The 288,358-nt window shown below is 43.8% G+C and overlaps 2 protein-coding genes across 6 annotated transcripts; one reads left to right on the top strand and one right to left on the bottom strand.

Annotated features, from left to right (window-relative positions):
* The first annotated feature begins 64,036 nt into the window (after positions 1-64,036).
* Positions 64,037-158,140, top strand: CSF2RB (colony stimulating factor 2 receptor subunit beta). 5 transcript variants are annotated; one of them, XM_073592490.1, is made up of 17 exons: positions 64,047-64,185; positions 65,184-65,343; positions 73,505-73,589; positions 81,013-81,066; positions 85,744-85,873; positions 88,185-88,351; positions 91,823-91,971; positions 95,368-95,530; positions 109,584-109,755; positions 120,554-120,714; positions 121,638-121,768; positions 122,246-122,438; positions 128,473-128,563; positions 128,774-128,843; positions 137,007-137,092; positions 137,958-138,011; positions 155,381-158,140. In XM_073592490.1, the coding sequence occupies exons 2-17, from the start codon at positions 65,323-65,325 to the stop codon at positions 156,126-156,128; spliced, it is 2,475 nt and encodes an 824-aa protein (XP_073448591.1). In that variant the 5' UTR covers positions 64,047-64,185; positions 65,184-65,322; the 3' UTR covers positions 156,129-158,140. The 5 variants fall into 5 exon arrangements, with proteins under 5 accessions (XP_073448592.1, XP_073448596.1, XP_073448591.1 ...); XM_073592491.1 differs by lacking the exon at positions 65,184-65,343 and having other exon boundaries at positions 64,037-64,185; XM_073592493.1 differs by lacking the exon at positions 81,013-81,066 and having other exon boundaries at positions 64,048-64,185.
* A 5,010-nt stretch (positions 158,141-163,150) lies between these two features.
* CIMIP4 (ciliary microtubule inner protein 4) lies at positions 163,151-249,865 on the bottom strand. The gene is made up of 5 exons (XM_073591390.1): positions 249,746-249,865; positions 212,432-212,679; positions 212,197-212,350; positions 166,537-166,656; positions 163,151-163,513 (listed from the first exon to the last, which is right to left on the bottom strand). The coding sequence occupies exons 1-5, from the start codon at positions 249,759-249,761 to the stop codon at positions 163,248-163,250; spliced, it is 804 nt and encodes a 267-aa protein (XP_073447491.1). The 5' UTR covers positions 249,762-249,865; the 3' UTR covers positions 163,151-163,247.
* Between the last annotated feature and the right edge of the window lie 38,493 nt (positions 249,866-288,358).

Here is a 288,358-nt window from a genome sequence, read left to right as displayed (position 1 = left end):
CATCTCTAGAGACCAGCCGACACTCACCTGACTGCTTTTATAATCTCTCCTCTAGCTCCACCCCAGCTCCTATCAGAGAACTCTATATTAACCTGTGCACTGCAGGCCAGCCCTGCTGATCAACCTTTGTGTATTTGGCTTCCTGTTTGCTGTGTGCTCTACGTTTATTTTCTGTTACCGACCTTGGCGTGTTCTCAACTATTCCTGTCTGCTTGTGACATTGACCTTTTGGCGTGTCCCAACTACATGGGCTCGGGGGTATCAAGAACGGGAGCAGTTGGAGTTGGAGGAATCTGGCTGGAAGAGCTGGGAACTTTGGGAAGCATGCAGGTGGGTCGATATTAGTTGGTGGATCTCTTGGAGCAGCGCTACCTTAAGTGTCGGTCGATTTGGATCGACAGATTAATTAGTTCATCCAAGGATTGGGGTATTCCGACCCGTGCTAACTCATGTTTAAGTGGATCATACAGTCCTATCCGAAATTGGTAACGCAGGGCAGCGTTGTTGCAGTCTGTGTTGGAACTCCAACGCCTGAACTCTGCCACATAATCTTCTGCCGCTCTGCGACCTTGTTGCAGAGCATGTAGTGCTGCCTCGGCAGTAGCAGTTTGCTGAGGATCCTCGTAAAGCTGGGACATAGTGGCAAAAAAGGTGAATAGATTATCCAGGGATCCTGACTTTTGCTCCAGTAGGCAGTGGAGCAAGGTTGGAGGCTCACCAGACAATAAGGAGATTACAAAGCCCACCTTTTTTGCTTCCAATGAAAAGGTGCAGGGTTGCAGAACGAAGTAAAGCTTGCAGTCATTGTGAAAAGACTGGTATTTACTGCGTTTACCCGAAAATCTTTTGGCCGCGGGGAACCTAGGCTCAGGAGGTAGCATCACTACTGAGGGTGCAGGTGAGAATCCAGCTGAAGTGACGCCTTGAGGGTTGGTGGGAGAAGACAGGACTTGAACTTGTTCTTCCAGCCTTGTATAGCCTTCTTGAAGATCCTTCACAGCTTGCGTTAGACCCGCCAGGTGTCTACACAGCTCCTCCATGGGGGAGGTTCCTCACTTGGGCTCGGACATGGCTGTCTGATACTGTCAGACTTTCACGTACCTGACCAATGAGCCCAATGGAGCAGAGGAAGGTCTCCCTTATGTGTCTGACTCGCAGCCCTTTGGTAGTATGAACAGGAGGCACGGGAGTGCAGAGTGGTACGAGAGCCTGGCGGGTAGTAGCAGGAGAGACGGCTCTGGATCCCAGATGCAGAGGAGATGGTGACCAACTGGACAGCAGACAGGCACACTGGAAGAAGATGCTGAGCAGGAGCAGAGCAGACAGGTCGGGTCACAGGCAGGGTCGGCAAGAGGCGGGCAATGAGGTACAGAGGAGTAGATGGATTTAGAGTCAAAGGCAGGCTGAGGTCAGGTGCGGGTAAAAGACAAAAGGATAATCCAAAGGGCAAGCCGGGTAGTCAGGAGATCAAAGTTCAAGACAGGACACAGGAACAGGAGCGGGGTCACAGGGAGCTGCAGATCAGACAGCACCGATCCATAGTGTGCTGTCAGTTCAAATAGACTGATTGGTGCCAAGCTCCGCACGCGTATGCGCACCGACACGCACCGATGCGCACAGGGGCGTGCACACAGGCGCACGTGCATTAGCATGCACACGTGCACACACACCAGCGTGTACACCAGCACGGACAGGAGCACGCGCAACAGTGCACACAGGCGTGCACCAGAGCGGCCAGCATTGCGTCTACCATGGGAACTTTCCTGTGAACTGGTCACAGTGGGGTTTATTTACTAAAACGGGATGTCATGGTTATGCAATAGAGTTTGTCTGTCAGCTTACCTATTGTTGTATATGTTGTAATATGTTCACCGATTTATGTGGGACATTATATTATTATATGTATGTACACATACAGTCAATATTGACCAGGCCAGAATTCAATTGACAATGGTTGATTTGTCCAAGTCAACTGAATTTTAACATATCAAGGGGACAGCTGAAGACTCTTTGATGTGTTGATCTTATGCAAGTCTACCTAGGTGTGTGAGGTGAGGTATGGTCTGGAAACCTAATTGAACATTTCAAAGGGTACATTGTTTAAAGGACCGTAGAAGAAGTATTTATTGATGGTAATTAGACTTGAGGGGGTAACAATAAGATCAAAGAGTATTTTGGGTTGACCTAGCAGAAACTCCCTCCTAGTGGACTAGTATTTCAGAGAGGACATTCAAGCTGGCATTTAGTTTTTTAGTTAGGCTTGTCTGTGCATTAAGACACAGATCTAAGAAATGGGATTCTAAATGATATACTCTGCTGGATATTTTTGTCGTCTGTGGACTTTGGACTTTGTTCTGTGTTGGAAGTCAATAAAGTGCATCTCTCTGGAAGAATTGGGTTGCTGCGGAAGGGTACTTACTAATTAATTATCATACCCACGATACTAATACGATACTACTACACATATTAATATTATATCACTACATTGATACCACTATCCACCCAATACATATTTATATCACTACATTGGTGCCGTTCAAGTGACCAGAAGAGCATTTTCTGACTTAGTAACAGAAGTCGGTGGTGACAACAATCCTGTGAGGTGGACAGAAGTCTGATGAAGAACCAAGAGCTCTGCTGTGACTCTAATGTCTGGTTGTGACATAAGAGAGTCTGATCTACAAATTTAAACAAGTTGGGAACCCCAGAATTATCCTCTGGAGACTGGAAACAACAACAAAAAAAAAGGACTGTGTCGTGTACCAGAAGACCTGAACTGGAAGCTGAAGGAGTAACTAATGCAGTGAGTAAAATATTTCCTTTTTTTAAATTATTAGTAATATAGTCAAAATGCTTACTCAGTGTGAAGCTAGTGTCAGTTCTGATAAAGTTAACAGATGGGTATTAAAATGTATTAAGCGCCATGGCGGTCCTTATGAAATTCCAGAAAAATGTAAGCAGACGTGGACGATGATGAAGGAATTTTTAGAGAAAAATGTTTTTGATAGCAAAATTTCAGAAAGTAAAAGAAAAGGTTGTATTATACAGGGCTTATTATCTTGCTGTTTAACAATGGAAAGTTCTTTAAAGGGTAGGGTTGAGGAAATTAGCCAGTTACAGAAGGCAGTTGATAATAGCAACAATGTTTGTGAGAGGTTACAAAACCAATCAGACACTGAGACAGTAAATTTAAAATTGCATGCAGTTACCATTGGGGAGCTTTGCTTGAGAAATCTAAACGTTGTGATGAATTATCAGAGGAAAATGAGATATTAAAATTAAGAATTATGGAATTAGAGAAGAGATCTCAAGAATGCAGATATGCATCAAATCTTGGATTCAGCAATCTGCAGCAAAATGCAGACACATACTTTCTATCAGATGAAACAGAACCTCATATTAAATCTGATAATTCATTACCAGCTGCCCCCACTGTGACTACCACAGTTTATAACAATAATAATAATAATACAGGTGAAGTTCGACTTGTAATGAAGCCTTTGAGACCAAAAGAATTAGACGCAATTCTTAAAGAAATAGGAATGGTTCCATACCATGATTTAAACAGATTTTTAAAATGGTTTTGTGACGTGCAGCAGGTCAGAGATATATACAATCTCAACCCATCTGACTTAGAAAGAGTTTTGCAACATGCTTTAGGAAGTGGTCTTTGGATGAGAATTAAACAGATCTGTATTCAGTCTCTGAGGACAAGGGACATATTACTGGAATTATTATGTGTTTTGTATGGCGTACGTTCTGATGTTACTATTCATGGGAAGATACAACAAATGCAAAATGAATCTCCCTATGAATTGTCACACAGGATAGCAACTATTATGGAATTATTGGTCGGTAATAATCTGGCATTTGAGCGTGGGGGCTTGATACATATGAGTATATTTCTAGATGCGTTGCATGAAGATATCAAACAAAATATTTTATTAGTTACCCCAAATCCTCATGATTTAAAAGACATATTGTTGAGAGCAGACCATTTATGGAGAAAGTCAAATGAGCAGGCTGTCAAAATTGATTTAGCCACATTGTTTAGGACAAATACTGAACATAAAGATCAGAAGATAATATCCTATGATAACACCCAGAGAGGATACACCGGGTCAAATATAGGTGATATTAGTATGAAAAACAGAGCTGACCAAAATAATAATAAGAAAAGGTCAAAGAACTGGATACCATTTTCTCAGTTAAAACAGAAATATGACCACCTGAAGATTGAGTATGACAAGATGAGAGGGGAACGTGATAAATTATTAGAGCAGTTGAAGGGGGTACAAGATGTACATTCTCCAGATCTGTTTTTGAATGCAAATGACACTTCTCTAGCAGTGGGGGTGAATTAGCTCCAAACTGTAAACGTGTAAATAATGCTTTGTTTTAACTTCAAACAACGTTTAAGGACCTTGCTAATTAGTTTTGTTGGAGAGTTTTGTCTTTCAGGTACGTCTGGAGATGCTGGTTTGCATGTGAATAGCAGAAGCACAAGAAGTATCTGAAATTGCTGTCTAGTGGGGAAGAAACGCTGAATAGACAATATATCTCTATACAAGGAATTATAAAGCATCAAGCAATGGACCTTTTTCCTTTTTCTTCAACACCCTAATTTTTAATTTTTCTCCCTTTTCCTGATATATTTTGCTTTTCATTTTTTATTTTCTTTATGTTTTATTTCTTGAACTTTATCTTAAAACCAAAGAGAAGCATTTAAACCTAAAATAATTTTCATAACATCTGTACATATTACATAATGCGTATTGATCAATATATTTGACATCTAAGGTGAGATGCTGCACAATGGCTTGGCATAGCATAAATTATAGTATGTTGGGTGGTTTTCCTAAATTTATAAGAGGGGCGAGTGAAATTCATCACTCTAGTCATGATTTGAAACTTTGTTGATTCAGTTGTTTATAATATGCTAAAGGCTATGACATATATGGATGAAAAAGACCTTTCTACCTTTCATGGTGAAGATACTGGCAAGAATTTCCACTGCCGCTTTGTCTGGATAGAAGAACTGATAAACACTGATGTCAAGCTGATTCTATCTGAACCATCGTGTGGGGGTATATGTATATGTTGGTATACCATTCAGGTGTAATTGTGGACTGAATGATCCAAGTAACTGCTTTATTGAAGGCAATGAGGGGTTGGCCTACAGCAAATTACAAAAGCAAATTGTGACTGGCAATCAACAAAGATGGACTCATGAATGTCAAGTGCAAGGAAATAGTTTGCAGCACAGTTTTTACTGCCATATACAAACCTTTTCTACCTTGAAAGTGAGTGCTGGTACATTGATAGTTCTTCTTACTATAAAGATGAAAGTAGAGTGTTTGCGTAAAAGCATCTTTAAAAATGGAAAGCTTGAGCCTGGAGATGAAAAAATCCTGGACTTATGTGGATTGGAGCTCCCAGAGCATACCAAGTTTACTTTCAGTGAGATGGTGAGAGATGTGATGAAGTCAAACCGAAGAATGGACTGTGACATCGGCTCGTCTTTGTGCAATATTCAAGATCTTGATGTGATATAATAAGGCCTAACAGCTATATGGGCCACTGATGTTTACCAAATCCTTTTCTAGTCATGGTCTAAAAGTTATATTATCTAATAACTGTTTCATGGGGATTATTTAGAGACTGGCGAAGAGAGATGTAACCAGTTTCAACTTCATATTTTATATGAGCCATTGTAAAGCATCCAGTACCTTAAATCAAAATTATATTTTTTGTTGTTTGATTTATGGGTCAGTTCTAGTATTTAGAACCGACCCAAGTGGGGGTATATGTTGTATATGTTGTAATATGTTCACCGATTTATGTGGGACATTATATTATTATATGTATGTACACATACAGTCAATATTGACTAGGCCAGAATTCAATTGACAATGGTTGATTTGTCCAAGTCAACTGAATTTTAACATATCAAGGGGACAGCTGAAGACACTTTGATGTGTATTATATGTATATCAAGGGGACATATCAACATATCAACATATCAAGGGGACAGCTGAAGACTCTTTGATGTGTATTATATGTATGTACACATACAGTCAATATTGACTGTCAACTGAATTTTAACATATCAAGGGGACAGCTGAAGACTCTTTGATGTGCATTATATGTATGTACACATACAGTCAATATTGACCAGGCCAGAATTCAATTGACAATGGTTGATTTGTCCAAGTCACAAGACAGCTGAAGACTCTTTGATGTGTTGATCTTTTGCAAGTCTACCTAGGTGTGTGAGGTGAGGTATGGTCTGGAAACCTAATTGAACATTTCAAAGGGTACATTGTTTAAAGGACCATAGAAGAAGTATTTATTGATGGTAATTAGACTTGAGGGGGTAACAATAAGATCAAAGAGTATTCTGGGTTGACCTAGCAGAAACTCCCTCCTAGTGGACTAGTATTTCAGAGAGGACATTCAAGCTGGCATTTAGTTTTTTAGTTAGGCTTGTCTGTGCATTAAGACACAGACCTAAGAAATGGGATTCTGAATGATATACTCTGCTGGATATTTTTGTCGTCTGTGGACTTTGGACTTTGTTCTGTGTTGGAAGTCAGTAAAGTGCATCTCTCTGGAAGAATTGGGTTGCTGCGGAAGAGTACTTACTAATTAATTATCATACCCACGATACTAATACGATACTACTACACATATTAATATTATTATATCACTACATTCGGGTCACGGCCCCAATGTAGTGATATAATATTAATATGTGTAGTAGTATCGTATTAGTATCGTGGGTATGATAATTAATTAGTAAGTACTCTTCCGCAGCAACCCAATTCTTCCAGAGAGATGCACTTTATTGACTTCCAACACAGAACAAAGTCCAAAGTCCACAGACGACAAAAATATCCAGCAGAGTATATCATTCAAAATCCCATTTCTTAGGTCTGTGTCTTAACCACTTGCCGACCGCCTAACGTATATATACGTCGGCAGAATGGCACGGGCAGGCAGAATCACGTACCTGTACGTGATCTGCCTCCCGCGGGCGGGGGGTCCGATCGGACCCCCCCCCGGTGCCATCGGCGGTCGGCATCTGACTGGGAGCGTCGGGAGGCGAGGGGGAGACCATCCGATCGTGGCCCCCCCCTCGCGATCGCTCCCAGCCAATGGGAATCCTCCTCTGCCTGTGTGTAGTTTCACACAGGCAGAGGATGTGATGTCATCTCTCCTCGGTCTGGCAGTTTCCGTCCAGCGCCGAGGAGAGAAGACATGTAAGTCCACACAACACAAACACACACAGTAGAACATGCCAGGCATACTTTACACCCCCGATCCCCCCCCGATCCCCCCCCGATCGCCCCCCGATCCCCCCCCAATCACCCCCCCCCCCTGTCACAAACTGACATTAGCAGTATTTTTTTTTTTTTTTTTTTCTGATTACTGCATAGTGTCAGTTTGTGACAGTTACAGTGTTGGGACAGTGAGTATTACCCCCCTTTAGGTCTAGGATACCCCCCTAACCCCCCCTAATAAAGTTTTAACCCCTTGATCACCCCCTGTCACCAGTGTCACTAAGCGATCATTTTTCTGATCGCTGTATTAGTGTCGCTGGTGACGCTAGTTAGTGAGGTAAATATTTAGGTTCGCCGTCAGCGTTTTATAGCGACAGGGACCCCCATATACTATCTAATAAAGGTTTTAACCCCTTGATTGCCCCCTAGTTAACCCTTTCACCACTGATCACCATATAACTGTTACGAGTGACGCTGGTTAGTTCGTTTATTTTTTATAGTGTCAGGGCACCCGCCGTTTATTACCGAATAAAGGTTTAGCCCCCTGATCGCCCAGCGGTGATATGCGTCGCCCCAGGCAGCGTCAGATTAGCGCCAGTACCGCTAACACCCACGCACGCAGCATACGCCTCCCTTAGTGGTATAGTATCTGTACGGATCAATATCTGATCCAATCAGATCTATACTAGCGTCCCCAGCAGTTTAGGGTTCCCGAAAACGCAGTGTTAGCGGGATCAGCCCAGATACCCGCTAGCACCTGCGTTTTGCCCCTCTGCCCGGCCCACCCAAGTGCAGTATCGATCGATCACTGTCACTTACAAAACACTAAACGCATAACTGCAGCGTTCGCATAGTCAGGCCTGATCCCTGCGATCGCTAACAGTTTTTTTGGTAGCGTTTTGGTGAACTGGCAAGCACCAGCCCCAGGCAGCGTCAGATTAGCGCCAGTACCGCTAACACCCACGCACGCACCGTACACCTCCCTTAGTGGTATAGTATCTGATCGGATCAATATCTGATCTGATCAGATCTATACTAGCGTCCCCAGCAGTTTAGGGTTCCCACAAACGCAGTGTTAGCGGGATCAGCCCAGATACCTGCTAGCACCTGCGTTTTGCCCCTCCGCCCGGCCCAGCCCAGCCCACCCAAGTGCAGTATCGATCGATCACTGACACTTACAAAACACTAAACGCATAACTGCAGCGTTCGCAGAGTCAGGCCTGATTCCTGCGATCGCTAACAGTTTTTCTGGTAGCGTTTTGGTGAACTGGCAAGCACCAGCCCCAGGCAGCGTCAGGTTAGCGCCAGTACCGCTAACACCCACGCACGCAGCATACGCCTCCCTTAGTGGTATAGTATCTGATCGGATCAATATCTGATCCGATCAGATCTATACTAGCGTCCCCAGCAGTTTAAGGTTCCCACAAACGCAGTGTTAGCGGGATCAGCCCAGATACCTGCTAGCACCTGCGTTTTGCCCCTCCGCCCGGCCCAGCCCAGCCCACCCAAGTGCAGTATCGATCGATCACTGTCACTTACAAAACACTAAACACATAACTGCAGCGTTCGCAGAGTCAGGCCTGATCCCTGCGATCGCTAACAGTTTTTTTGGTAGCGTTTTGGTGAACTGGCAAGCACCAGCGGCCTAGTACACCCCGGTCGTAGTCAAACCAGCACTGCAGTAACACTTGGTGACGTGGCGAGTCCCATAAGTGCAGTTCAAGCTGGTGAGGTGGCAAGCACAAGTAGTGTCCCGCTGCCACCAAGAAGACGAACACAGGCCCGTCGTGCCCATAGTGCCCTTCCTGCTGCATTCGCCAATCCTAATTGGGAACCCACCGCTTCTGCAGCGCCCGTACTTCCCCCATTCACATCCCCAATCAAATGCAGTCGGCTGCATGAGAGGCATTTTCTTTATGTCCTCCCGAGTACCCCTACCCAACGAACCCCCCCCAAAAAAGATGTGTCTGCAGCAAGCGCGGATATAGGCGTGACACCCGCTATCATTGTCCCTCCTGTCCTGACAATCCTGGTCTTTGCATTGGTGAATATTTTGAATGCTACTATGCACTAGTTGAGTATTAGCGTAGGGTACAGCATTCCACAGACTAGGACACACTTTCACAGGGTCTCCCAAGATGCCATCGCATTTTGAGAGACCCGAACCTGGAACCGGTTACAGTTATAAAAGTTAGTTACAAAAAAAAGTGTAAAAAAAAAAAAAAACACATACAAAAATATAAAATAAAAAAAAAATAGTTGTCGTTTTATTGTTCTTTCTCTCTCTATTCTCTCTCTCTATTGTTCTGTTCTTTTTTACTGTATTCTATTCTGCAATGTTTTATTGTTATTATGTTTTATCATGTTTGCTTTTCAGGTATGCAATTTTTTATACCTTACCGTTTACTGTGCTTTATTGTTAACCATTTTTTTGTCTTCAGGTACGCCATTCACGACTTTGAGTGGTTATACCAGAATGATGCCTGCAGGTTTAGGTATCATCTTGGTATCATTCTTTTCAGCCAGCGGTCGGCTTTCATGTAAAAGCAATCCTAGCGGCTAATTAGCCTCTAGACTGCTTTTACAAGCAGTGGGAGGGAATGCCCCTCCCCCCCCAACGTCTTCCGTGTTTTTCTCTGGCTCTCCTGTCTCAACAGGGAACCTGAAAATGCAGCCGGTGATTCAGCCAGCTGACCATAGAGCTGATCAGAGACCAGAGTGGCTCCAAACATCTCTATGGCCTAAGAAACCGGAAGCTACGAGCATTTTATGACTTAGATTTCGCCGGATGTAAACAGCGCCATTGGGAAACTGGGAAAGCATTTTATCACACCGATCTTGGTGTGGTCAGATGCTTTGAGGGCAGAGGAGAAATCTAGGGTCTAATAGACCCCAATTTTTGCAAAAAAGAGTACCTGTCACTACCTATTGCTATGATAGGGGATATTTACATTCCCTGAGATAACAATAAAAATGATTAAAAAAAAAAAAAAATGAAAGGAACAGTTTAAAAATAAGATAAAAAAATAATAATAATAAAGAAAAAAAAAAAAAAAAAAAAAAAAGCACCCCTGTCCCCCCTGCTCTCGCGCTAAGGCGAACGCAAGCGTCGGTCTGGCGTCAAATGTAAACAGCAATTGCACCATGCATGTGAGGTATCGCCGCGAAGGTCAGATCGAGGGCAGTAAGTTTAGCAGTAGACCTCCTCTGTAAATCTAAAGTGGTAACCTGTAAAGGCTTTTAAAGGCTTTTAAAAATGTATTTAGTTTGTCGCCACTGCACGTTTGTGCGCAATTTTAAAGCATGTCATGTTTGGTATCCATGTACTCGGCCTAAGATCATCTTTTTTATTTCATCAAACATTTGGGCAATATAGTGTGTTTTAGTGCATTAAAATGTAAAAAAGTGTGTTTTTTCCCCAAAAAATGCGTTTGAAAAATCGCTGCGCAAATACTGTGTGAAAAAAAAAAAATGAAACACCCACCATTTTAATCTGTAGGGCATTTGCTTTAAAAAAAATATATAATGTTTGGGGGTTCAAAGTAATTTTCTTGCAAAAAAAAATTATTTTTTTATGTAAACAATAAGTGTCAGAAAGGGCTTTGTCTTCAAGTGGTTAGAAGTGTGGGTGATGTGTGACATAAGCTTCTAGATGTTGTGCATAAAATGCCAGGACAGTTCAAAACCCCCCAAATGACCCCATTTTGGAAAGTAGACACCCCAAGCTATTTGCTGAGAGTCATGTTGAGTCCATGGAATAATTTATATTGTGACACAAGTTGCGGGAAAGAGACAATTTTTTATTTTTTTTATTTTTTTTTGCGCAAAGTTGTCACTAAATGATATATTGCTCAAACATGCCATGGGAATATGTGAAATTACACCCCAAAATACATTCTGCTGCTTCTCCTGAGTACGGGGATACCACATGTGTGGGACTTTTTGGGAGCCTAGCCGCGTACGGGACCCCGAAAACCAAGCACCGCCTTCAGGCTTTCTAAGGCCGTAAATTTTTGATTTCACTCTTCACTGCCTATCACAGTTTCGGAGGCCATGGAATGCCCAGGTGGCAAAAAAACCCCCCAAATGACCCCATTTTGGAAAGTAGACACCCCAAGCTATTTGATGAGAGGTATAGTGAGTATTTTGCAGACCTCACTTTTTGTCACAAAGTTTTGAAAATTGAAAAAAGAAAAAAAAAAATTTTTTTTCTCGTCTTTCTTTATTTTCAAAAACAAATGAGAGCTGCAAAATACTCACCATGCCTCTCAGCAAATAGCTTGGGGTGTCTACTTTCCAAAAGGGGGTCATTTGGGGGGGGTTTGTGCCACCTGGGCATTCCATGGCCTCCGAAACTGTGATAGGCAGTGAGGAGTAAAATCAAAAATGTACGCCCTTAGAAATCCTGAAGGCAGTGATTGGTTTTCGGGGCCCCGTACGCGGCTAGGCTCCCAAAAAGTCCCACACATGTGGTATCCCCATACTCAGGAGAAGCAGCTAAATGTATTTTGGGGTGCAATTCCACATATGCCCATGGCCTGTGTGAGCAATATATCATTTAGTGACAACTTTGTGCAAAAAAAAAAAAAAAAAAAAAAAATTTGTCACTTTCCCGCAACTTGTGTCAAAATATAAAACATTCCATGGACTCAACATGCCTCAAAGCAAATAGCTTGGGGTGTCTACTTTCCAAAATGGGGTCATTTGGGGGGGTTTTATGTCATCTGGGCATTTTATGGCCTTCAAAACTGTGATAGGTAGTGAGGAGTAAAATCAAAAATGTACGCCCTTAGAAATCCTGAAGGCAGTGATTGGTTTTCGGGGCCCCGTACGCGGCTAGGCTCCCAAAAAGTCTCACACATGTGGTATCCCCATACTCAGGAGAAGCAGCTAAATGTATTTTGGGGTGCAATTCCACATATGCCCATGGCCTGTGTGAGCAATATATCATTTAGTGACAACTTTTTGTAATTTTTTTTTTTTTTTTTTTTTTTTGTCATTGTTCAATCACTTGGGACAAAAAAAATGAATATTCAATGGGCTCAACATGCCTCTCAGCAAATTCCTTGGGGTGTCTACTTTCCAAAATGGGGTCATTTGTGGGGGTTTTGTACTGCCCTGCCATTTTAGCACCTCAAGAAACGACATAGGCAGTCATAAATTAAAGGCTGTGTAAATTCCAGAAAATGTACCCTAGTTTGTAGACGCTATAACTTTTGCGCAAACCAATAAATATACACTTATTGACATTTTTTTTACCAAAGACATGTGGCCGAATACATTTTGGCCTAAATGTATGACTAAAATTGAGTTTATTGGATTTTTTTTAGAACAAAAAGTAGAAAATATCATTTTTTTTCAAAATTTTCGGTCTTTTTCCGTGTATAGCGCAAAAAATAAAAACGGCAGAGGTGATCAAATACTATCAAAAGAAAGCTCTATTTGTGGGAAGAAAAGGACGCAAATTTCGTTTGGGTACAGCATTGCATGACCGCGCAATTAGCAGTTAAAGCGACGCAGTGCCGAATTGTAAAAAGTGCTCTGGTCAGGAAGGGGGTAAAACCTTCCGGGGCTGAAGTGGTTAATGCACAGACAAGCCTAACTAAAAAACTAAATGCCAGCTTGAATGTCCTCTCTGAAATACTAGTCCACTAGGAGGGAGTTTCTGCTAGGTCAACCCAAAATACTCTTTGATCTTATTGTTACCCCCTCAAGTCTAATTACCATCAATAAATACTTCTTCTATGGTCTTTTAAACAATGTACCCTTTGAAATGTTCAATTAGGTTTCCAGACCATACCTCACCTCACACACCTAGGTAGACCTGCATAAGATCAACACATCAAAGAGTCTTCAGCTGTCCACTTGATATGTTAAAATTCAGTTGACTTGGACAAATCAACCATTGTCAATTGAATTCTGGCCTGGTCAATATTGACTGTATGTGTACATACATATAATAATATAATGTCCCACATAAATCGGTGAACATATTACAACATATACAACACCTATCACCATGTGTTCATCTCTAGAGACCAGCCGACACTCCCCTGACTGCTTTTATAATCTCTCCTCTAGCTCCACCCCAGCTCCTATCAGAGAACTCTATATTAACCTGTGCACTGCAGGCCAGCCCTGCTGATCAACCTTTGTGTGTTTGGCTTCCTGTTTGCCGTGTGCTCTACGTTTGTTTTCTGTTAACGACCTTGGCGTGTTCTCAACTATTCCTGTCTGCTTGTGACACTGACCTTTTGGCATGTCCCTGACTATTCCTGTTTGCCTGTGACCCTGAACCTTTGGCATATCTCTGTCGTCCTTGTCTGCTTGTGGCCCTGACCTTGGCTTATTCCCTTACTATCCCTATCCTCCTATTGCCTACTGTGGGCATGAGCTAGGGGACCCTGGGGGTCGCAACCTGGAGCCAGTTGAAGCCCAGTCCATCCTCACCACTAGAGGCTCTGGTGAACACCTACTGGCTCTTAGACTCCGCGCCCTTGGGAATCTTACGCTCTAACCCGGGTGGGAACCGTGTTGGTGTTCCAGCGGCCCTGCCTTCCTTACCACCCTGACTCCCATCCACAGCAGTTAGTCGTAGGGTCCACTACCTTGCGGTGCACCCCTGATCCCAACGATGTGCATCTGTCACCTAGCCTCAGGTGACCTGACAGTTTGATCAGCCATGGACCTGGCTGACGTGCCGCTTCCTGCAGCCGATCCATTGCAGGGCATAGTTCGCAGACTTGAGACCCAGGAATCTAATCAGACTCAGGTGATGTGATTCCTTCAAGATCTGGCTTCCCGCTTCGAGCAGCTCCAGGCCTCCTTGGGAACCCCAAACCTACAGCCTCAAGTACAATCAGCAGCTGCACCTATCGCACCAGTCACAGCCACGCATTCATTATTACTGCCAGCTCCCGTTTCTCAGGTGACTCCAAGGCCTGCAGGGGCTTCCTCAGCCAATGCACCATTAGTTTTGAGCTCCAGCCTCAAAACTTTCTGTCTGATTGGGTTAAGCCTATATCATTTCCGGTGAAGCTTTAGCCTGGGCTGCCCCCCTGTTGGAGAAGAATGATCTGGTGGTTTCCAGCCTGTCCGACTTCTTGAAGCTCTTTCGTAATATCTTTGAGGAGCCAGCTCGGGTTTCTTCAGTGGCTAGTGCCCTTTTACGCCTTCGACAAGAATCTTGTTCAGTGGGACAATATGCACTGCAGTTCCGTATCCTCACAGTTGAATTAGCTGGAACAATGAGGCCCTGATCGCAACCTTCTTACATGGCCTTTCTGACCGAGTGAAGGACGAATTAGCAGGAAGAGCCATCCCCGCCGGTCTGGACGATGTAATTTGCTTGTGCAATCAGATTAACATTCGTTTCCAGGAGAGGTCCCTAGAAAAAAGACGCCAGCACTCCCTAGGCCCAGATGCTACCTATTAGGATGTCGGTAGGGATACTCCACCAGGAGTGGAGTACCCCCATTGTATTGGGCCTTCCTTGGCTACAGCTCCACTGTCCACATGTGGACTGGGTCTCTGGGCAGATCCTGGCTTGGGGTCCTTCGTGTTTCTCGTCCTGTCTTCTCAAGGTGGCTCCCAAGGAGAGACTTCCCATTGCTATCACATCCGTATCTTCTGATCTTCCCGCGGCATACAGCGATTACCGGGATGTGTTCTGTAAGAAGTCTGCTGAGGTGTTTCCTCCCCACAGATCTTTTGACTGTTCTATTGACCTTGTCCCTGGAGCAACTCTACCCAGGGGTCATACCTACCCTTTGTCCATTCCAGAGACCCAGGCCATGTCTGAGTATGTCGCCGAGAATCTGGAGAGAGGTTTCATCCGGAAATCCTCATCGCCTGCAGGAGCAGGGTTCTTTTTCGTTGCCAAAAAGGATGGTACCTTCAGACCCTGCATCGACTATCAAGGTTTAAATGCAGTGACTATCAAAAACCGATACCCCTTACCTCTAATATCTGAGCTATTCGACAGGTTGAAGGGGGCTTCCATTTTCACCAAGTTGGATCTTAGAGGTGCATACAATCTCATTCGAATATGGGAAGGTGACGAATGGAAGACTGCATTTAACACTAGGGACGGGCATTACGAATACCTGGTTATGACTTTTGGTTTGTGTAATGCTCCAGCTGTGTTCCAGAACTTTGTCAATGAAATCTTCAGGGATCTACTGTACCAGTTTGTTGTCATCTATCTGGATGACATTCTTATTTTTTCTGAAAATCTGCTTGCTCACAGAAACCATGTCCTCACCGTACTTCAGCGCCTTAGAGGGAATAATCTCTATGCCAAGCTGGAGAAATGTTCCTTTGAATGTTCTGAGGTCCTGTTTCTGGGATGTTTTGTTTCTAGTTTGGGTCTTCGTATGGATTCCGGAAAGGTCTCGACCATTACCAACTGGCCCATTCCTGCTAGCCTCAAGGCCACACAGTGCTTTCTTGGCTTCACAAATTATTATAGGCAGTTCATAAGGAATTACTCTTCTATTGCCGCGCCTATTATTGCCTTCACCAAGAAGGGTGCGAATGCCAAAGACTGGCCTCCCGAGGCTGTCTCTGCATTTCACGATCTGAAACAGGCCTTTGTTTCTGGACCTCTCTTGAGGAGACCAAATCCTGGGGACCCATTTTTTGTTGAAGTAGACGCTTCTTCCATGGGGGTGGGAGCTGTGCTTCTTCAGTTCTTTGAGAAGAGAGGTGCGTCCTTCTCCAAAAAATTTTCTCAGGCAGAGAGAAATTATGCCATTGGTGATCGGAAACTTCTCGCAATTAAATTGGCGTTGGAGGAGTGACGTCATCTCTTGGAGGGTTCCCCTCACTCCATAATGATCTTTACTGATCACAAGAATCTATAATACCTACAGAATGCGAAACGTCTGAACCCCAGACAGGCCAGGTGGAGTCTCTTCTTTTCCCGTTTTAAATTCACGATTACGTACAAACCTGGTTCCTGCGACGGTTGGGCTGATGCGCTCTCTAGGTCATTTGACACTTTGGACGAGGAGTCCACCCCTGATCCTGAGCCAATCATTCCGACCTCATGCATTGTTGCCCATTCTACCACCCTGGAATCAAAAATTCCTCCTGGCAAGACCTTTGTTCCCATGGAGCTAAGATCCTTCGTTGGGGACATGATTCTAAGGTGGCAGGTCATGCTGGGTTCCTCCGATCCTTCCTGCTCATCAGTCATCACTACTGGTGGCCTAATCTCCGCTCGGATGTTAAAGATTACGTTAAGGCTTGTCATGTCTGTGCTCACTCTAAATCTTCCACACAAGCCCCTGCTGGTCTTCTCATGCCCTTGCTCATTCCTAAGGAGCCCTGGTCTCACATCGCCATGGATTTTATCACCGATCTTCCACTGTCGGAGAATAATACGGCCATTTGGGTGGTAATCGATCGGTTCTCCAAGATGGCTCATTTTGTTCCTCTTCCTGGTCTCCTTTCTGCCCCTGCCTTGGTTCCCATTTTTGTACGAGAGATTTTCCGCCTTCATGGTGTTCCTTCCCATGTCCTTTTGGACAGGGGTGTTCAGTTTATTTCTCGTATTTGGAGAGCCTTTTGCAAATCCCTCAACATTACCTTGGATTTTACCTCTTCTTACCATCCCCAATTCAATGGCCAGACTAAGAGGGTTAATCAGGAGTTGGAGGTCTTTCTCCGTAACCTGGGTCTCGGCTCATCACGATGATTGGGCATCACTACTCCCGTGGGCAGAGTTCTCCCACAATAATCATGTCAACGTCAGTTCTCAGAAAACACCATTTGTCATTGTTTATGGAAGACATCCTCAACTCCCTCTTCCTATGACCTGTTCTTCCGACATTCCAGCTTTGGCTACTGTTCAGGATTCATTCAATTCCATGTGGGCTGACGTTCATCATTATCTCCAGAAAGCTGCCAACAAATTCAAGAGTTTTGCTGACCGTCGCAGGCATAAGCCACCTTCTCTTCAGCCAGGAGACAAAGTCTGGCTCTCCACCAGGAACATCAGACTCCGGGTTCCTTCTCTCAAATTTGCCTCAAGATTCATTGGTCCATACACTATAACTTCTAAACTGAATCCGGTTTGTTTCAAGCTCCAGATTCCCAAAAGCCTCAAAATCTCTAACTGCTTCCATGTTGCCCTTCTGAAGCCTTTAGTCCTCAATAAGTTCTCTCGTCCTCTCTCTACCGCAGCGCTGGTCTCTGAGGATAATCAGGAGTACGAGGTTAGCCAATTTTTGGACTCCCAACTCTGTAGAGGCATTCTCCAGTACCTCGCGAATTGGAAAGGGTTTGGTCCTGAGGAGAGGTCATGGATCACGGCTTCTGAGGTCTTTGCACCTCGTCTGTTGAGGAAGTTTCATTTGAAGTTCCCCTCTAAACCTGGTCCCAGGCGGGGAAGGGGGAGGCCTTGTAAGAGGGGGGTACTGTCATGGTTATGCAACAGAGTTTTTCTGTCAGCTTAACTATCACCATGTGTTCATCTCTAGAGTCCAGCCGACACTCACCTGGCTGCTTTTATAATCTCTCCTCTAGCATGGCTCCACCCCAGCTCCTATCAGAGAACTCTATATTAACCTATGCACTGCAGGCCAGCCCTGCTGATCAACCTTTGTGTGTTTGCCTTCCTGTTTGCCGTGTGCTCTATGTTTGTTTTCTGTTACCGACCTTGGCGTGTTCTCAACTATTCCTGTCTGCTCATGACCCTGACCTTTTGGCGTGTCCCCAACTATTCCTGTTTTCCTGTGACCCTGAACCTTTGGCGTGTCTCTGTTGTCCTTGTCTGCTTGTGGCCCCGACCTTGGCTTATTCCCTTACTATCCCTATCCTCCTATTGCCTGCTGTGGGCATGAGCTAGGGGACCCTGGGGGTCGCGACCTGGAGCCAGTTGCAGCCCAGTCCATCCTCAACACTAGAGGCTCTGGTGAACACCTGCTGGCTCTTAGACTCCGCGCCCTAGGGAATCTTACGCTCTAACCCCGGTGGGATCCGTGTTGGTGTTCCAGCGGCCCTGCCTTCCCTACCATCCTGACTCCCATCCGCAGGAGTTAGCCATAGGGTCCACTACCTTGTGGTGCACCCCTGATCCCAACGGTGTGCATCTGTCACCTAGCCTCAGGTGGTCTGACACTGGAGAGTACAAAATCTGGTGCAGTTGTGCATGGTAGCCAATCAGCATCTAACTTCAGCTTGTTCATTTAAACTTTGACACAAAAAATTTAATCTGGGAGCTGATTGGTTTCTATGCAGAGCTTCACCAGATCTTGCACTCTCCAATTTTAGTAAATCAACCCCAGTCAGTGCCGAGGCACTTTCAGTAGTTGAGTTTCCTGCAAGAGAGGTGTGAACTGACCTTGACATCTGCTTGCAATATCAGAGTGTCAGCTAACAAGTCTAAAGCCTTGTACACATGATTGGATTTTCGGCAGACAAAGCGTCAGACTTTTGTCTGAAGGGCATGTGCCCAGGAACTTGTCTTGCATACAAATGATACACAATTGTTGGCCAACAAACATGAGCGTAGTGACGTACTAGACGTACTACGAGATGATAAAGAGGAAGTTCAATTGCCAGGCGCCACCCTTTGGGCTCCTTCTGCTAATTTCGTGTTAGTAGAAGTTTGGTGAGCGTTGTTTCGCACTTTTCAGTTCGTTTCTGAACGCCCAACCAGCCGTGTTGCGGAAGCTGAGGAGAGAACGTGCCATTATTGGCCTTGGAGTTATTGCTTTGACCCAAGTCCAGTCCTGGAACAGGAGGAGGATTTCTTGGACCAAAAATTGGTTGCTTAATCATGACCAATTATGTCATATGCCTTTGCTGCGGGAGTTCCAGGAGAATAACCTGGATGATTTTCAAAATTATCTCCGGATGATGGACCCCTGCTTTCACCAACTCTTGGCATTGTTGACCCCCTATATTAAGAAGCAGGACACACGCATGAGGCTTGCCATTACTCCTGAGCAAAGGCTCATAGCCACCTTACGGTACTTGGCGATGGGGAGAAGTCTCCAGGACCTCAAGTTTACCACTGGGATCTCCCCCCAGGCTCTGGAAATCATTATTCCAGAGACCTGCTCAGCCATTATTCAGGACTAAGGACTATATTCGGGTAAGTTTTTTCCTTTAACATAACATTCTATGTATTTAATGTTTGCTAATGTATTGTATTCATTTCTTGATTCCATAATTAACATTACTGTAATATGCTGTGAATGTCCTCTTTGTCCTCATGCATGCTGTAAGCTTTTCCTGACCCTTTTTTGGCCTACATGCATATTTTCCTTCACTAACCTCCCCAGCATGCTATCCTGGGCCCATACACACCTAGCCTAGTAACTTAACAATGTTTTTTGTCAGCTACATTTTTGTGCTTACCCTAAACACCCCCTAAAATGTGTCCAAATGTTATTTTTGTCCTCCAATTCAGGCAGAGTGCAAGAGGCCATTTTTTGCGGCACAAACTCATTTGTAACCCTCCCAAAAATGCTAAGTCAACAAATACGAATACTCTATCTGCTGACTTTGCTAAACCCATACACACTATCCCTCTTTTGTGGTCATATTTCTGGATGGATTCACAAAAGCATGTAGTGCAAGGGCATGCCTGATTACCTTCAAATTCTAATGTAGAAAGTTTTTGTCTCCTATTATCTTGATAGGTTATTTCTAAATGTCAAATTGTGCTGCAATTTGGACGGTGTGTATCCATATTTTTGGATTATGACACTTCTTACCTGTCCACTGGGCTGCCAATAGTGTAAGTAAGGAGCGACTGGTCAAAGTATCACACATTATTTATGCAAACAGCTCTCATGGGAGTGGAGAGGGTTACCTGTCCAAAACATCTACTCATTACCCCCCACCATAACATTTTTAGAATGGGCCACCAGAGGGGGTGAAGAATTAGATAAGCTGACCTTACACTTTTGTCTTTAAATACTCATTTAAGTTTTATACTTATGTTGGCCAAGCATGTTTGTGTCAAATCTGCTTGCAATGTTATGCGCAGAAGTAGTCATTTATTTTTCCTTTTTTTAATCCACTGTTTCCTTCCAACCCACAGCAATGGCAGCCCAGTTCCATCATTAGTGGGATTTTCCCAACTGTGGTGGTGCTATTGATGGAAAACATGTCTGGATTGTTCCACCGCCCAACTCTGGCTCATATTATTTCAATTATAAGTGCTTTTGCAGCATAGTCCTGCTAGCTGTAGTGTCTGCCACATATGAGTTCTTGTTTCTTGATGTTGGGAAGAACGGCCGCAACTCTGATGGAGGAGTCATTATGCAGACAGAATTCTACAAGTGGCTCCAGAATGGCACCTTAAACTTGCCACCTGCTAAGGAGAATGTTGAGGGCCTTAATTTTGTTTTTGTTGCAGATGAGGCCTTTGCTCTGGCGGAACATCTTAGGAAGCCGTTTCCTATGAGGAACCTCATCCCAGAGCAGAGAATATTTAATTACAGGCTCTCTTGTGCCAGAAGGGTGGTTGAAAACTCTCGATTCGGTTCAGGCTGTTTTTAACACCAATTAACCTGGCACTATACAAAATCAACCAAGTAGTATTGTGCTGCTGTATACATCATTTTTTACGGAGGAATGCTAGCAGCTGCCTTGCCTCAGTGCCAACTGATGCAGACCCTGCAGTGGCAGGCCCCAGCTGAAGAGGCTGCAGCTCGGCTGTCTGTGGGCGTGATGACGGCTCTAGAAACTGGCTGTGCTGAATTGCCCTCCCAAAATGCCAGAGATATATGTAAAAAATACCTTGATTATTTTGTGGGTAGAGGGGCAGTGTCTTGGCAGAAAATTGGAGCTGATCCTGAATAATATTTTTATTTGATCATAAACTCATATTTCATTTGAACTACTGTTGTCTGTGTTTCTTATCTATATAATATGTTCTCAAATGGCCTTTATTTTGGCCACTTGCTACAATAGTGCAAACTTACCTTATTTGCTACATGAGGTGACAATCTCTTCATCAGCTAACTATTATGGTGTGCTGTGGGTCTGCTACACACACACACACACACACACACACACACACACACACACACACACACACAATGTTTTTGTTCTTAATGGATCTAATGCATGAATTTCAAAAACATTATGCCTTTTCAACTCCTTTAATTTTTTGGAGGCCAAAAAATTGCCGGAGTTGGCCACATTTAAGAGCACATTGTCACTGTAACTACATCAACTTAACAAATACACTGGCATTGAGCAATAAAATAGTAAGCCACTCATTGTTTAGTAAAAAACATTTTACTCAAAGCACATTCACATGTGCATTTTGAGGTTTTAAAACAAACCAACATCTTGGTGTATAACATGTATGTTTGCCATTATTTTGCCTTTTTTGTGGCTAAACAGGCATGTTCAAAAACATAAGATACACATCCCCAACTCAAGAACTTACAAAGTTTGATTTTGGTAAAGTAAAGGCCAAATGAGACATTAGTATCCCAAGACTGTGTGGATGTTGCCTTCCTGAGATGGAGTGATCTCACCCCTCTCAAAGCCAAAATTTGAAGCCACGTACACGTAGAGGCTGAACTATTAAATGTCCCTTATGATCCCCTGCCAAAAATGTGCATAGTTCCAAACATGTTATTTTAGAAACCCCCAAAACACACAGTGTGGCAACATGTGCCATCTCCCATCACGGGGTATCAATAGATGTGTTTTGGTGGTGCAACCCCTTCCTCATACCTAAAGTAGGTCAAAGGAAGGGGTTGCACCCCCGAAACACGTCCATTGATACCCCAGGATGAGAGCTAGCACATGTTGACACACGGTGTCTTTTCGGGCTTTAGCAAACTAGATGTAGGGAAAGACACACATTTTAGGCATGGAATCATGAGGGAAATAAGAATGTTATTACTTAGGGCAGTGTTTCCCAACTCTCCTTCTCAAGATGCAAACCCAGGTCAGGTTTTCTATATTTGTTGAATTTGGCACAGGTGATGTTGTCATTTGAAATGTTACTAATTCACACAGTCATTTTTAGACTGAGGAAAATACAGAAAACAGGACCTGGCGGTGCACCTACAGGTGGAGAGGAGAAACACTGAGTTCAGACACTAATCTTTATCATTTAAAAGTCCGAAAAACATAGTAAATGTTAATAGTGCAAACAGGAGCCAACAAGTGGAACAAGAAACTTCCGACCAAGCAAGAGGAAATTAAAATTTGTCAAGAATGTCTACAAAATCACAGATTCTTTGCTGTAAAGCAGTGGCAGCCTCCTTTATTTGCTCCAGATCCTTCAAACAATGCAATATATCTGCACTCATTCGGCCAGTTGTGCATCTTGGAAGACCATGACCTAGTAAGAAGAGAAAAAAGTATTAAGGGAATGATGGTCAAGTGGCTGAGGCCCTACATAGTGAGTTATGGTCAAGTTACTAGTCAAATTCAGGAAATACCCTCCCCAGTCTATTGTTGCCTGCAACCTGCTTGCCCTTCAGACACCTACACTACTAGGAATGTACACACTGCAACTACTCTGTAATCTTGGCCCTTGTGTCTGAGCCTCCAAAACTCGGGTACCTAGCAACACTGCCAGCTCCTTCCACCTCTTCCTTCTCCATGCTAATGTTAAGGCACTACATACTTTGCTAATGTGTGGAGTGGTTGTTTTGTTTGTTCAGCTAAACACTCGACATGTATACACATTTGAAGCCAGATTCCAAGAATACTTACTTGCGCAAACAAGAGGCTCCCAAATACTTTCTTCCTCTTCGGGGTCACTTTGACCCTCAGTGTGACTTGCGTCAGGGAAAATGACGTCCACAACGGACAGGTTTGTGCAGGGTCCAGGAGTCAGATCCCATACCTCCAAACCAATATCCTGGGTGAGCTGACCACACTCACTTTCCTCTAAAAAGAAACAATACACCATTCATTAAAGCGAGGGTCCACCTATCTATCGTTTTTTTTTTTTGGAGTTCATTCACAAACTTTTCTTCTCATGATTATCTACTCACATGTTCTGTGTAATAAGTCCGCCTGTGTCCGATTTCGTTGTAAAGAAGAACTTATAAAATTCACTGAAGGCGGTTTCCATCTTCATTGTGGGCATTTGAAGCCCACAAGCATGTATTTCCTGGATGCGATGAATGCTGTGCTCCCAGCATTCACCGAGATGTTGTGATGACGCTGTTGCACAATGCATGCTGGGAAGCCTGAGACTAGCTCCCAGGGGACTGTGGGAGGTCTGGGAGAGGCTAGAAACACGAATACTCCCATGGGAGGAAAACCAGGAAGTGCTAAGAAGATTAGAAAAAAAAAGGTAATTACGGCGATTTAAATTTTTTTACACAGCATGTCAGCATCTAGGCAAGGAAGAGAATGCATAGAGATAATGTTCAAAATTTGGGTGGAACCCCGCTTTAAGCCACCCCTAGTCCGATCTGTTTCTAGCATCCATTTTGCAACCTTGCACTTGATATGATGACAATGTTTGCTCCTGACTAGTGGACTCTACCATGCTGCACTGTGTTTTTTTTTACAGTGAAAAATGCATAAAAAAGGGAAGGTGATGTCATTTTACAGAGGGCAAACACTGGACAAGTGCCAACATTGAAAAAGTCCTGCAGTTGCCCCCCACCCCTCTTGTCTCCTATGGGATAGGGGATATATGATGATCATTCTAGCAGACGTGACTCTGTGTGACTGTGATCCCCGGGGCCTCTCCTCTACCCATGTCTACACTAGCAAGGCTGCATTAATGGGCACTGATGAGCCAGGCAGCAACCAGAAAGTGTTCTTTACCTCTTAAGTTCTGCCCTAAGCCCATGGCCTTTGGCCCACCTAGAATCACCCCTGTCAGTGGCTAAATGAGTGTGTTTGAAGTTGTCACTTACGTTTTTGGTGGGAAGATGGCCTCGTTGCCTCCCCTTTTGGGTAATGGCATAACTGGGGGGGGGAGAGGGGTCCCTGACCCCCCCCCCAACATTATGCTGTGCCCCACCATGTGCCCCCCAATTAAAAATAAAAACATTTTTTTTTTTTTACAAAAAGGCAATGTCTTTTTGTTTGCATTCATAGCGGATGCGCCGCATCTTACTCAGGCCGGCGCTGGAGTAACACAGTCTCTATTGAGAGGGAGAGTGTCCCCAGTCAGCTCCTACTGGTGATCTCTCCCCCCCTCTGCTCGCAGATACTGCATAATGCGAGCGCTCACACAACCATGGCCGCCCGATCTGCTCCTTCCCCTGCAGAGGGAGAGTGTCCCCAGTCAGCTCCTACTGGTGATCTCTCCCCCCCTCTGCTCGCAGATACTGCATAATGCGAGCGCTCACACAACCATGGCCGCCCGATCTGCTCCTTCCCCTGCATCCTCATTGGCAGGGAGAAGAGCGAGTTGCAGGAAGGACTCCACAATGACTCTCAGTTACTGAAAAAACAGACTGATTTCTCCCGTCCTTAGGACAGGAGAACCAGCCTGTAAATTCCAAGAGTGGTGACAGCAAGCTGAGCTGAGTGTCAGTCTATGACACTCTTTCACAGTCCAGCGAGTCCAGCCACCCCCCCTCACTCTCCTCACGTACATGAGAGCAGGGAGGAATACAGCTCCTCCTCCTCCTCCTCCCACTCCTGTTCCTCTTGAGTCTTCCAGTTTCGCCCACACTATCCTCGGCGTGCAGCTGTATCTGAAGAGAGGGGATGTGTGGGCGGGAAATATGAAAATCAGCAGCATTCCTGGCTGTGTGTCAATGATGCCTGAGCTTCTAGCCTGGACCTGTGGGTAAGTGTGCGCTGCAGACTGCAGTACACTATAACACTATAATCACTGAACTGCATTATCTCCATCCCTTCTCTCCCCCATCTGTTCCTCCCCCTCTCCTTTCTTTCAAGACCTTTACAATTTACTTCCACTTTCAGTTAGGCAGGTAATAGATGGTGCTAATTTCTTTCCTGCATCCACAGATTGCAGGAAAGAAACTTGCATGATTCCCCCATCAACACAGACAGTGGTGACAGGGGAATATCCTTCCTGCCCAGCAATTGTATTCTCCCAACAAACATTGATTATCACTAGTGGCTATAGCAACCCCTAGTGATAATCATAAGAGTATCTGGCAGGCTGGTTGTACCCAATTTGATTGATCAACTTGGTACATTTAACCTGCTCATTAATGGTTCAAATCTCAGTCAGTTCCTGCTGAACCAGCTGAGATTTAAACTGCCTATGGCTGGTCTTAGCGCTTAGGCAGCCCATACATTGATCACTTTTTTCATTCAACTACTAGGTTGAATGAAAAAAAAAAGAAAGGATCCAATTCTCACATCTACACATTATAGGTGGATGGGGGAATCCTCCCAGTGTGGACCAGTGGTGGAACTACCAGGGTTGTTGTCCTGTCCCGGCTATTCACAGCGCTGGTCTCTGTCTCCATGGCAGCGGCGGCACATTGGAACCCAGTGCTGGTTACTTTATGGGGCTGATGTACAGGAGGGCCAGCACAATTTCTTGTTAGAGATGGGCTAAGCATGTTCAAAATTTCACATGCCTGATCCCGCCAGGAAGCCCACACTGCACAGCGCTACAGGCACTGACACATTTCCCAGTCCGCAGCTGCACAGATCAAGAATGTCTCACTGCCTGTTATTAGCCATGTGCAGTGTCAGCTTCCTGGATCGGGCATGTGGGATTTCAAACACACCCGAGCCCATCTCTAATGGTTGTAGAGTAGACAGTTGAGCTCCCTGCAGGTTGCTTAGCAGCAGTGCCACCTTCTCTGACATGCTGATTGGGATGTAATCCAGGTGATGCTCCTAGTCAAATCCTAGTGTTAAATATCATAGTGATTTTATTGATCAAAGCCCTCACCTTACAGGCATAGAGCCCACATGGCTGCTGAACATACGGTTGATGTACTTGTACTCTTGATGCTAATAAATACTGTGTTTATTAGATCTGATTGGGAGCATCACCTGGATCACATCCCGATCAGCATGTCAACAGAGAAGGTTATACAGCATTACTGCTGCTAGGTGACCAGCTGGGGGTTCTACTCTCTACAACCAATTGTGCCAGCCTTCCCCTGCATGCACCTATAATGTCATCAGCACTAGGTGCTAATAGACTGCTGCCGCTGCCAAGGAGACAGATGCTAGACCAGCGCTGTCAATAGCAGGGGCAGGACAGCAAGAGGAGGCTGGGGAACACCACAGTGGCAGAACACCAGAGCCTGGTGGCAAGACAACCTTTGCAAACCTGATAGTTCTCCCACTGCTTTGGACCCTTATATTTTCTTGGTATGCTGGTGACATATATCTCTTGTTTTATGCCACCCTGGGGGGTCCCAATACAGTAGGAAGGGAGCTCACTGCAGAACATGTGAAAGGGCCCATTGTGGGATCATAGTAAAGGCCCCCTATATATATATATATATATATATATATATATATATATATATATAAAATTGCATTTTATAGTTGCCCCCCTACTTTTGTCCCTGTCCCCCCATGTGCCCCTCCTAAATATGAAAGCTGGAGACGCCACTGCTGTTGGGGCCCGAGGGTAGCCTCCCTTCGCCTCTTCTGGTGGCTTGGCTGTTGCCTCATTTTTTGGTGCCTCCCTGTTGAAAGAAGAGACAAAAATTAGGTCCAAAAATAAAGACGCCAAAAAACAGTCAAAACTGATAGTAAGTAGGTAACCCGCTCACACCTATGATGCCAGCATTGCGCTTTTGGAAAAAGTGAGATCTAACTAACTCAAGCAGCCACTTAGGTAAAAGCAACCAATGTGAGCAATGTTTAAATTATCTGTTATACTGACAATCCTAACACAGCGAAAGTAAACAGTGGCGCTAAAACTACTAAAAATAATAATAAATAAATACTCAAATACTGTATCTCAAATAAAAAGACAGAGAATATTGAGTCATAAAAGTGCTAGGTGAACCACTGATAGTGAAAAACCTATGGACTTATATACAAAATTGAGTGCTTAACTCCATATTTTATCACCCTGTGACAAGTGAAAAAAAGAAGAAAAAAAGTCCAAAAAAAGTCTATATAAAAACTAAAAATGTGTATATATTCCTTGAAAAAATGAACACCAAAAATATATAGTAAACCGTGACAAAAGTCCAAAAAATCACAAATAAGTAAAACAATAAAATTCACTGTGATGTGATGTGCAAAACAAGTCTTGCTTTCATAATCTTCCACCACACCTCCGTGCTAGTGATTCCACTCCCTTAGGAAATGCACTTACCAGCTCAATCTGCCTCACACTGTCGGCTGAAATCGCCTTATCCCACACAAAAGGGGTAAATAATGGACTCCAGACTCCAATCGTGTGCATCCAGGATTTTTCCACATGTATATAATTTCTGTAAATGATAAAAGTGCTCAAATAGTGTGATATTGTAGTCACAGTTTAATAAAAAATCTAAAAAACTCTTCCACCATTACACTCACATTATTCTTGCGAACCGAACAACCTAGGAAAGTACAAATACCCCACAAATGACCCCTTTTTGGAAAGTAGACTTTCCAAGGTATTTAGTAAGATGCATGGTGAGGCGTTTGATGTTGTCATTTTTTCCCACAATTCTTTGCAAAATGAAGATTTTTTTTCCACAAAATTGTCATTGTAATAGGTTATTTCTCTCGAATGGCATGTGTATACCACAAATGATGCCCCAAAATACATTCTGCTTCTCCTCCTAAGTATGGCGATACCACATGTGTGAGACTTTTTCACAGCCTGGCCACATAGAGAGGCCCAAAATGCAGGGAGCACCATCAGGTGTTCTAGGAGCATAAATGACACATCTAACTTGTTGACTACCTATTACACTTTTGAAGGCCCTGGAACACCAGGACAATGGAAACGCCCACAAAATGACCCCATTTTGGAAAGCTAACACCCCAATGTATAATCTGTTTTGCATAATGAATCTTTTGAACGGTTCATTTTTTTCCAGAAGTTTTTGGAAAACATGCAAAAAAAATGAAAACGCATTTTTTTTACACATAGTTGTCCATTTATAAGATATTTCCAACACATAGCATGTACATAGCAAAAATGACACCCCGAAATACATTCTGCTACTCCTCCTGAGTACGGCGATACCACATGTGTGAGACTTTTACACAGCCTGGCCACATACAGAGGCCCAACATTGAAATAGCACCTTCAAGGGTTTTAGGAGCATAAATTACACATCTCATTTCTCAACCACCTATTACACTTTTGAAGGCCCTGGAGCACCAGGTCAATGGAAACACCCACAAAATGACCCCATTTTGGAAAGCTAACATCCCAACGTATAATCTATGAGGCATAATGAGTCTTTTGAATGGTTCATTTTTGTCCAGAAGTTTTGGGAAAATGTGGAAAAAAAATGAAAACACATTTTTTTTACACAAAGTTGTCCATTTATAAGATATTTCCAACACATAACATGTACACAGCAAAAATGACACCCCAAAATACATTCTGCTACTCCTCCTGAGTACGGCGATACCACATGTGTGAGACTTTTACACAGCCTGGCCACATACAGAGACATAATATTGAAATAGCACCTTCAAGGGTTTTAGGAGCATAAATTACACATCTCATTTCTCAACCACCTATTACACTTTTGAAGGCCCTGGAGCACCAGGACAATGGAAACACTCACAAAATGACCCCATTTTGGAAAGCTAACACCCCAACGTATAATCTATGAGGCATAATGAGTCTTTTGAATGGTTCATTTTTTTCCAGAAGTTTTTGGAAAATGTGGGAAAAAAAATGAAAACGCATTTTTTTTACACAAAGTTGTCCATTTATAAGATATTTCCAACACATAGCATTTACATAGCAAAAATGACACCCCAAAATACATTCTGCTACTCCTCTTGAGAACATCGTCAGGTGTTCTAGGGACACATAGCATGCACATACCAAAAATTACACCCCAAAATACATTTTGCTGAGCAAAGGGTAAAAAAAAGATTACCTGTGGTTTTAGTAGCACAGTTGTCCACAGGAGAATAGCACTGGTCCAGGCAGCAGGCAGGGACTTGGTCAGCAAAAGCGAACGCAATTGTCCAGGCAACAGGCAGGAACACTGTCCATAGTCAGTACAGGCAGGGATACTGTCCATATACAGTCCAGGGTATTTGTGCGGGCCGAGCGCTCTCTCCTTCCTGCTCCCCATCTGCCATCCTGGATCCGTTCCTGTCATGAGTCCCCCCAGGAGCCATCCGCGAATCCCTGGAGAAATCCCCTGGGAGAGATGATCTGCACTTCAAGGTAATATGTAGAGATCTGTAGTAACCTTAAGCAGGACTATAAGATATGTACCGGTTGCAGAGGGCTGTATAAGTACATGTGAAGCGCCTGGTGGCTATCCTGCGGACTGATGTTAAATTGGTGTATGGAGGTTGCTGCACCAAAATATGTGTTAAGATTTTCTCCATAAAAAAATAAAAATACAAAATACCATAGATGCCTGAATGACTGGATTACTGCTGGTGTTATTACTGATCAAGGAATGTGTAAATGTGGATAGCCCTGAACTATTTAGTGTTTATCTCTACACCAAAGGTATTAAGAGCGAAATATCGATCGCTGAGAATTGCACGGTTCTGCGATAAGCATGCACTATGGAGTGGTAGGGAGGCACGGAGCGTGGGGGGATAGGAGAAAGAGAAGTGAATAAGTTTAGCAGTACCAGAGAGGGAGGAAAGATTGGCGAGTGGTGGTGATCATGTGAGGGCGCCCTCAAATAGTGGCGGAAGCGAAGAAGCCAAGAGACAGTCTTAACTCAAGTTCCATCCAGAAATACTTGAAGGAGGCAAACCCGGGAAGCCCAAAGAGTCCAGCCCAAGAAAGCAAAGAGCAGGGAGGGAAGGACAAGAAGAAAGACCCAGGGAAGAATAAGGGGTCAAGTGATCAAAATATAAATTCAAACATGGAAATTAGTACCGACCCAAACTTGCCCTTAGAGAAAGAACCAACTCTTACAGACGTATTTATGGCAGTAGGGGTGTGTAACTCTTCGCTTAAAGAACTCTGTGAGCAGATGAGGGGAGTAAAAGCGGACCTGTCGTTGGTCAGGCAAGACCTACAGAAAACTGCCGAGAGAACAACAGCTCTGGAAGAAAGAGTAGGCCTGCTGGAAGATGACATGTCCCCACTGATTAAAGAAATGAAATGGTTGAAGGAGCAGATATCCAAACAAGCTTCCAAACTAGATGAAATGGAAAATAGGAGCCGAAGGGATAATGTGAGGCTGGTGGGGCTACCTGAAAAAAGAGAGGGCACTGACCCGCCAGAATTTAAAAGTGGTTGGTGAGCTTATTTGGGAGAGAATCATTCTCAGCATCCTTTTCAGTAGTAAGGGCCCACAGGGTTCCCTTTAGGGCTCCCCCGGCAGGGGGCTTCCCCAGACCTCTACTTATAAGACTTCTTAACTATAGAGACAAAGTGGTGCTGCTCCGTAAAATAAGGGAGGCAGGAAATGTCTTCTTTAAGGGGGCTAGAGTATCTTTTTATGCCGATTTTTCACCAGACTTGCAGAAGCGAAGGGCAGAGTTTATCCAATCAAAACGCACCTTACAAAAATTTAACCTTCCCTATGCCCTCCTCTACCCGGCAAGGTTACGTGTTACAGCTCTGGGGGGAACCCTGTTCTTCGATTCCCCTGTTGTGGAGAAATGGCTTGAGGAGAATAGAGAGAAATTTTTAAGCTCAGCATAGAGTGTTATGGGAGGTATGATAGGCTTGGGATATACTGGCTTATTGGGGTGGGGGGTGGGGGGGGTAGGGACACACAGGTGCCTGTTGAGGGGTGGTGAATGGGAAAGGAGTATAGGAGGCAGTGTATGGAATTAGTTGGAGTTAGTTGGGTAACGGTCACGGTTAACCCCCAGGGGGTTCACCTAAGTAGGTGGTGGGGGGCTAGGAGGGGGGTTGGAAGGGGGGAGGGTGGGGGTAGGGGTGATTGGGGGGGTGGGAGGGGTAGCATGATTGGTAAAAATTTTCACAGGAAGTATACACACCTTTGGAAAATACCTTGGTTGGATTCAGGGTTTCACATCTAGATACAATGACAGGAAACTGGCTCTTAAATTTTTACTTGTAAAGCACATATGTTTATTCTTCACGTTTATATTAAGGTAGTGTTGATGTGGTCTGTTCACACCTTTTTTCCTTTTTTAGTTTCACTAACGTTTAAATGGATAAAGGAGATATGGTCTCCACTGGATGAGACTACACTCGGGGGTTGTAAGGTGCAAAATATATTGTATAGTAATTAAGTCAGTTTTAGGCAGAGGTATCTGTCGGGGCTCTTTTTTCTTTTTCTCTATATACATTTCTAAATAACTAAGATGCAGGCTGAAACAGTGAAAATAGGATCCTGGAATGTTAGGGGTTTAGGGACACCGCTCAAAAAGCTGGCAGTGCTCTCAGTGATGGAGAACTATGGGGCAGACCTGGTTTGCCTGCAGGAAACTCACCTTACCAAGGATACAACCCAGTACCTACAGTCGCATAAATTTCAATGTCAATTCCATGCGGTCCATTCTTCATATAGTAGAGGGGTAAGTATCCTGGTGAAAACCGGGGTGAAATTTTCCTGCAGGCAATCCAGGATAGACGAAATGGGACGATATATTTTCTTATTTTGCTCTATTGACAGTGTTATGTATGTACTGGCAAATATATATATCCCACCTCCTTTTAATTTAGATGTTATGCTTAAATTGAATGAATTTCTGCTAGATAAAAAGGAGGTTCCGGTTATAGCAGTGGGGGATTTTAATGAGGTCCTAGATAGAAAGTTAGACCGCTTTCCGATGAGAACCCTCTCAGAGTATGCTGCAAAGAGTCGTTTGAGTCAGTTTCTGGATGAAGTGGGGTTGGTGGACCTGTGGAGGGTGCGTAATCCGGGGGTGTTACAATATTCCTGCAGCTCAGTATCACACTCAGCTCTCTCGAGGATAGACTTGGTCCTGGGGAACGATAGAGCACTTCAGTTATCAGGCAAGATTCTTTATGGGCCAAGAGGTATCTCGGACCACTCCCCCATGGTAGTTACACTGAAGGTAGGACGATACAGCCCCCAGAAGGAATGGAGGATAAGCCCGCACTGGTTTGAGGTAATCAGAAAGTAGAATGGGGTTCTCCCTTCCCTGAGGGAGTTTGTAGGTTTCAATCAGGGTACAGTGTCATCCACTGTGCTATGGGACGCTCTTAAGGCCTTTCTTAGGGGGGTCTTAATACAGCAGATGGCCAAATTTAATAAAGAGGCTAGGAGGGAGGAAGAGAACTCGCTTAGGGAAGCACTAGAGGCTGAAAATAACTTCATTAGAAACCCAACCCCAGAGAAGGAAAAGGTATGGCAAGAGAAACAACAAGTGAATAAACAGGTCACCATGCAGAAGGCAGAGACTAGGCGGCTCCTCTAGCATCAGATATCCCTGGTGGAGGGGGAGAGGGTGGGAAGAGTGTTGGCACAGTTGGTGAAATCCAATACGGCTCCATCAACGGTCCTCGCTATTAGAGCACAGAGTGGAGATATACTTTCAAGCTCCCCAAAAATAGTGCAAACCTTTAGGGATTACTATAAAAAGCTGTACACCTCCCAGAAAAAAAAAAAAGGTAAAGTTGTAGCGATGGAGGACTTCCTGGGGAAGTTGTCGATCCCAATTTTATCGCAAGAGGAAAGGGATTTATTAGAATCCCCAATAACAATCTCAGAATTACAACAAGCAAATGGAAGTATGGCGTGCCTTAAGTCGCCTGGTCCCGACGGATTACCAATCGAGGCCTATAGGCACTTTGGGGAAGTGTTAATCCCTGAATTGCTGAAAGTACTGGGGGACGCATATGAGGAGGGTCGACTGCCCGCATCAATGTTAGAAGCAACAATTATAGTGCTGCAGAAAGAGGGGAAAGATCCCCTTTATGTGGCTGCTTATAGGCCAATTTCCCTACTAGGTACAGATGCTAAAATCCTGGCCAAGGTCCTGGCTGCCAGACTGAATGGAGTTATTCACAAATTAATACACGAAGACCAGGTGGGTTTTATGGCCAATAGATCCACAAGTATGAACATCAGAAGGGCCTTCTTGAACCTACATTCCCCTATGGAGAATGGGGGTTTAAGAGCCTTATTGACCCTTGATGTCTCCAAGGCTTTCGATAGTGTGGAGTGGGGCTATATGTGGCACGTGTTGGGGAAATTTGGGTTTGATCCCTCCTTCATTGGATGGATTAAAATGCTTTATAACAGCCCTAAGGCAAGAGTAAAAACAAACAATGAGTTTTCAGATTGGTTCGAGCTAGAGAGGGGGACGAGACAGGGGTGCCCACTCTCCCCATTGCTTTTTGCACTGGCGATGGAGCCCCTGGCTATATCCATAAGAGCGAGCCATGAGATAATAGGTTTCCAGAGGAGGTCAGTATCACACTCAGCTCTCTCGAGGATAGACTTGGTCCTGGGGAACGATAGAGCACTTCAGTTATCAGGCAAGATTCTTTATGGGCCAAGAGGTATCTCGGACCACTCCCCCATGGTAGTTACACTGAAGGTAGGACGATACAGCCCCCAGAAGGAATGGAGGATAAGCCCGCACTGGTTTGAGGTAATCAGAAAGTAGAATGGGGTTCTCCCTTCCCTGAGGGAGTTTGTAGGTTTCAATCAGGGTACAGTGTCATCCACTGTGCTATGGGACGCTCTTAAGGCCTTTCTTAGGGGGGTCTTAATACAGCAGATGGCCAAATTTAATAAAGAGGCTAGGAGGGAGGAAGAGAACTCGCTTAGGGAAGCACTAGAGGCTGAAAATAACTTCATTAGAAACCCAACCCCAGAGAAGGAAAAGGTATGGCAAGAGAAACAACAAGTGAATAAACAGGTCACCATGCAGAAGGCAGAGACTAGGCGGCTCCTCTAGCATCAGATATCCCTGGTGGAGGGGGAGAGGGTGGGAAGAGTGTTGGCACAGTTGGTGAAATCCAATACGGCTCCATCAACGGTCCTCGCTATTAGAGCACAGAGTGGAGATATACTTTCAAGCTCCCCAAAAATAGTGCAAACCTTTAGGGATTACTATAAAAAGCTGTACACCTCCCAGAAAAAAGGTAAAGTTGTAGCGATGGAGGACTTCCTGGGGAAGTTGTCGATCCCAATTTTATCGCAAGAGGAAAGGGATTTATTAGAATCCCCAATAACAATCGCAGAATTACAACAAGCAAATGGAAGTATGGCGTGCCTTAAGTCGCCTGGTCCCGACGGATTACCAATCGAGGCCTATAGGCACTTTGGGGAAGTGTTAATCCCTGAATTGCTGAAAGTACTGGGGGACGCATATGAGGAGGGTCGACTGCCCGCATCAATGTTAGAAGCAACAATTATAGTGCTGCAGAAAGAGGGGAAAGATCCCCTTGATGTGGCTGCTTATAGGCCAATTTCCCTACTAGGTACAGATGCTAAAATCCTGGCCAAGGTCCTGGCTGCCAGACTGAATGGAGTTATTCACAAATTAATACACGAAGACCAGGTGGGTTTTATGGCCAATAGATCCACAAGTATGAACATCAGAAGGGCCTTCTTGAACCTACATTCCCCTATGGAGAATGGGGGTTTAAGAGCCTTATTGACCCTTGATGTCTCCAAGGCTTTCGATAGTGTGGAGTGGGGCTATATGTGGCACGTGTTGGGGAAATTTGGGTTTGATCCCTCCTTCATTGGATGGATTAAAATGCTTTATAACAGCCCTAAGGCAAGAGTAAAAACAAACAATGAGTTTTCAGATTGGTTCGAGCTAGAGAGGGGGACGAGACAGGGGTGCCCACTCTCCCCATTGCTTTTTGCACTGGCGATGGAGCCCCTGGCTATATCCATAAGAGCGAGCCATGAGATAATAGGTTTCCAGAGGAGGTCGAGTGAAGAAAGAATTGTGCTATATGCGGATGACATTTTGTTATTCTTGGGAGATATTAGGAACTCAGTGCCGGGTGCAATGAGAATAGTGGAGAAATTTGGTAGCTTCTCCGGTCTTGAAATAAATTGGGAGAAATCCGAGTTCCTACCGCTGAACCCCCTAGGAGTGCCAATAGTACACGAACTGCCTCAGATGGCAATAGTGGAAGCATTGAAGTATTTGGGAATTGTCCTGACGAAGGACCCCAATCAATATATCAGTAAAAATCTTGTACCACTTTTGTCAAAATTCAAACAAAAGATATGCATATGGAGACGCCTCCCCTTGTCAGTAGCAGGAAGATGCAGCTTAATAAAAATGATTTGGATGCCTCAACTGCTGTACGTCCTGCATAACTCCCCAGTCTGGATTTGTAAGAGCTGGTTTAAAAGAATTGAGGCTCTTTTCAGGGAACTGATATGGAAAGGGGGACAGGCCAGGATATGGCTTCAAGTACTCCAGCTCCCTATCCTGGAGGGGGGGTTTGCTCTTCCTCACCCAGAGCATTATTTTCTTGCAACCCAATTGCAGCAATTAATGGGGTGCGGGATCCCGGAGGGTGGTACTTCGAATGGTAGGCTAATATTGACAAGTGCTCAGCATAATACGCTAATTGAGGCTCTGGAGGCGGACATGTTTTATCATGAATCCCCAACAATTAAATTGTTAACTAAGCTCTGGAAACTGTTAAGAAATTAATGAGGCAAGAGGGGTTTACAGACTACACCCCTATTTGGAATAATCGCAATTTACAGGAAATTCTAAAAATTGGAAAAGCTAGAGGGTGGGAGGCTTGCGGTATTAAAATGCTAAGACAGCTTTACTCAGGTAATACTCTTAAAAAATTCCCTGAGTTGGTTAGGGAATTTAAGATCCCACAGAGTTCCCTCTTTCTGTATGGCCAGATGGAACATGCCCTCAAAGCCCAATTCAGGGATCAGCCTCCGGGATGGGAGGAAATGCCCTTTTTTCAAAATATACTGCAGGTAGTCCCCACTAAGGGGCTAATATCTAAGATCTATGACCAACTAAGTAACTCAGAGAATAGCAGGGGGGTACTTTAGAGGGTAAGAGCTAAATAGAAAGAGGAGTTGGGGGTATTGTCCCAGAAACAATGGAAGAGGATACTTGAGATGGGGCCCCTGGTGTCAGTGTCCCCCTCACAGAAGATCTCGCATTTGATGCTGCTTAACAGAGCTTAATATACTCCAAAACGGCTCTTTAGGTTCGGTAGAAGGTCCAGTGATAGCTGCCCCAGGTGTCGGGAGCCTGGGGATCTTATCCACATGTTTTGGAGGTTCCCCAGGCTGTTCCGATACTGGGAGGGGGTGACTAGTAGCCTGGGAGATATTTTGGGTACTTTAGTGAAAAGGGAGGCTGTGGAATGCATCTTGGGATATAGAAGGGTTGAGGGGGAGAGGAGGAGCACTACACTGGCAATTTTGAGAGGCTTGTTCCAAGCTAGGAAAATGATAACACTAAGGTGGCAATCAAAGGATCCCCCGACTGTGAAAGATTGGATAATTGCACTTAGCGAGTCCCTGAGTAGGGAAAGATTGGAGTACATTAAAAGAGGAAATCTCCAGGAATTTGATAGAATGTGGAGACCGTGGGAGGAAAAGGTGGGCTGCCTAAAGGGAAAGTTTGGAGAGTAGCAGAGTGGGCCATAGCTTTAGCATGACAAGTCTGGTAGGAATATAGAATTTTGGTTTGCACCGGGGGTTTTAGGGTTGGTGGTGACATGCTATGTTAGGTAACAGTAGAAATCATTAAATCCTGTGTTTGGGTAGGATTTTGTATAGAGGGTGAATGGGGAAGGAGGGGGGTGGGATTGGGGGAATGGGAGGGTTGGGGGTAATTATGCCCACTTAACAGTTCATCATTGGCTTTAATAGTGGGTGGTGGGTGTGGGGAGCCCACTGGTCCAGCTTCTCCTATGTGTTTTTTTTTTTTCTTGTCTCTGTCTTCTTGTGTTTTCTCTTTTTGCGTAGGGTTGTATGTGATATTGCAAATTGGGCATCTCGGCCAGGGAGAAATAGGATCTGTGCACCTTTAAAGGCTGGGGTCGAGAGGTCAGGGTAGTTAAGAATAAGTAATTAGAAATTCTTTTAGTAAGTTACTCAATAAAGCTTTATACAATGTTTGTTTTTATTTGATAAATTAAAGTACAAGGAAAAGAAATCCACAATGATGTGAATCTAAGTAGGCGATAATTAATGATTGCTACGCTGATTCTGCCCGCTAGTGGTTTTCGCTGATGTGGAAAAAAAAAAAAAAAAAGAGTCCTTGGTTCCAAAGCTCTGTCAGATTTGGAACGGGTTGGGGGTCAGGAGGTGCTATGTGCGGGGGCACTGACAGCTACAGTGACTCTAATCCTAAAGGAAGGGAAAGATAGCTCACTGTGTTCGAGCTATAGGTCGATAGCACTGCTGAATGCAGATATTAAATTATTCGCCAAAGTTTTAGCCAGAAGATTAAAGGATAAAATGCCACATTGGATCCACCCAGACCAGACAGGTTTTATACCAGGGAGAGAGGGGAGGGACAATGGCGTCAGGTCGCTCCTTGTCATGGATGCGATGAAAGCGAACAGGACCCCAGCACTACTTCTCTTTCTCTACTCCTTTGTCTCCCCTTTTGCTTGTCTTGACCCTGGAGCCCTTACTGGCCTCGATCCGAAAAAATCCAGACATAAGCGGATGTGTGGTGGGGAGAGATGAACACAAACTATCAGCTTTTGCTGACGATGTACTGTTTTACATTGTCAAACCGAGAATCTCAATCCCCAACCTACTTGACACCCTGAGGAGATACGGAGAGTTATCTAATTACAGGGTCAACCTTAGTAAGTCAGAAGTTCTAAACATTAACATCGATAGACAAGAGGTAACTAAACTCAAGGAAATATTCAATTTCCCGTGGAGCAAAAAAATCAGTTATCTGGGAATTACATTAGCAAACTCTTTAAGGAAAATGTATCTCTTAAACTATATCCCACTCATAGACGAGATTAAGCAGGAAATTAAAAAAAGCATGCACCTTCCGATCTCATGGATCAGACGAATAAACACTGTTAAAATGACCTTGGCCCCGAAGATCCTGTACAAAATGCAGTTGCTCCCAATTCCGCTAGCGCAGACCTATTTCAGGGCATTGAACAATATTATTACCAGACTTATATGGAAAAACAAGAAACCACGGATCGCTTACAAGGTCCTGAGGAGGGATAAAGCACAGGGTGGTCTGGCTCTCCCAGACTTTAAAAGATATCCCCGGGGACGATAGTATTATCACGGGTGATAGATTGGGAAAAGGATTTGATAGATAAAAGATGGATAAATTTAGAAAAAGATTTGAGTAATGCAAAACTAAATCAATTAATATGGAATCCCCCACAATTTAGGAAGTTAGGCCCCAATGCACATATTATAACACGTTACACTTTTAAGACATGGGATCAGCTACACAAACAAAACGCATGGGAGTTTAATTCGTCACTTATTTATCTAAAAGACAACGAGTTTTTTCTGCCAGGGATGGGAGAGGTGGGAGGGAATTGGATAAAAAAAATGATACACAATTGAAAGATATCACGAAGAATGGTAAAATTGTTAGCCCTGCTCAAGGACCTAATGAAAATTGATGCATGGCGTTATAACCAGCTTGTGCACTTTACTAAAAGTCTCCCAGGATCTATTAGAGATAAGAAAAACTTTAGGCCTTTGGAGAAATTGTTCTTGAGGGATAAAGTAATAGGGAAAACAACAGAACTGAACAAAATATTGATGGATGGGGGAGAGGGAGCGAAGCCGATATATATTAAAAAATGAGAATTCGAATTGGGACCTGTACCTAGTGGAGTGACATGGGAGGCCATTCTCAACGCAACACACAAATCAGCAGTGGACATGAGAATGATAGAAACAAATTATAAATGCCTATCTAGATGGTATGGGACGCCAGATAAAATAAATAAGTTCTGACCGGATAAACCCGCAAATTGCTGGAGGGGGTGTACCAACAGAGGAACAATGGCCCACCTCTGGTGGGAATGCCCAATTATTAAAAAATTCTGGCAGGAAGTGCTAAAGATCATAGAGGAGATAACAGGAAATGCGGTTAGGGAGGACCCTTGGGTGTGTATGTTCCATGGGACAGAAGGTCACAATAGAAAGTATAATGCACCTATAACTCCGGTACTACTAAACTCGGCAAAAAGCCAAATCCCAAAAAAATGGCAAGAGGCTGAGGGCCCAAACATCCGTGAATGGCTAACAAGGGTTAATGAAACCTATATCTTAGAGGTGGGTGAGGTTGAAGATATCGGGCCAGGGAAAGAAGTAGACTCTGATAGAGATAAGTGGGCGAAGTGGATATTCTTTAAAAAAACAGGGAGATTTGCTGAGTTGTTTTTGTAAGAATGTATGCTTTTTTTCGGAGGCATTACTGCAGGACGGTGGGGGTGATGGCGGGGGGGGGGCTGGGGCGGGATCCTAAGTAGCATACAATGGATTAGTTACAGGTTGTGCGGTTTGTATTTTTGTAAAGGATAAATTAAGAATTATAAAATTATAAAATTACAAAAAAGTAAAGGCTATGCCACTATGATGTGATGATAATGAGATGGGATAAAAATGAGCTATATATGGTGATTTAAACCTCACAAATGAATTCGCTGAAGTAGCAAGAAAGAAAAAGAAAAAAAAAAAAAAGAATGGGGACGGGGTAGAGGCTTCACCCACCCAAATCTCTTTGAAGCCTCCGAGTCTCCAGACCCTAATCTAGGAATGAGAAAACAAAAAAAATGTTTTCTTTATCCAGAAAAACAATTATGGAGCCCCTCAAATATGTGAGACCCCTGTGTTATGAATCCCACTAGTCCAGTGGCAGGGTACAAGATCAGACCAAAAGGGAGGCAAAAAGGATGGTCAAACAGTCCAGGGTCAGTTCCAGATCAGGCAGAGATATGTACAGAATCAGTAGGCAGAAACGTGGTTGAATAACAAGCCAGGGTCAGTTCCAGATCAGGCAGAGGTATTAACAGAATCGGTAGGCAGAAGCGTGGTCGAATAACAAGCCAGGGTCAGTTACAGAGCAAGTAGAGGCATAAGGGGTGTGAAGGTAAATGGCAGGAAGTGAGGGTTATGTTTACCATACTTCACTAATAATTTGGTGAAGTATGGTAACAGCGGAAACAGTCAACTATGCAAAGGCCTGGTTGGGACGGACATTGGGGACAATAAAAAGTGGTGTCTCTTCTCACTCCTCCTTTAGTGCACACCCGGCATTTTTTCTGCCGTTTTTGGCCTGTTGGTCTGGGAGGGATTTTTTCGGGAAAGTGGCGTTCGGAGATTCTGCTAATCACATCGGATCGAATGGTTTCTGGTGGGCCATTTGGGAATACAAGGGCAGTGGTGATTTCCTCCTGGTAGCCAAGGAAGGATTTGAGGCTTTCAGTGGATTTGTGATAAATAACGAAGCTGTTGTATATGGCCAAATTAAACAAATAAATGGAAACTTTTTTATACCACGGTATGTTTGTCTTGTGGCAAGGTAGGGTTTGAGCATTTGGTAATTGAAGTCGACACCCCCCCATGAACATGTTGTATTCATGGATACATGTTGGCTTTTGGATTCGGCCATTCCTCCTGGTGATCTCCACGAAGGTATTATTGTGGATCGATGAAAGAATGTATACATCCCTTCTGTCCCTCCACTTCACAGCCACAATTTCCTCATTCCGTAAGCTTGCTGTCTCCCCTCTTCTAAGCTTTTTGTTGATGAGACTTTGAGGAAAGCCCTTTCGGTTCTTCCTTACGGTGCCACATGCTGGAGTGTTCTTTCTGTGAAGGTTGCGGAACAGGGGCAAACTAGTATAAAAATTGTCCACATACAAATGGTAGCCTTTTTCCGGGAGTGGGTTTATGAGTTCCCAAACTACTTTCCCACTCGACCCAATGTATTCTGGGCAATTAGGGGTATGTAGCTCGGTCGCACAATTTATACATCTTTACCCCATAGCGGGCCCTTTTGGTGGGAATAAATAGTTTTATGCCCAGCCTGCCAGTAAATTTGACAAGGGACTCATCCACGCATATGTGTTGGTCTGGGGTAAACAACTGGGGGAAGATATCAGAAAAATAACTTAGTAGTGACTGAATTTTATAAAGCTTGTCAAAATTTGGGTCATTTCGGGGAGGGCACTGGGTATTATCAATGTAGTGTAGGAATCTCATAATCTTGAGATATCTGGTCCTGGGCATTACTGAGGAAAAGATGGGCATGTGGTGGATGGGGAGGGTAGACCAATACGAACGTAAAACATTTTTTTTGGTTAGTCCCATACAGAATGTGAGGCCCAAAAAAATTTTAAACTCCTCCACTGTTAGGGCTCTCCACTCGTAGGGATGGGCATAATAGGACGTTGGGTTACTTGCTATAAATTGTTGGGCATATAGGTTGCACTGGGCCACAACTGATGCAAGCATGTCCTCAGTAAAAATAAATACACCTGATCCACCTGGACTCCTGGCTGGGCAGTGACAGGGGGAATGATAGCTTCTCCTGAATTAGGAGAAAGCCATAAGGGATTCTGAAGGGAATAGGGAAGGCTGGCATGGGACCTAACCCTTTGGGATTGAGGTGACACTCCACTGGTACGTGGCCTTTGCCGAGGTACTGCGGTGCTCGTAGATGGCATTGCGGTGCTGGTGGATGGCACTGCTTCCTCACCAGTACGCCTTCGTCTGGCGGGCGAACTCTCATCCTCCTCCTCTGAGGCTGTCAGTGTACCACTGGTTAGGACAGGCTCGTAGTCCAAGTCAGACTCAGAATCTCGCCGGCCGCAAGAATATTGTATGCCTCCTCGGCTGAAAATAATCTTTGTGACATTCTTAGTGATCACAAATGACACTGATATGTGGCACTGATGACACATGACACTGGCAGGTTGCACTGGTGACAGATGGCACTGATACGTGGCACTGATGACACGTGACACTGATGTGGCAGGTGACACTGACAGGTGACACTGATATGGCAGGTGACACTGACAGGTGACACTGATGTGGCAGGTGACACTGATGTGGCAGGTGACACTGACAGGTGGCACTGATGACAGGTGGCACTGATTACAGATGGCGCTGATGACAGATGGCACTGACAGATGGCACTGATACGTGGCACTGGTGACACTGGCAGATGCACTGATACGTGGCACTGATGACACGTGGCACTGATGTGGCACTGATGACACGTGGCACTGATGAAACGTGGCACTGATGTGGCAGGTGACACTGACAGGTGGCACTGATGTGACAGGTGACAGTGATGTGGCAGGTGACACAGGTGGCACTGATGTGGCAGGTGACACTGACAGATGGCACTGACAACAGGCACTGAGATGGCACTGATAGATGGCACTGATGACAGATCGCACTGAGATGGCACTGATAGATGGCACTGATGACAGATGACACTGTGACAGTAACAGAGATGATCACTGTGGCACTGTATGGGCACTGATGTGAGTTTTCACTGGTAAACTGTGTGTTCAAAAATCAGTTGGCAACTCACGCTGCAGCACAGATCCTCTCTCTCCTCACATGCTGTCTCTGTGTAAGGAGAGAGAGTCGGCAATGAGAGATGATCTCATATGTTTACACTTGAGATCATCTCTCATTGGAAGCTCCGATCATGCTGTAAACAGCCGCTGTGATTGGCCATTTACAGCGATCTGTGACTGGCTGTGTCCAAGGGACATGACCAGCACAGAATTTCCCCGATGCGCGCCCGCGTGATTGCGCATCGCGGAAGTAAACAGGAGGACGTCCAGGGACACCCTCCAAGCAATTGGGGTCCGCGCTGTAGCTGTCTTTCAGCTATAGCGCGGACGCCTAGTGGTTAATTATTAATAAAATTTGTTGATTCTTATATTACTTTGTATATTCTTGTATATTTTTACACAAGATACTACTAGGTGCCTTAAAAGTCCATTTAGGGGAACCCTTCTTGTTTTTGTCGGTATAACAGAGATGTCAAAAAACAGAACCAAAAAAGAATGTTCATATCTGCTTGATAGAAAACATATATAATTCTCTCGAGCTACTTGGAGAAAGCACATATACAGACAGCTAATTTACACATATACATATTGGTTAGATACAAATATTGCTTACTTTTTTTGATGATCTTATGTTTGGACTCCATCTGGTCTTGCTCACGGTGTTTGAGATCAGACCATCGTTTTCTGATTTGGTCCTTTGTTCGTTGCATCGAAAATTCGCCCTGCAAAACGGCGATGACCTTATCCAAAATGCTGTCCTTTCGGCTGTTGGGCCTTTCGTAATTGCGCAGCTTGCAGTCTTAGTCGATTTTTTCTAGGATGCGCACCATCTCCAGCATCTCACCCTTGCTCATGGGAGTTGCTTTGTGCCTCCTATGAGTTTCACAACCCCGGAGATGCCTGTAATCCGGCAATTCCGCCATGTTGTCCCTCCCAAATGTTCCGCTGTGTGTGTCGCATGCAGAAGAGAGATGGTCATGCCCCAGCATCATGGCATACTGAGAACGGAGTTCGACGCATGGGCTGTGTATATAAAGCCAGAATGCACGGTCGATGGAACGGCTGTAGGAACGATCTTGGAGGGAAGGACATTCACTCACAAACGCATAAAAGGAGCCATAAAACGAAGGGACAATTTGAATTTGGGGCATAGGTGGTTAGTGGCCTATACTGGTAAGATTGAGGCCTATATTGGGGCCAGCTTATGAGTTAAGCCAGACATTATAGTTTGTCTTGTGTTCTGTTTTGCAGGCATCATATCATTTATCATGGTGGATAAATTTACAGCGCCTGATTTTTCACCACAATTCATTGACCTGTACCAGGACCTGCCCTGTCTCTGAAAGGTCAAGAGTCCAGATTACTCCAATAAAATCTCGAGGAAGGCAGCATTGGAGAAACTGCTCGAGTTGGCGAAGCCTTTGTACCCCAGGGAAGACATCAACTATGTCAAGACCAAAATTTCCAAACTGAGGAGTACTTTTAAAAGGGAGCACAAAAAGGTCATGGACTCCAAGAGATCTGGAGCAGCAGCTGATGACTGATATGTCCCCAGGCTGTGGTATTACCACAGCCTGTGGTTTTTGACAAACCAGACAGAACCCCGGCCATCGCTGTCTATGCTCCCTTTAACATCTGTTGAGGCCACAGCTCCTGAGGTCCGCACAGGTCCTGCTGCACAGGATTAAGATGTGGCGGAGCCCAGCTTGACCCAGGTATAGCATTGTTGAACATATTTGTATCCAAAAATACAATGATGATAACTATATTTTATTGTTCAAATATTTCTGCCTTAACAAAGTGGTTTCCATATCAATAGACAGTAGTACCCAAAAATGATTTGAACAAGAATGAAAAATGATGGGGTCAGAATGAATGTGGACAAATAGCAAAGACTATCAATTTGCAACAGTGAGAAGATCAAAATTGTGTGTGATTGATGACCAAACCCTAAAAAAAAAAAAAAATCTAATTATGTCCCATTTTCATACACAGGAAAGTGTCAGTCAGGAGGAGCCTGTGGCCAACAGCCAGACGGAGTCCCAGATCTCTCCCCTACACCCTCCTGCTAAAAGGGCCAGGAAGAGCAGGAATCTGGATGAGGCCACAGCTTCCTTCCTAAGCCAGGTTACTACTGCCTTCCGTACTGACCCAGATGAGTGCGAGGGATTTGGTGTGGTGGTGTTTGGCATGGTGACAGCCAATAGGTTAAGGGGGATGGCCGGTGACCAGAGGAGTGGCTCATCCTGCAGCTCCTCAACAGGGGGGCGACGAGCAAGATCGATGCCACCACCCACCTGTGTGATTTTGTGGGCCCACATACACAACCTCCGCAGCCAACACACCCACCACAGCAACCCCACACACCACAGCAGCATGGCGGTCAATGGCAATACCAGCCCCAAGACCCCCAACAAGGCCGCTGGTCTGGGGATTTTCACCCCTTCCACACTTACTAATTATTATTTTATTTTTTGGTTGAATAATGATTTGATTTGTTATGTTTTCTATATTTTTGGATGAAAGTTCTATTGGCAGATAGCATGTCTAATTTTATTTGTTTTCTTTTTTTAATGCGCAATAAAAAAATTGTGCAGAATAATGTGTTTTACTTCAAATGACAGTTTGGGAGTAGGCTAGTACATTTTAAAAAATACAATGTAAAATTAACAAGGGACACCAACATAGTTGTATCCTTGATATTAAAAACTACAGAATAATAGTGTTGTGGTAATTTGGCCAAAAAAAGAAAAAGCATAATAATATTATTCTTGATATCACTAGAAAACAAAAGAATTTTCAAATACGTTTGCCATAACTCCATCAGCATCACCAGCAAAGCAGCTTCATTATTATCCCATTAAAGAAGAAGAGAATTATGCGCTGCATTTCGACAATTCATAATTTGCCGTCTCACAAATGTTAAATCTCCATTACGAACACTAGTTTACAAGACCTACCGCTCGTCCTTGTTTCCGAGCATGCGTGTTTGTACTTTGGACTTGTGTGACGGACTTGTGTACAGACGATAGGAAAATCTGACAACAGACCATTGTCCAGGGGAAAATTTACTAGCCTGTCATCCAATATTTGTTGGCGGAAAGTTGGACAACAATTGTCTGACAGAGCGTATTAGCGGTCGGATTTTAGGCCAACAGTCTGTCATCACACAATTCCCTGCCGAAAATCCGATCGTGTGTATGAGGCTTAACAGTGTGTCTGCCTCTTCCTGTTTGGCATTGAATATGCTGTTTTTTCACAGTGTGTCTTTAGCGTATTCACATGGAAAGCTTTCTGTCTTCTAACTCTATACCCCAAATTTACCAGATAAGTGACATCATTCAGGTGTGTTGTGTTTGGATATGGCCCCTTCCATGCTGTTTATAATTTTTACTGCTGCATAGGGAGTTTTACTGCCAAATAGGGAGTAAAATATTCATCTTCTTACCTACACTGTACATCTGCTCTCTGGATTTGCAGTCGTACCAGTGCTTTGACCTAGCCTACACCTGTATCGTGTTCTCCCATACCATCCCGAGCAGCATTTTCATTTTGTCAAAGAATCTCAGTACACAATCCACTACAGAGATCTCAGGACCAGCAATCTTGCCCACCTATGTCTCTCAGATAAGGTTCTCTCACCTACCTTCTGTATGAGTTCAAATGGTAAAAAGCCTGTGGACCCCTGGAGTACCTCTCTGTAGAGAAACAGAGGGTGAGGCAATATAACCATGATATAATCAGTTCCTTCCCTGCAACTCCATACAGTGCCTGAAAATATTATATTTGGGATATTTTTTGGGGAATTTTTTTTATAACCTAACCCTGCTTTAAACTTCTCCACAACTTTATCTCTGACCTGTCTGATGTGTTCCTTGGCCTTCATGAGGCTGTTTATTCACTAAGGTTCTCTAACAAACCTCTGAGGGCTTCACAGAACAGCTATATGTATACTGAAATTAAATTACACACAGGTGGATTCTATTTACTAATTTGGTGACTTTTGAAGCAATTGGTTCCACTAAATTTTAGTTAGGGGTATCAGAGTAAAGGGGGCTGAATACAAATGCACGCCAAACTTTTTAGATATTGATTTGTAAACATTTTTGAAAACCATTTATCATTTTCCTGCCACTTCACAATTATGTGCCACTTTGTGTTGGTCTATCACATAAAACCCCAATAAAATACATTTACGTTTTTGGTTGTAACATGACAAAATGTGGAAATTTTCAAGGGGTATGAATACTTTTTCAAGGCACTGTACAGTAAATGTCCAGGTCATTTGTTTCAAAGTTTCACTGAAATGCCCATACAGGCCATTCATTTGTGGGTGGTAAGGACTAGCCATGATATGTGTCATGTGTAATTTCTTATAGTGGGCCTGCATCAGGTCAGACACAAATTGATAAGATACACAAACAGGTCACACATAGGGATGTTCGGGTCGAACATGAGTTTGCCTTGAACATTGGCTGTTCGCCAGTGCAGCGAACAGCGAACAATTTGGGGTGTTCGCGGCAAATTCGAAAGCCGCGGAACACCCTTTAAAAGTCTATGGGAGAAATCAAAAGTACTAATTTTAAAGGCTTATATGCATCGTATTGTCATAAAAAGTGTTTGGGGACCTGGGTCTTGCCCCAGGGGACATGTATCAATGCAAAAAAAGTTTTAAAAACGGCCATTTTTTCGAGAGCAGTGATTTTAATAATGCTTAAAGTAAAACAATAAAAGTGTAATATTCCTTTAAATTTCGTACCTGGGGGGTGTCTATAGTATGCCTGTAAAGGGGCGCATGTTTCCCATGTTTAGAACAGTCTGACAGCAAAATGACATTTCAAAGGAAAAAAAGTCATTTAAAACTACTCGCGGCTATTAATGAATTGTCTGTCCGACAATGCACATAAAAGTTCATTGATAAAAACGGCATGGGATTTCCCCACAGGGGAACCCTGAACCAAAATTTTTAAAAAAATGCGTGGGGGTCTCCCTAAATTCCATACCAGGCCCTTCAGGTCTGGTATGGATATTAAGGGGAACCCTGCACCAAAATGTAAAAAAAAAATGGTGTGGGGTCCCCCTCAAAATCCATACCAGACAATTTTAAGGGGAACCCCGTGGCAAAATGTAAAAAAAAATGGCGTGGGGTCCCCCCAAAAATCCATACCAAACCCTTTTCCGAGCACGCAACCTGGCAGGCTGCAGGAAAAGAGGGGGGGACGAGAGAGTGCCCCCACACCTGAACCGTACCAGGCCACATGCCCTCAACATTGGGAGGGTACTTTGAGGTAGCCCCCAAAAGCATCTTGTCCCCATGTTGATGGGGAGAAGGGCCTCAACCCCACAACCCTTGGCCGGTGGTTGTGGGGGTCCACGGGCGGGGGGCTTATCAGAATCTGAAAGCCCCCTTTAACAAGGGGACCCCCAGATCCCGGTCCCCCCTGTCTGAATTGGTAATGGGGTACAAATGTACCCCTACCATTTCACAAAAAAAGTGTCAAAAAGGTTAAAAAACACAAGAGACGGTTTTTGACAAGTCCTTTATTAATTTCTTCTTCTTTCTTCTGGTCTTCCTTTGGTGTTCTTCTTCTTCCTCCATCTGCATCTTCTTCTTCTCCATCTTCTTCTTCCTCTGCTCTTCTCGTCCCACATCTTCCTCCAGGCATCTTCTCCGCTCCGTCCGTACGATCCGCCTCAGTGGGAGTCTTCCGCCGTGTGACGCTTCGGTTCTCCTGACATTTCTTATATAACGGAGGGCGGGGCAACCTGGTGACCCCACCCTCCTCTGACGCACGGGGACTTCCCTGTGACCCGTGTTGTCAGAGGGAACATTTCCTGCCTTGCCCATTGTTTTTGTTGCATATATCAGATGACTTTCACATTTATTTCAATTTGAAATTATTGCAAATCCCAATTGTTGTTGTTTTTTTTATTCTTGCAGTAAAGCTAAGGAAACGGACCCAGAAGTATTATTAGTGTGCTTTTATTAAACAAAAATGTTGTGTATACAAACAATTTACAGCTATAGGAACACAATACAATGCATACAGAGTGGTAGAAATATGCCTACAACACTATGCATGCAACACACATGCACATGCTACCTAACCTTCCTAGCTAATGGACATTGACAATGCTACAGGGATAAACTAAAAGGTCACATAGCTTCCATGATAACTGGTTCACAATTTCTGCAAACAGGACTACAGGCATCTCAAGCAATTGCAGGAATCCAGGTTCTTGGTATTGTTTCCCTCTTGTAGTGTCTTGTTTTCCCCTCTAGCACACTCTTCCTTGGTCTTGTAGAGTCCCAAAATGTTTGACTTTAGTTAAATATTTGTCTCAGGTTGTACAGCATTCTTCAAGGACGTATAGGTATTAACACAAAATTTAGTGTTAAAAGGTATCTTTACTGATATAAAGATGTAAAATGATGCACAGAAAGTTAACCAGGTTCAAACCACAGAGGAAACCTGTGAGTCTATCTATACGCAACCACAAACAATTAACCCTGAACTATCTATTTACCCTTCTTTAATTATATGCATAACAATATTTTGCACAATTATTTGTTACATGGCTTCAAATTAGGGACTGATGGCTGATGCATGCTTCTGCAATGATCTGGATATTCTCAGTTGGTCAGGAAGCACAATCATAGCTGCTCCCTTCCTTCCAGTCTCCTTCTCTGTGTTTCTCAGCACATGGCTGTGAGATCAATGTATTCTGACAGCAACAAGTGCCGCTGTCAGAGTACAATGCCCCGGTGAGAGGGATTCCTTTATATACTATGTGCGGATGGAGGGATGTTAAGATTTTTTTAATGTAATAAATTGCAACTTAATAGTTCTTAGATGTGGTGGCTGCTTTACTTTTCTATGTTCAGGCTTTTTTCTCACCTCTCATCTTCATATTGAAGGGGGGAAGTGTTCTATAGTTCACATAGATGAACTAGAAAGGATGTTATAAGTTCACTTGGGCATTTATCAACAGAAATTACAAAGGCTTTCAGTTGTGTACTTAACAGACCTAAAGAGAGCAAATTAAAAAAGCTAATGGTTTGGGGTTTTTAATTACTTTAAGTAAGCCTAAAATGGTGATCAGACAGACGAGCTTTACACGTTATTACCAGATTTGCCAGATTCTCAACTATGGCTTGCGTTTTTTATAGAATGTCTAAACACCCATCTTCCTATACATTACACTCCCACATACCATATTCTGTGCCTTAATGACTTTTTTTATGTAACACAATGTGAATGTTGTTTAAATAAGCAGTTACATAAAACTTTTAGTGTTTCAATTACCATTACAATGAAAGAAAATATTTTGTACTGATCTTAGAGCGTGGATTATTATCAGTAAGCATTCAAATAGTCTTAATGGAATTTATAGCAGTACAAATTGAAAAAGTGTTATTGCACTTCATTTATTTTGATTGATTTTACCAGCGCTACAGTTTTTTTTATATTGAGACTTATTTTAAAGCATAAAATGATTAAATAAACAAGGCTCAAGTAACATTACTGGGTGCTGAAGATGGGCTTCAATAGTCATAAAAATGTATTTTCAAGGAAACCTGTCACAAATTCAAACTGTGCATGTGATAATGAAAACCAAAACCTTCAATGAAAACCAAAATCAAAATGACTCAAAACTGCATATGGTGGCAGAATACGGGAGGCAAGTGACACGCTGCATATGGTGGCAGGCTAGGGGTGACAAGTGATAATCTGCATATGGTGGTAGGCTACAGGTAACAAGTTACACGCTGCATCTGGTGCAAGGTGACGGTGGCAAGTGACACACTGCATTTGGTGGTAGGCGACAGTGGCAAGTGACACACTGCATTTGGTGGCAGGTGATGGTGGCAAGTGATAAGCTGCATCTGCTGACAGGTGACTAGTTGAACTATTTCATTATACTGTATATTACTATTTCATTATACTGTATAATTGCACTGCTGCCAGAAGATAGCTACTATCTTTACCCATTCATCAGTTGTAAGTTTTGGGAAAACCACCTCTTTAAGAACGTCCCAAATGATGGAACACGTGTTCCATATTAGGTAGCTAGCAGTTGATTTCCCAATCAAGAACTGAAAATGCAGACTAGAAATGGAGTGTCCATTTGCCAGGTATCTGAAAATATAACAAAAATATGCTTCCTTTTGCAGTAAAAGCTTTGCAAACAAGATGGCTGTGCACCAAGGATAGCTTTAACAGCCAGTTAAAAAAGAAACGGAGCATGAAAAGTGGTTCGGCTGCAACGTCCTTCACACCCTACTCATATGCCAAGGCCCTTGAATTTTTGAGACCCATTCTGGAGATGCAAAGGGAATTTTTTTTAAAAAGGGTATTTGGAATCTGTGTTTCTGTACAATTATTACCCCCCCCCCCCCCAAAAAAAAAAAACAATGGTCTGGTTTGTTTTGTGATTTGCAGCACGGACACCTGCTGGGATGATGAAATTTCTGAAGAAGACTCATCAGCGCCAACACAGGAGACTCTAAACACAGGATCTCCAAATCAGCAAATGGCTCAGGAGGCTGGAGAAGAGGAACAGGGGGGGCTGCTGCACCAGTGCCCAATTGGCACACAACTAAGGGGGGGGGTGCCACCAAACTGGCAAATAGAAAACAGACAGATAAAATGTACACTTTATTACCCATTGCTTACTGGGCACTTAAACCCCCCTCCTGTCCAGACCAATTTTCAGCTTTTAGCACTGTCGCACTTTGAATGACAATTGCGTGGTCATACAACACTGTACTCAAATTAAAATTTTATCATTTTTTCCCCACAAATAGAGCTTTCTTTTGGTGGTATTTGATCACCTCTGCGGTTTTTATTTCTTGTTAAAAAAATTGAAAAAGACCAAATTTTTTTTTCTAAAAATGTATAAATTTTGTTATAAAATTTTACAAACAGGTAATTTTTCTCCTTCATTGATGTACGCTGATGAGGCAGCACTGATGGGCACCAATAGGTGGCAGTGATGGGAACTGATGAGTGGCAGTGATGGGCACTGATGGGTGGCAATAATGGGCACAGATTTCTTACACTGATGGCAGCACTGCTAGGTGGCACTGATTGGCACCACTGGTGGGCATTGATAGGTAGCACTTGTGGGCATTGATAGGTGGCAAGAAACCGATTACCGAGCTTTTGTTTACATCATGTGATCAGCTGTCATTGGCTGACAGCTGATCACATGGTAAGGGGCCGGGATCGGCCCCTTACTCTGATCTGTGATCATCCGAGTCTCCGTGATTCGGTGATCACAGCGCGTGCACCGCGCGCCCTGCAGGGTGCGCGCGGTGCGCATGCACAGGGGAGGACGTCCCATGACAGCCTCCAGGAAATTGAGGTCCGCGCTGTGGCCATCATTCAGCTATAGCTCGGACCTCAAGTGGTTAAAGGACCTGTCTGGTCGGTTTACTGGGCAATTGTCTCTCTCCCAACAATTTGCTAATACCCTTGTGCTCTATTTTGACCAGGTGCCCGATGACCAGAAAATTGAGATGAAAATTTCAGTGATAAAGTGCATCAAATCATATCTCCCCAGTCCCCAAACCAATTCTGAGATAGACAGAAATCTTCCACTGCAGCCAACGCTGGCAGACACTTATGCTCCTTTACCAAACCCACCATTATCTTACCAACTGACTATGCAGCAAACTTACAGACCTGGAAATCCATACACATATAAACCAACACTTAGCCAGCTGGATCACAAACAACCTCCTCTAACATCTACATTTGGGCCACCAGGATCCTGTTTTGGAGCACCAGATGTGGGCAATAGAGGGCCACCTTACCATTTAAAAAATGCTCCAATTATATCTCAGGACCAGCACTATAGAGAAAGTGCTCCTTCTTTGTCCTCACAGCAACCTGAAGCATCCCATTACCATGCTTTATAATTTCAAATCCTAGTTCTGTGGGGGTTTTTTTAATAATTAAAATACATGAGGTGGAAACCTAAAAAAATATTTTTACCAAATTGAAATAGGGATGAGACTACTATTTAGTTACTTATTTAATGTAAAAAAAAAAAAAACTATTTTTGTGATCTTAACAATTTTGGGTTTGGAAGCATTCTAGACGTTCTACGTTTGTGGCAAAATTCTAAATAAACAACAAAAATAAAGTTATTTGGTAAAATACACACTTACTGTGTCCTGTTCATTTGATTACCACTTTGTGGGTTAAAGGTTCATCCAAAAATTTAAAAAATGACCTAAATGTAATAGTTAGCCTTTCAACTGATGCAGGCCCTGAAGGATGTGTTCTGATGTTGCAGCTTGCTGCTGAATAAACCAAGCAAAGCATCAAAACTGTGTGGGCAAAAAAAGGCATTGAGAAAACCACACGCACAATGTCACCTATACAACCACCTACATTGAGCCTATTTAATCAGGAAATTTAACATTAAGAGTCAGGTTAGGGTTAAGAGTCTGGTTAGGGTTAGGGTTAAGAGTCGGGTTAGAGTTAGGGTTAAGAGTCGGGTTAGGGTTAAGAGTCAGGTTAGGGTTAGGGTTAAGAGTCGGGTTAGGGTTAATATTTGGGTTAGGGTTAGGGTTAAGAGCCGGGTTAGGGTTAAGAGTCAGGTTAGGGTTAGGGTTAAGAGTCGGGTTAGGGTTAAGAGTCGGGTTAGGGTTAAGGGTTGGGTTAGGGTTAAGAGTCGGGTTAGGGTGAAGAGTCGGGTTAGGGTTAAGAGTCAGAGTCGGGTTAGGGTTAAGAGTCAGGTTAGGGTTAGGGTTAAGAGTTGGGTTAGGGTTAAGAGTCGGGTTAGGGTTAAGAGTCGGAGTCGGGTTAGGGTTAAGAGTCGGGTTATGACTCTTAACCCTAACCTGACTCTTAACCCTAACCCGACTCTTAAAGGGGTTGTAAAGGTTCGTGTTTTTTCACCTTAATGCATTAAGGTGAAAAAACACCTGTCAGTGACTGCCCCCCCCCCGTTTTACTTACCTGAACCCTCGACGCGCCGTCTCTCTGCTAGGGGGTTCTCGGCTGCTGATTGGATAGATTGATAGCAGCCATTGTCTCACGCTCTTCCGGGCCGAATCCTGCATTTGGTATCTATGGACGCCGAATGCTGGACTCAGGAGCACACCTGCAAGGTAACCCCCTGGGAGAGCGTTTCTCCCAGGGGGTTATCTGATGTGGGGAGGATCCAAGAGAGCCACCGAGGGACCCCAGAAGACGAGGTTTCGGGGCCACTCTGTGCAAAACGAGCTGCACAGTGGAGGTAAGTATGATATGTTTGTTATTTAAAAAAAAAAATGTACCTTTAGTGTCACTTTAACCCTAACCCAACTCTTAACCAGAGTTAGGGTTAAGAGTAGGGGTAGCTAATGGTACAAAATCAAGAACTCACCTTTTAATAGACATTTGTGTGTAATCCATAAACTTGTTTTCATGGGCTCGGTGGCTGTGGCTACTGCTAGAAAAAAGGACATTGAAGCCAGGATAACCTAAGCACCAAAACCCACCAAGACTAGGGAGGAAGCAAGAAGTACAAATGTCACCTGACATACTGAGATATAAGCAGTGATGTGTTCCAATTGGTCCTTTAAAAAACACAAACTACAAAACGCAAATCGCTGCAAAAACGTGTGTCCAAAAACGGTGTAAGCACCACAAAAAGCACTGCAGAAACTCTCAAAAGCAACATGCATAGATGTGAATCGAGCCTTAGGCGTGGTTCACGCTATTGCGGGTGGCTCAAATTTATAGGCTGCCGTGCGCAAATGTGGGCCGCAAACCCACAATACTGTTAATCAGGTGCTATTCATCCATCTCAAAAGAACAAAAAAACTATTGCTGTGACTGCTTAAAAAGTATTAGTTGGATTCAATTTGTTAGTGTATTTAAAATTTTCTATTCTATCTAACATTGCACAACCCCTAGAATCATGGGTGTAGCATAGGGGGTTGCAGGGGTCACAATCACAACCCCGCCCTTAGCTCCAGGGGGCCCCTGCAGCCTCCCTGTCATATTATCATATCCTCCGCAAAGTCCAGCTCTGATCTGCCCTAGGGCCTCATGCTCCAGTACTGGGCTTCCACTATGCCTTCCACAGTCCACACCCCTCTGTTCTCATTGGCTGGGGAGAAGCTATGAGCCGTTTCCTGAATGGAGAGAAGCATGGTGTGAGAACAGCCCAGGATGGGGAAGTGTCTGTGCTGTGGGCTGGCAACATGGAATGGTAACCATGCTCAGAGAGTTAAGAGGAGGAGAGTGCCGTCCTGTAGCCACGATGGGACCGATGTCACTGGTGAGGTAAGACAGCGCTCAGTGTCTTTTAGTCACAAGCTGGGATTCTCTGTACCCCCCTCCACCCAGGAATGTCCACTTACCCACCTTCCCTCACAACTGGGGAAAAGTCACACACCTCCGGGAGGTGACCTTCCCCCAACACCTGCTAACACTAACAGAGAAACCTTCAGAAATTGCTAAAACAAATCCCTTATCACCTCCTGAGGGGCCCCTGAGGGGCTGCAAGCTCCAGATTTCATGTCACATGGCTTTGTCCCCCCCATCTAAGTTTCGCCCCCCCAAAACCCCCTGAACACCCCCTCCGCCCTGGATGCTATGCCCGCTGCTGAGCTTCTTTCCCAGTACAGCATTCTATACGTCTCCTCCTCCACAGGGCTGAAATCACATTCCTTTACAACACAGCCAGTGTTGTAAAGGATCTGCACAGGGTGTATTTGCCTGCTGCAACTACACTACCGTTCTAACCAGGGGATTTCACAGGTCAGAACGGCAACATAAAAGCCAGATACACCCTGTGTAGGCTGACAGACTGTGATTTCAGCCCTGTGTATTGTGTGTGTGTGTGTGGGGGGGCTGTTTACAGTGCTGGAATGGGAAAGGAGCTCTGCCAAATGACCTGCCAGGGGTCCCTGTCCTCTGATTCTCCAGCAGTGATCCCTGTCCTCTGATTCTCCAGCGGTGATCCCTCTCCTCTAATGTAAGGCGGAACTCTGGGAACTCTAAACTCTTAAGCCACTTTGAGTATCTTGGCGTGTGGTGGGTGTATCTGCACACACGGTGGAAATGGTGGGTGGTAGTAGGGGGGGCCCCGGTCAACTTTCGCATCGGGGCCCACAAGCATCAAGCTACGCCTAGAATGACATTTCTGCTGCCCAAAGGTGTCTCTGTTGCTCCTTCATGCAGAATGTAGGTGCTCTGAATACAGGATATGTGTTACTGACCAGACCTCCAGGTGAAAACAGAATGAACAAAGCCTACAAAAGGAAAACGAATCCAGTCACCACATCTAATGATTGGTAAGCTGCAATATATTACATTTTGCGTTTTGGGTTTAATACCGCATTCATTTAAAAAAAAAAAATTACTTTAATAGTCTTTATGATACTGAAACCTCTAACGAATTAACAAACACACATGTAGCAAACATATTAAAAATTAAATTTACAATAAGCTTGCCTCAGTTACAGATTTGAAAAAAAGTTTAATATGACTATTAATTTCCTTTAAGCAAAGATATGGTAGACATATATAGTGAAAACAATGTTCCTGTTTTATTTGCTAACACTAAATTGCTAAAATGCAAGTTAAAAATTACAATCACAAAGAGCATATTACTCATTCCGGTACCAACTGACTTCCTTAAACCAGTGCATGCCATTACATTTCACTTCCGTCACTGATGACTAGCTATAACCAAACATAATGTTCTTCCTTGTTATGCTGGGCAAGTGGAATGAGTGCTCTGTGACCTCTGGCAACTGCTCAGTATTGGCAGTAAAGCGGTGCCTAATGGAGTAATGTCATCTTCACTAGCCTGCGGGAATGAGCAAGAAAGCAAGCCATTCTTTTAGCAGGGGTTGATTGTGGATGCGTTCCCATGCATTCTCTGAAAGTGACATTGAAATTACATAACTGGAAAGCAAGCGATAATGGAAGCAAGGGATCAGTTTATTACAATCAACTCTGGGTAGATAGGGAAGAGGTGGTGAGTATCGATGAGCTTTATAAATCCCAAAAACTTAGGCTGAATACTTTGCAGGTTCACTGACAGAAATAAACAAAGAGAAAGAAACAAACAACCTATAAGGAGTCTTTCACACGGGTGTTCCTTCTGTCAGTTTTTCATCCCTCTGTTGACGGATGAAAAACAGACAGCAATGTATTCCTATAGGCAAACAGATGTTAATGGATGATCCTCCATCTACATCAGTTTACATCTGCGTCCGTTCAGGTCTCTATTTTTGTTCCATTTTAAAAAATGGAAGAAGACCTAAACTGAGGTAAACAGATGTAAATGGACAACAGTCCATTTTTGCATCAGTTTTTGCATTGGTTGTTAGGAGCCGGATGTCAGGGCTGGGCTCAGCCCTTCCTTCACAAAGCTGGTCGCTCAGCTGTCGACTATTTGCCAGCTACTTTCTCTCCACAGTGACTAGCCTGTTTATGATATCCTGCTCGTCAGTCCTGCCTACTTAAGCCATCCAGCCCAGATGATCTCTGCCTTCGCCTTGGTCACATCTCTAGAGACGCTCTCCTGTGTTCCTGTTCAAGACTTGCTTGGCTGACATTCCTTCTGGCTCCAGATCCTGCTTGCTGTTATACTACGCTCATCTCTGGCTCCCTGACGTTTTGGCTTGTCTTACTATCAGTTCCGGTTCCTGAGCTCTGGCTATGTTTTGACTACATTTACTCTGTTTACCTTTTTATTATTATTAAACAAGTGTGATTTAACTGTACTTCTGTCTCAGTCTGATTCATGGTTTCTGACACTGGAACTTGCCGGTGTGGCTCTCCCCTATTATGATGTAATTGACCAAATATGGACATGTCTATTTATGGTCAGTGACGTCACCGGGTGTCCCCGTACTCCTTGTGATGTCATTGACACCACCCCTTTGTTTTTTAACCAAAGGGGGGGAATCGGTGTGTCAGATGGCAGAAGTCAAGTGACGTGACGTAGCAGTCGTGATGTCGGGTGGCAGCGGTTGGTGACGTTCATCGTAAATGACGATGGATGTACATTGGGGGACTTTAACTTTTTTTTTATTAATAAAGACATTATCAAAAACTGTGTTGTGTGTTTATTTACACTTGATTTTTTTTTTCTTAGGTATTTACACTTGTGCATGCTCAACCCCCCTCCCCCTCCCTTTCCTGGCCTGCTAGGCTGCATGCTGGGAGTCTGGTATGGGTTTTGGGGGGACCCCATGCACTTTTTTTTAATTTTTAGTGTGAAGTCCTCCAATCCATACCAGACCTGAAAGCCCTTGTATGGATTGAGATGCCACTTCAAAAAAAAATGTTAATTCTGTTTTTATTAATGGCTACAATAATGTACAAAAGAGCTACAAGAATGTGGTTGACCATAGCCAAAAACATTACTCATATAAGACATAACTAACGTGTTAATATTACAACTTAACACAATCAGCATGACAGAAAAAATAAAAATTAAAAAAACAGAAGCAAAAAATTGACAAACCAAGCCTTCAACTGTGGCCTTATAGCCAGTGAGTCTGCATTGTGGGACTGATAAGATTTGCCGTATGTTGATATTCAATCTAGCCTAGATATAATGGTTAATCTAAACTTGTCATAAAGTGTGCACATAAAGGACTTAGGAAGTATGGAAGAGAAGAACGAACTCTTCTGATTATAACTCAAGGAGAACAGTAGCACATTACCTCAAACAGAATCACGGATCAGAGAAATGCACTATAAAAGTGGTAACCAGTCTAAAAGGAAAGGAAGGATTGGGAAATCAGGAGCAAGGAGGAAAGCAGACAAGAATAAGAGAAAGATAGGGTAAGGAGGAAGCACAGGAGATCAGGAGGGGTCACCCTCCAGAGAGCAGGCACCGCCAACTATCCCCAGACTAAGAAGCCACTAACTGGAGGCTTGACTAGCAGCTGGCGCCGATTGGACCACGGTCTGCAGGTAACCATCAGTACAGGTGAAATATCTCCATGGCCTCCAGCGTTCCTCGAAGACTTCCTCAGTATTATTCAGGGTGGCAGTTAACTCCTCCATACATAAGATATCATTGACTTTGGCGTACCACAGGACCTTAGTCGGGGGGCTGTGACTGCCTCCAGAGTGAAGAAATGCAAGCTCTAGCTGCCTTCACCAGATGTATAGTGAAAGATTTTTTGTATTTCCAGAAGAGTTTCCCCGTTAAGTGCAAGAGACACGCCGTTGGATTCCCACATAGATCCACCGATGTCAGATGTTTAACGGTATCTGTAACATCCACCCAGAAGGACCCCAGCAGGGGGCACTGCCAGAATATATGGACCATCGTACCTACCGCTTGATTGCAACGCCAGCACATTTCGAAGTAACTGCTATTCTTTTTGTGGAGCAAGTACGTTACGTGGTACCATCTCAAGAGAATTTTATATCCCATTTTTGATACTGGTTAGCTAAGGAAGATTTGTGTGCCAAGATAAACATCTCAACTATTTGAGCGGGTGTAAACTTAGTCCCCACGTTCAGTTCCCATTAATGTACGAACGACGGGAATGAGTCATCCGAGGGCATCACCATATATTCATAGAGCAAAGAGTGTGTGTCTGGTCAGCTTCCCATTCCTACAAACCAAATCAAATGGTGTAAGGGTCGTAGGTGAATAATGGGATCTCTGAAAGGTCTCCAAAAAAGTGTCTAACCACTTAAGGACTGGGCCTCTTTTTTAGATGTGTTGTTTACAAGTTAAAAACAGTTTTTTTTGCTAGAAAATTATTAGAACCACCAAACATTATACATTTTTTTCTAACACCCTAGAGAATAAAATGGCGGTCATTGCAATACTGTCACACCGTATTTGCGCAGCGGTCTTACAAGCGCACCTTTTAAAAATATACACTTTTTTTTAATTAAAAAATAAGACAACAGTAAAGTTAGCCCAATTTTTTTATATTGTGAAAGATAATGTTACGCCGAGTAAATTGATACCCAATAAGTCACGCTTCAAAATTGCGCCCGCTCGTGGAATGGCGACAAATTTTTACCCTTAAAAATCTCCATAAGCGACATTTAAAAAAAGTTTTGCGTTACAGAGGAGGCCTAGGCCTAGAATTATTGCTCTCGCTCTACCGATCGCGGCGATACCTCACGTGTGTGGTTTGAACACCGTTTTCATATGCGGGCGCTACTCACGTATGTGTTCGTTTCTACACGCGAGTTCGGCGGGACGGGGCACATTTAAAATTTTTTTTCTTATTTATTTTACCTTTTATTTTTTATTTTTACACTGTTTAAAAAAAAATGGTGTCACTTTTATTCCTATTACAAGGAATGTAAACATCCATGCACAGCCATGGGAAGGATCTGATTGCCTCTGCTGCTGCCGGCGCTGACGGCTCCGGTATGGGGGGGGAGTTGCCACCGATAAAAGTGATCTTGCGGTGAACCCGCCGCAGAGACCACTTTTATCTTGTACCCGACCGCTGGCCGAACACGGCGATACTGGGGTTATGGCAGCTAGCTGCTGCCATAACAACGATATCTGTCCTCAAAGTGAGGACGTATATAGTAGTGGGGCGATCTGGAAGTGTGGTACTCCAACAGTCCAAGAGAGGTTCTGAGATCCTGATTAGGTCTGCCTGGGAAGAAAACCCGAAACCAGGAGTAAAGTTAGGATTATTGAGGACCGGTGTCAAGGGCGAGGGCAATGAAGAAAGATCTGTTGTATGGAAAACTGATCTCGATATCCGTAGGGAGGCCCCAATTAATGGGCGGTTCTGCATATCCTCAAGAAATTGAGATATCAGCCAAGGAGATGATCGGAGAGGAATGGAGGTGACCTCTATCTCCATAGAGACCCACTGCTTAGAACCCTCATTGCGATTCCAATCAACCTCCCTCAAGAGATGTACCACTCTATAGTATCCATAGAGGTCAGGGAGGCCTATACCTCCACTCCTTTTAGAGAAGGAGAGAAATGATAAACTCAGTCTTGGTGGTTTGTGGGACCAGATATCCAGATATTGTAAAACATTTTGACAAATGCTCCCCCCAAAATCCATACCAAATCCAAAGGTCCTTGTATGGATTTGGGGTGGTGGGGACCTCACACCGTTTGTTTGTTTTTTATTTTTGGCATGAGGCTCCCCAAAATCCATACCAGATCCGAAGGGCCTTTCAGTGGGGAATCCCCCTCTGCCAACAAGGATGAGTCATAGTTGTAAAAAAAGATGTAAACTGATGTAAACTGAACTGCACTAAAAGCTGGTGTAAAAACGGATGTAACCTGAATCCATTTTTTTTTTTAAACATGACTGAATGAATGATGCCCGTGTAAAAGAGGCCTAATGCAGCACAGATCATAGATCTTGCCCCTGCCCCTGGAGTTACAGGAGCCAATAAGTAAATTCATAAAGAGTGTCATAGACACCCTTTGGAATCCTGTTGGGATGCTGCACTGAAATTGTTAGTGCTTGTGTCTGATTCATGTACAGTGGGGGAAATAATTATTTGATCCCCTACAGGTTTTGTAACTTTGCCCACTCATATGTGTATTTTAAATGATAGAGACAGAATAGCAACCAAAAATCCAGAAAAAAAATGTGATAGAAATGTTATAAATTGAGTTGCAGTTCAATTAGTAAAATAAGTATTTGATCCCCTACCAACCAACAATATCTCTGGTTACCACAGACTCGCTACAGTATGTGCTCATGTGGTACACAGATTAGTCCTGACAATTTAGGAAGGTGCTCCTAATGACAACTCGTATGCATAAAAGACACCTGTCCACAGAATCTCTTTCTTCCTTTCAAACCTCACCATCATGGGCAAGACCAAAGAGCTGTCAAAGGATGTCAGGGGCAAGACTGTAGACCTGCACCAGGCTGGAATAGGCTACAAGACCATCAGCAAGAAACTTGGTGAGAAGGAGACAACTGTTGGAGCGATTAATCGCAAATGGAAGAAATACAAAATAACCATCAATCGCCTTTCGTCTGGAGCTCCATGCAAGATTTCGCCTCATGGGGTAAGGATGATCATGAGAAAAGTGAGGGATCAGCCCAGAACTACACGGGAGGAGCTTGTGAATGATCTCAAGGCAGTTGGAACCACAGTCACCAAACAAACCATTGGTAACACAATACACCGCCATGGATCGAAATCCTGCAGCGCTCGCAAGGTCCCCCTCCTCAAGAAGGCACGTGTACAGGCCCATCTGAAGTTTGCCAATGAACATCTACATGATTCAGAGAAGGATTGGGAGATAGCACTGTGGTCAGCGGAGACAAAAATTGAGCTCTTTGGCATTAACTTGACTCGCCCTGTTTGGAGAAAGAAAAAGAACACCACCCCTATAGTCAAGCACAGCGATGGAAACATTATACTTTGGGGCTGTGTCTCTGCTAAAGGTACAGGCCAACTATGTCACATTGAGGGGCCAATGGACAGGGTCATATATTGAAAAATTATGGATGAGAACCTTCTTCCCTGAGCCAGAACACTGAAGATGGGTCATGACAATGACCCAAAACATACTGCCAAGGCAACAAAATAGTGACTCAAGAAGAAGCACATTAAGGTCATGGAGTGGCCTAGCCAGTCCCCAGACAGTATTCCTATAGAAAATGTATGGAGGAAGCTGAAACTGCAAGTTGCAAAGCAGCAGCCAAGAAATTTTAAGGATTTAGAGAAGATCTGTAAAGAAGAGTGGACCAAAATCCCTCCTGAGATGTGTGCAAACTTGGTCACTTACTACAAGAAATAGCTTATCTCTGTGACTGCCAACAAGGGTTTCTCCACCAAGTAGTAAGTCATGTTTTCTTTGGGGATCAAATACTTATTTTACTCACTGAACTGCAACTCAGTTTATAACATTTTTATTATGTGTTTTTTTTCTGGATTTTTGGTTGATATTCTGTCTTTATCATTTAAAATAGAACTATGATAAAAAGAGACCCTTCATTTTTTGGAAGGTGGTCAAACTTACAAAATCTGCAGGGGATCAAATAATTATTTTCCCCACTGTAACTGTTATAGGCAGATACATGAATCTGTCAGAGCCCATATTGGACATTCCTTCTATCATGGTGCTCCCTCCCTAGCCATTGCACCTGTCATACAGACAAGCACACGATGGAGTTTTGTAGTGTGGTGGGTGGAACCTAATAAGAAACTGAGAAACTAGTTCACCATCAGGTCCACCCTGCTGTTGATTGAAAGCACCTGTCAGTGGGTGGATACCTAGCCGGTATTCATTTCATCAGTGGATTTGAATCTGCCCACTGCCACATGCTGTCTATCAACAGCAAGGGAGACCTGATTGTGAACTAGTCCCTCATTTTCCCATAAGCTCGACCCAACTGGCCCTTTGACTGTGGGGGTTAGTTCTTCCTTGTGACTCAAGTTATTTCCCAAATATGGGCATTTTCATATTTTGGTAATAACATCACTAATCTTAGATTCTAAGCTCTAAGGAGCAGGGCCCTCTGATTCCTACTATATTAAAGTGTATTGTATTTGCACTGTCTACCCTCAAGTTGTAAAGCACTACGTAAACTGTTGGCGCTATATAAACCCTGTATAATAATAATAATATCCCTGGCCTATTTTTACATTCAGCTGTGGGTCGGGGAGTCACCCAGCCAATAGCTGAATTGGCCCATGGGTAGGTCTCTGTGCCAGAAGCTGTCACATTCATGACAACTTCAACACACAAACAGGCCCTACTCTGAGCACCAACGTCTTTCTGCACACCAACTCAGAGCTGAACATAATCATTGCCAGTTTCCTAATTTGCAAACTGGTGGTAATTCTTTAAGAATCTGCCACTGTTAATGTGACAAGTTCTTAGAACTAAGGTTATGGGTAGAGTTTGGCGCATATGTTGGTAATGCTTCCAAAACTGGCACAAATGCTTGCCTGAATTAGGCTCAGGTACTTCTAAAAGAAACTATCCAGAAAATAGTCGTAAATGCTTTATTGAATTCCCACCATTATATTTAAGCAATGGATTACCCAGCCTCCTTTATGTAAAGGGGTGAGCTTACAGAGAATCTGATGGTTCCCAGTATTTGCAAGTTTGGATGTTTTTTTTTTCAGATAACAAAATACCACTTTGCTCACCAAGAGATTACTAGCAGCAACTATCCCTTTTATCTCTAAAAAGGGCAATGGGGTTATTAAGCCTGTTATGGAATGTACCATTTGGAAGTTCCCATGTTTATTTATTACAACATGCGCACATGTGGACACAAAGCCACTTCTCTATTCCCAGAAAGGGTTACAACACACAGGAAAAGAGTCAGACACGTCTTTCCCACACATAGAGAAGCACTCACAGATATTGGGTGGATGCAGTATTTAGTATTGAGATTTCATTTACATGGAGGCGGTCAATGAAGGACCCAGGACCTTGAGATGAAAACAGGTAACAAGAAAACAATATGTAGATGAGGTAGCTGTGAGGCAATATAATGGATAAAAGAAATTGCCAGTCTATAGAGGAGGCAAAAAGTCACTTATTTTTTCCCTACAGTAACGTCACTATAAAACTGGCAAGTTGTCACTTCAAAATGGCTTTATCAACTGCATGAGGATAATATGTTCTTCCCAGAAAAGAAGAATTGTTCCATAACTAGTTAATGCAGGGCTTCATGTCTATATTGCAAGTAGGACAGAATAATTGGGTCTCTATTTATAAAGGTTTTCAGATAAGTTTTACACAATTTTTACCTGGAATTTATACAGTTTTCCAACTACACCCATGTGGAAAAATATGTAAATCCTGGGTGAATGTATGTATGAATGAAAGTTGTATGAATGCAAAGTTATAACAGGCACCTTAGGAATAGAATTTTAATTAATATGTTGGGATTGTGGTGATGATGTTTTGCTAAAACAGCCCCCGTGCTGTTTTTGGGACTTCAGTGATGAGATTTCTTTGTAGAGTTTCCAGATCTACCACCTCAGTCATGAAGTCTCATTACTGTTGCTGCCACAATTCTGCTGCGATGCCTCTACCCTAGTGTAAAATCCAACGCGAAAAGTCAGATTGCATATAAAAGTCTAGGTACAGTAGGTGGTTAGAACAGGAAACCACAGTTCAGAGATTTTTCAGACAAGATAAATGTGTGATTTTGCTGCCAGTGTTCATTTAAAACTAAATGGATGGATTTCTAGTATGGATCTGTAATGTATTATTACCATGAGTGGTATATATTAAGGTATACGTATTAATTTAATAATATAATGAGTCTTTTTCATACTGGGGGCTACTGGGCGCTTGTTGAAGCCTAAAGCCCAACTCCAGGTATATTAGAAAAATTCCCCTTCTGCAGTGCCTCCCCTTCCTCTCACTTCAAGGGTTAAATGCTCATTAAGTTTAGGGGTAGAGGATTAAGAAGAAATACTTCCTCGCTTCTGCAGGGTTCCTCCAACACTGCGACTGGTTCCCCAGTGCTGCCCTGTAAGCTGAGATTGACTGTGGTCACACTCCAGGCTCCTTAATGATGTAGAGACTTCACCCACAGACCAGAGCTTCAAGCAGAGGACGTGCACCCCGGGTATGGCTAGAGCAAAGAGGCAGGTAAGTAGTACAGGCAGCACTGTACCTTGCTAGACATAAGTAGAATTTAACCCTTACAGTGTTGGGGAGCTTACTGCAAGGGTACATTTTTTATATTCATGAAGTTGAGCTTTAAAGGAGAAGTATAGCCAAAGCTCGTTTGGCTGGGCTTCTCCTATGGATTACAGGAGTGCAATTTGTTTTGCACCCCTGTGACCCATTTTCAGCAGAGAGCAGTCTGAAGTCCTCTGTCTGCTGGCATCACCGATATCAGTCCAGGCATCCCGACAATGGAAGTCTGCCGCTCTCTGCTCATCGAGCACTGAAAACCGAGTGATCGGCGGTGTTTGATTGCTCGGTTCTCAGTGTAGAGGCACTGGTAGAAGTCCGCTGTCTGCTGGCGTCACCGATATCAGTCCAGGCATCCCGACAATGGAAGTCTGGATCTGCCAGGTGCCTGGACTGACACCCATCTCAGCCTATCAGCGAGGTGTTGAGGGCCTGAGACGGCCGCTCCTCCCCCTTCACAGCTCAGTGCTCCAATGAGCGAGGAGGGAAAAGAGCAGAGAGCTTTGACTGACAGTCTGCCACTCTCTGCTCACAGAGCACTGAAAACCGAGTGATCGGCGGTGTTTGATTGCTCGGTTCTCAGTGTAGAGGCGATGGGGAACAGATGCAGCATTGGACCGATGCTGCACCCACCTAGGTAAGCATTAATCAGGAAAAAAACACAAAGTCATACTTCTCTTTTAAAGGAGTTCTATGGTCACAGCATACACTTTCATTTTATACAAACGGGATTGTAATAAAAATACAAACGATTTTGTCTAAAAAAATTACAAACAATATTGACAATCCAATATAGGCTTACTTTAAGGCTCCATGCACACTATAAGCTAAAAAAAAATGCCAGAAAAACGCTGGTCGAAAAATGCTCATAATAGCCAGATTTTAGGTTCCATGTACACTAACATTTTTGAAGCTCCTATAGAAGCTAATAAGATCATTTTTTTGTGCTCCTAAAACTAATAATGTTATCCTATGTGTCCATGCACACTGCTTTATGTTAGAAGCATTTTTCAAGGTTCAGGAGCAGAAAAAAGAATAGTTTTTGTAGAGTTTCTGGGAGGAGGAAAAAAATGCTAAGCGCTCCTAAACTGCTCCTAACAGCTTTTTTCAAGCTTTTTTATTTTATGTACTGTAAAAACGATAATATAACGGAAACGTTCCTAAACACACCTAAAAGCTTCTATAAGCTACAAAAGTGCTACTACAAGCTGACAAAAAACACTCAGCAGCTTTTTTTTTATCCATTTTTTTTCTGCTCCTAGAAGCTGAAGCTTCTAGACTAAAATAGTGTGCATGGACACATAGGATAACCCTATTTTTTTCTGCCTGTTTTCAGGCAGAAAGTCGCGCGATTTTTGCCACGATTTTATCGTGATTTTTACTGCCATTTTGTACACGACAAAAGTTCACCAATGTAAAAGAAGGAAAAACGCCTGTAATCTGCTGAAAAAGAAGCTCCTGTAACTTTGAGCGACAGGCGTTTTGCTTAGGTGACAGAACGCTCAGATGTGAACAGGGGCCATTGAAATTAATGGAAATTGTCTTGTTGGGCATTTTTAGAGCTGAGGCTTAGAGCAGAAAAACACCCAAAAACGCCTAGGTGTGAACAGAGCCTTAGTGTCCCTTTAACTCAATTCAACAAAATTCAGATAATTCAAGTCCGCATTCAAATTCTATTTCTTTTTTTTTTCGATGCGAATGCAGCTTTCACATTTTTTTCACATCTAAGAATTGCAATATGTTTACATTTTATATTTGTTTCCAAATTTGAATCTAATTTGAATCTGACTTAAAGCGGAGGTCCGCCGAAAAAAAAATATTAAAAGCCAGCAGCTACAAGTACTGCAGCTGTTGACTTTTAATATATGGACACTTACCTGTCCAGGGAGCCCGCAATGTCAGCAGCCGAAGGCGATCCGTCCTTCGGCTCTCAGCTGCTGCCGCCGCTGTCCTCGGTAAGGGAATAAGGAAGTGAAGCCGTACGGCTTCACTTCCTGGTTCCCTACTGCGCATGCGTGAGTCGCGCTGCGCGTCCTCTCAGAATACAGCGGGGGGAGGACGGGGTAGGCGCCGGAAGTGGCATAGATCACCGCAAGCTCCGCGGTGAGCTATGCCAGGAAGTGGGAGCAAATACCTGTATTAGACAGGTATCTGCTCCCTCCTTCCTCCTGAAAGGTGCCAAATGTGACACCGGAGGGGGGGGAGGAATCCAAAAAGTGGAAGTTACATTTTTGGGTGGGACTCCACTTTAAAATTTTGTTATTTCGGACAATTTTGTTTCGTTATTTCAGATGATTTGTTTACATTCGTTATTATTGTAATTCAGAATTTGGATAAAATTTGTCTGAGTTTTGATTCGGAATGAAACTAATTGCACATGTCTATCCACAACAGCCATACCCAGTTGGAAGCACATTCAGAGTGGTCTCTGCAGCAGGCAAGTCTGTGTTGCAATGGGATATGATCTTTTCATTTTTATCTCCATCAGCTCACATCACCTCCCTACCCCTTGGCATCTGTTGTGGCTTCCACAGGCACTAATATTTGGCCTGGCAGCTCACACCAACAACCCCCCCTCCACCCTCCGACCTCCACTCTGTTGACCCAAGGGACTGCATTTGGAGTTAGAGTTGACAGTTCCTTGTCCAGGCACCACCCTTTACCATGCCTAATCATTTTATTTACCATCGCTGCACCAGCACCAACCCCCCTCCTTCCCATCACCACTGTGCCTGCAGTCAACTTCTCACCACCACTCCTGAAAACTACCCATCACTGTGACTTTATGCCACCGTCCCATGGACTCTTACTACTGATTCTGACTTCCCACCTCCCCCCCATTACCACCTATACATCAACCCCTAATCTCACCACTGCTCCTGACCCCACAATCCCCATGCTTTCACCAGCTCGCCACTTACCCTCCACTTCAATCACCACTGCACCAATACCCGCATCTGCGATGTCTACACCCATCCTCAGCACTCAATGCCACTGTACCTATTGTTCACCACAGCAGGAATGCACCCTTCCTTGTTCAGTCTCTTTAATGAACAGGCCCACTTTTCCTATGTTGGTATATATGTAAGGACCCTGTCTTAAAGCAAAGGATTGCTCCCTAAACTCAAAACAGAAATTGAATATGTTGCAGCCTAACAATTCTTAGATGTGGTGGCTGCATTGGTTTCCTTTTCACATGGTGATTTGACCAATAACAGACTTCCTTTCTTAGGCTGGATTGTCACTATTCCAAATTTAGTGTTGCAGCTTGACTGTCAGCCAGCCTGAACCTTGATTGTTATTGTTTCTGTGCTTGTTGGGTCTCCTTGGGTTCTGGCTATTGTTTGCTTCTGCCTGTTTGGGAGTGTTATCTAATAGATAAAGTAAGAAGAAACAGGGTCACAAGTTATGAATATTTATTTTCTTTCTGGCCAATCACTAGGAGATTTACTGTCAATGATGGCTGTTGAGGAAGCGAATAAATATAATGGGCACTTTCCACGAGGGTCTTCACTCCTAGGCTGTAGCCATTAGAGGATGCCAGTGTGAGAAGAGGTTGTCTTGCGTTCTGCTTGCTTGTTCTTAAAGGGCCAACTAGTTACTTTACTAAAAGAGAAGTCTGGAGCTGTAATATTGTCTGTTTTGGGGAATCCTGTAGCCTAGCCCTCTCACTTGTTGTTTATTGAGCTATATAAACCTTTTCAAACTTTATGTAGTGCTACCCCCGTGAGATCTGCTTAAAAGATGCCGTACCCCATTTATTGCCCTGACCTTGCAAGTCTTCTGACACCTCTGACACCCTGGGTTCAGACATTTCAGTCAAAAATATGGATGCAGACACAGAATAGTTCAAAGTTTTTGCAGTAAATATGATCAACAGAAATGGAGAATCAGATAAAAGAAATGTGGTTAGTATTATGGCTATGGCTGCAGGTCAGAAAAGGGTAGGAGAATGACCAATTGTGAGGTCAGACTATTGCCTTTTTAACCTCCTGCCACAGCCCCTTAGCACAACTTCTTAATGCAACCTGGCAAGTTATACCCAAATTAAACAACCTTAGTCTCTAAGTGTACGAGAGTTCCTAGGTGATATGGGGGCCAAGTAAATGGCCAAACATTCCTGTGCCTTGGAAGGAGGGGGAGAAGGGGACAAAGAAGTCTTTTTGTTGAAGCAAGTGTCTTGAATCTTCAACTAGCTTAAATGATGGGGCCCAAAGTATTGGTGAGATAATGACATTCAGTAGCACACATGGATAGTAGATGTCTCCTTATACAGCTCTAATGGATAAGGCAAAGTAAAGGTGTCTGCATGCAGTGTTCTTAGGTGCAAAGAGTTTGGGCAATAGCCTGCTCACTAGTCTGAATGATACCAAGCTCAAGGGATGATGTGGAGACCCTGCAGAAGGTTCCTGCAGATGCTGTACTCAAGGAAGATGCTTGACCGCACTCTCCTTGAGGTCACAACTCAGCTGGATCTGCAAGGCAGGTGCAGATGACATTCTTCCAACTGTCACTGGGCCAGCTGGACACTGCCAAACAGCAGATGTGTTTGCACCCACTCACCAGAGGCTCTCTCTCCTCTTGCTGCCTAGGCCGCAGCTCTGACTCCCTCTGCACGACCGTCCGGATCGCCTCCTCTTCTCAGGCTATTTATCTCCTATTCCCAGCATTCTCTATTCTCACTCCAGCCAGCTTGAACTTGTAGTCCGCAATGATCCGGCTCCAATGGAAACTGGGCTTTCTGGACTATATGTCCCAAGATCCTTTCCCCTGTCACGGCAGGTAATTTAGCAAGCTCCTGGTTACATTTATAAAGTGACTTGTGCCCATTTTCTTTTTTACCGCACAATAAGCCAAGGGTTCGGACCTTAGAATTTAAATGTTATCCCACCGAACCACCTTGGGGTCCTTTTCATCTACTTGGGAGTAAGAGGTTGTATATATATTTGCAAGTGCCCAATATAGCTTTATTTATTATTTGTGGTGACTGTTGCCTTATCTTCTCCTATAGCAGCTCAGAGAGATGAAGGCAGAGTCAGCCGATGTGTCAAAGGCTGCTGTATTGACAGCAATACTCCATACAGGAGTCACTGTCAAGCTACATCTGGGGGCAAGATTGGAAGTGTGGCTGTCTGTGTAATCAAAGATCAATAATGACTGTATAGGTTGCTGTGCGTTCGTACGGTACCCTTTACACTTATGTAGGGTGCTTGTTGGATGGCATGACAATTCAATACCAGGAAGTAACTTGGGTATTTAGTTGTCATGATGATCCTGGAATCTGAGGCTGCTGTCAAGATCACTAAGTATTTGAAGTTTATAGCAGAAATTGAAGAATAAAGGACATGTATAGAAGAGGTAAATGTAGTAAAAGCAAAAATGTTTGGCTATTGCGTTTTTGTCAGCACAATCTAGTACAAAACAGACTTCCAACTAGTTACAGTGCCTTGAAAAAGTATTCATACCCCTTTAAATTTTGCACATTTTGTCATGTCACAACCAAAAATGTAAATGTATTTTATTGGGATTTTTTGTGATAGACCATCACAAAGTGGTAAACAATTGTGAAGTGGAAGGAAAATGATAAATGGTTTTCAAAATTTTTTACAAATAAATATCTGAAAAGTGTGGCGTGCATTTGTATTCAGCCCCCTTTACTCTGATACCCTTAACTAAAATCTAGTGGAACCAATTGCCTTCAGAAGTCACCTAATTAGTAAAAAGGTCCACCTGTGTGTAATTTAATCTAAGTATAAATACAGCTGTTTTGTAAAGCCCTCAGAGGTTTGTTAGAGAACCTTATTGAACAAACAGCATCATGAAGGCCAAGGAACACACCAGACAGGTCAGGGATAAAGTTGTGGAGAAGTTTAAAGCAGAGTTAGGTTATAAAAACATATCCCAAACTTTGAACATCTCACAGACACTGTTCAATCCATCATCAGAAAATGGAAAGAGTATGGCACAAATGCAAACCTACCAAGACATGGCCGTCCACCTAAACTGACAGGCTGGACAAGGAGAGCATTAATCAGAGAAACTGCCAAGAGGCCCATGGGAACTCTAAAGGAGCTGCAGAGATCCACAGCTCAGGTGGGAGAATCTGTCCACAGGACAACTATTAGTCGTGCACTCCACAAATTGGGCCTTTATAGAAGAGTGGCAAGAAGAAAGCTTACGATTACGTACATAGACCTACAGGCACTTCTAGCACAATCTGCATGCAGTCTAACACACTACCATCTACTCATCCCAGAGAAGACTTAAAGTGGAACTAAAATCCTGCTATAAAAACTGCAACTAGGTAGACTTTTATTGCAGAAGAGACATATACCATTTCTCCTGTAATATAATATAATACCATTACCTGCCTGCCCACCATCTCCTCTGGCACTGTAAACTGAGCTGTGCATGCACAGCTCAACTTACAGTGCCGGGACATTCTCTGAGTGCCAGAATGAGGGACTCCTGTGGATGTCATCCCCTGCCGGCCAATGAAGAGGACCGAAGACTGGCACTCAGAAGAAGATGCTGGCACCGGCGCAGGACCATTGGACAGGTAAGTATGGACACTTTACTTGCACTTTAACCACTTCCCTACCGCACATAGTCAAATGATGTCCTTGACTTTGTGCAGTGATATCTGAATGATGCCTGTAGCTAGAGGCATCATTCAGATATCATTATTTCCAGCAGGCGTTTCTGTGTACCATAAGAATGATCATAGTGGCAGTTCCGCCGCTTGATCGTTCTTATAGGCGACAGGAGGGGATGTCCCCCCCTCTCGCCACCATCCGGTGCTTCTCTGGTCTCTCCCACGCCATCGGGGGCCCAAAGAAAGAATCCACTGGCGTCGGATGACTACGATAGAGATTTCCGGTGACCAGATGGTCACCAGTCATTTCTATGACCGTCGGAGGCCCGGGAGCGACATTATGACGTCACGCCCAGGTTCCCGGATGTCAACAAAGTCACAATCGTGGCTGACAGCATGAGATTGGTGAATTTTTTTTCACCGATCTCATGCTTTCCAGCCTGGAGGAGAGATGCGGGGTCTTATTGACCCCGCATCTCTCCATAAACAGGACCTGTCACATAGATTCCTATTACAAGGGATGTTTACATTTCTTGTAATAGGAATAAAAGTGATCAAAAAAATAGAAATATAAAAAAAGTGTAAAAAAAAAAAAAAATGTTAAAAAAAAAAAAATAATAAAAATTTTTTAAAAACCCCCTTTCCCCGGTAGCAGAACGCACACGCAAGTCCCGCCCACATATGTAAACGCCGTTCAAACCACACATGTGAGGTATCGCTGCGTGCGTTAGAGCATGTGCAACAATTCTAGCACTAGACCTCCTCTGCAACTCTAAACTGGTAACCTGTAACATTTTTCAAAGCGTCGCCTATGGAGATTTTTAAGTACCAAAGTTTGGCGCCATTCCATGAGCGCAATTTTGAAGCATGACATGTTAGGTATCTCTTTACTCGGCCTAACATCATCTTTCACATTATACAAAAAATTGGGCTAACTTTACTGTTTTGTTATTTTTTAATTCATGAAACCGTTTTTTTTTTTTTTTTTTTAAAGGCGTTTGAAAAATTATTGCGCAGATAAAAAGTTGCAATGACCGCCATTTTATTCCCCAGGGTGTCTGCTAAAAAAATATATATATAATGTTTGGGGGTTCTGAGTAATTTTCTAGCAAAAAAATGATGATATTTACATGTAGGAGAGAAGTGCCAGAATAGGCCCGGTATGCTGAACTCTAGGCAAATATAAAAGTACTGAGCAGGAAATCTCTGGATTAAAGGTGAATATTGCAGCAAGAGGTAGCTTTGTTATTTTATCTTTTAATAGGCTATTCATGTTCATCTTATTTGTGGATGGAGTTCTACTTAAAATTATAGGTCAGGGAGTTTAACCCACAACAAACTGTTACAAAAACCTGCCCCTACTACCAGTTCATCTTATAAAATGCCACAGTCCAGGTGGCCGGTTTTGCAATGCTAATTTTGTTCTTACAGATCAGACCAATTTTATTTTATACTTTATCTGTGTTTCTGGAGTTTACATGGCCTGTATAACACTTTTCCACAATTGATATATTTCAGGAAGTGAAGAAAATGAGGACATCATACAGTCTCTACAGATTTTGTATTCAAATCTTCACCCTGCAGTACATACAGGGAACACAAGGTATGTATATGTTCCCAAATACTTGTTTTTAGTGATGTTTAGGCTACTTTGACACTGAAGCGCTTTACAGGCGTTATAGCGCTAAAAATAGCACCTGTAAAGCGCCTATCCTGTCACTCCAGTGTGAGAGCCTGAGTACTTCACACTGGAGCTGTGCGCTGGCAGGACATTAAAAAAAAGTTCCGCAAGTAGCATCTTTGAGGTGCTTTAGGAGCGATGTATACACCGTTCCTGAAGCACCCCTGCCCATTGTAATTAATGAGCAGTGGTGCTGAATTGCCAGCAAAGCGTCGCTTCTGCGGCGCTTTTAACCCTTTTTCAGCCGCTAGCAGGGGTTAAAAGCACCCCGCTAGCAGCCAAAAAGCGTCGCTAAAACAATGGTAAAGCACCGCTAAAAACTGAGGCGCATTACTGCCAACGCCCCAGCGCCTCAGTGTGAAAGTGCCCTTAAAGTAACAATATTGACAATTATCCAATGCTTAATTCCTCTTAATATTTGCACGATCTGATCTGCTGAAGAGCACAGAAATCAGGAATCCAGTCAATCTTGATTATTGAACTCTTTGATCTCTGTATTTTAAACAGGTTCTATGTGCATACATAGAGTATGGAATAAGTGAAATCTGAAGTCTTCACTTTGCCATAATTTTGGCATAATCTGTAACATTTTAGGAGAACTCCACTATTTTGCAAAATGCACTGGAGTCACTTAAGAGGGCTAAACAAAGGTATTTTTGCTGTTTTTTTTAAGGGTGCAATGGATTTTGAATGGTTCATAAAGGTTATTTCAGCTCCATTTATCTATCTTATATCTGTTCTCCTACCAAAAAAATGCAATATTTTTAAATATAAGCCTAACGATAAGCATAATACTAAACCTAAAAATGAATAACCCTAACAATTTGTTTATAAACATAGTAAACAAAGTAATGACGTTGCCAGGTCATCACTATCATTGCTAACACATGGCTTTGATTACTTAGTTAAAAAATATGGCAGGCAAACCTCATGAATCTCACAGTATACCTATGACATATTAGTAGCCATCCTACCAGGATCCACATATACACTATATTGTCAAAAGTATTGGGATGCCTACCTTTACACGCACATGAAATTTAATGGCATCCCAGTCTAATGCCCCGTACACACGGTCGGACATTGATCGGACATTCCGACAACAAAATCCTAGGATTTTTTCCGACGGATGTTGGCTCAAACTTGTCTTGCATACACACGGTCACACAAAGTTGTCAGAAAATCCGATCATTCTGAACGCGGTGACGTAAAACATGTACGTCGGGACTATAAACGGGGCAGTAGCCAATAGCATTCATCTCTTTATTTATTCTGAGCATGCGTGGCACTTTGTGCGTCGGATTTGTGTACACACGATCGGAAATTCCGACAACGGATTTTGTTGTCGGAAAATTTTATAGCCTGCTCTCAAACTTTGTGTGTCGGAAAATCCGATGGAAAATGTGTGATGGAGCCTACACACGGTCTGAATTTCTGACAACAAGGTCCTATCACACATTTTCCGTCAGAAAATCCGACCGTGTGTACAGGGCATTAGTCTGTAGGGTTTAATATTGAGTTTGCCCACCCTTTCAGCTATAACAGCTTTAACTCTTCTGGGAAGGCTGTCCACAAGGTTTAGGAGTGTGTCTATGGGAATGTTTGACCATTCTTCCAGAAGCGCATTTGTGAGGTCAGGCACTGATGTTGGAAGAGAAGGCCTGGTCCGCAGTCTCCACTCTTATTCATCCCAAAGGTGTTCTATTGGGTTGAGGTCAGGACTGTGCAAGCCAGTCAAGTTCCTCCACCCCAAACTCACTCATTCTGGTCTTTATGGACCTTGCTTTGTGCACTGATCCAAATCATTTGGTGGAGGGGGGAATTATGGTGTGGGGATGTTTTTCAGGGGTTGGGCTTGGCCCCTTAGTTCCAGTGATCTTCTCTATGTCCTAATTTCTAATGACCTAATTAGAATTTAAAATACTTTGCGAAATCTTTTATTTATTACAGTGTTCATTGTAGTTTGCCCATAAAGTCCCACAGTACTGGGGGGTACTTTTTGTCCTATATATAAAATTTAGGTATGTTGGCAACACACATTTGGAGATTTATTCTCTCCATGGTGGTTTTTCCCTTCTAAATATTAGTTCCAGCGAAGGGAACTCAGCATACCAAGACATTGTGGACAATTTAATGCTCCCAACTTTGTAGGGACAGTTTAGGGATGGCCCCTTCCTGTTCCAACATGACTGCGCACCAGTGTACAAACATCAGTGCCTGACCTCACAAATGCACTTCTGGAAGAATGGTCAAACATTTCCATAGACACACTCCTAAATCTTGTGGACAGCCTTCCCAGAAGAGTTGAAGTTGTTATAGCTGCAAAGGGTGGGCCAACTCAATATTAAACCCGAAAGACTGGGATGCCATTAAAGTTCATGTGCGTGTAAAGGCAGGCGTCCCAAAACTTTTGACAATATAGTGCATCTAAAATATCACTTTTCACTGGACCGACCCTTTGCAGCTTCATTTTAAGTTTGAATTTTTAAAATTTTAATTTTATTATTGCTATTTCATTAGATTGGAGTTGTTTTTTAATTTAATGTTGAAAGGAGGCAGGAAATACAAATGCTTTGTATATTCTAGTCTGCCCTTTAAAAAAATCTTCAATGTACCTTTGCATTAGTGGCTACTGATTATTTATGGGAGCCTCCAATAAGAGTGCAACGAGAAATTGTATTGCGTCAATACAGCTATCTAAGGGTTTCTGTGCTTCTCTATCAGACAAGATTTTAACTGTTACTTATTACTGTCAGTTGTGAATGATCGATGACGACGTGTATCCCTCATGGAAATTAAGGAGCTGACAGACATACTCAGGATATTAAAATAATAGTATGCTGTATTGCAATGAATGCTGTTATATGATAGTGATCAGATGTGAGAAGACATCCATTTACTACATTAGCTGATGATTGTATCTGTATTTATTATAGTACATCCAAGGCTGGTTTACGAAGTGAGGTAGTCATATTGCAGCTGACTTTTTCAAAGAATAGAAATACAGAAAGGAGCATCAGACCAAAATCAGAGTCCAAGATCATTTTAATTGTTGGTAAAAAAAAGTCATATATATAGCGCTACACCCGTAGGAGCTGCTTGAGTTTTGGTCCGGTATTCTGTCTTTCAACCCCAAGAATCGTCTCGGCCCCTCTGGCACACCTAGCAATAAAGTTAGTGGAACACCACAATAAATGACACACAGACACAGTTCAAACTGGATTCGACCTTCACGGTTTACTTACTCAGGAGGAGAACATAAGTGAGTGTCATTTAGCCAAATCCTGATAGAAAGCAACCCACAGACCTGGTTAAATTAACTCTAGGCAAATTATTAGGTACAAAATAGTAATAACAAATAAATAACAATTTACAATGGGAAAAAGAGCAAAAACAAGGAGTTTTGACAAAGAGATTTCTTCTTACTAGAAGCTTTAACTGAAATAGCTACCACTAAAGGGGAAGAAGGAGGCCCGGCCTGCATTAACTATTATCCTAATAAGAGATGGAGTAATAAGGTACCAACAACGTGTCCCCTTTAAGAGTAACAAAGAGTCGGTGTTCAGAAGGCATTGCAATTATCTTCACTTACAGTTGGAGTTCAGAATAGACAAAGAATCCTCAAAGTATAACAGAGGGAGTCAGTAATCAACATAAAGAGATTTAGAGTCAAATATATTTTTATTGTTTTTAACAGAATAAAGTAACATAAGTAACGTTCAGATGTCAATACCATAGGGTAACACAGTGCAAGTCACGTTTTCAGTACATAATAGGAATTAGTGCTTACGAAAGCACTAACAACCGTCGCCTACCAAGAGCAGACGCTGATAAACTATACAAGGAACAGCGAGGACTAATAAAGTTGGAGGGTACAACATCTAAATGTGGGGTGAAAAAATATAGATATGGGAAGAGAAGAGGGAAAAGAACAATAGAGGAAAGAAGAGGGAGGTAAAGAAAGGACAGGGAAAGAGGGGGATCGAGCAGACCCAGGTGCGACAAACCTGTATGATGTAATCAGGATGTGTGTCCGGGTTGACCCTGGGGCGTCAACAATGTTTTCAGGGAGTCCGAGGCAGAGTAATCGATCCAGGTCAGTCATAGGATCTTAAATTTGTCGAAGGTGTCATTATCAAGGGCTAACATTTCTTCCATGCGCATGATGTCATTGACCACGGAGACCCACAAGGCCAGGGGGGCTGGTAGTAGTTTTCCAGAATAGGGGGATAAGCTGTCTGGCAGCTGATAGCAAGAAGCACAACAAGCTGCGTTTCTGGGAGGCTATGGAGCCAGGGAGCATGGACAGTAAAGCTATCTCTGGGGAGGGATTCAGAGGCCGATCATATAGACTGCTGTATATGGCAAAGACCTGCGACCAGAGGGCCTGAATGGACAGACAGTCCCACCATTAGTGTAGATAAATTCCATCTGCCGACCCGCATCTCCAACATGAGGGAGGTACGGATGGAAATATTTTATGGAGAGATTGAGGGTCCCTGTACCACCGGGAGAGAAGTTTAAAGTTTTTCTCCTGGGTATAACAGGATATTGGGGATTTGTGCGTAAAGTGGTATGACTTTTGCCAATCTACCAAATGAAGTTCCTTTCGGGTTGATCATGTAGCAGTGCGTGTTGTAATGTGTACATGGTAGAGAGTAAATGTCTGGGTGTTTCTGAGAGAGAGCACAGCTGTTCGTATCCCATCAGGGGTGTGTGAATTTGGGAAAAGGAAAAAAGGTCAGAACAAAAGGAGGATATGCGAAGGGCTGTGAGCCAGTTGCCCTGGTCATTTGGCACTACGGGCGTGCCTGAGGTGGGGTCCACAAATGTGCTCACTACAGGCCAAGTGGGGCGGGAGTAGGGGCCTACTGCCTTGGAGCCCATTCCTTGAGACAGTGCAGGGTGGTCAAACAGAGATGTGAGGGGTGAGGGGTCTGAGGACAATAACGATAGCAACATAAAGAGATTTAAAGGGGTAAGTGACAGGTCATCTTGGCAATCCACAACTATGCAAGCTGTATATGGTGTATAAAAGTGTATAGTGTGCCTTTAAAATAGGCAAGTGCCCTCTCACCAGTCTTTGGAACCGTCTCTGGATGGATCCCAGTGGGTAGCAGAAGCTCCTCCAGTTATATTTGTCTCCCTCCTTGCCTCGTGGTGATCTCCATGTCCCTTGGGAGACAAGATGGAGTCCTCAGCTCTTTTCCTGCAGAGCATGCTGGGCCCTGTAGTTCCATGCCTCATACAAGGCTCTGGGGCCATTTGGTGATTTCATGTCCCAAGGTGCCTTACACTGCTGGAGCCCTGTGTTGATTGGCTCTTCTCCTCCTGCCAATGAGGATGCAGGGGGAGGGAGCGGAGTGGGTGGCTGTGTGTGAACGAGTGCCTCTCGTTCTTTACTGCAGTCAGTGTCAGTGAGGAGAGGGAGGGGGAATCCCCCCGCAGGAGCTGACAAGCACTTTCTCCCTCAGGAGAATCTCTGTATTCAGCGGTGGCCAGCTTGACAAGGCCACAGGAGATGCAGGGCATTCGCTACATATAAAAATAGGAAACACGTTTTGGGAGCCACACCACTCCTTCATCAGGGCTCAATACAGGATAAAACGTGGTTGGATTCAGAGAAAACCCTGACTTCACACATCCATATTAGAACCAATATTGAACTCTCCTCATGGAGGAACAACTTGACGTCAAAACTTTTTCAAAATGTCTGAAATTTAAATTCTTTCTGCTGGCTAGGGATGAGTTGAAAGTTCAGTCTGAACACAGATTCAGACCAAACTGGGTGTTTGGACAAAAGCCCAAACAGTTACCCATTTAACAGGAGCCAAACATCATGAATAATATTGATGTTACCTCTGCCATTATACATGACAGGTTCCTATTGTCAATGGTTGTTAAGGATGCTGGAGGGTGCAAACACCACAGAGTCCTTAACAACCAGTGATGTAACTGGCCCCTTTCACTTACATGACTGGTAATCCCCAGCCATGTAAGAAAAGGGGTGGAAATAGTTAAAAAAAAAACACGTGGAGTTTCCCCCTAATTTACATCAGGCTCTTAAGGGCTGGTATGAATTTTAAGGGGGACCCCTTGCAAATAAACAAAAGAAAAAAAATGTCATGAGGTCCCCCAAATTCTATAAAAGACCCTGAGCATGCAGCCTGGCAGGCCAGGAAAATGAGGAGAGGAGCATTTATAACCCCTTCTGAACTATACCAGGCCACGTGCCTTCAGCATGGAGTGAGTAGCACCTTGTCTGCATATTGATGAGGCAAAGGGCCTCTTCGCTAAAACCCTGGCCCGGAGGTTTCAAGCATTTGTGGGTGGGAGGCTCATTGGAATCTAGAAAATACCCTATAACAATAAGAGGGCTCCCAGATTCTGGCTCCTCCTTTAATGTGGATGAGTAAGAGTATTTAGTTCTCCTACTCATTTACACCAACAAAAAATGTAAACAGTGAAAAACCACACACAGTTTTTCATAAAACCAAACAAATAAAAACAAAACAAAACCAAAATTTCCCCCAAAATATCCCATAATATACTATATGTCCACCATTAATTATGTTATCCAGCAATGTAGATCTATGCCAATTACGATGCCCGATGCCCATCAACACATCAAAAGAAAAAAACAGCAGATGACTGACACGTGTTGCTTCACTCCCACCGAATGACAGGTCCAGCAGATAACAGCTCATATAAACAAAGCAGCAGGGTCTCCCAGGTCTAGGATAAGGGGCAGGTATAGATGAATAGAATTGCCAGCCGCTTTGTTTACAAAAAGAACAATGTGGCTGAGAGGACTTGCCTCCCCCTTGCAAGGTACCCTACCAATGTTGAGGGCATATGGACTAGCATGATTCATGGGGGGGGGGGGGGGGGGGTGCATGCATGCCTGGAAAGGGTCTTTATGAATTTTTAGAGGGATATTAAACATTTTTTAAATAGTGCACTAGCCCTTTTAAGAGAAAAAAAAAAAACATGGTCTGGAAAGGAAATTTATAAAAGACAGGTATGCAGCCTGGCTGAGTAAAAATGGCAACCATCCCAATTCATAATTAGCTTTTAGAATGCACATGGAAGGGCTTAGCACAGGACAAACAGTACAACATTTTCCCAGCACACTTATCACATACTCAGCTTGTAAGCAGGTGCTTGTGGGGTATCATTGAATGTATTGCTGTTATATAGTTAGTCCAGGTTGCCCAGGATGGGAAAGAGTTAACTGTGTCTGTACTATTTTCATATGCTTGCTGAGTCTTGCCCCTCTGCTGTAAGTCACATGAATACCAGGGGAGGGCTCAAAGCAAGCTTTCTTCTACATTTGGATTTGCAGAGGAAGAACTGCTGCAACTGAACTTTTGCCATATGGACTTTACTTCTCTGAAAGGTATGAACCTTGGCAACCTACATTAGTTAGTCCCGGCACCCACTGGCGAGCCCAGAATGAAGTCAGCAGAAGATCCCTGATGAGCACTATGGTACTGTATATGAAACGGGAAGCAACAAGCATTTTCACCACTACTGGCTTTCCCGGATGTACACAGCACTGTTTTTAAATATTAAGAGCATCTGAACACATTGATCTTGGCTTCATCAGATGCTTTTAAAGGCAGAGGAGACATTTCAGGTCTAATAGACCCCAATTCTCTCTATAAAGAGTACCTGTCACTGCCTATTGCTGTCACAAGGGATGTTTAAATTTCTTATGACAGCAATAAAATTAAAAAAAGGTGAAAAAGCAGTGTAAAAATAAATAAGCATTTTTTTTTTTAAAGAGCCCACATCCCCCATGCTCGTGAGCAACGACGAATGCACACATTGGTCATGCATACATACGTAAACATTGATCGCACCACACATGTGAGGTATTGCCGTGAACACCATAGCTAGAGCAATAATTCTAGCATTAGATCTCCTCTGTAACTCTGCACTGGTAACCTATAAAGGCTGTTAAAGCGTCACTTATAGAGTTTTTTAAATACCTTAGTTTTTTGCTATTCTGCATTTTAAAGCGTGACATTTTAGGTAGCTGTTTACTCGGCGTAACACCATCTTTTATATTTTACAAAAAAAAAAAGGGTATTATATTGTGTTTGTGTGCATTAAAATTCAGTAACTATTTGCCTACTTGGCACTTTTACCCCTCTCTCGTCCAGGCCAATTTTCAGCTTTCAGTGCTTTTACACTTTTAATGATAATTGGGTGGTCATGCTACACTATACCCATATGAAAATATAATTTTTTTCACACAAATAGCTTTCTTCTGGTGGTATTTAATCACCACTGGATTTTTTGTTTGTTGCTATATAAACGAGAAAAGAAAAAAAGTCTATTTCTGACATTTGTTACTTGCAAATTAAAATCCTTATTTTTTGCTAGAAAATTACTTATAACCCCCAAACATTATATACATTTTTTTTAGCAGAGACCCTAGAGAACAAAATGGCGATCGTTACAATATTTTTTGTCACACGGTATTTGCGCAGCGGTCTTTCAAATGCAATTTTTTGGGAAAAAAGACACTTTCATGAATTAAAGAAAAACTAAACAGTAAAGTTAGCCCAATTTTTTGTATAATGTGAAAGATGTTACGCCGTGAGAATCGTGAGAGAATCGAGACCTTTATTCTGAGCAAAAAAATTATGATTCTCATTTTTCCCCAGAATCGTGCAGCTCTACACAGGATGTTATACTGAGTATATAGATACCCAACATGTCATGCTTTGAAATTGAGCACACTTGTGGAATGGTGACAAACTACGGTACCTAAAAATCTCCTCAGGCGACTCTTAAAAAAAAATTAGCAGTTACCAGGTTAGAGTTACAGAGAAGGTCTGGTGCTAGAATTATTGTTCTCACTCTGATGATCGCGGCGATACCTCACATGTGTGATTTGAACACCGTTTACATAAGCGGACGCGACTTATGTATGTGTTTTTTTTTTGCTGCGCGAGCTTTAAAACATTTTTATTTATTTTTTCTTATTTATTTCATTTATTTATTTATTTTTTACATTTTACAAAAAAAATTTTTTTACAAAAAAAATGTTGATCACTTTTCTTGCTGTCACAAGGAATGTAAACAACCCTTGTGACAGTAATAGGTGGTAACAGGTACACTTTATGGAGGGATCGGGGGTCTAAAAGACCCCAAATCCCTCCTTTGCACTTCAAAGCATTCAGATCGCCAAAAACGGGTTGCTGGTATAACCCCTGAAAGCCGAGGCTGCATATGTGTGTACGGTCGGCACTAAGGGGTTTTAAAACAAAAAATGACAGGAAAAAGGCCTGTTTTTCAAGTAGTTAAAGTGGTGCATCCTATTGTAGCTGCAACCAGTGTTAATTTTGACATCAAATTTCGATTTCGTTTTAGTTATAGTCTTTTGACTAAAATGCCATTTCAGTTTTAGTCGTATTTTAGTCGATTGAATTGATTTAGTTTTAGTCGTAATTTAGTCTACTAAAATCTCCAGTACATTTTAGTAGTCTAAAATCTAATGGGTTTAGTTAAATTTTAAGGCATTATTTAAGCATTTCTTAAGAAATTATTTACTCCTGGAGTAAAAATCGAATAACATGTTATTATTTATGGTATTAAAGTTTGAACATGCACTACACTACAGGCACAGATTTAGGCCCCTTTCACACGGGACGGATCCGTGTTGATCCGCCCGGTGTTTATCCGCTGCTCAGCGGGGATCGCTCCGTTTTCCCCAGCTGAGCAGGCAGATGACAGGGCGGGACCCGCACACTGTGCAGGGACCGCCCTGTCAGATCTCCGCTCTCCCCTATGGGGGATCGGAGGAACACGGACCATCTGTCCGTGTTCATCCGATCCGCTCTGCAGACGGATAGAAAAATAGGATTTTCTTCCGTCCGCAGAATCGGACGAGAGCGGAGCCGGACAACATCGGGTGTTAGCGGATGTACATCCGCTGACACCCGCTATCCCATAGGGATGCATGTATGTCCGTATTTCATCCGAAAACGGATGGATGAAATACGGACATACTGTCCGCATGTGTGAAAGAGGCCTTAGTCATTGTGATATAGAACGTCTTTATAAATAACACCAAGTTTCACAAACAAATATATTGCTTTTTGACAAGCAAAAGTACAACTCGAAAATATAAAAAAAAACAAAAAACTGTAATGCCATTGCACATATTACCTGAATATATTACATATATTTAATATTATTAGCTTAGTAAATTTCCCCTACATATTCTTATATGGTAGTGCAGTGTTGATTTTGACATCAAATTTCTATTTACTTTTAGTCATAGTCTTTTGACTCAGGCTGGGTTCACACCTATGCAAATTGGATGTGAGTTTCCCCGCATCCAATTCGCATAGCAGGAGATTGTGACTGGCTCTCTATAGAGCCGGTTCACACATTTCAGCAACGGCTCCTCTGCGAATTGCACAGGAGCCCTGTGCATCTTTTGGTCCGTTTCATGTCCGAATTCAGACAAAAATTCAGGCTGAAATCGGACCTGAAATGGTGAATGGATATGCACCGGACTCTCTGCTGTGGTGTGGACCCAGCCAAAAATGCCATTTTAGTTTTAGTCGTACTTTAGTCATCTCAATTGTTTCAGTTTTAGTCGTATCTTAGTTGACTACAATGGTATTAATTTAGTCGACTAAAATATGTTAGTTGCCGAAATTAACACTGCCTGCAACCTCACATTTGGGTTTAAAGCGGAGTTTCACCCAAAAGTGGAAGTTGCGCGATAAGGACTTCTCACCCCTTACATGCCACATTTGTCATGTCATTTTTTGGGGGGGTATCTAGTTTTGACAGGAAACCAGCTCCCACTTCCGCTTGGGCCACCTAGATGACTCAAACGGAAGTTCTCCTCTCCTCCTCCATCCCTGCAATCTTCTGGGACAAGTCACAGGTTCAAGAAGATTGCCCCGCCATTCAGGAGCCGCAACGCGACTCGCGCATGTGCAGTGCGCACCCGGCTGTGAAGCTGCAAGCTGTCACAGCCGGGTGCCCACACTTGCGATGCCGGCGCCGGGGGGAGAGAACCGAGGGTTCAGGCGGCCACATTGCTGGATCCTGGGACAGGTGAGTGTATGTTTATTAGAAATCAGCGGCTACACTTTTTGTAGCTGTGGAATTTTAATAAACACAAAAAGGACTAGAATTCCGCTTTAAGGCATTTCCAAAAGCATGTTATTTAACGGATTTGTGTATTTTTGCTGGGTTTTCTGAACTTCCTGCAAACTGTACTTTGCCTGATTTGTTATTCCCAAGTTCCTTCCTACCTTTCCTACTCAGCCATACCTCCCTACTTTTTGAGATGGAAATGAGGAACACCTATCAGCAAAAGCATGCAGGCATAGGCCACACCCCTGGCCACGCCCCCTTAAAGGAGAATTGTACAATAAAACAAGATTGGTTAAACCCACAAGTGCTTTTTTTACCACTACTATTCCTTTATACTGGCTATTGGAATTTACAAATGCAGCAAATTAGAAATCAGATGAAAGGTTTAGCACTGGAAAACACTTTTTGATAGATAAAAAGTGCATTTTATATACATCTATATAGATCAGACCAAAATGAGGGACAAATGAGGAGGAATGAGGGGCAGAGGGACATTGCTCCAAATCAGGAACAGTCCCTCCAAATCAGGGACAGTTGGGAGGTATACTCACCAGATATTTAGGCAAAACTTTCAAAAAAGTTAATTGACTAAGCTCAGGTGAGTGCAAGCAGACAGGCAGAGAGATGATTTGGAGCTTTGTCCCTATTAGGCTGATTCACACCTATGCAGTTTTAGTACTTTTTGCATTTTGCAGATTTGCACTACAGTCAATTTACCATGGTTTCCTATGGAACAAGTTCTGCAGTGCAAATCTGCAAAATGCAAAAAGCACTAAAAATGCATAGGTGTGAATCAGGCCTTAGAGGGGGTTGGAGAGTTCACTGATGGGAGAAGGCCCCATGACAGCAAGGTCCTGTGAATTGTAAAACATGGTCCTGTGCTGTGGAACATATTACTGTTACATAGCAGGAAATAAAAATGTGCATGCTAACTTTATTTTTTCAGGCTTGGAACCTCTAGACTCCCTGAGATGTGTTAATAACTTCAAGGAAAACTGGACATGTTACTGGACAGAAATGGTGAAAGTGCGAGAAATGCTTCCTATGAGACTCTACCACTGGAATAATCTGGACAGGTATTTCTGCATATTAACATATAGTCAAATTCTCCCATCATGGAAGCATATTCATAGTGATGGACAGACTGCAGTGTGAAAAAAGTTTCTGCTCCATTTGGTTTATGCTGATCCTCCCTATCCCATATGAATGTTACTGTGCAGGGGATTACAGAAGGCTAAAATGGAGACCTATTAAAGTACTTCTACTAGCTTCAATGAAATCACGTTTTTTTTCTGAATATATATCTGGCCCAAATATTTTTTGAACTACTTCATATGATGTCCTGGACTTTGAGTGGAGATATCTGATGGCCCCCAGCAGTCTCTATGATCTTCAGAGGCCCGGGCGTGACGTTATGATATCATGTTATGATGTAAACACTGCCGTGTACTTAAAGCGGAGTTCCAACAAAAACAAAAAAAATTAAAAGTCAGCAGCTACAAATACTGCAGCTGCTGACTTTTAAAAATCGGACACTAACCTGCCCCAGGGTGCAGCCATGCGGGGGGAATGAAGCCCCGCTCATCTCCCCCTCCTCTCTGCGGCGCCGGCATTGTCACTGTGGGTGCCCGGCTGTGGTTTCACAGCCGGGCACGCACTGCGCATGCGTGAGCTGCGCGGCATGCTGTGACTGGCCGGACAATCAACTGGGACCTGTGACATGTCCCAGATGATTGCCGAGAGGGAGTGGGGTGAGGTGAACTTCCTTCCAGCGCTGCGGTTCCCCTAGGAGGAAGTGGGAGCTGGAACCCTCTAAAATGAGGGTTTCCGCTCCCCCCCCAAAAAAAAATGACATGCCAAATGGGGCATGTCAGGGGGTCACCTTCACATAAAGCAGAAGTTCCATTTTTGGGTGGAACTCCGCTTTAACTGGAAAGGCCAAGATCGTTTTTTTGTTTTTTTTATCTTAGTCTTTCCTGCCTAGTGGAGAGATGTGGGGTCTTATAGACCCCACATCTCTCCATAAAGAGGACCTGTCATGCCCTATTCCTATTACAAGGGATGTTTACATTATTGTAATAGGAATTTAAAAAAAAAGTTATAAAAAAAAAAAAATTTAAAGGAAAAGTGTAAAAATAAAGAAATAAAAATAAAGTAAGCAATAAAAAAAAAAAAATTAAAGGGCCCCCGTCCCCGCATGCTTGCACGCAGAAACGAATGCATATTTACGTCGCACCCACATATGTAAATGACGTTCAAACCACACATGTGAGGTATCACTGCGAACGTTAGCGCGAGAGTAATAATTCTAGCCCAAGATGTCCTCCATAACTCTAAACAGGTAGCCTGTAAAAATTAAAGCATCCACTATGGAGTTTTTCAAGTACCAAAGTTTGGCGTCATTCCACAAGTGTGCGCAATTTTAAAGTGTGACACGTTAGGTATCTGTTTACTCGGCGTAACACCATATTTCACACTCACACACTATATAAAAAAAATGGGCTAACTTGAGTGTTTTTTTTTTTTTTTTAATTCAAGAAAAAGTTTTTTTTTCCAAAAAAAAACCACGTTTGAAAAATTGCTGCAAATAACGTGTGACATAAAAAGTTGCAAAGATTGCCATTTTATTACCTAGGGTCTCTGCTAAAAAAACATATATAATGTTTGGGGGTTATGAGTAATTAACTAGCAAAAAAAAATGATTTTTACATGTAGGAGAGGAGTGCCAGAATAGGCCCGGTATGGAAGTGGTTAAAAACATGTCTGGAATTTCTTTTTTTATTTTTATTTAAAAACGATACTCTTGATAATAATTAGGACCATTTTTTTTTCATCTGAGGTCATCTTATTCTAACCTGGTCTACTGGTTTGATCCCTTCTATACAATGTATGATGTAAACTTTTGAGTAGTTAGATCCATGCTAAAATTGTTTTAGTTAAACTACTTTTAGTTTATGTTGGAACTACAACTCAATATTATTATCATATATGTAATCTTTTCTTTTGCTGCCACCATATGTACTCATGTATGCTAATTGTTAAAATCCAATAAACAAAATTGACAAGAAAAAAAAAAAACATGTCTGGAATGCAACATTTAGGCTCGGTTCACACCTAAACCGGCTATGGATCACACAGCAATGCTGTCTGTCCCTGTTCTCCAGTTCAGGGACGAATCAGGGCAGATTCTTTGCCTGAATTCGGCCCTGAAACAGAAGCAAGGACGCACAACGTTTCTGTGCAGTAAACTCAGAGGAGTGCTCTGTACAGAACCTATAATGCCCTGTGATACTAGTGTCATGGGTGCACAGTGTACATACACAGATACACACAGATACAGCGGATTGTCTTCTAAAAATTGTGGCTTTTTCTCAAACCTCTCACCAGATTTAGACATCGCTGCAATCCCTTTGAATCTCAGAACCAGGAAGATGGGAACGTTCTTATAGGCTGCCGCTTTAATGATATATTCAGCTCTTTAGCAACTACCAACTTCGCCTTCATAACAGAATGGGATGTACATGCAGAGGCTTGCATTATACCAGCATCTATAGGTAAGAGTTTATAAAAAAAACAATTATCTTAAAGAGGAACTCCAGCCATGGACATCTTTCATAAGGGAAAAAAAGTTACCTCTTATGCCCTGTACACAGGACCGGTTTTGCCCTAGGAAAAAAACTCTGAAGGTTTTTCCGACGGAGTTCTAACGGAATTCCACTCAAGCTGTCTTGCATACACACAGTCACACCAAATTCCGACCGTCCAGAACGCGGTGACGTACAACACGTACGACGGGACTAGAAAATAGCCAGTAGCCAATAGCTTCCGTCTCGTACTTGCTTCAGAGCATGCGTCGTTTTTGGTGCGTCGGAACAGCATACGGACGAGCGTTTTTTCCGATAGTAATTTGTTCCGTCGGAAAAATATAGAACATGTTCTCTATCTGTCTGTCTGAATTTTCGACAGAAAAAGTCCGATGGGGCATACACACGGTCGGAATATATGATGATAAGCTCCCATCAGACTCTTTCTGTCGGAAATTCCGCTCGTGTGTACATGGCATTACAAAGTATAATAAATGCTCAGCTTACGTCCTGTTTTCTGTAGAATTCCTTCATTTCTAGCCAGCAGATAATACAATCAGCACTGTACTTTCAACGCTGTAGCTATAAAAGCTTCAGTTTTCATACAGTGAAGGGATCCTGCCAGTTACCCATTTATTTTCCTCTCCCCTTGTCCAATCACAAAATGCCTTGTAATCTGTTTACAGGACCAAGTTGGGCATTTACCACACTTCACAAGAGGTAACTTTTTTCCTCTTATGAATTTGTAAAATTACTGTGGATGGAGTTCTGCTTTAAAGTGTAATCACACCTAACAAAACATAATATAAAAGTGAATATCTCAAATAGGACCCATTTAGCACTAAGGCTCCATGCACACTGGGCTTAAAAAAATGCCAGTTCCCTTGGCAGAAAAAAAACAATCATTTAGAGTGTTTTTTGTACAAAGTTTAGTTTGGGAGAGTTTTGCCTTTTTTCTGCCAGAAATCAAAAAATGTTTTTTCCTGCCTCTAAATGCCGAGCTCATAATATGCCTGTAATGGTCCTAATGTGTATGGACACATAGGATAACATTGAGTAACTTCTACAGGCAAAACACAAAACTCCCGTAGAGGCAGCAATTTTTAGGCCAGTGTGCATGGTGCCTAATGCCCCGTACACACGGTCGTATTTTCCGACGGAAAATGTTCAATGGGAGCCTTTTGTCGGAAATTCCGAATGTGTGTAGGCTCCATCAGACAGTTTCCATCAGAATTTCCATCGCACAAAATTTGAGGTCTGGTTCTCAAATTTTCCGACAACAAAATCCGTTCGTGTAAATTCCGATCGTGTGTACACAATTCCAATGCACAAAGTGCCACGCATGCTCAGAATCAAGCAGAAGAGCAGCACTGGCTATTGAACTTCATTTTTCTCGGCTCCTCGTACGTGTTGTACGTCACCGCGTTCTTGACGTTCGGAATTTCTGACCAACTTTGTGTGACCGTGTGTATGCAAGACAAGTTTGAGCCAACATCCGTTGGAAAAAAAACATGGATTTTGTTGTCGGAATGTCCGATCGTGTATACGAGGCATTAGGCCTCTTGCACACAGAGCTTAAAAAGCAGAGCAGTTATTAGATGTTGAGCATTTTTTTCAGTCTGTAAAAGCACCTCTATGGAAGCCTATGTGTCCATGCACACTTAGGCTTTTAAAGGCATATTAGAAGAGGAGCATTTACAAGCAGAAAAAAAACCCCACCAAAGGCACGTTCATGAGAGTAGCTGAAGAGCAGAAAAATTTGGAACACACCTTAATGCAGCCTTTCTCAACCTTTTTACCCCAGAGGAACCCTTGAAATAATTTCTAGGTCTTGGGAGACCCATGCGAAAATTATCTCATCAGGGGAAGAATGCTCCTTACATTGGTGATCAGTGGGAAGTAGGGGCGGACTGACCATTTGGGCACTCGAGCACTGCCCGAGGGCCCCATGCCACTAAGGGGCCCCATCAGGGTTGCCAGCCTCAATAAAACCAGGGACAGTATGTAAAAATCTGTGTTTTTTTAAACTCCCAAGATTATAGCTGCCCCGCCTCTCCAGTACCTTTTCAGTGTGTGTATGTGTATTCTGTGTGTGTATACTGTGTGTACACTGTGTACACTGTGTGTCTGTGTGTGTATACTGTATGTGTGCGTGTGTATACTGTGTGGCCCCATAATCTCCTATTGCCTGGGGGCCCCATAATCTCCTATTGCCGGGGGGCCCCATAATCTTCTCCTATTGCCCGGGGGCCCCATGAGTTGTCAGTCTGCCCCTGGTGGGAAGAATGCTCCTTACATTGGTAGTCAGTAGGATGAATTCAATTCTTACAGTGGTGGTCAGAATGCCACAGACAGCTAAATGTTCATTGGTGTCATACCACTGGTTCAGTCAAGTGACGTTGGCCCTGGAGCCATGGAGGCACCATAAGATGGGAGGTCAATTAGCTACAACTCAAGGAACCCCCAACAAGCTCTGGAGGAGCCCTGGTTGAGAATCCCTGCCTTAATGCATCTAAACGCACCAAGACGTGTCTAGCATTTGAGCATTAATGCATTCTAATGGCCAGAATAAATGAATATTCTGGCTAATAGAAAGTTTTAATGCTCAAACACTAGACGCACCTAAACACAACTAAACACTTGTGCAATACATGCCTTTTACTGTGTTTTTTTTTAAGCAAATTTTTTTCTGCCAGTGGTTCCTTCGTTCAGAGAGTTTAAAGCGGTTGTATTGCCCGCTTTGTGATTTTTACCTACAGGTAAGCCTTATTATAGGCTAGATAGTAAAAGGAATATCTCCTAAACGTTCATCGTTTAGGAGATATTCACCTTGCATGTAGCCGCTGACGTCAGCAGCGCATGCATCTGAAGGTCTGGCGTATTGTGCCGGAAATTCAGAGCTCCTTGCCGGAACTGTAGGCTCCTGCGTGGGCGTGAAGTCATCACGGCTCCGGCCACTCACAGTGCCGGAGCCCGCGAACCCGGAAGTAACGACGGGGCAACATGTGGGCCCCCCCCAGCGGCGGAGCATACAAACCCGGAAGTATCGCCGGGGCAATATGTCGGCCCCCTCAGCGGTGGCCGGGCGACGCTACAGGGGCTTCGTTCTAAGGTAAGTATTTCATAATGAGCTAGCATGCCTTTGTATGCTAGTTCCTTCTTACAGGTTTTTTTTTTGGCCTTACAACCGCTTTAAATAGGCACTTTTTGTGCATAACACCTAACCCTAATAGAGGTTCTAGTCCTTTCGCACTCTATAAACATAGAAAAGGTTTGTCTTAAGTTTAGCTTTAAGTCAGAGTTTAAATAAAAAAAGACAGAAAGAAATATTTCTTACCACGGTTATGGTTTATAATGAATTCTGTAACATAGAGTTGTAGATAAATGTAGTGTAAAATTAAGTATTCTCTGTTTGCTCATTTTTTAAATCTATTCCTTCAGTTCAGATGCTGCCGCCGAATGATCTCAAAGTCCAAATGTCCAACAATGGTACAATTAATCTGACCTGGAAGATGCCAAAAAACTTACACTCTTCTGCATCTCTTCTGTACCAAGTCAAGTACTGTAGAAAGGATTGGGAAACGTGGGAGGTACAGTACAATGAATAGCATTTTTTTCTATATCTTCAAAGCATTGAGCATTTTTTCTCTCCCTATGGGGGATGCTTTTACACACTCCATTGATGCACTAAATGCAGGACTGTTGGCCATAATGTAACAACAAGCACAGGGCACTGCTGTAGAACCAAGCACAGGGCAAGCAAAAACTATGTTTTTATTGTTTTTAACACATGGTGCAACATACATGGATAATGAAATAGATTACACAAGTTATAGCGATATTAAAGCCTTGTTTTTTTTAAATAACAAATATAATATATTTACCTGCTCTGTGTAATGGCTTTGCACAGAGCAGCCCAGATCCTCCTCTTTTCGAGTCCCATGCACGGCGCTCCTCCCTCCTGCCAGGTGCCCCCACAGCAAGCAGCTTGTTCTGAGGGCACCCAAGCAGGCGCAATCCCAACCCACGGCTTTGTGTGTCCATTCACACATGGCTTGGCCCCGCCCCCTCCATCTTCTGATAGCTCACTAGCTGTGATTGACAGCAGTGGGAGCCAATAGCTCCTGCTGCTGCCAAAAGCCAATCAGGAGTGTGAGTTCCCGGAGAGGCAAGGCTTTCATGGACATCACTGGAGCGAGAGGGGGCTCAGGTTAGTATTAGGGGGGCTGCTGTACACAGAAGGTTTTTTTACCTTGTGCCTTTACAACCACTTTAATAGTGTCAACAGCAAATGTTAATGTATCATATCATTGGTGTATACAATTGGCAAAATTTTGGATGGGATATGTGGCAATGATTCTAAATGCAGAATTCATGGGATAGGGGAAAATAGGTAGAGTCTGGGAGTCTGGAATATGAGATCCAGGTATCTAGGACGGAGGGAAAAGGGAACAGAAAAAAATGGAGAAAATAAAGGGAAGCGAGGTAGGGAAGGGGAGGTGCAGGGAAGAGAAGGAAGGAAAATGGAAGAATTGGGAGTAAAAATATGTTGCCATAGGGAGTTGCTGTCTCCATAGGGGAACTCAGACAGCAGCCCACAGGTAAGGAAACAGTCATGACGATTTTAGGAGGTACTTTAGAAAGTGGTGTTCACATTGTCAGTGAATCCATTCAAATGGCTGGAAATTGCATACCTAGCATATCTGCCACCTAGGGCTGATCAATAAAATGCAGGATTGCGGGTGTGGCCAAATTGTGCTAACAGTGGGAGGGGCTTAAAGGGGCAAGGTTAAAAAAAAAACTGAGCTTACTCACTGTATACACAGCATACGTATGCCACAGTTCTTGTATGCCCACAATATCCTTTAATTACTGTGCCACAAGCAAGAGTCTAAGAGACACATACAAACCTCAGCACACTATTTTTTTTTTAAATTACACTTCTCCCGTATACATATGCTTTTCTACAGATAGCTTACTCTAAAAAAGAAACTTCCAGATTATATAATGTACTTAGATTGCAGTGCTCAGGAGCATATCATATAAGTACAGAGTGCAGTAGTCAAGAGTATGAAATGTACAACATGAGTGTACAATGCAAAGAGTGCAGTGCTCAGGGGTGTGTGTTGCAGAGAGCACAGGGCTCAGAAGTGCAGGGGTATGGGTCAGGGGTGTTTAACACAGAGAATGCAGCCTGGGCTCAGAAGTGTGTAACACAGAGAGTGCAGAGGTCAGGAGTGTGTAATGCACAGGCCACTGTACAGAACACAACCACATATCCCCCTCTCATGCCAGTACAAATCCCCCTCAGTACATATCCTCCACAACAGAGATCTCTGCCAACAGCCCCAATCCCCCCCTTAGTACAGATCTCCCTCATTACACCCCTAAATTCAGCACACTGCCTCCATAGAGACCACCCAAATACAGACCCACCTCTAAGTCTGATCCCCTCAGTACAGACCCCTCCCTAATATAGACACCCCCTCCCAGCCTAACCCTGCAGTACAGCTCCCCCATTCACAGACCTCGCTGCCAGAGTCTGCTGGATTTTGAGACCAGGGGAGGCGGCAACAAAGGGATGCTGTGGCTGCACAGAGAGTTACAGGATCAACAGGAGGAGTTCTGCCATACTCTCTGCTGCTGACTGTTGAGGCAAGGTGGGGGGCGGAGACAAGGGGGTGCGGCAGCTGCGGTAGAAGTGCGAGGGCCACATGAAACTTGTGTTTGATACATGTGATTTAAAACAATACCCTAACTGTGAAAGTGGTATTGAACCCAAAAACAAAAAATGTAATACATTGCAGCTGCCAATATTAGTGTAGCATCCAAGAGGCTGAGTTGTATGGGCTGTATGGGACACCAACAGCCGAATTTACACTAGTAGCAAATAACTGAAAAATGGATTTTCACTGAGGAACTGCAGTCTGCTCACATAATTTGTAATAATAACATCTTTGCCATTCTGAAGCTTCCCTCCAACCACTTTGCATATTATTTTATATATACTGTGATTCTGTACCTGCCAAATATGCTGCAAAAATCTCCCTCCACTGAGTTTGGCTGCAGCCATTTTAACTGTGGGCAGCTGAAGCTGCTGACTGTTCACTTCCTGGATTTACACAGACACACAGAGGCACACCTCCAGCTCTGCAGCCCTGCAGCTCTCATTGGCACTCTTATGACTCATCCCCCTTCCTTCCTGGCAAACTCTCACAAGAGTGAGTGAGAGAGTTGTGTGTGATGTCATAAGCCTAAGCTTTTTACCAGACAAGAATCAGGAAGTGAGCTGTATAAGGTATTTACTGGCAGAAAAAAATGTTTTACTATCCAAAGTTAAAACAACAAGGACAGAAGATTTAATAGATGGGAAGTTGAAAAAAATTACTGAAGGCCCGCTTTAAAGTGTTTCTAAAGGCAAGAGGTTTTTTTTTGCTTTACTGCACATGGACTGCAAGGGGTGGATAACTTGTCGTATTAGGAATTTACACACTGCTACATTAAATTGTTTAAAAATTATTAAAGACCTGCTTTAATTTGTGCATTTTATATATACCTAGAGCATATCTCCCAACTTTTTGAGACGAAAACGAGGGACACCTATTAGCAAAAGTATGTAGGCACAGGACACACCCCTTGCCACGCCCCCTAAAGGAGAATTATACAAAAAAAAAAAAAGATTAGTTAAACCCACAAGTGCTTTTTTTTTTACCACTACTATTCCTTTATATTGAGATCTGACATACACAAATGCCGCAATTTAGAATTTGGATGAAAGGTTTAGCACTGGGAAACACTTTTTTGAAAGATAAATAGTGCATTTTATATACAACTATATAGATCAGACCAAAATGAGGGATAAATGAGGAAGAAAGAGGGACAGAGGGACTTTGTTCCAAATCAGGAGCAGTCCCTCCAAATCAGGGACAGTTGGGAGCTATGGCCTAGAGTTCAGCATTAAAATAAAGACATGTCTCTCTCTACAGGATGCTGTTTCATTAGATGTTTTGGGAAAGATGGAAGTCAGTTTCAACCCTGATTCATTTGTCCCTGGGAGCACCTACCTTTTTAAAGTGCGATCTGTGGCACAAAAAGATCCAGCATATCGCAGTGCATGGAGCAAAGAACTGACCTGGGCTATGCCTGCAGGTATTTTGAACCTGAACTGGAATATATGCAGATTTTGAAGAACAGGAGTCCCCTTTCTATTCAATTGTTTTATTCATTTTCATTTGAGTGGCGTTAACAGCAGGAATGACCAGGCAGGGGCCAAAATATCTGCAATGCATGTTTGAACATTCCTAGGAAATAACCAACATATATATAATATAACATACAAATTCAGTCTCCCAGGACTCTACAAGTCCCTTTTTGCTGTGTGTAGAAAGACAATGGATTTATTACATAACATAATACCTTAAGCTGGCCATACATGGCTCAGTTTTTTCGTTCAGCAAGCGAGCTGAGTGGAAAAAACTGAACCAATTTGACCATCCACACATTTGAGGTGAATAGGGAATTCCTCCTCGTTGTATTCTGACAGTGCGACTTCTTTGCCATCAGAATACACTGATCAGCACTGCAGCCAATTGGAAAATATACCAACAAGCCAGTTCATGAAAATTCAATCAATAAATGAACTTCTCATAAATGGGAATGGCCATACATGGATTGAAATTTGGCCAGTTCCTGCTGAACCGGCAGAATTTCAATACATGTATTGCCGGCTTTAGTTAACAAGAATTGCAATAGTACAATATTCTCTCCAGTTAGTGCGACTGCAGGTGGGGTGACAAAGGGACATTTTACTTGTATATGCGTTTGGTTGACTCCGTTAACTCATAGCATGAAAAGGGGAATGTCTTGGCGTTAGTACACAAAGGGCTCAGACAGGCCATAACTGCAAGTAGGGGGTTCTCTAGAAAACCATTAAACTGTTAAAGCCCAACTCAATAAAAATGAAAAAATCCAGCTTTGTAGTGCCCCCCACACCCCACCTTTCCCCCTGCATAAGGGTTAATTGCTTTGCTTAGTCTTTGGGGCAGAGGATTAAAGAGAAAATACCTAACTTACTCCTTGCTCCAACAGCCTCTCCCTTGCAGTTTGTGGTGGTCGGGGGATGGGTGTACTGCTAGGATGGATTTTGTCATTTTCTTGCAGTTGGGCTTTATTAAAGAGACCCTGTCAATTTTCCCATTCAGAACAAAGTGACAGTATCTACTGAAAGCCCATATCCCAAGGTATACTCATCAATCATTGCTCCAGAGCTGCTTCCAGGAGTCCACCTTGGGTATGGCCTTCGTGTCAGATGGTGTTAGAGCTTACTTGGGTGGATAATGTTACTGCCTTCACCCCATAACACAGATTATGTGATTGGCCACTCAGGTCTGAGCACTGTCACAGAGGAAGGCAGGAAGGGAGCGTAGATCATTGAGCATACCTTGCTGGAGGGCATGGACTAACAATAGTTCCAAAAAGTTCCTAAACTGAAATACATGTATTGTTGATCATATCTTCACAATTCACTCATGTGACATGTTTGTTGAAAATCTGTAAGGCATTTCTCCTAATAGTACCCGAATCCCAGACTCTCAAATGAGTGGTCTAAGAAAAACAGCTGTAGTTTCAAAATATGGGAGTGATTGGACATATATCTACTGGGGTTTAGTCAATTTTCAATAAGAAATCAGCACAATGGACAGTACTTACAATCAGTGAGAAGTGCTCTTGTGCTGCTGGCTGAGGTTTCATTTGAAATAAGAAGTTCTCTTATCCCCATTCTACACCCTCAGCCATAATCTTCTGGAGTCATCGAAGTTAATAGGGACCTGTCATATGCACTTTTTAAGTGTCAACTATGCTTGCCCTTTCTGTGCCCCTACATCCATAGTAGCTGGACTACTACACAGTGGGCAGCACAGTGGTGTAGTGGTTAGCAGTTTCACCTAGCAGCAAAAGGGTTGTTGGTTCAAATCCAAATGATGACACTGCCTGCCTGGAGTGTGCATGTTCTCCCTGTGCCTGCGCGTGTTTTCTCCCACACTCCAAAGATGTGCTGGTAGGTTAATTGGCTCTTGTCTAAATTGACCCTAGTATGTGTACTGTATGTATGAATGTGAGTTAGGGACCTTAGATTGTAAGCTCCTTGAGGGACTGATGTGAATGTTTAATATATATGTAAACTGCTGTGTAAATTGACGGTGCTATATACAGTGGGGACAGAAAGTATTCAGACCCCCTTAAATTTTTCACTCTTTGTTATATTGAAGCCATTTGCTAAAATCATTTAAGTTCATTTTTTTCTCCTCATTAATGTACACACAGCACCCCATATTGACAGAAAAACACAGAATTGTTGACATTTTTGCAGATTTATTAAAAAAAAAAAACTGAAATATCACATGGTCCTAAGTATTCAGACCCTTTGCTCAGTATTTAGTAGAAGCACCCTTTTGATCTAATACAGCCATGAGTCTTTTTGGGAAAGATGCAACAAGTTTTTCACCCCTGGATTTGGGGATCTCTTCCATTCCTCCTTGCAGATCCTCTCAAGTTCTGTCAGGTTGGATGGTAAACATTGGTGGACAGCCATTTTTAGGTCTCTCCAGAGATGCTCAATTGGGTTTAAGTCAGGGCTCTGGCTGGGCCATTTAACAACAGTCACGGAGTTGTTGGGAAGCCACTCCTTCTTTATTTTAGCTGTGTGCTTAGGGTCATTGTTTTGTTGGAAGGTAAACCTTCGGCCCAGTCTGAGGTCCTGAGCACTCTGGAGAAGGTTTTCGTCCAGGATATCCCTGTACTTGGCCGCATTCATCTTTCCCTCGATTGCAACCAGTTGTCCTGTCCCTGCAGCTGAAAAACACCCCCACAGCATGATGCTGCCACCACCATGCTTCACTGTTGGGACTGTATTGGACAGGTGATGAGCAGTGCCTGGTTTTCGCCACACATACAGCTTAGAATTAAGGCCAAAAAGTTCTATCTTGGTCTCATCAGACCAAAGAATCTTATTTCTCACCATCTTGGAGTCCTTCAGGTGTTTTTTAGCAAACTCCATGCGGCTTTCATGTGTCTTGCATTGAGGAGAGGCTTCCGCCGGGCCACTCTGCCATAAAGCCCCGACTGGTGGAGGGCTGCAGTGATGATTGACTTTCTACAACTTTCTCCTATCTCCCGACTGCATCTCTGGAGCTCAGCCACAGTGATCTTTGGGTTCTTCTTTACTTCTCTCACCAAGGCTCTTCTCCCCCTATAGCTCAGTTTGTCCGGACGGCCAGCTCTAGGAAGGGTTCTGGTTGTCCCAAACGTCTTCCATTTAAGGATTATGGAGGCCACTGTGCTCAGAGGAACCTTAAGTGCAGCAGAAATGTTTTTGTAACCTTGGCCAGATCTGTGCCTTGCCACAATTCTGTCTCTAAGCTCTTCAGGCAGTTCCTTTGACCTCATGATTCTCATTTGCTCTGACATGCACTGTGAGCTGTAAGGTCTTGTATAGATAGGTGTGTGGCTTTCCTAATCATGTCCAATCAGTATAATCAAACACAGCTGGACTCAAATGAAGGTGTAGAACCATCTCAAGGATGATCAGAAGAAATGGACAGCACCTGAGTTAAATATATGAGTGTCACAGCAAAGGGTCTGAATACTTAGGACCATGTGATATTTCAGTTTTTCTTTTTTAATAAATCTTCAAAAATGTCAAAAATTGTGTGTTTTTCTGTCAATATGGGGTGCTGTGTGTACATTAATGAGGACAAAAAATGAACTTAAATGATTTTAGCAAATGGCTGCAATATAACAAAGAGTGAAAAATTTAAGGGGGTCTGAATACTTTCTGTCCCCACTGTAAGTACCTGAAATAAATAAATAAACAATAATAAATACCATAGCTTTAATTAATAAAAAGCAATCCATGAATGGAGGAAGGGCATATGAATGAGAGGTCCATCTGCTCCATTCATAGATCATTTTTTTCATTGAAGCTATAGCAGAGCTTCTATGAATGGTGGAGGGGGACAGAAAAGACTGTCATGGTCAGCAGTCTTGTTGACTGCAAATGACAGGTCCCACAGCTTGTATTAACCCCAGTGGCACCGGAAGATTATGGTTGCAGGGGTGGGGGGACCGCTGTCACGTACCTGGTGGTATAGCCTGCCGTGAAGAGGTACTCTTACAGCTCCAGCCCAGTGGCTTCTGGTGGTGGCTGCAAGAGCATGGCCAGGTATGAATGCCTGTAGCGTGTCCCATGATCTGCACAGGTAGGTAGCTAATGCTTCCTCAGGAATGAGCTGAGTAGCAAAGACAACAAGTAGCAAGTTGGTGCTGGCAGACCTGGACTGGCATATGCTTGGCAGGCAGATGACAAGCTGCACACACCTGCGCATCCCTGCACAGCTTCCTGCTGGCCTACGCCTGTGTATGCACACTGGAACACCCTAACAACCACAGCTTGCAGCACAAGGGACACTTTACATTGCTTGTAAGTACTCGTTTGTGCTGGGGTTATTTTTATTAAACATTTTTTTTTTTACTAAACGGAGGCCTTAAAAATATTAAAGAAGTCCATTAAGCAGTTTTTTAAATGTAAACCTATGCACAAAAATACCACTTTCATTTTTGGTTAAAAAAACCCCTCCTTGTGTGATGATGACAGTTCCTGTTTTTGGCTTCCCCCTGGCATCCATCGGTTCTCTGCAGTCATAAAAGTTCTTCTCTTTATTGCTAGATGGTTCTGTGCATTGAGAAAATGTATAATATGCAGTAATACACTGTAATATGAAAAACAACTCACTATGTTTCTGGGTTGGCCAGAGCAAATATTTGGATTTTGGCAGGTAACAAACGTTTTTATTACAACATATTGCACACATTAACAGCATGGCCATCCAAAGACATATTGCTTTTCTGGCTAAATCTAGTTATGTTTTCTTTATTATGCTACCACCACAATCCTTGTAAAAAAAAAAAACATCCGAAACTGGGAATACTGGGCACTCATATACCTATGTCTGCTGGAGCATTATTGGTTAGTGTTTGATGCTTAAACAATACAAAAAGGTGTGCTTAGCTCAGTGGTGGCTGGTGGGTTTTTAATTTGGGGGGTAGCATTGCCAGCACCCGCCACCCAGGGCAGCTGGTGGAGCGGCAATGACAGCACCCCCCTGGCGGCCCTGTCACTTACCTGATCGTAGCTGTGATCTCCTTCTTCTGGAGGTGCGGGGAGTGGCGGCCATAGGTGCGGGAATCGGCCCGGAGGTGCAAACAACAATTGCTGCAAAAAGTTCACAAATAGTCCAGTGCTCCACAATTCAATTTGTTTATTCAAAAGATGATACTCCAACTTTTCCCACATGCAAATACAACAAACTGTTTGTGGTGCAGCTGAAATAATCCACAATGGAAAGTGTGTCACCGTTGTGCTCTACAGGTATATGTGAAAATTGACTGCTTACCAAGTCAAATAATCCCACCAAAAGATCATATGCGTGTGAGTGGAAGCGCCTCTGAAGACAAGTGGTCAGCCAGCTCCAGGGAATGTATCCAGATTTATGGTGCCCCTTAATCTCGGTAATCACATCTAGACATGTGCAATCAGTTTAGTTACAAATTAGTTTAACGAATTTTGACAAATTCGTCAATTCGGAAATATCCGAATTAACGAAAAACCCGTTTAACAAATTTTTCCGAATATTCGAAAGTTCGTAAATTTGAAAATTCGAAAATTTTAAAATCTGAAATAGTAATAGTTAAGTTATTATTAGTTAGTTATTAACTATTAAATTATAGGTATTGGAATTTCCTTTCAAATTTGGCTGTTAGTGAACGTAATGAATACAAATTTATCCGAAGTTACGATTTATCCGAAATAACGAATGCTGTATCTAAACGAATGGAACGTAACTAATTAATAATTATAAATAACAGTAATAATAATAATAATAATAAAAACTTTTTTTATCATTATTTATAATTAATTTGTTAATTAATTAATTAATTATTAATTAGTTCCGTTCCATTCGCTTAGATGCGGCATTTGTTATTTTGGATAATTCGTAACTAATCGTATTCGTTACATTCACTAACAGCTAAATTTGAAAGGAAATTCCAATACCTATAATTTATTAGTTAATTATTATTAGTTATTTTTTCGAATTTTCGAAGTTCTGAATTTTCGAATTTACGAGTTTTCGAATTTACGAACTTACGAATTGTGATTATAATGAATGACCCCAAAATGAAAAAAACAAAAACGGATGAAACAGAAAGGAAAACGAACACATTTTTTGGCAGTGCATATGTCTAATCACATCATGTGATTATAAAAGATAATGGAAGACGCTCATAGTGCATTCGTGCATTCATGCGTATAAAGCGGGTTTATTAACCCCTTCTCGACCAGCCGCCGCAGTTGTACTGCAGCAGGTTGGCTCCCCTGGGCGAAACGACATTACCTTATGTCGCTTGCAAGTGCCAGGCAGGCGCGATGACCGCCAGCCACTCGCGATCACTCGTGACAGAGCTAGAACCGGGATCTGTGTGTTTAAACACACAGATCCCAGTTCTCTCAGGGGAGAAGAGACAGATCGTGTGTTCATACTAAGTATGAACACCAATCTCTCTCTCTCGTCCTAGTCAGTCTCATCCCCCCCACAGTTAGAACACACACTAGGGAACACAGTTAACCCCTTGATCGCCCCCTAGTGTTAACCCGTTCCCTGCCAGTGACATTTATACAGTAATCAGTGCATTTTTATAGCACCGATCGCTGTATAATTGTCATTGGTCCCAAAAATATGTCAAAAGTGTCCGATGTGTTGGCCTCAATATCACAGTCCCAATAAAAATCACTGATCACCGACCATTACTAGTAAAAAAATAATAAAATGCCATAAATCTATCCCCTATTTTGTAGACGCTATAGCTTTTGCGCAAACCAATCAATATACGCTTATTGCAATTTTTTTACCAAAAATATGTAGAAGAATACATATCGGCTTAAATTGAGGAAAAAATTATTTTTTGTTCTTTTTTTAATTTGGGATATTTATTATAGCAAAAAGTAAAAAATATTGTGTTTTTTTAAAAATTGTCGCTCTTCTTTTGTTTATAGAGCAAAAAATAAAAACCACAGAGGTGATCAAATACCATCAAAGGAAAGCTCTATTTGTGGGAAAAAAAGGACATTAATTTTGTTTGGGTACAGTGTCACACGACTGCGCAATTGTCAGTTAAAGCGACGCAGTGCCATATCGCAAAAAATGGCCTGGTCATTGAGCAGCCAAATCTTCCGGGGCTGAAGTGGTTAAATAAAAATTGCACTTACATCAAGGACAATGAATTTGAGCGATATGGGATAAAATCTTGCACGACCGCCTGCAAGTAATGAAGATAAACATAAACATAAGTAATAAGGGGGGCGTGGCCGGATGGTGAAGAGAGCAGTCGCATAGACACACAGCTCCGGCTCTCAACGGCCATCCTACAGCTATCCTTGGTCCTAGATCCCCGTGTAAGGCATTATTCTGTTCCCCACGGCTGTGGGCACCCACCAGACTGGCTGACATGGTGAAATACGGGCCGCCGCGGCCCTCACATACAGCGGAACAACTGGCGCGGTTCCGGAGGCAAAATGGCGCCGAGACACATGCAGGGCACTCAGACACGCTGCAGCCCTCCTCCTCAGCCATCCAGGATTCTGTAACAGGGGTGAGTGCATCAATTCCTGCTATATTCCGCACACCTACAGAACCCCTGCAGACACTAGAATCACAGCAGTCTGCTGAATTTAGTCAGACTGTGGATTCTCCCCCTGCTGAACCTACACTATCTACTATTATGCTGGCTATTCAGGATTGCAAGGCCTCCCTCTCCACTCAAATAGCTTCTATCCGTATGGACTTTTCACTATTGAAACAAGATGTCCAGAATCTCAGAGACCGCACAGGGGATGCTGAGGAACAGATTAGTACATTAGAAGATACTGTACATCCCATGTCTGTTACTATACGTGATACTACAAGCGAGATGGCGGCACTACGCGCTAAAATCGACGATTTGGAAAATCGCTCTCGCAGGAACAATCTCAGATTTGTGGGATTTCCAGAACGCGCGGAAGGTTCCCATCCTGAAAAGTTTCTTTATTCATGGCTGCGGGACATTTTTTGTAAAGACGCGCCGCCCTCATTCTCACATGTTATAGAGCGCGCACATCGCACTCCTCCTCGTCCACCTCCAGTGGGAGCCCCACCACGCTCCATCATAGCACGCATCCTCAACTTTCAAGATAAAGTGGCCATCCTACGCCTGGCACGTGAAAAGGGCCCGCTCACATTTAATGGCAATAATATTTCTGTTTATCCGGACTTTTCTGCTGAAGTTCAGCGCCAGCGGATCTCCTCAGCAGTGAAGTCTAGATTGCTCACAGAAGGCCTCTCCTACGCCATGCTCTTCCCTGCTAAATTGCGCATTATCCATGATGGTAGGGCTCTTTTCTATACCAACCCCAAGGAGGCCATGAAATGGCTGAACGATCAATATGGTGCAGTACATAGAAGCAGAAGAGACTGAGGGCACTCTTAACCTGCAAGGAAAGATCTGCACCCTGCTATGCAAGCTACAGCGTCAACAGTCTGCATGTCTCTCCTTTGTAATGTTTTTTTTTTTTTTTTTTTTTTTCTTGATCTTCTACTTTACAATCCAACCTGCACTGCTACGATTTACATCGTATGGTAACTTGCGTACCGGAACAATCATACCAGAACAATCACCCGATCAAAGAAGGGAGAGAAGGAAAGGGGAAAAGAGAAGAAGAGAATTTTTCAGCTCATCTATCCTTCAACAGGACATGTCTACTAGAGGGGAAGGAACAGAAGTTTTTATTTCTCTTCCATCTCTCCTCGGTCAATAGTTGGGAGCCCCACCGGACCCCACGTTACCCCCCTACCAGCTTGTGGCGAGGCCACGGTACAGTTTTTTTTGACTTCCGCAGTTGCTAGTTAGGAAGGACTTCTAGTTTAGGGATCCAAAGCTTGCTATGTTTGGGATAGCTGAGCGGGGTGGGGGGCACAAAGGTTTAAAGAAAAAGGTGGTTGGGGTTTTTTTTCAGGTTTTTTGTTTTTTGTTTTTTCCTTCCTTTTTTACTTTTTATGTTCTTTCTAACACACCTATACCATTTGCTAATGGAAAGTCATCAAAGGCATACTGGGTCATTGCATATAGGGGTTTATTAATACCTCTGTGGTCAGTTATATGCCTAATGTTTTTTTCTAAGGCAAAGAAGGGAAAATTTTCCTGGTCCATGTTACCTTATCGGCAGACCCACGCACTTTTTTGTCATGTGCTTGTGTGTGCTTTAGGTGGCATGACCTATCTACTCATATTGATATCAATTCAGAGGTTTACTTATGCATCTTTATTACTTCATGTTTTATTATGGCACAGCCCCTCAGGATAGTCTCCTGGAACACTAGAGGCCTGAATGCACCTCAGAAAAGATCCTTGGTTTTATCTGTGTTAAAAAAATATCACCCTCACATTATTTGCCTCCAGGAGACTCACCTGACAGGTTCTAAGATAAGGGCTCTAAAACGCCCCTGGCTATCTAAGCTATATCATGCCACCCACACTAACTACTCAAGAGGTGTATCTATACTCCTGGCTAAATCCCTTCCAGCTGAGTTGATTAGCGTTAAAACAGACCCAGAGGGGAGGTATATTGTTCTTATATTACGAATTTCTACTATAATTTTTACATTGGTTAACATCTATGTTCCCCCTCCATTCTCAGTAGAAGTACTCTCTAAATTATCTCTGCAATTACTGAATAGGCCTTCGGGCCCTCTACTTTATATAGGGGATTTTAATGCAGTCCTGGACCCAACGGTGGATCGCCTGGGTGGGGGAGGCAGATCTTTTCCCTCATTTGTAGACTGGGCTCAGGTTCATGGTCTGACCGAGGTGTGGCGATGGAAACATCCGGATGAACGCCAATTTTCCTGCCATTCGGATTCCTTCCATACTATGTCTAGGCTAGATATGGCTTTTGCGTCGACGGAGACCCTTCCAGTTGTCTCCGCCGTCTCATACTTGCCCAGGGGGGTTTCCGATCATGCCCCCTTGTCTGTGTCCCTTCTCATCCTTCCAGGTTCGGGACCTGCTTTGTGGCGCCTGAACTCATACTGGCTGGAAGACGAGATAGTACAGGGTGAGTGCAGGATGAGTATTTCTAATTACTGGAAGCAAAATTTAAACAAAGTAGACCCCCCCACGGAGTGGGATGCATTTAAGTCCACGTTAAGAGGTACCTTTATGTCTATTACAGGTATTTTACGTAAAAATAATAAGATGCGCACTGAGGAATTAGAAAATGCTATGATAAGTGCGGAATCTGCTTATACCTCTAACCCTGTCTCTGACACTAGGGAGACATGGTTACAGTGCCGTAGGGAATATGAAATTCGTTTGCTAGATCTCACACAAAAACGCATGTTATATGTCTCACAAAAGTCGTTTGAATATGGTAATAAAGCAGGACGTCTCTTGGCATATTTGACCAAACCTGACCATACCCCCATTTCTATACCACGAATCCTGACTACTCAAGGTACGATCAGTGACAACCCAAGAGACATCCTAGACTCCTTTCTAAACTTTTACAGAAAATTGTACACTTCCAGGGTTGACTATGATGATTCCCAGTTGTCTGATTATCTGGCTGACATATCCCTTCCCTCCCTGTCAGATGAGGGACGGGACATGTTGGAGGAGCCTATCACAGTAGAGGAGATTGCAGCAGCTATCTCCCAAATGCCTGCACATAAAACCCCTGGACCTGATGGTTTCCCGACTGAATGGTATGCTAAGTTCAAGGACCTCCTATCCCCCTTCCTTCTCCGAACCTATAACAAAGCCCTAGAGGCTGGGATCCTTCCTCCATCAATGCAGGAAGCTTTGATAGTTCTTCTGCTGAAGCCCCGAAAGGACCCACTTCACTGTGAATCGTATCGTCCAATCTCGCTTATAAACGTAGACGTTAAGATTCTGGCCAAAATATTAGCAAATCGTTTAAATACTGTGGTCACATCCTTGGTTAACAGCGACCAGGGTGGATTTATCCCTGGCAGGTCTACCAGAATGAACATACGCAGACTGTTCCATAACTTGCAATATCCACATGACTGCCCTCCTACAGGCGTCATCGTGTCCTTAGACACCTGTAAAGCATTTGACAGTGTGGAATGGCCGTACCTTTTTCAGGTGTTGCAGAAGTATGGTTTTGGTCCCCGAGTGATAGAATGGATAAAAATTCTGTACACCTCCCCAACGGCTAGGATAAGGGTTAATTCATTTATTACTGACTCCTTCCCAATTACTAGGGGCACTCGACAGGGGTGCCCATTGTCACCCCTGTTGTTTGCCCTGGCTATGGAGCCGCTTGCAGTTCGCATTCGCTCCTCCCCTATAATTAAAGGCCTCCCAATTGCAAATATAGAGGAGCGCATTTCTCTTTACGCAGATGATACACTGGTATACCTGGCAGATGCTGATGAGTCTTTGGGGGCGTTACTGGAGGAGGTCAACACCTTTGGGGACTACTCTGGATTCCGAGTTAACTGGGATAAGTCCAGTCTTTTCCCTTTGGATGTAAATGACCCCCCTCGGGTGCACCCGGACTCTAAGCTTCAGGTGGTGTCTTCTTTTAGATATCTTGGGGTGTTGGTTCAGGTTCCCTTATCTTTATATGCTACTAATAATCTTGACCCTTTGCTGACCCGCCTCCAGGAACAAACTAAACAATGGATGGATTTACCGTTAGACCTCATGGGGAGGGCCAATATACTTAAAATGATTTATTTACCTAGACTGCTCTATATTCTCTCTAACTCCCCATGTAAAATATCCAAAGCTACTTTCAAACGTATAGATGTGATGTGTACTTCTTTCCTGTGGAGGGGCGGATCCCCCAAAGTGGCACTGGAGACCTTGATATTGCCAGCTCATCTGGCAGGTCTGGCATTCCCTAACTTTTTCCTTTACTACATGGCATCTCAACTGGTGCATATACATGACTGGATGAACCCGGATCCAACTAATGCCTGTACAGCCACAGAGGGGGCTATCGCATCCTCCCATGAAACCTTACATAATATAATATATAGAGGCCAGGTCCCAGACCGTCCTGGAACCTCTCTACTCTCTATCTCCCTTTCACTGTTTAAATACATTACCACAAAAATATCGAAACATTCTTGGTTGAAATCCCCTAATAACCCCTTGTGGTTTAATCCCAATCTGCAAGAACTATACTCTTTTCCAGATGCCAATCGCTGGTATTCAAAGGGAGTTAAATATCTATGTCACTTATATACTACGCAGGGCTTTAAAACTTTCTCTCAGTTGAGTACAGACTTTGATCTACCAAAATCTCATTTATTTTATTATTATCAACTTAGACATGCCATACATACCCAATTTGGTACCCTAGATGATATTACTGATCTACCTCCACTGGAAAAACTACTTAGGCAACCAGAACCCTCTAAATTAGTTTCCACCTACTACGCAGCCTTAGTGACAGACTCTAACCCTAGGTTTCACAGAGCACAGGAGAAGTGGGAGACATTGGATATTGAGATGGTAAAAGACGATTGGACAGAATTTAGTGACACATATAAAACCTCTGTCATTTCCTCCCGAGACCGTATCATACAAGTTAAAATTTTTCATCAAACCCACCTCACTCCGGCCAGACTGCATAAAATGGGTCTCTTGCCATCAGCTGTCTGTTTCCGAGGCTGTGGCCAGGAGGCAGACTTTTTACGTTGCTTCTGGTCATGCCCGATAGTTAGTGACTTCTGGAAAGAAGTGGGTGCCTTTATTTCGACTGTACTGGACCTCCCTAATATAATTCACCCTAAGAACTGCTTGTTGGGAGTATTTGGAGATTTACATATACCATCACATGCCAAGAGACTGCTCCGTATTCTTTATTTTTATGTTAAAAAATCTATTCTACTGTCCTGGAAAGGTGCACAGACCTCTTTGAAGTCCCTCTGGTTAAAACTCATCAATGACTCTATTCCATTATACAAATTAACCTTTGAAATTCGTAAAAGAAATAAAACCTTTCAAAAAATTTGGGGGAAATGGTTGGATAGTCCACTAACTCTTTCCAAAAATTGAATACAATTGATCATTGATGGGCCGTGCCGCAGGGACCCCCAATACCAGGTCCATTAATATGGTTATGCTGTGTAAAAATGCATATATCTGACTGTCGCAATTACTAATTTCTCAACTCTCTTGAAACGAAATGACATGCCTACTACGACTTGTGTGATCTACCTACTAATTGAATATGGCTTGTGTATACTGAATGGATCAGATATCCAGGTGTGTTTTGTTTTTGTTTTTAATTTTATTTTATTTGTGACTGTTTTGTGTTTGTTGGTCTGTGTTGAACCTAAAACCAATAAAAATATCTTTAAAAAAAAAACATAAGTAATAAAGATAAACAAAAAATAATAATATTTCTAATATTTATAAAAAAAGTATAAATTTATTTAAGACAAAATATAATCATTTAAAATGGTCCTATGGAGGGAAATATACAATACATAATATCAGATCTCTGAAGAGGAACTAGACACTTGGACTCATGTCCACCCATACAGGAGGACCATAGATCTTGTCCTATGACAGTTCAACCTCGACATGTTTCGCGGTGTGACCGCTTCTTCAGGAGTATATTTCAGAGGATAATGCGTGTAAACATCTCTACAAAAAACAAATAATAAATGATCAGGTTGAAGAACAAACAACATGTATGTATAGCATGTTCTGCCATGTATGTATACATCAGTTCTGCCATAGAAATTGGCCAGTTCAAAATCCAGCTATCAAATTAGGTAGTAGATAACATATAATACCCAAGACATAGGCATTCTCATGTATGTTGGATAATAGGAGCTTACCAATGCAATGCAGGTAAGTGTTTGATGCTTACCTGCATTGTACCATCCAGAAAAAATCCAGACATCCTAGGTTTGTTTGTTTTTTTATGATCCTCTGGCAGAAAAAAGCTGGGCTGCTCAGAAAAATGGACTGTTCCACAAAATACAGAGCAGGCAAAACAAATGAATAAAGTACAGAAGGTTTCCAAGGAAATGTAACTCTTCATTAAACATTGCTTGTTTTTCAACAGATGATAAAGCCATTATTCAAAATTTAAAATGTGAATATGATGGATTTGAGATGAGGTGTAGTTGGGAGATGAGAAGAGAACTGATAAGCACTGTGTCCTTTACTTTGTACTACACTGAAACCCCTACAGATTGCGATAATGTCTCTTCAAGCAGTAGTGCATCTCCTGATGGGTAAGCTTTCTCCATTTTTGGGTTCATATTCAACATTTCCATGCATTTTTCCATTTTTTTTCCTACCAAAGGCTATATTACAGCCATGACTCTGTTAAAGGAAACACATATATTTTAATATATTTTCTTTGCTTGTATGCAGTAAACAATATTAATATTTTCAGACAGTTAGATGCATCAGTTATGCCGCGTACACACGGGCGGAATGTCCGACAGAAAAAGTCAGACAGGAGCTTTTCATCGTATATTCCGATCGTGTGTGGGCCTCAACTGACTTTTTACGTCGAAAATTCTGACGGACCTAGGAATGGAAAAGGTTCTAAATATTTGCGACTGAACCAATTCCTATCGGGAAAACCGCTCGTCTGTATGCTGTACCAACGTACCAAAAACGACGCATGCTCTGAAGCAAGTACGAGGCAGAAGCTATTGGCTACTGGCTATTGAACTTCCATTTCTAGTCCCGTCGTACGTGTTGTACGTCACCGCGATCTTGACGGTCGGACTTGGTGTGATCGTGTGTATGCAAGACCGTTTTAGCGGAATTCCGTCAGAACTCTGTTGGAAAAACCTTCAGAGTTTATTCCAGCGGGAAAACCGGTCGTGTGTACAGGGCATTAGATGCAGTTACCTCTTACAGTGTTTTATAGTTCTGTCTGTCATAAGTAAAATGTTCTACTTTAAAGTAGCTGTTTAATAAGCCAAATGAGGGACATATTACCCCCTTCCTCTACTTGTAACAATCTGCCAGAAAGAGTCCAGAAAGTGCTGGACTTTCTGCTAGAAAGCACAGCAAGCATTTCAAACAGTTTTGTATGTGTAATAAACAAATCTAATAAACCAGTCTTTCTAAAACCTTTAAACATGGAGAAACCCTTAAATTAACTTAAAGGTCTCAGGAAACCGCTACTTATATTTACTATATCTATAGTGACAAGACATTATCGGGAATGGCAAGTTAAGATATACAGTAAGTGGATATAAGAATGAGTAAAAGTATTAGGAATGTGGCATAATTAGGGTATTTGACACCCAGGGTTGCTCTCTATACAACAAAATTATTTTAGTAAGAATGAAATGAAACAAATAATAATGTTCATAAATGAAACTCAGACCGTGAGAATTGTAGTGTTACCTTACATTGGTGGCTGTGAAAAAATGCCCGCTTTTTGCTCGTGGTCAGTGTACAGACCCTTACTTTGGTGGTCACTGGAGAAGGACCACCAAGGAAAGGTTGATTATTGGTGGAGAAGGGTCCCATTACACTGTTGGTCAGTTGGAAGAACACTGCTTACACTGCTGGTTATTGGAAAAAATGCCCCCTTACAGATTGCTGAAGAGATCATTGATGTCAGTTGCAAGTTATCTGAGGGTCATTATTTGCTCATTACTCAAAGAACCTCCCTAATGGAACCCTGGGTTTTCATGGGACCCTGGTTGAGAAGAACTGTAATAATCCCTGAAATAAATGTTTATTTTTGAAGTATATATTTATACAAATGTAGCACCCTCTAGTGTGTGCTACGAGTAGTGGCAGTGAAGGAAAGCGTAGTGCTTAAAGAGGAGTTCCACCCAGGGGGGCCGTCAAAAAAAAAAAAATTAAAAGTCAGCAGCTACAAATACTGCAGCTGCTGACTTTTAATTGGACACTTACCTGTCCCAGGGTCCAGCGATGCGGGTGGATCGAAGCCCCGCTCGTCCCCCCCCTTCGCTCGTCGGCGCCGGCATTTCAACTGTGGGCGCCAGGCTGTGGCTTCACAGCCTGGCACCCACTGCGCTGTGATTGGCCGCTCAATCACCTGGGACCTGTAATGGGTCCCAGATGATTGACAGGAGGGAGGGAGCAGAGCGGAGCCCTTCCTGTGCCTGGGGGGAAGTGATGTCACCAGCCCAGGCAGAGGAACAGGAAGACTACGAGGGACCACCTAGCAACAGGCATTTAGAGGTAAGTAAAAAAAAAAATATCCAAATGTTTTTTTGTTTTTTTTTAAAGAATTTTTCCAGGTATTTTTGTTTTTTGGGTGGAACCCCACTTTAAGTCTTCATTCTTACCTGTGCCAGTCAGGAGGACTGGGGAAGCAAGCAGCCAGGTGGGCTGGTATCTTCTGCAGCAGTAGAACTGGGCTCAGGATCTACAGTAAAAGGCAGAAGGAGATGCTGTTCACTTCACATTGTGCCATTTAACCCACAAAGGGACAGATGCTTTCAAACTGTAATGGACACTTGCTGAATTAACATTAAAAGAAAAGTATGGGTTTTTTTTTTTCTTCAATCATACTTACCTAGGTGGATGCAGCATCACTCTGATGCTGCATCTGTCCCCCGCCGGCTCTAACACTGAGAACCGAGCGTTCTAACACCGCTGATCGCTCGGATCTCAGAGGTCCCTGGGCAGAGAGTTGGTGACTGTCAATCCCTGGCTCTCTGCTCTTCCCCCCACAGTCACTGGAGTGCTGGGCTGTGGATGGGGCAGAAGCAGCTGGCTCAGGCTCTCAGTGGCTTACTGAGAGGCTGAGCTGGGTGCTGGTCCAGGCATTTGGGAGGATCCTGACTTCAATGTCTCGCTCTTGCCCGAGCCTGGTCCATCTCTGTGACGTCAGCCTGCTGTCTGCTGAAAAAGGGTCACAGAAGTGAAGAATGGACTGCGCTCCTGTGATTCACAAGAGAAGTACAGCCAAATTAGCTTTGACTGTACTTCTCCTGAAAAGACTGCTAGTTCCTCTCTGGAGTGATCAGCAGGAGCAGCACATGCGAACCAAGTTTGTGCAGGAGGAAGGAAGAAGAGGATTTTCAGTGTACATAGTGAGTGTCCCCTCTGTTAATAGTTCTGAACATTTTCAAAGTTGGGCATCCCCTAAATTCCCTACCCCAGCCAAGTTATCAACTCCCAATAAAACAACAATAAACAAGCCAAGGACTGTTTTCTGTGTTGAAATGCATGAAGGAAATGCTGTGTGCCTGGCCATGTACCAGTGGGGAATCCTGATCCAGCAGCTCCTCCGTGGGGTGTACTACATAAACAATTAAATGTTGTAAAAAAGCAAATTTATAAAAGCTCTCGACAATAGCAAATTAACCATAAACTACTAAACACTTCCCTTAAAATATCAGCACAACTGTAATGCCCCGTACACACGGTCGGATTTTCCGATGGAAAAGGGGTGATAGGACCTTGTTGTCGGAAATTCCGACCGTGTGTAGGCTCCATCACACATTTTCCATCGGATTTTCCGACACACAAAGTTTGAGAGCAGGCTATAAAATTTTCCGACAACAAAATCCGTTGTCGGAATTTCCGATCGTGTGTACACAAATCCGACGCACAAAGTGCCACGCATGCTCAGAATAAATAAAGAGATGAAAGCTATTGGCTACTGCCCCGTTTATAGTCCCGATGTATGTGTTTTACGTCACCACGTTCAGAACGATCGGATTTTCTGACAACTTTGTTTGACCGTGTGTATGCAAGACAAGTTTGAGCCAACATCCATCGGAAAAAATCCTAGGATTTTGTTGTCGGAATGTCCGATCAATGTCCGACCGTGTGTACGGGGCATAAGAATCTGCCCCAGGAGGCATCTAATAAGATATGCAATGATGAATTTTTAAGGACTTGTATGAAAGGGTTCTGAATATGGAATCAAATTAGTTCCATTGCTAAGTGCTCATGTGTATTAAGCAATTTGTCTCTATACACATTTTTTTAGACTTGACTTTCATCAGATATATGTGCTGTGTCCTGCCTGTTAAAGATGAAGTAAACCCTGATGGGTTTTACTTCCTCTTTGTTTCTCTGCAAAGGTAAAGCATAATGGGCTACTAGGCATCGCCTAGTAGCCCATTATGTGTCACTTACCTGAAACCGAAGCCTGCGATATCCCTGCTGGCTGGAAGCATCCATCTTCAGCCCTCTTCCTTCCAGGGCGGCGAACTCCAGCTCTGTGACTGCCCGGAGTCGCGTGACGTCACTCCCGCACAAGCGTGCAGGAGCCGCCAGTCACAGCATGACCCCAGCTTGAAACGGCAGAGTGTGCCCTTTCTAAAGTGCGCAAGCATCATACGGGGAATAGTAGATATTTCCAGCACCTACAGGTAAGCCTTTATATAGGCTTACCTGTAGCGGAAAGTGGTTGTACAGGGTGTACAACTACTTTAACCCTTTCATGACTAAGCCTAGTTTTGAAATTTGGTGTTTACAAGTTAAAATCCGTATTTTTTGCTAGAAAATTACTTAGAGTTCCCAAACATTATATATATTTTTTTAGCAGAGAATCTAGAGAATAAAATGGCGATTGTTGCAATATTTTTTATCACACGGTATTTGTGCAGTGGTGTTTTAAACGCAAATTTTTGGAAAAGGGACACTTTCATTAATTTTAAAAAATCCAAACAGTAAAGTTACCCCAATTTTTTTGTATAATGTGAAAGATGATGTTACGCCAAGTAAATAGATACCAAACATGTCACCCTTTATAATTGCACGCACTCGTGGAATGGCGACAAACTACGGTACCTATGAATTTCCATAGGCGACGCTTTAAAATTTTTTTACAGTTACCAGGTTTGAGTTACAGAGGAGGTCTAGGGCTAGAATTATTGCTCTCGCTCTGGCGATCGCGGCGATACCTCACATGTGTGGTTTGAACACCGTTTACATATGCGGGCGCGACTTCCGTATGCGTTTTCTTCGCTGCGCGAGCTCGCGGGGACAGGGGCACTTTAAAAAAAAATTTTTTTTTAATTTATTTTATTTATTTTTTTACTTTATAAATTGTGTTTTAAAAAATTTTTTTTTTTTTTTTACTTTTATTGCTGTCACAAGGAATGTAAACATCACTTGTGACAGTAATAGGTGGTGACAGGTACTCTTTATGGAGGGATCGGGGGTCTAAAAGAAAAACGGCGATTCTGAATACTGAGTATTTTTTTAAATTCGGCGCCATCGGCAACCGAGTAAACGGGAAGTGACGTCATGACGTCGCTTCCGCGTTTACAACGAGAAGGCTGGAACGAAGCCGCTCACAGCTTCGTTCCAGCCCGCCCCCAGCCCCCGAAGGTACCCGATTGGACACCGGGCCTCCCGATCGCACGGGAGGCCCGGTAACAGCGGCAGGAGGGGGGGGATGTCCCCTCCCGCTCCTCCGGTATAACAACCGAGCGGCTTTTAGCCGCATCAGTTGTAATACACGGGTAGCCGACCGCCCGCTGTAAGCAACGGTACCGGGATGATGCCTGCAGCTGCGGGCATCATCCCGGTATAACCCCAGAAAGCCGAGTACGCATATCTGCGTACGGTCGGCGGGAAGGGGATAAAGCTTGTGTATTCAAGTCCCATTAGGGATTTTCTAGGCATTAACCAAGGAGCTAGCTCTGGGAAGGCTCAGTTAAAAGTTATGGTCCAATAAAGGCCTTTAGTACATGAAATATGTATTTAAGACAACAGGGCCATAGATACGTTTTTGTTCTGGGTGGGGGGGTTCAGCAGCAGGTACTAAGCCTTTTAAATAAAACTTAAAAGCCTTTTAAATAAAATAAATTGCGCCAAAATTATAAAGACTGGAAAAAGGAAAGACGGCATGTGTTGCCCCTAGTAAGCAATTACATCCTTAATTGTATTTTATCAGGTCCTTTAGAAAATCAAACCTGAGTTCAGTTTTTTCCTTCTACCGGTTTTTATGATGCTGTTGGCTCCTGTCCAGTATTAGTGTGCAAACTGAATAGGTGCAAAGTGAGTGTGCTGCCTACCTACAAGGAGATGGTGCCCTTTGCACCTCCTCAGTAAGGTTGGCTATTATGGTGCAAAGTGAACCATGTTGTCAGACAGAGCAATCACTGACTTTTTTAACTTTTAGGCCCCATTCACACTAGCGCGTTTTTTGATGCATTTTGCATTTTGCAGAAATGCACGGGAATTTTTTAACATGGGTTCCTATGGAACATGTTCACATCAATGCTTTTTTGTATCTCAGCGTTTTTGGAAAGGGTCGGGGACTTTTTTTCATGCAAAAAGCAGCGTTTTGCATGTAATGGTTTTCAATGGACAAGCATCAAAAACGCAAGTGCTGCGTTTTTGCAGCGTTTTTGATGCGTTTTTGATGCGTTTTTGGTGCGTTTTTGCCGTTTTTTTTTTTTTGTAATTTTTTTTTAAGACTGTAAAAAAAAATGAAAAATAAAAAAAAAAAAAAAAACGCAAAACGCAAATCGCGGCAAAAACGCCGCAAAAACGCGGCAAAAACGCGGCTCAAAAACGCGGCAAGCATGAAAAAAAAACCTCCAAAAACGCTCAAAAGCAACATGCATAGGTGTGAATCGAGCCTTACAGATTAAAAAAAAAAGGGGGAATGCACTGCCTACCACAGGATGGCGCTCTGTAATCTCCAACCTTACTGGGCAGGTACAAAGGGCACCAAAGGCAACACACTCACTGTGTTCACATTAGCTTAATTTTCAATTAATCACAGAATAAAAAAAAAAACAGTTTACTAAAAAATTACCAGCCTTGAATACACAGACTTTTCTTTAGGCTAGGTTCACATCTAGAAGGCACACCTTCCTGCACTGGCAAAGGAAAAACACACTACTGCCTAGGAGATATGTGGAGGTAAACTAAAATGCAGGAAACCCTCAATCCATGCACTTTTCATGCACCTCATTCAAATCGCACCCCCGTTGCAATCTGCAGTGGGTGTCAGTGCTATCTTGACGACACCCCAAGCAAAGGTTGCAAAACACAGTATGTTTGCCTGTACCAGATCGCATTCACAAAACAACCATGCGAACCGGTTGCAGTGCGGTTCCAAAATTGGTGCATGCATGACTTTAGTGCGATTTGAGCCCATTTAAAATGATTGCAATCAACACAGTAAGCCTAGTTTCACACTATAGTTTGCATGTGAATCGCACAGGAACTGCACCGCATTCCTGTGCAATTCCTGTGCAATTCAAATGCGATTCTGTGTGGTGTGATTTGAGCCCATTTTGAATGGGCTGAATCGAACCACATCACACCAAAGAAGTGCAGGCACCTTTTTTTGAAAACCAACCATGCAATCTGGTTCAGACAAATAATGCATTTGCGACCTTCTTTTGGGGATTTTTAACTTTGAATTGACACCTGCAGTAGATCAAAAACACAGTGTGATTGCAATACGGTGCAGGAAACGCACTGGGATCACAGCGTTTCCTGTATTACATATGCCACTGAGGGCAGCAGAAAGTCCAGCCTGGCTCTAGCATTGGCAGACATGTTGTGGTGCCAACTGCTGAATCAGTAAGCTGTGAGCACCACAACAAGCTTGCCAGTGCCAAGCTGGACTGTCTGTAACACAAGCAATAGAAAACTAAGCTTAGCCTCAGCCAACTGTCAGTAACCCAAGCAATGGAAAATTTAGCCCAGCCAGTCTCAATCACATACTTTGCCAGTTGCCACATAGAATCACAGACAGTCTCTCACTGACTCACGGTTACCTGGTATGAACAGCAGAATGCCTTTTACATTTCTTTTACATTTTTAATGACTCTTAACTAACTTTTTTTTAAATATCCAAAGCCTACATTTTGTCTCATAAATGTGTTAAAGTATTTTGTTTATTGAGGAAACTTTTAGTTAATATACAGTAGCTGGCCTGCAACAAACACATTTAACTTCCTCATCCACCCCCAAATATTTTGATATGCATTTTCCCCACATATTTTAAGCTAATGTAGCAACTAAACAACAAGGGGTCTTTATAAGGTTCCATAAAACTTCTCCTTTTCATTGTAAAAAATGCTAGTCACTGAACGGACCGTTCTCATTGACTACTGTACATTCCCAACATGAACCCCAGTCCCTTCTTATAACATAACTGCTCACAATTGGCATGCCACCAGGATGGTAACCCTCCTACTTTTGGGTAACTCAAATTTAATTTGAAATGCTAAACTGGATAAATATCCCTCAGATTCTTCATATCCTTCCACTGACTCCGCTGTTTACTTGTACTTTAGCCCAATATGATTTGGTGGATATTTGGCATGAACCTACCCCCCTTACCAAGGACTTATGCACACTGATCGCCTCTCTACAACTCAGTGTCATGTATTGATTATGCCTTTACCTTGCTGATCTGACATATGGTATAAAGTATGTTGGACCCGACAAAAAATGTATGTTAAAGGGAATAAACCTAATATAATGTTAACTAATAGACTTAGAACCTTTTCTCTGATAAATTCTCCCATAATGCTTAAGACCAGACTGTATGCATGGGCAATCCCCTTTTAATACGCAAGTAGTTTAATCACCATCTCTCAGTCCTATGTTCTACCTCCCCTAGTTCTATTACCAAATTTTTGCAGTGATTATTCCTTCCCCAGATTTCTGCTTTTTGTAGTTGTTAATAAAAGCAGATATTGCAGTTTCTGAAATATCACAGACCAAGAACCTCCAAACTAATAAAACGCCCAGAGACAGACAGATTTTCTGCTCTTTTTGCAAAAAGATGTCCATCATAGTAGCCCTTCATTTGGCACAAATCTTCAATCAAATTAAAAAAAAGTTTCTTCTATGCTTACTGGAAATATAATTATGATCCCTAAGCAAAGCAAAGACTCCCACAGCTGGACTAACTACCAGTCAATATTATTATTCAATATTTCTATTCTGCAGGCCTTATTCCTTTCTTACCTAATTGATTAAGAAAGACTAACTGAGATTTGTCCCTAGGCCACTGACAGAGAATAGCACTTGCAAGATATTATTATTATTATCTAACCATATTGCTCATTCACGCTTGAAAGAGATGTTGTTACTTTCATTGGACAAAATTTCCAAAGCTTTTGATACCTCCTGGTCCCATTTAGAAGCAGTATTTCACCACTTGGGCTTTGGTTCCCAATTCATGACATGGATTGCTGCACCATTATAGTATTCCTCAAGCCAAACTCAGATATTATGGATTTGAATCCTCATTGTTCCCTATATGGAGAGGAACTTGAACCCCTGGCAGAAGTGAAACATGCTGACATCAGGGGCATTGAAACTGTTGGGGTCAACCACAAGCTCATGCTATTTGAGGACAACATACTATTGTCCCTTATTAGTCCATATATCGCCCTCCCCTTCCCTCAAATCTCATTTAACTAGATGAATTTGCTGCCCATTTTGGACTGCATTTACTGTAAATCCAACTAAGTCAGACAATTGCAGCTTTACAATACTTCTACTTATTTCAATTGTCAAGTACTTTGCCTTAAGAATCCCTCTACCAAGCCAATTTTAAATCCCTTTTTAGACAGTTGAACTCCCTACTGAAATTTTGCAACATTTCCCTATATCGTGGTTCAGTAGGGTTCACACGGTCAGGATGAATTATTTTCCCAAATTGTTGTATGCTTTCAGGTTCCTTCTGGTCCCTATCCCTGCTCACATATTTCAGATACCACAACTCAATCTTTTGCAGTTTATTTGGGGCTCTTTTAAGTCTAGAGGTAATAAACACATTATGTGTGCCCAGAAACCTGCGGGAGATCTGGCAGTACCTAATATTTGATATAGTGCAAAATTCTGCACTGTGTTAAAATCAGTAATATAAAAAAAGGCGGCTAACACATGAGTAGTATAGCAAACCTCAAAACCATATACAGTAAATATGAAGTGTAGTGCCAAAGAATGACTAAACCATAATAATAATTAGAGCAATCATAAATGCAAAAGATTCATGCACATCGACCTAAAATAGCATGAAATTGATCACATTGAGTAAAAAAGTGACAATACAAATAAAGTGTCTAGATATTTAAAGTAAAGTCATAGTCATAGTAGGTGAGGTTGAAAAAAGACACAAGTCTATCAAGTCCAACCTATGTGTGTGATTATATGTCAGTATTACATTGTATATCCCTGTATGTTGCGGTCGTTCAGGTGCTTATCTAATAGTTTCTTGAAACTATCAATGGCCCCCGCTGAGACCCCCACCTGTGGAAGGGAATTCCACATCCTTGCTGCTCTTACAGTAAAGAACCCTCTATGTAGTTTAAGGTTAAACCTCTTTTCTTCTAATTTTAATGAGTGGCCACGAGTCTTGTTAAACTCCCTTCTGCAAAAAAGTAATAATCATAAGTGCAGATAGTCCATAATTAGGTACATATAGTACTAAAGCTTCATCCAAATGCATGAAAGGATAAAAAGTATGGATGTGATGCTACCATTCCAGTGAACTTGAAGGTGTATAACAAATAGCTTCCAAACGAATGAACCACCATCATCATGTGAATTGCAAACTCACTGGAACAAATGGCTACCGTTACAGCAGCATAGGCGCCTTACAGAATATGTGGTAATCCCTCTCGAAGTATCGCAGTAAAAAACTCCTGCAGATAGCTCTAAACAACAGATAAAAGTGGATCAAGGCTTGTCCTAGACCTCCATAGGATCACAGTGAGGCTGCAGGGCTCAGCAGGCATGTGGCTAGCTGAAGCAGAGTTTTTGATTTAAAGTGTAGCGGTCAGGCTTCAGGCTGGAACATAAGCATCAAGAGCTTCCAAAAGTTGCAAGATGGCTGCAGCTCCAAACAGCACCTCTCTTGGCTGGGTGATGACAGGACGTGGGGGGGATGTGGCTACATGTAGGAAAAAATAGTTTGCTAGTCTACTCACATTTCCCTGGCCACTGTAGTGCAGAGTAGCCCAAATCTAATGAGAAGATATTGCAGCATAGTACAGCATTGTCTCTTTGTGAGATTTGAGCTACTCTACATACTCTACATTACTCTGAATTCATTTATTTTTCAAATGTACCATGTTTTTTTCTCTCTAGAAACAAGTCATGTATTGTTGAGATGATTGGAACTAAAGACAGCGTGCCTTATGTACAGTACAGATGTTCACTGCAGGTACCTTCATCTCAGGCAAACAATTCCTTTAGTATCCAAGTCAGAATGCAAGAGGAGGTGAAAACTCTGAAAGCCTGTGAGAATAGTGAGTATAGTTTTGATTATGTTGTGGATTATAGCTACTAGTATTAAGATTTATTAGAGGATGCATGGGTTTAACAGAGTTTTAGGGATTCATATTTTCTCCAAAATATTGCCTCTGATAGGTGGTGGTAGAGTGAATTCTATCCATGCTAGGACAAAGTCCTTTAGCACTAAAGGCTAAAGTGTGCTTAATGTGCTCCTCGCCCACACCAGTCCTCTTCATATACAGTATAGTTACCACTATGAAGATGTATAAATTTCCCCAAATTTTGGACTTTCCTCTTGTTTAGCAGAACCAAGGAGCAGGCTGATGACAAGAAACCAATAGTACCATATTATTATGTTAAAGGTGGTTGCACCATTAATGCCTGTGGTGTTACATAATGATTGCTCCCACAAAATCTAACCTTACCACTATTAAGATCCTAATTATTTTTTATAAGGTGTGCTATCCTGGGTGGCACAGTGGTGTAGTGGATAGCACTTTCGCCTAGCAGGGTCGCTGGTTTGAATCCCAACCACAACACTACCTGCCTGGAGTTTGCATGTTCTCCCTGTACCTCTGTGGGTTTCCTCCCACTATCCAAAGACATGCTGGTAGGTTAATTGGATCCTATCTAAATTGTCCCAAGTATGTATGAATGTGAGTTAGGGACCTTAGATTGTAAGCTCCTTGAGGGTAGGGACTGATGTGAATGTACAGTGTATATATAAAGCGTGAATTGCTGCGTAAATTGATGGTGCTATATAAGTACCTGAAATAAATAAATAAATCCTCATTGTTAGGTTTGAAAGTCCAGGTCACTTCAGTATTGCTTCTTGTTGCACCATTCTTTTGTCTAAACCTTTAATTTCCAGGTAAAGTCTGATCACAGACATACTCCTGTCAGAATCTACATATTAGATTATCTTTCTCTGTCGCAGTTCAGACTGAGTCCCCTACAGCTTTCAAAATAAAAGACCAGTCAAACAATGGCTATACACTGAGATGGAACCCACCAAAGGTTGACTTTCCCACTATCCAATTAACATACCAGTTGTGTTACTGGAAGGAGGTACAATCTTGCATAGTATAACTGAATTATCTTTAAAATGTGTCATTTTCTTTATTATTATTATTCCAAGTCCTACTTCATCTTTTTTCTATATACTACATGTTCTTATATGTTCTTTTATCTTTTTCAATCACCATACTTCAGACAGCCAGTACATGCACAAATTAGGGCTCTTAATTATGGCCTTTTATTTGGCCTACAGCCATACAGAGTAAATTAAGCTCGTTGCTGTGGTTTTCAGGAGCTACCGCTGCTGTGTATTTTTGCCCATAGATATACAGTACATTACAAAAAATACCATACGCAGATATACGTGCGTAAACGCCAGCACTCGAGTTTACACGCTTACGTGTACATGCATATTTTTCAAAACATAACATTTCCACAACAAGCGTTTTTACTCTGTACGGCCATATGCCTAATATACGGGCACGTGCAAGAGCCCTTATCCTAATCATTGTTTGTATGTCACTTTAGGGAGAACAAGAATGTCCTTCTTACTCATTGGTCAATGTCTCTGGTAGTCTACCTGAATATTACTTTCCAGTTTCTAAACTTGAGGGCTCCACTCACTACACAGCCAAGGTGCGTGCAAAGCCTGATGAAAAGTCTCTGTATAATGGCCCATGGAGTGTATGGAGCCACAGCTGTTCCTGGAAGACATCCTTCGGTAATGCCAGTGATTGACAATTTTTTCATACTGCTTCTGTTCTTATCACCTTTTTAATGTGTGTTGTTATTGACCCTGCTGTCAGTTTTTTCCACTGTAAAACCTCGTACACGCGACTGGACTTTCTGACAGGAAATGTTCAATGACAGGCTGTTGGCGGTAAATCCAACCGTGTGTATGCTCCCTCGGACAATTGTTGTCGGATTTTCCATAGACAAATTAGCTAACCAACGTTAGCATGTTTTCAAATTTTCCGTGAACAAATGTGTGTTGTCGGATTTTCCGAGCGCGTGTACACAAGTCTGTCGGACAAAAGTTCAAAGTACAAACACGCATGCTCTGAAGCAAGGACGAGCCAGAAGCGGTCGGTCTTGTAAACTAGCCTTCGTAATGGAGATCTAACATTCGTAACGTGGCAAATTATGAAATCTAGTGCACATTCTCTTCTTCTTTAACCACTTAAGGACCAGCCTCGTTTTGGATTTTAGGTGTTTACATGTTTAAAACAGTTTTTTTTGCTAGAAAATTACTTAGAACCCCCAAACATTATATATGTTTTTTTTTCTAACACCCTAGAGAATAAGTGGCAATACTTTTTTTTGCACCGTATTTGCGCAGCGGTCTTATAAGCGCACTTTTTTTGGAAAAAAATCACTTTTGAATAAAAAATTAAGACAACAGTAAAGTTAGCCCAATTTTTTTTTAGATTGTGAAATATAATGTAACGCCAAGTAAATTGATACCCAACATGTCATGCTTCAAAATTGCGCCCGCTCGTAGAATGGCGTCAAACTTTTACCCTCAAAAATCTCCATAGGCGACGTTTAAAAAATTCTACAGGTTGCATGTTTTGCGTTACAGAGGAGGTCTAGGGCTAGAATTATTGCTCTCGCTCTACTGGTCACGGCGATACCTCACATGTTTGGTTTGACCACCGTTTTCATATGCGGGCGCTACTCGCGTATGCGTTCGCTTCTGCGCGCGAACTCGTCGGGATGGAGTTTTTTTTTTAATTTTTTCTATTTTTATTATTTATTTTACATTATTTTATTTTTTTTACACTGTTTTAAAAAAAATGGTGTCACTTTTATTCCTATTACAATAACTCCAAGGCCAATAATAAATAACATGTTATCTCCTCCGATTCCGCAACATGGCTGGTTGACCAAGGGCCATTCAGAATGAACTGAAAAGTGCGAAATGAAAAGTGCGAATCAACACTCATCAAACTTCTACTAATATGAAATTAGCAGATGGAGCCCAAAGGGTGGCGCTAAAGAGCTGAAAAACAACGTAGTACATCACTACATTTGTAATTGTTGGCCAACAATTGTGTGGCCGTGTGTATGCAAGACAAGTTTGGGCCAACGCCCTTCGGACAAAAGTCCACGGTTTTGTTGGCCAACAATCCGATCGTGTGTACGAGGCTTTAGGGCTTTGCTCATTTGAACTTTTCTGACAAACAGTTGAAAGTGTAGATTCATTGCCTTGGAGGATGCCTAAGATTTGACCCGATACAAAGCTCACCCAAACTGCTACATTTGGGGTTTGGGAGTGTACTGCTTCACAAATACTGAAGTGTATACTGTTCCATTCCCACTCCCCAGCAGGATTTTAAATGTGCCTAGATGTGTCCTAAAGGTACAGCAGTACATGGGACAAGGTTTGTCATTTGCACAAACACCTAACTGTGTATAACACACAAAAAAATCAGTGGTCCATGGGACATGAAAGTCCTTGTTAGAAAGCAATTTTCTTTTAACTTCTGGTGATTAAGAAAATAAGAAATGTAAAAGATATAAATCCACTTGGTGTGCATCAAATACCTTTAGAAACCCAGATATTACCTTGTAAAAAAGCATTGACATCAGTCCTGTGAATCCAATAGCCAATGCAGAGAGTAAAGCTGTGGGAGGGGCCCAGCAAGTCTTCCCACTACAGGAAGGGGCAGATACAAGACCTGTCATTCTGCACAAGGAGAGAGAGCAGCAGTAATTGGTTTTTATTACAGGATGCTGCTGCACAGAGGCAAAGTTTCACGCTGGGTTATTGTACAGATCTGGGACGGAATATACAATGCACACCAAGATTTAAGTGAAAATACACAGTTCAGCTTTAAATGTAATCTAACACTTACCCTCTAAATCCTTAGGCTGGTCATACATGATGGAGGAATCGTTCCCACTTAGTCTTTGTATTCTGATAATGGGGAGCATTCCCTGCCATCAGACTACAATGATCAGTGTTGCTGGCTATAGCCAGCAGCACTGATTGTTTAGGAAAAATTAGGCAGGCTGGTTGAACAACCAGCTTGTCCATACATAGATCAAAATGCGGCTGGCCCCTGCTGAACCAGCCACATTTTGATCCATGTTTGGACAGCTTTAGGACTGGCTCACACCATAGAATTTGCATATTTACGCACATATTTTTGTACATTGAGGCATGCAGCATTCATTCTGAATTTGCTGTCACCACACATAGGGGTCAATTCGTTAAAGTTTACCACATGCAATATGAAGATCACGTGACTCATTTTTTGGAAATATCGCATGAGATAATAAAAGAGTCAATTTATCAAAGTAAAACATTGATTGTGAGGTAAATACCACACATTTGTTGAAATAGTGAGGTAAATACCGCAAAAAAAAAAAAAAACATGAGATAAATCATTAAAGTCAATTCACTAAAAAATACACACATTCTATTGATCACCTGATGTTTGCTGGCGGTATTTTAGAAAAGTACAAAGTAACAATTAGAGGGACTTTGCACTGGCCAAGAAGTGAACAGCATACAATGTAACAGTGTAAAAATGTTCTTCTCTAAGTTCAGGAATGAAAATAAATTGTAACATATAATGAGAGGGAGACCGTTTTGTGCATGAAATCATCCTAGAATGTTTTGATAGTTTCACAATATTGCTGTGTGCCTTCTGGTGCAGTGTTAGCCTGCAACAAAAAAAAAAACAAAAAAATGCAAAAAACACCAAAAATAACGCAAAATTTAAGTGCTAAATAACGCAAAACATAAATATTTAATGCATTTGTTAAATAACGCATTTTTTTTTAGTGAATTGACTACTTTTGAGATAAATACCACATGAGTTATTTTAATTTTAAAATTCATGCAGTATTTATCTCAATAATTGAATTGACCCCATAATCCACCAAAAATAGATCCCGTGCAATTTTATACATTGAACTCATCACATCACATTCACATCTGTGTGTTGTGGTGCCCTATGTGCTATATTGGACTGTATATGGGAATTGTGGTGCAATTAAAATTGAATTGCAGTGCAATACTACTGGACTGCAACTGCACTAGTTGCTACAGGATTCAGAAGCAACTGAAGCCCATTCCATTTTAATGAGAAAAAAACTGCAAGTAGGAATAAAGCCCTGTCATATGATGACTTTTTAGGCCTCATGCACACTGGACATTTTTACAGCTGCTGTTTTTGGCTTCAGATGTTTTTTTTCTGCAGCCAGTAAACTCCCCGGCATGTTATCCTATGTGTCCATGCACACATAGGCTGTTATTAGCATTTTTTTGGCAGGGGCGTTTTCTGGCTGGGAAAAAAACTCAGAATTAGTGGGTTTTAAAAGGAGTTTTTCAGCTGTAAAAAAGCTCTAATGCTGATAATGCTGAAAGACTTGGCTATTCAGCGTTAATCAGCGTTTTCGAGCCATAAGCTTTTGTGGGAATATAGTTTTGCTAAAAAAAGCCAAAAAAACGCTACAGCTAAAAAACACAGAAAAACACTACAGCTAAAAAAAAACACTGAAAACCGCTATAGCTAAAAAACGCTACTTCAAAAACGCAGCAAAACACATTCTACAGCTACAGATTTCTATAGTTAAGGTTACTGGTGTTTTTATAACATTGAGCCCGGGTTCACACCTATGCGAATTAGATGTGCGTTTCCGCACATCTAATTCGCATAGCAGGAGAATGTGACTGGCTCCCTATGGAGCCGGTTCACATATCTCCGGGGCGGCTGCGGTGCGCACTGCACAAAAACGCTGTGCGTCTTTGGCTGCGTTTCAGGGCCGAATTCAGGCATAGAATCGGCCCTGATTCATCCCTGAAACGGTGAACAGGGACGCACATCGCTCCTGTGCAGTCCGCAGCGAATTATGGTGTGAACCCGGGCTCAGTGTGCATAAGGCATAAGGCTCAATTCACATCTATGCATTTTGCTTTTGAACGTTTTTCTGCAGTGTTTTTTGTGGTGCTTGCCGCGTTTTTGAGCAGCGTTTTAACCGCGTTTTGCATTTTTGGGGTTTTTTTTTACTGTTTTTTTAGGACTCCATTCACAGTAACGCGTTTTTTGATGCATTTTGCAGAAATGCATGGGAATTTTTTAACCTGGGTTCCTATGGAACATGTTCACATCAATGCATTTTTGTACCTCTGCATTTTTGGAAAGGGTCAAGGATTTTTTTCATGCAAAATGCAGCATTTTGCATGTAATAAAATTCAATGGACCAGCATCAAAAACGCAAGTACAGCGTTTTTACAGCGTTTTTGCTGCATTTTTGAAGCGTTTTGCATTTTTGGCGTTTTTTTAACCACGCCCCCTAAAACGTCACAGTCCCAGCATGCCCAGGGACTGTGACATCATAAGGGGCGGAGTCTCCGCCTATATAAGTCACAACGGAGCGCTCAGAGAGCAGTCTAGCCGGAGAGAGCGTCATGTCAACATCTGGAGAAGAGAAGAGGGAAGAAGACAAGAAGCCCAGAAGTCCGGACCTCCGCTGGCAAAAGAGCGGCCTGAAGACAGCAAAGGAGCCGGCCGAAGAACTGGAACACTGGGAGAAGAGGCCGGAGGGAGCGGAGAAGAACCAACCGGACACCGGGAGAAGAGGAACCAGAGGGACCCCCGAAGCCGGAAGAAGACCCCCGAAGCCGGGAGAAGACCCCCGAAGCCGGAGGAAGACCCCCCCCGGAGCTGTTTAATAAATTATTTTAAAAACTTGTGTAGTGTGTTTTATTATTGACGCTTTTTCCCTAGGTGAATGGGTAGGGGTACCATGTACTCCATACTCATTCACATAGGGTGGGGGGCCGGGATCTGGGGGCCCTCTTATTATAGGGGGCTCACGGATTCCGATAAGCCCCCTGTCCGCAGACCCTGACAACCAACGGCCAGGGTTGTCGGGAAGAGGCCCTTGTTCTCATCAACATGGGGACAAGGTGCTTTGGGGTGGGGGGGCCCCCCTCCCCCAAAGCACCCCCCCATGTTTAGGGCATGCGGCCTGGTACGGTACGCTCGCTCGTCCCCACCCCCTTTCCTGACCGGCCGGGCTGCATGCTCGGATCGGGTTCTGGTATGGATTTTAGGGGGGACCCCACTCCGTTTTTTCGGTGTAGGGGGTTCCCTTTATAATCCATACCAGACCTAAGGGCCTGGTATGACCCGAGCTCGCTGCAATAGGAAAATTTGTTTTTCCTATTGCCGCGAACACGAAATGCAATACCCTGTCCTTGCGTCGTATCTGGTCCATTGGACCAGCATACAGACGAGCGGGCTTTCCGTCGGACCAGCACACAGATGAGCAGACTTTGCGCCAGAGTCTGACGGAAAGATTTAAAACATGTTTCAAATGTAGGTCCGGCGGGCTTTTGGGAAAAAGTCAGCTGGAAAAGTCCGCCGGAGCCTAAACACGGTCGGATTGTCCGGCGGACTCTGGTTCGCCGGACCAAGTATGCCGGAAAGTCCGCTCGTGCGTACGCGGCATAAGTCTTAATTTTCATCATACTTGTGCTGGGTTAGTTAGTCCAGTGAGAGTCTAAAATTACTACAAGAATCTTACATGTCGGTGAATAACAGAAGCTTACTAGTGGATTATAGAAGCGTGAAAGTCCTATTTGTATTGTATAATGTATCTTAATTTTCATCATTTTAGCACATTCAAAACAATAAAAATTGCTGATTAGTTACCATTGATTGTTGCATATTACAGAATGCTGTTTGCTTTTTTAAATGTACCCATAATAAGATTCTATTTTGTCTTTTTTTTTGCAGTTTTAACAAAGGAGATCATATGCATATTTGTCTTTATAATCTCCGTCACTGGTTCACTGTTAGCATTTTTTGCATTCAGGCATTACAAGAGGTGAGTGTAAATAATAACAACGAGGAGCAATCCATGGGCAAAACCACGTGGATGACCTCAAATTACATTATCTACATGACCAAACATTATTAGTGATTGATTAGAGGATTATGTGGTCAATTGCGAAAGTCAGTAAACTATGGAACAAGTTACACAGAACGGTGCTCACTACTGACCAATCATTCCGAATAAACTGTGCATCTATTTCAGGTTGAAGAAAAGGTTGGATGATTCCTTACCCAACCCCAGCAAGAGCAAACTACTCACAGGCTACTCACTGGTGAGTAAAGGGAAAGAAGCATACTGTGAGATAGAGATAGAAATATAAATATGTCAACTTTGATCAGACAATGGTAGATTGTCATAGCAGTGTCAGTGGGGGCCATAGCAAACAATAGGCAGCTACGTTCTCATCACACTGTAAAGACCATTTCAAAGCCATTGAACCACCACATTCAATGTAATGACATTATGACTTTCTTATGACCCCACCTCTTTCTTGTAATGTGCTCCAACACTTTATTATGTTGCACCACCCTCCTAGCTAGGCTTCTAGGTTTTTTGGTTTGGGAAATTTAGTTTTGCTCTCCTGTAACCAGCGAGCTGTGGGTGTGATTGCTTTAGGCTCCTCTGGGCTCTGCAGGCTGCACGCCTGGCTGCTGCCCCCTGTTTATTGGAGTTTTCCAGAACATAGTGAGTGGGAGAGGCAAACAAGCAGCCTGAATATTATTGTAATTCCAGCAAATACCTGGGGAGGTTTTCTCCAGAAGGTGGTTGGGGGGCTAAATTAATGCGTAAATAGTCTGGAGCCTCTGAGAGCAGTGTTCTTCTTCAGCAGGAGAAGTTCCCAGCAGGGAGGGTTGCCTGCCTTCCTGGCTGTCCTGCTGAATGCCCAGCTTGCTCATCAGGGTCCCATCCATGCCAAGAGGGCCTGCTTAGCCACAAAACCTTTTCAGGGACTAAGGAGGGCTGCCACTGAAGACCTGCCTTGGGAGTTCACAGAGGAAGCCTGTATGCTGGAACCAAAGAGTAACCTTCCAAGCTAGAAGAACACTCTAAGTACCGACCCAAAGGGAGGAAGAATTTCAGTGACTGTTGCTTTTTATCACCCCTGCTGCACCAAGTATGTGGCTTGCCTGGGTGATTGGTGCCCACAGCCCCCCAGTACTGTCCACTTATTATCCCACTGCTTAAAGGACTGTTCAGCAGAGCTACTACAAGGAAGAGTCCTCATTGTTCCTGTTAGCAATGTGTACTATTCCACAGCTCCTGAACCCTATTACTGCAACAAACTTTAAAAAGGCAACCCGTATGGACTGTGAAGTCTGGAATCAAAGTGTGAAGTTGCTGTTTGCCTTGCTGCTGCACTAGCGGGAACAGAACCTGGGACTGCAGCCCTAGTAAAGGGTAGCATTACACATATGGTATCCCACTTATAAATCCAACTACTGCATTTGGCCTATATTTTAAAGATATTACCTACCTCTTACTAAAAGTTCAGCTACCAATGCCAAACAAGATTTAGGACCACATGTAACTGAAGGAGCTGTGTAAAGCCTAAATGCTTTACTTCCCTTCTGCAATGTGCTCTGGATGTAGATAAATGTTTTTTTGTCATTGGCAGCAAGGCAGAAAAACGAGATTATGATAGCTATGGAAGACTGCCCAGTAAGCTAGAGATTCAAGCAGGTTGGATTTTTAATTGCAGGTGCACCCACATTACCATAAACAGCAAAATTCGTCATCACCACACCTGTGACATGGCATCGATAACCGCATCAATACTTCTACACTTTTACCCCCTTCCTGCCCAGGCTAATTTTTAACTTTCAGCGCTGTCACATTTTGAATGACAATTGCGCAGTCATGCAACAGTTTAACCAAATTAAATTTTTATTATTTTCTTCCCACAAATAGAGCTTTCTTTTGGTGGTGTTTAATCCTGCTGTTTTTTTTTATTAAAACAGCAGGATTGTTAAAAAAACGAAAAAAGACCAAAAATTTTGTTTTTTAAATCATAATGGCAACAGAAACTACTTAAATTACCTTGATCAAAAGTACTGTACTACAATTTCAGTTGTTTCAATTGTTCGGGATGCAAAGAAAAACCCACAAATAAGTTCAGTTGAAATACAGGACTCTCTGAAAACATATGGTGTGGCTGTTTGAAGATGCACAATAACGAGGCATTTAAAAAAAAGATGGGCTGCATGGTCAAGTCACTAGAAGAAAGCCATTACTACGCAAATGCCACAAAGTATTCCACTTACAATATGCTAAACAGCACAGAGACGAGTCTCAAACCTTCTGGCACAAAGTCATTTGGAGTGATGAGACCAAAATTGAGCTTTTTGGTCACAACCATAAATGCTACATTTGGAGAGGAGTCAACAAGGCCTATGATGAAAGGTACACCATTCCTACTCTGAAACACAGAGGTGGATCGCTGATGTTTTGGGGATGTGTGAGCTACAAAGGCACAGGAAATTTGGTCAAAATTGAAGGCAAGATGAATGTTATCAAAAAATTGGAGAAACATTTGCATTCATCAGCCAGGAAGCTGCGCATGGGACGTACTTGGACATTCCAACATGGCAATGATCCTAAACACAAGGCCAAGTCGACTATCATTGGCTACAGCAGAATAAAGTGAAGGTTCTGGAGTGGCCATCTTAGTCTCCTGAGCTTAATATCATTGAGCCACTCTGGGGAGATCTCAAACATGCAGTTCATGCAAGACAGCCCAAGAATTTACAGGAACTGGAGGCTTTTTGCCAAGAGGAATGGGCAGCTTTACCATCTGAGAAGATAAAGAGTCTCATCCACAAATACCACAAAAGACTTCAAGCTGTCATTGATGTTAAAGGGGGCAATACACGGAATTAAGAACTGGGGTATGTAAACTTTTGATCAGGGTCATTTGGGTAGTTTCTGTTGCCATTATGATTTAAAAAAGAGTAAACACAGTTGATTGATAATAAATGGCTTCAGCCAAACACTAACCATGAGTGAAAAAAAAGTTGTTGTTTGTGTTATCATTCATATTCTAAAAAATGGCCAGGAAATCATAAATTCTGCCAGGGTATGTAAACTCCTCTGTATATATATATATATATATATATATATATATATATATATATATACACTATATTACCAAAAGTATTGGAGCACCTGCCTTTATACACACATGAACTTTAATGGCATCCCAGTCTTAGTCCGTAGGGTTCAATATTGAGTTGGCCCACCCTTTGCAGCTATAACAGCTTCAACCCTCCTGGGAAGGCTTAAGGCGTTAGCATACCAAGACAATTTGGATAATTTAATGCTCCCAACTTTGTGGGAACAGTTTGGGGATGGCCCTCTTCCTGTTCCAACATGACTGCGCACCAGTGCACAAAGCAAGGTCCAGAAAGACATGGATGAGCGAGTTTGGAGTGGAGGAACTTGACTGGCCTGCACAGAGTCCTGACCTCAACCCAATAGAACACCTTTGGGATAAATTTAGAGCGGAGACTGCGAGCCAGGCCTTCTCATCCAGCATCAGTGCCTGATCTCACAAATGCGCTTCTGGAAGAATGAGCAAACATTTCCATAGACACACTCCTAAACCTTGTGGACAGCCTTCCCAAAAGAGTTGAAGCTGTTATAGCTGCAAAAGGTCGGCAAACTCAATATTGAACCCTACGGACTAAGACTGGGATGCCATTAAAGTTCATGTTTGTGTAAAAGCAGGTGTCCAAATACTTTTGACAATATAGTGTATATATTGGCAATAAAGAACTATGAACCAGTGAACAGTTGATCAATAGCAGATAAAGACACCTTAAAACCAAAAGATACCACTTGAAAAAGGGAGTTAAATCAAACAAATTCTTAAAACATTAAATATAAAAGTCTATTTTATTACATATAAATATATATATATGCAGTGCCTGTGATGGGAACAGGTGACGTACAACTATCCAGTTTGATTTATTATCATTATCCTCTGTGATAGTGGATGAAATTGATTTTTCTATATGTCTCCTAATACTCTAAGGGCACATGCTTAACATGGCTGAGACCTCTTATTCTGTTTCGCATGCATTTTGAATGGTTACTTCACGGTTTTATGAGTATTGATCTACATGAGGCTTGCAGTGAACCCTAGATTTACATGGATTCAAGATCATAGACCAATGGAACTGCTACTCCTTCATGCCACAAAAATGTTATATTCTCAGCCATATTATAGCGATTAAATCGCCGAAGCTTACATGGCTGCAACTCAGAGATAGAAAATCGTAATTTTGCTGTTTATTTGTGTAACACCACCCCCGTAGGAGCCGCTGAATAGGATGGGTTCTTTTGTTCTCAGCCCTAGATTCCTCAGGAGTTTCAACCTCTCTGACCCCCCCTGGCGAGGTAATAGCCTGTATAGTCTCACAAACTTGCCAGGCAATGTCTGTCACCCAGCGATAATGTTTTACTAGAAAGACAAGTAGAAAGTCAATAGTAGAAGACAGCATTCTGTATTTTGAATATGATCAATAGATAACCACTCTATTACCACATGCATTAAATATAGCATTAACATTCTTCAACATATAGAGCAGGGATATGCAATTAGCGGACCTCCAGCTGTTGCAGAACTAGTCCCATCATGCCTCTGCCTCTGGGTTTCATGCTTCTGGCTGTCAGAGTCTTGCTATGCCTCATGGGACTTGTAGTTCTGCAACAGCTGGAGGTCCGCTAATTGCATATCTCTGATATAGAGTATCACTAGCGGAGGCACAGACATTTCGGCAGGTGTATGGCAGTGCCAATAGCTGGGAGACTAGGTGGGAATGAGCTTCTGCTGTCAGCGGATCTAGTGTATAGCAACAAGAAAGCATGGGCTTCCAGCTCTCTCACTGACTCCTGTACTCAGTGTTCTGCTCTGGTGATGAAAAACACCCCTTCAGTTTGGAGTTTTCACCAATCCAGCATTCTGTAGTCATGGGCTTGCACACCCGTGGTATCTCGACAGCACTGAAGGAGAAGTTTTGTAGTTGACAAGAACTGCTGACAGTTTTATACTCTGACCACTGATTGAAACTGAGCCCGTCTGGCTCAGCCTACTTAGTGGTACTGTCCTTTGGACCCGGCTCCCAGACTCCTGCAGCAAAAAGAGTGGCTTTTCCTGGGCAATTCTACTTAAGCTCCCCTCGGCCCCTACTCCGCCTCCAAAGCATTCCAGGATATGTAGGCCCAGGTGCTCTATTACATGGCTGTTGCTTTTGGTTTACACATCCCAAAGTTCCAAGTCTCTTGCATAAAATCTCTTATGGGTTCTCTTAGTTTTAGTTCTCCCCCTAATGATTGCAGAGAGAATGATGCGTCATGTCTTCAATGTAGCACACCCCCTAAGGAGCGGCAAGTAGAATAGGATCCCCCACCCTGCACAGCCAGGCACACCAAATTTTTACAGTCTCCCAGAGTCAGAAAACAGTCCAGTACTTTGTTTTATTGAAGGTAATAAACTTGGATGGGGATAGGGGTATTATGGGATCCCGCTTGTCTTCAGAGCAAACTTAAGGGACACTTCTATATACAGCCTATATACAGCTCCAACTTCTTCCTCCAGTACACACTTGCTTGGTTCCCAGCTGTGCCACTCCAAAAGGATGTGTAGCAATAGCCCATTACAAGCAGAGACTCACAGCCCCTATTCTTGTAGAACGTTGGAGTGACACAGCTAACACATTTCCAGTACTTCCTCCCATGGTCACTAAACCCAGCACCACCTCTTAAGGCACTGCCAACCTGTCTAGCTGCCCCTTTCACTAGCCCTCTTGGCTAATTTCTCCACAGTCCTCCCAGAGTGACACTCACCAGCCCACCTGGCTGACTTTTCAGGAGATCTCCCGCACCTGCTGTCATCTCACGTGCTCCCATGCTTCCAGGATAGGACTCCTCCATGTGTTATAGAGGGTCCCTCCAGCACTTGAGCCCCAGGCCTGAGGTCACCCCCCCAGACTAAGGGGCACCCTCAAGGGCTACCGACAGTCTCCTCAGCGCTCCATCTTCCATTTGACTGCCCCTGTTGGCATGACCCATGCCTATTTATGAGGTGGCCTGCCCCCTGCCAGCCCATTTGCTGGGGATTAGCTGGGGTCCTCATAAATATGCCAAGCAGCTCCTCCTAGCCTCCACCCGCTACATCTGGAAGCTTCTCCAAGGTTACAGAAACAGGGGAAGACACCAGAGCTGCTAAGTCATCCAGCCTCCCTGAGTCACTCAACCCAGACCTAGATTCAAGCCAGGCCTGGCTCTTAGCTAAACCAATTTTCCTATACTAAGAAACCTATTTACATCTAGCACACTAGCTAGAGGGTGCTACATCAATATCACAGGAAAATAAATAAATAATATGGCAAAATCTCGACCTCCATATTATTGCCATCCAGAGCCTGGCTACAATTGTTACTCATTTTTTAAGGACTTTATCTAATGTTAGGGTGTGCTTTTTGCGTTCAACTCTATATAACTCTAAATGTGTTGCACCTTTGAAGTACTTGTAGGCTAATTCTATTTCTTTAGTACTATTTGGAGGATCTCTTGAGTTATACAAAATAATTGTTCTACTGATGACTGAGAACTATATTACTATGCCTCTCTAACCACGCTTGTTTGCATTGGCTATTACATCTAAGAATTTGAAAAGGTTTTGCACAAACTTATACTTACAGCTGTAAATGTTGGGGTATGAACTTTGCCTTTTCAATACTGATTGGAGGTCCTCACTTAAAATATGGTGAAGATTGTCGGTGTTTTTTTGTATGACAGGATATAACTGTGAAACAATATTCATTTGTGTCATACACTTATCAGCCATAACATTATGAGCACCCATCATTACATTATGAGCACTGAGACTCGGGTGATCACCGATCTGTGTAAGGGGCCGGTCCCGGCCCCTTACCATGTGATCAGCTGTCAGCCAATGACAGCTGATCACATGATCAAAACAAAAGCTCAGTGATCGTTTTTTTTTTCACCTCGGGCTGACAGTGCGAAGAGAAAAAAAAGCCGATCACCAGCTCAGCAGCAAGGGACATCGGTCCCGAAGAGGAGGAGGCAATAATGCCTCATATGTGCCTCAATTGTGCCAACAGTACCCACTGACAGTGCAACCTGACATTGCCACATCACAGTGCCCACAGTGCCCACCAGTGCCACGTATCAATGCCCATAAGTGCCACCTATCAATGCCTACAAGTGCCACCTATCAATGCCCACCATTGCCACCTAACAATGCCCACCAGTGGTGCCAATCAGTGCCACAAAGCAGTGTACAAGATTAGTGCCCATTATTGCCACCAATCAGTGCCCATCACTGCCACCCATCAGTGCCCATCACTGCCACCTATCAGTGCCCATTGGTGCCGCCTCATCAGCGTACATCAATGAAGGAGAAAAATTACCCTTTTAAAAAATTTTATAACAAAATATAAAAAAAAATAATTTTTTTTTTTTTAAATTCGGTCTTTTTAAATTTTTTTAACAAAAAATAAAAACCGCAGAGGTGATCAAATGCCACCAAAAGAAAGCTCTATTTGTGGGGAAAAAATGATAAAAATTTCATTTGGGTACAGTGTTGCATGACCGCGCAATTGTCATTCAAAGAGCGTCAGCGCTGAAAGCTGAAAATTGGTCTGGATAGGAGGGGGGTTTAAGTGCCCGGTAAGCAAGTGGTTAAATCAGAGCCAGCATTAACTTTTTCAGCAATTTGAGCTACAGTAGCTCGTCTATTGGATCAGACTACACAGGCAGGCCATTGCTTCCCACGTGCATCAATGAGCCTTGGACATCCATGACCCTGTCGCTGGTCTCCCAGTTTTCCTTCCTTGGACTGCTTTTGGTAGGTCTGGACAACTGCAGACCAGGAACATCCCACAAGTTTTTGTGCAGTTTTTGAGTTGCTCTGACCCAGTTGTCTATTACAATTTGGCCCTTGTCAAAGTCACTGAAATCCTTACGCTTGCTCATTTTTTCTGCTTTCAACAAATCAGCTTCAAGGACAACATGTTCACTTGCTGCCTAATATATCGCCCCACTTTCAGGTGCCATTGTAATGAGATAATCAATAACTCCTTTTACTTGTCAGTGGTCATAATGTTATCGCTGATCAGTGTATGCTTTAAATATACTTTGGAAAAAATGATGGCCAAGTTATGACCATTACTACTGGAAAACAATCTATTAGCCTGTTGACCATTACTCAATTTTTTGGATTATCAAATAGCATTTGGGAATTTATTTTAAATTGTTTTAATAAGTGTGACCATCTATTTATCTATTTTAAAGTTTTTTCTCATATAATTATAATTATAATTATAAGAGTTTCCATGTGTAGAGTTTATGTAGCTCCTAGTAGCACTTATAACATCTTTATATGGAAACTTTGCTTTGTTTTTGTAAGGGATACTGGAAACTGAGCTTCAGCCCATTGATACATCAAGACTTTTATGCAGAAGAGGAAAAACATTCAAGATGTGTTCCAATCAGGTGAGAAATAATGACTTTTCTTGTGCATTTTTTACAGTAATACCTAAAAGATTTTTCAACATATGCACCTCATGTTTTTTTTAATTAAATCTTTATTAAAGTGGTTGTACACCCTGTACAACCACTTTTACCTACAGGTAAGCCTATATTAAGGCTTACCTGTAGGTGCTTGAAATATCTCCTAAACCTCCATGGTTTATGAGATATTTACTAAAAGGATGAGCGCCGATGAATACGGCACACGCGCCGATGTCATCAGCGCATGCGCCGTTTAGAAAGGGCACATCGTGCCGTTTCTATTAGGGGTCATGCCGTGACTGGCGGCTCCCACGTGCATGCGCGGGAGTGACATCACACGACTCCGGCCAGTCACAGAGCCAGAGTTCGCGGCCCAGGAAAGAAGAGGGGCAAAGATGTAAGCTCCCTGCTCGTGGGGACAACGGTAACAGCACGGGCTTCTGTGTCAGATAGGTGACACATAATGGGCAACTTTTACTATGCGATGCATAGTAGCCCATTATGCTTTACCTTTGCAGGGAAATAAAGAGGAAGTAAAACCCACCAGGGTTTACTTCCTCTTTAACCACTTGACTTCTAGAAGATTTTGCCCCCTTCATGACCAGGCCCTACTTTAACTGGCAATTGCGCGACCATGCAACGCTGTACGCAAATGAAATTTATATAATTTTATTCATACAAATAGAGCTTTCTTTTAGTGGTATTTGAGCACCACTGGGTTTTTCATATTTTTGCTATATAAACTACAAAAGACCAACAATTTTGAAAAGAAACCCCACCATTTTCTACTTTATGTTATAAATTTAAATATCATATCCAGTAAAATCAAATTTCTTCATAAATTTAGGCCAAAATGTATTCTGCTACATGGCTTTGGTAAGAATATCCCAACATGGCTTTGGTAAGAATATCCCAATAAGTATATATTAATGGGTATGTGTGAAAATTATAGCGTCTACAAACTATGGTATATATGCTTGAAAATGTATCAATCCTGATGTACTTGAGATACTGGCCTATCTCAATTCTTGACACCCTTAAAACACCAGGACAGTACAAATACACCCCAAATGACCCCTTTTTAAAAAGTAGACAGTCTGCGGTATTGGGGACAGTATGTGAAAAAATGTAAATCATTTTTTATTCAATTTTTTAAACATTTTTTTTCTTTTTTTGACATTTTTGTTTTCATTTTTTTAACATTTTCTTTTTTTTTTGTACATCCTCTCATCAGAGTACTTCACCCTGGGAGGGAGTGGGGGGGGGGGGTGATCGTATAAGATTATTGCTTATACAACGATGATCACTGTATATGCCATAGTTTTAGCTGTTATGAATGGGTTAACATTCATGAACAAGTTGCTTATGTTTGTGATCTACAGCTAATCACATAGTACAGGTAGCCAAGTAGCATGTGATTGCTTTGGGCCAATCACAGGTCACAACAGTAAGCAAGCTGTTCATAAATGGTAATCCATTTATGGTAGCTTGTTTACATTGTTATCATGAGATTATTATAATAAAGGATTTATATAGCGCCAACAGTTTGTGCAGCACTTTACAATATAAAGGGACAATACAATTCAATACAAGAGGTTAGGAGGGCCCTGCTCCTGCGAGCTTACAATGTAATAGGGATGGGCTGGTGGGAAACTTAAAAACTGTGAGAGATGAACTCATGGGAGAAATAGAAGATTTGGTTATTAGCTGAAGGCAGAATAGGCTTCCCTGAAGTGATGAGTCTTCAGGGATCGCTTAAAAGTGGACAGAGTAGGAGATACCTGGAAAAATTGGGGTAATGTGTTCCAGAGGATGGGAGAGGCTCTGGAGAAGTCCTGGAGACTAGCATGGGAGGAGGAGAAAAGGGTGTAAGAGAGCAGGAGGTCTTGGGAAGAACAGAGAGGACAGTTTGGGTGATATTTGGAGACAAGATTGGTGATGTAGCTCAGGGCAGAGTCGTAAATGGCTTTGTATTGTTATTGTTTGAATTGTATTCATTGGGCAATGGGAAGCCAGTGGAGGGACTGGCAGATTTGGGTGGTAGATACTGGACAGTTGGTAAGGTGGATGAGTCTGGCAGCAGTATTCATGATAGACTGAGAGGACTGACTGGAGTGAGGTAGGCCAATGAGGATGTGATCGTTTTGACCAATCATAGTGATCACATGATACCCAGTACCCAGTACCTGGTTACCAGTAATTGTAATCTGCAGTGACTGTTGAACACAGTGGTCACAGTAGCAGCGTGCTGCTAGCCCCTAACCTGGAACAGGCTGGATGATATACAGGTATGTCATTCAGCCTGCTCATGCTGCCCGCATGCAGTCCAGAAGCAGTTGAAGCCTAATCCCACCCAAAACTTTTTTTTTTAAATTCCGATAGAGTGGGGATGAGGTTACATTACTGTCAAGTTTTTATTTCTTTCTGTGATTCGGTTGGGGAGATTTTTTCTCACTTTTTTATTCCTTGTGAAACAAGAAAGTGAGCAGAGATTTTAATGCTGAATAAATAAGGTTTTTCAACATTTGACAATGTAAACAAACATGTCAAACAAACAAAAACACAGCTATAATAATGCACTGTAAATGTTAACTTGATGTCTGGACCAAAATTATACTTAAAGATACTTATCAGGCAATGTGAATAAAGTGTTGTAGAAAATAAAAGTTTTATAAAAGTGAAAATGGACCACTCATTAATATTCATGTCCTCATCTTCCTGTACACACATGTGTAAATATCACTTTTGTTGTAGCACATCCTATGGCAAGAATGAAAAAAAATGTGTAGAGTCTCTCCAAAGCGCATACAAGACCCTCATGGTTTTGGGTTTTAAGGAGTACCTCATGCATAAAAACAGATCCTTACTACACTCTTGGATCTGGTACAGATTTTAAGGGGGACTCTACGCATAAAAAAAAAAAAAAAAAAGCAAGCATTAGGTCCCCCTAAAAATCCATACCAGCTATTTAAATCTGAGCATGCAGCCTGGCCCTCTTCTGAACCATACCAGGCCACATGACCTCACCATTGGTGGGTACTTTATCAGGGGGATCCCCCTGGCAAAGCACTTTGTCCCCATGTTGATGACATGGGCCTCTTCCCCACAACCCTGGTCAATGGTTGTGGGGGTCTGTGGGCAAGGGACTTATCGGAATCTGTAGGGAAATGCCGACGGAGGTTATCCCATTGGCAAGTCCGACCGTGTGTACACAGCATAAGATTTTCTGCTCCTGCTGAACAAGAGGGCCGAACAGGCAAATGTTTGGGTGGTTGTCCATACCCAACTATCAGCTCTGACTGATTTGGGAAGCCCACAAGGCAGTGAGTAGAGTAGAGAGCGACGTCAGAGAGAGAGAGCAGACGTGCGTGTGAAGCTCTGGCTTCCAGTAGCTCCGGCCATCCGGCCACCTTTAGCCTTCCTTCATCCAGGACTATCCCGGACTCCCAGCTGTATAGTCACCGGGACACCAGGACCCCCCTCACCCAGCTACGTGACCAGGAACGGAATGGGATCCCCGGACCCTTCCCGTCGCCCTGCCAGCCCCACTCTCACCGCTCACCGCTCCACCACGCCATCACGGTAAGAACGCTATCCGCTGATCTCAGCTGTCAGCCTCCGGAGCAGTCCCACAGGACACACCTCGGTTCCGGCCAGCTCCACTAACGCCGGCCCGCCGCTCACCCCCCAGCCTCCATCGGAAGCCGAGCACTCCATCCTACCGGGCCCAATCAGCAGACGGGACCACAACCACCCGGGAGCCGAGCATCAGGACAGCCCGCGGCTCGGGCCTAGCCTGTCGGCCTCCATGGTCCACCCAGGGGGCCGCAATCTCCACCCTCCACCGGAGCTCAGCCCAGATCGCCAACCAGCAGGTCAGTATCAGGACCGGGTCCCTCCCGACCCTCCCGGGTCTGCACCGGCCTACCTCCAGGTAGGACCCACCATCCCTCCGACCCCCTCTGCTCACGGTCCCCGCCCCCCAGGGCACCACTGCAGCCGCCGTCCAATCACCCCCACTGCTCTAAGTCACTAGACTCGGGGGACAGACCACAGCTGCGGCATAGCTCCGGCAAGCCAGCACCGCATACCCCTCCCACACCCGTCCAGGGGGCTCCGTGCCCTATTTCACCTGGGACACCCCCTGCAGGGACACAGGTTAACACCAGGGACCAGGATATCCACGGCTCTGGCCTGACTAGCGTCCTCCATAGATCGTCCAAGATGCAGGCACCACCAGGCTAATTAGTAGTCGGAACCCCCCTACCAATTGCCCCCTTCTCCCTCTCCTCTGGATCTTCCTGCTCAGGTAAGCCCACCGGGTACCCTAGCAGTTGGTACAGGCTCCTCGAGTCGATCGCCCATTTCTCCAGTATTGCCTTGTAACTTGCAGAACTATGTTCAAAATGTAAATTGTTCAATAAAAACTTTTTAAAAAAAAATCTGCCCAGCCATGCCATTGTGACGTATATCGTCATGCGTTGGTCGGCAAGTGGTTAAAGACGGCCCTGGGCAGGTTGTTAGCAGGCATAAGAGTAACAATACTGTGTGTGTGGGGGGGGGGGGGGTCATGTAAAGGGTGAAATACTGTGTGTGGGGTGATAATTGAATTTGTATTGTTTTAAGTATATTCTTGTTTTCAAACAACATTGATTCTTTCTTAAGAATGGGGGGGGGGGGGGGGGCGCAGTTTGCCATCTTCGCCCTGGGTACCAAATGGCATTGTCCCAGCACTGGCTCCAGTTTTTCTCTGTGAAGAGAGGAGAACCTTCCAGAAGAACAATCATCTCTGCAGCACTCCACCAATCAGGCCTGTATGGTAGAGTGGCCAGACAGAAGCCACTCCTCCGTAAAAAGCACGTCAGCCCACCTGGAGTTTGCCAAAAGACACCTGAAGGACTCTCAGACCATGAGAAACAAAATTCTCTGGTCTGGTGAAACAAAGGTTGAGCTCTTTGGCCTGAATGACAAGCATCATGTCTGGAGGAAACCAGGCACCGCTCATCACCTAGTCAATACATCCCTACAGTGAAGCATGGTGGTGGCAGCATCATGCTGTGGGGTGTTTTTCAGCGGCAGGAACTGGGAGAATAGTCAGGATCAAGGGAAATATGACTGCAGCAATGTACAGAGACATCCTTGATGAAAACCTGCTCCAGAGCGCTCTGGACCTCAGATTGGGGTGAAAGTTCAAGATAACAAAGGAGTGGCTATGGGACAACTTTGTGAAAATCCTTGAGTGGCCCAGCCAGAGCCCAAACTTGAACCCGATTGAACATCTCTGGAGAGATCTGAAAATGGCTGTGCACCGAAGCTCCCCATCCAACCTTATGGAGCTTGAGAGGTCCTGCAAAGAAGAATGGGGGAAACTGCCCAAAAATAGGCATGCCAGGCTTGTAGCATCATACTCCTTGAGGCTCTAATTGGTGCCAAAGGTGCTTCAACAGAGTATTGAGCAAAGGCTGTGAATACTTACGTACATGGGATTTTTCCTCGGTTTTTATTTTTAATAAAATTGCAAAGATTTCAAACAAACTTCTTTCACGTTGTCATTATGTTTGTAGAATTTTGAAGAAAATAATGAATTAAATCCATTTTGGAATAAGGCTGTAACATAACAAAATGTGGAAAAAGTGAAGCGCTGTGAATACTTTGTGAAAGCATTTTTTTTTCTTCATTGATCCAAATATTTTAATTTCTACAACTGTTTATGTCTAATTAAATAAAAAAATAAACAAAATTGTTTTTTTTTTGTTTTTTTTTTTTATGAAAGCCCTATGTACAGAAATGTAGTCTAAATAAATACTTTGCTTTCTTGTTTGGTAAGCACCACTACTATCCGCCGTGACATGCATCAGATCATCTGCTGAGTGCAGCCATGTTTCTGTAGCACTGTACAAACAAGTTTGTATGATTTTGTCTGGAGAGGGAGAGTAAAGCCTCGTACTCACGATCGAATTTTCGGCAGGGAATTGTGTGATGAGACTGTTTGCCTAAAATCCGACCGTTAGCACGCTCCTTCAGACAATTGTTGTCCAACTTTCCGCCAACAAATGTTGGATGGCAGGCTAGTAAATTTTTGGCGGACAACGGTCTGTTGTCAGATTTTCGTATCGTGTGTACACAAATCCGTCACACAAAAGTCCAAAGTACAAACACGCATGCTCAGAATCAATGCTCACCAAACATGACATTAGCAGAAGGTGCCCAAAGGGTGACGCCCAAGAGCTGAAATTCCACGTAGTACGTCACTACGTTCGTGTTTGTTGGCCGACAATTGTGTGACGTTAGTATGCAAGACAAGTTCCTGGCACACGCCTGGACAAAAGTCTGACGCTCTGTTGGCCAACAATCCGATCGTGTGTACGAGGCTTGAGCCCTTGTGATCCTTGATGGCAATGTATGATTGCCTTTAGCAGATGAGGTAAATGTAGGATTTAGGGTGTTTTAAAAAGGCTATTCCAACTGTCTATGGTGCTATTAGCAAAGCATAATACCAGCTCTTATCAATAAAATTTTTTTTTTTCCTTCCATGAAGTTTTTATTACATTTTATGACCTACAGAGAATATACCTGTCACATAGTAAAGGTCATATACGGTGAACAATGATAAGAAACTGGGAGACATGTTTAATTAAAATGTTTAATGCCAAATCATGATACTTAAAAAGATAATGCCATTGAATAATATAAGAAAAAAGTATAGAGTTAGCTTATGGTTTCTGCAAATGTGTTGTATACAAACTGCTAAGTGTTAAGAATATAGTGCCATTTTCTGGAGTCTGTGTATATACTGCCAGCACCAGGTGTCTAAAAATTGTAGTGCCAGCTGCTCTTTTAAAGCACCTAGTCAATGATTAAAGTCAATAAAATATGGTGTGTCAGAAGCATGCATAATCAAACTAAAGTTTATATATTTTTCAAACTCAAAGTGGAACTAAAGCCTAAAAAATGGTAGGAGATTTCCTCTGACCCTTCTGCCAAAATCCCCTTCTTCCTAGCAATCTTTTATTTTTGCGTGTGCATTGCCTGCAGTACAGTGCACACTGTCGGCCCACTCTCGCCATCTGTAAGAAGCTGATAATGGAGCCAGGATAGTTTAACTTCAGCAAGCATGCATAGGAGTTATATTAGCAGTGGCTGCCCAACAGCTAGAGAGAAACATTGGAGAAACTGTCAGCAGCTGTGGCAAAGCTGCAAGGGGGATCGCAGACCTTTCAGCGATGGAAAATGGCAAACCCAGAGGTAAATCTGCCATAATTTGCAAGTATGCTGTATGTAGTCTCATATTATGGGAAGAGCTATCACTCCCCACAGTACAGGTTTTATATATATATATATATATATATATATATATATATATATATATATATATATATATATATATACAGTTGGGCAAAAAAGTATTTAGTCAGCCACCAATTGTGCAAGTTCTCCCACTTAAAAAGATGAGAGAGGCCTGTAATTGTCATCATAGGTATACCTCAACTATGAGAGACAAAATGTGGAAACAAGTCCAGACAATCACATTGTCTGATTTTGGAAAGAATTTATTTGCAAATTATGGTAGAAAATAAGTATTTGGTCAATATCAAAAGTTCATCTCAATACTTTGTTATATATCCTTTGTTGGCAATGACAGAGGTCAAACGTTTTCTGTAAGTCTTCACAAGGTCGTTACACACTGTTGCTGGTATGTTGGCCTATTCCTCCATGCAGATCTCCTCTAGAGCAGTGATGTTTTGGGGCTGTCGCTGGGCAACACAGACTTTCAACTCCCTCCAAAGGTTTTCTATGGGGTTGAGATCTGGAGACTGGCTAGGCCACTCCAGGAGTTTGAAATGCTTCTTACGAAGCCACTCCTTTGTTGTCCGGGCGGTGTGTTTGGGATTATTGTCATGCTGAAAGACCCAGCCACGTTTCATCTTCAATGCCCTTGCTGATGGGAGGAGGTTTGCACTCAAAATCTCACGATACATGGCCCCATTCATTCTTTCATGTACACGGATCAGTCGTCCTGTTCCCTTTGCAGAGAAACAGCCCCAAAGCATGATGTTGCCAACCCCATGCTTCACAGTAGGTATGGTGTTCTTTGGTTGCAACTCAGCATTCTCTCTCCTCCAAACACGACGAGTTGTGTTTCTACCAAACAGTTCTACTCTGGTTTCATCTGACCATATGATATTCTCCCAATCCTCTTCTGGATCGTCCAAATGCTCTCTAGCAAACCTCAGACGGGCCCGGACATGTACTGGCTTAAGCAGGGGGACACATCTGGCACTGCAGGATCTGAGTCCCTGGCGGTGTAGTGTGTTACTGATGGTAGACTTTGTTACGTTGGTCCCAGCTCTCTGCAGGTCATTCACTAGGTCCCCCTGTGTGGTTCTGGGATTTTTGCTCACCGTTCTTGTGATCATTTTGACCCCATGGGGTGAGATCTTGCATGGAGCCCCAGATCAAGGGAGATTATAAGTGGTCTTGTATGTCTTCCATTTTCTAATTATTGCTCCCACAGTTGATTTCTTCACACCAAGCTGCTTGCCTATTGCAGATTCAGTCTTCCCAGCCTGGTGCAGGTCTACAATTTTGTTTCTGGTGTCCTTCGACAGCTCTTTGGTCTTCACCATAGTGGAGTTTGGAGTGTGACTGTTTGAGGTTGTGGACAGGTATCTTTTATACTGATAACAAGTTCAAACAGGTGCCATTAATACAGGTAATGAGTGGAGGACAGAGGAGCCTCTTAAAGGAGAAGATACAGGTCTGTGAGAGCCAGAAATCCTGCTTGTTTGTAGGTGACCAAATACTTATTTTCCACCATAAGTTGCAAATAAATTCTTTCAAAAATCAGACAATGTGATTGTCTGGATTTGTTTCCACATTTTGTCTCTCATAGTTGAGGTAGACCTATGATGACAATTACAGGCCTCTCTCATCTTTTTAAGTGGGAGAACTTGCACAATTGGTGGCTGACTAAATACTTTTTTGCCCCACTGTATATATATATATATATATATATATATATATATATATATATATATATATATATATATTTTTTTTTTTTACCATTACCCTTTATTGTAGAAATATATATATATATATATATATATATATATATATATATATATATATATATATATAATGCAGAGTGAGCCAGTGATAAAGAGAGCAGAGCAAACATTTCCCTTTAAACTCTTTCTCTGATTGAAACGCTATATGGTCTTACTGAACATAGCAGGCAGGGAGGAGGAGGGAGAGCAGATAAGTAACTCCTAAGTAAGTTACGTGTGTAATTTGAAGACTAAGCTACTGAGCTCCATAAACAACTGGGCAACAAAAATTGAGGCATGGAGATCCACCTGCTTGCTGTAATTATGAAAGAATCATATTAAATATTGCATATTAGTCTGTTAACAAAACATATATTTTATTTAGATTTTCATGGTACAAAATAACCAAAGAAAATAAATATGAAACACTATTCCTCCCCTTACACTCTACTTAAACAAACAATGGACACCTGGAGCTGCAGCTCAGCTCGGGTGCCCCCATAGCAAGCTGTTTGCTGTGGGGGCACTCGACAGGAGGAAGGGGCCAGGAGCACAGAAGAGGGACCCGAGAAAAGGAGGATCTGGGCTGCTCTGTGCAAATCCATTGCAATAGAGTAGGTAAGCATAATATGTTTGCTATTTTTTATTTTTTTTTTAGGAACAAGACTTTACAATCACTTTAAAGAGGACATCTATCTGCCCATAGCTAGCCTACCCCAGTGTCTGCTGGCACTTAGATTGTGGTCCCGCAAGCTGGGAAATCTTTCTGCAGGGTGATACTGAGAGTGTCATTGTCATGTACATTTGACAGTACGGTGTGAGTTTACCCCACGTTTGTTACATGTTGGTGGCAGCATGGTGAGATCTGGCGGAAGTGGGATCTGACCTGCTGTTATCAAAAAACCCATTTGATGTTCAAAAATCCTTTCAACACAGGTATCTGTGGTGCATCTGCCTAGCTGACATTAATCTAATTTATTAGGATCCCAAACTCTTGTACTGTTGGAAAGTGAAAGCCTAATCCTAATCCTGCCTGTGAGCTGTTCCCTCCTGTGGTGACTATGATAGCATTCTTACTGATACAACCTACTCCTATTCACCTACTGTATAACCCCACTACATTGCTTTTGGCCTCCATGTGCCTTCAAAGCAGCCCCATACAGCAGAGAGAGGGCCTTTTCATGTGGCTTTGAAGGCAACATTTGAAATACACAAATCCTTCAAGTATAGGCTTGGAACAGGCATTCACGCAGTACAAGTTGTTACACAACAAGGTACCAAAGGATATGTAGCCCACAACTGCAATACACAGTATAGCATAATATACCACCGTATCCCTCCCTTTATACTGTAGAATTGTCAGCTCTCCCTAACAGCTCCACACTAACAATATGTAAAATGTGAACCCATTCCTTTTATAGTAAGGAGGTTGGTTTATCCATTCCTTCAGATTATTGGCTATTCTGACCTGGCCAAAGTCTAAGCAGTGTCTTATGGGTTGTTCCTAATTTCTGGCGCAAACCACAAACCACAAACTTATTGGAGATCTGCCTCAAACTCAAGGTTATATGGACGTGAATCTTGTCCATATTCTTCTGTTGTCCCCATTGTTCAGTGCCCCCCCGTTACTCTGTTTCAAATGTCTCTTTATGCTTTGACATACCTCCTTTAGATTTCGATCTGTCCAGACAGTACAGCAACAAGCACAATACACAGATGGTTTAAGTCACCAATAAGGCACAGAAGTTGATTCCAATATAGTTTTACTTCTCAACATACAGTACAGAGGATGTTTTTCCAGTCTTTCATGGTGTAAGAAGACAATGACTTTCTGCAATGAACTGAGACTATCCGAGGGAAAATAAGAAAAGCAAGAGGGGTCTAGCTAGGACTGTCCTAACTATGGACACAAAACTTGCAGTCTACTATTTGCCTGCCCCCCTCCCCCCCTTAGGGTTAAACTATGGGCACCCATATGGGACTTAGTGCTTTGGAGAGAGATAAGTAAACACTACAGATAGATGTACCCAGGCCAGATTTCATGAAGGGGGTTTACATCCACTTTAACCATTTTTTTTCCAAAATAATAAATAACTGTTGCTGTAATTAGGTAGTTGGAATTCAGCTTTGATTTGCCTCTTACATACATTTCATTTAGAAGTACCTTCCATCTAATTCTACCCTGTCCTGCAACTCTGCTGTACATTTTTTCTGCAGAATGTCATAATATATAGCATATAATGGTAAGATAGTACAGAGAGGATTTCGAAAAAAAAATAACTGCCGTCTTACTGCAAATGACAGACTGCGTCATGTATCACTTTTTTTTTTTTTTGCCCATAGGTCTGCTTTTACTGTCTCAAAAGGTGGGGAATGATTTTTAGATGACTGAGCAGATGATAGGAGGCAACCTAACAAAAAGATGATGACAAAACCTTGGGTGTAGTGGTTTAAAAACAAAAAACAAAACAAATAGTGTATATATATATATATATATATATATATATATATATATATATTGATTCGCCTTTGAAATATTTCTTGGCAAAACAGTACCCTTAAGACCATTCAATAGAGCAGACCTTTTAAATAGCTAATATCCTGCCAACAAGCCTATAATAAGCTTCACCAAAGAAGCAGCTTTAGGAATTGATTGTAGTTGCACTAAAGAAAAATTATTGGACTTTCCTCCTTAAAGCTTATCTAATCCCAAGAACAAAAATGTAGTATATTGCATTTTACCAATCCTGGTGTGAGGTGGGATTAGTTTATTATGTTTAAATGTTTTTTCTAGTGATCCTACTTAGCACAATTCTTATTTGTCCTAGGGTGACAACCAGGGCCGGACTTACTATTGGGCTTGACTGGGCTCAAGCCCATGGGCCCCGCCCAATAGGGGGCCCCGCGGCGCCCGCGCTATAGCCGAAAGACGGCTACAGCGCAGATGCCAATTGCCGGGAGAGCGTCCCTGGACATCCTCCTGCTCACTTCCCCTCTGCGCCGCCGCAGGCGCGCATCGTGGAAGTTCTGTGTTGGCCGCGTCCCTTGGACACAGAAAATCACAGATCGTGCTAAATAGCCAATCACAGCGGCCATTTAACACTTGATCGGAGTGTCCAATGGGAGGTGATCTCATATGAGATCATCTTTCATCGTGTCATTAGTGCCACATATTAGTGTCATCTGTCATCAGTGTCACATTTTTCAAGCTTCAATCAGTGGTCATATAAATAGATTATTACGTTTTTTTTTTAACATGTAACACTGTCTACGGTACCAGTCAACATTTTGTTCTATTTAAAATAAAAGACCACTCACCATACCTTATCTATGGAGTAGCAGGGTTGTCACCCCAGGACAGGTTGTGTTTTAGAACTACAGGTCTACAGAACCTCCCCTTGCTGTGCAGGAAATCACAGAAGGCTAAGATTAAGACAGATTTGAGCCCCTTTATTGGTTATATGTAAAAATACAAACAATGTTTTTTAAGGAATATATAATTGCATTCAGTTATGTATTTTATTTACAACTGACTGGAAATTAGCTTCAGAATGTAAAATGCCCCTCCTTTGGAGGCCACGGTGACCATTTTGCTTGCCTTTTACTTAACCACTTGCTTATTGGGCACTTATACCCCCTTCTTGCCCAGGCCAATTTCCAACTTTCAGCGCTGTTACACTTTAAATGATAATTGTGCGGTTATGCAACACTGTACCCATAAGAATTTTTTATTCACACAAATAGAGCTTTCTTTTGGTGGTATTTAATCACCACTGTGGTTTTCATTTTTTGCTAAATAAACAAAAAAAGGCCAAAATTTTGCAAACAGGTAATTTTTCTCCTGTGCTGATGGGCACTTTTATAAGGTGGCACTGATGGGCACTGATAGGCTGCACTGATGGGCACTTATAGGCGACACTAATGGGCACTGATAGGTGGCACTGGTGGGCACTGATCAGGAGACACTAATAAGGCTGCACTGATAGACACTGATAGGTAGCACTGATGGACACTGATAGGTGGCACTGGTGGGCACTGATAGATGGCACTGATGGGCACTGATAGGCAGCATGGAGAGGTGGCACTGATACATGGCACTGATGGGCCCTTATAGGTGGCACTAATGAGCTCTGATAGGTAGCACTAGTGGGCATTGATCAGGGAGCACTGATGAGTAGGCACTGATGGGAACTGATAGGTGACACCGATGGGCACTGATTAGCAGTACTGATAGACACTGATAGGTGGCACTGGTTGGCACTGATTAGCGGCACTGGAGGGCACTGTTTGGCAGCACTAGTGATCACTAAGGGGACCGATGTCCCTCTAACAGCTTTAACGGCTTTCTTCTTTTCTTCACGCTGACAGCATGAAGAAAAAAAAGAGCCCGAAACCAGCTTCTGTTTACTTCCATGATCAGCTGTCATTGGCTGACAGCTGATCACGTGGTAAAGGGCCCGCTGTGACTCACATTCAGCTGAATCTCGGGCGGCGCGAGAATGGGAGGACATCCATGTACACCCTCCTGGCATTTTAAGCCCACGCTGTAGCCGTCTTTCGGCTATAATGCGGGCGCAAAGTGTTTAAAGTGGTATTAAAAAATAGTTTTTTTCCTAAATAGATAAAAATAAAAAAAACTTGAATGTATTTGTTTTTTTTTTAAAGCTGAATAAATATGTATCTGAGCACCATGAACCAAAAACGTTGTTTAACGCATTTTAAATATTCAAAGCAAACTCACCCATCCACCCATGTATCCATGCTTTATTATGTTGAGAAACCACCCCCTAGCATTTCAAGCCAAGGTCATCTTAAGTAAGGGCAGATGACAGCATGTAGATAGATGTATCATTTACTTCCTGGAATCCATCTTTCCTTTGCTCAGGCATGCAGGCAGGAGGGTGTGCTTAGCTGAGAAAAACCCTCCTCCAGATCAAAGAAAAAAAATGCTCATGAAGACTCAAGAGATGTATAACATCATTTTGGCCTAGACCAGAAATCAGGAATCAACTGAAGAAATGTAATTAAAAAGTTAAAACAAGTAAATATATTATACCTTCCTTACCTATTTACTAAAACTAGCAGCATAAGGATTAAAAATAGATGATTAAGAGAGTTTAGTTACACTTTAATTTCTTCCCCAAAGATTTTAACTAATTTCTTATGCCTCATGTAAGAATGTATTTTGCTTGTCCCAATGACAATGTAGGAAGTTAAGGAAAATCTGCAAAAAATAGAGGAGGTTTCAGCCTTACCCATATCTATGTATTGCTGTCTGCTCCCCTTCTTGAGATTTCCTAATTTCCTAGTCTGATGACAACATTGTCTCCCCAATAAAAAACCCTGGACAGCAGTAAAACTCCTTCCCCATTTTATCTAAAACTAAAAAAAAGTTTCTATCTGGAGAAACGCATTAAAGTTTAACTGCGAAACAGCATAGAAAAATCCCATTAACACTACAACCTGTGTGAAAACTTGATTCTTTTAATCTACAGTTGCTGCCACCAAGAAATGTCAGTTATAAATCTGTACCCTTCTTCCTTGCCACCGGCACTGCTTAAAATAGATGTTGGTGTGGCTAATATCTTGATTTCTGTGAGTTTTAATTGGTGGGTTGATACAGCAAAGACAACATAATCAGAAAGAGGCATATCTCATAGTTTAAACAAGGTCACTGTTTTAACAGCTAGTCTTTCTGTGCACGGTGGAGGTTTTCCAGCAATGGTATTTTAAAATTATAGAGAATCAATAGTAACTAAATTTAATAAAGTGCATTTTGCTATGGGATTTGAAATGTTCAGAATGATTAAATAAATCAGCAATGATGCCTTTAAAGCAAACCTATTGCCGTGTGTAACAATACATTAAAAATCAACTCCAAGCATCAAGTAAAAAGCTTTTGGTGAACTGCTAATGCTGTTCTGAAAATATTGCCACTATACAAAAGTCCTTTCTGTTTACCTTATGTGAGTCCAATATTATTTTCATATTGTAAGACTCAGCAGGACATTCCCAAACTGGGGAGGACAATAGCATCTAGCAAACCATTCTGCCTGATTTGACACATACTTGTTCAACATATTCTTGCTAAAAACTGTAATTATTTCCATATAATATCCAACTTTATTGGCAGGATTGAAGCTGATTGATCACTGAGGTGGCATAATTAAATTTTTTAAAACATTTTCTCTGTTACTGACTTGGTAAGCCTTGTCCTGCACTGTGTCTCTGTAGATGGGAATCTTAAGCCAGGTACACACTTAGTTTTTTTTCGTGCAACCCCTCGGGGCAGAATAGGACCCAATACCCTATCATTCCTTAATATATAACAGTGTCTATGGACTAATTTTTTACTGAGTAATATTGGTTGGAATAGGTAGTGATGAATGGTAACAATAAGGTTTTATTACTGTCACCAATTTCTCCCGGCCTTTCTACCAAAAGTTGATCTCTCTGCAAATTTTGAACTGAAGAGACAACTTCTTCCAGTGCCTCCCCATAATACCCTTTTTCCAGAAACCTTCCTGTTAAAATTTTAGCCTGGGCATTATAGTCTTCCACTTTTGTACAGTTTCGTCTCAGCCTCATGTATTGACTATGTGGTATGGATTGTAGCCATAACCGATGATGGCAGCTATCTAAGGGAATGAAGGAATTACAGTCGGTGGATTTGAAGAAGGTAGATGTAACAAAACATCCTTTTTCGACCCCAATCCTCAAATCAAAAAAATGTATTTCCTCCCTACTTACCTCATATTTAAACTCTATGCCCCTTTCATTAGTATTCAAGGATTCCATGAAAGTGTTCAAACTTTTTTGGCTACCATCCCATAGGAGGGGGACATCATCGCTATACCTAGCCCACATGACCAACTTAGGTCTCTGGTGGCCATAAATGACGTCCTCCTCCCAATTGGCCATAAAAAGATTTGCCAAACTTGGGGCGTACTTATCCCCCATGGCTACACCTTTATTCTGGAGGTGATATTTGGTATCATACCAGAAATAGTTATGCGTAGTTTTGAGTTTCAGAAGTTCCAAAATGAAGTCCTTCTGATGACTAGGTAAATCTGGTCTCTCATTTAAATAATAGGCTACTGATGTAAGGCCGCATTCATGAGGTATCACCGTATACAGTGAAGTCACATCTGCCATAACTAACCAGCACCCTTCCCTATAATCTTATTGACTCAATAGGCTGATTGTATGCCTAGTATCTTTGATATAAGAGGGCATTTGTTTAACAGGTGGTTGAAGGTAATAATATATTTGCCCACCCAGGAAGTGACCGAGTCAATGCTGCTAATGATTGGATGACACATCAGATTTTTATGACTTTTAGGCAGATAATACATGACAGGGGTGCGTGGGGCTACTGGTACCAAAAATACCTTCTCTTTTTTATTTAAAACACCTTGTTTAAAACCTATATTTCCATTTTTTTCTAATTCTATTTTATAAGTACGCACTGGGTCTCCTTTTAGGGGAACATAGGTCTCTCTATCGCCCAGAATTCATTCCATCTCTCCTAAATAATCACTTTTGTCTAAAACCACAATCCCCCCCTTTGTCCGCTGGTCTGATAACTAACTCTCTTTGTTTGCATAATTGTTCCAGACCTTGTTCTAATTCCTCCTGCATCTTAACATTTAGGGACCTTGCTTTGTGCACTGGTCCAAATCATTAGGTGGAGGGCAGATTAAGGTGTGGGGTTGTTTTTCAAGGGTTGGGCTTGGCCCCCTAGTTCCAGTGAAGGGAACTCTTAAGGCATTAGCATACCAAGATATTTTGGACAATTTCCTGCTCCCAACTTTGTGGGAACAGTTTGGGGATGGCCCCTTCCTGTTCCAACATGACTGCACACCAGTGCACAAAGCAAGGTCCATAAAGACATGGATGAGCGAGTTTGGAGTGGAGGAACTTGACTGGCTTGCACAGAGTCTTGGCCTCAACCCGATAGAACACCTTTGAAATGAATTAGAGCGGAGACTGCGAGCCAGGTCTTCTCATTCCACATCAGTGCCTGACCTCACAAATGCGCTTCTGGAAGAAAGGGCAAACATTCCCATAGACACACTCCTAAACCTTGTGGACAGCCTTCCCAGAAGAGTTGAAGCTCTTATAGCTGTCCTATAGATGAATGGACCAACTCATTATTGAACACTATGGACTAAGACTGAGATGCCATTAAAGTTCATGTGCATGTAAATGCAGGTGTCCCAATACTTTTGGTGATATAGTGTGAGTGTGTGTGTGTGTGTATATATATATAAATATATATATATATATATATATATATATATATATATATACACACACACAAATGATTGTCAATATTTCATATTTTTTTAATACACTGTACTTTATGCACTTTATGCTATAAGAAAATCAACCTGGAAGCGTTGCGCATAGCTTCCATTCGGGCTAATCATTCAAATTTTTATATATAAATATATTCTACATTAAAAGGGGAACATACAACTCAATCACATAAATTTCCATAAACCTATACTGAAGGACAATGCCCCTTCTTGTGAAGAAGCCTTAAATGTAAGTGAGATTACTGTAATGCCCCGTACACACGATCGGACATTGATCGGACATTCTGACAACAAAATCCATGGATTTTTTCAGACGGATGTTGGCTCAAACTTGTCTTGCATACACATGGTCACACAAAGTTGTCGGAAAATCCGATCGTTCTGAACGCGGTGACGTAAAACACGTATGTCGGGACTATAAATGGGGCAGTAGCCAATAGCTTTCATCTCTTAATTTATTCTGAGCATGCGTGGCACTTTGTGCGTCGGATTTGTGTACACACGATCGGAATTTCCGACAACGGATTTTGTTGTCGGAAAATTTTATAGCAAGCTCTAAAACTTTGTGTGTCGGAAATTCCGATGGAAAATGTGTGATGGAGTCTACACACGGTCAGAATTTCCGACAACAAGGTCCTATCACACATTTTCCGTCGGAAAATCCAACCGTGTGTACGGGGCATAACTCTTAGCTGTATACAAGTTTTAGAGCAGTGACTGGCAAATGGCATGACTACGCTCCATTAGAGGTTTACCTTGCATGTAATTTTCTTGAGAACAGATTTACTTTCATATCCTGTGTCATTTGTCATGTTATATTTATTGAATTGATATTTGATTTTTAAGCTACTTATTTTATCATTGACTGTTTTATGTTTTTTACTTTCTTTGAACATTTGCAGTCCAGTAGCACCACAGTCAACGTATGAATCAGCAGAAGAATTGTTGACAGAGAAAGCTTTAAATTCTGGTGTTTGTCTGCTGGAATCTAATTTATTACCACCACTAGCAGAAGAGAAGATCATGCCTGACCAGAGCAAATGTGAATCTCTGGACACTGGAGAGAAAAGTGACATTACTACAGTGCCTGCATCAAAGGATAAGAAAGGTCTTTCTAAAAAGAGCTGTAATGGGCCATATCTGATGTTCACTGGTGCTCAGTCAATGTCAAATTTAGTTTCAAATGAAGCAAAGCATTCAGAGTATTTTAGCCTCCCTAGATGCCAAGCTGAGATATTTAATATTCCCAAAGAAACCACCCAATCATGTAAACCTCAGCCACCAGGGAATGAAATGGGTTATGTGATTAGTATGGAGAAACCACTTTCTGTTCAGCCAATGCAGAATGATGTCAAGAAATGTGATCCTGATAACAAATACTTTGCAATCCCTGCATCTTCAGACATCCAAGTATCACCAGAAGGACCCTTGATGATGATTAACCCTGATGGCTCTGGGCCACTTTTGCTGAAGCAGGTTGGAGATTACTGTTTTTTCCCTGGACTTTGTGGAAGCCAAGAAAATTTAGAAAGAAAAATGACACCAGCCAGTGAACAAAACCAGCAAAATGCACCAGAAGACCCACCTCTACCTGCTGTACAAGCATTCAAAGTCATGCAAAGAGGGTATCTTGCTTTGCCACCTACGTAGACTTACACTTGTTGCTTTTTAGTTCTTTGCAATAGACGTGAATGTTTTTTTTTTGTACTGTAAGAATATAAGCACACAGCTTGAAGTTTCAGGATTTTCAATGTTTATAGAAAACATTTTTGTACCTGTCTCACCAATCACCATAATCAATGCATTGCTGTGATAAACTTGATAGCAGAAAGCTATTAATGCCTCAATAAAATTAGCCCAGTGCTGATAACTTTATTTGAGATAGTTGCAGAGGCGTAACTAGAACTTCAGGGCACCGGTGCAAGAAACCACGATGGGCCCCCCTGCCCCCCTTCCATCCGAGCCCTGGGCTTTCAATTTTGGGAAGGTATCCATGGACATCCTCCCAAAACCGTGCTTCCCGCATGTCCCCTGGGACATGCATCCAGCGCATTCACAGCGGCCCTTTACCATGTGATCAGCTGATCACATGTAAACAGATTTGCCAGTTATCCGCAGCCCTTTCCTCACACACAGTGTCTGTCTTAGGAAAGGAATGCCGTTAACTGTCAAGAATGTCAGTAAATTGTTTACACTAATAATCATAATAACTCAATCATCAGTGTCATCTATTATTGCCCATCAATGCTGCCTATCAGTGCCCATCAGTTCCGCCTACAAGTGTTACCTATCAGTGCTCATTAATGCTGCCTAACAGCATCCATCAGTGCCACCTATCAGTACTCTTCAATGCTGCCCATCAGTGCCCATCAATACTGCCTGATTTCTGCCTATCAGCGTTCCTTAGTGCCCATCAGTGCCACCTATCAGTGCCCATCAATACCACCTATCAGTGCAGCCTATCTGTGCCCATTAGTGCCTCCTATCTGTGCCCATCAATGCCTCCTATCAGTGCCCATCAGTGCCCCCTATCATAAATGCCTCCTATCAGTGCCTCCTATCAGTGCTCATCAGTGCCTCCTATCAGTGCCCATAAATGCCTCCTATCAGTGCCCATCAGTGCCTATCAGTGCTCATCAGTGCCTTCTATCAGTGCTCATCAGTGCCTTCTATCAGTGCCCATTAGTGCCTTCTATCAGTGCTCATTAGTGCCTTCTATCAGTGCCCATTAGTGCCTTCTATCAGTGTTCATTGGTGCCTTCTATCAGTGCCCATCGGTGCCTTCTATCAGTGCCCATCAGTGCCTTCTATCAGTGCCCATTAGTGCCTTCTATAAGTGCCCATCAGTGCCATCTATAAGTGCCCAATAGTGCCTTCTTTTAGTGCTCATCAGTGAATCCTACCAGTGCTCATCAGTGCCATCTGCCTTCCCAGGAGAGCACTGCTCTGAGCAGAGAGCATGCTTTGATAAATTATCAGTTTCATTTCTGATCAATTTCTCCCAATAGCAGTAATCATTCTATTGTCAACAACCTATTCAATCAATATGCCACACATGAGGAAATGGATTTTGATTGATATTTGGAAGGTGGGATCATAAGTGATCGATTTCCTCTCTGTTTTCTCCATGCAATCTCATGATTTGATCAATGGAAATACAATCAAATTCTTGAACAAAAGCATCTCAGTGCTGCTGATCGAGGCAACACAATAGATTATTATCCACCCTCGTTGATCAACTCAGTTTAATTGAATCTGATCTAAATTGAGTCTAATTCAAATGGAAATTAAGATAATCCCATTTAATTGTTTTTGGCGATGAGATCGTTTTGAATGAATCGCACATTGAACGGATAATAAAATCAAAGTGTGTATATCCACCATTAGACTTAAAAGGGATCTCCGCTGAATAGGTAGCTGGAGAATGGATATAGGAATAGAACACTTCTATGCCTCACACAAACCTTTGTAAAGTCTCATACCAAGAATTTCCACTGTACGTTCACTCTTATTAAGCAGGAAATGTATTGGACGTTTTCTTTATTTGAAATAATTGTAAGCACAGAGGTATTCATTTATTATTTTCAATGTCAAGCCAAGTTCAATAAACATGTAAGGAAACTGTAATTCATCTATGTGCATTAAAGCAGAACTAAACTGTATCTAAGCACCAGAAACTAAAAATGCATTTTAATTCATTTTTAACTCCACTTTTGTTGAGAAAAAAAACATTCCTCTCTGGGTGATCTATGTACATTGAAAGTATTTTAACAAACTTTGTTGCAGATTCCTACCTTTTGTTATTCTGAAGAAATCACTCTTTGTTTGTCTGTGCCCATGTGTGGAGTAAATGTAATGGGAGTGGCTTTATAATTATCTATCAACTGTGCACCTGAAGGGCTCTAATGAAAAAAATTGCAGGTCTGCATCCCTTTAGACGCGATTTCCTATTAGGAGTATCTCACCAAACATTACATTTTTGTTGCAGGAGATGCCTGGAATTTGTCTTGTATCTTTGTGCAGACTTCTGAAAAAATCAGTGAGCCAATCACACAAGCAGGAAATGATGTTTCTGGGAGGCATTCTGTACACATTCTGTGTTAAGGACACCTCCAGGTAGCAATATTGCATTGCATTTTACAGAAAATTACAGTGCTGCAGATTGAAAAGGAAAGGTAGTTATAAATAACATTCAATTACAATACGACTTGTATTGCAATTGAATATGCAATAGCAATATTATTTTTTTTTTTATTTGCTATTTTTTCCCACAAAAGTGGAGTTACCCTTTAATATTGAAAGCAAACTCACCCATCCATCCATGTCTCCATGTTTTATCTTGCTGAGAAATCACTTTGAAAGACACCCCAGGGCAGATGATTTCTGTACACTTTACTTTCTGGAATTCATCTGCTCTTATCTCAGGCATGCAGGCAGGAGGGTGTGCTTACCTGAGAAACCCCATCATCCCCGCCTCCAGATAAAAGAAAAAATGCCCATGAAGACTCATGGAATACAACCCCTGGCAAAAAGTATGGAATCCCCATTCTTGTAAAAATGTTCGTTTAATTGTTTAAAAAAAAAAAACGAATTACAGATATGCCTCAAAACTATTTTCATTTAACATTCCAACCTTATGGCTTTAAGAAACAGTTAAAAAAAGAAGAAAAAAAAAAGAAAACTGTAGTCAGTTGCAACTGTTTTTGCAGATCAAGCAGAGGGAAAAATTATGGTATCACTCAAATCTGAGGAAAATACTATGGAATCACCATGTACTTTGCAGTTCTCAAACAAATATCTGCATCAGATTACATCCTGAAAAATGATGTCATCATCACCAAACATCCTTTCAATTGATGGAATAAGAAAAGTGTCCAAAATTTCAATATAAACTTGTGTGTTTATTGAAGATTTAATGACTGTCATCTCCCCCGTACCTTTACCTGACATGCAACCCCATAGCATCAATAATTGTGGAAATTTACATTTTCTTCAGGCAGTCGTCTTCATACATTTCATTGGAACGGCACCAAACAACAGTTCCAGCATCATCCCCCTGCCCAATGCAGATTCGTAATTCATCGCTGATTATCACCTTTATCCAGTCATCCACAGTCCATGATTGCTTTTCTTTAGCTCACTGTAACCTTGTTTTTTTCTGTTTAGGCATTAATGATGGTTTTCGTGAGTACAAATCAAATGGGAAGGTTGTTAAAGGGAAGCATACTGGTAGACCAAAGAAGACATCAAAGCCTCAAGATAGAAAACAGAAAATGCACAACAAAACAAACAAGGAACAAATGGTCAGAACTTGGAGTCAATGTCTGTGACCGAACTGGAAGACATCAGCTAAAGGAAATGGGATTTACATACAGAAAAGCCAAACAAAAAACCATCATTAACACCTAAACAGAAAAAAACAAGGTTACGGTGAGCTAAAGAAAAGACGACTGCCTGAAGGTAAAGGTACAGAGGAGATGACAGTCATTACATTTTCAATAAATGAACAAGTTTATATTGAGATTTTGGACACTGTTCTTATTCCATCAAATGAAAGGATGTTTGGTGATGATGACATCATTTTTCAGGATGTAGTTCTGATGCAGATATTTGTTTTAGAACTGCAAACTGCATAATATTTTCCTCAAAATTGAATGATTTCATATTTTTTGCTTGATCTGCAAAAACAGTTGCAACTGACTACAGTTGTGTTTCTTTCTTTTTTTTTTTTTTTAACGGTTTCTTAAAGCCAGAAGGTTGGAGTGTTAAATGAAAAAAGTTTTTTTTTTTTTTTTTTTACACAATTAAACAATTGAATGAGCATTTTCAAAAGACATCTTTTTGGCTTAGGCCAGAAACCAGGGAGAAACTAAAGAAATGTAAAAATAAAAATTAAAGCAAGTAAATAAACAGTAATATAATATCCTATCTATGTACTGATACTAGCAGCATAGCAGCATAAGGATTCAAAATCGTTCATGTTGATTGAAAGAGTTTGGTTCAGTTTTAAGACCTTACTGTATAACCCAGTGTTTCTCAATTCTAGTCCTAAAGGCGTCCTAACAAGTCATGTTCTCAGGCTTGCCATTATTTTGCACAGGTGATTTGATCAGTTTCACTGCCTTGGGAAATCCTGAAAACATGACCTGTTGGGGCGCCTTGAGAACTGTAGTTGAGTAACACTGGTATAACCTATGATAATACACAATTCTCTCAACATTTGAAAAACTTTAAATAAAGGACAATATTAGGCCCTGTGCACAATCCTTCCAGACCTTGCTTAGACCAACCTCTTAAAGTGATTGTCAGCTATTCTTTTTCTTAAATAACAAATATCTTATAGTTACCTGCTCTGTGCAGTTTTGCACCGAGCAGCCCTGATCCTTCTCTTCTCAGGTCCCCCGACGGCTCTCTTGGATTCTCGGTGTGCCACAATAGGAAGCTGCTTCCTTTTTCTGGCACACCTGCGGGCTTAAAGTGGATGTAAACCCACTCTCATCATTTCTAAATTACTTCCATAGTGCTTATCTATAAGGATATACATGCCTCCTGCATGTATCCTTACCTGTCAAATATCTCCCCTTTAGCTGTTTGGAGCCCTGCAATACTCCAGATTCTGTGGGCGGGTCTGTTGTCCAGGGCTCGGTGGGTGGAGTCCTGATGTCAGTAGACTCCCCGCTCACCTCTACACTCCCCTTGGCCAAGCATCAATATTTCTTACAGTGAACTTCTGCTGGTCTTGTGGATTATGCCTCATGATCACTAACATCAAGTCAAAACCCAGGAAAGTCACTACATGACTTCAGCATGCCCAATCATGCTGAGGTGTGGAGCAGCCAATCCTGGGAGAGCTGGAAAAGAAAGGAGTGGGGAAGTGAAGTACACAGAATGCCTCTCTCACACTCATGCATGAGATAAGGAAATCACCTGTCACAGCAAGGGGGAAGAAACCACACCTATTTCTCTGTGTGTCCATTTTTATCTTACTGAAAAAAAAGAGGATTGCTCAAAGCTGGATTAGCTCTTCGTAGCAAGACTGGGCACAGATGAAATTACATCCTCTGCTGTAACAGATATGAATCTTAATTTTTTTTAAATTATGTAGGTTTACATCCACTTTATTCCTGAGCTGCGCTGTTTGGATCTGCTGACACAGACAGTGCAGCTTGGCCCCACCCCTGATCCCTCGTCACAGCAGCTTCAACTGCTATCATTCTGCCCTGTGAGGAGACAGAGAGAGAGCTGCTGCTCTCGAGCATAGCACTGGATCAAGAATGGGATCAGGTAAGTATAAGGGGGGCTGGGGGGGGGGGTTGGGCTGCACACAGAAGGTTTTTTTTGCCCTAATGCATAGAATGCATTAAGGTAAAACAAAACCTTCTACCTTTACAACCACTTTAAGCCCACATTGAAAAGAAACTGCACATATTATCACAAAAGAACAATCCTTTGGAAAAGTGGGCCGTAAGAGGCAAGCTAACACTGCCTGCAAGGTGACTTATTTTAAAAGGCTGGCATTGATGAAGGTGAGTTTTAAAATTGGATGATTTTACTGCTGTGATACATACATTACTATTTCTTAATAGTGCTTCACACATGTACACACAGTACACATACACATTCCCATGTCTTATAACAGGAGTGACGGAAGGACTTCCAAACCATTACATCACTATCTGTTTTTTGTATCTCAAAATGGTCCCTGGTTTTGAAAGGGGGAGTGCTACTAAGAGTACTACCAAAAGGTCGGACTCTGTAGGCCAGGAAACAATGGAGAGATGACAAAAAATATTGTTCATCACATTTATTGAAAAATACAAAAAATAAACACAATATTCAAAAGGAGGATAAAAACATGGTATCCATGCATATGTTACAGTTTGTACAGTGAGCCCTTGTGCGTCTATGCATCTCGCTGTTAGGCTTCTTCAGGACACGACCAAGGTTCAAAGGCGTAACAAGTAAGAGACAAAAGAACAAATATCACTCTCTTAGATTGGAAAATGCTTACAAGACCTTTAATGGGAAGTTCAGGAATATGTAGAGCTCAAGTAGGCAGGAGAATTTTTCCCAAAAGAATGAATAGTGAATAAGTTTCAGGTGTTTGAACAGGTGTAGGAGACCTTAAATCCAAAAATGTAGACAGCCAGCAAAGCAATAGTATATAAGTCCAATATATATACAAGGAACAAACCCTTAATAGGACTGAGCAATGCTAGTGGCGGATAGAGCCTAAACTTGCATGCTATACATGGAAAATAAGGCATATGGACGTGCCCCTGGGAGACAGCTGAGTGATGCACACTCGGCTGTCTCCCAGGGGCACGTCCGTATGCCTTATCTTCCATGTATAGCATGCTAGTATAGGCTCTATCAGCCACTAGTCATGCTCAGTCCTATTAAGGGTTTGTTCCCTGTATATATATATTGGACCTTATATACTATTGCTTTGCTGGCTCTCTACATTTTTGGATTTAAGGTCTCTCCTGCCCAGCGAAACGCGTAGACGCACAAGGGATCACTGTACAAAATGTAACATATGCATGGATATCATGTTTTTATCCTCCTTTTGAATATTATGTTTATTTTTTGTATTTTTCAATAAATGTGATGAATATTTTTTGTCATCTCTCCATTGTTTCCTGGCCTACAAAGTCCGACCTTTTGGTAGTACTCTTAGTAGCACTCCCCCTTTTTTCTCCCCAATTTACGGAAGTGGCAATTTAGTGCTTCTCTTTTTCAGGTCCCTGGTTTTATGGCTACAAGACATCATGGAATGGGCTTGTCATAGAAATCCCAGAAATCATCATCTTGATCAGGTTGTATAACTGGAGGAGTTGGTGCTTTGGGTTTCTTGGCTTTAGCCTGTTTGGGTTTCCTTGGCTTATTGGCTTTTGGAGCTGGAGCTGGAGGATCATCCTGGAGGTGGAGGACTGTAGGGTGGATATGCAATGGAAAAACAAGTGAAGTTTTCTGTTGACTCTCCAGGATCTTGGCAATGTTGTTTCTCTTCATTAGTTGTTGTGACCAAAGAGCTTACATAACAAGATGAGACATGAGTGACATAAAACTTAGGAGACATCTGCTTAGTAAATCAGATAACTTTACCGTGGATGTAAAGAATAGCTGTACTTTGCCCATGTCTTCCTTTCTAGCAGCATGCTCACCTTTTCTGTGCTCCCCAGCTCCTCTAAATTATCCAGTATTTATGAGGATGGATAGGGTATGGGATTCCCTCCACTTTCCTTTTATGTGACTTTGTTGCTGCAAGATAATTGGTCCAGGACTGTCACATGGAACCATAGAAAGAGTCCCCAGCATTGTAAAAAACTCTGATTAGTTTGACTCAGAGCTTTCACAGATCTCCCTTTTTTTCTTGCTCTCATCAGCTGAACAGAACAGCGAGGGAGTGTATGAAAGGTGAGTGTGAACTTCTGAAGCGGGGTCATTAAAGCGAACCTTTTGCTTTGCCCAGCATGGCTAAATAAAATGGGGAAATAAAATAAAGGACTCTGTCGGGGGGCTAGAATTTTATCACTGGAGCCTGTAGGCATAAAACTTTTGGCAACCTAAGCGGCATTCAGCTAGGCATAAGCCCTTTACATAAGCCTTGACCATTTTTGGGTTTGTGGTCCTTAAATAAATCACTATTTAAGCCAAAACCATTTTGACTATTTTAATTTGTTTTTGCACATAAGTCTTTTGTAAAGAGAAAATCTAACATTTTCCTAGTCTATTTTTACTCAGGTTTTCAATAACAAGGTACTCGCCCACATGGTAAACAGTCATTTTCAAATAAATTGTATATTTTCCAGTATCACAAACAGACAGCTTCAGTTAAAATACATGATGATTTATTTGTAGAGTATGAAAAAAAGTAAAGAAAGACATTAGAATCTAAAACATTACAAAACAGGAGCCATATTGTCATACAAGCTGTTTTATTGATAGTTATTTCTTCCCCTCAGCCTCCCTCTGTTCTAGACACTTCTTTAGAGCCATGTATCTAAAATTGCTCTCATGCCACCTGCCTGGGAAAAGTACAGGATGCAGGTCAGTGTTGGCATCAACCACAATTAGAAAGAATGTTCCTTTAACACAAATACTACGGTCTGAATTACAAATTAAAATTTAGGTTCATGATCATAGAACAGACATAAAGTGAAAACAAAATTATAAATGTATCATCATATTACTATAACAATATAGTCACATCCCAAATAGGTACATTTATATTTTTTGGAACATATTTTTGGATCTTTCAGGACCTGCTTGTATTGCTTATGTTGATCAAGCATAGACATGTTGGAAAGCCACCTAAGCTAAGGCCATGACCAAGGCCATCAGAGGCACCTGAATTCTTTCACTAGTCTAAACAAAGGCACAGTCCTAATATATATATATATATATATATATATATATATATATATATATATATATATATATATATATATCCCCAAACTGTTCCCACAAGGTTGGGGGCATGAAATTGTCTAAAATGTTTTGAAATGCTGACGCCTTAAGAGCGCCCTTCACTGGAATTAGGGGGCCAAGCCCAACCCCACACCATGATCCCCCCTCCACCGAATGATTTAGACCAGTGCACAAAGCAAGGTCCATAAAGATATGGATGAGCAAGTTTGGGGTGGAGGAACTTGACTTGCCTGCACAGAGTCCTGACCTCAACCCGATAGAACACCTTTGGGATGAATTAGAGCGAAGACTGCGAGCCAGGTCTTTCCCGTCCAACATTAGTGCCAGACCTCACAAATACGCTTCTGGAAGAATGGTCAAACATTCCTATAGACACACTCCTAAACTTTGTGGACAGCCTTCCCAGAAAAGTTAAAGCTGTTACAGCTGCTAAGGGTGGGCCAACTCGATACTAAAGCCATTGCTTATGTAGCACCCTCACTGTTGCTAGAGTAGGTAAATTTAGTTTGTCTACCCTGTAGGCAGTGGAGCATGTATTTATTTGTTTAGGAGACTGGGCAGTGCTTCAAAGGCTGGGGTTCTGTTACCTGTCTTCTGGAACTCTCTGGAAGACAGGGCTCAGAAGGTGGGGAGACAACCCATAAATACTCAGAAACCTGGCAGTCTGGAAGCAGAGGCCAGGGTCCAGCTGTCTGAAGGTGACCCCTGTGCTGGGGGGTTCTGCCCCCTGGGGCAAGAAGAGAGGGAGCAGGAGCAAGGAGAGAGAGAGAGAGAGAGAGAGAGAGAGAGAGAAAGCTTCATAACCTCACCTAGTCTACGTCACAGCTAGGCTTAGCTGTGAACACCAAGCAAAAATCAGTACAGCCTGTTCAGCAGAAAGGCCAAGACTGCAGCCACTCTGGATCTTGGGAATCCTTCAAAAAGGGACTAAGCGAGTACAAGCCAGCCATACACCCAAAGAAAAGAGAGGACAGTGAAGTGCAATACCCCACATGTCTGGGACCAGGGGGAAGCTTAAGTGCAGAGCGAGTCAGCCAGGAGCATCCCATCATGTCTCTACTTTGGGTCTGGAGCAGCCAGGTGCTGCTTCTTCCATATACTTTTGCTTTGACCTTTGTTGCTTTGCTATTACTGCACTATCACTCCCACTGTTGCAGTTCAGTTTTACCGTTTGGATTAGAGTAGCCAGAGACATTAGCAGATCCTCATTTGCTGTTGGAAGTTTACAGTTCTTTCAGTTCTGGGTATCCCGTATACCCCAACGCCTATCCAAGTTCACCTAAACTAAAACCCCTAGACTGTTTTCTTGAGCCATGTTTGAGAGTGTGGCAAATTCCTGTTGCCTGGCTGTAGGTGCTGTGTGGGGGGGGGGGGGAGGTCCAAAATGCAGCAGCTCTTTCGGGGGGTAGTGCTACACTTATATTTCACCTTAGGTTTTCAAGTGCAAATGTGGGAGTTGCCCTAAACAGTAAGACAAGCCAAGCTATACCTGCTAGGACATATCTGTAACCTTTTACATGCTTCCAATAGATTTTACAAGAAAAAAACATTATTAACCAAATAAAAAAAGTAATCAGCCTTTAGGAAATATTGTGGCTCTATATTGGCAGGAATCAATAATTACCTAAGTCATCGGTCTTCCTTCCATACCAGTGTTGGTTGTTGCCCTTATCTCGTCTGCCTCTTTCATTTACTTCTGCAGTGTACGAGTCCTGCACCAGGCTGTGTTGTTTTATGGGCATCCCTAAAGGAAAAAAAATCTATAAGACATGTCATACAATAAAGAAAACAGAAAAATAGTCACAGCTATATTAGTTTAATTGCCTAAGGTAACAAACTGAGTACCACATCATTCTTCTTTTATCTAAACATACTTTCTTTCATTGCCATGTTTTTCATGGCAATCTTTCAGACCTAGACCTAGAGGCAGCTCTATCCTATAACCACTGTGAGACAGGTTAGATGAGAATGATATCTAAATAATACAATCTGTGGAACAAGGAACCTCTTATTTTTTTAAATAAGGGAATCCCATTCCCACTTAGGGCAGGTCCCTTCATCCAGTAATTGTTTATGAAATGTATGGAAACCAAATAGGTGATAGTTAGGGATCATTACAAGATATTTCCTTAAAAAGGTACTTTTATTAAAATGTATCAAAATATAAACATCAATGCTTTATGCACACTTTTCCCACCCATTAAAGTATATGTAAACCCTCACCTGAAATGAAAGGAAAAACATTTGTGTATACATGTATAAGACATTATAAATAAATTTTCCCCCCTTTTTTTATGAGTGATAACGTAACCTCTGTTCTCAGCTGCATAAGGACCTTAGAGAGCTAGGGGGAAAGAGACAGCAGCACAGTGGGGGGGGGGGGCTAGCGTGTCAGCACAAGTCTGATCATTGGTAGAGAGCAGGCTGAGAGCTCAACACAGCTATAAAACTGACAAGGGTGTATTCTCTTGCTTAGTGTGATACAGTTTTTAATAGGAAAGCAGAGGGATTGGCAGGATCACCAGGTATTTCACAAAAAAGGAGCAATATATAGAAAATAGGATACATTTTCACACAACTATATAGTACAGCAGGCGCACACCAGGAATATGAAATTTTGGGTCGACATATTCTGTAAAAAACAGGCAGCCTTGCCATAAAATTTAACCTAGGATGGCCTTTCCCCCTTATATCCACACTAGAGATCTCACTATACTCTAATAACAAGTCATCAAGGAGTATTTCCTCAACTGAATATTTGGAAAATAGGGATGAGCCGAACACCCCCGTTTCGGTTCGCAGTAGAACATGTGAACAGGCAAAAAGTTTGTTTGAACACGCAAACTTTTTTTTACATTGATACATGTCCCCTGGGGCAGGACCCAGGTCCCCAAACACTTTTTATGACAATAACTTGCATATAAGCCTTTAAAATTAGCACTTTTGATCTTTCATGTTCGTGTCCCATAGATTTTAACAAGGGGACCCCCAGATCCCGCCCCCCCATTTCACAAAAAATGTGTGAAAATGGTAAAAAAAACACAAGACACGGCTTGGGACAAGTCCTTTATTAAAAAATAAAAAAATAAAAGTGTCCCACAAAGTCCATTCAGTCCCCGCTCCGAAGGACCGAAAAAGAAAAAAAATCCGCACACCACCACTGATCTGTCTCCATGGGAGGCACCCGCCATAATGACTGGCCTCTCAGGTGACAGCTCTTTTATAACTGAGGGCGGGGCCACACGATGACGTCACCGGGTGACCATGCCTCCCTCCGACGCACGGGGACATCCCTATGGCTTTCCCGTAGTGTCAGAGGGGGCGGGGTCACTCGGTTACGTAACCGTACCCTCCCCATATTGAGGGCATGTGGCCTGGTACGGTTCAGGAGGGGTGGGCACTCTCTCGTCCCCCCCTTTACCTGCGGCCTGCCAGGTTGTGTGCTCAGATAAGGGTCTGGCATGGATTTTTGGGGGGACCCCACACCATTTTTTAAAACATTTTTGGGGGTTTCCCCTTAAAATCCATACCAGACCTGAAGGGCCTGGTATGGAATTTGGGGCGACCCCCACGCATTTTTTTTTTAAATTTGGGTTCGGGGTTCCCCTTAATATTCATACCAGACCCGAAGGGTCTGGTAATGGACTGTGGGGGAATCCCATGCCGTTTTTTTCAATGACTTTTATGTGTATTGCTGGGACTGACAAATCATTATAGCCGTGAGTACTTTTAAATGACTTTTTTTCCTTTAGAAATGTCATTTTGCTCTCGGACTGTTCTAAACACGGGAAACATGCACCACTTTACAGGCATACTATAGAGACCCCCCAGGTATGAAATTTAAAGGGATATTTCACTTTTATTGTTTCACTTTAAGCATTATTAAAATCACTGCTACTGAAAAAATGGCCATTTTTAAAACTTTTTTTTGCATTGATACATGTCCCCTGGGGCAGGACCCAGGTCCCCAAATACTTTTTAGGACAATACCGTGCATATAAGCCTTTAAAATTAGCACTTTTGATTTCTCCCATAGACTTTTAAAGGGCGTTCTGCGTCTTTCGTATTTGCCACGAACACCCCAAATTGTTCGCTATTTGGGGAACAGGCAAACACCCGATGTTCGAGTCGAACTTACGTTCGACTCGAACATCGGGCTTATCCCTATTGGAAAGGATTAAATTAGAAAAGAATTCCATTCAATATTATTAACACCTGCATTGTAGTTATGTGTCCAGTCCATTTGTATGATAGTGTACTAACAGCAAGCATTTAGCAAGTGCTCTTTTGCCCAGGCCCACATTTTTAATCACTTCACTGTGTCTGCGAAACAGCTAGTGGCAGCCGCTCATACGGGGCGCAGGGGCACCACCCCTCTTATCCATGGGCCCCTAATCTACATGCAGGGCGCCGGGTGCATGGATTTAAATTTTTTAGTGAATTAATATTCGCTAATGTCTTCCCTTTTTTTTTTTTTTTATTCTTTATTTTATCAAAATTTATTATACACAAAAAAGTAAAACATTTTCCCTACTCAATAGGGATATACATTACAAAATTTTGTTTCCAAACCTTTATCTACCCTTACCCTCCTTCCCCCCACCCCATTCTCAGACCCTTTTTTCTCCTCTTCTCTAGGTAATCTTATGCCGCGTACACACGGAGCGGACTTTCCGGCATACTTGGTCCGGCGGACCAGAGTCCGCCAGACAATCCGACCGTGTGTAGGCTCCGGCGGACCTAGATTTGAAACATGTTTTAAATCTTTTCGTCGGACTCAGTTTCTGACGGAAAGTCCGCTCGTCTGTGTGCTGGTCCGACGGAAAGCCCGCTCGTCTGTATGCTGGTCCAACGGACCAGATACGACGCAAGGGGAGGGTATTGCATTTCGTGCTCGCTGCAATAGGAAAAACAAATCTTCCTATTGCGGCGAGTGCGGAGCATACCAGGCCCTTAGGTCTGGTATGGATTTTAAAGGGAACCCCCTACGCCGAAAAAATGGCGTGGGGTCCCCCCTAAAATCCATACCAGACCCCGATCCGAGCACACAGCCCGGCTGGTCAGGAAAGGGGGTGGGGAGGAGCGAGCGCCCCCCCCCCTCCTGAACCGTACCAGGCCGCATGCCCTCAACATGGGGGGTGGGTGCTTTGGGGGAGGGGGTACCCTGCGGGGCCTCCCCACCCCAAAGCACCTTGTCCCCATGTTGATGAGGACAAGGGCCTCTTCCCGACAACCCTGGCTATTGGTTGTCAGGGTCTGCAGGCGGGGGGCTTATCGGAATCCGGGAGCCCCCTATAAGAGGGCCCCCAGATCCCGGCCCCCCACCCTATGTGAATGAGTATGGGGTACATGATACCCCTACCCATTCACCTGGGAAAAAGTGTCAATAATAAAACACACTACACAGGTTTTTAAAATAATTTATTAAACAGCTCCGGGGGGGTCTTCCTCCGGCTTCGGGGGTCTTCTTCTGGCTTCGGGGGTCCCTCCGGCCCCCTTATGACGTCACAGTCCCTGGGCATGCTGGGACTGTGATGTTTTAGGGGGCGTGGTCACCGGGTGATGTTGACCACGCCCCCTAAAACGTCACAGTCCCAGCATGCCCAGGGACTGTGACGTCATAAGGGGCGGGATCTCCGCCTATATATGTCACAACGGAGCGCTCAGAGAGCAGTCCAGCCGGAGAGAGCGTCGTGTCAACATCTGGAGAAGAGGAGAGGGAAGAAGACAAGAAGCCCAGAAGTCCGGACCTCCGCTGGCAAAAGAGCGGCATGAAGACAGCGGAGGAGCCGGAGGGGGCTCCCGGATTCCGATAAGCCCCCCACCCACAGACCCCGACAACCAACGGCCAGGGTTGTCGGGAAGAGGCCCTTGTCCTCATCAACATGGGGACAAAGTGCTTTGGGGTGGGGGGGCCCCGCAGGGCGCCCCCTCCCCCAAAGCACCCACCCCCCATGTTGAGGGCATGCGGCCTGGTACGGTTCAGGAGGGGGGGCGCTCGCTCGTCCCCACCCCCTTTCCTGACTGGCCAGGCTGCGTGCTCGGATCGGGGTCTGGTATGGATTTTAGGGGGGACAACAAGCCGTTTTTTCGGCATAGGGGGTTCCCTTTATAACCCATACCAGACCTAAGGGCCTGGTATGACCCGCGACGGGGCTTGCAAGGTGTCAATCTCGCCGATAAAAGCGGCAAGATTGACTTCCTTTTCTAGTCCCGTCGGACCTGAGTCACGTTCAAAATGAACGGACTTGTCCATGTGTGGGCAAGTCCGTTCATTCTGAAAGTCCGCCGTAACTCCGGCAAAAGTCCGTCGGAAAGACGGGCGGACCTAGCCCGCCGGAAAGTCCGTTCGTGTGTGGGCAAGTCTGTCCGTTTTAAAGTCCGGTGCACCTGGCGGACAAAGTCCGTCGGAAAGTCTGGCGGACCAAGTATGCCAGAAAGTCGGATCGTGTGTACGCGGCATTAATCTCACTGTATTACTTTGTTAATTTAAACTTTTTCCACTTCTCCCATCTCTTAATGAATCCCTCTCTAGTATCCTCATGGCTCTGTCTTAGAAATTCCATGTTATATATCTCTTCTATTTTCTCAAACCACTCTCTGATTTTTGGACTCTCTACTTCCTTCCATTTCCTCGGTATCAAGCTTTTTGCAGCGTTCATCATATGTACAATCATTGAGTTTCTATATTCTTTTGTCAGGATATCTACCCCATGAAATAGACATGTCCATGGTTCCTCTATATCTATATTAGTAATTTCCTTGATATAACTTAGTATTTCCTTCCAGTACGTTCTAATTTTAGGGCACCCCCACCATATATGGGCCATGGTTCCCGTTTGTTTACAGCCCCGCAATAGTTTGTCCTATTTGATATTTCCCTAGTATTTCTGGGGTTCTATACCACCAGGTTATGCACTTATAATTCATTTCCACCATCCCAATATTTACTCATGATCCATGTACTGGTTTCAGAATTTTTCCTACTTCTTGGTACTTTCCTCGTTTCCCAAATTGCCTCTCCCAATTTTTTATAAATGTTGGAATTTCCAGATCTTCCCCTTCTATCAAGGTTTTATATATCCTAGAAATATTTCCACTTGTTTTTTCGATAGTACATAATCGCTGTATCAATGTAAGTGCTTCTCCTTCTCTTATTGGGTGCGGAAGTGCTGCTATGAAGTGTTTGAGCTGAAAATACCTCCATTCATTAATCTCCAGTATATCTTTTTTTATTTTTAATTCTTGTAAAGTGCAAATTTTTCCCCCTTGTATTATATCACGTAGTTGTGCGTTTTCTTTTTTAATCCAGTTAATAATAAATTATTTTCCTTTAGTGCCATCAATGGTGAGTTATATTTCCATTTATTTTTCTTGTGTAGTGCATCCCAAATTTTTAATACCATCCCTGTCAATGTGTGTGTATTTTCTCCCAATGTCCTATTATGTGGTGGTATCCACATATTCCTTCCTAATTGTGTATTAGCCGTTATGGGGATCATTTACTATAGCGCTATGGCGCTAATTCGCGCAAATTGCCGCGAATTATCGCTGATTCGCGGCAATTTAGCGCGAATTAGCGCTAATAGCAGAGAGGAGGCGCTGCTTATTGGCCGGGTAAGTGTAGGATATGTACTTGTACTTAATCAATGCAGGGGTGGATGTCATAGTTAGATTTGGTGTGGGTGGGGTTCATTGATTTGTTTGGCATCACCACACATTTGCTTCCGTCCCATGTGCACACATCACTTCCTGCATTTGTTCTGCTGATGTAAATCAGTAAGGACTGTGCAAATATAAATGAGAGCTCCTTTTATTAAAATATATATGACTTGTTTCACAGCTGGGCGAATTTTCCAGCAAATTTGGACCTCTGAGTTGCATGACAAGTTGTACCCCATGATTCTCAATGACAACCATTCATATCTGTGCTACTTTAAGTCGCACCAACTTCAAAGTAGTCCCTGTACTACTTTGGTGTGACTTGAGGTATATCGGGTACAATATTACACAGGCATTCCCAGAAGTTAGGGCCAAGTTGCAGCGGCAAAGTGGCAGCAAAATAGTTTGACTTTCAGGTCGCAGCAGTGTGAATGAGATTCAAGGATAACACCTTTGAATTTGGCCCTATTGTCACTTGTGCATCCTGAAGGTGTAGCAAATTCGTCCCTGCACTACCTTGGTTTGACTTTGATGCAATTTGAGGTCCATACACCACAAGATTACACAGACATTGCTTCAAGTCATGACAAAGCTGTGCAATTTTAAGGTCGCACAAGTGCAAATGGGGCCTTATTCAAAGGTGTTATCAATTAATCGCATTAGGTTACTTTCACACTTGGGTGACTTTTCATGGAGCTTTGGACCTCAGAGTCACATGAAAAGTTGTCCTCCTTGATTTCCATGCATATTTATTAAAGCTGAACGATTAATCGTCATCGTGATTTTTTTCCCCTTTACGATCTTGAAAAAAGAGTTTCACGATTCTTGCTATGCAAAGAACTCTCTCTGCTCTTCTGAAGCCACAGCCAAAAAACCAGGAAGTCTGCCAAGAATTAGAACATTCTTTATCAGTGAACTTAACTAGAAACCTTGTAACAATTTGTCAATTAAATAGAATTCTGTGTAAGTGAGGAAAGTTTAACTACTTAAACACTAAACATTTTTCTGACATTTGTTGGTTTCAGGTTAAAATCATTTTTCCTGACAGACTCCATGGCAGCCTACGTATGGGTTAATCCCGCCTCTCATACCTCATAGGACCCCACTCCCATAAATCTTTGCAACTAGACAGAGACCGTGTTCCTTTTTTGTCCTCCTCCTAGGACCAAGGTAGTCTTACCTTAAAACAATGGTCGGTCCAGTCCTGGCGGTTTGCACGCGAAGATGACGGTTCTGGCGGTGTCCTTTTCTGGAGTCCATTTACCTTAGCTATTAGCAGGGTGGACATGGGCAATTATTGCGATGCCTTGAAGAGCTTAATAGCCGGCCATTGGCAGGCAAGCGGCAACATGGCCATTCGTCCCAGCTATTAGCGGGAGGCCCCTTCATGAAAATGCCCTGGTCGTGCAGTATGAGCAATGGCTCCCAGTCCCAGGCCGGATCGAATCGGTGCCGTGGTGGTGATGTATACTGTTTTTCCTATTACATGGCAGCCTGTATTTGTTTGTTGTCTGTCCCTGTAGCTTTCCTGGTCATGGCGGCTGGGACGCATCTGCGTTCCAGTCCGCCGCTTCTTGGCCCTTCTGCGCATGCGCGAGCCGCGATCGAAATCGAGGCTTGGTTGCACGTGCGCGGTCCGGACAAGATGGCGGCGGTCGCGCATGCGCGCGGTGTCTATGGGGCGGCGTCGTACACAGCGTGGGTTCGCTGTGAGCGCGATGACATCATCCTGGGCGGCAGATTTAAATAGCTGTCAGATTCAGCTATTTCTTGGGATGCTTTCATGCTTCAGCAGCTGATTCCCTGAGCACATATCTTGACTGGTCAAGGTAAGAGTTATGCTGCACTGCCTGCCTATGGTTTCTTCCTAATTGCTAAACCATCAGTTTCTTATATACTGTCTTGATTGCTTTCAGTGTCTTGCTGGTCAGTTGTTTGCTATGGATGTGTCACCGCCCCCCAGTGGCCAACCCTTACTCGGCAGGTAGGATGGAATTAATTTTCCCTCTGCCTGTTTTTTGTTTTGGGTTTTATTGTCAGGTGCATGTTGACTCTGTTTTTTCCCTCAGCCCTTCTAGGTCTGAACACCGTTCTTCAGCACGTGAAGCTAGTGACAAATCTAGATCACAAAACCGTCACTCTACGTCAAGCTCTAGACGTCCTAGATCATCCTCCAGACGGTCCACGTCTAGTCGCCATTCTCACCGCCATTCCAGCCGCTCTGATAAGAAGGCATGCTGGGGATGTAGAGCTCAGGTCCCAGAGGGTAAATCTCTCTGTGAGCTATGCTATACTCGAGCTGTTAAAGAACGAGGAGCTGGAGACCAACAGGTGGAGGCTCTGGTTAGAAGAGTGGTTCAAGAGTCTTTGAACAGGACAGATCCCGTTCGTACATCCAGCCCTCCTGCTGCTCCTCCACCAGTTCCTGACAGGGTTGTCCCTGAGGTCCCAGGTCCCTCTCGACGAAGTCTCTCCTTGAGTGGTTCTTCGGACAGCGAAGCGGATGTGGAAGACTCCAGTACAGGCTTCGATTTTTCCTTGGTTCCACAGATGGTTAAAGCGGTTAAAAGCGCATTGAGATGGGAGGAGCCAGTAGAAGCCCCCTCTAAACAGAGGAAGTACTTCAAACAGCTCAGGAAAGAACGCCCAAATTTCCCCTTCCTGGGTGAACTTGGGGAAATTATTTCAGATGAATGGAGTAAAGTTGAGAGGAAGAACTCACTGATTTCCAAGATAGCGAAAATGTACCCATTCAAAAGTGAGGAGGTAAAGCATCTGGAAGCTGCACCCCTCATTGATGCGGCCTTAATGAGGTTAGTGAAGCATGTCACGCTTCCTCTGGAAGACACCGTTTCTTTTAAAGATGGTTTGGAGAGGAAGATCGACACTGACCTCAAACGCATTTATATTACGGCAGGCATGGCTTGTAAACCAGCCCTGGCCCTTGCAGCTTTGTCTAAAGCTATGGAAGCATGGACGGATGATATGGATGCAGTATTGGGGAGGATCTCTGAGGAGTTGCTCAAGAACTCACCGGTACATGAGCTGAAGCTGGCATCAGCCTTTCTGGGGGAAGCATCCCTGGATATTATCCGCCTTGTGGCACGTGTCATGCTTTCCTCGGTAACGGCGAAGCGCGCCTTGTGGTTGCGCCCGTGGGTTGCAGATCCTGCCTCTAAACAGGCATGGTGTAAAATTCCCTTTTGAGGGTTCCTCCCTCTTTGGGAATAAACTGGATTCTGCCATTACCCGTGCTACAGGGGGTAAATCAGGGTTCTTACCCCAGGATCGCCGCCTTTTTGGTCAGAGGAAAACTTATCCCAAACAAGATCAGGAGCGTGCGAGGGATGCACGCCGCTACAGACCTGGCCGTGATTTCAGAAAAAACTGGAGGAGAAATCAACCTTCAGGGCAGAAGTCCTCAAAGTCAGCCTCTTCTGGAGGACGTGAGGCTGCGAAGTCCTTTTGATATAGAGCCTGTCCAGACGGAGCGAGTCGGGGCTCGTTTACTCCGTTTCCAGCACGTCTGGGCAGCCTCGATTCGGGATTTCTGGACCGTCAAAACGGTCTCTTCGGGTCATACCTGGGTGTTCAGCAACCCACCCATACACCGGTTTGTTCCTACAACTCTTCCTCACATAGAAGAGAAGAAACAGGTTCTTCTGTCATATACGGACTCACTAGTAGTCCAAGGGGCCGCCATTCAAGTACCAACAGAAGAGAGATTCCTAGGGGTGTACTCCCCCCTTTTCATGGTCCTCAAAAAGAATGGGTCCTGGAGGCCGGTAATCGACCTGACTTATCTGAACTCCTTCATCAAGAAGGAAAGATTCAAGATGGAGACTCTGCTAACAATACGCCAGATGATACAACCGGGAGATTGGCTTGTCTCCATAGACCTGAAAGATGCCTACTTTCACGTGCCGATTGCACAGGAATTTCAGAGGTATCTCCGATTCGCGGTAGATCAGAGGCATCTCCAATTCACATGTCTTCCATTCGGGCTTACAACATCGCCTCGAGTGTTTTCGAAGCTCTTATTGGCTGTAGTAGCATTAATCAGGGTCAAAGGTATCCGATTACACCATTACTTGGACGACCTACTTCTGCTTTCACAAGACAAGGGTCAGCTGCTGGCACATCGAGATCAGGTCATCTCTACCCTAACAGAGTTCGGTTGGCTGTTGAACAAGGAGAAGAGTCACCTAGATCCAACGCAGTCTCTAATATTCCTTGGAGCCCAATTCAACACCATGGAGAGTACCATCTCTCTGCCTTTGGAGAAAATTCCGGTGATTCGGGAAAGAATTCGTCTGGCATTATCATCACCTCTTCTCAGAGCCTCGCAATGTCTAAAGATAATAGGCACCATGGTGGCCACAGCCCCCATGGTGAAGTGGGCACAATGGAGGATGCGGCCCTTTCAGAAGGGGTTTCTCCAACAGTGGGATCCAGGGTCTCGAGACCAGCTGGTACGAGTAACCACCTCCATGCGGGAGAGTCTCCCCTGGTGGCTGCAACGGGGGAATCTTCTCAATTGCCATTCCATAGCGCCTGTCTCCTGGATCACGGTGACTACGGATGCAAGCAACAGAGGTTGGGGCGCCCTCTGTCTGACGGAGGTAGCCCAAGGCAGATGGGACTTCCCATCCCAAGGGATAGTCTCAAATATCCTGGAGCTTCGAGCTGCCTTCCGTGCTCTTCAAGCCTTTTCCCACCTGACATCAGGGGCCTCAGTTCTCCTGAGACTGGACAATACGACGGCAGTGTCTTACATCAAGAGACAGGGGGGCACCCGCAGTCTCTCGTTACTGAAAGAAGTAAGTCCGATCATGTCCTGGGCCCAGGCGAATTTGACAAATTTATCAGCTGTTTATCTCCCCGGAATTCAGAATGTCCAGGCGGATTTCCTTTCGAGGGTCACCCTGGACAACAACGAATGGTCTCTCCACACCGAAGTGTTCAACTGGGTCTTGTCTCTGGGAGCGATGCCGGAAGTAGATCTGTTTGCATCCCCTTGCAACTTCAAACTGCAGAAATATTACACGAGGTGTCGCTGTCCCCAAGCCTTCGGAGTGGATGCCCTGACGGATCAGTGGAGATTCCTCAAGGCCTACGCCTTTCCCCCGGTACCAGTCATCCTTCGGTTTCTATCAAGGCTCAGGTGGGAAGAAGTCGAGGTAGTGGCGATTGTTCCTTTCTGGCCCAACAGGCCATGGTTTCCTCTCCTGGTTCAGCTCAGTTACCGGGATCCGGTCCCTCTCCCGGCCAGACCAGATCTCCTGTCGCAAGGAACATCTCTTCACCCATGCCCATCTCATCTCCATCTGATGGCTTGGTGGTTGAGAGGGGAAGGCTGGAAGCACTAGGATGTCCAAGTTCAGCGATTGCTACATTGTTGAATGCCAGAAGAGCGGGCACCAACAAAGTCTATCAAAGAATTTGGTCAAAATTCGCGGACTATGTGGCCTCCACTAATGGCTCTTGTATTGACCCAAAGATACAGGATATTCTGGGTTTTCTGCAGACAGGCCTGGATCTGTCTTTGTCGGTTAGCTCCTTACGAGTCCAAGTTTCTGCAATCTCTGCCTTCACAGGTGTATCATGGGCCAGGCACCCCTTACGAGACAGTTCTTCAGGGGAGCAATAAGACTTAGACCTCAAAGGAGACCAAGATTTTCTAAATGGGATCTTCCTCTTGTCCTGGACTTCTTCGCAGGAAGAGAAATATGTCAGGTGGACCAGTCATCTGTTAAGGAACTTTCCCTCAAAGTGGTCTTTTTAGTAGCCATAACATCGGCTAAGAGGGTTTCAGAAATCGGTTCCTTAGGATTCAAAGAACCATTCCTTACGTTCTTCCCTGACCGAGTGGTCCTGATTCCTATGTTAGGTTCAAATCCCAAAGTAACAACTGTTTTCCATGAAAATCAGGAAATTGTCCTTCCCACGTTCAAGTCTTCTGAGGGCTCTAATATTCATCCTCTAGATGTCGGAGAAGCTCTGAAGCAATACTTGGAAGCCACAGCTTCTTTTCGCCAATCTGATCACTTGTTTGTCCTCTTCCACGGTAAAAACAAGGGAAAGCGTGCTTCCTCTAGAACCATTGCAGCATGGATTGTTCAGGCCATTCAGTGGGCTTACAAGTCTAATGCCGCGTACACACGGTCGGACTTTCCGGCATACTTGGTCCGGCGGACCAGAGTGTGCCGGACAATCCGCCCGTGTGTGGGCGGCGGCGGACTTTTCCGGCGGACTTCTTCCCAAAAGCCCGCCGGACCTAGATTTCAAACATGTTTGAAATCTTTCCGTCGGACTCAGTTTCGGGCGGAAAGTCCGCTCGTGTGTGTGCTGGTCCGACGGAAAGCCCGCTCGTGTGTAGGCTGGTCCGACAGACCAAATACGACACGAGGGGATGGTATTGCATCTCGCGCTCGCTGCAATAGGAAAAACAAATCTTCCTATTGTGGCGAGCGCGGGGCATACCAGGCCCTTAGGTCTGGTATGGATTATAAAGGGGAACCCCGCTACGCCGAAAAAACGGCCTGGGGTCCCCCTAAAATCCATACCAGACCCCGATCCGAGCACGCAGCCTGGCCGGTCAGGAAAGGGGGTGGGGACGAGCGAGCGCCCCCCCCCCTCCTGAACCGTACCAGGCCGCATGCCCTCAACATGGGGGGTGGGTGCTTTGGGGGAGGGGGGCGCCCTGCGCCCCCCCCCCCCCCCAAAGCACCTTGTCCCCATGTTGATGAGGACAAGGGCCTCTTCCCGACAACCCTGGCCGTTGGTTGTCGGGGTCTGCGGGCGGGGGCTTATCGGAATCTGGGAGCCCCCTTTAATAAGGGGGCCCCCAGATCCCGGCCCCCCACCCTATGTAAATGAGTATGGGGTACATGGTACCCCTACCCATTTACCTAGGAAAAAAGTGTAAGTAATAAAACACACTACACAGGTTTTTAAAATATTTTATTAAACAGCTCCGGGGGGGGGATCTTCCTCCGGCTTCGGGGGTCTTCTTCCGGCTTCGGGGGTCCCTCCGCTTCATCTTCTCCCGGCGTCCGGTTGGTTCTTCTCCGCTCTCCGGCCTCTTCTCCCGGTGTCGCAGGTCTTCGGCCGGCCCCTCCGCTCTCTTCATGTAGCTCTATTGCGAGCGGAGGTCCGGACTTCTGGGCTTCTTGGCTTCTTGGCTTCTTGGCTTCTTGGCTTGGCTTGGCTTCTCTTCTCTTCCCCCAGATGTTGACACGACGCTCTCTCCGGCTGGACTGGTTTCTGAGGGCTGCGTTGTGACTTATATAGGCGGAGACCCCGCCCCCATATGATGTCACAGTCCCTGGGCATGCTGGGACTGTGACGTTTTAGGGGGCGTGGTCGGGGGGCGTGGTCGACCACGCCCCCTAAAACGTCACAGTCCCAGCATGCCCAAGGACTGTGACATCATATGGGGGCGGGGTCTCCGCCTATATAAGTCACAACGCAGCCCTCAGAGACCAGTCCAGCCGGAGAGAGCGTCGTGTCAACATCTGGGGGAAGAGAAGAGAAGAGAAGCCAAGAAGCCAAGAAGCCCAGAAGTCCGGACCTCCGCTCGCAATAGAGCTACATGAAGAGAGCGGAGGGGCCGGCCGAAGACCTGCGACACCGGGAGAAGAGGCCGGAGAGCAGAGAAGAACCAACCGGACGCCGGGAGAAGATGAAGCGGAGGGACCCCCGAAGCCGGAAGAAGACCCCCCCCCCGGAGCTGTTTAATAAAATATTTTAAAAACCTGTGTGGTGTGTTTTATTACTTACACTTTTTTCCTAGGTAAATGGGTAGGGGTACCATGTACCCCATACTCATTTACATAGGGTGGGGGGCCGGGATCTGGGGGCCCCCTTATTAAAGGGGGCTCCCAGATTCCGATAAGCCCCCGCCCGCAGACCCCGACAACCAACGGCCAGGGTTGTCGGGAAGAGGCCCTTGTTCTCATCAACATGGGGACAAGGTGCTTTGGGGGGGGGGGGCGCAGGGCGCCCCCCTCCCCCAAAGCACCCACCCCCCATGTTGAGGGCATGCGGCCTGGTACGGTTCAGGAGGGGGGGGGGGCGCTCGCTCGTCCCCACCCCCTTTCCTGACCGGCCAGGCTGCGTGCTCGGATCGGGGTCTGGTATGGATTTTAGGGGGGACCCCACGCCGTTTTTTCGGCGTAGCGGGGTTCCCCTTTATAATCCATACCAGACCTAAGGGCCTGGTATGCCCCGCGACGGGGCTCGCAAGGTGTCAATCTAGCCGATAAAAGCGGCAAGATTGACATCCTTTTCTAGTCCCGTCGCACCTGAGTCACGTTCAAAATGAACGGACTTGTCCGTGTGTGGGCAAGTCCGTTCATTCTGAAAGTCCGCCGGAACTCCGGCGAAAGTCCGTCGGAAAGACGGGCGGACTTAGCCCGCCGGAAAATCCCGGCGTGTGTGGGCAAGTCCGTTCGTTTTAAAGTCCGGCGCACCTGGCGGACAAAGTCCGTCGGAAAGTGTGCCGGACCAAGTAGGATAGAAAGTCCGCTCGTGTGTACGCGGCATCAGGGTTTGGCTCCTCCGGAGGCAGTGACCGCTCATTCTACCAGGAGCGTTTCTACATCTTGGGCAGCATCCCGGCATGTATCTCCGGAAGTGATCTGTAAAGCGGCCTCGTGGTCATCAATTAATACCTTTATGACACACTATTGTGTAGAACCTGCTTCCTTGTCTTCGGTTAATTTTGGTTTGCACGTATTATCTGTTGATGGTGCCAATTAAACCTTTTTTTCTTTAACCAGCAATTGCCCACCCGGGCGTGTATGGCTAGTTATTTCCCATACGTAGGCTGCCATGGAGTCTGTCAGGAAAACGGAAAATTTATATCAAATACTTACCGTAATTTTCCTTTCCTGATGGACTCCATGGCAGCAGGAGTTCCCTCCCATTTGCTGGAGTAGGCTAAGTTACGGAACACGGTCTCTGTCTAGTTGCAAAGATTTATGGGAGTGGGGTCCTATGAGGTATGAGAGGCGGGATTAACCCATACGTAGGCTGCCATGGAGTCCATCAGGAAAGGAAAATTACGGTAAGTATTTGATATAAATTTTCCGTTTTTTTTTGCTAGAAAATTACTTAAAACCCCCTAACATTATATTTTTTTTAGTAGAGACCCTAGAGAATAAAATGGTGGTTGTTACAATATTTTATGTCACACTGTATTTGCGCCTTTCAAATGCAATTTTTTTTGGAAAAAAGTACTTTAATGAATTAAAAAAAAAAAAAAGAAAGTTAGCCCAATTTTTTGTTGGATAATGTGAAAGATTTTACGTCGCGAGAATCGTGATCTTTTTATTCTAAGCAAAAAAATTGTGATTCTCATTTTGGCCAGAACTGTGCAGCTCTAATATCTATGCAACTTCACCCATGTTCACATAGGTCTGAATTGACATGTCAAATTGTAGGCCAAATCGGCGCCTATTGATGGCAATGGACCTGTCCGAATTGGTGCGACGCCACAACGATTCCCAAAAGTAGTTCCTGCACTACTTTGGGCGACTTCAGGGGGCGATTTCTTACCTCCCAACTTTTTGAGATGGGTATAAGGGACACCTATTAGCAAAAGTAGGTAGGCATAGGACACCTTCTTAAAGGAGACCAGTTGGGACCTATGTGATTTCACTAGACATCTGTGCAGGAAAGTGCACTGATGTCTCTGAAATCGCTGACAAAGTCGGGCTGAGTCACACTTGTGCGACTTTGGACATCAGAGTCGTATGACAAGTCATACCCCATGATTTTTAATGTGTACCATTCATATCTGTGCGACTTCAAGTAACACTGACTTCAACGTAGTCCCTGTACTACTTTGGTCTGACTTTGATGCGATTTGAGGTCCATAAACCTCAAGTTTACACAGGCATTCCCTGGAATTGCGGCAAAATTGCTGATGCAAAATCATGGGAAAGTTGCGTGTCTTTCCCTGCGACTCCTGTGTCCATAGACCTCAAGATTACACAGGCATTGCTTAAAGTCGCATTAAAATCTCGCAACTTTCAGGTCGCACAAGTGTGAAAGGTGCCTAAGTCACTGTGCTGAGTACTATTTTATACCTAGAATATAAAGTAGTCCCACCATCAAACACTAGTAAACATATGTTCTCAATATAATTGTGCTCAAATGGCTGAAAATCACACAGATGGTATCACCTACTGAAAGCTTGCATTGTACTCAGCAGCATATGCTGAAAAGAGGCAAATGCCTATTAGCCAATGCCACATTGGCACGAGCATGGTTGTTACTATAATATTAATGCCTGAAATGCAAAACATTATTGTATTGAATCAAACATTAGTAAATGTATTTTCTCTGTAGGTAAGTGCTCAGCTCTGTAGCATAGCGGTATACCCTGCTGCCCCCAAAAGTTCAAGCCATGAATTCAAATCCCACCGACAGCATCACCTCCCAGAAGTGTGCATTGTACTCAGAAGCATAATTAGGCAAAGCACATCAGCTTGCTTTATTCCATATTTTAACTCTTCAAATGCATGCATGGGTATGTACTTATTCAATAATATGGTATGGAATTCCAAAATTCAAGGAAAAATATGTCGTAGGGTCCCCCCAGTACATACCAGGCCCTTCGGTATGGACTTTAAGGGGAACCCCACACCAAAATGTAAAATAAATTTGATGTGGGGCCCCCAAAATCCATACCAGACCCTTACCTGAGCATGCAGCCTGGAGGTCAGGATAGGGGGGGACGAGTGAGCACCCTCCCCTTCTGAACCTTACCAGGCCACATGCCCCAAAGCACCTTTTCCTCATGTTGATGGGGACAAGGGCCTCTTCCCGACAACACTGGTCGGTGGTTGTCGGTCTGCAGGCAGGGGGTTTATCAGAATCTGGAAGCCCCCTTTAACAAGGGGGCTCCCAGATCCTGCCCCCTATGTGAATAGGTATGGGGTACATTTTACCCCTACCCATTCACCAAAAAAAGCAGTGAAATGTAAAAAAATTAATAGCCGGTTTTTGACAAGTCCTTTATTGTAGAATAGTTCCGAGCTGTCTTCTTCCCTGAGCCATCTTCTCCAGATGCTGTCTCTCCCTCCTCCATCTTCTCCCCGAGCTGTATTCTCCCAGAGCCGTCTCTCCTGCCGCCGCCATCTGCTGTGTTCTTTCACACCGCTGGTTACCCGCTAATAAAAAAAAGCTGCTCTTCTTCCATGGTGGTCTTCCTCCGCTGTGTTGTCACCCGCTGTGTAGTGTCTCTTACATAGCCATGGAGCGGACTCTTGGGTGACATTATCGGATGGCCACAGAAGACCGCCACAAGAAGAGCGGCTTTTTTTTTATTAGTGGGTAACCGGCTGCGTGGAAGAACACATCAGCGGGAGAAGATGGTGGAAGCAGGAGAGACAGCTCGGGGAGAAGAAACATCAAACACTAGTGAATGTATTTTCTATGTATTTTCTATGTATGACTGTGCTACACCCAATAGGCTAGCAGTCAACACTTCTACCTTGAAGAACTCATGGGTTCAAATCCCACAGAGAAATACTAAAAGATTGAATTGGTGAAAAAAAAGCAAATGACTATTAGCCAATTAGCCAAAGCAGCATATGCTGAAAATAGGTGAATGCCAATTAGCAAATGCACTTTAAATTTGGCTGATTCTATTATATTAACTCTTCAAATGCATGCAATGATATGTAAGTATTCAATACTATTATGGTGTGAAATTCCAAACACCACACACTAACTAATGGGCAGATTACATTTTTTTGTTTGTTCATTTTAATTCGCTTGTGCACTGAAAAAATAAACACAGCTGGGGGATGGTAGGTTGGCTGGTATTTGAACTTGTACCATGAGTGCTGTGGAGACATCTGAGCAGACTACTAAGCCATTGTGCTAAGTATGAGACCTGCATAATAGTGTAGTATGATTAAAGAATGAATATAAATAATTACCACTTTATAGTCACCTAAATTAAAAAATAAAAAACAACATACAACAAATAGATAACCTAAATGTTTAATACATGTAACTTTACAGAATAGCAGACATTACTATGTAATAATCATTCATAACTGCATTAGTTAGCAAAAGAAGGAAAAAACTAGGAATACTAATTGCAACATACATCAATAGATGCACACGAGGTAGAGCACATCTCACATAAAAATGTTTCTTTCACATACATGGATCATGATTACAGTGCAGTACTATATAACAACTTGGCAGGAATTGGCATTTGCATATACGCGGAAGCGCTAATTAGCGCCAGCTTAGAATTTACTAACATGTTTTTCTCACTAATAGCGCTAGTTTTTCATTCGCACATTCGCCTGTTGAAATTTTATTTGGCTAAAATGGGAGCTATTATTTGCCATAGTGCCCAGTACTTCCTGGCGCTATAGTAAATGACCCCCATAGACTTTAACGTTGTTCGCATGCTCGAACAAACTTTTTTCCTGTTCACATGTTCTGGTGCGAACCAAACAGGGGGGGGTCTGCTCATCCCTACCTAGCAGTAAAAAGGGTCGCTGGTTCGTATTCCCAACCACACCACAAGACTACCTGCCTGGAGTTTGCATGTTCTCCCTGTGCCTGCGTGGGTTTCCTCCGGGTACTCCGGTTTCCTCCCACACTCCAAAGACATGCTGATAGGTTAATTGGCTTCTGTCTAAATTGGCCCTAGTATATGAATGTGAGTTAGGGACCTTAGATTGTAAGCTCCTTGAGGGTAGGGGCCCATATTAGTGTATAATGTATATGTAAAGCACTGCGTAAATTGACGGCACTATAGAAGTACCTTAAATAAAAATAAATAAGTCTTCACTAATATTATGGTGTGAATCTCCAAAACACCATACACTAGCTAACAAGCAGTTTACATTTGATAAACTTTATTGTATGGTATATAAACCATCAAACACTAGTAAAAGTATTTTGTATATATAATTGTGCTCAGCCCAATAGGCTAGCAGTTAGCACCTCTACCTTCAAACATTCAGGTATTGAAAGACTCATGGGTTCAAATCCCACAGAAGAATCCTAAAAGATTGCTATTGGTGGAGAAAAGGAGAATTACTGTTAGCCAATTAGCCAAAGCAGCATACAGTGCATGCCAAGTAGCCAATACACTTTAATGTGGTTGATAATATTGTATTAACTCTTCAAATGCTTGCAATGGTATGTAAGTATTCACTAATATTATGGTGTGAATCTCCAAACACCACACACTAGCTAACAAGCAGTTTACATTTGATAAACTTTATTGTATAGTATATAACACATCAAACACTAGTAAAAGTATTTTGTATGTATAATTGTGCTCAGCCCAATAGGCTAGCAGTTAGCACCTCTACCTTCAAACATTCAGGTATTGAAAGATTTATGGGTTCAAATCCCACAGAAAAATCCTAAAAGATTGCATTGGTGGGAAAAGGAGGAGAATGCCAGTTAGCCAATTAGCCAAAGCAACACAAATATACGTGTATATATATATTTACTGAAAATAGGTGATTGCCAAGTAGCCAATGCAGTTTAATGTGAAAGTTTTTATTGTATTAACTCTTTAAATGCGTGCAATGGTATGTAAGTATTCAATTATATTATGATGTGACATTTCAAACACCACACACTAGCTAAAGGGCAGTTTACATTTCTTTGTTTGTTTATTTTAATTCACTTGTGCACTGAAAAAATAAACACAGCTGGTGGATGGTAGGTTGGCTGTTTGAACAGCTCAGCGAAGCAGGCCCCCCTACAATCAGCACAAATAAAAACTCAAGTGTGTTTCTTTAGTGCTACGTTTGTGCTGTTTTGTGCCGTAAAAATTTACATTTGTGCTGCTTTTATTTTTAAGATATTAGCAATTGTTTTTTCCAGACTGTGACATCACCTAGCCCCCCTACAACACCCAAATGACACAAAACTGGTCTCGTTGGTTAGTGCTACGTTTGTGCTGTTTTGTGCTGCTAAAAATTCCGTTCTATCTTTTATCGTTTTTGCGTTATTAATGATTTATTAAAGGTCACCAAAGGTCAGTCAGCCCCCCTACAATGCCCAAATGACGCAAAACTGGTCTCGTTGGTTAGTGCTACGTTTGTGCTGTTTTGTACTGCTAAAAATTCCGTTCTATCTTTTATCGTTTTTGCGTTATTAATGATTTATTAAAGGTCACCAAAGGTCAGTCAGCCCCCCTACAATGCCCAAATGACGCAAAACTGGTCTCGTTGGTTAGTGCTACGTTTGTGCTGTTTTGTGCTGCTAACATATCCGTTCTATCTGTTATCGTTTTTGCGTTATTAATGATTTATTAAAGGTCACCAAAGGTCAGTCAGCCCCCCTACAACGCCCAAATGACACGAAACTGGTCTCGTTGGTTAGTGCTACGTTTGTGCTGGTTTGTGCTGCTAAAATTTTTATTTGTGCTGTTATGGTTTTTAAGTTATAACAGTTTATTTTTTTTTTCAAACCCCACTCACTTTGCCCACCCTACTATCAGAGCTCAGCGAAGCTGGCCCCCCTACAATCAGCACAAATAAAAACTCAAGTGTGTTTCTTTAGTGCTACGTTTGTGCTGTTTTGTGCCGTAAAAAATTACATTTGTGCTGCTTTTATTTTTAAGATATTAGCAATTGTTTTTTCCAGACTATGACATCACCTAGCCCCCCTACAATGCCCAAATGACACAAAACTGGTCTCGTTGGTTAGTGCTACGTTTGTGCTGTTTTGTGCTGCTAAAAATTCCGTTCTATCTTTTATCGTTGTTGCGTTATTAATGATTTATTAAAGGTCACCAAAGGTTAGTCAGCCCCCCTACAACGCCCCAAATGACACAAAACTGGTCTCGTTGGTTAGTGCTACGTTTGTGCTGTTTTGTGCTGCTAACATTTCCGTTCTATCACTTATCGTTTTTGCGTTATTAATGATTTATTAAAGGTCACCAAAGGTCACTCAGCCCCCCTACAATGCCCAAATGACACAAAACTGGTCTCGTTGGTTAGTGCTACGTTTGTGCTGTTTTGTGCTGCTAAAAATTCTGTTCTATCATTTATCGTTTTCGCGTTATTAATGAGTTATTAAAGGTCACCAAAGGTCAGTCAGCCCCCCTACAATGCCCAAATGACACGAAACTGGTCTCGTTGGTTAGTGCTATGTTTGTGCTGGTTTGTGCTGCTAACATTTTTATTTGTGCTGTTATGGTTTTTAAGTTATAACAGTTTTTTTTTTTCAAACCCCACTCAATTTGCCCACCCTACAATCAGCACAAATAAAAACTCAAGTGTGTTTCTTTAGTGCTACATTTGTGCTGTTTTGTGCTTTTTAAATTTATGTTCTATCTTTTATCGTTTTTGCGTTATTAATGATTTTTTTAAAGGTCACCAAAGGTCACCCAGCCCCCCTACAACACCCAAATGACACAAAACTGGTCTCGTTGGTTAGTGCCTCATTTGTGCTGGTTTGTGCTGTTAAAATTTGTATTTGTGCTGTTATGGTTTTTTAGTTATAACAGCTTGTTTTTATATTTGTGCTTTTTTTGTGTCATAATAGTTAAAATTTGTGCTGCTTTTATTTTTAAGATAATAGCAATTTGTTTTTTCCAGATGATGACATCACCCCACTCTCCTGTCACGTACCTGGTTAGTGAGCTCCTGGTTAGAAAGCAGCCATGGGAGCACAGTGAGGTATGAGTGCCTGTGATCAGTCCAGTAGACTGTGTGGTGGCAGCAGTCATCAGGTGGATGTGGCGGCAGAACCAGCTGGTGGCAGATGAGCTGGCACTGAGCTTGGCTGGTGGCAGACTGTGGGTAAGTAGCTGGAAGCAAGAGACAGATGAGACCTTGCTGGGCTGAAGAGCTGTAGCAGGCTGGATGAGCAGGATGCAGGGTCAGATGAGCCGGGTCCATAATGGTCAGGCAGATCAGGCATAGACGGCACACAACAGGATAATCGGGTCACAAGCCAAGTCAGCAACAGGAGGTAGATCAGGCAAGAAGAGAAGGCAGAAGCAGAATCCAGAGACAAGCCAAGGTCAGGGCAGGCAGCATTCAAACGGAGGTCAGGAGCAAGCTGGGTTAGGATCAGAGGTCAAACACAGGAATCAGGAATGAACACACAGAAGCAGCACACCGAATTGCAGCCTGTTTAAATAGTCTGTCTGGTGCCAGCATTGGTGACAAGCTCACGCTCATCTGCCCAGCCAGTTGCCAGTCTGCGCATGCGCATATGTATGTACAGGGAGACATCATTTGTGCTATGGGAAAGCCTTCCCTGACACCCCCTACAACAGCCAAACAAAATCAAAACGGGCTGGTTGGTTAGTGCCACATTTGTGTTGGTTTGTGCCTATTTACTTTCCATTCTATCTCCTTTTGTTTTTTAGTTATTGTTGATTTAATAAAGGTCACCAAAGGTTACCCAGCCCCCCTACAAGAGACAAAAGGCATGAAACTGGGCTGGTTGGTGCCTCCTTTGTGCTGGTTTGTGCTGTTTAAATATCAGTTCTACTGCATTTTGTTTTTCAGCTATTTACTATTTATTAAAGGTCACCAAAGGTCACTCAGCCCCCCTCCCCCCTACCTACACATGAAACTGGGTTGGTTGGTTAGTGCTGCATTTGTGCTGTTAAAATTATTATGTGTGCTGCTTTGATTGTTTAATTGCAAAAGTTTGTTTTTATTAGATCAAACCCCACCCACCCATCAAACCCCACCCCCTTGGCATCCCATGTTATTAGATACTATAACAATTACACCATTCATTTGTGCTGCATTTGTGATAACTTGTGAAAAAAATAACATTTGTGCTGGTTTGGTTTTGGAGATCTTGTACATTATATTTCATCAAACCCCCTCCACATGTGAGAATCACATGCTAATCATTTCTCTTTCACACAGACACCACTTCTTCAACAGTCTAAAACTATTCTTTCACATACAAAATGAGAGTGCATGTGAAAAAAAATAAAAATGATTTTTATGTATGCTTGCATAAATATAATGGAGAATTCCAAGTTGTACTTATCCATTGGTTTGCTGGATAAAATATATAAAGGGCAACGGACATAATTTGTGTCTTGTTGTTTAACAATGCATGGAAACAGGTGAAAGAGGAGTGCAAGTTACACAAACACTTTTCACTAGTCAGTACATTTTTTTCTAAACTGTAAAATCCATATTGTAATAATAGCAAAAATGTTTACATTGTTTCTTGCTAGGCCCTATACCCAGCCTGTAGTTTATTTTGTAATGCTCCTCCTCTGTACCTGACTCTGTAAACACTGCACACAGTACCCTGGGGGAAGGCACTAATACAGCTTAAGCAACCTCATGCTTGATGTTTTGACTGCTACCTGAGAGATTACAGGATAAATTGAAGTTTAACCCACTTATTTTTACAGTTTATGCAACCTCATGCTTGATGTTTTGACTGCTACCTGAGGGCAAATCAAGTAAATGGAAGTGTAGCCCACTTATTTTTACTTTTGTTGTGTTTGATAGTGATGTATCCATGTGTATACACTGTGTTCTGTGTTAGCCAGAATTTTAAATCCCTGTAGCAATATACTGAAATCATCATTAAACCCTTGTCTGTCTACACACAAAGGTACATTGCTAACTGTACTCCCAGTTTTTTCTCTTTGCCCAAATTGGGAACCTATTTGTTCTGACTTTGACTGGTCTTTTCACTAAAAGGTAAACTGTAAGGCCCCTTTCACACTGGGGCGGTGGGGGCGTCGGCGGTACAACAGCGCTATTTTTAGCACTGCTGTACCGTCGTTCTTGCAGCGGTATTCGGCCGCTAGCGGTGCGGTTTTACCCCCTGCTGGCGGCCGAAAAAGGGTTAAAATCCCTCGTACAGCGCGGCTATAGCCGCGGTATTGCTGCGGTATAGCCGCGCTGTCCCATTGATTTCAATGGGCAGGAGCGGGAAAGGAGCGGTGAATACACCGCTCCTTCCCCGCTCCAAAAAAGGGGTTTGCAGGACTTTTTTCACCGCCCTGCCTGCGCACCGCTTCAGTGTGAAAGCCCTCGGGCTTTCACACTGAACAAACAGCAGAGGCTGTTTAGGGGCGGTTTTCAGGCGGTATTTTTAGCTCAATACCGCCTGAAAACCGCTCCAGTGTGAAAGGGGCCTTAGGGAATTGCAAATGCTAGGCAAGACTATGGAAATGCTACAATTCAAAACACTTTCTACAAATGTATGTGAGATATATATAAAAAAAAATATATATATATATATACACACACACACACACACATATATATTTATATGAGAGTTAAAACCAGATGATGCAAGCAACTCAGACTGTGCTGTGTTTAAGACACTTAAACAGGGAGAATACTTAAGTATAAGCTTGCAATAGCTGTAGCTTTTACTGTTTCATGGGATGCAAGGTAGGGGGGAGAATATTTTTAAGGCAAAAAAAACACAATTAAACGGTAATAACATGGGGTGCAAAGTCGGCAGGACTTGAGATGACACAATGTAAAATATGTGAAATTTCCCCAAAAACGATACCATTGTTCTGTCAAGATCTCCAACTCATCAAAATCTCAAAGTAGCTGTACTGTGCATGCGCTGGTTGGAAGTGTTTAGAGCAGCCTTCAGTAAATGGCAGACCGAGCATTGCCCGTGTCCACAATGTCAGCCCACCAGTCTGGAGTGCGTGACCCTGGCTGCTCAGCAGTCATTAGTTGCTGACATTGCCGATGTCACAGTAACCAGTGATGTCACATGTGCGCCCCACCCCTGTAGCAAGTTGCTCCACCCAGCTACTGCCCCCTGCAGCTCCTCCCTTCTCCCATGTCCCGTGCCTGCCCAGCTACTTAACATGTGCAGGTATGCTGTTCACTTGGATTGGGTTTATAGGTGCACTCTGATAGGCACATATGGTGTAAAGGGACACTATGATGGGTACATATGGTATAAAGGGGCACTCTGATGGGCAAATATAATATAAAGAGGCATTCTGGTGGGCACATATGGTGTAAAGGGGCACTCTGCTGATCACATATGATGTAAAGGGGCACTCTCATGGGGATACCTGAAGTAAAGGGGCACTCTGATGGGGAAATATGATGTCAAGAGGCACTCTGAGGAGCACATAAGATGCAAAGGGGCACTGTGGTGGGCACATATGGTGTAATGGGGCCTTCTGTGGGGCACATATGGTGTGAAGGGGCTCTCTGGTGGGCACATATGGTGTAAAAGGGCACTCTGATGGGCACAAATTATGTAAAGGGGCACTCTGATGGGAAATAGGATGCAAAGGGGCACTCTATGAGCACATATGATGGAAAGGGGCACTCTGATTGGGACAACTAATGTAAGAATGTCGTAACTGAAACTTGACAAAAAATATCGTTGAAATGCTTTGGAAAGTGTAAATTTCTCAGTTTTTGATAGACATACAGTGACTACAAACATTCTAGTTCATAGTACAAACTTGAGTTTCAGACCTTGGCTGAAAGAGAATTTTAGTGACCTAGAATTTAATGCAATGCTCCTAGTTTAGAGAATATGATGTCTTTGGATGTACCTAAAACCTCTAAAGTTGAGGGAACGAAGATGGGTTAATGGCAGAAGACCATCCCCCTTGCCCCTTTGTATACTTTGCATGCTGGGAGTAGGCTAGAGGCCTCCAAAAGTTGGCAGTGGGGCCCCTAGCATGCCAAGTATACAAAGAGGGAGGGGGGTCTGCCATCACATTGTCTTGGATTCCTAAGTTTGAAGATGCCAGGGGCCTCCCTGGACATCATATTTCCTCATAACCTCCAAAACGCTGTACTGCACATGCACATATTACAGTTAGCCCATTCACACAGGGGCAACTTTGGATCCGATTTCAAGTCACCCCAAGTCGCCCCTAGTCGCCTCAAGTCGTGTTACTTGAAAAAATCAATGTAAGTGAACGGATCCGTCTTAATGCACACTACTGCAGTCGCTTCGACTTCAGAAAAGGTTCCTGTACTACTTCAATCCGACTAGAAGGCGACTTGTACCCATTCATTTCAATGGAAGTTGCCTCCAAGTCGGATCACTGTTCATACTGAGGCAACTTTACAGGAAGCAGAAAGGAAACAGAAAGTAATTTACTCCACTAAACAGCCAGCCCCCTCCTTCTCACACACAGCTGATAAGCTCTGATTGGCCACTTGTAAAGTTCCCTGTCCTGGAGGCGACTTCAAGTTGTGTTGTAAGTTGCCCCAAGTTGTGCTGTGATTCATACACAAGTCATGTCCAAGTTGCCTCCCAAAGTCGTGCTGGAAGTCGTGTTGCCCCTGTGTGAATGGGCTCTTAATTGAAACATTCAAGAAGTTGTCTAACTTGACAGAACACCAGCACAAACATTTATTTTTTCAGCACACACAAAAGACAATGGATTTTTTATTTTTCAAACTTATCCAAGATGTCACATAATTTTATATCCATATTGTTTTACAGATGCCCAGGGTACCAAAGTTTCCAAAGGAAGAGATTGTTAGAATCATTGTAGAAAGAAAATTAGAAATTGTGAAAGATGGCAAAATTGTTATGCCATCAGCCAAGGTATGGGATGACCTAAGTAAACATTTGAATTGGGACATATCTTCCAAGGCTCTTTACACATTAGTTAAATTAAACAGATATAATCTGCACCGGGAGCTTGGTTTGGAATGTTTGCAGACAAAACAGGACCCTGGCCAGAAAATATTAGATGAAACTGATGAGAACACATCTAACTCTGAACAAAACAGTGAGCTACATGAAGATATAGAAAAATTTGATGTAGTCCTGTCACCTGAGAAGTGGCAGCAAATTTTTCCTGAGCCTGTAACTTACTGTTGTAAAGACAGCAGGTATATTGAAGGCCGCAACTATGAGGTCCTAAGACGTGGTGCATGGACTCATATAATCAATGAAGCCATATGGTTTTCTAAAAAATATCCATGTACGTGGGTCTTTAAGAGGGCAAAAGTGTTTCCGTCAGGGGAAAGTTACATAAAAATTAATGGATCCTGTAAAGAGTGTAAAGCAGAACTCTTTATTTACTGTGGCAAAAAACCTAACAATGACCAAGCATTAACACTGAACTGTGAAGTATATAAAAAAAGCGAAAAACTTCATTCTGGCAAATCAAAAAGAATGCTGTCAGGGGATCTACGTGTTCACATTTCCAGTGAATTATGTGAGGGCAAAAAACATCCAAATATTTGGCGTGCTTCTGAAGCGCTACGACTTATGGATGTCGGCGACCCAGAGCCAGGCCATTTACATAATTTGTCTGTTCTACGGAAAGTTAAACAAGAAAAAAGAAATCGGGAAGTTTTTGACAAAGACCCTCTTACATCTGTCCTTCACATGAAATATTCATTTCCCCACTATGGCAGTGTGCATGACATTGGACTTGACAAATTCTTTGTCCACTATTGGTCAACATCACAAATGTATGTATACAAGACACAATCTAAACAACATTCCAGTGTTATTGCCTTTGATGCCACGGGCTCCCTTGTGAAAAAACTGAAACGCCCACAAGGTGTGTCTGGACACATTTTTTTGTATGAAGGTGTACTTATACCTGGAAATACAGAGGAAGCCATGAAGGTCCCAGTAGTTCAAATGCTGTCTGAAAAGCATGACATCAATGCAATAGCATATTGGCTAACAGAATGGAAACGTGCAGGTGCTCCTCTGCCAAAAGAAACAGTATGTGATTTTTCCATGGCTTTACTTGGTGCTATTGTGAGGGCTTTTACACCTTACCCAGACCTTGTGACGTATATTAACCAATGCTTTGGAGTATTGATGGAAAAGGAATCTTCCAAACTGCCCCCATGCTTTGTCAGAGTTGATGTTGCACATTGCATCAAGCTAGTCACCAGGTGGGAGTGTCTGAGAAAAAAAGTCAAAAGAGTCAAAGAATTTTACATAAGGGCTGTAGTACAGCTCATCACATCTGTATCCCTGACTGATGCCAAAGATCTCATCAAGGCCATTTTTATAGTTGCTTTAAGTGAAGCCGAAGGCTGTGATGAAATGGGAAAAACACTAATGTCAGAGTCTTCTAAAGTCTTCCTAAAGAAAAGAACCGCGGAAGGATGTGTGGCTTTGCCCGCTGAAGAGTTTGAGGATGAAACTGACATTCCAGAACCCAAAGAAAAACTTGACGCATGCTCAACAGATTTAAAACAATGGGTAGTCAATTTGCGTGATGAGTGCAAGCTGTTAGCTGCAGACAATGGTGACAGAGACAACTTACATTTTTTACCTGCAATTGTTCCTCATATTACACGGCTTTGTTGTTACCTGCCACTTTGGACTGGAGTACTGGTTCCGTTTTTCAAAACTTTTAATGTCACAGCAAGTTCTGCTAGTGTTGAGGCTGAGTTTAAGAATCTGAAGCACTCTGTTCTCAAACATGAAACCCTGCCAATGCGAGTTGACAAGTTTCTCATCCACCACTTATCATTCATAGAAGGACGTATGAGAATATCAGCTGCAAGAGACAATGTTTCCCAGATGTTCCCACCCACAGTCTGTGATGATACTGTCAAAGCTGAAACTGGTCCAGCAAGTAAAGAGTCAATTTACCCAGTAGATGACAAGGTTGTTGAAAACTGGAGAGGACTTGCTATTCCTCCCAAAAAACGAAGGAGTACATACCTTTCCCCTTGTACAGAGTGGTTGCATGCAGACACATCAGTCTTGACGAAAAAGGCAAAATTAGGTTTAATAAGGAATGGCAACATCAGAGACCTGCAACCTGTAAAGGTGTGTGAACACACAGTGAGAGTTACAAACACCTGTGCATTTGATGCATTTTGCCAGTGCCTTTGTAGTGCCTTTTGTGACAGCACATCCTACAGTAGTTACGTGGCCCAAGAAATAAGCAATGTAGAAATTTTTCACCTTGTGAAAACCATGGCAGAAAAAGGTGTACAAAAAGAAATCTACATGCTGAGAGGTAAAATCCTAAGGGACATATTTGGAGCAGAACAAATTAAAGCAGGACTCCAGATGGTTAAAGCTGAATGCAACATATCAACAATAATTTCAAATGTATTCTCAACAGTGGCAAGCATAGTGACTGAGAGCAAATGTTCTTCAGAAACATGTTCTCGCTATTCTGGAGCTTCAAGAAATATTGCATTTGTATCAGCTGACCAAGACACACTGAAGTCAAGAGGAGTTTCAGCTCTACAAGAAGCAGTCAACAAACAAATGCATTTAAAACCTTCAAAATGCCTCTCACGGATCCACGATGTGCAACACACTCCCAGGGAAATGCAGTTTTTTGACCCTTCAGTTTCTGGAAACATTCTTTGTAATGGTACTGTGGAACATGCCATAACAACAGGACAGCACCTTTGTGTTGATACTGACATAGGATTCTGGGAAGCTGGTGAAACACAAAGCAGAGGTTCAGAAGAGATATTTCTTGAAGAAGAACTCTTTAAATTTCCACATGACCTTGAATTAAAGGGGAACAAGTTCACTTTAAGAGGTGTTGTTGCATTCTGCCAACCAGCTACCAGAAGCTCTCTAGGCCATTACATAGCCTACTGTAAAAGGTCTGATTTCACCTGGGAAAAATATGATGATTTGTCAAATGGTATGGCAGTGGTGAATTCACACACCAAGATCTGCCCCCACGCTGTTCTATACACAAGAGATAGCTGTTTGTAGTTCCCAGTTTCATAAATGTAGGTAGCTGAGGTTTTGGCTTCTTATGGACATGTGAAGCTGCCTTTTAATGAAGGCTGAGAAAAAGTCAGAACCTTATATGGTTATCTCTATATTTTGGTTTGTTTGTTCTTTTTTGGTTGTCATTTTTCATATAAACTTTATGATCCACAATTCAGAACATGATTTGTGGAATTAAGACACATTTTACTATTGTAATTCTTGAGATTTAGTATTTCCTTTTGGCTGTTGCTATAATCATGCTGACCTCAAGTGAAGCCAGTTCATATTACCCTGTCTGCTAGCTGTGTAATGAAGGTATGCTTCAACACTGTTAATGGTATTCATAAAATGAAGTCTCATGCTATTGATGTAAAACTTGAAGAAGAATGAAAAAGAGCTAATAATCCAGTGCTGCGCAAATGAAAATGTGAAATAAGACAACAAGAAGCACATCTTATCGCCTGCTCCATTACAACAATTGTGCTGTTAGCACTCAGTATTTAGAGGGGGAATATGGTGACACATTTCCCATTCAATACAGTCAACCCTTAAGCCCCTTTTACACGGGGCATGTCCATTTTGACTGACTCTGCTTGCTCAGCAGAGATCGATAAGTTGATCCCCGCTGAGCAGGCCGATGACAGATCCTCCTCCACTCACTGTGCTGAGACAGACTGTCAGAGTCCCACTCTCTTCTATGGGACTCTGTCCATTTTCATCCAATCCCATCTGATCTGATCCGCCAGACAGATGTAAAATAGGACCTACATCCATCTGGATTTGGCGGAACGGATTGGATCTGATAACGGCGGATGTCAGCGGACATGTCACAGCTGAAATCCGTTGCTCCATAGAGGTGAATGGAGTGTCCGATCAGGTACGCCTGAAAAACGAACATTTGGACCTGATCGGACAGCATGTGTGAAAGGGGCCTAAAACTAAATTTTGTTATGTTTTTTTGTTATGTGCAGACACATGAACATGGTTACAATGTAACACAAATAAAAGGTCTAAAAGTAACCAATTATAGCATGTAATATATCAATATACTGTACATAAAGTTAGAGTTACATAAGTGACATAGGGAATAACAAAAGTTGCTTATATTTACATACAAATTGTACAAAAACATGGTGGAAAACTATAGTATATACTATATAAAAAAAAATAACTTAATATATCAAAACCTGAGAGAATGGATGTTTCACGTCCTTATGCTTTTACAATTAAGAAATCAAAGCAGCACACATAATAATTTTAACAGCACAAATGCAGCACTAACCAACCAACCCAGTTTCATGTGTAGGTAGGGGGGGAGGGGGGCTGAGTGACCTTTGGTGACCTTTAATAAATAGTAAATCGCTGAAAAACAAAATGCAGTAGAACTGATATTTAAACAGCACAAACCAGCACAAAGGAGGCACCAACCAGCCCAGTTTCATGCCTTTTGTCTCTTGTAGGGGGGCTGGGTAACCTTTGGTGACCTTTATTAAATCAACAATAACTAAAAAACAAAAGGAGATAGAATGGAAAGTAAATAGGCACAAACCAACACAAATGTGGCACTAACCAACCAGCCCGTTTTGATTTTGTTTGGCTGTTGTAGGGGGTGTCAGGGAAGGCTTTCCCATAGCACAAATGATGTCTCCCTGTACATACATATGCGCATGCGCAGACTGGCAACTGGCTGGGCAGATGAGCGTGAGCCTGTCACCAATGCTGGCACCAGACAGACTATTTAAACAGGCTGCAATTCGGTGTGCTGCTTCTGTGTGTTCATTCCTGATTCCTGTGTTTGACCTCTGATCCTAACCCAGCTTGCTCCTGACCTCCGTTTGAATGCTACCTGCCCTGACCTTGGCTTGTCTCTGGATTCTGCTTCTGCCTTCTCTTCTTGCCTGATCTACCTCCTGTTGCTGACTTGGCTTGTGACCCGACTATCCTGTTGTGTGCCGTCTATGCCTGATCTGCCTGACCATTATGGACCCGGCTCATCTGATCCTGCATCCTGCTCATCCAGCCTGCTACAGCTCTTCAGCCCAGCAAGGTCTCATCTGTCTCTTGCTTCCAGCTACTTACCCACAGTCTGCCACCAGCCAAGCTCAGTGCCAGCTCATCTGCCACCGGCTGGTTCTGCCGCCACATCCACCTGATGACTGCTGCCACCACACAGTCTACTGGACTGATCACAGGCACTCATACCTCACTGTGCTCCCATGGCTGCTTTCTAACCAGGAGCTCACTAACCAGGTACGTGACAGGAGAGCGGGGTGATGTCATCATCTGGAAAAAACAAATTGCTATTATCTTAAAAATAAAAGCAGCACAAATTTTAACTATTATGACACAAAAAAAGCACAAATATAAAAACAAGCTGTTATAACTAAAAAAACATAACAGCACAAATACAAATTTTAACAGCACAAACCAGCACAAATGAGGCACTAACCAACGAGACCAGTTTTGTGTCATTTGGGTGTTGTAGGGGGGCTGAGTGACCTTTGGTGACCTTTAAAAAAATCATTAATAACGCAAAAACGATAAAAGATAGAACATAAATTTAAAAAGCACAAAACAGCACAAATGTAGCACTAAAGAAACACACTTGAGTTTTTATTTGTGCTGATTGTAGGGTGGGCAAATTGAGTGGGGTTTGAAAAAAAAAAAACTGTTATAACTTAAAAACCATAACAGCACAAATAAAAATTTTAGCAGCACAAACCAGCACAAACGTAGCACTAACCAACGAGACCAGTTTTGTGTCATTTGGGCATTGTAGGGGGGCTAGGTGATGTCATAGTCTGGAAAAAACAATTGCTAATATCTTAAAAATAAAAGCAGCACAAATGTAAATTTTTACGGCACAAAACAGCACAAATGTAGCACTAAAGAAACACACTTGAGTTTTTATTTGTGCTGATTGTAGGGTGGGCAAAGTGAGTGGGGTTTGAAAAAAAAAAAAAACTGTCATAAAACTTAAAAACCATAACAGCACAAATAAAAATTTTAGCAGCACAAACCAGCACAAACGTAGCACTAACCAACGAGACCAGTTTCGTGTCATTTGGGCGTTGTAGGGGGGCTGACTGACCTTTGGTGACCTTTAATAAATCATTAATAACGCGAAAACGATAAAAGATAGAACAGAATTTTTAGCAGCACAAAACAGCACAAACGTAGCACTAACCAACGAGACCAGTTTTGTGTCATTTGGGCATTGTAGGGGGGCTGAGTGACCTTTAGTGACCTTTAATAAATCATTAATAACGCAAAAACGATAAGTGATAGAACGGAAATGTTAGCAGCACAAAACAGCACAAACGTAGCACTAACCAACAAGACCAGTTTTGTGTCATTTGGGCGTTGTAGGGGGGCTGAGTGACCTTTGGTGTCCTTTAATAAATCTTTAATAACGCAAAAACGATAAAAGATAGAACGGAATTTTTAGCAGCACAAAACAGCACAAACGTAGCACTAACCAACGAGACCAGTTTTGTGTCATTTGGGCGTTGTAGGGGGGCTAGGTGATGTCATAGTCTGGAAAAAACAATTGCTAATATCTTAAAAATAAAAGCAGCACAAATGAAAATTTTTACGGCACAAAACAGCACAAACGTAGCACTAAAGAAACACACTTGAGTTTTTATTTGTGCTGATTGTAGGGTGGGCAAATTGAGTGGGGTTTGAAAAAAAAAAAACTGTTATAACTTAAAAACCATAACAGCACAAATAAAAATTTTAGCAGCACAAACCAGCACAAACGTAGCACTAACCAACGATACCAGTTTTGTGTCATTTGGGCATTGTAGGGGGGCTAGGTGATGTCATAGTCTGGAAAAAACAATTGCTAATATCTTAAAAATAAAAGCAGCACAAATGTAAATTTTTACGGCACAAAACAGCACAAATGTAGCACTAAAGAAACACACTTGAGTTTTTATTTGTGCTGATTGTAGGGTGGGCAAAGTGAGTGGGGTTTGAAAAAAAAAATAAACTGTTATAAAACTTAAAAACCATAACAGCACAAATAAAAATTTTAGCAGCACAAACGTAGCACTAACCAACGAGACCAGTTTTGTGTCATTTGGGCGTTGTAGGGGGGCTGACTGACCTTTGGTGACCTTTAATAAATCATTAATAACGCGAAAACGATAAAAGATAGAACAGAATTTTTAGCAGCACAAAACAGCACAAACGTAGCACTAACCAACGAGACCAGTTTTGTGTCATTTGGGCATTGTAGGGGGGCTGAGTGACCTTTGGTGACCTTTAATAAATCATTAATAACGCAAAAACGATAAGTGATAGAACGGAAATGTTAGCAGCACAAAACAGCACAAACGTAGCACTAACCAACGAGACCAGTTTTGTGTCATTTGGGTGTTGTAGGGGGGCTGAGTGACCTTTGGTGACCTTTAATAAATCATTAATAACACAAAAACGATAAAAGATAGAACGGAATTTTTAGCAGCACAAAACAGCACAAACGTAGCACTAACCAACGAGACCAGTTTTGTGTCATTTGGGCGTTGTAGGGGGGCTAGGTGATGTCATAGTCTGGAAAAAACAATTGCTAATATCTTAAAAATAAAAGCAGCACAAATGAAAATTTTTACGGCACAAAACAGCACAAACATAGCACTAAAGAAAAACACTTGAGTTTTTATTTGTGCTGATTGTAGGGGGGCCAGCTTCGCTGAGCTTGTTTGAACTCATACCATGAGTGGTGTGGAGATATCCAAGCAGACCACTAAGACATTGTGCTAAGTACAAGACCTGCATAATAGTGTAGTATTATTAAAGAATGAACATAAATAATTACTGCTTTATAGTCAACTAAATTAATAAATAATAAATCAAAAACATGAAAAAAACAACATACAACAAATAGGTAACCTAAATGATTAATACATGTAACTTTACAGAATAGCAGACATTACTATGTAATAATCATTCAGAACTGCATTTCTTAGCAAAAGAAGGAAAAAAAAAACTAGGAATACTAATTGCAATATAAATCAATAGATGCACGGGAACTAGAGCACATCTCTGATAAAAAATGTTTCTTTCACATACATGGATCATGGCTACAGTACAGTGCTATATAACAACTTGATAAGAATTGGCATTTGTATATACGCGGTAGCGCTAATTAGCGGCAATTTAGAATTTACAAACGTTTGTTCTCCGCTTATATCGCTGATTTTCATGCGTAAATTCGCCGTTTTGTTTCCATTTGGCTAAAATGGGCTCTATTATTTGCCATAGTGCCCAGTACTTCCTGGAGTTATAGTAAATGACCCCCTATGTGTTCTATATTAACCCACCTTTTCTCATTGTTTGATTTAGCCCATTCTACCACGCGTGTTAAAAAAAACGCCTCGTAATATTTTTGAAAGTCAGGTACATTTAATCCCCCTTTGCTTTTTATTTTCTTCAGAATTGCCAGAGAAATTCTAGGTTTCTTATTATGCCATATTAATTTAGTGAGTCAAATTCTTAAAGTTCTAAAATATGCTGGGGGTATATAAATGGGGAGCATCTGAAACTTGTACATGATCTTCGGAAGTATTATCATCTTTAGGGCGTTAATCCGGTCCATCCATGATAGGGGGCGTGCTGTTATCCTTTTTATTTCTATTTTAGTCTCCTCTAATAATGGGATATAGTTTGCTTGATATATTTTCTCTGGCGATGCCGTTAATTTAATCCCAAGATATTTTATTTCTGTCCTCCTGCAAGGGAATGAAAACTCTTGTTGTAAACTCTGTTCCTCTTTCAATTTCATATTTATATTTAATATTTCGTATTTACTCAGGTTAATCTTAAAATTAGATAGATCTCCGTATTCCTTTAGTGCTTTCATAAGCTTGGGCATTGTAATTTGGGGTTTGATATACAGAACAATATATCATGTGCAAATGCAGCTAATTTATGCTCCTCTTCTCTGACTTTGAACCCCCTTATATTTGCATCCCCCCGCACTGTCACCAGAAGAGGTTCCAGTGCCAGCATAAACAGGAGCGGAGACAGAGGGCATCCCTGTCTCGTCCTGTTATTCATTCTACAGGGGATGACAATGTTCCATTTACTTTCACCATGGCTGTAGGACCTTTATATAATGCCTGTATCCACTGCATCATCCTTGGGCCTATCCCCATGCTCTCTAGGGTGCTCATCATGAATCCCCAGTCTACCCTGTCGAATGCCTTTTCGGCATCTATCAACAGGAGTAGACCGGGGACTCTCCCTTCTTTTATTTTTTGAACTAATGGACGTGTTCTTACCCCGTTGTCCCTCCCCTCTCTCCCTAGTACAAAGCCCACTTGATCGGGATGGATCAGCTCCGTCATTAAATTTTTCATCCTTGTTGCTAATATTTTCGCGAACAATTTAGTGTCCGCGTTTAACAATGATATAGGTCTATAGGTTGAACACTTAGTACTTTGCCTTCTTTTGCTATAATGGTAATTGATGCCAATAGGGCCTCTTTAGACATCTCGTACCTCCTTCCCAATCCATTCATATATGTGCACAGTTTTGGGGTCAGGATTTCTTTAAACCTTTTTAACCACTTGCTTACAGGGCACTTAAACCCCGCTCCTATCCAGACCAATTTTCAGCTTTCAGCGCACTTTGAATGACAATTGCACGATCATACAACACTGTACTCAAATGACATTTTTATCATTTTTTCCCCACAAATAGAGCTTTCTTTTGGTGGTATTTGATTACCTGTGCGGTTTTTATTTTTTGTTAAAAAAATGTAAAAAGACCGAATTAAAAAAAAAAAAAAATTTTTTTAATATTTTGTTATAAAATTTTAAAAAGGGTAATTTATCTCCTTCATTGATGTACGCTGAAGAGGCGGCACTGGTGGGCACTGATAGGTGGCAGTGATGGGCACTGATGGGTGGCAGTGATGGGCACTGATGGGTGGCAGTGATGGGCACTGATGGGTGGCAGTGATGGGCACTGATCTGGTACATTGATAGGCAACACTGCTAAGTAGCACTGATTGGCACCACTGGTGGGCATTGATAGGTGACACTTGTGGGCCTTGATAGGTGGCATTTGTAGGCATTGATAGTTGGCATTAATGGGCATTGATACGTGGCACAGGTAGGCACTGTGAGGTGTCAATGTCAGTAGGCACTGGCAGGGGGTACTGGTGGCACAATTGAGGCATTATTGCCTCCTCCTCTTCGGGACCGATGTCCCTTGCTAATGAGCTGGTGATCGGCTTTTTTTTCTCCTCGCACTGTCAACGCGAGGAGAAAAAAAAAAACGATCACAGAGCTTTTGGTTTGATCATGTGATCAGCTGTCATTGGCTGACAGCTGATCACATGGTAAGGGGTCGGGACCGGCCCCTTACTTGGATCGGTGATCAGCCGAGTCTCAGTGACTCGGTGATCACACCGCGCTCGGTGCGCGCCCTGCAGGGCGCACGCAGAGCACGTGCACACGGGAGGCCGTCATATGACGGCCTCCCGGGAATTAAGGTCCGCGCTGTAGCCATCATTCGGCTACAGCGCGGATATCAAGCGGTTAAGTATAACGTCATATACCCATATGGCCCTGGACTTTTTCCTGGTGTTGATTCTTTTAACGTCCAATTAATCTCCTCTACCGTTATTGGTATTTCTAAGGATATTGCTCTTTCCTCTGTTATCCGGGGGATCCTAGCTTTTTTTTAGATATTCTTTTATTTTTTCCCCTCATCCCGTTTTCCTTTCTGGTTTACTGAGTATAGTTGTTCATAAAAGTCTCGGAAAACCATCCCTATGTCCTTTGTATTATAGATCATTTCCCCTTTTTTATTTTTTCTATGAAGTTCATTGATTTTTTTCTTCTTAACATCCTTGCTAGACACTTGCTATTTTTATTCCCCCATTGATATCTTTCCTTTGAGAATTTATTGAAGGTTTTCCTTATTTCCTGTTCTAATAGATCATTTAATTCATCTCTTTTTATTACTAGTTCTTGTGACACTTCCTGATCTTGCCCTCTCCCTTTTTTCTGTCTTTGCTCCAATAGGTATATTTCTTCTATCAATTTTGCCCTCTTTTTTATTCTTTCCTTCTTTCTCCTAGTTCCCATTGAGATCAGGATTCCCCTTATGTAGGCTTTATAAGCCTCCCACAGGGTATCTCACTGGTTCCATTTAAGCTAAAATATTGCTCCAATTCTTTTTATTTTATCTCTTCCCCTTGTTTGTACTAGAAGATCTTCATTTAGCCTCCATGAATACGCTTGTATCTGAGTTTCTGGTATCTTTACTTTCATGGTCATTAGTGCATGGTCAGATAGAGTAGTTATTTCTATATTGGTGGATACTAACAATTCTAGCATTCTATGTTCTATCAGCCAATAATCGATCCTAGTGTATGTCCCCTGTTCAGGGGAGTAGAACATATAATCTTGTGTCCTAGGATGTTGTATTCTCCATATACAGTAGGTGACCGTGATATTGTGTCAATCTCACCGCTGTTATCGGCGAGATTTGACACCTGCGAGCCCCGTCGCGGCAGCCAGCGCCGAGCTGGCTCGCTCATCGGGGGAAAGCTGTTTTTTCCTTTCACGATGAGCGGCAAGCATTGCTGACAGGTGTCTGGTATGAATCATGAGGGGGAATGCCGCACCAAATTTTAAATAAAAAACCAGCATGGGTTCCCCTCCAGGGGCATACCAGGCCCTTAGGTCTGGTATGGATTTTAAGTGGAACCCCCCTACGCTGAAAAAACAGCGTGGGGGTCCCCCCAAAATCCATACCAGACTCTTATCCGAGCACGCAGCCCAGCTGGTCAGGAAAGGGGGTGGGGACGAGTGAGCGCCCCCCCCCCTAAACCGTACCAGGCCGCATGCCCTCAACATGGGGGGTGGGCGCTTTGGGGCAGGGGGGCGCCCTGCGGCCCCCCCACCCCAAAGCACTTTGTTCCCATGTTGATGAGGACAAGGGCCTCTTCCCGACAACCCTGGCCATTGGTTGTTGGGGTCTGCGGGCAGAGGGATTATCGGAATCCGGGAGCCCCCTTTAATAAGGGGGCCCCCAGATCCCGGCCCCCCCACCTTATGTGAATGAATATGGGGTACATCATACCCCTACCCATTCACCTGGGGGAAAAAGCGTCAATAAAAAAACAAAAAGGGACTGTATCTACTAACTGGTAATGGTGTAATTTCTGTTTTATCGTCTTTAATTGGACGTTAATTGGACGTTCCTCGTCCCCTGTACACAGGACATACTATCTTATTTTGGATCCATACAAAAAATTCAGGTCCCCCGCCATGAACACTTTCCCTTTTTTAAACTCCGATAATTTTTTCCAGGGCTCCCCCAAAATATACGGTTGGACCTTTATTAGGGCAATAAATATTAGCCAATGTGCATTCCATTCCCAACAGCTTCCCCCTTAAGAAGAGAAATCTTCCCTCCGGGTCAGTTAATCTGTCCTCCAATGAGAACCGAACTCCCCTACCTATTCCAATTGCAACCCCTTTTGCCTTATTTGTCATTGAGTCGCCATAGTACCAAGTTGGGAGCTGATGGGAATACAACCTCACATTAGTTTCATGGGACAGGTGTGTCTCCTGTAGGAAGACCACCCTGGCCCCATGATGCTCGATCTCTTTCAAGATTTTTTGCCTTTTTGTTGGTGTATTCAGCCCTTGTACATTGTAGGTCAGAGAATTAGCTGTAGTCATGGTATAGTTATTTGCAGTTTGTTTTCATAGAGATGGGTTATTTGCATCCTATTTTCATATAGATGTAATCTATTTCTGAGTTTACGATTATTCTTTATGGGGGTCTAAGTTTTGTCCCACCTTCCTTCCTCCCCCCCGCTTCTCTCCGGATCCTGGCTCGCAGATGGAGTCCCTCTCCATTTCCCTCCTACGAGTCTCCAACCCTTGGGGTGTTACTCCAACCGTGGTGGCTGTTTTCATGCCACCCCGTCCTGCTCGGGCGGCCTGCTCTTCCCTGGGGCACTCCAGGCCTCTCAACTGCTTAGTCCGGTTCTCCACTCCCATCCCTCTCCTCCCCAACCCCCAACCCCCCCGAGTCCACTTGAAAAGTCTCTTCTCCTTTTTTTCTTTTTCTCTTTTTTTTTTTATGCTTCTTGAGATTTCCTGCGATTTCTACAATTTCTGCTAATATCTTTTCCCTCCTCTTTCATGACTTCATCCTTCTGTCCATCCCGGTATATCCAACTTTAGAACACCTATTTCCTTATAGAAATCTTCTAAGTCCTCTGGCTATTTTAGTCTCACAGATCTACCTTCTTTCTAAACTACTAGGGATGCCGGGAACCCCCAGCTATATTTAATATTAGCTTATTTGAACCAATAATGGCCTAAGAAGTCTTCTTCTTTCCAGTGTTTCTATTGATAGATCTGTGAAGATTTGAAGTTCTGTATCCTTGTATTTTAGTGGTCGTCTATCTCTCAATCTCTTCCATATCTCTGCCTTATTTTCATATAGCTGAAATCGTACTATGATATCCCGGGGTATTTCTGCATTTAGATGCGGAGGTTTCCTAACCCTATGCACTCGATCTATTTTGAGTTCTTGCTCTTCTCCTCTGTCCAGTAGAGGGTTAAATATTTCCTTCATAGTTTTTTTCAGCTCTTCACGTCTTTCTTCTGGAAGTGCTCTTATCCTTAGATGCTGGTGTCTGCTTTGGTTTTCTTGATTTTCTGTTCTGTATAGTATTTCCCTCTGACTGGTTTGCAGAGTTTTAACTTGTGTTTTTAGTTCTTGTATTTCTGAGGCTTGCTTTTCGTTCTTGTCCTCTGTTTCCTCTACCCTTTTTAGCAGATGACCCAAGTCAGGTCGCATTGTTGCGATTTCTGTCTTGAAAGAATTTTCTAATCTCTTTTCTAATCTTTCAAACATCACTATTTTTTCTGATTTGGTTGGCAATTGGGCATAAGTACTTTTCTCTCCTGCGCCCGCTTCGTTGTCCATCCTGGCGTCTGCTTTAGTTTTTTCCTGTATTTCTCCTTTCTTTTTTGCAGACTCGTTTTTCTTTTCTTTAGTCGTTTGCTGTTTTTCAGGGACAGGGCTTTTTGGGTCTTTTGTTAAATATTTTTGAATCGCACTAGTGTTCAAACTTTCCCTTGGGGTTTTAGGCTTGTTTCCTTTTGTAGTTCTGATTCTTATTCTATTGTTTTATATAGATAAGAAAGAAGACTGATGCAGGGTTTCCACAGTCACCAGGGTTTGCCAATGCACCTGCAAGGTTTTCCCATTCATCAAGGTTTCACAGTCAATTCACCATCCATTAACAGATTTCAGTGGGTACACTGGGGCAGACACACAGATGTGCATGTAAAATTTTTCACGGTCAATAAAGTTTGCACAGGCAAATGCAAGATTTTCACATTTAACAGAGTTTCACCGTCAGTTACTGGCCCATAGGCAGGTGCGGGGTTTTCCCATTTAACAAGGTTTCACATTCAATCACCTGTGCACAAGCAGTTTCCGTGCAAAATATATTTAAGGGTGTTTATTTGCTACTTACAGTCCGTTTGCTTACCTCTCCCTTATAGGTATTTCCTATCTGGGGGTCGCACTTTAACAGATGACAGGGTGTGTACGTGTACGTTTTTTACCGTTAGCAGGGTTTGCGAAAGCAAGTTCAGGGTGCAGGATTTTCACTTTCGACGGAATTTCATCAAGCTCATCAGCAAATTGCGAGCATGGCTTATATAAAAAATAATTCATGCTTTTCACAGTCCGTTTGCCTGTTCCCCTCTAGGTACTTCCATTAGGGGGGTCTCACTGGAACAGGCAGAGGGATACATGTACCGGCTTTTCCCATTTAACCAGGTTTACAAAGTGAAAGTACATAGATTTCACCTTCAACAGAATTTTACATTCTGCTTGCCATGACATAGACAGATTTCTTGCAAAGCCCGTGCGAAAATAAAACCACCTGCTCACAGTCCGTTCATCAGTTTGCTCACCTCTCTTATTTAGGGGGTTGCGCTAGAGCAGGTGAAGAAATGCACAAATGAAGTTTTCACAGCCAGCAGGGTACTGCAGTTGAAGATGCGGTTTTTTCACATGCAACAAGATTTCAACAGGGTTTCCTAGTTCATTACCATAGCATAATTAGATTACATGTATAGCATATATAAAGGTAATGCTTACTGCACACAATCCATTAATCCATTTGCTCCCTTATATGTATTCCCTATTAGAGGATCACACAGGTTCAGGCAGGGGAATACACGTCAGGCTTCTCAGTCATTTAGGTTTTTCAAATGTAAATGCAAATTTTCACTCTTCAACAAGGTTTCATGTTCAGTTAGCAGTGCATAGGCTGATCGCAACAAAGCTCATAACTGTCTGCTCACCTCTCCCCCTGTATGTTCCTGTTCCTTCCAAGTCTCAAGGGGGGGCTGCAAGAGGGGGGTCCTCCAGGTGTGTCGCTCCGTGTTCTCTCCTGTGCTCAGGGCTGCCGTCCCTCCTCCTCTTCCAACGTCAAGCCGACTGCCGATTCGAACATTCGCTGTCCTGGTGATGTTATGGGGGTACAATGGACTTTCACCTCTGCTACATGTCTCGGCCTCCCACGCCGCTGACTGCAGCTTGTCCACCCGGAGCCTCTCTCATCTGCTCAGTCCGGCCCCATGATCGTGCTCCTCCCCCATCTCAGCAGCAACAGCACACACCCATCCTGTTTCCCCTCCGTACCGCTGTCTTCCTGTTTCTCCTTCCGGCCAATCAGGAAGCGGGTCCTGAGACCTGATTGGCCAAGAGTCTTAAGTCCTGATTGGCTGGGCAGAGATGTGAACGCCGGGACTTGAGAGGAGACACAAGGGGGGGAGCCGCCGATGCCATGACCTTGATGGGATAAGTGCGAGGTTGGCTGGGAGCCTGGTGGGCGATGAGCAAGTGAAGCGCCGATCGATCGATTGACGGGGTGGGGGAAAGCGGCGATCGATCGACAAGGGCGGAGGGTGGCAGGCTGGGTAGGGGCCACAGGCCGCCCCTCCAAGAGAATTGAGCACCAGCCACCATTGGAAACAGCTCTTCTTGTTTCTAGATTGCATCCTTTGATGACACCTTAAAGATAATACAGGAACCAGGATCATGTCAAAAACATCTAAAACAGTTCTAGGTAGCCAAAAAGGATTTTCTAGCTTGAAACTATGTAAAGGAGTTTGGAGGTGTAGTTTAAAGAGCTACTCTGGTTGAGATTTTCCTATGACTGAATCAGAGAGAAAAAGGCAAGGCAGGGAGTGACACAGTCGAACTTTAACGGGGTACTAGGAGAGACAGGGACTAACTTTATTTTTTATTACTTTGTAAAGACAGTACATTTCTAGATGGTTCTAGAGACATTCTGATTGGTGGATATGTCTGTGAGGAGACTGTTGCATGCAACTACTGGCTGATCATGGGTTTGGGGGAAAAGAGAAAGGGCAAAAAGGGAACTGCTTATAGTGAGTGGCAGTTCAGTGTGGTGTGCTGGAGAGGTTTGATTGAGCAGTTTTCTTTCCTGTGGTTCTCCAGCAGCATGTAGACCCCATTTCTAGCAAGCAATCATCCTTGCATGCACAGAGTCTGGCATGCTCTATGTACAAGCTAAGTACTCTTGTGAGTATTCTTGAGTACTCTTTCATTATCTACAAAGCAAGAAATTGATGCTATTAGGATAACAGCTAGTATAAACACTTTAGCTTGCCCTGTCCCCCTGTTGAATAAATAGATATCTGATAGTGAAGCAAGGTAAGGCTTGATTTCAGGTTCCTAGAAGATGCCGTATGTGAGCCTCAATTTAATCTTACCACCATAGGATGATGTTAAATGTGGCTAAATTAGGCTAAATATGAACCAATAAAGAAAAGAGGTGAAACGGGGGATGTGACGTGGGGGCTTGGATGACCCACAGCATCCTGTAGTCTAGAAATCAGCTAGGTAATAATGTACTTGAGTGTCAGAGAAATAACAGAAACTTTGTTTGCCAATACCGGCATTTCCCTGTACGCCTGCGTGGCAGAATGGCGAATCGGCGTATGCGGGTACGCGATTCAGCGGACCGCGTCACGGCGTAATGGCACACATAGACGTGCGAGTCAGCGGGCCGCGACACGGCGAAACGGCGTACGTACGTACGCATCTTAGCCGCACACGTGGGTTCCCCTATTAGCCCTATAAAAGGCAGCCCAGCTCTCTGGCTTATTGCTGGTTTGTCATTTAAGCTCCTGTGTTCCTGTGCCTTGTTCTGCTATTGACTCCTGCCTATTGTGACCCGGATTGCCTTGACCACCCTTGAACTTCTCTTGCACCTTGACCTCGGCTTGCTTAACGGATTCCTCTTCAGTCTGCTCCAGTGTTTGACCCCCGGCTTCTCTTTAAAGATTTTGCTACTGCCTGCTCCAGTGTTTGACCCCGGCCTGCCTTGGACTCTCCCATTTGATTGATTCCTGTGTATGACCTTGGCTTGTTTAAACGGACTTCCTTCCTACCGGCTTGCTGTGTTTGACCCCCTGGCTTCTCTACATACTTTGTTCCAGTTGTCTACTTCAGGACCAAGGTGTCGGAGCCCCAGTCTGCTTCCTCTGCCGATCACAGTCCGGGTGTACCCTGCACAGACTTACTACCAGACGGAAGTTCTACACGCAAGCCCCTACTAGTGCCTGGCGACCCGTGCTTCTCTGTGCCCGATACCCCCTGTGCCACCTGCAGGGGTATAGCGCACTCAGCTGCAAGGGGAGCCGCTCTCAGCATCTCGGACCTGGTGAGTACCTTGACATTGAGATGGGTTAGGTTTGTCTTCTGAGGTGGGAGGTGCTTTTCCAGAATAGTGTTGAGCAAGTGGGCCTTGCTCAGAGGTATGCTTTAAATTATGCTTTTTTATATTTTTATATACGCTGGGTTCTCCCTCAAAAAATGTTTTTGCTTCAGCTGCTTTCACACAAATATACACAATGTTTATTCGTTTTCCAGGCATACAGTCAGCTGTGACCTTGCTAGGCATGAAGATGTATTCTTTCTCAGGCAATTGACACATGATCTAACTTTATCTCTTAACTGTTCAAAAGTCCTTCTCCATCATAGAATAAACGGTGAAATCTTTTTAACCACCATTGTGTATGTTGCTTCTCCCTGTGTACCCAGTTTGGGGCATTTTTTGGATATATTTTTAATTTTGTATGCAGCAGACCGTCTACATTTACAGTGTGAACTTTGATTGTGAGGGAAGACCAAAAAGAAAGCAAACCTAAAAGCACCTCAGACAAGGGTCATAAGCCCTGGAAAAAGGAAAGGGTGAGAGGGCTACATCATTTTATATGGCATACACAAGACGTATTGTTGCCAGATTCACAAAATGGTACATGAATAGACAAGGTATATAGTAGAAAACTATAATAATATATATATGTTTCTAGAAAGGTTGTTGGTGGTGGTATGTTGTCACATAGAGTTACTGCTGACCACATGTTTGCGCACAAAAATGCATACCTGGTGCTGGTGTGGCCACCACACCATCTATTTAAGCTCTGCATGGGATTAATGCTGAATGGTATCTTTGACCTGCTCTCGAGCTGACCCTAAGTGGACCCATTCTTGCCCATTGTTGGCCCTGCCCTGTCCCTCAAATGATGTATTTGCCTCCACACTCTGTTCTCTGCTGTCCGCCATTTTCTGACCTGTCTCAATCCTCAACACTGCACTTGTTTGCAATCTGACATTCTGCTGCCACATGCACCAACAATTCCAAATTCCAATGAGTTCAGATATGCACTGCAGACATTTGTGCTACTCTAGTGCCACCTGTTATCACTACTAGGGGTCCTTGGGCTGGACATGCAGGAGAAGCTGTCTTCATTTCAGACTCCTGATATGGCATAAAAGTTTGCCTATGGTATACGGTATATTCTTAGTACAGAAGAAATGTAATGTGTAAACAAAGCAAATCTAAGACAAGATGGACCATCACCTGGAAAGACATTACTGCGGAGGCAGTGACTTAGCTCATAATATATCCTATGTGGATATTCCTCCATAAGCCAGGGTTTCAAAGTGACATGTGTCAGGGTGACTCTAGGGGTGTTCCTTGTTCTCTGCTCCACATCTGCCAGGCTCTTTCTCACCTACACAAGACAGATTCAAAATCTGCACTTTATAAACAGAAATGTTGAAAATTGCAATATTTGCCTAATAATTGTTCTTACCTGTGTCGGCGAAATGAGTTGCTCAACCAAAGAGCTGCCATACTTGTGTCTGATATTTGCTGGGATAAGGTTCCTGATGTCTGATTGGCAAATGTCCACCGCTTCTGGAGATATTTTATTTCTGCTACTCAAGACTCGTACATCATTATGTTTACTGCACCTGTAGCTTTGACCTGTTTTGTTCTCTATAGTGGCTGCCTTCCATTTCTCCTTAATATCAGGTGGAGCAGAGTAACAAGCCATAGGTCCTGTAGGGTAAATATGTGTAATGCATTAGAACTGCAACCATAGATCTTCTCAATGTATTTGAAACAAAATTACCAAAAAAGAATATTATGCAAAATGATATATGTTTTAATGAGAAAGTATACATTCCGTGAATCTTTAAACCTATTTTTTTTTTTTTTTTTTACCTGGGGAGGACCTTGCAGTAAAAAGCAAGGTCTGTCTAATTATATTAGGGCCTCCTACCCCATTGTAAATAGTAGCATTTATTAAAAAATAAAGAATAAACACCTATAGGGGAAAAAGTTATAAAATACAGTATACTTACCCTTTGTACATCATGATGTTTCTGATGAAATCCTGAAGAATGCTGAAGTTTCCAGGTTCCGGGAAAGGGCACCCAAGCACAGTGCAAAAGCATATTCTCTTAGCACTTTCTTGGGATCTCCCAGGATGGATGGTGATATCACACTCACCTAGATGCTGTAGGTGGTCCCTTCACTTTTTTTACATTTAGACCCCTTTCACACTGAGGCGCTTTCACACTAAAACAAAAGCGCCTGAAAAGCTCACGAAAATCTATTTCCTTTAAACATTTCTGCACTGTGCAACTTTCTGTGCAACTTTCTTCTTTCAAAAGCCAGAGAGGGGTTGTTGAATCTGGAAAGCACTTGGCCAGTATGTTCCCAGGCAAATATTTAGGTCCATTCAAACCCAGCCATACTATCCAAACAGGGCACAGACTTCTGCCTGCGTTGCGTGAATTATTGAAATATATGGAAAACTTTAATACAGAGAAAGCTGAAATATGATGGGAGGTGTTTGGCATGGGACTTTAAAGCTTTCAGGGGTATGGGCAGAACCTTTTCCTGTTCAACTGCTGGATCCACTTTCCTCTGGGCAGATGACCCCCAGGTAGCTTGGAGGACTAGTATTTCAACTTTTATGCCGTGTACACACGAGCAGAATGTCTGACAGAAAAAGTCTGACGGGAGCTTGTCATCGTATATTCCGATCGTGTGTATGCCCCATCGGACTTTTTACGTTGAAAATTCTGACAGACCTAGAAAGAGAACATATTCTAAATTTTTCCGACGGAACCAATTCCTAACAAGAAAACCACTCCTCTGTATGCTGTTCCGACGTACCAAAAATAACGCATGCTCTGAAGCAAGTACGAGACGGAAGCTATTGGCTACTGGCTATTGAACTTCCGTTTTCTAGTCTCGTCGTACGTGTTGTACGTCACCGCGTTCTGGACGGTCGGAATTTGGTGTGACCGTGTGTATGCAAGACAGCTTGAGCGGAATTCCGTCGGAACTCCGTCGGAAAAACCTTCAGAGTTTATTCCGACGGGAAAAACGGTTGTGTGTACAGGGCATTAGGGTGAAATCCTTGACTCTTGACTGTGGATAAAGCAATGCACTTTAGAACGTGTAGCGATACCCCAGTACTGGCTGCTAATAGACTCTGTACCCCACGGATTACCTCAACTCTGCAAATCCTCCTTACCTCTGACACCCTTGGTTCTAGCATGTCACCAGCTGTGGTAGTAAATAGAGACTCACAATATATTAAAGAAACAGTTCAAATATGTTTACTGTAGTATCAAAACACAAGATACATATGTATATCAACTTTGTTCAATAATAGAAACACTACTGTACACACCACCCTTTAAGGTTCCCTGAAATATGGATGAACAGAGATATTAACTCAATACAGGGACCTATGTGAACAGGTTAACAGGAGAGTAGACACCTGGCACAATATCTTATGTGTCAGGTCTCTCCCTTCTGCCTCCTCAACTCACAGACCAGCAAATCCTGCACAATATTGAAAACAATATAAACAATATTATATTCAATAGGATGGCTCCCTTTAGCAGTTCAATGCAATTTGAGCAGATGATGAGAGAAAATTATAAAAAGGTGAGAAAGGGTATTCCTTGAAATCCAGATGTCTTCAGCTAGCCTCTTTTAAGTTGTGAATAAAGTAATCCAAAAAGGCAAGGTGTAGCAAAGTTAGCAAAGCTGTGATTAACCCTGGTAGTAGTATTACTTCCTTCTTTTTATAACCCTATAAGGCTATATGGCTACTGAAATCAGTAATGTGTACTGAGCCTAGGCATCTACTGGCTGTGTCTGTTATAATAGAGAGTTTAACTTCTCTATTATAGCTAAGCTATGTGAGTGTAGTTTAACAGCAGTGTCCCTAACTATATAACATGGGCTATGCCTGCTCACCACTCCAAATCTCAGATGGATTAGATAACGGTGCAGATGATGAGAAGACTTCTGCTGGAACTCTCTCTCTGTGTCTTTGCTCTTAAAAATGGCAACCGCCACACCACGCTGTAGCTCACTGGATTCTGAATTTCAGGCGCCTCTGGATGAGCCGTAACACATGCCGGTCCACTGCACTGAAGAAGTGATGCTGTCCGCAGAGATCCCTCTGGGTATAGCTGTCCGGCTCCCCGCTGTGTAGGCCACAAATCGTCAGCAAACTCCCTGTCACACAGACCTCCTGCTGGCAGAGTCAAAACAGAGTCCAGAGAGGCTGATCTAGGCCGCGACAGCCCTTTTTAGATCCTCTCCCAGCAGTCTGTTGTGTGCACCCAGCATTCTGTTCCTTGTAGTTCAGATCAGTCCTGCTGGCAGTGTCACTTCAGCATTCTGAACTACACGTCCCATGATGCTCTGCTCTATGTCCTCACACAGGAAGAGAAGAAATTCACCCTTAGAGTCCAGCAAACACTAGAGGAAGCCAACCCCACATTAACAACACAGAAAATGTCTCTAACTTATAAGCATAATAGCTGACCTTGGCTACAAACGTTTCAGAGAATATATTAAGGCATGATAGATTCAGGAAAGAGGGCTATGGTTTAGGATACCCCATAAAATAGGCAAAAAATGGCTCCACACTTTACAACTGGGTAGCATAAATACCTTTCAGGATGAACAATCTCTTCCCAAGATGCTCTTTACAGGCAGTTACCTTCTGCAGTACTTCTTCTGGTTCTTCCCTCCAGCAAGGCAGTGTAAATTCTCTAGACCCTAAGCTCAGAGCCCCATTCAGCACAGGTCCTCCCCATTAGGCCACACTTAGTGAGACCAGGGCCTGAATGTTTTCCTCCAAAACCTTCTATTCCCACCAGTAAGGGCCCAGCATTGGGTTAAGGCAGCCCATTCAAAATACAGTAAAAATATATTTGTTTCATTCCTGTACATTTATTTACTGTATATGCAGTTATTAAAATTCTGTGAATGCAACATTTTTCACCTACCTAGTGCCTGTTATGTATGTTGTTTGATCTACTTGTAGCCATGTAATTATTATTGCATAAATAGACATACATATCAGACAATAGGTAGGCGATACATCTGTCCAGCCCATGCAGTGCTAGGTGTGTCATTCAGTGTAGGTCTTCCCCACTCACTCATGCTGTCACTAACATCGCCAGTCTTTGCATGATCACTCCTCTGCTGCAGGTGGAGAAGGGACTCTAGTGCCTTCCAACAGTCCAAAACCCAGTTTCTGAGACAATGCAAGTGTACAACCCCAGCATTGGGGTTCACCCTGTCACATTCTTCCAACACTGCTCACTCCTGCACCCTTTGCCGCCCTCTTCCAACACTGCTCACCACTGCACCACCTGCAATCCTATTCCAACACTGGTTACCTCTGCATTCCCTGTCATCCTCTTCCAATGCTGCTCACCTCTGCACCCCATGCCACCTTCTTCCAACACTTCTCGCCTCTCCATCCCCTTCCACCCTCTCCCAATGCTGCTCACTTTTGCATCCTTTGTCACCCTCTTTCAACACTGCTTATCCCTGTATCACCTGCCAACCTCTTCCAACATTGCTCATCTCTGCACCACCTGCTACATTCTTCCAATGCTACTCACCTTGGCACCCCCTGCCACCTTCTTCCAATGCAGCTCACTGCTGTATCCCATGCCACCCTCTTCCATCCCTGTTCTCCTCTGTATACCCTGATACTCTCTTCCAACACTGTTCACCGCTGCATCCTCTGCCGTCTTTTTCTAATTCTGCTCACACCTATTTGCACCCCCATCACCCTTTCCACTGCTGCTCACCTTTGCACCCCCTGCCACCCTCTTCCAATGATGTTCACCCATGCATCTATCTGCCACCCTCTTCCAACGCTGCTTACCTCTGAATCCCCCATCACCCTCTTCCAACACTTCTCACCTCTGTATTCACTCCCTGTCACCCTCTTCCAACACTGCTCACTTGTGTCTGCATCCCCTGCCACCCTCTTTCAACACTTCCCACCTCTGCATCCTTTGCCACACTTTCTTCCAACACTGCTCACCTCTGCATCCCTTGCCACCCTCTTCCAACACTGCTCACCTCTGCATCCCAAGTCATGACCAGTGTAGTCTAAATGTCCCCTTCATTCTTATTGCTGTTACCCACTTATCTCCAACCCGTACCTTACCCACCTCAAATAATGAGACCACACTTATATTTTATGGAGTAAAATGGCCATAACAGCCTATTTTATTAAAACAAACCAACTAAATAACTCCAAACCACTATATATATTATATATACTGTATATATAAATATAATAAACAATAACATAACCTGTTAACCCCAGTCTGATGGTCTCTGACGGTGACCCACCTTTTAACCACGTATAACCACATACCACACCAATGCACTGTGGGACCTTTTCCAAACTGATAGGCCTCCAGCTGTGACCGCTCGGAGACAACCCCTTCCCACAGTGCAACCATTCCAGTATTCCATCCACCGTTCAGGAATACACCGGAGGGGCACATACAAACGATGAGCCCCCCACCCCTTTTTGATCCCTCCGTTTACTGCCACCGTCAAAGACCACCAGAAGAACACCGCCATAGCCCTGAAGGGCACCTATCCGCTGTCATGACGACCTTCTTCCTTTTCCTGCAATAAATTAAAAACAGAGCAGCAAGTACACACGGACACATTGCACACATATCTAGGGCGGGAGGGTGGGAAAAACTGCCTCCTCCTGTAAGTTCATCTTCACACTGACCCTTTGCACCGCCCCCTCTATAAATATAACCACTCCCCTTTGGCAAAAACTTCTTTCTTACCTTCCCCTTTCTTGCCACTCCCATTACTCCTTTCCACATTAACCCCATATGTGTCTCCCTTAGACACACTGTCATGCCCGGCCCTACACTATCCCTCCTTGCAGTCCTTTCGTTCCGGGCCTCACTTGACCAGTGTAGTCTAAATGTCCCCTTCATTCTTATTGCTGTTACCCACTTATCTCCAACCCGTACCTTACCCACCTCAAATAATGAGACCACACTTATATTTTATGGAGTAAAATGGCCATAACAGCCTATTTTATTAAAACAAACCAACTAAATAACTCCAAACCACTATATATATTATATATACTGTATATATAAATATAATAAACAATAACATAACCTGTTAACCCCAGTCTGATGGTCTCTGACGGTGACCCACCTTTTAACCACGTATAACCACATACCACACCAATGCACTGTGGGACCTTTTCCAAACTGATAGGCCTCCAGCTGTGACCGCTCGGAGACAACCCCTTCCCACAGTGCAACCATTCCAGTATTCCATCCACCGTTCAGGAATACACCGGAGGGGCACATACAAACGATGAGCCCCCCACCCCTTTTTGATCCCTCCGTTTACTGCCACCGTCAAAGACCACCAGAAGAACACCGCCACAGCCCGAAAGGGTGACAACCTTACCCTTGAGGGCACCTCCACACCCTCAGGGCCCGTTCTATTCCTTCCTGTAAACCCATAGCCATAAGTCAATCCCCACTTCAGAGAGACGAACTCCATCACTCCTCAAGTAGAGCCCCACATTTTTTCCAAGCTCTCTGTGCCTAATCACAATACCCCCATTCTGTGCCACGAACCTACCCACTACTTTGTTGATACGCGTCTTACTGATGCTCACCACAGATCTAGCCCAACGCCATGTCGTTCTAGCCACAATGTCAGACCACAGCAAAAAGGGGTACCCGGGAATTTAGTGCGCAAGTGCGTGAAATCGGATTTAATATCCGCGATCAGGTCCCTGATTGTCCGGATCCCCAAATCATTCCTCATGTATCACTAACACGTCAGGTGGTCTATCCAGCCTTACGTACCTCTCCACCTCCACCATCACTCTACCCCACCTCATCCCGGGTATCCCCAACCATCTCCGATAAGCCTCCCTCCTGGAAAATACCCAATTGCCTGCCATCCGGTCTTACGTCTCCTCTCCTGGCCCCCCAACACACCTAGGAGTGCCCTATGATCCAGACAAGGCGTACTGAACCTCCATCTGAAACGACAAACAAATAACATAAAGGCAGCAACACACCTGTCAACTTAACACAACCATATCACAACATGCGAATCCCACATGCACCCTCCTTTTCCTGTAAACATCCAAGATAGTTTTTTTTTTTTTTTTTTTTTATATCTATTCCACGGCCAAATGAGGCCTAATATAAGACCGAAATCTCACAAATCCCATCTTCCAATTCTGCGCACAGCCGCCTCATCCAACCCACATCTGGCAGCTTCTGTAGCCGCCCCTATGCGGAAGGAGTGTGAAGCGTACCCTGCCCCGTCCAACCCAGCTGCTTTACGACATTTCCTAAAAATTGATATGAACTGAAACTTTGACAAGTAGTACCCATCCTCATGCCTCAGGAATGGCCCTGCCCCATCTGTTCTAATCTTCGGAAATTCACGCACTGCCTCAACAGGGCACACCCTAGACCCAGGTAATGCGAACAGCGACACATCCACACCCTTACCCTGGTGATCAGTTTTTGACCTGGGCAGCCGCAAACACACTCTATCCACCTCCACCTGCACATCTTGCTCCCAACAGGCCCACTGCCAAACACTTCGATGGGCTAACCAACTCCCCTGTCCGAAAAACCCCAAAAATGCTAGCGAGAACACTGCTGTAAACAGCAACGCTTCATACCGCGATTTACATATTGAACCCAACATCGCACATACGGACCCCAGGTTCGCAAAAGTGACAGGCCGTCTCACATCCTTCCACATATGCTGTTTTCGATAACCCTTTATGGCCTGCTTCACCCAAAATCTTTTTTCCAGTCCTCCCCTCCCATTAATTTGAAAAGAAACGATAAGCCCGCCATTTTTTTATCGATGGAAGAGACCGAAAAAACATTTTTCAATGTTCCTAGCTACAAAATACAATACCAGTAACCGTCCGTCAGACCCCATTTTCCCAGCCCCTGCCTCCTGTACCAACCCTGACCATTCTTTCCATACCTTCGCGTAGGCTGACCAAGTGGACTCACTTAGACTGCCGAATCCATCCCGCGGTGACTCCAAGGGCAGCTCCCAAATCCAGTCCGGGCAAGGAACTCCTTTTTGTGCACCCGGAGCCAGCTCCCTGAACTTGTTCCATTGAAATCGAGACAAGGAGTCAGCTAGCAAATTGTCGACACCCGGGATGTGCACCGCATAAATAAAATATTTAATCTCAAACACCTCAACACCAGTTTCCGCAAAAGCCGTATAACTGGTTGTGGTGACGCAGACATGCGATTGACCACCTGCACTACTCCCATGTTGTCACAATTTATTCTCAACTTTAGAATCTGGCATGCCTCCCCCCACAGTTCCAAAGCCAGCACCACTGGAAAAGTTCCAGTTGCACTAAATTCTTAAGGAACTCCGCCCTCTCCCAAGACTGCGGCCAGGGGTCCACGCTCCACTGCCCTTGGAAAAATGCACCATAGCCCATGGAGCCTGCAGCGTCTGTAACCAGCTCTACATCGAAATTACTCACCGGGCCAGACATCCACACCGCCCTGCCATTGTATGAGGCTAAAAACTCATACCACACCTTTAAATCCTCCCTGTGTTCCCCGGTCAGGCGAATAAAATGAGTCGGGGCCTTTACCCCCGCGGTGGCTGCCGACAGCCGTCGGCAATACCTGCCCCATGGGGATGATCCTGCAGGCAAAATTCAACTTACCCAGCAACGACTGCAGAGTCCTCAACTGAACTTTCCGCAGTCCGTGGATTTCCCGAATTTCCCTCTGCAAGTCCTCCAACTTACCTCTGGGCAATCGGCACTCCATCGCCATTGAGTCTATTACTATCCCCAAAAGCTAAGTTCAGCCGTTGGGCCTTCCGTTCTTTCTGCGGCCAATGGTATACCAAACCTGCCTGCGATGTGCTGCAACGTGGAAAGTAGAATCGCACACACAGAGGAAGCAGGGGGGCCTATACACAAAAAGTCATCCAAATAATGTATGACTGAACCTAAGCCGGAAACCTCCCTAATCACCCACTCCAAAAACGAGCTGAAAGCCGCGAACATGGCTTTTGGAAAAGATAAGTGGTGTATCACGCGGAACTTGTTCGGTTCCTTCTTGGGCACCACCCCCAATGGTGACACCACCAAATCCTGCCAGGGTTTGTTGGCAAAGGGCCCCCCCATGCGCCCCATGGCCACTTCTCTTCCCAATTTGTCCTCCACCACCCCCGGATGCTGTAAAGCAGATGTCAGATTCCTTGCCTTTGGCAGAACCATCGCCAACGAACACGGGTTCTTAAAACCGTCCTGAAACCCCGAAGCCAATAACTTTGCCGCTTCCCTGTCTGGATACTTACTTAGAAAAGGAAGCATCCTTTCCACCCTCACCGGCGTCGTCCCTCTTTTGAGCAGAGTCACCGGCATGCTTCCCTCTCTTAAAACACCTGGACAATATATGGGCTCCCCCTCACCCAGAGCACTCGTGCTTGAACTTTTATGCTGCTCCAAATTTACAGGAGCCCTCATTGCACTGCCAGCATACTCCCCACTTCTTTCCGGCCGGCAGTCCTGAGGAATGTGTACCCCCGGCCTTCCCCTGAAAAAAACTGAGGCGGGGCCCTCGCTGAAGACATAAGCCTCATCCAGAGGCTAATATCTTTATGATCCCAATGCAGAGACGGGCGGCCTGCTCTGCGCTGTCTGAACTGCTCGTTGTATCTAAGCCAAGCAGTACCACCGTACACCCCATGTGCCCCTCCTATAGCGTCCATGTAACAGAACAAAGCCGAGCAATGCTCGGGGTTCTTCTCACCAATAACGCTCACCATAATGGCAAACGCTTGCAGCCAGTTAACAAATGTACACGGTATAAGCCTGTACCTCCTTCTTTCCTCGTTCTCCTTCTTGGAATCATCAGGTTTCACCCTGTCCAAGTTAATTTTTTCCAATGGCAGTAGCGAAAAATCTCCACATACTCGCCCTTGTAAATCTTATCCCGGACTTCCTGTTTTAGATGAGCTCCCAGCAGGCCCTCGAAGTAGAGGTATACTTCGCACTTTGCCGCGTTCGCAGTCCTGACCATATTGGTCCTCTCCGCCTTCTCCGTATCCCCTTTTTCCCCTGCCTTCTCGGTGACCACTCCTACCCCTGACTGCACGGGTATCGGAGCTGCCGGGGGCATCTCCACCCCAGATCCCCCAGTTCCTCCAACCACTGCCTCAAATCTACCTAACAACGCCCGCAGGCCCTCCAATAAATCCGTCAGCTGCCTGTGCCCTGCCCCCTGCTGGCCCAGCGTATCCCCCCTGACTGTATCAAAGGAACTGCTGGCCTAACCGTACCCGCAGCTACCACCCCTAACACATCCTGCAATGCATCAGACAAAGACAAATTAACCATTGACTTACCGGGCTGACCAGGAGCTCCCCCAACAGCCGCCGCGTTGCTCTCCATCGCTGGTACTAGTGGTTCCTCCTCCCCTGATGCTTTCCCTTCTGACCTCTCGTCCTGTTCCAGGATGGGTGGCATAGCAAGCCCCCCGGGAGATGAAATCCCTAAGGCCATGGTGCTTGGCAGTTGTGGGGCCCGCTTCACCCCCGAAATTCCTCCTTCTCCAGACCGGCGTCACTGACCTGACCTGGCGATGTCCTGGCTGTCATGTGTTGTTCTTCCTCCGCCATCTTGTCCCACCGAGTGCTGTCCCGGTAGGCTCCGCCCCCTCACCGACTTCCCAATCTCCCGCTCCACCACCTCCGTGTCTCTGCTCGGCTCTCCGTCCCTCATCATCTCCCCCCTCTGATCGCTGTGTGCGGATGGGGATGCCGCCCTGCTTCCTGACCCACGATGTCCGTGCGGGGAACCGGCGCCATGTTGGCCCGTGGCCCCACCCACTGGATTAGGCAGGCGGCGTGTGGACCACCCAGGGCCTGCTGAAAGCTGTGGCTGATGCTCTTTTGCCGGGGGAAGCGATCGCTCCTCTGTCGGGCTTCTGGGGAGGTGAATGGGTCTAGATGCAGGCCCTGGTGACAAGCACGCTGGAGGCCGCGACCTCCGCGATGGGACACCTCACCTGACGGGGATCCGTCTGCCTCATCCTCCATGAGCTCCGCGCCTGTCTCTGCAGCCACTCTGGTATTGCTTCAATCTCTGCCATCATGGAGGAGCAGTGAGAAAAACTGCCTCCTCCTGTAAGTTCATCTTCACACTGACCCTTTGCACCGCCCCCTCTATAAATATAACCACTCCCCTTTGGCAAAAACTTCTTTCTTACCTTCCCCTTTCTTGCCACTCCCATTACTCCTTTCCACATTAACCCCATATGTGTCTCCCTTAGACACACTGTCATGCCCGGCCCTACACTATCCCTCCTTGCAGTCCTTTCGTTCCGGGCCTCACTTTCTGTTCCAACTCTGCTCACCTCTAAACCCCCTGCAACCCTCTTGCAATGCTGATCAATTTTGCACCGCCTGCCACCCTCTTCCAACGCTGCTCACCTCTGCTACACGATTCCAACACTGCTCACCTCCGCATCCCAAGTCATTCTCTTCCAACACTGCTCACCTCTACACCCCCTTCAACCCACTTGCAACGCTGTTTATTTCTGCACCACCTGCCACCCTCAACAGACGCTGCTCAACTCCGTATCCTTTTCCACCCTCTTCCAATGCTGCTCACCTCTGCATCCCCTGCCACCCTCTTCCAACACTGCTCACCTCTGCATCCCCTGTCACCCTCTTCCAACACTGCTCACCTCTGATTGCCAAGTTATTCTCTTCCAACGCTGCTCACCTCTACACCCTCTTGCAATGCTGCTCACTTTTTCACCGCCTGCCACCCTCAACCGACACTGCTCACCTCTGCATTCTCTTCCACCCTCTTCAAACACTGCTCACCTCTACACCCCCTGCAACCCTCTTGCAATGCTGCTCACTTTTGCACCGCCTGCCACCCTCTTCCAACCCTGCTCACCTCTGCAACCCCTGCCACCCTCTGCCAACACTGTTCACCTCTGCATCCCAAGTCATTCTCTTCCAACACTGCTCACCTCTACACACCCTTCAACCCACTTGCAACGCTGTTTACTTCTGCACCGCCTGCCACCCTCAACCGACACTACTCACCTCTGCATCCTTTTCCACCCTCTTCCAATGCTGCTCCCCTCTGCATCCCCTGCCACCCTCTTCCAAAACTGCTCACTTCTGAATCATAAGTCATTCTCTTCCAACACTGCTCACCTCTACACCCTCTGCAACCCTCTTGCAACGCCGCTCACTTTTGCATTGCCTGCCACCCTCAACCGACACTGCTCACCTCTGCATCCTTTTCCACCCTCTTCAAACGCTGCTTCCCTCTACACCCCCTTCCAACACTGTTTACCTGTGTTTTCGCCCCCCACAATCCTCTTCCAACACTGCTAACCTCACCCCCTGCCACCAACCATTGACTGAAAGTGCTGATCGGGAGCCAGTCAGCTGCTGTTTTTCCAGCATGCTCGTCCGACAGAAGCTGGCCAAAACCAGCTGCCATACACATGGGCAGAATGTTGGCTGTTTTTTATTGAACTGCCTGATGTCACCCGCCATGTGTACTAGGCTTTAGTATTACTGCTGATCCTTTCCACACCTCAAACCTGGCATCAGCAAAGATTCCATCTTTTTATGGTCAGCTAATGTTAGGGCAGGGGGGGAATATTGGCAGATGCAGTCAGCGGGTGAGGGGCAGGGGCCACAGGACAGATGTGGATATACGGGACAAATTGCATCCCATAAAGAAACAATATGGGAAACAATACTACATCATCAAATCTGGGCCAATCCCATATATTACGGGAAAGGTGGCAACCCAACTCTCCAGGTAGCAGGTCTGAAAGGCAAGGACCTCCAACACTACCTCCTCTCTTGACAACAGCCCAGGAGGCAAGGACCCTTCTCCATGGTCACCAAAATATTTTATCCTTCCTCAGTATTCACCACTGGCAACAAACCTAGTGACTTGCCAGACAGAAATAAATATTCTTAACTAAACTCTATTGTTTCTTCTTGCTCTATTGAGGATACTCTCCAGCAACAGACAAAAGCAAACACTATTTTGAACTTAGGGGAAACCCAACAAATACATAAACTATAGCAATGTGGAGCTTGCGATGACCACAGTCTAGCTGCCTTACTAAATTAAGAATAAGAACACTCCTGTTTGAGGCAGGGTCCTTACACAAAATTTTCACTAGAGTTGTTATTTAAACCAGTAGTATACCGCCAAAAAAACAAAGAAAAAAATCTTCCACTTGCAAGTTAAATGTGCTAGTATGCATCGTATATTAGCACAATATAAAACACTTACCTTAAAACAAAGCCCTCCAGCGGCTCTCTGGCACCGCTGATAGGGCTTCCTTCTTTACCCGGTCTTACTTCTGGGTACGCGGGCTTCGGCTGTTTGATTGGTCGAGCTGTGATAATGTCATTCCCGCACATGCGCATGGGAGCCACAGCCGTGGCACAGTCCGCATGCGCTGGTCACATTACCGGCTGCTACTAAAGTAAATATCTCCTGAACGGTGCACATTTAGGTGATATTAATTGTACCTACAGATAATTATAGGCTTACATGTAGGTATAAATAAACATAAAACAATAAAAAGACTTTACTACAGCTTTAAAGAAAATCTGTAGGTAAAATATAACTGATCAGTCAGTTGCCAGATATGAGTACTGCTACTTTTGGGAAGGTGAAGCTTGTTTAGCCCTTTTCAGGTTTTGACTTTAGAACAACATACTCAAAAGAGGCACTGGGAACTTTTAGACTCGCAAGTGTACTCAGATGAAGAAAAAACTTCAAACAAGCTCAATAGCTCCGGCAAGGCAGATCCTACACAGCAAGGCCTCCTCTGATGAGCATCCAACAGCAGCTCAAACTACAGAAATACAGAAGGGATCTCTAGACCAAAACAGGATAAAGAGCACAAGATCATTTGAATTGTTGGTAAAAATGTCATATAAAAACAGCCAAGGTTTGGGGGCACCACTTGCTTTTATCAGGGCTCAACAAAGGATAAAACTATGTCCAACACAGATAAAATAGTGGCTTCACAGTAAACAGAACCAGTAATAAGCTTTACTCATGGAGTAGCAATTAGAAAGTAGTGGGCAGACACTGGTGAATGAACACAAGTAAAGAGTTTCAGCATTCTGGTGGAAATGGCTCTGTCAGACCGTTTGTTGCCCAGAGTTCTCAATAGGCAAGGGTGTGGGTGATGATCTTCACACCCATGCTGCTCCAAGTGCTTTGGGACTTGTCTCAGTCTCCATGAATGTAACTTGAGCCCCAGCAAGATTCCCACAAAGCTTCTGTAAGACTTCGGGGTGGAGCCTCTTCCAAAGACATTTGTGGGAAGGAGAGACCATTGTTCTGGAGATGGATCTTATAATGCCCTGAACCTGAGAAGAAACATTTTAGCTGGGCCAGGGAGTTAACTGCTCTGCAGAATGTAATCCCTTTTACATGATGGCGATATATGGCATCATACTTGAATGATTTATTTTCCCTAAAATTCACTTTAACCCTTTCACAGCCAGGTCCATACGCCGTACGGACCTACAGAAGTGCCTGCAGGTGGCCAAGTCCATACACCATACAGACCTCTTTTCTCCCTCTCCTATAAGCTCATGATCAATAACCATAAACTTATAGCAGAATTGTTCAGCAGACTCTGATCAGCAGATTACAACCCGCTAATCAGACTTATTAACCCTAAATGTGACCGCCCCCCCCCCCATGCCGCTACTTCCCTGACCCCAGCCTCTCCACCCCGCCGCAGCTCCCTTCCACCTAAAACTACTCCCCCCCACTCTTCTTTACTATCCCCTTCACCCCCTTCTTCATCCCCAGCACTGAGAACCCCCCTCCACTGGATCTGAGCCCCCGCAATTTCGTTTTGCAGCTACCATCATAAGCCGGCATCCCTGCTCTGCCCTTCCCACCAGCTTCAGGTGCTGCATGGGGCTCGGGGGATCCAGATGTGTGCCCCCAATCACCCCCCATACCGGCCCCTGCACCCCCAATCCATCCATCCTGGGAGCGGCATCCCTCCTTCCCCTCCGGCAAACTGCAACTTCTTCTCCGGCAATCTGACATGCTGGGGATCGCGGCGGGGGGAGGGGGGAGCAGTGCAGGTGCGGGTGAAGTTTGGGCTTGGGGGGCTTGGTAAACATGTGTTTACCACCCCCCACCATGTAGCACAGTGGGCGCAGGCAGCGATCACTATGATTCACTCCTAAATGTCCACTGACAGCCGATAATAGTAAACCGTGAGTGTTACTATGTATCAGACTGTCAGTTTATAAATATGAGAGGAATCTCTATACAGATTCCTTATTCATTCAAGAAGAGTACTGCAGAGAAAAGGACTATCTTCAGTCCCTTTCTCTGTCTCAAAAAAAGAGATATGGGGGTCTGTTTAGACCTCTGAGATCTTACCAAAGACCCCCCCCAAAAAAAAATAAAAAATACAACTGTAAAAAAATTAAAACTCCACAGTGACAGTCTCCCCCCACACTCACCCCTCCACGGCTTCCTCGGCTGCCTTGGGAGAAGCCGGAAGACATGGTGGACATATGGTGGATGTTAGTAACTAGTGGCAACACACCGCTACATTTGGAGGTCCCACCGAGATCCGCCTTCACGGTTAACCTGCTGGTTGTCGCCCCTATCAACCATCAGAGAGGGGGGACTTTGCCTGTTTTGCCAAGTTTGGGGTATAACGAGGAAAGGACTGTGTTTTGCTTTCAAAATTAACTTTTTGCCACATGCTGTTGCCCATAGCAACTAAATCCAAGTTTGTTTCCAAGGGTTGTTGCCCATAGCAACCGTCCAGGATTAGCGCTGCCATCATGCCCCTGCACCCAGTTGTTTCAATGGATACTCACTATGGCAGTGAGCCCTGCAACCAGTGACTGTAACCATGTGCTATCACCCGTGGCAACCACAGCGATCGATCGCGTTCTGGATTACAAATATGTCCAGCGATCTGTACGGCGCGGGCATTACCCACTGCATTGCAGAAAATCTAAATGACTTTAATAATCCCGCTTAACACAGTAAAAGGAGTTTGTGAATGTCTGCTGTTGCCCCTAGTAACGGAATGCAACAAGGGGGTGTCTATGACAGGACGCTGCACGGTCAGTCCCACACAGCAGCATGTTACAGGAGAGACTTTACTGTGTTATTGGTGATCGCTGTATAGTTTGCCTGCCTTTAGTTTCCAGCCTCAGTGACGCAGTTTACAAAACTTCAGCCTGGACAGTGCTTGCAGTTCATCAGCACCTGCCACCAGGTGTCACTACAGCGCATGCTGCCTGAAGCCTTCTTACAGTTCCTCACATGCTGAACCAACGAGCATGTGGGCGGAGTTGCGCCAGCGGAGGACAGTGAGAGAGATCAGCGTGCTGCATGCCAGACACAAGGTGGATGAAGATGGCGGAGGGTGGTGGGAGGATGCCCGCTATACAGTGATCACCTGAAAAGCAGGATCCAGGGCTGGTCGACACCGGCATCCGGCTGGAGCTCTGTGGAGGACTTGCCTTGGGGGTGATCGGAGGAGTGGAGCAGCTGTGTGCGCTATGCCTCAGGTGCCATATACCCACAATCGGGGTCAATGCCTGGGCCCAGTGCGGTCATTGTGGGGAGCCATTAACCCGCTTAGGGTCGGTGCAGCGGGAATCAAAGTACTATACCATACACCTGCTCACAGGACTGTGCATACCGCAACCGCAGGAAAATCGGAGGGCCAGAGAGGGCCGAGGTTCACCTGCCAGTAATGGAGGAGAGCTGCCATCAGGTATGTCCACCTGAGAGTTCCGGGACATATCGGAAGAAAAGACTGTTGAGGAGACCCGTGGCCTGGCCAGAGGCCCGGAGGTTGCAGGAGTCAGTGTGCAGCCTCCGGTTAATCTCCCTGAAGAGCATGCTCCAAGTAAGTCCCTTGCTGTGCCCATCCGGATGGAACCCATACTGCAGGAGGGAGAACTCTCAGGTGAGCTGGATGAGGTGAGCGAGGGCCAGGTCATTGACTGGGGTTCGCCCAGAGTGCTGGAACAGTTTGGATCAGTGGAGAAACTATTCTCTTCCCCGGAAGAGGACTCCAGTGAGGAGGAGTGAGAGACAGGAGATTCCCCATCTGCAGGTACCCCATCTGAAATAATGGAGGAACCACAATCCCCAGCATGGACCCCAGCGCAGACCAGCAGACTTTTCGTTAATCAGCCCACCACTACCCAGACCAGGGCACCCACATACAGGCAGTGGGTCATCAAGGCCCCAGATGCCTGCGTCCTGCCTGGAAAGGGAAAACTTAAAGAGCTACCCTGGGTCTCCCGTTTCCAGCGGGAGGCACAACAGAGGGTTGCCTTGGAGTGGGGCTTAGATTACCCTTATGTCGCAGCCCAAACCATGGATGTCATTGAAGACTCACGGGGACAGTGGGAGGATGACCTGGTTTGGGACTATTTGCACGTGCCCAAGCCACTCCGGGTGCCAGAGAGTGAGGTCTGGGCTCAGTTTAAAGACATTCAACAAGAAGTTGGGCCATGCAATATACCAAGACCGAGTCCTGGTTGTAAAGGCGGGTCGGCCTACCAGGAGCCACTCGGTCTCCGTCAAAAGAGAAGAGGATAGCCGGAGGAGGTTGCTGGATCCACGCTTTTATATGTAAGGAGGACTGCTGTGCTGTGTAGCCCATATAAAAGCAGCCACGGGGACTGCAAGGACAGGGCAGGGCCTGTGTGGTTTTCTCCACTGACAGTTCAAGTTCTTTTGCAGGGACAGTCTTTGCCTGTCACCCAGGGTGCCTGATGGGAGGACAAGTACATCATAGACACGAGGGTGTACTGTCCCTGCCAAACCTTTTTGCTGCCTAACCTTCAGGAGGGGCCCCTCCACCCAGGAGCAATCAGAAGGTTTTATTGCCCATTGGCATGTATGTTTTGACTGTGCCCACCAGGAGGTCCCCTTAGATCCCTCCTGAGGGAGTGACAGAGAGACAAGGAAAAAACATGCCACCCCTTGTAAAGTTATGAATAATGTGTTTCTTCTGTCACCACGTTGAGGATCGTAACCCCCTCTGCCTGGTGAAGTGATGATGTAAAGCTAGCTTGTATAGATAGGTTGTGTGTTTGTTTGTGTCTTCTTTTAAGCACCCCAGGGATGTGACGGCTGTGCATCTCCACCGCGGGAACAGATGAAGACCTGTGCTAGGCAGAGTATTATTCCTCAGGGAGCAATGCTCTGGCTTCACTTGTATGTGCCTAGCTGCAGGGACCTGTAGTTAGGATGTCTATGCCCAAATTGTACAGTGTGAATATGTGAACAGATTGTACATATATTTTTGTACTTAATTTATTTGTGCATAGCCCCGTCCAAGTTTTCACCCTTTCCCCCATCCAACCAATTGATATGGGATGTCGTTACTCCGGGGCCCAGGAGGTACTTTTATAAAAAAAAAAAAAATTTCCACAGCTGAGGACAGCTGTGATTTTGATGGGGGGTGAATATAGCACCCTCTACCATAGGTAGGTGCTAGCATAGGATTTTTTTCTAAGGACACTGTCAGTACAGGTAAATTTAGGCAGGCCTATGCTTTAAGCTAGCCCTGTTTGTTTTGATCTGGGGGCAGGGAGTGGTTAGTGTAGCAGTGGGTGTGACCACCTGTACTTTGGTTCTGAGGCACCTCCCCTGCTTCCAGTGAGAATGTTCTGGAAGAGGGGCAGGGCCTAGAACTGGAGTGGCAGGCAGCTCATGTGAGGAGCCCTGACCAATCCCCAACTGTAATTGGCAGGGGGCAGGCCTCCCATATAAGCTGAGGTAACAGGCCACTGGGGGGAGTTGTTGGCCAGGAGAAGTGAAGAATGGAGTACTAGACAGCAGCAGGAGGGCACCCCGATCTGGGGGGGGGTGCGCCGATCGCGGGAGGAGGCCCGAGAGAGCTGTGAGGGAGCTTCACCCTTACACGGTCTTGGGTGAAGTCCTCATCATTACACGGTCATTGATGAGGAGTTCCTGGAGCAGAGGGGCAGGAGAAGCTGTCGGAACGTACGGTCCGGTTAAGTTCTTCACCCTGGACTCAGAGCAGAGAAAGGTTGGTGAGTGTACCACAGTGGAGGGCTGGATGTGGAGACATGCCAGGAATTCTGTGAGGGAACTTCCTCCTTACACGGTCATGGATGAAGTCCTCATCATTACACGGTCATTGATGAAGAGTCCTGGAGCAGAAGAGAGACTGTGGGGAATAGTGTCAAATCGATGCGGCCCGAGGGTGTAGGATTTGCAAGCTGGGCTAGCTGGGAACAGCAGTCCACCATTCAGCACATGCAATTAAACTACTAAGCCTCTGGGGAGAGGTACTGCAGGCCTCTGGTCTAGTAGCAGCAACCATTCAGATTCAGCATTAGAGACTATTCAGAGTGGGATCTTTTGCATATAGAAGAGGATGTGACAAGAAACATAATGTGCTACAGAATAAGTTTGTGCAGGAGAGAAGGATTCCTGGTAGTAATAGTCTGCAGGAGTTATGCAGAGGAGGAGCAATAATCTGCATGGTGATGCAGGGAAGAGACTGTAGATGTTATACATGTGCATCATTTCTTCAAGGCTCAAACGAAGTTCTAATTACAAATATGATGGCAAAGTAATTTGATCTATGGGCATCCCATATACCCTTTCCCCAACCAAGTTATATCCCCCAATAAACAAAAACAAAACAAAGCAAATGACTGTTCATTGTCTCAGAGGTGATATATGAAGGTCTGGCAGCAGGGTGATATGGTGGATGTTAGTAACTAGTGGCAACACACCGCTACAGAAGTTTGTTGCACAATTACAGCAAGTCCGCATTGAATGACTCCAGATCAGCTTTCTTTGCAAACATTCTGCAAGTCAGCTGCAAGTTTTGATTCAGTTATGCTGTGCAATAGTCATCCCACCACAGGGTCACTGTGACTTGCAGAGCTCTTGCTGTAGACTCTCTACTGCAACTTTGCTCTTGCTAGAGACTTGCCACACAAATTTCCTACAAATGAAGTGTCAACTAGAACTTGTGCTTCAAGTGCTTTGCAAGTGTACAACTTGCCAGTGAAAATGTGCAGCAAGTTAAAGACGAGGTCTGTCCCCCCCCCCTTTCAGGAAGCCTGCGATGTCGGCACCCCAGCTTATCTTTGGATCAGCTCTCAGGTGCTGCCACTGCCATTGCCAGTAAGTGAACCTGGCAGTGAAGCCTTTCGGCTTCACAGCTAGTTCCCTACTGCGCATCCGCAAAGCGCACTGCGCTTTCTAACTGGCTTGGCGGTGGAGGAAGGAGGAGGGGGCTGAACTTCCGAGAGACAGCATTGCGGCGCCGTCTCTGGTAGTGGGGAATACGGCATTCGTTATTACGCATAATTCGTAACTTTGGATAAATTTGTATTCGTTAGGTTCACTAACAGCCAAATTTGAAAGGAAATTCCAATACCTCTGATTTAATAGTTAGTAATAGTTACATTATCATTAGTTAGTTATTATTTCAGATTTTTGGATTTTCGTTCTTTTGAATTTTTGGATTTTCATTCCTATTTTCGGATTTTCGGATCTTCGAATTTCTGAATTTCGAATTTCCCAATTTCGAATTTCCAAAATTTCGAATTTTCGGATTTTCGAATTTCAAATTTTTTAATTTTGAATTTTCGAATATTTGGAAAAATTCGGAAATTCAAAAATTCGCAAATTCAGATATTTCCGAATTAACGAATTTGTCTAAATTCATTGAAAAACTAATTCGGAACTATACGAATTGCACATGTCTACTGATCATTTGTGTCCAATCACAGCTTATCACATGTAATCAGACTTGCCGGTTATCGGCAGTCCTTTCCTTCCACCCTGTGTGTCCTTTCCCCCACCCAAGCCTGTCTGCACATTGTTTACACTGATAATCAGGGAAATGACCATTAGTGCCTCATTAGTGTCTATCAGTGCAGCTTATCAGTGCCATCAGTGCAGCCTATCAGTGCCACCTATCAGTTCCTCCTCATCAGTGCCCATCAGTGCTGCCTATCAGTGCAGCCTCATCGGTGCCTCCTCATCAGTGTCTCCTCATCAGTGCCCACCAGTGCTGCCTCATCAGTCTCTCCTCATCAGTGCCCATCAGTCCCGCCTATCAGTGCAGCCTCATCAGTGCCTCCTCATCAGTGCCCACCAGTGCTGCCTCATCAGTGCCTCCTCATCAGTACCCATCAGTCCCGCCTATCAGTGCAGCCTCATCAGTGCCTCATCAGTGCCCATCAGTTCTGCCTAACAGTGCATTCTCATCGGTGCCTCCTCATCAGTGCCCACCAGTGCTGCCTCATCAGTGCCTCCTCATCAGTGCTCATCAGTCCCGCCTATCAATGTAGCCTCATCAGTGACTCCTCATCAGTGCCCATCAGTCCCGCCTATCAGAGCAGCCTCATCAGTGTCTCCTTATCAGTGCTCATCAGTCCCGCCTATCAGTGCAGCCTCATCAGTGACTCCTCATCAGTGCCCATCAGTCCCGCCTATCAGAGCAGCCTCATCAGTGCCTCCTCATTAGTGCCTCCTCATCAGTGCCCACCAGTGCTGCCTTATCAGGGTCTCCTCATCAGTGCCCATCAGTCCCGCCTATCAGTGCAGCCTCATCGGTGCCTCCTCATCAGTGCCTCCTCATCAGTGCCCACCAGTGCTGCGTCATCAGGGTCTCCTCATCAGTGCCCATCAGTCCCGCCTATCAGTGCAGCCCTTATCAGTGCCTCCTCATCAGTGCCCATCAGTCCCGCTTATCAGTGCAGCCTCACCGGTGCCTCCTCATCAGTGCCCATCAGTCCTGCTTATCAGTGTAGCCTCATCAGTGCCTCCTCATCAGTGCTGCCTCATCAGTGCCTCCTCATCAGTGCCCATCAGTCCTGCCTATCTGTGCAGCCTCATCAGTGCCTCCTCATCAATGCCTCCTCATCAGTGCCCACCAGTGCTGCCTCATCGGTGCCTCCTCATCAATGACCACCAGTGCTGCCTCATCAGTGCCCATCAGTGGTGCCTCCTCATCAGTGCCCACCAGTGCAGCCTCATTGGTGCCTCCTCATCAGTGCCCATCAGTGCAGCCTCATCAGCGTACATCAGTAAAGAAGGAAAATTAATTATTTGCAAAATGTTATAACAGAAACTAAGAAAAACTATTTTTTTCAAAATTTTCAGTCTTTGTTTGTTATGCAAAAAATAGAAAACCTAGTGGTGATTATATACCACCAAAAGAAAGCTCCATCTGTTTTAAAAAATGATAACAATTTAATTTGGGTACAGTGTTTCACGATCGCGCAATTGTCATTCAAAATGCGAGATCGCTGACAGCTGAAAATTGTCAGGACAGGGTGAAAGTGGCCGGTATTGAAGTGGTTAAATGCCATTTAGCGATTCAGAGCATTAGATAACTGCAGTGCAGCTCATTTCCCATGTCAACATCTAAATGTGAATACAAGCATACAGGAACACATCTAAACATTAGAAACACACAACAGTAATGTGAGGTTACTTCCTAAGAGGTACCAGAAAATTGAGTTATCAATTGGCACTCTGTATGAGACATCTAACCATCATTAGAAGGTAAGTGCACATCTTAGAAATAAGCTATCCAGCAAAGAAATCACAAGCACCATTCACTAAAAACAGCTGTGTACCGGCCTTTGTAAACGGAAAGATTTAGAAGAAAAAGGTATTCATTTTCTGAACCGCATGAAGTAATTGCAGTTTTAAAGTACAATTTTCTCATTTAGGGATGCTTTCAATTCATATTTGATATTACTCTGCAGAAATCTCTACATGTACATTACATTTGGTGCCATTAATGCAATTGATTTCTGCTCTGAAAAATGTACCAGTGCTCCAGAAGAATATAGGCTGCTCATACACAGCCAAAGGTGATAATACTGGCCAAGGCAGACTGGAAACATTTTACTGAATGGCAAAAAGAACCAATTGGCCTTGACCTGGCCATTCAATAGATAGGCAACTCCTATCCTCATATTGATTAGTGGTTCCAAATTAATAATAACTACTGCAGTAGGAAACAGACACAAAAGATACACTCCGCATCTTTCCAAATAACTGTTCTGCTTTATTATGACGCAATTGAAGGTTTTTATACACATAATTATGTAGGTATCACATTAATATTACAATTGTACGTTCATGGTAACAAGGGGCGTAACATAGGCAGACTAATTCTAATCAGGACTCAAAAGAATGCAAACATGTACTGAGAACATTATTAGTGCCGTGTGCACAGTGAGGGCAGTGTGCAATCCATACAAAATAGAATACAATTATATACAGAACTTACAAATTTCCTTTACAGCCTTTGTAATAAGTAACACTATTTTGAGGGGCAGAGCTCATTATGGACTTTTTTATATTCTTTTTTTTATTAATGTGTTTTTTTTTTAAATGTTACACACAATGTTATCGTCCAAATTCTTGACATTTCACATTGAACTGCTAGTAACCCTTACCCTCCCTCCCTCCCCCCCCCCAAAAAAAAAAGAACAAAAGAACAAACTCCCACAAATCATATTCATATCCCTCTTCCTATACCTCCTTCACTCAAAAATCTCGCCTCCTTTATTATGGCCTTTTTAAAACAGAAAGTGACTGAATGCCTTAAAGTGGAACTTTACCCATAAGAGCCCTTTCACACTGGGGCGGTTTGCAGGCGCTATTGCGCTAATAATAGCGCCTGCAAACCGACCCGAAAGTGCCGCTACTTTCATTCCAGTGTGAAAGCCCCGAGGGCTTTCACACTGGAGCGATGCGCTGGCAGGACGGTAAAAAAAGTCCTGCCAGCAGCATCTTTGGAGCAGTGAAGGAGCGGTGTGTATAACGCTCCTTTACCGCTCCTGCCCATTGAAATCAATGGGACAGCGCGGCTATACCGCCAGCAAAGCGCCTCTGCAGAGGCGCTTTGCGGTGGTATTTAACCCTTTCTCGGCTGCTAGCAGGGGGTAAAACCTCCCCGCTAGCGGCCGCATACCGACGGTAAAACGCCGCTAATAATAGCAGCGTTTTACCGCCGACGCCGCCCCCGCCCCAGTGTGAAAGGGCTCTAATATCTTGATAAAAAAAAAAAATGTTCTTAAGCAAGGAGCATACATTACACAATAATAATTATGCTACCAAAATTAGTGTGTACTGTAAATTTCCTCCAGCATTGCTCTTGTTTCTTTTTCCTGGAGGCTGACATTTTGCTGAAGCCCAGAGCCCCTGAACAGCAGTAAATCTTAAAGCATAACTAAACCCATCAATTTAACAGTTTCAAAAAACAGTTGCATTCCTGGAAGGCCAGAACTGCTAATTGTCACATGTGCTTGTTTCCTCAACCAAACTGTCACACCATCAAATGGCTGGTGTCAAAACTGATCACATGTGCAGCACCATAGCAGTTGCAGATCAAACAGAAGAAACTTCCTTGATTGTAAAGGATAGAAGGGTTTAATCCTGTATTAAGGCTGTCAGCAGATCAGCCTGTGCAAATACCATGCCTAAAGTGGGGTACACACTATAAGAAAATCGGGCGAACGATTGTCCGATTTTTCTCGATGTTTCATAGCAAATCGGAACCGATTAACAAAAATTCTCACGAAAATTCTCATACAAAAAAGGCTTTTTTTTGTTGTTTATTGTGTCTGATCATGTGCAGTCTTTCTTTTCTGATTTTTCTTGTACGAAAATTGTCAGAAAACGGTACACATTAAACAAAAATCGTTCATTCTATTCCCGTATGAGAGCAAAAAGGTACACATTAAACAAAAATGGAATTTGTCCCGGCTGTTGAAAGTTGTGTACACACTATACGAAATTTGTACGAAAATTCTTTGGATGAAAGTGTTTGCCCGATTTTCTTATAGTGTGTACGAGCCTTAAAAATGGAGAGCAACTGAACATGTGCAGAGCAGGGTGACACAGTGTATTGCTGGATTTTAAACAGTATAGAAATGTATTTTTTATGTTTTTCATAGCTATACCTGCAAAAGAGGCTAGCCTGAAGTGATCTAGCAGGACCTCATTTTCTGATTTTCTTTTTAAAGTTCCACTTTAACCACATGCCGACCGGACCATAGCCGAAAGACGGCTACAGCGCGGTCGGCTTATTCTGGGTGGGTGTCCATGGACGTCCTCCCAGAATCCTGCATTCGCGTGCCCCCCGGGGGCATCACGGTAAACGGCCGCTGATCATGGCTGTTTACCATGTGATCGCTCCGTCAAATGACGGAGCAATCAAATGACGGAGCGATCACATGTAAACAAACCGGCATCATGTAATGATGCCGGTTCCTCTCTCACCTCTGTGTACCGATCGGTACAGAGGGGGAAGAGAGGGGGAGGGATCGGATGGCAGCAGTGCTGTGGGCTGGATCTGTAGTGCCCACAGCGCTGCTCAGTGACAAATACAGTCACATCCATGGATCCATCCATTCATCCATGCTCAGCCATCCCTCCATACTCTAATGCCCTGCAACACCCCACGATACTCTGAAATACCCCGCAATACTCTGCAATACCCCAAAATACTCTGCAATACCCCGCACTACCCTGCAATACTCTGCACTACCCTGCAATACCCTGCAATACTCCGCAATACTCTGCACTACCCTGCAATACTCTGCACTACCCTGCAATACCCCACAATACTCTGCACTACCCCGCAATACCCTGCAATACTCTGCAATACCCTGCAATACTCTGCACTACCCCACAATACTCTGCACTACCCTGCAATACTCTGCACTACCCTGCAATACCCCACAATACTCTGCAATACCCTGCAATACCCCGCAATACCCTGCAATACTCTGCAATACCCTGCAATACTCTGCACTACCCCACAATACTCTGCACTACCCTGCAATACCCCGCAATACTCTGCAATACCCTGCAATACTCTGCACTACCCTGCAATAATCCGCAATACTCTGCAATACCCCGCAACACTCTGCACTACTCTGCACTACTCCGCAACACCCCGCAATACTCTGCAATACCCCGCAATACTCCGCAATACCCTGCAATACTCCGCAATACTCTGCACTACCCTGCACTACCCTGCAATACTCTGCACTACTCCGCAATATCCAGCCATACCCAGCCATACCCAGTCATACTCTGCAATACCCAGTCATACTCTGCAATACCCAGCCATACCCAGTCATACTCGGCGATACCCTGCAACACCCAGCCATACTCTGCAATACCCAGCTATACCCAGTCATACTCGGCGATACCCTGCAATACCCAGCCATGCGCAGCCATATCCAGCCATACTCAGCCATACTCGGCTATACTCAGCCATGCTCTGCCATACTCGGCTGTACTCGGCCTCTGTATGTGGCCAGGCTGTGGAAGTCTCACACGTGTGGTATCGTCGTACTCAGGAGGAGTAGGAGAATCTATTTTGGGGTGTCATTTTTGGTATGTACATGCTATGTGTTAGAAATATTGAATAAATGGACAACTTTGTGTTAAAAAAAAATGCATTTTAACCACTTCCCGCCCGCCGGCCGTCATACGACGTCCTTGACTTTGTGCGGGGATATCTGAACGACGCCTGCAGCTACAGGCATCATTCAGATATCATCTTTTTCAGCCGGCGATTCCCTACACCATAAGAATGATCATAGCGGCTGTTCTGCTGCTTGATCATTCTTATGGGAGGTGAGAGGGGACGTCCCCCCCTTCTCGCCGCCCTCAGGTGCTTCTACTGATTTACTGCTACGATCGAAGCCACGATCGTTTTTTTTTTTTTTATTTCAGGCTTCCCAGCCTAGAGGTGAGATGTGGGGTCTTATTGACCCCATATCTCACTGTAAAGAGGACCTGTCATGGCATATTCCTATTACAAGGGATGTTTACATTGCTTGTAATAAGAATAAAAGTGATCAAAAAAAATTTTTGTTGGAAAAAAGTGTCAAACTAAAATAAATAAAGTAAAATGAACAATAAAATTATAAAAACATGTTAAAAAAGCCGGCAAATAAAAACAGTAACGAACACCCGTGTACAATACAAACATGGGGCGTACGACGTGATGGCGTGTAGTGCGTAGCCACGTCCTACATGTTTCGTGATAAATTACACCTTCAAAGGCCGGCTTTTTTAACATGTTTTTATGGAGGAGTGTTCCCCACATGTTTGAGCAATAAAAGGCTTATTTATCCATACTACACCATTGGAGTTTTTCTGCACTCATGGCCCTTTGGACCAGTGAGTTTTTTCAGAGTGATCTGCTGCCCTAGGAACTCTACAGACATCCTGAGATCCTGACGTGGGAGTTTGTGTGTCCCTGCAGAGGGCTGTATCTGCCTGTGTGTCTGACCTTGCCACAGAGGAGGTCCATCGGTTCTGGTAAGCGCACAACCTTATTAATACCTGGATGCACCTGGAGTTTGGACGTTCCCTTCACATCTCGCTCTTCCCCTTCCCTCTCATGCGGGCTGAGGTGGTTGAATTTCGGATGTGGGATTCCCATCTATTGGACTCACCTGTTTTCTTTCACTGAACTTTTATCTATGAATGGACTTTTTTTCATGTTTCAAGCATCTTATGAACTTTCACCATCACTCTTTGATTTAAATATTTTTTTCACATATAATTCACTAATACAGGATAGCCATTATATTGCAAGCACACTTATTTTTCTTATTTTCATGTTTACTACACTGATATTTGTGGTTTTTGTTGCAGCTGCATTTTTTACTAATTACTTTGTGCTTCTAGTGCGGTATTTTTCTTGTTTTTAATTTTGAAGGGTGACATGTTAGGTATCTATTTACTCGGCGTAACTTCATCTTTCACATTATGCAAAAACATTGGGCCAACTTTACTGTTTTGTTTTTTTTAAAGCACAAAATTGTTTTTTTTCCCCCAAAAAAAGCGTTCAAAAAATTGCTGCACAAATAAAGTGCGAGATAAAAAGTTGCAACAACCGCCATTGTATTCTCTAGGGTCTTTGCTAATAAAAACATATATAATGTTTTGGGGTTCTATGTAATTTTCTAGCAAATAAATGATGATTTTTACATGTAGGAGAGAAATGTCAGAATTGGCCTGGGTGCTCCAGAACGCCTGGAGATGCTCCCCTGCATGTTGGATCTCTGTATGTGGCCACGCTGTGTAAAAGTCTCACACATGTGGTATCGCCATACTCAGGAGTAATAGCAGAATGTGTTTTAGGGTGTAATTTGTGGTATGCATATGCTGTGTGTGAGAAATAACCTGCTAATATGACAATTTTGTGAAAAAAAAAAAATAAAAAAAAAAATCTTGATTTTGCAAAGAATTGCGGGAAAAAATGACAACTTCAAAACACTCACCATGCATCGTTCTAAATACCTTGGAATGTCTTCTTTCCAAAAAGGGGTCATTTGGGGGGTATTTGTACTTTTCTGGCATGTTAGGGTCTCAAGAAATTAGATAGGCCGTCAGTAATTCAAGTGTGATCAAGTTTCAGATATTGGCACCATAGCTTTTGGACTCTATAACTTTTACAAAGACAAAATAATATACACCAATTTGTACTTATTTTTACCAAAGATATGTATCAGTATAAACTGTGGCCAAAATTTATGAAGAAAAATTACTAATTTGCTAAATTTTCTAACAGAAACAAAGAAAATTTCATTTTTTTACCAAATTTTCAGTCTTTTTTCTTTTATAGCGCAAAAAATAAAAAACCCAGCAGTGATTAAATACCACCAAAAGAAAGCTCTATTTGTGTGAAAAAAAGGACAAAAATTTCATATGAGTACAATGTTGCATGCCTGAGTAATTGTCATTCAAAATGTGAGAGCACCGAAAGCTGAAAATTGGTCTGGTTAGGGAGGGGGTTTAAGTGCCCAGTTGTCAAGTGGTTAAAGGAACTAAACGCTCCAATCCTTTTCAGTAAAAGAGACCATTTTAGCCTCTGTTAGATTTGCAACTGCCATAGAGCAGCCATGTGATGGTTTGACAGTTTGTTTGAAAGCACAAGCAAATGTGACAATTAGCATTCCCGGCATGCCGGGAATGTAATCTTTTTTTTAAACCATTAAATTGATAAGTTTTGTTTCCCTTTAAGCTGGTCATAAATTTTACAATCTGATTGTACGATCTCCTTTAGATTTACTAACAAACATGTAACATAGGGGCCTGTGCAATTCAATCAAAATTAATTGGATTGTTTAGGTTTGTTCTCAAATTACACAGTGTTGGTACATGCAAATGAGATTGTACAGGGATTGTAAAATTAGATTGTAGTGTGTATGGTGACTCTTATTTTTATTATAAATACAAATGATAACAATTCAATTCTCATTTTGGAATAGTGAGAGAAGCCATGCAAATCATTCTTGAGCAGACAGTGCATCCAGAACTGCCACAAAAAACAGACCAATATTATAGAGCTTTTAATTCATGCATGGAAATTATGTTTTTTAATGCCTCATGCACACTGGATTTTTAGCCCCGGTGCATGAGATTCTGGCACTTTCTTGCAGGCAGAAGGCACAGGTACACTGTTCAGCCCCACTGCAGGCTGTCTGTAAAACTCTAAGAGAGGGTGAAAACTGCTGCTGCCAGATGGGGCTGTATGGTGCAACTAGTGGTACTTACATTTAGGACAGTATGTGTCCAGGGATGAGTTCCCAGAACACAAGACGTCTGCAAGAATGGTGGAGGGGTACAACCCCGTAACCCTGTACAACCCCTGTCTGCGGGTGAGGCTAGCTGTATGGTATCCAGCACAAAGAAAAAGCATACTAAAGGCTCATACACACTATAAGAAAATCGGATGAATATTTTCGTCCAAAGAATTTTTGTACCATTTTCGTATAGTGTGTACACAACTTTGGACAGCCGATTCCAATTCATATGGTAACAGCCACAGTAGCACTCAGTAGCAGGTTTAGTAATACTCAGTAACAGGTGCAGTAACACTCAGTCACAGGTCCAGTAACACTCTTTTACAGGTTCAGTATTACTCAGTTACAGGTTCAGTATTACTCAGTTACAGGTTCAGTAATATTCAGTTACAGGTGCAGTAATACTAGGTTACAGGTGCAGTAATACTAGGTTACAGGTGCAGTAACCCTCAGTTACAGGTTCAGTAACACTCAGTTACAGGTGCAGTAATACTCAGTTACAGGTGCAGTAATAGTCAGTAACCGGTAGATTAACCCCTACACTAAGGCACAATGCTACACAGTCCTTAAGGCACAGGAGTGGCAGAACAATATGGCTAAGGTGATGGATACTGGGAGGTTAAAGTCTAGTACAGTTGTACAGTGGTGTATCCTCGGGTATAGAGGATCACTATGTAGCTGAGTGGGTCTCACTGGGCAGCATCTGCAGGAGGTGTAGCAGACTGGCAGGTGGCTGACACAAGCTGTGGTTTCAAAAGGTCCAAAGCAAGTGGCAGGAATGGTATTGAAGGTCTGCACTGGCTACAGCACACAGCAGTGTCCCTTACTCTATCCCTCCTCACACTGAAACCTTTCCCTGTCTCTTTACTCTCTGTCCCTGCCAGACTATGTCCCTACATTAATCACTCACAAATGCACTCCACGTACAGGAAGTCACTGCTATTTATCACTGCCCCAGCCAAGATGGCCACAGAAGTTTACTGAAGGGTGTCAGTGTCCAATTAGCATAGTTGCCAACATTGTCAAAAAGTTTTTAGGGACACTTTTTTGGCTGTAGGCGGAGTCTTATTATAATTAGGGGGCAGGGCATGTGTTTGTAGGTGTGGCACAGGGGGAAAGTAAAAATGTGGCGCGCTTAGCGTGCCGCAATGAAAAATGGGCGTGGTTTACGCAAAATAGTGGGCGTGTCTTAAATGGGTGTGGCTCAAAGGGGGTGTGGTTAGCATCTGAGATGAACAAGGGATAGAGGGAGAGGGAGGGAGGGATGGAGGGACAGCAGCCCCAGATCCTACACAACAATAGAAATATGTGTATTCCAGAAAGTTTAACAATCAGCAGATAAAGATACTCCAAACACCTGGTGTTAGCACTTCAATCATCCTGGCACCATGGTTGTTATGGTGTCAGGATGATTGAAGCGCATTATTTCTATTATTACATTGTAATATAAAATGAAATCATTCAACTCACCATAATGCCGAATCAGTGTCACCTGCCACGTCGCCTGCCACCAGCCGTCCGTCCTTGCATCAGGTGCCCCCAGCAGAGTCCGTCCTTGCATCAGGTGTCCCAGCAGAGTCCGTCCTTGCATCAGAGGTTCCAGCAGAGTCCGTCCTTTCATCAGGTGTCCCAGCAGAGTCCGTCCTTGCATCAGTTGTCCCAGCAGAGTCCATCCTTGCATCAGGTGCCCCCAGCAGAGTCCGTCCTTGCATCAGGTGTCCCAGCAGAGTCCGTCCTTGCATCAGGTGTCCCAGCAGAGTCCGTCCTTGCATCAGGTGCCCCCAGGGGAGCCCCCTTACATCAGATGTCCCCAGCGGAGCCCCCCCTTACATCAGATGTCCCCAGCGGAGCCCCCTCTTACATCAAATGTCCCCAGCGGAGCCCCCCTTACATCAGAATTCCCCAGCGGAGCCCCCATTACATCAGGTGTCCCCAGCGGTGCCCCCTTACATCAGGTGTCCCCAGCGGTGCCCCCCTTACATCAGATGTCCCCAGCGGAGCCCCCCTTACATCAGGTGTCCCCAGCGGTGCCCCCCTTACATCAGATGTCCCCAGTGGTGCCCCCTTACATCAGGTGTCCCCAGCTGAGCCCCCCCTTACACCAGGTGTCACCAGCGTAGCCCCCCCCTTACATAAGGTGTCCCCAGCAGACCCTCCCCTTACATCAGATGTCCCCAGCGGTGCCCCCTTACATCAGGTGTCCCCAGCGGTGCCCCCCTTACACCAGATGTCCCCAGCGGAGCCCCCCCTTACATCAGGTGTCCGCAGCGGAGTCCCTCCTTACATCAGGTGTCCCCAGCAGAACCCCCCTTACATCAGATGTCCCCAGCGGTTCCCCCCTTACATTAAGTTTCCCCAGCGGAGCCCCCCTTACATCAGGTTTTCCCAGCGGAGCCCCCCCTTACATCAGGTTTCCTAGTAGGTCTCCGCCGGCCGCGTGGTTACAATGGAACCCCCGCCCCTTTCCATAACAGACCGGAGGGTGGGCGGCGACACAGGAGCTCCGTCTAGCCGCCCAGCCGTGTTCTTGGTCTTCTTAAAATGGCGGCCGGCGGAGACAGTGTCTCCACCGGCCGCGGACCTCTAGCGGTGGCGGCGGAAAATTGTGAAAAGACTGATTTTTCGGGACATTTCCCGGGAAACAATAATATAGGGAAAATAGTCTAAATCCCGGAAATGTCCCGGGAAATTCGGGACAGTTGGTAAGTATGAATTAGTGACATCTATGGAGGCTTCCAGGGGAACATGATTCCACCTGCTGGGTGGAGTAGGAACTACACCTGCCAACATGTCAGGTTTTTATTTTTGTCTGTATCACTAGTTAGAGAGCTTTCTAATTTCTGTTAGGTGGATGTTAGGTGAATCTCTCCAAGGAAAACACAGACTGTGATTTTATTAGTAGAAGTTTTAGAATCCCTGGTGTGTGTTTTGTTTGCGTGTTCATTGCATTGGAAAGATTTATTTCCTCTTCTTGTTGTGTCATGGGGAAAGGATGTAGGGGAAATCCCGAAACAAGGTCAAACAGCAATAAAAACCCAACAGAGGGAATTCTCCCTCTCTGCACTCAGCCCAATCAAAAACAAAACAACAGCAATGTTGGTCTCGAAAATCCTGAAGTTGACGTGCTACATTGACTTTAAAAAAAAATTTCCTCTAAAAAGCATATATTATAGTATAGTAATCTATGTGGCTGTTTGCATTTGCAAGCTTTTTTTCCATTTTGGATAGAGTAGTGGAGGGTTATAACCCTTATCAGTTTTTTGTCCTCTGTGTCCCACTGGGAAGACTTCTCTTCACTTTCTGTCCCATACCCAAACCAGTAAGTGAGAGGAAATTCCCCCATTGTGAGGAAATCACTGGTTGTCACCAGGGTCAACAAAACTAGTGTCCCCATTCAAAGATTTCTCCTCCATTCCTGTTCTAGTGACAACCCACAATTTGGGATTTTCTTTTAGTTTCTGTGATAAGGGTTAACAGGACAAATAGAGAGGGTGGATCTCCCTAATAGGGGAACATAAGACCTAACATGTGTTCTAATCCCTGTGTACTCTATCTATAAATAAAAAAAGTTTTGCCCCAAGAGCTGTGCCCATGGCAAGGGATGCACAAAAGCTAATTTTTGTTTTGTTTTTTTGCTCTGCATGGGTAAAAACTGATTTGCTTAAGGCTGGGTTTCCCGCATTCAATTTGCACAGCAAGAGATTGTGAGCGTCTCTCTATGGAGCCGGTTCACATATCTCCACAGCGGCTCCGGTGCGATTTGCACAGGAAACCTGTGCATCTTTTGGTCTGTTTCAGACCCGAATTCAGCCCAAAATTTGTGCTGGAATTGGACCTGAAACGGTGAACCAGGACACACTGGACTCCTACTGTGAGCCACTGCGTGCTCATATGTGAACCCAGCCTTAACTCTGTGCTACCCGGGCCAATTCTGACACTTCGCGCCTACATATAAAAATCATAATTTTTTTGCTAGAAAATTACTTATAACCCCCAAATATTTAGTATTTTTTTTTAGCAGGGACCCTTGGGAATAAAATGGTGGTTTTTGCAACTTTTTATCTCACACGATATTTGCGCAGTCATTTTTCAAACAGGTTTTTTTTGGGAAAAAAACTGTCTAATGCATTAAAAAAATGCATTTAATGCATTAGAGTTACAGAGGAGGTCTAGCACCGGAAAATATTTCTCTCACTCTAATGTTCGCGGCGATACCTCACACGTGTGGTTTGAATGTCATTTACATATGTGGGCGTGACCTTTTTTTATTGCTTTTTATTTTGCTATTCTTCTATTTTGACACTTTTTTTTACCTTTTTTTTTTTATCACTTTTATTCCTATTACAAGGAATGGGGAAAAAGAACGGGGAAGCCATCTTTGGCCCCCCTTTCCTCATGGAATTGTAGCATCGGCATCTGGGTTCACACTGGTGCGACACGACAGCCGTCCTACTTTGGATCCGACTTTGCCCTGCGACATGAAGCCGGCATGTGTCCGACTTTCAATGAACGGGGATCCGACTTGGATCCCCACCAATGCCGGCACTGTGTTTGGTATGAATCTTTAGGGGGGAACTCCGCGCCAAATTTTAAATAAAAAACCGGCATGGGTTCCCCCTCCAGAGGCATACCAGGCCCTTGGGTCTGGTATGGACCTTGAGGGGAACCCCCTACGCCGAAAAAACGGCGTGGGGGGTCGCCCCCAATCCATACCAGACCCTTATCCGAGCACGCAGCCCGGCCGGACAGGAATGGGGGTGGGGACGAGCGAGCGCCCCCCCCCCTCCTGAACCGTACCAGGCCGCATGCCCTCAACATGGGGGGTGGTGCCTTGGGGGAGGGGGCGCGCTGCGGCCCCCCCACCCCAAAGCACCTTGTCCCCATGTTGATGAGGACAAGGGCCTCTTCCTGACAACCCTGGCCGTTGGTTGTCGGGGTCTGCGGGCGGGGGGCTTATCGGAATCCGGGAGCCCCCTTTAATAAGGGAGCCCCCAGATCCCGGCCCCCCACCCTATGTGAATGAGTATGGGGTACAGCGTACCCCTACCCATTCACCTAGGAAAAAAGTGTCAATTTAAAAAAAAACACTACACAGATTTTTAAAGCATTTTATTAGACAGCTCCGGGGGTCTTCTTCCGACTTCGGGGGTCTCTCCGGTTCTTCTCCACGCTCTCCGGATCTTCTGCCGGGCTCCTCCGCTCTCTTCTCGCTCTTTTGCCGCTCTTTTGCTAAAGCGGAGGAGCCTGGTCTTCAATCTTCTGCCTTCTGCCCTCTTCTCCTGATGTTGACACGACGCTCTCTGGGGCTAGAATGCTCTCTGTGCGCTCTGCTCTGACTTATATAGGCGGTGACCCCGCCCCCTTATGCCGTCACAGTCCCTGGGCATGCTGGGACTGTGACGTTTTAGGGGGCGTGGTCATCACCCGATGACCACGCCCCCTTATGCCGTCATAGTCCCAGCATGCCCAGGGACTGTGACGGCATAAGGGGGCGGGGTCACCGCCTATATAAGTCATAGCAGTGCGCACAGAGAGCATTCTAGCCCCAGAGAGCGTCGTGTCAACATCAGGAGAAGAGGGCAGAAGGCAGAAGGCAGAAGATTGAAGACCAGGCTCCTCCGCTTTAGCAAAAGAGCGAGAAGAGAGCGGAGGAGCCCGGCAGAAGATCCGGAGAGCGTGGAGAAGAACCGGAGAGACCCCCGAAGTCGGAAGAAGACCCCCGGAGCTGTCTAATAAAATGCTTTAAAAATCTGTGTAGTGTTTTTTTTTAAATTGACACTTTTTTCCTAGGTGAATGGGTAGGGGTACGCTGTACCCCATACTCATTCACATAGGGTGGGGGGCCGGGATCTGGGGGCTCCCTTATTAAAGGGGGCTCCCGGATTCCGATAAGCCCCCCGCCCGCAGACCCCGACAACCAACGGCCAGGGTTGTCGGGAAGAGGCCCTTGTCCTCATCAACATGGGGACAAGGTGCTTTGGGGTGGGGGGGCCGCAGCGCGCCCCCCTCCCCCAAGGCAACAACCCCCCATGTTGAGGGCATGCGGCCTGGTACGGTTCAGGAGGGGGGGGGGGCGCTCGCTCGTCCCCACCCCCATTCCTGTCCGGCCGGGCTGCGTGCTCGGATAAGGGTCTGGTATGGATTGGGGGCGACCCCCCACGCCGCTTTTTCGGCGTAGGGGGTTCCCCTTAAGTTCCATACCAGACCCAAGGGCCTGGTATGCTCTTGGAGGGGGAACCCATGCCGGATTTTTATCTAAAATTTGGCGCGGAGTTCCCCCTCAAGATGATCTGAGCACAAGTCGCGTGCCGAAGTCGGATCATGCGAGACGGCAATCCGACTTTGATCCGACTTCAATGATAGTCAATAGGCTGAAGTAGGATCAAAGTCGGACCAAAGTAGTACAGGGAGCATTTCTAAAGTCGGAACGACTTGTGTCGGACCAGTTAGGACGGCTCCCATAGGGAAACATTAAATTTCACACGTCATGCGACATGAGCTCCCAATGTCGGAGCGTTTGTCGGACCAGTGTGAACCCAGCCTCAGGAATCAATTTTGAGGGTTCTCAGGGAATCTTAAAGCTGATTGGCTATTTAGGGTCAGGTGATTCAAGGGGTTATAGAAGGTTAATAGATTGGTTAGAGATTTGTCAGTTAGGGTCAGGTGTCATAGAAGATTCTGGAAGGTTAGCAGCTTAATTAGGGATTGGTCAGTTAAAGTCAGGTGTTTTAGAAGGTTCTAGAACAGGGATCCTCAAACTACAGCCCTCCAGCTGTTGCAGAACTACACTTCCCATGAGGCATTGTACAACTCTGACATTCACAGACATTACTAGGCATGATGGGAATTGAAGTTCCTGAACAACTGGAGGGCCGCAGTTTGAAGACCCCTGTTCTAGAAGGTTAAGAGGTCAGTCAGGATTGGCTAGTAAAGGTCAAGTGACCTTTTAGAATACTGTTTTAGAATGACTGTTCAGTCAGGATCTTTGCCAGTCACCAGAGAAAATACAGTGCAAAATCCCCCTCACCCCCCACCCCGTCACTGCCGATTTATGTGGTGGCTCCCTTTGGTGAACAATCAAAGGGGAGATTTAAGAAAAAGGTTTGATGATAAATGCTGAGTCAGCTCGAGTCTCAGTGGCTGGCTTGAGTATGGTTTATTGATAAATAAAATTTTGGTTGAGAATATGATTTATGAAAATAGAATTTGATGTTATAATAAATTAATTGGTATAAACCAATAAATCAGGCCGTGGCCAATATTATCCAAAAAAAAAAAAAAAAAAAGAGAAAAATGATGATGAATGATAGAAGTAAATATAATAATTTATAATACATATGTGTGTGTTGTTTATTTATTTATCTATGCATGTTTGTTGGTTTGCATGATGCCTGCAATCCCATGTAAGCCTTCCTTGTAATAGGAATAGTGCGTGACAGGTCCTCTTTACATCGAGATCTGGGGTCAATAAGTCCCCAGATTTCACCACTAGGCTGCGAAGCCTGCAAAAAAAAAAAAAAAAACCAAGATCCTGGCTTCCCAGCCAAGGCGGCGGCATTTTTTCAAATGCGGAGGCCGGGCGTGACGTCATAACATCACGCCTGGCCTCTGAAAGATCATAGAGACGTCCGGGGGGCCATCTGGCCCGCTGGATTCTCTATGGTCAACTTCGGGCATGGACCAATGCCTTCTCCCTCTCGCGATCGTATGGGCGAGCAGGGAGAAGTACTGGACGGCTGCGGGGGGGTCCTCTCCCCCCTCCCGCTGCCTATAAGAACTATCAAGTGGCTAAACAGCAGGTATGATTGTTCCTACAGTGCACAGAATCGTCGGCTCTAATTCAGATATCCCCACTCAAAGTCGATGACGTCATATGACGTCATTGGGCGGTAAGTGGTTAAGGAGGATTGGAAATGTTGTACCAGAAAATCGTTGAGTCATAAAATAAGATGCATTATTTCTAATTGCAAAATAAAATAGAGGCTAAATCAGTTCCATTGGTCAAAGTGTGCTCAGCAGCAACAAATGTTCTGTATTATAGGGAAAGAAAGGTTTGTAAAAGTTGCTTTCTCACCTGAATTAGCCTCCATTGAAGAAATCTGTAGTCTTCAGGGACACATATGAGTGACTATATTAAAGTCCTATTCCAAACTTCCTTTTGTTGCTAAGAAACCATTTCTGTTGTTGTTGTTATGGCAAGGTGAAAAAAGGTTTCACGGTGACATTTTTCTGTATAGCCTGTAGGTGGTGCTGTCACATAGCAATAGGAAGCACAGTCATTAATCAAAATGTTAATGCAGTTCTTTAACATTGTTTGGGGAATTGCAGCCCTGAGGTCTATTAAAAGTGCAGTCAATTTTAATAAAATTTGTATTTTTTCTTATTTACCTGGTATACTGTGAAAATCATTTTCAACATGCTCAAAGTAATCGTCTCAGGAGAGAAACCCAGGACTGCTGTTGCTGACCTCCTACTGAGAATGCTAGTAGACTGGCTGCTAGGCTGATTAACTGGCTTTAGGCCTCCTTCACATAGCCATTTAGCTGCATACACCAGATTGCAATGGTAACAGTCAGCAGATTATTGCATCTGGAATAGCAACACAGTACAATATGCAGGGAGTTTTGCAGATAGTATGCATTCGGACCATATGTTAGTGCTCATAGGGGGTTTTTATGCAATATGTGTGAACTAAAAAACACTGTTTTTCATTGCACAGTTTGCTGGAAAGGGTGTATAGCAGTGTGCAGAGGGTCCATCCAGAATTTGTAGTGTTAATATGTTGTCACGCCCCTTTAGCACCTGATAGTTTAGATACATGTACAAGCTATTGGGATCTGAGCACAGGTATACCTTTTCTCTTTCTGCAATCCCCGCCACACGAGCGCATACAGCTGCCTTTATTAATGCATCCCAATGGGTAGCTGTACATGGCAGCAGCTCATCCTGGGAATGTCATTGGATTGTACACCCCATTAACACCCATCATACTGTAGCCGGTTGTTGGAAGGCAACATGTCTTATTTCATAATTTCATTATCATGTCTGCAAACAAAAGCTTCAAAAACCACTGCTGCTAAGATGACCGATAGACTGAGTCCGGGTTTCTCAACCCGTAGTATGCGTACCCCTGGGGGTATGTGCACCAAGGACAGGAATACGCCGCCTGTGCTGCTGTGCGGGCCGCTCCGATGTCAGGTAAATTGAGGACACAGCCATCCCTGCTAACCAGTAACATTTCCCTACACTTCCGGAACTGGCCCCCGCCTGGCGTCTAGCAACCAGTGACATCACAGACTCACTCTTTCAGACAGTGAGGCCGGAAGCGAAGCCTGCGCCTAGTACTGCACTGTTCCCTTGGCACCTCCACCTTCTCTGGTGCCCAGCAGCAAACAGCAGGGACTGGTGTGTGACTCTCCAGAGTCCAGACAGTATCTCCTCTCCACCCACCTCCTTCTCAGGTGCCCATGGCCTGTCACCCAACAGCATGGAGAGGGAGAGACAGCAGCCAGGACTGGTTGTCTGGTGTGCTGCTGCTGGATCAGATCAACGGCTGCCCGAGTGCCCGACTTCTCTTCCTTCCGCCCACGGCCCGACTCACTGTCTGAGGAACCACTCACCAGAGGGGCTATTGGAACTTGGAAGGTGAGGGAAAAATGTCATGAAGAAGAAGGTGACAGTCACACAGGTGGACACTGGACAGTAATGAAAGTGACAAGTGAATTCAGTGAGGGGAAGGTGACACAGGGGAACATGGGTGGCAAGTGACATGGCTGCAGATGGCAAATGACATGACTGCGGATGGCAAGTGACATGGCTGCAGGTGGCAGGCTGCGTGTGGCAAATAACATGGCTGAGGGTGACAAGTGACATGGCTGCAGATGGCAAGTGACATGGCTGCAGGTGGCGGCCTGCATGTGGAAAAGTGACATGGCTGCAGGTGGAAAGTGACATGGCTGCAGGCGGCAGGCTGCGTGTGGCAAGTGACATGGCTGCAGGTGGCAGGCTGTGTGTGGCAAGTGACATGGCTGCAGGTGGCAGGCTGCGGGTGGCAAGTGACATGGCTGCAGGTGGTAGGCTGCGGGTGACAAGTGACAAGGCTGCAGGTGGTAGGCTGTGGGTGGCAAGTGACATGGCTGCAGGTGGCAGGCTGCGGGTGGCAAGTGGCATGCTGCATCTGGCGGCAGGAAATGGTGGCAAGTGACACGCTACATCTGGTGGCAGGCAACGGTGGCAAGTGACACGCTGCATCTGGTGGCAAGTGACACACTGCATCTGGTGCCAGGCAACGGTGGCAAGTGACACGCTGCATCTGGTGGCAGGCAATGGTGGCAAGTGACACACTGCATCTGGTGCCAGGCAACGGTGGCAAGTGACACGGCTGCAGGTGGTAGGCTGTGGGTGGCAAGTGACATGGCTGCAGGTGGCAGGCTGCGGGTGGCAAGTGGCATGCTGCATCTGGCGGCAGGAAATGGTGGCAATTGACACGCTACATCTGGCGGCAGGCAACAGTGGCAAGTAACAAGCTGCATTTGGTAGCAGGCAATGGTGGCAAGTGACATGCTGCATCTGGTGCCAAGCAATGGTGGCAAGTGACACGCTGCATCTGGTGGCAGGTGACAGAGGCAAGTAAAGACCTGCATTTGGTAGCAGGCAACGGTGGCAAGCTGCATCTGATGGCAAGTGACAAGCTCAAGGTTCCCACTAATTCGGCATTATGGTGAGCTAAACTATTTCATTTTATAATACATGTATTAATACAAATAATGTGATTTGATCATCTTGTCACCATATCAAGCATGGTACTGGGATGATCTAAGTGCTAACACCAGCCATTCGCCCAAAAAAACACCCGCCGCTAAATTCCCTGTCAACCCCAAGACTACATCCTCCCCATCTTTTTTTTGGTAAGGGGGGGGGGGTCCCTTAATGGCAGTTTGGAAATGTGGTCACCCTACGGCCGCTGCTACATAGTTTAATATTTGCAGAGCTGCCTACAAGTGTGCCGAGTGCGCTCCTGCACCCGGCCAGTGTTACTCACACATACATTTCACTGTGAGTGATCTCTGCCTGACAAGAGCTTCATAGTTGTTATTCAGAGGATGGGAGCGCAGGACGGAAGAGGAGGAGTGCTGCCGCTGTTACCTGCTCGGAGCATCCACTGTCATGTGACAGAGTAGAGGCTGATTACATTGCTGACTGTATTGCTGTGTCTTATCTGTGTGCTCCTACTGCATAGTTACCAACATTGCAAAAAAAATATGTGGGACACTTTTTTGGCTGTACAATAATTAGGGGGCGGGCATTCGTTTGTAGGCGTGGTTTAGCAAAAATACAAGTGCAGTGCGCGAAGCGTGGTTTACGTGAAATAGTGGGCGTGGCTTAAATGGGCATGGCTCAAGAGGGTGTGGCTAGAGTCTGAGATGAATGAGAGATGGAGAGGGAAAGGGGGAGAGGGAAAGGTGGAGAGGGAAAGGGGGAAAGGGAAAGGGGAGAGGGGAATGATGGGACAGCAGCCCCAGATCCTACACAATAGAAATATGGGAACTCTAGAAAGTTTAACAATCAGCAGATAAAGATACTCCAAACACCTGGTGTTGGCGCTTCAATCATCTCGGCACCATGGTTGTTATGGTGTCAGGATGATTGAATCGCATTATTTCTAATATTACATTGTAATATAAAATTAAATCATTCAACTCACCATAATGCCGAATCAGTGGGATCCCTGAGCGTGTCACTAGCCACTTCGCCTGCCACCATCAGAGTCTGTCCTTGCATCAGATGTCACCAGCAGAGTCTGTCCTCATATCAGCTGCCCCCGGCAGAGTCCCTCCTTGCATCAAGTGCCCCCAGCAGAGTTTGTCCTCGCATCAGGTGCCCCCAGCAGAGTCAGAATAGACCCCCTCAGTGCAGACCCCCCTCCATCAGTGCAGACCCCCTCAGTGCAGACCCCCTCCATCAGTGCAGATGCCCTCAGTGCATACCCCCTCTATCAGTGCAGACCCCCTCATTGCAGACCCCCTCCATCAGTGCAGACCCCCTCCATCAGTGCAGACCCCCTCCATTAGTGCAGACCCCCTCATTGCAGACCCCCTCCATCAGTGCAGACCCCCTCCATCAGTGCAGACCCCTCCATCAGTGCAGACCCCCTCCATCAGTGCAGACCCCCCCTCTATTAGTGCAGACCCCCCTCAATTAGTACAGCCCCTCCCTCTATTAGTGCAGCCCCCCTCAGTGCAGCCCCCCCTCTATTAGTGCAGACCCCCCTCAGTGCAGACCCTCTCCTCGTCCAGGAGCGGCCGGTGTTTTGCCGAGAAAGTTCCCCATGGCAAGTAAGGACCCCCTGTACTGCGCAGGCGCAGTGCTTGCGCAGTACGAGCCGCCGGAAACAGCCGAGCTGGGGAACTTTTCGGCAAGACATCGGCGCCGTGTGTTCAGTGGAGAGGGGAGAAGCCGATTCATTGGCTGCACGGATCGAGCCCCCTTCCTCTCTCCACTGAACACTAGGGGGAAGATCGAGCGGCGGCACCGGTGGCCATTTTACTGGGGCCAGCTGCTCCAAAAATTAAAAAAAACAACATTCCCGATTTTCCTGATGGAAATCCCGATTCGGGACAGCCTCCAATCGGGACGAGGGTCCCAAAATCTGGATTGTCCCAGGAAAATCGGGACTGTTGGCAACTATGGTACTACTGCAGTGCTTAACTTTTTTTTATTGAAAGGGGGAGGGTTCAATTAATCTACAAGGCTATTTGAAATTTGCAGCATGGAGGGGGTTAATGTATTGCCATTGGTCACTGATGAATTAGTGACCAGTGACAATTAATGAACCCCTTTGTGCTGCATTAGTGGCAGTGGCACCAGTGGCAGTGCTAATTAACCCCTTTATGATATAGCATGAAGGGGTTAATAAACACTGACACTGGTGCTACTAATGCAGCACAAAGGGGTTCATTAATTGCCACTGGTCACTAATGCATCAGTGGCCAATGGCAATACATTAACCCCTTTGTGCTGCATATTACAAATAGCATTGTAGATTAATTAACCCCTCTCCCTCCCCCAAACAGTTAAGTGGTTGTAAAGGAGGTTTTTCACCTTCATGCATTCTATGGAAACCGATAGGCTGCACTGATAGTCAGTGAACAGGCTGAGCTGATAGGCACTAATCAGGCTGCATTGATGGGCACTGGTGAGGCTCCATTGATGGACACTGATCCGGCTGCATTGGTGGGCAATGGTGAGGCTGCAGTTGGGCACTAATCAGGCTGCATTGATGGGCAATGAGCAGGCTGCGTTGATGGACACTGGTGACACTGCATTGCTGGACACTGGTGAGACTCATTGATGGACACTGATGAGGCTGCATTGATGGACACTGATGAGGCTGCATTGATGGGCACTGATGAGGCTGAAGTTGGGCACTGATCAGGCTGCATTGATGAGCAATGGTGAGGCTGCAGTGGGGCACTGATCAGGCTGCATTGATGGACACTGATGAGGCTGCATTGATGGAAACTGGTGAGACTGCATTGATGGACACTGATGAGGATGCATTGATGGACACTGATGAGGCTGCATTGATGGACACTGATGAGGATGCAGTTGGGCACTGATCAGGCTGCAATGGTGAGGCTGCAGTTGGGCATTGAGCAGGCTGTGTTGATGAACACTGGTGAGGCTGAATTGATGGACACTGATCAGGCTGCGTTGATGGACACTGGTGAGGCTGCATTGATGGACACTGGTGAGGCTGCATTGATGGACACTGATCAGGCTGCGTGGATGGACACTGATGAGGATGCATTGATGGACACTGATGAGGCTGCATTGATGGACACTGATGAGGCTGCAGTTGGGCACTGATCAGGCTGCATTGATGGGCAATGATCAGGCTGCAATGGTGAGGCTGCAGTTGGGCACTGATCAGGCTGCGTTGATGAACACTGGTGAGGCTGCATCGATGGGTACTGATGATGCTGCATTGATGGACACTGGTGAGGTTGCATTGATGGACACTGATCAGGCTGCGTTGATGGACACTGGTGAGGCTGTATTTGATGACGATTTTACACACGAACAAAAACCATCACAAACACATACTGACATTACACACACACACATATAAACCATGACACCCAAACAATAGAAATTACTTTCTTGAGACAGGGATACTTAGGACATTTTTTTTAGATCTGCGCAGGGGTACGTCACTGTAAAAGGTTGAGAAACACTGGATTGAGTTACAGAAGATCAAAGACCAGCTGTCACTGAAGATTCGACCCGGGTCAAATAGCGGTGATTCATGGACAACTGCTGCCCCTAGTGGACACTACAGCAGGCTTCCTGGAGGATGGTCAGATATTTAGAAGGACTGCCTCTTATCAATTCTATGGGCACCGATAGGCTGCACTGATGGGCAGTGAACAGGCTGAGCTGATGGGCACTAATCAGGCTGCATTGATGGGCACTGATGAGGCTGCATTGATGGGCACTGGTGAGGCTGCATTGATGGACACTGATCAGGCTGCGTTGATGGACACTGGTGATGCTGCATTGATGGACACTGGTGAGACTGCATTGATGGACTCTGATGAGGATGCATTGATGGACACTGATGAGGCTACACTGATGGACACTGATGAGACTGCAGTTGGGCACTGATCAGGCCGCATTGATGGGCAATGATCAGGCTGCAATGGTGAGGCTGTAGTTGGGCACTGATCAGGCTGCGTTGATGGACACTGTTGAGGCTGCATTGATGGACACTGATCAGGCTGCGTTGATGGACACTGGTGATGCTGCACTGATGGACACTGGTGAGACTGCATTGATGGACTCTGATGAGGATGCATTGATGGACACTGATGAGGCTACACTGATGGACACTGATGAGACTGCAGTTGGGCCCTGATCAGGCCGCATTGATGGGCAATGATCAGGCTGCAATGGTGAGGCTGTAGTTGGGCACTGATCAGGCTGCGTTGATGGACACTGTTGAGGCTGCATTGATGGACACTGATCAGGCTGCGTTGATGGACACTGGTGAAGCTGCATTTGATGATGATTTTGCACACGAACAAAAACCATCACAAACACATACTGACATTACACACACACACATAAACCATGACACCCAAACAATAGAAATTACTTTCTCAAGACAGGGGTACTTAGGAAATTTTATTAGATCTGCAGGGGTATTTCACCGTAAAAGGTTGAGAAACAAAGGACTGAGTTATAGAAGATGAAAGACCAGCTGTCACTGAAGATTTGACCTGGGTCAAATAGCCGTGATTCATGGACAAATGCTGCCCCTAGTGGACACTACAGCAGGCGTCCAGGAGGATGGACAGATATTTAGAAGGACTGCCTCTTATCGATTTTGATTTGTCAGAATTATGAGATAGGCTGGCAATGGGGTTGTGTGGGCGGTGTCTGAATGTAGTTTAAAAATGCTAACCGACAGGAATAACCTTCTCTTGCCATCAAGCCCAGCTGAAGATACTGCCAAAGAGGGGGACCTTACGTAAAGTATCATTAATGTTCTTTTGTTTCATATGCTCTGTAATATTTTCTTTTAGTGTTTTATGTTAGCATTCCTATTTTCTTGGGAAATAAATAAGACCCTTGTTTATTTAAGCAGTGTGTTTATTTTTAATAGCTAACCTTATTATTGTACCATCACCATTAACTATATCAGAGCTTTGTGTTGCTGGGAGAGCGGGCTGTGCTCCTCTGCCTGTCTTCCCTCTCTCTCTCTCCTGCCGCTGTGCAGCTGTGTGAAATCCCCTGCTTCTTCCCCCATCCCCCTGGCAGCCAATTAGTGACAGGGAGATGATGATGAGTATTGAGGACAGGGGGAGATGTAGTCCGCGGGGGCCCCTGCACTGTGGATGATAATAGGGCTGTAGACTTCAATACCCAGGATTCCCTGCACACAGAGGAGGAGAGCAGTGTGAGTTTTCCCACACAATTGACCAGAACTCTGGGCAAGTGCAGTGTGCGGAACTGAGGAGTGCAGATCTGGAGTTTTGCGTCTGTGCATGGCACCAATGAGACTGAGCCCGTGCCAGGGCCCAGGGTGCCATTACTGTGTTCTGTGTGCTGAGAGAGCTGGAGGACTAAGCCACTGAAAGGATGTTTCCTGTGCTGGGACTGCAGCTGGAGGGACCCATTGCTCACGTGACTTGGGGTCTCACAAGTCGGATCCAAAGTCGCGGCAGTGAGAACCGTGCCTGAGGCTGGGTTCACACTGGTGCGACACGACAGCCGTCCTACTTTGGATCCGACTTTGCCCTGCGACATGAAGCCGGCATGTGTCCGATTTTCAATGAACGGGGATCCGACTTGGATCCCCGCCAATGCCCGGCACTGTGTTTGGTATGAATCTTTAGGGGGAACTCCGCGCCAAATTTTAAATAAAAAACCGGCATGGGTTCCCCCTCCAAGAGCATACCAGGCCCTTGGGTCTGGTATGGACCTTGAGGGGAACCCCCTACGCCGATAAAAACGGCGTGGGGGTCCCCCCCAATCCATACCAGACCCTTATCCGAGCACGCAGCCCGGCCGGACAGGAATGGGGGTGGGGACGAGCGAGCGCCCCCCCCCTCCTGAACCGTACCAGGCCGCATGCCCTCAACATGGGGGTTTGGTGCCTTGGGGGAGGGGGCGCGCTGCGGCCCCCCACCCCAAAGCACCTTGTCCCCATGTTGATGAGGACAAGGGCCTCTTCCCGACAACCCTGGCCGTTGGTTGTCGGGGTCTGCGGGCGGAGGGCTTTTCGGAATCCGGGAGCCCCCTTTAATAAGGGGGCCCCCAGATCCCGGCCCCCCACCCTATGTGAATGAGTATGGGGTACATGGTACCCCTACCCATTCACCTAGGGAAGTGTCAATAAAAAAAAACCACAGTACACAGGTTTCAAAATTAATTTATTGGGCAGCTCCGGTATCTTCTTCCGACTTCTCCCGGTGTTCCGCCTCTTCTCCCGGGCCCCCGCCGCTATCTTCTTCCAGCTCTATTGCCAGCGAGGGGCCCGGTCTGCTGCCGCTGTCTTGTCGCCGCTGTCTCGCCGCTTCTTCTCTTCATCTCTTCTTCCGATGTTGACACGACGCTCTCCCCGGCTGGAATGCTCTCTGTGCGCTCTGCTCTGACTTATATAGGCGGTGACCCCGCCCCCTTATGCCGTCACAGTCTCTGGGCATGCTGGGACTGTGACGTTTTAGGGGGCGTGGTCATCACCCGAGAGCGTCGTGTCAACATCGGAAGAAGAGATGAAGAGAAGAAGCGGCGAGACAGCGGCGACAAGACAGCGGCAGCAGACCGGGCCCCTCGCTGGCAATAGAGCTGGAAGAAGATAGCGGCGGGGCCCGGGAGAAGAGGCGGAACACCGGGAGAAGTCGGAAGAAGATACCGGAGCTGCCCAATAAATTAATTTTGAAACCTGTGTACTGTGGTTTTTTTTTATTGACACTTCCTTAGGTGAATGGGTAGGGGTACCATGTACCCCATACTCATTCACATAGGGTGGGGGGCCGGGATCTGGGGGCCCCCTTATTAAAGGGGGCTCCCGGATTCCGATAAGCCCTCCGCCCGCAGACCCCGACAACCAACGGCCAGGGTTGTCGGGAAGAGGCCCTTGTCCTCATCAACATGGGGACAAGGTGCTTTGGGGTGGGGGGCCGCAGCGCGCCCCCTCCCCCAAGGCACCAAACCCCCATGTTGAGGGCATGCGGCCTGGTACGGTTCAGGAGGGGGGGGGCGCTCGCTCGTCCCCACCCCCATTCCTGTCCGGCCGGGCTGCGTGCTCGGATAAGGGTCTGGTATGGATTGGGGGGGACCCCCACGCCGTTTTTATCGGCGTAGGGGGTTCCCCTCAAGGTCCATACCAGACCCAAGGGCCTGGTATGCTCTTGGAGGGGGAACCCATGCCGGTTTTTTATTTAAAATTTGGCGCGGAGTTCCCCCTCAAGAACATCTGAGCACAAGTCGCGTGCCGAAGTCGGATCATGCAAGACGGCAATCCGACTTTGATCCGACTTCAATGATAGTCAATAGGCTGAAGTAGGATCAAAGTCGGACCAAAGTAGTACAGGGAGCATTTCTAAAGTCGGAACGACTTGTGTCGGACCAGTTAGGACGGCTCCCATAGGGAAACATTAAATTTCACACGTCATGCGACATGAGCTCCCAATGTCGGAGCGTTTGTCGGACCAGTGTTGTTCTGGACCAGACTCGTTGTGTACCTGGAGCAGTAAGAGGAATCAGCTGTGCGTATCCCATCACTGTCTGCAGTTTAATGTCAGTAGAGACTTCCCATCACTTAGCAGCTCTACAGTTATCCCCCCAAGCAGAGATTCCTTTTTGTGGTATTTGATCACCACTGCGTTTTTTTTTTTTGCACTAAAAACAAAACAAGACAGACAATCTGGAAAAAAAAACAAAATGTTTTACTTTCTGCTATAGAATACATCCAATAAAAAAATTGAAAAAAAAAATAAAATCTCTTCATAAATTTAGGCCAATATGTGTTCTGCTACATATTTTTGGTAAACAAAAATCTCAATAAGCCTATATTGATTGGTATAATGCCTACAAACTATGGTGTATATATACTGTAATTTAATTTTTTTTTTATACTAGTAATAGCATTGATCAGCCATTTATAGCAGGACTGCGATATTGCGTTGGACACTAACTGACAGTTTTGACACTTTGTGGGAACCAGTGACACTGATACAGTGCTAAAAATATACACTGTCACTGTACCATACCTCCCAACTTTTTGAGATGGGAATGAGGGACACCTATCAGCAAATGTATGCAGGCATAGGACAAACCCCTTGCCACACCCCCTTAAAGGAGAATTGTACAAAAATACAAGATTGGTTAAACCCACAAGTGCTTTTTTTACCACTACTACTCCTTTATATTCGCTTTTGGAATTTACAAATGCAGCAATATAGAAAACAGATTAAAGGTTTAGCACTGGAAATCACTTTTTGATACATAAAGAGTGCACTTTATATACAACTATATAGATCAGACCAAAGTGAGGGACAAATGAGGAGGAATGAGGGACAGAGGGACATTGTTCCAAATCAGGGACAGTCCCTCGAAATCAGGGACAGTTGGGAGCTATGCTGTACTAATGACATTGGCTCGGAAGGGGCTAAACATCTAGGGCTAACTGTGTGCCTAGCCAGTGTTTTTGTGTAAACTGCGTACTGCTTCTACTAAGGGAAGTGATGGGTTTTATTCCCTGCTTTGCAGGAACACAAAATCCATCACTTCCCCCCTGTCAGAACAGAGCTCTGCCTTGTTTACATAGGCACAGCCCTGTTCTGTGTCTCTGCCTGACAATCTGTGGGTCCCGGTGGACATCCAGTGCCCAGAACCCGTAGATCTCCTTGTGTTGTGCGCGCGCCCCTAGGCGCAAGTGCAGAATCACGTATATATATACGCGATTTTGCGCAGGAGGGCCGCCCTGTAGCAGTATATCTGCTATAGGGGGGTCCTTAAGTGGTTGCCAGGTACTTTACAGCCATCCCCAGGGGTACTCCTCTTGGGAAAATGCACACTCACCCACACTTCTTGATTAGTTATTGCTGAGAGTTACAGTGAGACTTTTCTTTGGGCCATTTCAGCCCTTCATGATTTATGCTGTTCCTATTAAAGCTGTGTAAACCAGTTTAATTTGGTTTAGCCTTATTGCGGCTTAGGTTAATTACCATATTTATGGCTAGTATTTCTGTCAGTTAGTCTATGCATTCTAACATATTCTCTGACCAGTTTATTAGGTTGTGCATTGTCTTTATCTTGCCTTATGTACTTACTTGATTTACCATCAAGCAGCCTGTGGCCTGTATGCTAACATAGCATGGTTGTATACTAACACTTACCTTATACAGGTGTGTTAAGGTTGCCACCTCATCCCTTTAAACCCGAACACATATTAATTACACAGGTTCTGAGGCTAATTTAATGCAGATAAGCCATCAAGTAAGTTTAATTACAACCTTAATCAGCCACAGAACCTGTGCAATAAACATGTGTTCGGGTTTAAAGGGATGAAGTGGAAACCCTAAGGTGTGTGCAGCCTTCAACTTCTATAACCAATTGTGTCAGAGGGGATGGAGCAGTGTACAGAGTTGGGGCAGAACAGAGAACCCATCATACCAAGTCAAATATGCGGCAGTAAGCGCAACAATACTATAAAAACATACCTAAATAATAAAGTAAACACATGATAAAGGTTGTGGGAGAACTTCTGGCAGTGGTCCTTTTATTGGGTTTGAATAAGTTTAATATCAAACTGAACCATTAACCATTAATAGACTAACATGCTTAGTCACCAAGACTCAAGCAGCAATATCTTACACCAACCAAATTACTGTTTACCAACCACTGTTCACCCACAAAGTGAGCAAAATTACCCTCATAAAGATTGACTGCGACAAGGAAAAATAGAGGAAAGGGGAGGGTGGGCTGGGCTGAAAACGTCAGAAGATTTAAAAGGTAGGCTGAAGATAATCCAGAGGTGAGTCCAGAGGACATAGCTGAGGTAAATGCTGTAAGGAGAGGATGTAGAAGGGAAACATTACCCTTATTGGTCAGCTGTTTTCCTTCCAAACGATCTGTTACCAATCCAGCTCTCAGCTGACTAAAGATCCTCCCAGCAACTGAGGTAAATCCTCCTAGCAACAGCAGGCAGCTCCTAACCTGAAAAACAAAACAGAAAGAACAAGCAAAGCCGCCCCAGATGGACATGCCCTCAATTAGGAATAAATTTAACCACTTTAACAGAGAAAAGAAGGAACACCGCTTACCGACCCAGTGCATGAATATGTGAATGAGTGTGGCCTCAGCCAGTGCTGCTCCAGCCACGTCCTCTGACGTGTTTCGCCCCATACACTGGGGCTTGGTCACATCTGTGACCAAGCCCCAGGGGAGAAATAGTAGGTGTCAGTAGTGCAATAGTGCCCCCTTTGGTTGTCAGTGGCAGGAATTATGCCCCATTATTGGTGTCAGTAGTGCAATAGTGCCCCATTTTTGTTGTCAGTAGCATGGATTATGCCCCATTGTTGGTGTCAGTGGCAAGAATAATGCCTCAAGGGCCAGATAAAGAGGAAAATAGATTTAATCTCCAAATACGGAAAGGTTTCTTCACAGTAAGAGCTGTAAAATTGTGGAATAGACTCCCTCCAGAGTTGGTTCTGGCCAGCTCAGTAGATTGCTTTAAAAAAAGGCCTGGGTTATTTCCTAAATGTACATAATATAACTTGGTACTAACATTTATAGGTAAAGTTGATCCAGGGAATATCCGATTGCCTGTCGGGGGGACCAGGAAGGAATTTTTCCCCTGCTGTAGCAAATTGGATCATGCTTTGCTGGGGTTTTTCGCCTTCCTCTGGATCAACTGTGGGTATAGAATTGTGTATATGGGATTGTATGGTTGTGCTTTTTTTTTTTTTATTGGTTGAACTAGATGGACTTCTGCCTTTTTTCAACCTGACTAACTATGTAAATTGGATAAAAGCAAGCAAGGGTGGACCCCATCCTGCCCCACGGCTGCAGGGCTTGGACACCATTGCTTTAATATATTAATTCTAATGTGAGTGATTTCAGTAAGGAAATTGGGTAATATTAGTGAAACGAACAAAGAATAAAGATAAATGAAAAAATAATTGTGATTATGATGAAACAATAAAGGCATGTCTATGAATACAGGGTTAAAACATGTTTCCTTTTATTATATGTAAATTGGAATGATAGAAGACCCCACTGTCTGAAAACATTATACTCTGTCATGCTTGTCATTATAAAGCCATTTTAGAACATATTATTGTGGCAGAGTATGGCACTTTTACAGCTCACAGCTTTAACTATGGCAATTACCTGTCACAATGGTGGTATAAGTCACCTATTACTGCGAAAGGACAGGAAACTGTCAGAAGGTCACTTGTCATTATGTAAAAACACTTTCATTGTACCTGCTAAAATCAGTCCATGCTACTTTAGTTTTCAGCTAAGTTATTGTCAGCACAAAAAAATTGTTTAAAAAGTGTTTTATTTTATGTCTGCCCTGGCCAATAACATTTAAGTGACAATAAACAATTTTCTTTTTCTCCTAGCACATCCATTACTTAAAGAGGAAGTAAACCCTGTGGGGCAAAAAAAGTGTTCCCCTTCCCTGTAAAGTAAAGGCATACTGTAACATGCTAGTATGCATTGCATACTAGCACATTATGTAACACTTACCTGCAAACAAAGCTGTCCCCACTGGTGGCCTCATGTTTGCCCCTCTTCCTTCCGGGGCCACGGACTATGTGACTGGCTGGAGCCGCCAGGCACGGCACTCGTTCCTGAAGAAACGGCACAGTGGGGCCATTCCTTCAGAGTGCATGCGCCGACAACATCATCAACGCAGTATACAGTAAATATCTCCTAAATGGCGCATGTTTAGGAGATACAGTATTTACAGTACCTATACGTAAGCATTATTATAGGCTTACCTATAGGTACAAGTACTACAACCTCTTTAATGGCCCTGTAATCTATTTTCCATTATATGGTTTCTTACTGTGTTTTTCTGCCTCCTTACAACGTCCTCCGTGAGCTCCCAAACTCCCCCCCTCCACTTTTGTTTGTTTAGAAAGAGCAGTGCATGTTAGATGTGGTCATGGGTACTGCTCTATGTGCATTAAAATCCCATAGTACATAGTTCATAGACCATCTCAGGAGCAAGCAAGAGAGGGTGGCCACCTTCCTACAGACAGTGGGACCATGGAGAACAAACATAAAATCCCAATAACAGCAAGTCACAGCAGGAAAAAAAAAAAAAAAGCAATTTCGAATTTAGTGTCACTTTACCCTAATTTTTAAGATAATATTTAGGCTGCATTCAGACTGTTGTGGCGCATTAACGCACATGCATTAATGTGATTGTAAACCTTTGTGTTTTATTTTTTAAATAACAAACATGCCATAATTACCTCCACTGTGCAGTTTGTTTTGCACAGAGCGGCCCCGATCCTCCTCTTCTGGGGTCCCTCGGTGGCTCTCGCGGCTCCTCCTCGCATCAGATAACCCCCTAGGAGAAGAGCTCTCCCAGGGGGTTACCATGCGGGCGCGCTCCCGAGTCCAGCATTTGCATCCATAGACACGAATGCCGGACTCGGCCCTGCCTCCTGGCGCCCGCATCATTGGATTTGATTAACAGCAGCGGAGCCAATGGCTGCGCTGCTATCAATCTATCCAATCAAGAGCCGGGACCCTGTGCAGAGAGGGAGAGCTCATCCCCTGCGAGGGAATGAAGGGTTTAGGTAAGTAAAAAGGGGGGGCTGAGGGGCCGGTCACTGCCAAAAGTTATTTCACCTTAACGTATAGGATACATTAAGGTGAAAAAACACAAGGGTTTACAACTTCTTTAATGCCAGTGGCATATCATGCATGTGTGCAGGGTGAAATAAAGATTTGATTGCCTGGATCAACCTCCAAAGTAAATTAATCAGGTGAATTGTGTATAGACCTTCATCCACACTGAAAAGTGGGATGCAGTTCGGGTTGCCCCGAGGGCATATTTTAATGGGTCCTTGATAGTCACTTATCTTTGCTCCCTTTTTTCTATAACTGTCTTATTAGTGTGGTGATGAATTTTTTGTATTAATAAAATTAATTTGTTTTTTCCATAATGTTCAGTTCTTTTTCCCCTCTTAAGAGAACTATATTCTCTTAGTTTTTTCATGTGTGCAGGGTGTTCACTGCATATGGCCCTCGAGTTGGGGCCCACTAGGGCCTACTGTGACCCACACTGCACACATGGATGATCCTCTGGTTGACAGTCAGGGACGATTGGTGTGGCGGGAGTGACAGCTGCAAGCACCGATCTCCCTGTATGGCATTTCAGCTGACAGCCGCTTCCCCTCCTCTCCCTTCTGCGGCTGTCAGTTGAAATGCTATACAGGGAAATTGGTGCTTACAGCTGTCCCTCACGCCACACCGATCAACCCTGACTCTCCTCCTCTGGTCCCCCTCTGTATCCTCCTCCTCCTGCCCCCACCTGTGTCCTCCTCCTCCTCTGGGCTCTGGCCCCCTCTGTGTCCTTCTCCTCCTACTCCAGCCCCCTACTGTGTCCTCCTCCTCCTCCTCCGGCCCCCCTCCATCTTCTCTTCCTCTGCCCCCTTTCCGTGTACTCCTCCTTCTGCCCCCATCCGTGTCCTCCTCTGGGCTCTGGCCCCCTCCGTATCCTCCTCCACCTTTGGCCCCCCTCAGTGTCCTTCTCCTACTCCAGCCCCCTTCTGTGTCCTCCTCCTCCTCCGGCCCCCCTCTGTGTCCTCCTCCTCCTCTGGGTTCTGGCCCCCCTATGTGTCCTCCTCCTCCTTCTGCCCCCTTCCGTGTCCTCCTCTTCTGCCCCCCCTCCATGTCCTCCTCCTCCTCCGGCCCCCCTTTGTGTCCTCCTCCTCTGCCCCCCCCTCCGTGTCCTCCACCACCTGTCAGAAACCATGAACCAGACAGAGACAGAAGTACAGTAAAAACACACTTGTTTATTAATAAAAATAAAAAGGTAAATAGAGTAAGCGTAATCAAAGCATAGCCAGCGTCCAGTAACCAGATCGGGTAGTCAGCCAAGCCAGAGTTCAGTAACCAGGTCGGGTAATCAGCCAAGCCAGAGTTCAGTAACCAGTAGGGATGAGCCGAACACCCCCCCTGTTCGGTTCGCACCAGAACTTGCGAACAGGCAAAAAATGTGTTCGAACACGCGAACACCGTTAAAGTCTATGGGACACGAACAAGAATAATCAAAGGTGCTAATTTTCTGGTTCTTCTGGTTCTTCCTCCGGTGTTTTTGTCCGTCATCTTCCTCCGCGGCGTTGGCGTCTTCTTCCCTTCTTCTCCTCACCGCTCCGCATCCATGATAGCATAGAGGGAGGCTCCCACTGTGTGACGCTTCTCTCTTCATCTTCTTCATTCATCTTCTTCTCTTCATCTTCTTCTCTTCATCTTCTTGTCTTCATCTTCTTTTCGGGCCGCTCCGCATCCATGATGGCATGGAGGGAGGCTCCCGCTGTGTGATGCATCTCCTCTTCTGACAGTTCTTAAATAACGGGGGGTGGGCACGGTGACTTGACGGGACTTCCCTGTGGCGTCACGGGGAATGCCACAGGGAAGTCCCGTCAAGTCCCCGTGCGTCAGAGGGGGTGGGGTCACCGGGTGGCCCCGCCCCCGTTATTTAAGAACCGTCAGAAGAGGAGAAGCGTCACACAGCGGGAGCCTCCCTCCATGCCATCATGGATGCGGAGCAGCCCGAAAAGAAGATGAAGACAAGAAGATGAAGAGAAGAAGATGAAGAGAAGAAGATGAAGAGAGAAGCGTCACACAGCGGGAGCCTCCCTCCATGCCATCATGGATGCGGAGTGGCCCGGAGAAGAAGGGAAGAAGACACCGACGCTGCGGAGGAAGATGCTGGACAAGAACACCGGAGGAAGAACCAGAAGAACCAGAAGAAGAAGAAGATGGAGGAAGAAACCGAAGGAAGATAGAAGATAGAAGAAAGAAGAAGCATTTAAATAAAGGAACTGTCAAAAACTGTCTCTTATCATTTTTAACATTTTTGACAGTTTTTTAGTGAATTGGTAGGTGTACTTTTGTACCCCCTTACCATTTCACACAGGGATAGGGCCGGCATCTGGGGGTCCCCTTGTTAAAGGGGGCTTCCAGATTCCGATAAGCCCCCCGCCCGCAGACCCCCACAACCACCGGCCCAGGGTTGTGGGGATGAGGCCCTTGTCCTCATCAACATGGGGACAAGGTGTTTTGGGGGGCTACCCTCCCAATGTTGAGGGCATGTGGCCTGGTACGGTTCGGGGGGGCGCTCTCTCGTCCCCCCTCTTTTCCTGCGGCCTGCTAGGTTGCGTGCTCGGATAAGGGTCTGGTATGGATTTTTGGGGGGACCCCACGCCGTTTCTTTATTTTTATTTTGGCGCGGGGTTCCCCTTAAAATCCATACCAGACCTGAAGGGTCTGGTATAGATTTTGAGGGGAACCCCACGCCATTTTTTTAAAAAATTTTGGCCGGGGTTCCCCTTAATATCCATACCAGACCTGAAGGGCCTGGTATGGAATTTAGGGGGACCCCCACGTCATTTTTTTTTTAAATTTTGGTTCGGGGTTCCCCTGTGGGGAACTCCCATGCCGTTTTTATCAATGAACTTTTATGTGTATTGTCGGACCAGCGATTCATTAATAGCCGCGAGTAGTTTAAATGACTTTTTTTCCTTTGAAATGTCATTTTGCTGTCAGATCTAAACACGGGAAACATGCGCCCTTTACAGGCATACTATAGACACCCCCCAGGTATGAAATTTAAAGGGATATTACACTTTTATTGTTTCACTTTAAGCATTATTAAAATCACTGCTCCCAGCCGTTTTTAAAACTTTTTTTTGCATTGATCCATGTCCCCTGGGGCAGGACCCAGGTCCCCAAACACTTTTTATGACAATACCATGAATATAAGCCTATAAAATGAGCACTTTTGATTTCTCCCATAGACTTTTAAAGGGTGTTCCGCGGCATTCGAATTTGCCGCGAACACCCCAAATTGTTCGCTGTTCGGTGAACTTGCGAACAGCCGATGTTCGAGTCGAACATGAGTTTGACTCGAACTCGAAGCTCATCCCTAGTAACCAGATCGGGTAATCAGCCAGGCCAGAAGTCATGGTTCCAAGTAGAGGAACAGCAAGCAGGATAAGGAGCCAAAAGGGATGTCAGCAAAGCCAGTCTTTAAACAGGAATGCAGGAGATGGTGTCTTGTGATGTGACCAAGGCGAAGGCAGGAATAAAGTGAGCTGGAGATCTTTAAGTAGGCGGGACTGACGAGCAGATCCACAACAGCTGGTTAACTGTGGAGAGAGATGAGAGCTGGCAATTAGCCGACAGCTGAGCAGCCAGCTCAGAGAAGGAAGGGCTGAACCAGCCCTGACACCTCCTCCTGCCCCCATCCATGTCCTCCTCCTCCCCTGGGCTCTGGCCCCCCTCCATGTCCTCCTCCTCTGGCCCCCTCAGTGTCCTCCTCCTACTCCGGCCCCTTCTGTGTCCTCATCTGGGCCCCCCCGTGTCCTCCTCCTACTCTGGCCCTCTTCTGTGTCCTCCTCCTCCTCTGGCCCTCCTCTGTGTCCTCCTTGGGGCTCCGGCCCCCCTCAGTGTCCCCCTTTGCCCCCTCTCATCCCCCTGCAGCCGGCTTCCCTCCTCTCCGCTCCTCTCCTGCCGGCTGTGGGGGATGTGTCAGGATGGAGAGCAGAGGAAGGGGCTGGTAAATATGTAATTTATGCCCCTTCCTTTTCTAAATAGCAGTGAGCGATCACTACCTATCGCTCCTCTGTCCATTGATAACTGAGCATAGTAAAACTGTGTTTACTATGCTTCAGTGGCGGCCCGTGCACTGTGAGCGCACTGGCCCCCGCCCCCCCATCCATGCGCCCGGTCCCTTTAAGGATGCCAGACGCATGGATTCCTATGGTGGGGGTGGGAGGGGGTGGTACTTTTTGAAGCACCTAATTAGAGCCAGAGGCTCTAATAGGCTTCAAAATGGGGTGGACTCGGGGCACAGAGAGAGCGCCCTGATTCATACTGTTGGGACACATACTGTGAGGAAATGCTAATATCATCAACTCCAATTACCTGTCTTGTTGTCTGATATAATGTGTTTATCGTAAATAATTCTAGTCTGGCTTACCACAGCTTCTAAGAGTATTCAACTCGTTGTTTGTATTGTTAATTGTAATTAGCTCCTGCTATTGTGTTTATACTACTGTGTGAAGCTCGGTGAGACGGTGACCACAAGTCTGTGTCCTAAAGGTCATGTCTCTGAGTCATCTAGTCTGGTTAAATGATTTAGTAATCCAGCTCATGTTAATTAGGTTAATTAGGTTACAGGTGTATTGTTAGAGTAATATGAGCAGGAGGGGGGACCTCCTCTTCTACTGTATAAAAAGACTTGTATTCTGGTTCTAATAAACGAGTCAATGTTAGCAGCTAAGCAAGTCTCGTCTTGTTTTGTGCTTATGAGCGGTTGGAATATCTAAAATCTATATCCAGACTGGGAGGACGTGGTATACTGACGGAAGCACTCAAGTGGAGTGTGGAACGTTCCGTGACATTGACCTTCTTTGTACTCGCTCCATTTCCAGTACATCCTTCCTGAGGACTGGAGCCCAGACAGATGGGCAGGAGCCTTTGACGAGACTGTCGCAAGTGATAAAGCTGCCCATTCATCTTGCCAATATGCCTCCAGGTCATGTAAAATCTGATTGTCTTGCATGAACTGCATGTTTGAGATTTTTCCAGAGTGGCTTGAGCATACCATCAGAGGTCTAATGGAGTAGATGATGGGTTATGGTGGGTGATCATAATGTTCTAGCCGAACGGTGTACAGTTTTGCTCAAAAGTTTGCATACCCTGGCAGAAATCATGAAATTTTGGCATTGATGTTGAAAATATGACTGATCATGTTACAAAACTTTCTTTTATTTAAGGGTCGTGATCAGGTGAAGCTATTTATTATAATGGTTTTTTGGCTCCTTTTTAAGTCATAATAATAGAAATCACCCAAATGGACCTGATCAAAAGTTTACATTGGAATGGAATGTTTGGCCTTGGTACAGAAACACAAATTGACACACAGGTTAAAATGACAATTAAAAGTTAATTTCCCACATCTGTGGCTTTTTAAATTGCAGTTAGTGTTTGTGTATAAATAGTCAATGAGTTTGTTAGCTCTCACGTGGATGCACTGAGTAGATTAGATACTGAGCCATGGAGAGCAGAAAAGAACTGTCAAATGAACTGTGTAACAAGGTAATGGAACTTTTTAACAATGGAAAAGTAGATAAAAAGATATCCAAAGCCTTAAATATGCCAGTCAGTACTGTTCAATCATTTATTAAGAAGTGGAAAATTAGGGGATCTCTTGATACCAAGCCATGGTCAGGTAGACCAAGAAAGATTGCAGCCACAACCTGCCAGAAGAATTGTTTGGGATACAAAGAAAAACCTACTGTATAGGTAAACTCAGGAGAAATACAGGCTGCTCTGGAAAAGGATGATGTGGTTGTTTCAAGGAGCACAATACGACAATAATCAATTAAATCTGTAAATGATTTCGCGCAAAACACAAAAATGCAGAAAAATAAATTACCATAAAGTCCTGTGTGTGACTTGTGTTGTAGCAAGTACTGCGTCACCAGTGGGGGTTAAAATTATATATATAATCAAAAAAATATGAAAAAATATTTTAAAAAATTGCAATCAAAAAAGTGCAGCTTAAACATAATCCATTAGTGATAATGTGGAGATAGGTGATTTATATAAAACAAAATGCTGGTAATAATGGCTAAAGAAAAAAGTTCAATGTCGGAAATAAATCTTAAGTGCATATGACATCTGTGGTGCACTTCCTCAAAAAAGTTCATATATATTGGGATATGCAAAGATAAATGACAGTGCCAGATCTGCATACAACTATGCTCACATTGCCCTTACCTTCAGGGGCTTTAATCAAAGCCTTGTAGAAAGTGCTGAGTGCTGGTGGAAAAGGATGTTCTGCATGTTGCCTGGTGATGGTAGCTGCCTTTGGATGGATGGGTATCCGTGCTAGATCCTCAATGTATTAGACTCCAGATCCTAGAACTCGTGCCAAGAAGACAGAAGGAAAGAAAAAGGGGGCCTCCAATGGTGTAGTATAAAAAAACTCCGGTTATGTCACGTGACCTCGTGGCCCTGAGGAAGTCACGAGGTCACGTGAGGTAACGCGTAGGAACCGGAACTACAACCTACTGATATACACAGCAGTCAAACTGTTTACCTCCCTTGCTGACACTGTGTACCGGAAGTTTTGCACTTGGCAACGGCGGTATACCGCTATGCACTGTACCATCACAGGCACTGTATGCAGAGTGCGTTTTTATTTTATTTTATTTTTAATAAAACCGGAGTTTTTTTTATACTACACCATTGGAGGCCCCCTTTTTCTTTCCTTCTGTCTTCTTGGCACGAGTTCTAGGATCTGGAGTCTAATACATTGAGGATCTAGCACGGATACTCATCCATCCAAAAGCAGCTACAATCACCAGGCAACACGCAGAACATCCTTTTCCACCAGCACTCAGCACTTTCTACAAGGCTTTGATTAAAGCCCCTGAAGGTAAGGGCAATGTGAGCATAGTTGTATGCAGATCTGGCACGGTCGTTTATCTTTGCATATCCCAATATATATGAACTTTTTTGAGGAAGTGCACCACAGATGTCATATGCACTGAAGATTTATTTCCGACATTGAACTTTTTTCTTTAGCCATTATTACCAGCATTTTGTTTTATATAAGTCACCTATCTCCACATTATCACTAATGAATTATGTTTACACTGCACTTTTTTGATTGCAATATTTTTTTATATTTTTTCATATTTTTTTGATTATATATATATAATTTTAACCCCCACTGGTGTGACGCAGTACTTGCTACAACACAGGTCACACACAGGACTTTATGGTAATTTATTTTTCTGCATTTTTGTGTTTTGCGCGAAATCATTTACAGATTTATTTGATTATTTTGTGGTGGGTATGTGTACACTAGAGATTTTGCAGCAACACAGTTAAGATCTGTGCAGTATACGGCAGCTCATTTGCCATTGGATAGTAGCGCAGAGGTCCCCTCACGATTAACAATACGACAATACTTGAACAAAAATGAGCTGCATGGTTGAGTTGTCAGAAAGAAGCCTTTACTGCGCCAATGGCACAAAAAAGCCCAATTACAATATGCCCAACAACACCTTGACACACCTCACAATTTCTGGCACACTGTAATCTGGAGTGACAAGACCAAAGTAGAGCTTTATGGTCACAACCTTAAGTGCTATGTTTGGAGAGGGGTCAACAAGGCCTCTAGCAACAAGAGTACCATCTCTGCTGTGAAGCATGGTGGTGGCTCACTGATGTTTTGGGCGTGTGTGAGCTCTAAAGGCACAGGGAATCTTGTGAAAATTGATGGCAAGATGAATGCTGAATGTTAGCAGAAAATATTGGCAGACAATTTGCATTCTTCTGCATGGATGCTGCACATGGGACATTCTTGAACTTTCCAGCATGACAATGGCCCTAAGCACAAGGCAAAGTTGACCCTCTGGTGGTTACAGCAGAAAAAGGTAAACAGAGTATTGGTGACTGTAAGCACAAACACACAAGTCCATATATAACAGGAGATATAAAGGGCTGAGTAACTTAGTCCATAGGGGACAGGCTGGAAGTTCAAGGGTTAAGTGGTAACCGGTAATGTAATGGTTAAAGTAGGCTGGTCGGCTAGGCGGCTGCTGTCCTCAGAGAGCTGGCTCTGTGATGGATGAGAGAGGGGTAGAGAAGGAAGCGCCACCTGAGTGTAGTATTAACAAATGATGTTTAATGACACCAGGTAAAAACACACTTACAGGATAAAAACATATAAAAGGCTCATCTGTATAGGTATGTGGTCATCGGTGTTCCCTCTGATCCTGTGGTGGTGACGCTGCAGGGATGCTGGGCTGCAGAAGGTGGATTACCAGCCGGGAGCTCCTTCTGTGGCCATCAGGAAGAGACTAGGGGCCAGCGTGGAGTGCCCGTGGAGCGTGCATGACGTCACAGGTCGTCCGTCTGCTTCCGGGTTCGGTATCCAGGGGAGGGATCGTCCAGGGAGGAGAGCTAGCAGAGAGGTTGAGAGAAGGCTACGCGCTCAGAGCCACTGCTCCTTCAATAGGCCTAATAGGGAGGTGTCTGCAATGTGCTTTTATATGGCAGTAGATATAAGATAATTGTGGGGTATTCCTGCGCTATCGTGAACGGGGTTGGGGAGAGAGGAGGAGGGACACCCAATCTCAATAAACACAGGGAAAAGCAGCATACACCGAATGGGGTACAGCCTGTCCCCAGTTAAAACAAAATGGAGTAAAGTGTGGTGCTGCGCTAATCCCAATGAGATTGGCGCATATTGGCTCTGTGCTCGTGAGCGTCTTATAGTGCACCAAAATAGGCTTTACAAATATAACAATAAAAAGATAACCTCATATAACAAATGTGTCCTTGAGTGCTGATAGTGTGTATGGTCAAGGAAATCGTAATAAATACACAATAAATAATAGAAAAAAAAAAACGTGCAAAGTTGTTAGTGCTTAAATATCACAGTAGCAAACATAAATGTATGGGTGCATATAGCTACGGTAAAAATAGCAGCTGGCTAAAACTATCACCAATCGCCAACTAGCTAAAAACAATATAAATCTACACATTCATAAGTGCATATATAGCCAAAGTGCATCCAGTGCAAGTTAAATGTGACTAAGTGCTAAAAGTTCATAAACATGCATGCAAAACTGCGTGCAAAATATTAACAGCTGCAGTGCTCCTTGCGGCGAAAAGCAATCAATCAAAAGTCCATAAAACGTGTATTGACTTCCGTGCTAAACATGGGTGCTAAACATGGGTGACAGTGGTGGTCAGTCTTCATGCAACAGTGTGCACATTAGTGGGCAGTGGCCCCTTACCTGAAGGTAATGGGGTAATCTCGTTCAGCCAATCAGAGGCATGGCAGCCTTTGTAGAGACCCTAGGTATACTCTGTAATGGAGGATGGTGGAAATATGGTCCTATCCTGATCGCTTCTATTGTAGGGGTGTCTGGTCCTTCCAAGTAGTGTCCCGGGGTCACCCAGATAGATTAAGAAAGGAAGCCCACAATAGTATAGTATTGCATGGAAGCGTATCACTTTTATTACAACATAAAATACAGTACTCACATTAAACATTAAAAACCGGGTGGAGATCCGACGAGCGGCGAGCTCGTAATGCAAATAACAGTCAGAGAGTGCCTGTCCCGTCCCTATGCATGACGTCACGGTCACGTGACTTCTTCAGGGGATCACGTGACCGTGACGTCATGCATAGGGACGGGACAGGCACTCTCTGACTGTTATTTGCATTACGAGCTCGCCGCTCGTCGGATCTCCACCCGGTTTTTAATGTTTAATGTGAGTACTGTATTTTATGTTGTAATAAAAGTGATACGCTTCCATGCAATACTATACTATTGTGGGCTTCCTTTCTTAATCTATCTGGGTGACCCCGGGACACTACTTGGAAGGACCAGACGCCCCTACAATAGAAGCGATCAGGATAGGACCATATTTCCACCATCCTCCATTACAGAGTATACCTAGGGTCTCTACAAAGGCTGCCATGCCTCTGATTGGCTAAACGAGATTACCCCATTACCTTCAGGTAAGGGGCCACTGCCCACTAATGTGCACACTGTTGCATGAAGACTGACCACCACTGTCACCCATGTTTAGCACCCATGTTTAGCACGGAAGTCAATACACGTTTTATGGACTTTTGATTGATTGCTTTTCGCCGCAAGGAGCACTGCAGCTGTTAATATTTTGCACGCAGTTTTGCATGCATAATTATGAACTTTTAGCACTTAGTCACATTTAACTTGCACTGGATGCACTTTGGCTATATATGCACTTATGAATGTGTAGATTTATATTGTTTTTAGCTAGTTGGCGATTGGTGATAGTTTTAGCCAGCTGCTATTTTTACCGTAGCTATATGCACCCATACATTTATGTTTGCTACTGTGATATTTAAGCACTAACAACTTCGCACGTTATATTTACTATTATTTATTGTGTATTTATTACGATTTCCTTGACCATACACACTATCAGCACTCAAGGACACATTTGTTATATGAGGTTATCTTTTTATTGTTATATTTGTAAAGCCTATTTTGGTGCACTATAAGACGCTCACAAGCACAGAGCCAATATGCGCCAATCTCATTGGGATTAGCGCAGCACCACACTTTATATGGCAGTGCTGTGGGATAACAGGTCCCAGCGCCTGTCAAAAGAAAGCACAGCGCCAACTGTGGGTGGGAGGGGAACTACAAGGTAACATAATATACACAGAGAAAAAAAAAGGAGGTTATATAATAGTCAGTGTCATGGAAACATATATATGAAGAAGTGCATGGTAGTAAACATGGAGACAATAATATTAACAATAGTAAAAATGAGAGTAACAATGGGGGCAAAAAATGGAGGTAAGTATAAATATATATATATATATAAAAGCATAACATAATAATTCCCATGGTGATGATACAAAAGAACCAGAAAATGCAACGGTACAGATAAAAACAAAAAAAAAAACAGATTAAAAAAAAAAAAATAAAATAAAAAATAATAAATAAATTTAAATAAATAAATAAAAATAAAAATAAATGTGAAAGTGAGAACAAAAATAAAAATATTATAATAAAAATATTAATATTAATAATAAAAAAAATATATAAATAAATAAAATAAAAATAAATAAATAGGTAGATAAATAAATAAATAAATAAATAAATAAAATAAAAATAAATAAATAGGTAGAGAAAGGCAAAAAAATGGTGAAAAAATTATGGTATAAGAAGTGGACATGGATAAAGCATGCGTATTGGAAAAACATAAGGAACAGGGAAGCACGTATCTGTGCAGGGTTCTTAAAGATATATGTATTGTAGCAAGGCTACATCTGTAGGGGTGGTCTCATGAGGAAACGGGGTGGCTTAAAGTAGTGTGTGCACCTCAATATCCTCGTTCAACCCCCCAGGTGCTAAAGTGCCCAAAGAGTAGATCCAGTAACTTTCTTGCTGGTAAAGACGTTTATACCGCTCAGCGGCAGGGTATTTGGCCGGAATTGATTCAATGACCCACACACTGAGGCCAGCTGTAGATCGGCCGTGGTGAGTCAGGAAGTGTTTAGGGACGCTGTGGTGGTCATGGCCTTTTTCGATAAAGTGCCGGTGCTCCCAAACACATGCCCTTAGGGCTCTGATGGTTCTGCCGACATATATTAGGCCACAGGGGCAGGTGAGGCAGTATATAACGAAGTCAGTTGAACAGTTGTAGAATTCTTTTAGGGTATAGTTTTTTCCTTTGACAGTGAAGGTTTTCTGACCGTGTTGTATGAACTGGCAGGTTAAGCAGAGGGTTTTTTTGCATTGATACATCCCTCTGAGGGGTAGAGAGGGATCTCAACAAATTTATCAGAGACCTGACTGTTCATTCAAGGATCTCAACAAATTTATCAGAGACCTGACTGTTCAGAGATATTTCAGCATCCAATCCTCCAAACAGGTGTCTGACAATACTTACCAGACACCTCACCCAACGGACCATGACATACTTGATGAGACTGATCAACCTTCACTTGCTCAACTCGAGGAACTATATGCCGAAAACTTTAACGCCAACCTGGAATGGCTCACCCAACACTGCCTCACCTCTCCTCCAGTCAGGCATACCACACTACGCCCCAAATCCATTTTTAACCCCACCAACAACAAAGGCCCTTACCTACAAACCTTTTACCAGGTAGTATACTCGGACTTCATCAAAATGTGTAACACCAACCGTGAACACATCTACATCAAATCCAATCTCTCTCCTTTAGAACGCCAGGCTCTAGAACAGCTCACTCTCAACCAGTCCATTGTCATCAAACCCGCGGACAAAGGGGGTAGTATAGTGATCCAAGAAAAGGATGATTATGTCCGTGAATCACGTAGACTGCTCTCCGACACCAATACTTACTCCATCCTCTCCAGTGACCCCACATCCCAGTTCGCCCTTGAAGTTGCAACACTGGTCAACCGAGCCCTTACAGAAAAAATCATTTCCAAATCCGAAGCCTCTTTTATTACAAAAAATTTCTATAAAGTCCCCTACTTCTACCATCTACCCAAGATCCACAAAGATCTAACCAATCCCCCTGGCCGTCCAATAGTAGCCGCTATGGACAGCGTCACTAGTGGCTTCTCCATCTACATTGACCAATTCCTTCAACCTCTGGCACAGAACCTCCCCTCTTCATACGTGATGGACCCCACCTACTTGATATGCTGAAGCCTTACACTTGGGAACAGAACTACTGGTGGCTCTCTCTTGATGTCTCATCATTATACACCTCCATCCCCCACGATGTGGGAGTCCGTGCTGTTGAACACTTCCTGGCCAATGATCCCCTAACCAACCCCCGGCAAGCCAATTTCATTCTTGAGGCCTTAACCTTTTGCCTCAAACACAACTACTTCGAATCAGAAGGCACACACTACCTCCAGATCAATGGAACAGCCATAGGGGCTAACCTTGCCCCCCAGCTATGCCAATCTCACCATGGGATATTGGGAACATATGTACCTTGCAGCTGACCATCCCCACGCCGCCCACGTGATATACTACGGTCGATACATCGACGATATAGTGATCATCTGGGATGGCACATTTGATGACATCATGACCTTTGTACAATACTGCAACCATAACAGCTTGGGCCTATCCTTCACTCACGTTGCTGACCCTGACACTTTGGCCTTTCTAGACCTCGAGCTTTGCCACGACAACAAAACTATATATGCAAGAAACTTTACCAAACCTACTGCTGGTAATTCATTTATACACTATGATAGCTGCCACCATCTGAGATGGGTCAACAACATCCCCCGCAGCCAATTCTGCCGCCTTCGAAGGAATTGTACCAGAGACTCAGACTATGACACCCATGGACCACTTCTGTCAAAAAAATTCCTAGACAAAGGATACCCCACTTATAGACGCGGCCTTCCATCATTACCATTATCTCCAGGCCCCAACCGTCCTCCTACCACTGGTAAACAACCTACCCGCTTCATCACGCAATTTCATGACAAATACAAGAAAATGGAGAAGATCCTGGCTTCACACTGGCCTATTCTGTTGGAAGACCCTCATCTCAGAACCACAGTCGATACCAAACCTAAAGTGGCATATAGAAAATCCAGAAACATTAAGAGTAAAATTGCACCCAGTAGAATTAAGCCTACCCAAACCACATCAACATCAATGCAAAAAACCCCTCTGCTTAACCTGCCAGTTCATACAACACGGTCAGAAAACCTTCACTGTCAAAGGAAAAAGGCGTGGCCACGTGATACGCATACGTCTTTCCCTTTGTTAGTCGATTTCCGGGTGTAGTCAGCAGGCAGTGGAACGCACGCTACACCGCGCTGCACTTCCCATACATTGACTCTGTATCAGTCAGCAGAGCACTGTCAGCTCCTTTTTAATCTACCTGTTTGCAATAAAGAAGAGTTTTTTCGGATTTACGCGATGGGACTTATTTTTGTTTCAATACATATGGATGTTGATACCGGGGAGTGATTGGAGGTGGTCGGGACATCAGATAAGGAAAGGAGAACTGAGGATTGTCACCACGGACCATTACTGCTGGATACAGTTTACAGGCTTGATACCCCTGCAGGGGTGAATCTTTCCGGTGAGTGAGGGCACAAGTGGGGGTCCTTTGGAAGGCTGGGAGCACTTACCACACCAGGAATATTGTCATGTGAATGAAGAGACACATTACTGCACTTTAAGGAGAACTTTTTATGGAATTTCTTTTTTGGGGACACTTGTTTTATGAACTGATCACTCACTTCTTATGTTTTAAGCACTATTGTGTGTACATATGAGCAAAGGAGTTTTTACTAATGTGTTTTAGCACTATTGTGTGTACTTATCAGCAAAGGATTTTACCAATAAGTGTTTTTCAAACATTTTTATATTATTTTCTTCAAATTTATATATTCACCTTGTTGGGATGATTTAATTTTTATCACTCAATTTTTTCAGTGTTTGCATTCCATGTGGTACTACACACTGCACTTTATAGATTGTGGTTTTTATACATGCACATAAATTTTGTTTACACGTTTGGAATTTTTACCATTCTTATATACATATAATTTTTTATTTTATATATATATATATATATATATTTTTTTTTTTAATTTCACACTCAAATTTTTGTGTACATCATAGTGGACCCAGTCGAACAGCGCCAATCACCCCAATCTAGTACCCTATTTTTTAGAATTTCACCTAGGTGTTATTCTGTGCTGGGGGGGCTGCAGTTCCTTTATTTCCTAAGCGCGGAACTATTTGTTTTTTATAGTTTTTTATATATTATTGTCTCCATGTTTACTACCATGCACTTCTTCATATATATGTTTCCATGACACTGACTATTATATAACCTCCTTTTTTTTTCTCTGTGTATATTATGTTACCTTGTAGTTCCCCTCCCGCCCACAGTTGGCGCTGTGCTTTCTTTTGACAGACGCTGGGACCTGTTATCCCACAGCACTGCCATATAAAAGCACATTGCAGACACCTCCCTATTAGGCCTATTGAAGGAGCAGTGGCTCCGAGCGCGTAGCCTTCTCTCAACCTCTTTGCTAGCCCTCCTCCCTGGACGATCCCTCCCCTGGACACCGAACTCGGAAGAAGACGGACGACCTGTGACGTCATGCATGCTCCACGTGCGCTCCACGCCGGCCCCTACTCTCTTCCTGATGGCCACAGAAGGAGCTCCCGGCTGGTAATCCATCTTCTGCAGCCCAGCATCCCTGCAGCGTCACCACCACAGGATCAGAGGGAACACCGAGGACCACATACCTATACAGATGAGCCTTTTATATGTTTTTATCCTGTAAGTGTGTTTTTACCTGGTGTCATTAAACATTATTTGTTAATACTACACTCAGGCGGCGCTTCCTTCTCTACCCCTCTCACAGCAGAAAAAGGTGAAGTTTCTGAAGTGGCCATCACAATCTCCTGACCTTAATATCATCAAGCCACTCTGAGAACATCTCAAATATGCAGTTCATGCAAGACAATCAGATTTTACATGACCTGGAGGCATATTTGCAAGATGAATGGGCAGCTTTATCACTTGTGACAGTCTCATCAAAGGCTCCTGCCCATCTGTCTGCTCCTCTGTTGGACATTTCTTAAATAACTAAGGGGCAAAGTCACCCAATGACGTTATCTGGTGACCCCGCCCCCTTGCAAAGTCAATGACCCAGCATGCCATGGTTGATGATGTCATAAGAAGGCAGGGCCACCCGGTGACAATGCTGGGTGGCCCCGCCCCTTAGTTATTTAGGAAATAGGGGGAAGCCAGGATTTGGGGGCCAGATTATTAAAGGGGGTTTCCAGATTCCGATAAGCCCCACAACCACCGCCCAGGGTTGTGGGGAAGAGGCCCTTGACATGGGCCCCCCAGCCCCAAAACAGCCCCCCCATGTTGAGGACATGTAGCCTGGCATGGTTTCAGAAGGGGGGCACCCCCCTTTCCTGATCTGCCAGGCTGCATGCTCCGATAAGGGTCTGGTATTAATGTTGGGGGGGACCCCACACCAATTTTTATGAATTTTCTTTTGCTGGCATTCTTTTGTTTACATTTCAGCTATCATCGGGAAAGCCCACTGATAGCTGATGAGTCATCAGTTGTTAAGGACACGGCGGTGGCTTGCCGGCGGGAGTCACGCCCCTTCCCATCCCCCCCGCTGTCTCCTGGGGAACACACAGGTCCCAGGAGATAGCGGGGACCAGTTAGGACGCGCACCGTGACTCGCGCATGCGCAGTAGGGAACCGGGAAGTGAAGCCGCAACACTTCACTTCCTGATTCCCTCGCCAAGGATGGCGGCGGCCAGCAGCCGAGAGCCGAGCGATTGATCAGCTTCGGCTGCCGACATCGCGGGCACCCTGGACAGGTAAGTGTCCATTTATTAAAAGTCAGCAGCTGCAGTATTTGTAGCTGCTGGCTTTTAATATTTTTTTAAGGTGGACCTCCTCTTTAACAACCAGCTATTCTTCACATAGAATTAGAATCGGTCAATCAATTTTTGACTGATCCAAATTCAAAACATTCTGAAAATTTGGAATTCATTAGAAAACGAATATACGAAAAGAAATTAAACGAATTTAGACTAAATTCTTTACTATACATCCAAATCTTTACTATACATCTAAATCCTCGAATAACCAAAAATTTGTCAGAATTTTAATTCAGACTGAAACAAATTTCACATGACTATTTGTTTACTTGTTGCCATGTTTTGTTTTATGATTGTGGCATTCCATTATGACCTACAGTTGAATATGAATCCCATAAGAAATAAAAAAAAATGTGTTTTGCCTGCTCACTCATGTTTTCTTTAAAAATGGTACAAACTGTATTCTCCAAGGGTATGCAAACTTTTGAGCACTACTGTATGTTAGCTCCATATACCGTATTTAGTCAAGTGTACCGTTCCGTGACATATTTAGTAAACAACTAATTTTATAACATCATGATGTTTTGGTAGAGCAGGGTTCCTCTTAATTGCATTAGTAGAAGCTGCTTTTGCGTCTGAAAATTTCTGATCACGTTCTCACAATGATTAAAACATGCTTTGTTGACAGTTTGATCAATTGTTCATGGAAATGTTATCCACCTTGTATTATAAACAGTATCACAAATCCTTAGTTTTCTTACAGTGGTTCATTTTTTCCGGCCTCAAAGACTGTCATTTGCATTGTATTAGATTATCTACTTCTCTTTAAGAGTGCAAAATGTATGAAACTGATATAAAACAGTGTGAACAAGTCCTTGAGATATTTTCACACAAAATGGCACACAAGATGTGAAAAATGGAATAAAACCCATGTGGTTACCTACATCCCATACCAAGATCAAAACTGTGTAGTGATCTTGAACACCTTTTTTTTTTTAATAATGTCCTGGGGTTACATTAAATTTTTCAATTTGCAATGCATTCTCTTTTCAAGAATTTACACAATATACCTGTAAATGTAAAGAAAAAGCAGCCTAAAACCTTTTTAAATCAATGTAATCAAGTTGGATACATATGACTAAAGTAAATGACAATTTGTATTGTTAATAACTTTCAATAAAAAATGTATTGTTAAAAAAAAAAGAAAAAAAGCAGCCTAATGCAAGTTTAATCAGTGTGTACTAATTGTAGAAAATGAAACATTATGCGATTCTATGTATTTGCTACTATCAATTTTTATGGAGGGAGACATATTTACTATTAACCCATGCAGGTTCTGCTGAATGCATTGTACTGCTACACAATTGTCATTGACATTATCTTTACTTTTCCTCCTCACAATACAATTTTATTTGTAGTGACTCTTACTGGTATATTTATTTTAAATTATAAAGTATAGACCTTGTATCTTTCATTAATAGTTGTTAAACATGTCATAAAAGGAATATAAAGTCTGCTATAGTTCTGAAAATGCTAGCTGCTTTGCTAATACCGTATGCTAACCCTGACCCTTTGTGCCAGTATTTTCAGAACTACTACTTATAACAAGTATGCAGACCACTAAAGTTAAAGAAAAGCCAGCAGTATTTCTTTGCATACTTATTTCAGGTTAGCGACTCAAGTATTTGATCAAGAGGATCAAAATGACCAAAATGGCCAATCTGTCTCTGTGTTTCTCTCATGACCGGTTTCCTTTGATCAGGGGGGCAAAATAAGGCTCAGTTAAAATAAAAACTCTTGTGGTTATTATAGAAATAATATAACAAAAATATAGAAGAGCACAGTAATACTACCACTAAATAAAGACCAACTTCAGATCAGCCAAAATTGCTTATTTAGCTTAGGTGGGTCCAACAGAGAGGATTACCTACCTTTTTCATGTTTCCACAGATTTCTTTCCCTCTGGTTTTGGTAGTGACAACTACTCCCACAAAGCTGCTCCTCTTCTCTGGTTGTGTCCACCATCTTGCCCCTGTCATCAAGCCCAATGCAGAACCAGCAGCTACAGCTGGTCCTGTGTTGTACAACGAACATGATGACCTGAGCCCAGACTACAGCACCAGCTACCATGGGACCAAGGTGTAAGGTAAGTATTACCTTTACTGAGGTGGTTTCTGATACCAGTACAGTTCTCAATAGACATAGTCAACACAGTTCCTATGTAAAGGTCTCTTTAGTGCCCTGTAAAGCATGCACAAATTAGGTAGAAGGCGAGTCCATAAAGCAGTAAGTCCATGATTAACAGTTACAAGTCTATGAAGGTCTCCAAGCTTAAGACTTTCACCAGGAACCCTGATTGTTCTCTTATCACCCCCCCCCCCCCCCCCATCGTTTTGGCAGAAATACTCCAGGAACCCCACTAGAGGCTTGGAGGTACTGTAGCCCCTTTTATGTGTGTTGGTAACCTTGCTAAAAGTGGCAGGGAAAAATGTTAAACCTTCCAGCTTGGTTACCTCCAGTTCAGGGGTCAACCTGAGGACAGAGTGCAACATCAAGTTGTAACATTGTAAAATTTTGCACCTGTCTCACTTAATAAACATGAGGACACAAGTACAGACAGGAAAAACAAGTACTTACACAGGAAGACATGTTATCCAGACCTAAACCCTATTGAGCATCTGTGGGGCATCCTCAAATGGAAGGTGAAGGAGCACAAGGTCTCTAACATCCAACAGCTCCGTGATGTCATCATGGAGGAGTGGAAGAGGACTCCAGTTGCAACCTGTGAAGCTCTGGTGAACTCCATGCCCAAGAGGGTTAAGGCAGTGCTGGAAAATAATGGTGGCCACACAAAATATTGACAATTTGAGCCCAATATGGACATTTTCACTTAGGGGTGTACTCACTTTTTTTTGCCAGTGGTTTAGACATTAATGGCTGTGTGTTGAGTTATTTTGAGGAGACAGCAAATTTACACTGTTATACAAGCTGTACAATCACTACTTTACATTGTAGCAAAGTGTCATTTTTTCAGTGTTGCCACATGAAAAGATAAATAAAATATTTACAAAAATGTGAGTGGTATACTCACTTTTGTGAGATACTGTACATAAAAAGGAAGGTTGGGACTTTAAATAAGTTGTGTATGAAGAGGCTCAACAATGAAACAATGTAATATGGATGTGTTTATTGTCTAAAACACACAGCAGTAGCATGCACCATTGAGTACACACAGTGCCTTGAATAATTATTCATATCCCTTGAAATTTTCCACATTTTGTCATGTTACAACCAAAAATGTAAATGTATTTTATTGAGATTTTATTTGATAGACCAACACAAAGTGGCACATAATTGTGAAGTGGAAGGAAATGATAAATGGTTTTCAATTTTTTTTTACAAATAAATATCTGAAAAGTATGGCATGCATTTGTATTCAGTCCCCTTTACTCTGATACCCCTAACTAAAATCTAGTGGAACCAATTGCCCTCAGAAGACACCTAATTAGTAAATAGAGTCCACCTGTGTGTAATTTAATCTCAGTATAAATACAGCTGTGCTGTGAAGCCCTCAGAGGTTTGATAGAGAACCTTAGAGAACAAACAGCATCATGAAGGTCAGGGATAAAGTTGTGGAGATGTTTAAAGCAGGGTTAGGTTATAGAAATATCCCAAACTTTGAACATCTCACAGAGCACTGTTCAAACCATCATCCGAAAATGGAAAGAGTATGGCACAACTGCAAACCTACCAAGACATGGCCGTCCACCTAAACTGACAGGTCAGGCAAGGAGAGCATTAATCAGAAGAAGCAGATTAGTGGTCCATTAACATCCGACTACCCATAGAGAAGAGCGGGCTGTGTCTGTGTGTGCTCTGCATAAGCAGAGCAGACAGGGACCAACCATCAGCCTCCTCAGCGGGGATCAGCATACAGATATGCGAAGGAAGCCTAATAACTTCTTTGTCACATTTGTTGATGGTGGCAGGATTCCCTCTCAAGACCAACATGTCTCTGATCCTTTGGCTCCAATAGGAAGCTTTTGCGCTGCAACCACTTCCATGTAATCTAGCAGAAAGTTCCTAACCTGGGTGGCTCCAGACTGGGATATTCCCAGCCGCCATTTCTTGTTTTTATTTTTTTTTGTTTTATCTTTTTTTTCTTTTTTTTATCCCTTTTAATGTATTTCTTGAGTTCTTTGTGCTGCAAGCCCTCCTATATACAGTGCCTTCAAAAAGTATTCATACCCCTTGACATTTTCCACATTTTGATTCTCTGATTAATGCTCTCCTTGTTCGGCCAGTCAGTTTAGGTAGACGGCCATATCTTGGTAGGTTTGCAGTTGTGCCATACTCTTTCCATTTTCGGATGAAGGAATGAACAGTGCTCTGTGAGATGTTCAAAGCTTGGGATACTTTTTTATAACCTAACCCTAAATTTCTCCACAAAGTTATCCCTGACCTGTCTGGTGTGTTCCTTGGCCTTCATGATGCTAATTGTTCACTATGGTTCTCTAATAAACCTCTGAGGGCTTCACAGAACAGCTGTATTTATACAGAGATTAAATTACACACAGTTGGACTCTATTTACTAATTAGGTAACTTCTGAAGGCAATTGGTTCCACTAGATTTTTGCTAGGGGTATTAGAGTAAAGGGGGCTAGATACAAATGCACACCACATTTTCCACATATTTGTTGAAAAAAAATGTTGAAAACCATTTATTATTTTCTGTCACATACAATCCCAATAAAATACATTTATGTTTTTGGTTATAACATGACAAAATGTGAAAGATTTCAAGGGGTATGAATACTTTTTCTAGGCACTGTAATCTACCATAAAGTTCCTGGCCTGGGTGGCTCCAGGGTGACAGGTTCCCTGACACCATGTTTTGTTTTGTTTTCACTTGTTGGGCTTTTTTCCCTTTTTATTATATTTATTTATTTGTCATCATCATTTGTTATGGATATAGCAGTAGGGTGGCACACAGCCAACATACAATGCAGAGGGAAGGGCAGGCAGCAGCAAATGGAGGAGAAAAATGCTATGCTAGGGGCGAGGGCAGGCAAGCAGCAGTCGCCAACACCCTCACCACTGTCTCCTGTAACAACCTTCCTATGACAGGTTTTTGCTTAAAGAGGAACTGCAGTCTGCTCACATAATTTGTAATAAAAACATCTTTGCCATTCTGAATCTTCCCTGCAACCACTTTGCATATTATTTTATATATACTGTGATTCTGTACTTGCCAAATATGCTGCAGAAATCTCCCTCTAGTAAGTCTGGTTGCAGCCATTTTAACTGTGGGCAGCTGAAGCTGCTGCCTGTTTACTTCCTGGATTTACACAGACACCCACCGCCAGCTCTGCAGCTCTCATTGGCCCTCTTATGACTCAACCCCTCTATTCCTGCCAATTTCTTACAAGAGTGAGTAAGAGAGCTGTGCATGATGTCATAAGCCTAGGCTAATGACCAGATAAGAAAGAGGAAGTGGGCTGTATAAGGTAATTACTGGCAGAAAGAAAATGTTTTACTATCCAAAGTTAAATCAAAAAGGACAGAAGATTTAATAGATGGAAAGTTGGAAAAATGACTGAAGGTCCGCTTTGAGTTGAGAAGAAAAATAATGTTCCCAAAACCATTTAAATTGCTTCCATACCAGCTAGTAAAAATAGTCCCCTTTTGCTAGCTCATAACCTGCGCATGCTTAACATTTTTCCAACCTCGCCACACTTTTAATGCATTTGTTTTGTTAAACATTATTTACAGATTACTTTTTATACTTGTCATTTGTTAAATGTTTGAAATTATTTTTTTCCTTGTAAGACCATCCCTAGTCCAATATTATTCACAGCGCTGTCACGTCACAAACAGACTATTTAGTTAATGTTGTCCTGCTGAGGATGCGCCTCCTGGAAGTCCAGGGTTAACTCCTTTTTTTCCCCAGCAATTCCTATATGAAAATATTAAATAAATACGATGCATAGAAACTAAAGAAAACATTCTTCCATGAATGGTATGTATACAAACAGATCAGTAAAAGCATACAGCTTTGTTATAATAAATCCACAATTTTAAAAGTATACATATAAAAAAAAAAAAAAAATCCATTAATGAATTGAATAGGTTTTATGTTGATCTGTGTACCATTGATATTATGTATATGATGTATTTATTCTGTATGCCTCCACATCTTTCATAGATGGATGTTTTGTTTGGTTTCCAAGTATCACATTATTTATAACCTTCATGGCCAAAGCACTTATAATGTGGTGACTTTTGTTGGTTTTCTATAGTTCTAACCTTGGGATTGTCTGGAGAAGGTTGTTATACAACACATACAGTAGAACATTAACACAGCGTGGGCAGTTGTCAGCAGGAGGACGTCATTCTTTAAATTAGGTGTTGAAGGCCAACTCTGGTCCCCAGAAGGTTAAAAAAGCAGCTCTGACTGTTCACAGTTTTTCCACTTTAACCACTTCCGGACCGCCCACCGTCGCTATACGTCGGCTGTTTGAAGAGGAATATCGTTGTTATGACAGCAGCTAGCTGCCATATCCCTGGTATCTTCTTCTTCAGTGAGCGGTCCGGTTTAAGATAAAAGTGGTCTCGGCAGCGGTGGAAGCAATCGGATCCTTCTTGTGGCCTGACATGGAGACGAGTGAGGGGAAAATGGCCCCCACCCGTCTCCATTTAATTGCAGGGGGGAAGCGACGTCAAAACGTCACTTCCGCCCATAGTTCTTAAAGGGCCATTTTTTTTTTTTCGTTTTTTTAAATGACATTTTTTTTTTCTTGCATTTTAGTGTAAATATGAGATATGAGGTCTTTTTGACCCCAGATCTCATATTTAAGAAGTCCTGTCATGCTTTTTGTTCTATTACAAGGGATGTTTACAATCCTTGTAATAGGAATAAAAGTGACACAATTTAAAAAAAAAAAAAAAAAAAACAGTGTAAAAATAAAAAAGTAAAAGGTAAAATAAATAAGAAAAAAAAATG

Source organism: Aquarana catesbeiana, linkage group LG07 (assembly GCF_042186555.1).
Source record: "Aquarana catesbeiana isolate 2022-GZ linkage group LG07, ASM4218655v1, whole genome shotgun sequence".
In the NCBI taxonomy this organism is placed as follows: Eukaryota; Metazoa; Chordata; class Amphibia; order Anura; family Ranidae; genus Aquarana; species Aquarana catesbeiana.
Note: the sequence above shows the minus strand (reverse complement) of the source record. Positions and strands in the feature narration are given on the sequence as shown.

What these genes read in the sequence shown, in the direction of transcription:
- CSF2RB (XM_073592490.1), top strand. Translation starts at nt 65,323, where the DNA reads ATGGCTAGAGCAAAGAGGCAG. An exon ending in GGACTTTACTTCTCTGAAAG is followed by an intron (nt 81,067 to 85,743) that starts GTATGAACCTTG and finishes TTATTTTTTCAG; the next exon opens with GCTTGGAACCTCTAGACTCC. An exon ending in TACTCACAGGCTACTCACTG is followed by an intron (nt 128,844 to 137,006) that starts GTGAGTAAAGGG and finishes TGTTTTTGTAAG; the next exon opens with GGATACTGGAAACTGAGCTT.
- CIMIP4 (XM_073591390.1), bottom strand. An exon ending in CCGCAGTAATGTCTTTCCAG is followed by an intron (nt 166,657 to 212,196) that starts GTGATGGTCCAT and finishes TTTTTCCTTTAG; the next exon opens with GGATGCCCATAAAACAACAC. An exon ending in AAGGAAGACCGATGACTTAG is followed by an intron (nt 163,514 to 166,536) that starts GTAATTATTGAT and finishes TTGTTATGTAAG; the next exon opens with CTCTTTGGTCACAACAACTA.